Below are 229,416 nucleotides of genomic sequence, written 5' to 3' on the forward strand. Positions count from 1 at the left end.
CCCAAAGTGCTGGGATTACAGGCATGAGCCACCACGCCCGACCTAAAATGCTTTTATATAATACATTTTTACAGCTTTATTTTCTAACTTACTTTTGCTGGTATATAGAAATATAGGTATATAGATTTTTTAATATTGGTTTTATTAGCCACGTTGCCAAACTCATATATGCCAATTCTTTTGGATTTTCTGTGTCTACATTCATATCACTCGTGAGCAGTAACTTTTATTTCTTTCCATCCATTTATTTGTCTTACTGCACTAGCTAGGACTTCTAGTACCATGTTGAATAGATGTGCTGTGCCAGTTTGGATTTATTCAGCAAATATTCAGTCGTCTCCGTTTCCCAATAACGAGTGCATTTCCTTGCTCCTTGATGTTAGGCTTGACCACGTGACTTGCCAAGATCAATGGAATGTTAGTGGACATAAGCAAAGGCTTGAAATAGGTTTGAGCAATTGGGCTTATTCTTGCACCTCTGCCATCACCATGAAAAAGAGCATGCCTCAGTTTGTCCATGGGTACCAGATGAATCAGAGCCACATGGAGTTGATCAGAACTGGTCAAAAACCTATGGCCTGAATTTAAAGGCCAACTGAATTCAGCTAAGATTAGCAGAGCTGCCTAGCTAGCCTACTGTTGTGTGAATTCTAAATTTGTAATATTGGTCAAAAGATGCACACATAAAACATACTGGATGATTCCATTTATACGAAGTTTAAAAATAGACAAGCCATATAATTTAGGGATGTGTACTTAAATAGTGAATCCATATAAAAACACACGGAAAACCATTTACCATGAAAGCGAAGTTAAGATGGTCTCAAGTTGTGATCCCGTGGGTGGAGGTGGTTCTGCAGTGCTTGCAATTTTCTGTTTCTTGAGCTTCACTTTGGTTACCTGTTAGTTCACTTTGTAATAATACATTAAAATATTCATTTGCTTTATGCACTTTCATGTATATGTGTTATATTCCACAATGAAAATTTTCCAATTTAAACAAATGAAGACAAAAAGAAGCAAGAATGATTTGTAGACTTTATATCTTACCTTGTTTCAAGTAGTGGCTTGCCTTGTTAAACAAGGAACAGACTGTGATTATTGCCGCTTACTTTGCATGAAAAAGAAAAACTTTGTGGTGATTCTTAGGCTTGTAGGGGCTTTTCCCCCCACAGTTGTGTCCCTATCAGATGAGATCACTTAGGCTGTTATCAAAGCACTTGGTAAATCCCCAGGTACCATCTGATACCAGATCGATTCCCTTATATTTCCTTCTGTATGGGGGCAGAGCCTATGCTTGCTTTATGTACCACTGTGTAGTATATACACAGTGTCTAGAGCATAGCAGATCCTCAAATATCTTCTGATGACTGACATTTCTCTGTACCAGGAATTGGCCAACTTGCTTCCCTCCATTTGCAACTGCCCGTTGCCTGACCAGGGTCCCATGCAAAGAAATAAAGTTATATGTTTTCTTCCTTATTCTTGAAAGAAACATGCTATTTGAAGGTTGTGATTTGTCCTAGTTTGAATTCTCTGTGAATCAGACCGTGAGGAAAGGATTTGCAATTCATTTGGGAGGTGATCCCAGGAAACACTGGTAAAGGAGTAGGGAACTGAGACAGGGAATAGAAGTCAGCCCACAAACGTTGTAAACTAAAAATAAAATCCTAAAGCTTCCCACTGACTAAAGGACCCCCTCTTGGTCAAGGGGACCCCAGAGAAACCCTCAAAACTGAATTCCTGGCCATGATAGAATGGAAGGTCAGACACGCTTTGTTATACTCCCTCCGTTGGATGGGTTAGACACAACTGACCAGCATGAATGTTAAAATAGAGATCACAGACTGAGGGAACAGACATTTTGGGGCAATATTCTTTGTAGCATTGTAGTCTTCTCCATAGTGATATGACACATCTTTTGTTATATTTATTCCCAGGTACTATTTTAAAATGCTGTTACACATTTTTACAGCTTTATTTTCTAACTTCCTTTTGCTGGTATGTAGAAATCTAGGTATCTAGTCTTTTAAATATTGATTTTATTAGCCACTTTGCCAAACTCTTATTATGTATGCCAATTCTTTTGGATTTTCTGTGTACACATTCATATCACTTGTGAGCTATAAGATGCCAAATTATAAACAGGATATAAGGACATGCCAGGCAGGATTAAGCCACACACTCCTACACTTAAAGAATAAACTATGTTCTAACTGCCACAAGATTTTTCTTTTTCTCGAGCAGCTAAACAAACACTGGCCTTGAGTGTCTGAAGCAACTGCAGCTTCACCAAGTGTTGACTGACTCCAGCCCATTTTCCACCAGCCATAAGTACAGTTTTAACTGGACAAGAGGATTTTAGTAGCTTTCTCATGATAAGAGACCAACCACCGTGGACTGGCTCTGGCCTGTTTACAGAAATGGTGCATTGTGTGCCTTTGTGTCACTGCTTCACCTTTTCATGTAAAGGGCCTAACTGTAATACATTTAAATGTTAAGCCTCCACCCCAAGGTGTAACATGCATGCATCAGGACTGCCTTCATGAATATTCATGAAGCCACCTGTAGCCTGTTGAATACGTATACTTGGCCAACCCATTCAACTTAAATTTCTGTCTTACTCTTCCTTCCCTAGAAGTGCCTGCCTCTGGTCTTTGCTGGAGGTTATGCTTTCTAGCCTGCAGAATGACCACCTTGTAGGCTGTAACCCTTTGTAAGAAATAAAGTATCCTTTCCAAATGCATGAAGACCCTGTGATTTTTTAGTTAACCATAGTAAGCAAAACACTACTGTGTGTTACTACAGTTTGATCCCTCAGCGGTATTCCACCTGACAGTTGAGGGAACTGAGATATTTGTACACCAACCACTACCAGTTATTGGTGGTTAAGGGCTGCACTGGGGCTGTGTTATTTTCCCTGCTGCTCTTCTAGAATGCCATGCACAGGTGAGTAAAGCTGGCTCTGGTGGCCAGAGACCCTAAAAAGGGCAGATGCTGACATGACAATAGGAAGTCAGGCCAGCAAGCACTAAAGAGCAAAATGGTATGTATGGGACACAGAAGACATCTGCTACAAGACACTTTTGCGGGTAATGAATGGGGAAGACATGCATGAGGGCGAGGTGAGAATCCCTGATAGTAAATGTAACGTGGAGTTGATTAAAACAGAACTAGAATGATGTCTGGCAGCCTGTAACCTTCCTGCTTATCCAAGCTGCCAATCCTTGGATTTGGCTTAAAATCAGGCTGGGCTTTGTCTTAAAAACTTCTTTAATATCTGTTTTACTGTTTCCCTATCTCTTCTGCATGCAGTTTGTAGGCATTGAAAAGGTTACTACAGGTGCTAATGATGAATTTGAATTTGGCTTTGCTGAAAGATTCCATGAAGATTCGTTTTCATCTCAGTAGGAATCTCAAACTGTTCCTCTGTCTTCCCAGAAGTACCCTCCAGCTCTAAAATTATGTGATGCTAGCACAGATACCAGGACTCTAGTAACAATCCTGCCAAAATGAATATAGTGTCTTAGATTAGAAGTTGTTAAAGATGTCATCAAATCTGGACTCTAAACATTAAAAATCTATACTAATAACATTCAGAGTAGGTTCATGACTATGATTCTAAAGACCTGCATTTGCTATTGGGCAGTCTTGTATTCTAGGTGAACTTGACTCTTACACCCAGGTATAGATCTCAAAAGACAAACTTTAAAAGGTATTAGCAATACTTTATTGAATATATTAACTGACAACTGTGGTTAATAAATAAAAACTAATATTTTTAATAACTTCATTTTTAAGTATTTATAAATATAAGCTGCATTTCACTCAGTTTCTTTTCCACCAGTTGGAATTGTAATTAAAACATGTTAAAGTTCTTCACATTCATTCACACAATTGCACTCCAGAAATGATCAAATGCAGTAGCTTATCTGCATTACATTTGCCAGGGTATATGCTGAATGTTTTGCTTTCCCCTTCTTAAGACACTGAGAAAAAAAAAAGTTATATGAAATAGGCATTAGTTTTCCTCTTTTTAATATAAAAAAGTCCAAAATTCTCTGCCAAAATTCCTTTATCTTTTTAGGTTAAAATAAGTGAATAAGTTTTGTTTGTTTTTATGATCCAGTCAGCAAGATTCCCACTGGTATGTTACATCATTTTCTTGAAGCTGATTATGTGGCACAGTCCATAGTCTGCCTTGACTTTGACAGCTCTCGTTTCAGTTGTTCAAAGCACACAAACATAATGAAGTTCCAGAATCCAAGTCGCAAGAAGGAAGGTACCAACCTAGAAAAGTGCATGTCATCGTTTGATTAGTTTGTTTGATTTTTTTTATTTTTAATTTTTGAGATGAGGCTTCACCCTGCTGCCCAGGCTGGAATGCAGTAGTGTAATCATAGCTCACTGCAACCTCGAGCTCCTGGGCTTAAGTGTTCCTCCCACCTGAGCCTCCTGGAGTAACTGGGACTAGAGACTGCACACCACCACACTCAGCCTGAAATTCTTAAAGTGATTATAGCAGGTTATGCTTCTCATTTTGCCACTCCTCAAGTGAAGATGCTTAAAAGTACCTACTCTTCATCTTTCCCTCCTCTGCTGAAAATAAATTTTCCTCTAGATGTCCTATATTACTTCAAAACAACACAGCCCTGATGATCACATCTATACAAATCCACAAATATCCTTCACTCCCAAAACATGTCTTCTCTTCAGCGACATGAACTTTTTCAAAAACTCTTTCCTTTTTTGAGGGAAGGGGGAATTTTTGCTTGTTTTGCTTTGCTTTCTGAATGGGAGGTAGGAAACTATTAGAAGGGGGAAGGAAGAAGAGAAACCAAAGAAGTATTGAGTAGAGTCAAGAAATCAGTGCTGTCTCAATCTTGACGATTCTTGTCCTTAGAGAAATTGTTAATGTTTAAATGGCTTTTATTGTTTAACCTATAAAAAACACCCCTCTGCCCCAATTTTTTTCTTCAACTCTCTTAACATGTTTCTCTTCACTTCCCAATGTGGGGTATTTTGCTGCATAAAAAAAATCATAAAATTACATTTCAGTAGCATTAAGTACATACACATTGTGTGTAACTATCACCACTATTCATCTCTAGAACCTTTTTGTCACCCCAAAAAGAAACTCTCTACCCATTAAACAGCTCTCCATTTTTTCCTACCTCCAGCCCCAGGTAACTTCTATTCTTTCTGTCTCTATGAATTTGACTACTCTAGGTACCTCATTTAAGTGTAATCATACAGTATTTGTCCTTTTGTGTCTGGCTTATTTCACTTAGCATAACGTTTTCAAGGTTCATCCATGTTGTAGTATTTCTTCCCCAAAAGGTTTTTAAATTTGAAAAAAATAAAATTATTAAATGGTTAATGGTTTAATAACTGGTATATCCATTTTAAGTTAATTTTATAATGAACTTCATTTGTATTAATGTATCATAAGTACAGATTATGATGAGTTTTATAAAAAGTTGGAACTTTTGATAAAATATGTATGATGCATTCATGCTTAATTTATAAAGCTTGAGGAATGGCCTTATAGTTTAAAAAGGTAATAGAATTTTATTATTAAACCACTAGTGTAATCCTTGTGGAATATATTGACAGATTACTTAATACTGTATTTTCTCCTCCTTCTCCTTCTTCTTTTTTGAGACAGGGCCTTGCTCTGTCTCCCAGGCTGGAGTGCAGTGGCACAATCATAGCTCGCTGAAACTTTGAACTCCTGGGCTCAGGAGATTCTCTTGCCTCAGCTTCCCAAGTACAGGAGACCATCAGTGCGTGCCACCACACTCAGCTAATTTTTACATTTTTTGTTGAGACTGGGTCTCGCTTTGTTGCCCAGTCTGGGCTCAAGTGATCCTCCTGCCTCCATCTCCCAGAGTGCTGGGATTACAGGTGTGAGCCACCACGCCAAGCCCATACTATATTTTCTTAGGAAGGTAGTTTCCGATACAACATTGCATTATGGAAATATGTAATCTATTACACAACACTTGTTTCTAGGTGAGTGTAATAATTACCCAAATCAAATACTTTTCTGCATCACTTTTCTAGATTGGTGGTGGTGTCTTATCTCTAGTTTTACAATGTTAAAACTTGAGTCCATCAAATTAAATCAAATCAAATCTTGTTCTCTCATAGCTCTCTATTATGATTTCCCTCTACTTTATAACTTTCTTGCCCAGAGAAGGCAAAATACTGTCTGCATTTCCAACAGATTGGGACCAATGGAAAAGGCACTGGTCTTGAATGAGCCTTTGATCAAAGTTGAGAAAATTTGAATATCATGGCTTTTTACTTTCTGGCACAGTGGAATTGGTGGATTGGAGAAATCTGTGGCAAGGAAAAGTCAATACTAAGTATATGAATATACTAAGGCTTGTAAGCTAAATGTCAGTTGCTTGACATGAGAGTGTCCCAAAGCACACAGACAGCCAGAACACATTACAGATACACAAGATCATATCTTACCCCTTGAAGAAGGCCGTTGGTCCTTCGTTAGTGAACACTTTCATTGCACAGTTGGGCACACTTTTGTACTGTCCTGGTGGAGAATTAATGAATCTGGTTTTTACTACATCCACCGGGGAGGACATAGCTGTTGCGCAAAATCCAGCGATAAGAGCCGACACCAAGTGGCAGGGGACGTCATCTAAAATGGATCGATGAAACAGGTCAACATCAGACTTTTGGGGGCTTGCAATTTAGTTATCTGTCATATCTTTATAAACCTGTTGATAACAGTAGGTCAATGAAGATGTCTTATAAATAAATAAAATAAGAAAGGTATTGCACTAGAAAAAGAAGGTAAAGAGTAAATGGCTTAACAGATTGTTAACACTTTAGGAAAGTAACCTGTTAGTTTCCTCTGTGCCTTTAAGGCCTGTAATAATGCCTAATATATGAGCATCTAATACTTTTTTATTGAAATAAGGGAAATTTCAATGTCTCTAGAAGTTGTTAGAATATTATTTTTAAGAACCTATCTTATGGTATTACTTTTTGGATGAGACCACTGATAAGCTCCTTGTATAACTAGATCTTTTGGATATAGTATGCAGGATGGACTTACCTCCTGAATTCTGCTGTATAAAGAATAAGATTCTAACAAAAGTCCCATATATTAGTATTAGGTGAGAATAATGCTGACATAAGATGAAATTGCCTGTTATTTTTGTTGCAAAATATTTTTGTTGTGGCAAAACTTCTTAAACTTAATATTTTGGTCTTTTCCTGCTTCTCACAAAGTTATATATGGTTTAAAATTACTTAATTTTTAAAAAGAGAAAACTATTAGAGTTAAGAGATTGAGTATAAGGTGGCTGCAGAAGCTCCAAGATGAAATTCTAAAGGTGCAGAAGTGTTTGTTATATGAAATGGGAAGTTACCTGCTAATATGTTGTTTTTCACAAAGGCCTCCTTCATTAGATCATATGTTAGTAGCTCTGTACAATTGATGATGACACTTCTCATCAGATTGGGAGTAGTCCCTGGGGGAAAAAAAAAAAAGAAAATGTTTACTAACTCTACTTTACAATAAGTTGCTAGTTGTATGTATGTGCTTTGGTGGTTATAAAACCCACTTTGAAGTTAGTTACCTTTCCAAAGACCCGTCAAGCCTTCGGTTGTTGCTATTATTCTGTACGCGTTATAAGTCCCCGTGTAGCGAGGTTTGATTCCGTGGAGATGGCTCTGTGCTTGAAGTCTGACTTTCACGACCTCTGTGGGTTGCCCAATGAATACTGCCACTCCTCCAGTCGTTAGACCAGCTAAAATCTTGCTTCCTAAACTAGGTGCTGCTATCCAGAGAGAAAAAAAAAAATATTAAGAAAAAAAATTAAAGACCTAGAATGCATGCATGTCTTTTTAATTTTCAGTGGTTCATATTTTTGTATTTTTTTTTTTTTTGAGATGGAGTCTTGCTCTGTTATCTAGGCTAGAGTGCAGTGGTGCGATCTTGGCTCACTGCAATCTCCGCCTCCCGGGTTCAAGAGATTCTCCTGCCTCAGCCGCCCAAGTAGCTGGGATTATAGGCACGTGCCACCATAGCCTGCTAAGTTTTGTATTTTTAGTAGAGACAGGGTTTCACTATATTGGCCAGGCTAGTCTTGAACTCCTGACCTCAGGTGATCCGTCTGCCTTGGCCTCCCAAAGTGCCAGGATTACAGGTATGAGCCACCACACCTGGCCCATATTTTTGTATTCTTACAGCTTTTCTATTTCTCTAATGCTTGTTCATGTGTTGATCATGTACTAAATGTGCATCAACTCAGAGTAAGGCTAGAAAACTTCAGGTGTCTGAAATTTTTTAAAAATGAAGACTTTCAAGGAACAAGAAAACACAATGCTTATTTTCACAGTGGCCTGATTCTTTCCTGTGTTCAGCTTGGTTCTTTCCCACATTTAGCTCTCTTTTCAGTATTATCCGACTGTGAGGAGGCACCCATCACCAATGAGGCTTGATCTTTCTCCCACGAATGATCATGTTAATTATGGGACTTGGTGGCCTTAGAAGAAGCCCAGTGGACAAACTGCACCAAAATGGGCCATCAAGTAGTGTTAGGCTACAACATGTGAAGGGAACAAAAATAAGAAGACAGGAGAGAAGAAAGTGATTTTTGTCTTAAAATTTTGAAAAAATTAGCTTATGTTGCTCAAGACAGATATCATTAAATACAAATAGTCTTGAAGCCCAATATTCATTTCTATCATTAAGTAAACATAAAATTAAGGTTCAGTAACATTTACTCAGCAGAGACTTTCTCAGTCATTATAATTCTGTTTCCTAATTTGTCAAAAAGGGATAATAATATCTACCTCTTAGAGTTGTGTGAGTTAAATAATATTGATAAAGAGCTTACACTGTCTAGCATAAAGAAAATCCACAAAACTGGCAGCAATTTTTAAATCACTATCATGATTGTACTCTTCTCATCATGCTTTACCAGGGGCTGGGCATATGATTGACAGCTGTCTTTTAATTAGCAATATCATATGATTACAAATGCCTTCACTTTTAGCTCACATTTGTAATGCACTGCACTACAACGTAGTGTATCTTGATGTACTACTCATCCTATCCTCCAATCTCCAACTTTCAAATCCCTCTCTTCACTTCCCAATCAAGCTTCCTGGAAAAGAGGCTTTTTTTTTTTTTTTTTAAGAACTAAAAGAAATTTATTTACAAAACATATTGTTTGTCTTTACTTCTCAGAGCCCATTTCTTCCTCAGTCCCCTGCAATATAGCTTATACCACGCTACTCTGCTGAAGATGTTTTTGCTAGAAAATCAGTGAGCTTCTATTTGTTATGTACAATGATCACTTTTCAGTCCTTTCCACACTCTCTGCTGTTTGACGCTATTGGTAGTCCCTGCTGTGACTTCCTGGAATCTGGCCCAGAATTTTCTCCTAAAAGGAGCCCACTAAATAAACCGAATCATGTGCCTACTGGCCATTACCTGTTGACATGGCCTAAACCAAATTTCTTGTCTTCCCCCTAAGACAGCTTCTATACATCCTCTCTCAATAAAGGGTATCTTTAAACAGAAACTTGGAAGTCATCTCATATTTCTACCTGTCCCTTATGCCTTACTTCTATTTGTTCACCAAGTCAATTCAATTATATTTTCTCAATCTTTCTGATTGACATCTCTTTTTCCCTATTGCCAGTGCTTTAGGGCATACCCTGATCATTTCTTGCTTTCTAACTTACCTCTTTCTTACTCCTTTTACATATATACTCTATCTGCTGCCAAAGTGATCTTTTGAAAATGTAAATTGTTTATGCTACTCCCTTGCTTAATATTTTTACAATGACTTCCCACCACTGTAAGGATAAAATCTAAACTCCTTAGCACCGCCTGAAAGGCCTTCTGTCATCTGGTTCCCTCCTGTCTCTGTGGCTTCACCCCTCCTTCCTCACCAACATGTCCTCCCTGTGCTATGTTCACTCTACTCCTCACTGAGTCTTTGCACATGAACTTCACTCTACTTGGAAGGTCCTTTCTCACCCCTTTGCCTGGAGTACTCCTGCTGGCCCTTCCAGAATTGATCCAGACATTAACTCTTCAGGAAAATCTCACGGACCATGCCTCCATGGCTAGGTTAACTAGTTCTGCTTAATATAGCCACCATCTTGTAATTACAGTTAGTCATGTGCTGCATACGTGATGGTGGTCCCATAAGATTAGAACAGAGCTGAAAAATTCCTACCACCTAGTGACATCCCAGCCCCATAAGGTTGTAGTGTAATGCATTACCTTTTCTATTTTTAGGTACACAAACACTTAACTTTATGTAACAATTGCCTGTAGTATTCAATACCAACATGCTGCACGGGTTTGTAGCCTAGGAGCAATAGATTATACCATATAGCCTAGGTGCAGCTATGCCATCTAGGTTTGTGTAAGTGCTCTCTGTGATGTTCATTCAACAACCAATTTGCCTCCTAACTCATTTCTGAGAATGTATCCCCATCGTTAAGTGAAGTAGGACTGTATTGTAATACAGCATGTGTCATGGAATATAGTCATCTATTCACTTCTCCCCACACACCCCATACTCTCAACTGTAAGCTCTGTCTAGAGACACATCTGCCATCTAAACATCTAACATAGTTACTGGCACATGGCAGTTCAATAAAGCCTACTAAATAAACTGAATCTATATAACATAGAACACTGCCAACATATATCCTATTAATTTGGTGCCCAAAGTCCACAACAATTGGTAGAACAGTCAATCTGTGAAGAAAACCACCTGACCAGGCAGCTTTACCTCCTTTGTGTTTCCTCTCTTGCTACATCTATAAATATCAAAATGCAGTTTTGATCTAGTAACATTCAGACTTTATCTTCACTTTGAAAATACTTGTGTGGATAAATATAACTTACATATTTGTATAGACAATATTTACAAATTATCCCATAAAATTATAGTATTGAAGGTTACTCACAGCAGAAATGATAAAATCTACAAGGTGGATTTCACTTAATGTATTCATTTTGCCATCAGCACATCTTCTCTCTGGCTTGTCTGCTCCACATGAAAGTGCCTCTGATGTTGATTAGCTGTGTGATTTTGTGCATGTTACTTAACTGCCCTGATATTCGGCTAACACTTTTTACTCACAGCAGTGATGTGCGGTTTGAATGATGGGCAGAATCATATGAGAAGTGCAGAAGGCAGTAGAGAACAGGGTTAGGAGCCTGGAGTCCGAGGCCAGACTGCCTGGGTTTGAACCCTGGCTCTGCCGCCTCCCAGCTGTGTGACCTTGGGCAAGTGATGAATCTGCTCTGTGTTCAGTTTTCCCATCTGCCAAGGGATAATGGTACTAATACCCTTCCAGTTATAATGTATCTGAAGCACTTAGAACAATGTCTGGTTCATAGTTAAGCCCTCAAATAAATGCTACCTAAAGTGACAGGAATTCTTAGAGTGCACTGGCACTCAGGAAATATGTTTCCTTTTCTTTTTCCCCTAAACAAACTCCCTACAGCATTGGTCCACTTTTTCTGCTCTGGTCTTTCCTGGACCTGATGAGGAACCTCCTAAGAGGAAATATGTCTTTTCCTGTCCTTTCAACTCTCTTCATAAAGTCTGGCTTTCTTTGCTTCAAACAGAAGGCTTTGAACTTTGTTGCATACACAAATGATGAGGGAAGCTTGTGGAAAGACACTCTGGTCTCTAGCCTGAGGATTCAGACTCAGAGGACCATGGTAGTCCTCGTTTGGATTTCTGACAAGCTCCATAGATGTTTCTGATATACTTCCCTCTTTGGAGAACTTTAAGTTAAACATTTTTCTGTAGCCCACCCATATTCTCCAGATGGAGATCCACATTGGGCACAAAACTTCCATGACTGGGTGACTTTTACAAGTATAAATCTGCATCTTAAAAATCGATTTTGCATACTTTTTTCTTTCTATGAACAATGAGCTAATATTTGGGGAAGGGAGAGTTCAAATATGAATGTTTTCTCGCCAATTTGTTATGAAAACCACTCCTCTGTGTGTTACACTTTTTGGAACAGAGCGGAGCCCAAGGCTTTTCTGCCCCTCCCAGGAACGCTCACGGCTTACTTTCTTTCCCTGCGGTGAGGAACTCCTGGACCGTGTCGTAGAGGCCGATCCTGAGAGAGGCGGAGCTGATTTGCCTCTGAAGCCCCGCAGGCAGCCCGCTGTAGAGTTTCATCCGCCCTTCTGTTTTTACCACAGTGGTGATTGTTCCCAGGACACCTTTATACCTAATAGCACTGGACGTCGGGCATTCACCTTGGACCTGGAAATAAGAAAGGTGCAGAACAGAAGGGAGCGAAATTGAGTTCACTCTTAAGCCAAGATTTCGCCCTGTGTTCCTATTTTCCGTTTCTTTTCTCAGCAACATCCCTCTTCCATCCACCTCCCTCTACCGTGTGTGTGTGTCTGTGTGTGTGTGTGTCTGTGTGTGTGTGTGTGTGTGTGTGTGTGTGTGTGTGTGTGTGTGTTCGCGCACGCGCAGATGGGGGGAGGCTGGCTACAATGCACATTTTGAATATCCCCCTCCCCAGGAACTCTCCAGAACCCCTAGGGCAGTAGGATAGGACAGAACCCCCGAAGAATCAAAGAAAGGAAAAAGCACCTGACTAGTAAACTCAGGAGAGGCCAATATTCTCAGCTCTTAGAATACTAAGTGCACCCTAAATTTTGGGAGAATTTGGTAGTAGTCATGGTCAACCCATTCTCTGTGGCCCTGGTGGTTCTTCAGCTAATCCCAGAAAAAGTTCCAGTTTCCCATCCTAAAGCACCAGCCCTGGGACAAGGCCAGACTGCTTTGGAAGGTCACCTACCCTACCTAGAAACAGTGGTTACACCAAAGCAGAGAATAAATGGAATGCACGCAACAGCGTCCCCTCTGCCCTGAGACCCCTTGTCATACCCCTCTGCCTAGCTACCTGGAGCCGGACTTTGGCCGTGTCCAGCGGGAAGGTGATCACGTCCGCCAAGCACGCCGCTATTCCAGCTGAGAAGAGCTGGACCCCCAGGGTCGGGTGTACGTCCGAGGCTGTCAGGCCCCCCATCTTCACTCAGAGACTGGAGATGCAGAGGAAAAGGGCTCCAGCCCCGAAGGTGGAGGAAGTTCCTTTCCCTTGCTCTTCACGCCTGTCCGCCGGGCAGCAAACCCGATTTCTGTTTTTTGAACCGACCGCCGGACAGCGGCGGTGCAGAGGCGGCGGCTGCAGACGGAGCGCGGTGTTGGGGGCCGAGTCCCCGCGTCCCCTCCTCCCCACCCTCGCGCCAGCAGGACCCTCTGCGTTCCGGTCTTCCGCTGGGACTTATATAGCTGGGCCGCTCCCGGGCTGGGCCGCGCGAGGTCTCAGAAGACCCGGGCGTGGGACCTGCCGGGGGCGTGTCCGGGAGCACCGGGTCCCTCCCATTCCCATTCTCGCCCGGTGCCTCGGGAGCCCTGCTTCGCTCCCCGAAAGCCCTGGGCCGGCCGCTGGTTGTCTGCGCCCCGCACACCGCGCGTCGGAGGGAGGGCGCGCCACGGCGGTCAGCACCCGCGCCCCCGCACGTGCCTCACCTTCTGTCACCCTTTGGCTGCACACCCTCGGCTGGGGCTTTCGGAAACCAGCACGATATCAGAGCCTTGGTGAAAGGTCCTGCCTAGCTGGAGCTCTCCCAGAAGGAAGAGCGGGGCACTCTCCCACTCCTCCAACTCCCCAGACATCTTGCAGGCCCCTTGCGGCCTTCTCTGCTTCCCTTTCCTCTCCTTTAAACTTCTCATCCTCCTTCCTCCGGATTCCTTCTCTTCCCACTACCAAATTCAGACTTGGAAGAATCCCACACAGGAACAAAGAACACTCTGAACTTGTCAAAAAAAAGCGTTTCGTTTCATCACTTTTTGAGAGAAGATGTCAAACGAGACAATAAACACACTAGAAAGCAAACAGTACATTGCTAAAGCGCGGTACAAAATGAGATACCACTTGTTCCTTCTAATTAGGTTTCTTAGAGGATGCAGTGGAAATGACAGGGCAGGTTGCTTGGCTCCAGGTGCAGCTCTCCAGCTTATCAACTCTGTGAACCTGGGAAAGTCATCTGTACTCCAGCTTTTATTTTCAACAGTGTAAAATGTGGTTCCAGAGCTAGCCCAGGTCTGAAATCTCCCTGCTAACTTACCTATAATGATGTAATATGTGTTGGTTGTGTGGCCTTTCCTAGTTCGATCTTTGTGCAAATTTTATTTTCAATGTTTATTCTTGTGAAAACTTAAGAAAACAAAAAACTTTTTAAAAACAGTGGGAAATAATAGGAAACTGGAGAAAGAGGGAAATGGACAAGGTCAGGTCCCAGCTTCCAGAACCTCTCAGATAAGCCAAAGATCGATTTGATATTACCAGAATCCACATCCAGCTATTTAGGGCCTCTGGTACTCAACCCTGACTTAAGCCCCCCAAAAGAGTCAGTGGAAGTCAGAGTCATCTCCTCCAGGAGCAGGAGAAATAAGACATGAATAAAGAATAATCTCCAAACCCTCTATAAGTAAAGGTTGTGTACTGTGCAAGAAGCCAGTCCTAAGGCATTTCCAAGGGAGGTCAGGCTTGCAGAGCTTCCCTGAAAAAGGCAATGTTGACCTGACGGGTAGCCTCTGAAAAACAAATAGAAAGGAGAAGGAGCCAGTGAGGTTTCTCCTCTGCAAACACTTGTTGAAATAAAGATCAACTGAGGCAAATAAGTGGCATACATACAGGCAAAGATGTTGGGGAAAGCAAGTCGCGTATATAGAATGCATTCTGTTGGCCTGACTGACTGGGAAATTGGGTGATGGGGAAGAAAGAGAGAGGTAGGGCAAGAAGTTGGTGAGGGATGAGGCTGTAGAAGCCAAATGAGAAGCAGAGCCTGCAAATCCATTATGAGTGTAGATTCATGTTATCACCTGTGTAGTGCTTTACAGACTATGAAGTGCTCTTACATAAATGTCACATTTAATTTGATAGACAATACAGCTTTATGAATGATTAGATGTGGAGTCAAAGATTACTCTATGTTTAAGAACATGGGTTGCAAGCTCAGTGACAGTACTAACGATTGTCATGAGGCAGTTGGTAAGGGGGGTGATTTTAGGGGTAAGAAGATTAAACCAATTTTTAAAGTCTTAGAATTATTTGGAGAGAATACTGTTGATATCTAGATAGAGAGCTTAGGAAGCTGCATTTAACATGCTAAAAGAGGAAGAAATAGAGGAGGTATTTGGTAGTCATGATATGGATGCAATGAAAGGGGCATGCTTTTCACGGGAAAATGGGGCTAGTCAAATAGGACTAGGAAAAGAGTTCAAGGGCCAAACCACAGGGGGACCCAGACCCAGAGTTATAGTCTGGAAAGAATGGCTTTGTCAAAGGTAGAGTGAGAACAAGAAACAGTAACATATCCAGTGATAGAACTGGTATTTAAGAATATGATTAAAGAAAAATTGGGTCTGACCAGTGTCAAATTTAGAAAAAATGTCAGGAGGACAAAAACAAAGAAAAACCTACCAGATTTGACTCTAACATTGTTGGTGATCTTAGGGAGTACAACTATGATGGAGTTGTTATGTTGTGAGGCTGATGGCTAAGCAGTGGTTAAGAATGTTGGTATAGTATGACTAAAGTGTACAAGAGGAGACCTTATTCCTTGTTGACTCTAGTGAACCTCTGCTATCAACAGGTTAATTCCCAGTCCTCACCCCGAAGCTACCCATGAATCTTTCTCAGTGGTTCTGTCTGTAGTAGTTTTAAAGCATAATTGCAAATCCATCACATTCCTCCCATCAAAAGATGAGGGTACATATGCCTTCCCCTTGCATCTGGCAGGCTTATGAATGCTTTGACTAATAGAATAATACAGAACTGATGCCATGTGGCTTCTGATACCAGATTATAAAAGTTCTTGTGTCTTCTGCTTTACTCACAGCAACATTTGCTCTTGGAGCCCTGGGCCAGCATGTAAGAAAGCAAACTTCTCTGAGGCTGTTCATGCTGGAGAGGCCCCACATCGTCATCACTCTTTACCAAGGCACCAGGCACCAGAGTACAGCTATCTTGAACCCTCCAGATAAGCCTACCTGACAGTTGAATACCACCAAGTGATCTCCAATGATGTCAGTAAAGCAGAAGAATCGCCTAGCTGAGCCCAGTCTAAATTCCTGATCCATAAAATTGTGAGATATAATAAAATAATTATTGTATTAAGGTAGCAAAAGATAACTGTAACAGCACCTTTACTTGTTTGAGCAGTTGGGAGGGGCATGCATTCTCTCTTTGCCCCATCCTACTTTCACAATGAGGAAGGAGTTCAAGGCAGTGGGTGGGTAAAGAGTTTTGGATTTGGACTATAAGAAGAAGCCACAATACATTTGTAAAGAAGAAGCAAGGTAAATTAAAATTGTCTTTTTTTCCCCATAAGGCACATGTTTGCATGTTTTAAAGCCAGAGTATGACAAACTAGAGGAGAAAGTGAGAGGAAAACTATGAGAAGGGAAGGAAATGCGAGAAATAAATAAATCGATTAGAAATAAGAAAGGTTGTTATCCAAAACAGGTAAGGATAGGTAGGGAGAGAGGACCTGTGACAGGATAAAGGGGCTGCCTTATTTAAGCCTGGAAGGAAGAACGACAGTATAAGCTTCCGGGATATTAATATCAGGCTAACATGGACAGTTAAGAGCCTTTGCCAGGAGATAGTATGACTGTAGTTCAATGGTGACTGAGCACCTGGGATGTGCTAGACACAATAGTGACTTCTAAGGGTCACAGGAGAAGCTGACGTCCAAAACTTCACACAAGGGGACCCTGAGGGGTCACAGAAGTTCAAGATTCTGAAAGTAGTTCTGGATTCCAAGGAGCAGGCTGGCTTCACCACTTCTGACAGGCTCTGGGAAGTAGGAGAAAGTTTGCCTCAGGTTGGAGAGAGCAGTAGGGGAGAGGGTGGTATCCCCAAAGGGTCAGATTTCTACTCTTCTGGCACAAAGAAGAAGCAGAGAGGTAAAGAATAGGTCAGTATGAGCAAGGGCAACTGACCCTTTATGACGTAGCAAAGGAGTGGCAGCAAGTTCTGAATGTAACAAATTCTCCTTTCCTTTTTAAAAATGTAGAACACATTAACAAATGCAGTTGATCAAACTGTGGTCAATCAGAAATCGCTGCACAAAATGTCTTCCTATTAAATAAAAATCATACAGTGCTTTGCATTTGAATAGTGTTCTATACTTTCCCATAATTCTCTCATTAGCCACCACTGGGAAATACCCTGTTATAGTTATACAGATACATGTGCAAATGACAGAAGAATCAATTTCTAAAAGAAGAAATACAAACTTTTATAATGGGAGAGAGGATGTATTTATTATCACTAATAAAAAAGCATATACTTCACCTAATAAATTAATACTTTGTCACTACCAAAGTTATAATTACTATAACATTTATATATAATATGCATTTACATTAATATTATAAATATTAATAAATTATGAATGTTATAATTACAAATTATGAATTTTGAAATGTAATAACCATAATATCAATACTATATTAGTGATGGTGTTATACATTGACACAATTTTTTTGGAAAACAATTTGGCAGTATACACTGAGCCAAGAGAATGTCTATTTTTTTTCTTTTCTTTTTCTTTTTTTTTTTTTTTGAAACAGAGTCTAGCTGTGTCACCCAGGCTGGAGTACAGTGGCACAATCTCAGCTCACTGCAACCTCCACCTCCCGGGTTCAAGAGATTCTTGTGCCTTAGCCTCCTGAGTAGCTGGGAGTACAGGCATGTGCCACTATGCCTGGCTAGTTTTGGTATTTTTAGTAGAGATGGGGTTTCGCTGTGTTGGCCCAGGCTGATCTCAAACTCCTGGCCTCAAGTGATCCGCCTGCCTCTGCCTCCCAAAGTGCTGGGATTACAGGCGTGAACCATCACACCCAGCCAGAATGTCTATATCCACTTCTGGTAATTCCACTTTTGGATTTCTACCCTAAAATAATTAACTAAAATATGAAAGAGTCATATGTAGGCTAACGCTTATGATAGCTTAATATTTATAACAGCAAATTAGTGAGAATGCCAACCTCAGCTTGGCATCTAGATGTGGGATTGTCTGAGAGCTGTACAGAATAGTGGTGCTCAAGTGTCTACCATTAGGAACTGATATACAACAGAGAAAGGGGAGTGCTCTTAGGAACAGAGAAAAAGTAGAAAGAGGACAGGATTGGGTTTTCTTAGTCCAGCCCAATACAAAGAGACAAAGACTATCAAACTCTGCGTTAAGGAGAAAATACTCCATTTCTATGCTGATATAAGTGGTATAGCATGGTGATTAAGAGACCAGGAGGCCCATGTTCAAATTCTCACTAAGATACTAACTGACTGGGTAAGCATGGCCAAATTACTTAACTTCTCTGAGCTTCAGATTATTTACATATGTGATGAATATTCCTGCATCATGAGCCTATTCTTATTAATAAATCACTCTTTATGCTAAGCACCTGATGTACCTAATCCTCATAACTCAATGAAAGATTTATTCATGTCATGTATTTAACAAATATATAGCATTGAACAAGTGCCAGACACTATAATATTTTAGGCATTTTACAAAACTTAACACAGTTAGTCCTCATTGCGGCCTTTGGAGGCATATATTATTGTTATTCCCACTTCACTGATGAGGAAACTTAGAGGCTCAGAGAAGTTAAATAACTTCTCCTAGGTCACGGAACCAGTAAATGGTACACTGACGATCTGCCTGACCCCCTAACTCTCAACTACTACGTGATACCCCAACTGCCTTCCCAATACATTCGCGACATGATACTTTCCTATGATTTGAAGACACACAATGGCTATGTATCCTTATATATTTTTTCAATAAGTCATATCAAAAGTTAAAATATCACATGCAACATATATCTTTTACTTGATTTGTATACATTACTAAGGAACTTACAAAGACAAAATAAACATTGCAATACTTTCGGTTTAAAAAAGCACTTTTTTTCATCTTCAGTAGAACCTGGTAGAAGAGATAGGAAAAATGACCTATGAAATTTAGAAAAACGAGGTGTATGGGGATTGAAACCCCGTGGAAGGACCAGAGAGTGAAAAGGAGAAAATGACTTACCGAACAGGACATTACTGTTCTCAGAAACTTGAAGGCATAGCCAGTGGACGGGGTAGATTTGTTCTGTATGCAATTAAGCAAAATAATTAGTGCCGAAGAGTGGAAACTACAGGTGGGCAAATTCTAGATAAGTGTAAAAATGGTGATCCAGAGATAGTATGTGATGCTATTTGGGGTAATGAGTTCTCTATCAATGCAGGTATTACATTTCAGGCAGTTTGATGTAGTATTCATTCAGACATTAGATTTATTGTCAGAAAGATATAGATTTGAGTATGCCATTTGCTATGTGACCTCAGGCAACTTCTTTAATCTTTTAAAGCTCCTGTTTTCCTGTCTATAAAATGGGGACAGTAATTATTGTTATAGTGATATTGTGAAAATGCAATTAAAGAATACTGGTAAAGATCTTAGCATGGTAACTAGAGTGGCACCTGGAAAGGGCATAATAAGTGATAGTTATAATTATATTTTCTATTGATACAGTTTGGATGACCGCTTTGTAGGTTGTTGCAGGGAACCAAAAGATTGAACTAAGGGTTTCACTAAAAAACATAAAAAGGCCCCGTACATCCTGAGATCCTACGAGTCCATAATTCTGTGACCCACGCTGGGACACAGTTTCTATGCAGGGAGGTGTGGCAGGACTGGCTCCTAGATCCCTTTAGGAACGGTCTGAGGGTGAAATGGGGACATTCCAGCTAACAATAAGCCTCAAGGCTCCTGTTATGCTGTGACTATAGGGCCCCTGTACAGATGAGGACATGGCTGCCAGGTGAGAGGTCACAGCCCAATGACAGGGCCCTCTCCTTCCATGGTCCCTCCTCTTTCTAATCTCCCGGATAAATGGAAATTGCAGAGTGGTGCATCCTGCCTGGCAGAAAGGACTTGGTTAAAGGTGAAGAATTGCAGCCCTAGAGTGAATGTGAGGCAGACAGTGGGGGAAGGAGCAAAGATGAACTGAGGTTACATTGGAAGCATTCTTTGTGATGTCTGTGGTCATCTGCCTATTTCCAGCACTATGTGGAAGCCAGGGGACAAGCCAGGAGGCCTTCTCAGCCAGCGCCCTGCCTCTATGAACAAACCCCTGCAGGCCCTCCTGTGTCCGTCTATTGATCCTGAGTGTCTGGGAAAGATGAAACTCCCACACCAGGACAAAGAAGGATTTTATTTCATCTACAGCATGACGGAACAGGGCAAAATACAGAAAAGAAATCATTACCTTCAACAGTTTTCACTTTGTTGTTTGAGCTATTATACAGTAAGTGAAATGCATTATATGGTGAGCAGGTAATGGGGAACCTCCCGCAGGGAATTCACACATCTGAGCTGCCCAGCGTGCTTCGTCTGAAGGAAAAGCAGAGGGAGAAAACACCTAGGTGTACAAATATATTTGTGTGCCTAAAATTCCATAAAAGCTCACTCTTTTTTAATTCTTTCTTTTTTTTTTTTTTTTTTGATACAGGGTCTTACTATGTTGCCCAGGCGAGTGCAGTGACACAATCAGGGCTCATGTGTTCAAGTGATACTCCTGCCTCAATCCCCCAGTAGCTGGGCTGGGATTATACACGCACCACCACGCCCAGCTAATTTTTGTATTTTTAGTAGAGACAAGGTTTTGCCATGGTGCCAGGCTGGTCTTGAACTCCTGGCCTCAAGTGATCTGCCCACCTCTGCCTCCCAAAGTGCTGGAGTTACAGGCATGAGACATCTGCCTGGCCAAAAGCTCAGTCTTTTACATTTACTCATGTGGTTAAAATTATTACTTGGAAACACATATGTGACTTGTTTTAGAATGTCTGAATCTCAGAGACAAAAGAGTAAAGTTTCCTTTCTATTATTTTCCTACGATCTGTAGAATGACCTTATGATCACTCTCTTGGAGGGTTTCTTTGCCTTGCTGAATTTCATAATGACATATAGTACTTGGAGTTTAGTTCACCTTAGAAGCCATCCTTTGGCATGATCTCCACCTCATGTTTTTGGATCTTTGTCCTTTTGAGGTGCACCCTTTGTGTTTAGATCCTTTGCTAGAAACATTCTTATTCAAGATTTCTCGGTAGGTGATGAAGGGGACCAGCCTTTGGGGTATCTATTCATTGGGCAGAGCTGTTCCAACATTCTTGGAGCAATTGTTTATTCAATAAATGTCTAATTCCACACACATTTGTTGAGCACCCACTGCATACCCTGGGCTAAAGTCTGGAGATACTGACACATTGGTAGATGATTATGATATAACATGGCAAATACAATGTTAAAGATGTCTCCAGGTGAATCGGGATCAGACAAGAAGAGTTCCTGGCCCTGGCTGTGGGCATCTGGGGGGCTTCCCAAAGAAGGTGCGAAGGGATCCGAATCTTGAAGAGTGAGAAGGAGTTACCCAGACAAGAGATGAGGGCATGGGAAGTGGGAGTGAGGTCATGCCAGACAGATGAGACGGCACAACCAAGACAAGGAGTCAAGGAACACCATGGTAAGTTTGGATAAACAAAAGCTCATTGGTATTTCTGGACCATAAAACGTAAGGCAGGGGAAAGCAAAAGACTGGACTTGAGCCTGAGGAGGCAGAGCAAATCCAGGGCTTTGATCCTCCTATCTCATAAATAACGAGGAGATTTTAAATCAGGAAGTGACAAAGGTAATTTTATGTTTTAGATAGATCCGAGTGGCTTTGGGATTGAAATCTTGAGGGCTTTGAGAAGACTCTGTTGCGTGTCTCTCCCTAGGCTTCTGGTGGTTTGCTGTCAAGGTTTGAGTTCCTTGGCTTACAGAAGCATCACCCCAGTCTCTGTGTTCATCATCTTTCCATGGTGTTCTCCCTGGGTGTCTGTCTGTGTCTAAATTTCCCTTTTTTGTGAGGACACCAGCCATATTGGAATAGTGCCCACCCTGATGACCTCATCTTTATACCTGCAACAACCCTATTCCCAAATGAGGTCACATTCTAAGGTACTGGCAGTTATTACTTCAACATATGAATTTGGGGGGGGGGTGGTGGGGGAGATACAATTCAACCCATAGCAAGTGCCAATGACAAGCTGCATAGGCCTCTTTTGGCAAGACTTGAGTCTGTCACCCTTGGGTTAAGAATGAATAAGCCGGGTGTGGTGGTGCATGCCTATTGTCCCAGTTGCTTGGGAGGCTGAGGCAGGAGGATCACTTGAGCCCAGGAGTTCTGGACTATAGTGTGCTATGCTGATCGGGTGTCTGCAATAAGTTAGGCACCAAATGGTGAACTCCTGGGAGCATGGGACCACCAGGTTACCTAAGGAGGGGTGAATTGGCTCAGATCAGACATGGAGCAGGTAAAAATTGCCCTGCTAATCAGTAGAGGGATCTCACCTGTGCATAGTCACTGCATGCCAGCCTGGGCAGCATAGCAACACCCCACCTCTAAAACACGACAAAAAAAGAATGAATAAACAAAAAAAGAAGCATGGTAACAAATATAACTTCTTTTTTCAGGAGCCAGAGGAAAATTTCAGAAAAATTGTGTAGTATATTAAAAGTGATGTAAAGAAGACATGATTTTTGAAAAATGGAGCAGAAAGCCCAAAGAGAAATCATGCTTCAATGAAAATTAAGATAAGATGCAGACAAGTTGAGAAGAAAAGGGATCTGGAGAGACAAGAAAGAAATGCAGGTAAATCAAAATTTAAATAGCCAAATGGAAATCTGACTTGGGCTTTGGTGGAAGACATAAACAATTTGCAGAGTGCTGCTTAGCATTTTGAAATATTACTTTATTCAGAAGTAATACAGTGAGGTTTTTTTCCTCCCTATTTTCCCCCTTTCCCTTTGTCTCATTCACGCAGGTAGTTGGGTTTATACCTATTGTTTTAGGAGATATGAGATAGGATGGAAAGGTATATTGTCCTGAAAACTCTTTCTTTCTATGTTTTACTTCCCAAAACCTAAGTCCAGAAAGGGAGAGAATTCCCAGGTAGGGGTAAAATGGCTTCCAAGAACAGTTTAACCCAGAACAGACATGCCCTGTCCTCTTCCTCCTCCCTGCCCCCTAGGTCCTGAGGAAAGAAAGGCAGCTACAGAGTAGTTTCTCCGGCCCTACATGTGGCATGAAAGCAGCAGAGACAGGCTGCTTGAAGAGCCTCTTCCCACCCTTGGCACTGTGCAAGATGCATGGCACGACCCCAGGATGCAGAAAGCGTAGGAATAACTAAGAATAAATTTTATGCCAAACCTGCAGAAAGGCACTCTGAATCAGAAATGAAGTTGCATTCCTGAACTTGCCATTGTCTTAGAGGGGCTAATGCAATTTAAATCAGTGATTGGAGAACAGACCAGAAAACTTCCCAAATGTGGAGGATATTGGACAAGAAAACTGATTAGAGAAATGATAAATATAAAAAAGAGAATAGTGATCCAATTATAAGATATTGCAAAGCTCAGAACTTGGTAAAAATCACCTGAACATGCAGGCTTGTTCATGAAGAGATTATGGATCAGAAGCAAGAGCCCAAGAGGCTGGAGGAGGCGCACTGCTGCAGGCTTGGAGGGGCCGCTCCAGCTGGCTGGGGGCTCCCCGGACCTGAGCTGGCTGCCGCAGCGGAACTTCGGCTTGAAGGGATCCAGGGCAAGTGCGCGGGCTTCGTGGCATCGCGCCGAGTCCTTCATCGTCGGCGCCAGCTCCTGCCAAGCATCCTATGCCCGCGCGGTGCAAGACCAGGCGGGCGGCGCTCCCTTCCTGCCTCTATCACCTGCTGGGCAGGTGGGAGAGCAAACACTCCCTTGCGCCCTAGCTCCCGGAAATGTACAGAGACAAGAGAATAAGCGGTAGAAGAATAGAAATAACATCATAATTAACCTAGAAATGTCATCTGCGTTCGAAATACCTGCTGGAAAAGTCAGAACAAATAAAATAAAGCAATGCAAGGGTTATATCTCTATGTATTTCAGCAGGACTTCTGAAATTTAACCGGAGGGGTGTGACTACCGTTTCCTGAGAGAAGTGTTCTTTTCAGGACCAGAGCGGTCAACCTAACCAGCCTCTGGGTGAGAGCTGTCCGGTGTTCTCGAGATTGTATTTGGGAAAACATAATGGAAATCTTCGTGATAGGAGTGTAAAAAAAGCCTGTCAGAATATTATGGAATATTTTGCATTTCAATAGCATTCGTCAACCTTTAACTTTTGGTAAACGTTTCAAGATTTTGTATATTTCTTCAGTGAGTTATTAAATAGCTGTGTGTTCAAATTATGTCCTTTACTTGTGGCTTTTTACATTAGTAAATTGTTTGGCTTATTATCTAAATTTACTTAAAACCTATCAAGTTTCTATATATGCATGATAGATATTTCATTTTCCTACAGTAACTTTAATTTGTTTTATGATCTCCATATTTGTTCTGGGAGATGCAGCTACCTATCAAAGTCTGAATTCACAGAAGTTTCATTTTTGCCCATATCTTTTTAAAAATTATGTGATGACTTTCACATGTATGGCTTTTAAAAGAAAAAGGGTCAAGGGTTAAACCATAGAGGTACTCAGACTTATGGTCTTGTTGAGCAGAAGTTGTCACCCAGGTACAGCTGGTTAGGATAGTGTTGGGTGGCTGGGCGTGGTGGCTCATTTCTGTAATCCCAGCTCTTTGGGAGGCTGAGGCAGGTGGATCACCTGAGGTCAGGAGTTGGAGACAAGCCTGGCCAACATGATGAAACCCCGTCTCTACTAAAAATACAAAATAAGTGGGGCGTGGTGGCACACGCCTGTAGTCCCAGCTACTCAGGAGGCTGAGACAGGAGAATTGCTTGAACCTGGGTGGCAGAGGCTGCAGTTAGACAAGATCCCACCACTGAACTCCAGCCTGGGTGACAGTGAGACTTTGTCTAAAAAAAGAAAAAGAAAAAGAAAGATAAGAAAAGAAAAGAAAGAAAGGAAGGAAGGAAGGAGGAAAGAAAGAAGGCAAGCAAGAAAGCAAACAAGCAAGCAAGAAAAAAAAAAAGGATAGTGTTGGGAAAGCCATTGTGCATGCCGCCTCTCCATTCCTGCTTAGCCACATAAGAATGGGCCTTGGGCTGGGCACACTTGCTTACTAAGAGCCCACACAACCTGCACTGGGCTTATCACCTTGCATAGGAATATCTTTCCCTGTTTGAGACTCAGTATGTACTCCTTTGTTCTGCATAAGTGTATGCGTTAGTGGTCCTTAGGCATGCCACCAGCTTTCAGTATTTCAAACTCCCCTGGGAGGTTGGGGTCCTTTGTCGACCCCAGAAGAGGGGCACGTGTAGCCTACTGCCCTACTTCAGCTGCCAGAAGAGACCCACTGGGCATGGGAGATCATAACACACTACTGAAGCTGGTCTTGCTCTGTCTCTTCTCTTAAAGCTAACCCGTTGCTCCATCCAGCACTTGACTTTGTTATGTTTCCCTTGCCTACTCTGATGTCAATATGCAAAGGGCAGAAGTGTTTAGAGTCCTTCCCTGGAACTGGTAATCAGAGTATGATGCTTTGCTCCCCCGGGACTGATAACTGGTGCACAGTGCTCTGCTTAACAGATAGTTTGCAATGTGAATGAGCCTATTCATTTTGGATGTGATTCATTTTGGATGTGATCAGACCCTAGTTTATTATTTGTGTCTTTTTGAAATGGGACACTATATTTACTGTTTTAATAATAACGCTTTTTCTAGTAGTATAGATTGCAGCCTATAATGAGATAAACATCTCTATCAATAGTTTTCTTCTTTTTACAGTTTACTAGTTAAGGTGCCACAAGCTCATTTAATTTTTAAATTTTTTATTTTATTTTATTTTATTTATTTTATTTTATTTTTTGAGACAGAATCTCGCTCTATCACCCAGGCTTCAGTGCAGTGGTGCAATCTCAGCTCTCTGCAAGCTCCACCTCCCGGGTTCAGGCCTTTCTCCTGCCTCAGCCTCCTGAGTAGCTGGGACTACAGGTGCCCGCCACCACGCCCAGCTAATTTTTTTTGTATTTTTAGTAGAGACAGGGTTTCACCGTGTTAGCCAGGATGGTCTCGACCTCCTGACCTTGTGATCCACCCACCTCAGCCTCCCAAAGTGCTGGGATTACAGGCGTGAGCCACAGTGCCTGACATTAAATTTTATTTATTATTATTTTTGGGACAGAGTCTCACTCTGTCGCCCAGGTTGGAGTGTAGTGGTGGTATCTCAGCTCACTGCAACCTCTGCCTCCCAGGTTCAAGAGATTCTCCTGCCTCAGCCTTCCGAGTAGCTGGGGTTACAGGCATGCGCCACTGTGTCTGGCTAATTTTTGTATTTTTAGTAGGGGCGGGGTTTCACCATGTTGGCCAGGCTGGTCTTGAACTCCTGACCTCAAGTGATCCACCCACCTCGGCCTCCCAAAGTACTGTGATTACAGGCGTGAGCCACCGCGCCTGGCCTAAAAGCTCATTTTAACAGGCAAAGTATCACCTGTGAATCCACTTATCGGCTTTAAATGCAGCTTTATTTTATTTAAATTCCATGATCTTGAATAAATGGAAAAACTTAGATAAAAAAATCTGTTAATAAATTGCCATGTTAAAATGAAGTAAAAGTGTTTGTCATATCTAAATAGTTGGAGAATAACCTTAAACATTTTGCACTCAAAGATTTGGTAAAAATCTAGACTTTCCTGAGAATGATGTTTCAAAACATATAAAAATGCATAGAAAACCAAACACCACATGTTCTCACTCATAAGTGGGAGTTGAACAGTGAGAACACATGGACACGGGAGGGGAACATCACACACCCGGCCTGTCAGGGGGTTGGGGGCTCGGGGAGGGGTAGCATTAGGAGAAATACCTAATGTAGATGATGAGCTGATGGGTGCAGCAAACCACCATGGCACGTGTATACCTATGTAACAAACCTGCACGTTCTGCACATGTATCCCAGAACTTAAAGTATAGTTAAAAAAAATGCTTACTTAGATGAATTAGTCAATATTCATGGTACAGTGGTAACTGGAGTTTTTATACTTGAAATTTAAAAACTAAATTTGAGCTTAAGTTCCCTTTGCAACTTCCATCTATTCAAAAAATACCATTTGAGATTGTGATTTTGTTTGTGAAATAATACAAAGTGAAACAAAATAATTCCAAGGCAAGTTTTACACTTGTCCAGGAAAGTTATTCACCAAAATTTGTTCTTAAGACAAAACACATAATCAAGTTGAATATATTTGGCTATATTAAGGTTTACATTAATCAAAAATTTATTGAATGCCTGTTGTTTATGTTAACCTGAGATTTACTAATGACTTTGAAATTATAAAAACTTAAACATTTTAGACAATTAAAAAAATGAAGAAGTTGGAATATGAAAGGACTGGCAGTGAGCATTGAAGCCAGTTAAACAAATTTACATGTTGTTATCAACATGTTTATAAAACAGCACAAACATGATTTTTAAAAGAGAAAACATGAAATGCAAAAAATATAATATTTGAACAATAGCCTTAGTCCCTAAACCCCAGTTTTCAGAGACTGGAAATTGGGAGGGCCTCAGAAAGTCAATTAGTGAATGGATAAACAAGCTGTGGTATCTTTATAGAACAATGAAATACTACTCAGCAATGAAAAGGAATGATATACTGACACTTGAAACATGGAGGAACCATGGAGGAACCTCAAATGAATTATGCTAAGTGGAAGAAGCCAGACTCAAAAGGCTACACACTGTATGACTCTGTTCATATAACATTTTGGAAAAGGCAGTGCTATAGAGGAGAACAGACCAATGGTTCTCAGGAGCAGGGAAGGATTTGACTACAAAGGGGTTGAGTTTTTGGAGACTGATGAAACTCTACTGTATCATAGTCATGGCAATGGTGGTTACAGGACTTTATGAATTTGTCAAAACTCATAGAACTATACGCCAAAAAGACTGTGTTTTACTATATCTGGATACGAAATAAATTTAAAATAATAAAAAAATCCTCAAATCTATTGTCATCAGACTTTGAACAAAATTTAAGTTCTTTATTATATCCTCTAGGACATGTACAATTTGGCTGCTGTCTACTCTTCATTTTATATATGAAAAACAATGGCATTTCCAACATGGGGGGAAATCTCTTTTAAATCTCATTCACGAAAATACATGAATTAAAGTCCTAACTATTAAAGAAAAAACTATAATAAAATCACTACAAAATATACAAGATTTTTTGGCCGGGCGCGGTGGCTCACGCCTGTAATCCCAGCACTTTGGGAGGCCAAGGCGGGCGGATCACGAGGTCAGGAGATCGAGACCATCCTGGCTAACACGGTGAAACCCCGTCTCTACTAAAAATACAAAAAATTAGCCGGGCGTGGTAGTGGGCGCCTGTAGTTCCAGCTACTCGGGAGGCTGAGGCAGGAGAATGGCGTGAACCCGGGAGGTGGAGCTTGCAGTGAGCCGAGATCGCGCCACTGCACTCCAGCCTGGGCGACAAAGAGAGACTCCGTCTCAAAAAAAAAAAAAAAAAAAAAAAAAAAAAAAAATATATATATATATATATATATATATATATATACAAGATTTTTTTTATTAACTTGGAATAGGGAAAGCATACTTGAATCAGACAAAGTTGGTAAAAGAAATAAAGGAAACTATTGAGAAATTTTATTGGATCAAAATTTAAAACTTCTGAATGAAAAGTCATGATAGATATAGATAGATAGGTAGATGATAGATAGATAGATAGATAGATAGATAGATAGATAGATAGATAGGTAGGTAGATACATAGAGTTAAAATAAGAGACAGGGAGCAAAAGCAGAAACATTTTTTTACATCCTAGCAACACTAAACTGATTTTCATTCCTCCTAAATGTTCTCTCTTGCTTCTGCCTCACTTCTTATGCTCTTCTTTCTGCGCGGAATGCCCTTCTCTCCTCCGTGTTTGGCCAACTCCTATTCACCCCTGAGACTCAGAGGAGATGTTGCCTCCCCCATTCTTCCTCCCTAACTATTCCTCCCTACCCTGCCCCCAGGGTGGTTAGACACTTTTTCAGTGATTCCATATTTCCTGCACAAGTCCCTTCTATTGCACTTCCCCACTGTTTTGTAATTGTTAATTTTGCATTTATATCCTCTGATAGATTGGGAGATCTTTGAGGATCAGAATGCTACATCAATGTATTTCCTGTGTCTTCCACTTGTCTGACACACATAAGCACAATGTGTATTTTAAGTGAACTAATTTATGTGCATAACTAACTTGACTGGGGCCAGCTAGCAGGGCAACTAAGTGCCCTTTCTCCCTTAGATCATGTGTTCCAGGCATGTCCTTAACAACTGGCAACCACTGTTTCAGAGATTCTTGGCTCCAATCCTCTTCAGCACATTAGATTCATTTTGTTTCATAAGTTGCTTTGGAATCCATATTGTGACATGTATACTTTGTCATATATGGTCTTAATTTTAATCAGCTAAATAATTTAGGTCCTTAAATTTCAAACAGTCCTTTAAATACTGACCAAAACTTTTACCAGTATATAATTTTTCATGGTTTGGGGGAGCCAGCCTGGAAATGAGTACTTAGAGTTGCTACTATATAGACATTTATTACCTGCAGAAGTTTCTATGAATATAATGAAAAGGAACAGAAAACTCTAGGCTCAGGAAAGTAGGAGAAAACATTCCTTTTCTAGTACCTTTTTTAAACTCCAGATTATCAAGCTCCAAGTTTCTCCAAAGGAATCCTCTGCCCTGCAAGTTTTATGTTCTGAGTTTCACAAGAGTTATACATAGCTGTTCTCTTTGAGAATTTAAGCTTGCCTCTTCTAGTGAAAATTCAACTAAAAAAATCAAACAGTGAATTTTCAATATGAGGCATTGTCACTGTCCATGAGAACAGTGTTTCACAGAAGCTGAAAGAAGGGTAGGAGAAGATGATTGAAATGTTTCGTATCTCCGTTGGGCCTGAAAATACTCTCTTCCCTCCACCATGCTCCTAAGGTGAAAATTTAGACTAGCCCCTCACCTGGCTTGCTATCCTGCCCCCAGAGCCAGTTAAGGCACCACTAGAATTTGGTCATCCTCTGAGGCTGGATTCTAAAACTTTACATAAAATAAACATATGTAATGACTTGGAATCACTTACTATTTTCAATCCCCTGTATAGCTTTTAAAAGAGGGATCCCCTCCATCCCTCTGTTCAGTTATGATTAGGGTTAATCTAATTTATGATTGAGTATATAATCCTGTCCTCATTTATAACAGGATTTTTGTTAACTGTGTTTATTTCATGTTTATTTCATCCTTTAGCATAGTGCTTTATACATGTAGGAGCTCAATATGTTTCATTTATTTAACAAATATTATTCAATACTCTCTATGCTTCAAGCACTGTTCTAGGCCTTCAGGACGTGAAAGAATATTTGCTTTCATGGAATTACACTAGGGGTAGGGGAAAGGGTAAAAAAGATAATAAATAAATACACTGGTAATATTTCAGGCAATAAATAAGTGCTATGAGGAAAGATAAGGGAGACATACAGCAATTGGGGGCTGTTGTTTTTGATGCATTACTTGGGAAGGCCTCACTAATAAGGTGGCATTTGAACAGAGACCAGAATGAAGTGATGGAACAAGCCATGCTTATAGCTTAGAAAAGTGTAGTCCATGCATATGGAACTACAATCACCAAGGCTCTGTGGCAGGAATGTGCTTGAATGTCCAAGCAACAACGAAGAGACCAGAGGGACAAGGCGGATGTGTCAGAGCAGTAAGTGACCAGTTAGAGCAGCCACCAGAGCTAGAGCATCTGGGCCGTGGTGAAGACTTTGGATTTGATTATTAGTGTTATAGGAAGCTACTGGACATTTGGGCAGAGAAGTGTATGATCTGGCTTACATTTTTAAAAAGAATAACTGTAGGCTGGGCTCAGTGGCTTATGCCTGTAATCCTAGCACTATGGGAGGCCAAGGCAGGTAGATCACTTGAGGTCAGGAGTTCGACACCAGCCTGGCCAACATGGTGAAACCCCGCTCTATTAAAAATACAAAAATTAGCCGGGCATAGTGGTGGGTGCCTGTAATCCCAGCTACTCGGGAGGCTGAGGCAGGAGAATCTTTTAAACCTGGGAGACAGAAGTTACAGTGAGCCGAGACTGCACCACGGCACTCCAGCCTGGGCGACAGAGCAAGATTCTGTCTCAAAAAAAAGAAAAATATATATATATGTGTGTGTGTGTGTGTGTGTGTGTGTGTGTGTGTTTCTGTGTGTATACGTATATATATGTATACATATATAATTAAAAAATAAAAATAACTGTAGAGGGATATGATCCTAGCAGATAGACCAATTAGGAAGTATTTGTTAAATACAAGTAAGATGTGATGGTGGTTGGGACTAGGGGAATAGCAGTGGAGGTGGTTAGAATAGTTCAGGCCTGACAGAATTCTCTGACATATTTGAAATGGAGGTAGAAGAAAGAACAGCCAAGAATGATTCCAAGATAATTTGGCCTGAACAAAGGGAAGAATGGAGGTAGCATGGGAGGAGCAGGTTTAAGGGAGTGGGTGAAATAAAGAATTCAGCTTTGGACACATCAGATTTACTATGTCTATTAGATGTCCAAGTCATAATTTCAATCAAACAAGTGGGTGCGTGATTCTTCGATCAGGGGAAAGTCATCAACATACAGGTGGTATTTAATGCATGGGACTGAATGAGATCATCTAGTGAGCACAAATGGAGAAAAAAAAGAGGACCAAGACCTAGACCTGGGCACTTCAACACTGGAAATGAAGATGATAATGAGGAATCAGCAAAGGAGACTTGAGCAGGAGTGACCAGCAAGGTACTAGTTGGAGAAACAGAGAACGATGTCTCTGTTGCCAAGGGGTTTGTTTCAAATAGCTGTTCATAAAGTTTTGAGTAGGTGCCTGTAAATTCAGGAGGTGATCAGAAATGTAGACCTGATCCAAAGAAACTAGTTAAGAGAATAAACTAATAAAACAGGTATACTGCGTGTGTTGCTGCACACCCTGGGACCTTTGCCTTCCCAGTGTGTCAGCTCACCCACCTGCGAGTCCCTCCTCCTGTGAGTGAGGACTACCCCGCTGAGCTCAGAAGTATGCAGTGAAGGGTTCTGCAGCCAGTAAGTACCACCTTCACCCCAGGCCAGGCAAATCCCTAGGGTCTCAGCCCTGGCATATCAATGACATGGGAGGCGGTATGTTACAGTGGAAAGTCTTGGGCTTTGGAATCAAAAAGGCTTGAATTTGAACCTTGGCTTTACTCCCTGCTTGCTAGATGAGATTGGGCAAGTTCCTTACTTTTCCCCTTTTGTCAAATGGGAATAATAAATATTAGCCTAGGAGGATTGTTACAAGAATAAGAAATAATATATTGAACATAATGTTCTTGATGTACATTGTATACACACTAAATGGAAGCTATTATTATTACTATAGACAGAAAGTAAGGGCTATTATCAAATTCAAAGCTTTCTGCTAGAACTATGGAGGGAAATGAACAAAGAGGTAGACAAGATCAATATGAATGATCAGTGAAAGCTCTAGTAGTGGAACATCGGGACAAACTAAAGCCCAGGAAAACTCAAATACTAAGAAGATTTAGGGGATTATTGGCCCCTTACTCTTCTTATCTTCCTGGAAACCTACAGAAGACTTTCTTAGAGGCTTCCTAGCAGTGATCCTACTGCCTCTTGGGACACCTGACCTTATTGGATGAGGACACTTGCCAATGGAACTGCCTGACCTTCATGAGTGCTGGCTCTACAAATCTGTCTCCTTGAGGCCAAGGGCTGTCCAGCTGTTTCTGAATCTCAGAGAGGATGGGACATGAGAAGCCCTGATACTCAGGCTCCAAATGGTGTAGCAACTGTGGCAAAGTTTAAAAAAAATCCTTTTGGGATTTCTACTTGAACTTGCTAAATAAGCACCACCAATATTGACCTTGAGGGAATGAGGAAAAGTCTGTTTTCATATGGATTGACCATCACCATTTGTTGGGAAAACTGAACTTTCTCCAATGCTCTTCATTGCAACTTTTGTACTAAATCAAACGTTTTATGTATGTGTCTGTTTTGAGCTCTTCAATCTATTCTATTGGTCTGTTTCACCTGTGCCAATTCCACATTGTCTTAATTATTACAACTTTAATATAAGGTTTAGTATTCAGTAGTTCTCGAACTCTGCTCTTTAAGACTGCCTTGGCTATTCTAGGCTATTGCCCTATTAATTTTAGAACCAGGTTTATTTCCACTAAAACAAAACGAAACGGAAGTTTGACTGGAGTTTTGTCTATAGATTCATTAGGAGAAAATAGACATCTTTATAATATTGAGCCTTCCAATCCATGAATGTAATATGTTGTCAGGTTCATGACTACGCCAAATGTCATATTGAGGTCCGAAGGGAGTGGGTAGATGAGCAGAAAGAACACTCAGGAGGCTGTGGGCAGGTGAAAGATGAATTTACTCAGCAGCAGCTCTCATCAACAGCTTTCTCACACTGTCTGCCCTGTCTCAGCTGCTTAGTCTCGCAGCTCCCACATAGCTGCGTGCATGGCCAGCTCTCCCTTGCCTTCAGGGTCAGCAGCTTAACTCTTTCTCTCTTTGGGCATAAGTGAGCAGAGCTGTGTTCTGACTCCCCTGTGTGTATCTGCAAAGACTGACAGCTTTGACTCTCTCTTTCTCTTGGCATCAGCGCCTGTGCAGTGTCAGCAGGGCAATTATACCTTTTACAGACAATAGTGACATAGGGTCGAGAGATGGCCTTCCCATGTTATGGCTACATGGCTGTGATAACAAGTGGAGTTATACGCCTGCACTCTAAACTCCCTGAGTAACTCTGGCCCGGGTGTCCGCGTCGGCCTATTCCTTGATCAAAGCACAGCCGTGTTCCTTAAATACATTCTCCCATTTGTTTAAGTTTTCTTTACCTTCCTTCAAAACCATTTTGTAATTATCAGTGTAGAGGTTTTTTGTTTTTTGAGGTTTTTTTGAGACAAGGTCTCACTCTGTTGCCCGGGTTGGAGGGCGGTGGTGGCAATCACAGCTCACTGCAACCGCCACCTGCTAGGCTCAGGTGATCCTCTCAGTCTACAAAGTAGCTGGGACTACAGGTGTGCACCACCAACCCCGGCTAATTTTGCATTTTTTGTAGAGATGCCATGTTTCCCAGGCTATTCTTGAACTGCTGGGTTCAAGCGATCCTCCCAACTTGGCTGGGAGTGTCTTAACACATATTTTGTTAAATTTATTTTGAGATTTATGTTTCTGGATGCTACTGTAGGTGGTATGGCTTTCAAAGTTTCTTTGCTAGTTTGTTAGTTTCTGGTGTAAATAACTAAAATAAATTTTGTGTATTGATTATATTCAGCCACCATCTAAATCCCCTTATTAATTTCAATAGCTTTTGGATTATTTGGCTACACCATCATATCGTCTACAAAGAGTGACTGTTTTGTTTCTCCTTCTTCTTTTTTAATCCTTACAATGTTATTTGTTTCTCTTGAATTCTTGCCCCAGCCAGGACCTTTAGTAAGTTTGTGCAAACATAATCACAGTTTTTGCATTGTTGACATTTGCCGTTTGATATTGGAATAATTCTTAAATAAATGGGGTTATGTTATATATCATTTTAATGTGCATTTCTCACTTTATGTTGTTTTGCTAATGACTTATTACTTGCTGTTTATTTTATGTTTAGACTATGGAAATGATGTTATACAAAAAGCAAATTCAAGTGATTTTCTTATTTGAGCTCAAAATGGTCATAAAGCAGTGGAGACAACTCGCAACATCAGCAATGCATTTGGAACTGCTAACGAACGTACAGTGCAGTGGTGGCTCAAGAAGTTTTGCAAAGGAGATGAGACAGTTGAAGATGGGGAGCGTAGTGGCTAGCCATCGAATGTTGACAATAACCAATTGAGAGCAATCATCGAAGCTGATCCGCTTACAACTACACCAGAAGTTGCCAAAGAAAGCAACGTTGACCATTCTATGGTTGTTCAGCATTTGAAGCAAATTGGAAAGGTGAAAAAACTTGATAAGTGGGTGCCTCAGTGAGATGCACCGAAAACTGCAACACTTGCAGCCGGCATTGGTCAACAGAAAGGGCCCAATTCTTCCCCAGGACAATGCCCGACCACACATCACACAACCAACGCTTCAAAAGTTGAACGAATTGGGCTATGAAGTTTTGCCTGATCTGCCATATTCACCTGAACTCTCACCAACGGACTACCACTTCTTCAAGCATCTCAACGACTTTTTGCAGGGAAAATACTTCACAACCAGCAGGATGCAGAAAATGCTTTCCAAGAGTTTGTCAAATCCTGAAGCCAGATTTTTTATGCTAGAGGAATAAACAAATTTCTTGTTGGCAAAATGTGTTGTTTGTAATGGTTTCTATTCTGATTAATAAAGATGAGCCTAGTTATAAGGATTTAAAATTCACAGTCTACAGCCACAATTACTTTTGCACCAACCAATAATATTAAAGAGAAGTGGTGATAGAGGTCAACCTTGTCTATGTCTTAGGAGAAAGGTGTTTAATATTTCACCAGGTGTTGGAGATGAGATTCTACATAAGCCAATTAGGTCAAGCTTTTATTTTAATGAAAATATTTTTTGATTTCAACTTTCAGGTTCAGAGGGTACATATGCCTTGGTTATCTGTACACCTCCTTGGTTATCTGTATTCCTAGATATTTTGTGTGTGTGTTTGTGTGTGTGTGTGTGTTTACTGTAAATGGAATTGCATTTTGATTTGGCTCTCAACTTGAATACCATTGATGTATAGAAATACAACTGATTTTTGTACATTGATTTTGGATTCTAAAACTTTACTGAAGTCATTTATCAATTTTGGGACCCTTTTGGCAGTATCTTTAGGGTTTCACAGGTATACAATCATATCATTAGCAAAGGAAAATTGGCTTCTTCTTTTCCAATTTGGATGCCTTTTCTTCCTTTCTCTTGCCTGATTGCTCTGGCTAGGACTTCCAGTACCACGTTAAGTAGGAGTGGAGAGAGTGGGCATCCTTGTCTTGTTCTAGTTCTCAAGGAGAATGCTTCCAGTTTTTGCTTATTCAGTATAATGTTGGCTGTGTTTGTCATAGATGGCTCTTATTAGCTTGAGGTATGTTCTCTTGAAGCCTAGTTTGTTGAGGGTTTTTATCATGAATGGATGTCAGATTTTATCAAAAGCTTTTTATACATCTATTGAGATGATCATATGGTTTTTATTTTTAATTCTGTTTATGTGGTGAAACACATTTATTGATTTGCATATGTGTTGAACTAACCCTGTATCCTAGGAATAAAGCCCACTTGATTATGGCAAATTAATTTTTTGACGTGTTTCTGGATTTGGTTGAGGATTTTTGCATCTGTGTTCAGCAGGGATATTGGCCTGTATTTTTCTTTTTTAGTTGTGTCTTTGGCATATTTTAGTATCAGAGTCATGGTGGCTTTGTAGAATGAGTTGAGGAGGAGTTTCTTCTCCTCAATTATTTGGTATAGTACCAGTAGGATTAGTACCAGCTCTTCTTTGTATGTCTGGTAGAATTCAGCTGTGAATTCATCTGGTCCAAGGCTCTTTTTCGTTGCTGGGTTTTTTATTTGATTCAATTTCAGAACTCAGTGTTGGTCTGTTCAGGGTTTTGATTTCTTCCTGATTCAGCCTTGGGAGGTTGTGTGTTTCCAGGAATTTATCCACTTCCCCTAAATTTTCTAGTTTGTGTGCAGAAAGGTGGTCATAATAGTCTCTGAGTATCTTTTGTATTTCTGTGGGATCAGTCATAATGACACCTTTGTCGTTTCTGATTGTGCGTATTTGGATCTTCTCTCTTTATTATTTGATTATCTAGCTAGTGGTCTATTGATCTTGTTTATCCTTTCAAAAAACCAGCTTTTAGTTTTGTTGATCCTTTGTATAGATTTTGGGGTCTCAACTGTACTCAGTTCTGCTCTGATTTTAGTTATTTCTTTTCTTCTACTAGATTTGGGGTTAGTTCTTATTATTCCAGTTCCTCTAGGTTCAATGTTACACTGTTAATTTGAGATCTTTCTAACTCCTTGATGCAGGCCTTTATAGCTATAAATTTTCCTTCTAACACTGCTTTTGCTGCATCTCAGAGAGGTTGGTATGTTATGCTTCTGTTTCCATTTATTTCAAAGCATTTTTTGATTTCTGCCTTAATTTCATTGTTTACCCAAAAGTCATTCATGAGTAAGTCATTTAAATTCCATGTAACTGTGTGGTTTTGAGAGATCTTCTTGGTATTGATTAGTATTACTATTCCACTATGATTTGAAAGTATGGTTGGTATGATTTCAACTTTTTTGAATCCATTGAGACTTGCTTTATGGCTGATCATGTGGTTGATCTTAGAGTATGTTCTGTGTGCAGATGAGAAGAATGTATATTCTGTGGTTGATGGGTTGTGTGTTCTGTAGGTGTCTGTTAAGTCCTGTTGTTCAAGTGTCAAAATTAAGTCCAGAATTTCTGTTAGTTTTCTGCCTCAATGATCTGTCTAACACAATCAGTGGGATGTTGAAGTCCCCCACTATTATAGTGTGGCTGTCTAGACTACCTCATAAGGAGAAAGGCTAATACTTTCTGAGGGGCAGTCCAGATTTTTAACAGGGCAACAGGAAGGTATTTGGTTTATGGTAACTGAGTCTCTAGAACTGATTTGGTTCAGTGGTTCTTTAAAATCTGATTTGTCTTATCTACTTTCTTTAATGAAGATGGGTGCCAAGGAGTATGATATTTAATGTCTAGGGCTTGGGATAACTTTTTAATGATTTTAAACTTGGACACTATATTTTCAATTAATGCTATAACTGTATTATTGGCTATTGCATCTGCAAAGGGAATAGCTTTGACTTAGTGAGTGAGGTGATTTATTACCATTAGTAAGTATTTTAGATGACTTATTGGAGATGTCTCTGTAATCAATTTAGTTACTTTGGAGTGGTCTTAAGCTTGGACTCCTTCTCCTGAGGGGTAATTTCTTTTGTAGCTCGTTTATCAGTAAGCAACTATCTGTAACTTGTTTGGCCAGGGTATAAATTCTCATACATTTATAAATTGTAAGAACTGTGTTACACATGGCTTGGGGTCCCTAGTGGGTCTTCTGATGCAGATGGGACAGGATATCTTTTTGTTGTCCTGTTTGTTAACAAGATAGAGAAAGTTCATTCTGAGCTTTCTCTAGCATCTATTTTTCATTAGCTTTTCTTTCTCAGTGGCAGAGAAAACAGGGATCAGGATAGGAGGAGGAAGGTAAGGAGTTAAGTGGAAAACAGACATTTCAGAAGAAACAGTGGCCTGCTTGACTTATCTGATCTGCTACGTTATTTCCTTGATTCTTGAAAGACAAGCTTTTTCTGGTGTCCAGGGACATGGACAGACAATAGTTATTTCTTCTGGCACTGAAGGTTATTCAATACTTGGGTGATTAACTCCTTATGAACAAGCTTTTGGCCTTTACTATTAATAAGACTTTATTCAGTCTAAAACTTTTTTAAATGTATAAGGCTTGACTAAGTGCAAACAGCTCACAAGTTTGAACAGACTAATTATTAGGCAATTTTCCTGACTCTATTTCTTTAAGAGCTTCTCTATCAATTACTGAACACCTGTTGTGTCTTTTTCCTTCAATCGCTTGGGAGGAATCATCTATAAACAAGTACTGTCTCGTCCTGAAAGGAATTTCTCCTAGATTTGGATCTCTTGTTAAGAAACTTTCCTGGTCAAGTGAAGTATTAGTAGTTAATGTAAATCATCCTTTTTTTTTTAATAGAATAGTTTCATACTTACACACAAGTAATACTTTTCTAGTGGTACATTTCTACTTCTAACACTGGCTCAACTACAACAAATGCTAGTGGATATATCAGCTGGAAGATTATTTACTTGCTTAGGAAAATTAGCTATGGGGGTGCCTAGCTGCCTCGAGCTTCAGCCGAAGCCTTGCACTACTTGGCCCTGGCAGAAGTAAGGCAGACGTCCTATAATACAGGCTCCTCAGGGTATGGGCTGTGGCCTGATCTGCATGTCCTGTGGAGGCGCCATTGACATGGTGCCTGGACGCCGGACCAGCTGGGGGGCAGGAGTGTGGGCTCTGCCAATCATGGGGGTGCAACAGGGGCCAGACAATGCCGATGACACATTGTGGCAGATCTTTGACACTGACAACCTAACAAAAGCTGCCTGGTGACTTAGGTGCCTGGACAGGCGAAGATCTGAAGTGGGGTCAGGGACGGAAACGACTGCTTGAGGGGAAGGGTTGAGGGCACTGAGAGGGGAAGACGGTCTAGGGGATCCTATGTGCTAGAGTATTTAGGCATGGTAAATGGCTTTTCTAACTTTTCATTATCTTTCTAATATTTTCACATGAAACTTAGGGGACTATTGGAGGAGGTATTTTTAGTATCATCTTTATCTTTTTTATTCCTTGTCTTGCTTGGGGTATGTCTTATGTTGGGTTCTAGTTAGGCTCAGTCCCTCGTATTAGAAATTTCTTGCCTATCCTTTTCTGGAGGCTTATTGAGGCTCAATTTTTCATATTAGAAATTTCTTGCCTCTTATTCCTTGGGGGACTTGTTAAGGCTCAATCCTTCATATTAAGGATTTCATGCCTATCCTTTAACCTTACCTGCTGGAGGTTCTTTGTACTTTACTTTCACTTCATCCACTCTGGCTGCTTCCTTGGCAGGAGTGTTTCAGGTCCTTCTTAGCATTGATGGTGGGTCAGTATAAACCCCTGATGGGACCCCCAAAGGGCTGCCCTAAGCTGTATAAGGTGACCATAGAACTGCAGATTGGACTCACTCACTCTGCACAGCAGTAGTGCTTAGTACCACTCACACAAACAGCACCACAAATAGTAGTTCTTGTGATCATTCATACACACTTTCAACCTCCAGAATTCTGACCACCAGGGAAATACTTTGTTGCCCCTGCGACTTTTCTTACTTTAGTCTGTGCACAGAGTTACCTGGTTGCCACGGTATGTGAGCCTCATTTCTTCAAGCTGCCAGCTTTTTTATTCCTTGCATAGCTGAGAGTTTGGGTTTATTTGTCTCACTGTGTGGGTCTCATTCCTTTACCCCTGAGGCCCCACAACTAGGCAGCGGGGCACATCTCCTCACAGGAGAGGACTAGAGGCCCTTCCTCAGAGGAGAATGGGAAACCTGCACAAGCCCCCAGAGGAGAATGGGAATCCCGGATGAGCCCCCAGATTGTTGGAGATAAAAATGCTCTAGAAATAAATGCCTGGTAACACAAAGTGAAACCAGCACTCAGGCAAAAGTTTTCTCAGCAAAGCAATTTACTTCTGCAGAAGGGTGCTACTCGTGTCAATCAGGGTCGCAAGAGCACAGGGAACAAAGGAAACCAGGGGGTTTTTATTGTTAATGCAATTCCTACCTCTGTGTCACTTCCCCATGGGCTGGGGTTGGACCACACAATCTAAACTGACCTGATTAGCTACTTGTAAATATTTTTCTAAATATGGAAGGGAAGGGGGACATGAGGTACAGTGGTGAAGCAAGTGAGATGTACAGTTTTGGGGGAAAAATGGGTGCAGGTAACTAAGAGAAAAGATGTGAGTTATTGATTAGAGCTGACGGGAAGGGGGTAGGCTGTTTACAGTAACTAGGAGCAAGGTGGCATGTAGAACAAGAAAGTTAGATTTGAGAACAAAAGGCAAAGAAGTTAGCAGGCTAAACTTTTGAAGAGAAACTCAGAGAAATTCATCGTATCCTACAAGACTTTCCCTACTGCACCCAGCACTACAATTGGGTCTTTGCTGTGAGAAACTACCCACCAGCCAAAAAATATCTGCTTTTCAGATTCTTTTGTCTTACAGGGTGATCCCTTGATATGGTGCTCTCCCCCTTCCCCTATGGATGCGGCTTCCTGAGAGCTGGACTGCAGCAATTGTTACTGTTTTTCTGTGTCCAGCCACCCAGCAGAGCTAACAGGCACTGGGCTGGTGCTAGGGAATGCCTACAAAGAGTCCAGTGATGTGACCAGGCTTCAGGTCTCCCAGCCATGGATACCAGCATCTGCTCTGGTGGAGGTGGCAGGGGAGAAACATAGACTCTGTGAGGATCTTTGGTTGTAGATATGTTTAGTATGCTTTCTCAAATGCTGGTTATGCTAGCAGTGAAGTTGCCACTCAGATGGACTCAGGACCTCTGGTTAGCCCACATGTTGTAGGCAGTGGAATTAGCTGTTGATTTCTTCTTCTTGGGAACAGTGTTATTGTCATGAGTTTCTGTAATCGGCTGAGTTGGTTGGCCTCCAGCCAGGAGGTAGCACTTGGAAGAGAGCACCAGCTACAGTATTAGCAGTGGGATATAAGCTTGCCCTACATTGGCTAGGGGAAGTGTTCTGGTTTCTCACGCAATGGTGGAAGAGGGGCACAAAGCTCCCTAGGGTTTATGTCTTTTGTGTTTGGCTACCAGAGTGCGTAGAGAAATACCATCAGGTTGGGGGAGGGCTAGGCAGGCCTGAGCTCACTCTTTTTGGACAGGGCTTGCCATGGCCACTGTGGGGGAAAGAGGGGTGGTTCTGAAGCCAATGGAGTTATGTTCTAGGGGAAAGTATGGCTGCCTCTACTTAGCAGTATTGTTCACCAGGGAAGTAGGGGATAGCTGGTAGCAAAAGGCCTTACCCAGCTCCTATGCAGTTGGTGAGGCCAATCTCACTCCCACGGTGCCCCGCTAATGGCACTGAGTTTATATCCAGGCAGCCTGCACAGAGAACTCAGACTTGCCCCAGGCCATAAGATTCCCTGCTAAGAAAGCAAGCAGGGCTTTCAGGCCTTGAGCCTCCCCATCTGCTCACAATGGTGGCAGCTTCTGCACTTGTATCTGCAGCAGTTCCTGTTCATTCCCCCAGTAGTCTCCATCCTGGATTCTATTCAAGGAGGTCCATGCCCAATAGAGATTATCATAAAATTCAGTTGGAAGCTTCTTTCACCCTGTGACCCCTCCCTAATTCTGCTGGCTGCCTTCCCTAAGGACCCCTGTGAATCAGGGATGGTTTCCCCTAGCTTGAGCTGGAGACTGGGAGTGGCTGCAAGTCTCTTCCCACTGCTGTTTCTACTTTTATATTTTGTGTGGCTCTCTAAATCCATTCAAGCTGTAGGTAAGGTTAAGTCCTTCTCTGGTGATCTGGGTTTTCAGATTCCCCAGTGGGGATGTGTGTTCAGAGGCAGGTTTCCCCCGCTCACACTTTGGGAATTCACAGCTTTTCACCTGTGTATTAGTCTGTTCTCAAGCTGCTAATAAAGACATACCCGAGACTGGGTAATTTATAAAGGAAGAGGTTTAATTAACTCACGGTTCACCATGGCTGGGGAGGCCTCAAGAAACTTATAATCATGGTAGAGGGGAAGCAAATAGGTCTTTCTTCACATTGTGGGATCAAAAAGAAGTGTCCAGCAAAAAGGGGGACAAGCCCCTTATGAAACCATCAGATCGCCTGAGAACTCACTATCATGAGAACAACATGAGGGTAACTGCCCCCATGATTACATTACCTCCCACCAGTTCCAGTTCCCTCCCATTACACGTGGGGATTATGGGAACTACGTCTCAAGATGGGGTTTGGGTGGGGACACAGCCAACCATATTGACCTGTCTTTCTGAGTTTGCAGCAGTGTGCCATTTCTTTCAAAGATCTCTCAATTCTTTCAGTTTTCCTGGTACATTTGTGTGTGGTTCTTGGAACAAAAGTTCACAGTGTGAATCTCCACACACTGTTCTGTCCATCCAAGTGGGAGATGCACGTTAACCCTGCCTCCTATCTGCCATCTTCCGAAGCTATTCTCCTGACTCCTAGTTTAAATGCACATTGTAGTCTATCTCCAGACCACAGTGTGGTTGAGAGCCTTGGGAAATGTCTGTTTTGTGACTCTCCAAGGACATGGTTTCAGACATAACCCCATCACTCAAACTGATACAGATAGCTTTAAGGCTCGCCTGTTCTCTGATGTGGCAGTATTGCTGCTTCTTGCAAAGCGGGAACCCCCTCCCCCCTTTAGGCCCGTGTAAGTGGGCGTTCATTGTGGTGGTGTTGGGTGGGTGGGTTGGCCTCACCTCAGGCCCTGGAGGAAGTGGTCAGGTGCCAGCAGAGTTGGAATGGGATAGGTAGTTCCCCAGTTCCCAGGCCCCTAGTGGGTGAATATATGCAGACCTGGTGGATAGCATATATGAGTCCTGAAAGGGCTGGACATTTTTAGCTATGTCTAGTTTTCTACACAGCTCATCCATTGAGTTTTTAACTTCAGTTATTATTTTTATCTGTTATGAAATTTGCATTCAATTTTTATTCCATTCTTCTCATGAAATTCTCCATCTAATTTATATTCTTAAACAAATTAAATACAATCTTTTAAAAGCCTGTGTGTATCTGATAATGCCAATATCTGGATCATCTGTGGGTTTGATTTTATTTCTGTTTTTTTCTCTAGTCCTGTCCCATAGTATACTTGATACTTTTAAAATTAAATGTCATACATATATATGAAAAATTATATAGGATCTGGATAATATTATATTCATCCAGAGAGGATGTAGCTTCTTTTTGCCATGCAGTGAAAATAGGCACAGCTCTCTTTATCTTTGTGATTAAACTGGTTTCTGGGTTTCAGCTTTGATAAAGACTATTTTTTATTCACATGTGCTTTTTGTTGTTGTTGTTGCTGTTGAGACGGAGTCTCCCTCAGTCACCAGGCTGGAGTGCAGTGGTGCGATCTCGGCTCACTGCAACCTCCGCCTCCAGGGTTCAAGCGATTCTCCTGCCTCAGCCTCCCGAGTAGCTGGGACTACTAGGTGTGTGCCACCACGCCTGGCTAATTTTTGTATTTTTAGTAAAGACAGGGTCTCACCATGTCGGCCAGGATGGTCTCGAGCTCTTGACTTCGTGATCTGCCCGCCTTGGCCTCCCATAGTGCTGGGATTACAGGCATGAGCCACTGTGCCTGGCCCATATGTACTTTTAAGATATAGATTTTCAGGAGTCCCATCTAATAGTTTGGGGCATCTTCTAGGATCTCAACTCCTTGGCAGACTTTGAAATAATTTTTATCTCCCTGTTCAGAGAGAATACCTGAAGTTTGACTCAGCTTCCTAACCTGCTGCTTTGCATGTTAAGAGTCAGAAAACGCCTTGAAGGGAAAGGGGTACCCATTCAGAGTTAACTTCTCCCTATTTACTTTCTCTCCAGGATTTTGGCTTCTTACATCCTTGTTCTCTTTTCATTCTCAAACCACAACTTTTATTTCTCTAACGTCAAGAGACTACCAAAATCTCTGTTCAGCATCTTCGCCTCTTTGAGAGCCATTTTGCTTGGCTTCTGAGCTTCTTGCTCCTGCACTGATGAATAGTTGACAAATTACTTAAGAGGAAAAGTTGAGAAGAATATGGCAATCACCTTTATGCATATTCCTAAGGACCATCCGCTCGACTTAGATTTAGCAGAAAGAAGGTAACTCTGGTTTTCAGAAAATAAAAACCCAGATATTTTAGTTAGGATTCTAGTCTTTATTTTAGCCTCTTTAGGATGTTTCCAGTCTAAGATAGGATTGAGTCTAAAGAGTAATACCCACAGGAAATTTTCAAATACTTCTGTTTGACCAAGGGTGGCAAACACCTGGCACATGTGTGGCTATTTTTCTATCTGGCTCCAATTGTGGTTCTGGCTAAGTGATCATGGCACCCTTTTTTTGTGACTCCAGGAAATGTGTTAGAATCCTTACCAACAAAACACACAAGCCAGAACTTGGCTTACACAATGAAACTTGTCAGACATGCCTGTCTTCGGCATTAGGCTTGCGATTGGGCTGCTTGTCATGAGGTGAATAGTAATGTCATTCAGGGTGTCAGCCCAAGGCTAGAGTCATTGATTAGATGTCTGGTTGTGCACAGCATTGGTACAGGACCCAGGCATATAACTCAGTGTCTTCTCCACCTCTTCTTGATCCTGCTTATTGTAAATGAAAAATAAAATTCCAGGTCCCCCAACCATCTGAATGGATCCCTTATCTGAACCAAGGGCATTCCAAAGTTAACCTGAAAAACTAGTTCAGGCCTTGATGGGAAGGTGGTGTTGGACATGCCTCATTATACCTCCTCCCTTTCAGAATTACTGATGGAACAGATTCATTAAGTCTGATAAGAAACATTTACATTCTTTTCTCCCTGAAGCCTTGCTACCTAGAGGCTTCACCTGAATGATAAAAGCCTGGTCTCCACAATCCCTTACCTCAACCTGGACGTTCATTTTTATTGGTTCAAAGTCTTTAGATAATAACCAAATGCCAATCGGAAAATCTTTGAACCCACCTATGACCTGAAAGCACCCCCCTACCCACCACTTCCAGTTGTTCCACCTTTCCAGACTGAACCAATACACAACTTAACATGTATTGACTGATAGCTTATATCTTCCTAAATTACATAAAACCAACCTGTAGCCTGACCCCCTTGGGCGCATGTTCTCAGGACTCCTGAGGGCTGTGTCATGGGTATTGCTCACTCATATTTGGCTCAGAATAAACCTCTTCAAATATTTTACAGAGTTTGACTCTTTTTGCTGACATTATGTATAGTGGTAGAGTCCAATGGTGAGTTTGTAAACTGATTTCATACTAATGAGTTAGTATTGTAGTCCCTTTTAAAAGAAATATTGCTAACCCAAGCTGGCCTACCCAAAGCATGTTTGGGTCGGGGAAGAGTACACATGGAGGCCCTAGGCCCACCATTCTGTATCTCACTGTGGATGGTGTTGTGCATGTGGATGTGACACCCCAGCTTATATATAGAGGGTCTGTAAACAATCCTCCCAACAGGCAACTCCTAGGCACCCTTCTGCCCAGGGTGCCATGCCTAGGTACATGGCTCTGCTCTCACGAGCATGAGGAGAAGACTGGGCAGGTCCTAGGAGGGACTCAGAGCTGTTTGGACAGGGTAATGGGATTCTGGTTACCACAGTGTGGTCTAGACAAGGTGACTGGCACAGTCCCCCTGACAACAGTCTCCTTGGTCCTTCCAGAGCAGTGTGTGGTGGGGGCAGCATAGTCAGAGTGGCTGGACAAGGCAGAGCCCACTAAAGCCTGAGGCCCAAGGCAGGGCACCAACTGCCCACGTCTGAGGACAGTACTAAACCCAAATTGCTCTGCCTAGTGGCATTTCAGGCTGTATTATAAATAGATATTGAAAAATAAAGGCAGAGTGAATAACAGGTAACTCAGGGTAGTCTGCCCACAGGCTTAGCTTCACTAAGCCATTTTACTAATTTTCTTCCTTTCCTCTTCTTGGGAATCAGAGAGCTCACAGAAATCTCCAGGCTTGTTTTTTTGACTCACAAGACTTTCAAATTGGCAGCTGCAGTTAGTGAGGAGGGAGGTTCAAGAAGATAGAGATGGGAGTCCATTTAGGAAGGGCAGAGATGTGTGTGGGGAGGGAACATTTATTCCCAGGAGAGGGCTCCAGTGATCTGTGCTCCGCTTTGCCGACTCTTTTGCCACTCTTCCCTTTCTACCCCCTCCCCAGGCTCTCAAATTACAGACTTTAAACTGGGCATAGCATGTCTTCCCATTTCCAAACTGTCTGTCTGTAGATGGGGAAGGGAAACCATAGAAAATATCCATGGAAGTGTAGACAAGTGACTGTGTTACCTGCTGATGCCTGGTTCAGGTAGCTTGGCCCTGTTGCTCCTCTCAATACCTTGGGGTCAGTCAGAGCTAAAGGTGACAGTCAGAAATAGAATGTGTAGGCTGGGCGCGGTGGCTCATGCCTGTAATCTCAGCAATCTGGGAGGCCAAGGCAGGTGGATCACTTGAGGTCAGGAGTTCAAGACCAGCCTGGCTAACATGGTGAAACCCCATCTCTACTAAAAAGTGTGGTGGGGGACACCTGTAAACTCAGATACTCGGGAACTGAGGCAGAAGAATTGCCTGAACCCGGGAGGCAGAGGTTGCAGTGAGCCAAAATCATGACACTACACTCCAGCCTGGGCAACAAGAGTGGAACTCCGTCTAAAAAAAAAAAAAAAAAAAAGATATGGAATGTGTAGCTGGGTGCTGTGGCTCACACCTATAATCCAAGCTACCTGGGAGACTGAGAGTTCAAGACCATCCTGAACAACATAGCATGACCCCATCTCTTAAAAAAAAGGAAAAGAAAAGAAACAGAATGTGAAAATCTCTAAGGGGGCTGGCCTCCTTTACTCTGAATGTTCTTGAAATTCAGCCTAGCTCTTTTACTTAGTGAGCTCTTTATGTCTTTCTCCAACATGCGTACAGTTCTCTCTCTCTCTCTCTCTCTCTTCCTCTTTGTCTCACCAAATCCAGGAAAGAAAATTATCCTACTTGTGTGCTGGTGGTGTTGTCTGTGAGCTTCTTAGTGGAATACTGGAAGGCCCACCCTGCTTCCGTCTCTCTGATAAGGTCCAGGCTGTATTGTTTTAAAAGTAATGCCCTTGGCTGGGTCCGGTGGCTCATGCCTGTAATCCCAGCACTCTGGGAGGCTGAGGCGGGGGGATCACAAGGTCAGGAGACCAAGACCATCATGGCTAACACCGTGAAACCCAGTATCTACTAAAAATAATAACAATAAAAACAATTAGCCAGGCATGGTGGCACGCACCTATAGTCTCAGCTACTCTGGAGGCTGAGGCAAGAGAATTACTTGAACCTGGGAGGTGGAGATTGCAGTGAGCTGAGATCACGTCACTGCACTCCAGCCTGGCAGCAGAGCAAGGCTCTGTCTCAAAAAAAAAGAAAAGAAAAGAAGAAAAAAAGTAACATCCTTGAATCCTTAAACAATTGTCTCATTTAATTTGGATCATTTTGACCTTTAAGTTTCTTTATTCAGATCTTTAATGTTTTTAAGGGAGCTGTTAAAAGAGGAATTGAGTTTGCCTCCTTTGCAGAGAAAATTAAAAGTGTGCCATGACACTGAGTGCCCTTGGAGAGGGGGAGATCTTTGGAAGTTTGAAGGGTGATCTTACCTAGAAGGTGCTTTTGTATGTGATTGTAGAGGGGGCAGAGAAAAAAAAATGGCCTCCACCCATTGTGTTTCTCCATGAGCTATGACTGTGAGTGAGGCCACCGGGGAGTCTCCTGTTCCCACAGGCTGGCACTCTGATGGAAGAGTGCCAGTTAGGCAGGCCGCGGAGGAGGGTTCTGTGACCCGAGACACTGGCACTGCAGGAATATGACGTTGGCAGTGTTTTAGGAGGGGATTTTGCCAGCTTAAGGCCATGAACCCAAGAGGAAATTAGATTTTAAGCAGAAATAAAATCCTGTGGAAATATTTAATGTTAGGTGATGTTTGCATCATGAAGGACATCATCTCTCTTCCATTGAATCTTTTCCTCTTTTTGTCCGTGGCTTCCTGTGTCTGTAATAGAATAATCTGTTGTCTCTGCTGAGTGCTGTCTGGAGCAGAAGCTTTTGTCAAGCTCTTCTTGATAATATCATTTCAGTTACACTTAAATTCAAAGCTCTTCCCTCTTTTTTTTTTTTTTTCCTAAGTGTCTCTAGCATTAAGGGAGGAATGGATCCTTTTAGTTTTGACCACAGAAATAAAACTTCAATCAGAACATGTTGAATGCTGGCTTCAAATTTAGTCACCAGGAATGGTCTTTAGCCCAACATTACCCCCTAGTGGGATAAAATAGAATAGATATTAATGAGGTTATGTGGGATGCATTTGAATGGGTGTAACTAGATGCTCTGTCTTGGGCCTGCTCTGTGACAGATAACAAGTGGCTGTTAAGGCCCCATGGAAAAATGCATCTCTCCAGCTCTTTGGAAAGCGACTGGCCTTCAGTGAGCGTGGAGCAATTCATTCTGCTTAATAACCCCCTATTTCTTTTTCATTTTATTCTCTCGTTGTTGTCATAGTGAGTGGCATTTAAGAGCTGGAGAAGCAAAGCACAGAAGTCATATGTAAAAAGTGTAACAGATTTGATTTCATAAAACATGCACACTGTCATATAATGCAAGACACCAAAAGTTAGAAGGCAAATTCAAAAGAACCTAAAGGAGCAACAAACATTGTTTAAAGTAGCCCATAAACGTGTAAAATATTATGTATCGGTTTAAAAAATTCAACTGCTTCACAGTGAAAGGAATTTGAATTAAAATGAAATATCATCTTTTATCCATCAGATTAGCAAAAACAGAAAGAGTGTTAATTTCAAACGTTGCTGAAGGTATGTAAGAAGGGAGCACTAGCTGTTGACGGGAATGTAAACAAGTGAAGGACTTTTGAAGGCAATTTGACAGGATCTGTCATGACTTTAAATGGACATATGCTTTGATCCAGCAAGTTTACCTTTTCAATTCTATCCCCAAAAGATATTCTCATATATGTCACAGATCTCTTTACAGTAATATTCCTTGCCACAATGTTTATGATAAGAAAAGCCTACATATAAGTAAAAGTCCATCAACTGAGACAGAAGGTGGGGCAGCATAGGTGTAACTAAATAAATTACGGAACATTTCCTTTTCACGGAATACTGTGCTGACATTAACATAAATGAGACAGAACTCCATATATTTTTTCCTATGGAAAAAATCTCCATGACCCTCAGGTGAAAAATGAAATCACAGAATAAGTTTTAGTTTGATTCAATTTTTGTGTGTATGTTTTAAAATCGCGTATGTGGCCAGATGTGGTGGCTCATGCCTGTAATCCCAGCACTTTGGGAGGCCGAGGCGGGTGGATCACAAGGTCAGGAGATCGAGACCATCCTGGCTAACACGGTGAAACCCTGTCTCTACTAAAAAATATAAAAAATTAGCCAGGCGTGGTGGTGGGCGCCTGTAGTCTCAGCTACTTGGGAGGCTGAGGCAGGAGAATGGCATGAACCTGGGAGGCAAAGATTGCAGTGAGCCAAGATCGCACCACTGCACTCCAGCCTGGGCGACAGAGTGAGACTCTGTCTCAAAAAAAAAAAAAACCACACACACACACACACACACACACACACACACAACACAAAAAATGCGTATGTGTATGTAGACACGTATAGAAATTTCTAGAACAAATGAAATTCAATCTATTAATAATACTGACCTCCAAGGAGAGAAGTAGGAGTACAGAAGTTAATAAAGGAAGACTTTCTTTCTGCCTAACTTCTTATTGGTCAATCTGGGAATTCATTTTGCTGTGTCTGTGTGTTACTCGTATGGAAAAAAGTAAGCAAAAATAAACACTATTATGTGATATTCATACAGATGCATGATATTTCAAAGGAAACTTCTCTACTATAAGACAAAGAGAGTTTAAATTTAGCATAGCGGCAAGGCTAAGCCCAGTGACAAGTCCTTCATCAATTGTCTTTTTTTTTTGTTTTCAAGAAATCTCAACACAAGGGTAAACATTGTGCTGGAGAAATGAATGGTTCGCTAATTTCCCAGATAGTCAGAATCTTTTTCTGGCCTCGTGGCTTCATCATTGCCTGACTCAGCATGTGTACTCAGGGCCCCTAGAGTGAGCCATGGTGAACCAGGTGGTGAGAGTTGCAGGGAGTGATGGTGTAGGCTGAGGACTCCAACTACTGTGTCTCTTCACAGCAAACACCTGGACATGGGCAAGCCACCCAAGAGACAATTTTGCTCTAAAACGGTATTTTTTGCCCCTTCCCATTTGGAGCAAAGATCAAATTCCAAAGAAGATTCTGAAATATTCATGTTAACCCATGTATACTATTAAAGCTATTTCATCTTACTCATTTTCAAAAATGTTTATAATTTCATAGGTTGCTTATGTCTTTTAGAAAATCAATATACCCAGGTTAACTCCATAGCAGCAGGTATTTACAAATTCTTTTGTTTATGAGACAAGCTGTTGAAACAACCCAGTGCCCTATCTCAAAATATTTTGCGTTTTTATCTTTTCATAGACTCTTCCAAATATCTTCTCAGTTTACATGAACATTTAAGAAGGATCTGGCAAGTTCAAGTATTACTTCCTTATTTACTTCCTCATTATTAAGTACAGTTCTTTATTTCTCACAGTAAGAAGAGACATCGTGTTGCATTACACTGAAAATACTGGACAATTCAATACAAATTATAGAGGTATATTATCCAAATTCTGCTGCTAAGGTTTCATTTTTGTCCTTTGAAATTTCATACTGATCACTTCTTGGTTTATACCAAACTTTCTTTCACCTTTGAAACTTCAAAAGTAAATACTCTTCCCCATTTCCCACTCTTAGGTCTAAATTTGCAGCAGGAATTGAAGGAGGGATTGAAATATTGCACCTGGCTCATAGAATTTGACAGCATGACAAAGGATGCTGTAAAATATGAACCAAAAGGCAAAAATGAATATACTGTAATACCTTGGATATTTTTGGTCCTTTACCTGTTAGGATACCAACCAGTGTTGAGAAATAGTATATACATAGGTAGTGACTGATCATAAACTTTCGTATATGCTTGTCTATTATCCTGTAGGAAGGTGGGATGGTGAGAGGCTTAAAACAGAGGAAAACATGATTACATTAAAGTTTTCAAAAGATCACATAAGCGGTAGTTTAAAAGAATAACTGAGGAGTGTGAGAGGGAGGACTAGGGGCAAAAAATAAAATGGCAACAATCCAGCAACCTTTGTTGCAATCCAAAAAGTTTGTTTCAAACACTTGCTACAAACATTCATGTACACATAGGAAAGTGTGACATGATGAATTTAGAGATTTGCACATTTCTATCTTGCTTGCCAACAATTAGAAGAGTAATTATATCACACACAGATTGACAAATAGCCAAAGGGCCATTTTAAAATGCTGCCTTTCAGTCTATCATTGATGCAGTGTCAGGTTGATTCCATGTCTTTGCTATTGTGAATAGGCTGGATGAAGAAAATATGATACATATACATCATGGAATACTATGCAGCCATACAAAGAATGAGATCATGTCTTTGCAGAGACATGGATGGAGCTTGAGCCCATCACCCTTAGCAAACTCACACAGGACCAGAAAACCAAATACTGCATGTTCTCACTTATAAGTGGGAGCTAAATGATGAGAACACATGGACACATAGAAGGGAGCAACACACACTAGGGCCTATTGGAGGGTGGAGGTGGGGAGGAAGGAGAGGATCAGGAAAAATAACTAATGGATACCAGGCTTAATACCTGGGTGATGAAATAACCTGTACAACAAACCTCCATGACACATGTTTACCTATGTAACAAACCTGCACGTGTACCACTGAACTTAAAATAAAAGTTAAAAAAAAAAAAGAAAAAATGAATGACTGCCTTCCGGTTACTGAAAGCAGACCCAATTAAGGAAACTATTACAGTTGCCAAGGTCAGGGACTATAAATGCATATGTAAGCTTCCATCAGAGCACCAACCTCTGAGTTCTCCCTTTGGGTCACACTTTGAGGCAGTTGGATCATCACATATTGGGCAAAGGTGTCAAGAAGAAGCAAGATGCTGAGAGCCTGCTCAATCCACAACAAGCCAAGAAATGTTTTGTTTTGTTTTAAGTAAAAAGCAATCAATTTCCTTTTGTTATATGAAGGTAATAGGATTGATACTTTTGCTTAAGGATAACCTATACAAATACAGTCTGGACTGAAGAGATAGATCAAATATTAATATATAAACCTAATAAAACCCTTCTGAACCTATTGCCAGATACAAAGCTGGACTGTGAGTATAATTGAGAACAGACCGAGGAGCAGAGATTGAATGGTGTTTATAAAAAATAATGGGGCTGGGTGCAATGGCTCACGCCTGTAATCCCAGCACTTTGGGAGGCTGAGGCAGGTGGATCACAAGGTCAGAAGACCGAGACCATCCTGGCTAACATGGTGAAACCCCGTCTCTACTAAAAATACAAAAAACTAGCCGGGTGTGGTGGCGGGTGCCTGTAGTCCCAGCTACTAGGGAGGCTGAGGCAGGAGAATGGAGTGAACCCGGGAGGCAGAGTTCACAGTGAGCCGAGATCGTGCCACTGCACTCCAGCCTGGGTGACAGAGCAAGACTCCATCTAAAAAAAAAATAATAAAAAATAAAAAATAAAAAAAATGATGGATAGGGGCTGGGCACAGTGGCTCATGCCTGTAAGCCCAGCACTTTGGGAGGCTGAGGTGGGCAGATCACCTGAGGTCACAAGTTTGAGACTAGCCTGGTCAACATGGCAAAACCCCGTCCCTACTAAAAATACAAGACTTAGCCAGGTGTGGTGGCGTGCACCTGTAGTCCCAGCTACTCGGGAGGCTGAGGCAGGAGAATCACTTGAATCCTGGAGGTGGAGGCTGCAGTCAGCTGAGCTCATGCCACTGCACTCCAGCCTGGGTGACAGAGAGAGACTCCGTCTCAAAAAAAAAAAAAAAAAAAAGGGGGTCATAAACAACTGGGAGGAATCAAGAATGACATACATTTCTGGCTTCAGTTACTACATGGATATTGCTGTTATTAATTAAATAGGGAATAATAAAGGGAAACTTTATGGGGAGAGGAGTCCAATTTTTGAAGTGCATGTAAGTTCAGGAAGTGAGAGCATTGTTGTGCCTCTTTTGTTCATTGTCACTGCTGTTATTAGCACATGACACAGAGCCTGGAACACCCAAGGCACTCAATACATATGGACTAAATGAAACAGTTCCAGAGAGAAGCCTGAGCTGACTTAGTATTTGGGAGTCAGTAGTAGACAGATAGGGTTTGAAGTTATTGAAGTGGGTGCACTCTTTCAGGGCAAGCAATGAGAAAGGAGCACCTTGGGAAGATCTTTGTGGTGACCATCATGTAAGAGGTGGGCAAAGGAAAGCAGCCCAGGAAAGTTCACGGTGAATTTATTAGAGAAACAAAGGGGAATTGCAAAGATATTGGTGTCACGGACACCTTGAAAAGGAGGAGATAATTTTAATGAGGGAGTGTCAAAAGATCTAAATACCACAGAAAGAGAAAGTAAGTTAAGAATCAGGATCTATTGGAGCTAGCAATTAGGAAACCATTTTTGCCCTCAGCAAGAGCAGTTTCAGTGCAAAGGTAAATCCATGCCGAAGTGCACTGAAGTTAGACTGGAAGTGAAGAAACAGAGGTAGTAAGATAAGGCCACTCTTTCATGTTTGGTTGTGATGCAGTTAGATAAGTCAATAACTAGTATGTTACAAAGTTAAGGGATTGAGTAAATAGTCTTACAACCTGAGGCTATTGTGAAGAAGATGTTGAAGATAAAAGAGGTTAAAGAGTGCTGAATTTTCCTCCAACATGGAGGAGGGAGAAAAGTAGATTGCAGGTGCAGACACATTTGCACTTGAGGGGCTCAGAGTTGAGAGCTGCAACTGATAGCTCCAATTATTTCTCTTAACTGAGAATCAAATTTTCATCTAAGAGGAAGCAGGTGTGGGATTAGGGGGTTCGATGAGACTAGTAAAGAATTAAAATAGCTATTTGGGGGACTAGGAAGATTGGATCAGGGACATGGAACAATCATGGATTGCTAATTGGCATTCAGGACCTATCTGAAGATAAAAATCATAAAATTGGAGTAGGACAAATCTATATCATGTAAATTTTTTCACCTCTAGCAGTGTCTGCTACACAGCAGCCCAGATGCGAGTGAAGAAGGCAGATGCTTATAACGATTCCTGACTTGGGGTTTACAGAGTAACCACCGCAGAGGACAGATGGCAGATGCAGAGGATCCGGGCAGATTGAGTTGAGAGAGCTGAAAAGATAGTGGTGAAAGAGATGACCACAGGATCATATCTCAATAGGAAAATCAGTGTGAGACCTCATGGATTAATAGAGGAGTTGAAGGATTAAAAGTACTGTAGGCAAGTGTCCTGGGAATGACAGAGGTGAAAAGGTATGAGTTCATATTTCTAAGACACAGAAGGGGATGGAAAACCACAGGAATCCAGGAAATCAAGGTTAAACTGTTTTCTGGGTTCTTGGTTTAGATGTAGAAGTTCCCTGAATGGTAGCAAAAACTGGGGCAGAAAAGAAATTTATGAGCCAGATGCTAAAATACTTAGTGAATATCCAAGAAGGCCCAGGAAAACCCAGAAGGATGGTCGATGTGGCAGAATAGAGGACAGCAATTATTTGACATGTCTCTCATTGAGAAGCAGGATCCATCTCCCTTTCTGAGTCTGACCTGGCCTGTGCCTGCTTTGACCATTAGGATACGATGGATGTGCCTCTCTGCTCCTTCTAGGCCTCAGAAGTGAGGGTAGGTGAAAAAGTCATCACCAACTCCTACTTGGGTTCCTGCGGTAACCTCCTAAGTGGTCTGCCTGCTTCTATCCTTGTGCTTCTGCTTACTGTCATGATAGTGGCCAGAATTATTTTTAAAGCCTTGATCGGGTCATGTCTCTCCTCTGCTCAGAACCCTTCAGTGGTTGCCGTCTCCCTCAGAGTTAAGGGCCATCTTGTCATTGGTTCCTTATTACCTCTCTGCATTCGTTGCCTACCACCTCCCCTCACTCATTCTGCTCCATCCACAGCTTCCTTGATGTCCCTCAAACTTACCAGGCGCACTCCCACTATCGGGCCTTTGCACTTGCAGTTTCTTCTGTCTGCAAAGCTCTTCCTCCAGTCATCTCATCTGCATGGCTTGCTCCCTTGGCTTTTACTAAACAGTCATCTTCTGTGAAAGGTCTTCGCGAATCACCCCATCTAAAATTTCACCACCTTCCCAAGCCCAGCATTTCTAACCTTGGTTCCCCACTGTGTTTGTTTTAATGCATATGCCACTAACATAACAGATATGGTACTTACCTTGCTTATAGTCTGTCTCCCGTATTAAAATAGAATTTCCCTTAAGGACAGGGATTGTTTTTGGTCATTGTCATTTGCTGCTGTACTCTCAGTGGCTAAAACAATATCTCACATAGTAGGTGGTCAATAGTCATGAAATGAATGAATTCACCAGACCTATTCTAGGGCTCAAAAGATTATTTCCAGGCCAGTCCTAGGATGTGGCATGAATCTAGATGATACTGTTTCCTTCAGGTATTCTAAGAGCTACAGGATTTAGCTTTGTGGAGTTCTTCTGGCTTCTCTGTGAAGGGTGAGGGGAGGAAGTAGTTATGAATCCAGGAAGCCCTGATAATCTACAGCTTGGCCCTCTGCCGTCTGCCTCTAGCTGCTGTGTAGACCTGTCTGCCTGGCAGCCGATCGTATTAACAAAGCCCACAGAAAGAGAATCCTAGTCTTAGCCTACTCTACTCACTTGTGTCTAACGATAAATTCCTTTGTCTGACTCCTGTGCTTTCCTTTTAAAGAATTAGACTGTCAAGAGCATGTTAAACAAAAGGCACAGGGGCCTAAACATTATGTAAAGGAGTCATTTTAAAGCAGAAAATAGTATGAAATGCTTTCTACTCAACACATCAATTGTTATTCTTTTCAGGTTAGAAGTTGAATCTGCAACAAAAGAGCCTTTTTACAGGATGGGTAGTGACGAATACACAACCAGAGGAGCCCTTAACCGGAAGTAGAAATAAGGCAGCTGCCAACACCTCCGCTTCAGTTTCCCTGCTAGGTTCAAGAAGCAGAATCTCTTTAAGTTAAGGCTCCTAGACAAAGCTTCAGCTGGAGACCAGACCAAGGCTACTCTACTGAGATTGGGAGGTTCCTATAGAGTCTCTGGGGCCAGGAAAGTGAGGAGGAGAAACCTCACCACCCTTCCTAAAGAGGTTTGCCCTGAAGAGAGCAGGCTGCGGGAGTTGCCCTGTGCCCAGAAGCCAGGGTGCTCGGCCTGCGTCACCTTGGTGGGGGTGAGGAGGCTGTTGGGACATGAGCCTCCTTATTGGCCGTGGCTCTCTTTGTGGTTCTACCACATAGCTTATCCTGCTTCTCCCTAGAATCAGCTTCAAAGTGGTGCTTAAGCAGTGATATCCTGATATCCTTAGATCTGTGGTTTCTCTGGCATCATCCCTTCCCCGCATCCATACTCTGCATGGTTTGCTTTGTTCCTTTTCTGTAGCAGTAGCTTTCTCTTTTGCTTGTTCTTATGTGAAAGCTCCACTGAGGCCAGGACCCAGTGCTCTGGAGCAGGAACCTCACTGGGATATAGACACTGAGCCCTTCCTCTGCACTGGTGTCATCATTATTATATTAGCATAGGAAGGACTGACAGAGATGGGGGTAAAGTGGCCAGAGAAGATGATAATGGCCGGGCGTGGTGGCTCATGTCTGTAATCCCAGCACTTTGAGAGGCTGAGGCGGGTGGATCACTTGAGGTCCGGAGTTCGAGACCAGCCTGGCCAACGTGGTGAAACCGCATCTCTACTAAAAATACAAAATTAGCTGGGCATGGTGGCGGGCACTTGTAATCCCAGCTACTCAGAGGCTGAGGCAGGAGAATTGCTTGAACCCGGAGGCAGAAGTTGCAGTGAGCTGAGACTGTGCCATCACACTCCAGCCTGGGTGACAAAAGCAAAACTCTGTCTCAAAAGCAAAAACAAATAACAAAACAAAACAAAAAAAACCCGCAAAACAAACAAACAACCCCCACCCCCCCGCCCAGAAAACAGAGAAGATGGTAAATCACAAGTTGAAATCAAAGAGAATAATCCATGGAGACACGAAAAGTACATAACACAACCATGAACAACTAGAAATGTATCACCTGTCTTCTGGAAGCTGAGGGCGAAATAATTCCCCCAGGATGTTCTTCTGATGTAGCGAATGAGATGACGAGCCTATTTGTCTCATAGACTAAGCTGGAAATTTCAGCTCATGGGTTTTGGCTCCTCCCTGTGCATCCTTTAGAAGTAAACACAGACTAAAACCTGCCATTATGCAGTATATTGCTGCTGTGATGAAAAGCACTATGATGTGCTTGAACGAATAAGGACAAGATTGCAACAGAATTCTCAGCATATTAATAGAGACAGGCTTTCAGAGGGACTTGCTACTCATTTACTGTCACTTTCTTAATGACAATGGAAAATGCTGGCTCCTCTTCTATATCCAGGGCTACACATTTAAACAAAACACTCTTATTTCCCGCTCAATGCTATCTTTGATTTTGGCCAAGTACAGGTGGGTGAGAGTATTAGATTTTGCAGTTATTTCTTGAGGCATATTTAAGACATCAAAGATAAAAACACATGGAGTCACGTGTAATAATCTTAAGAGTCCAATAAATGACTAGCTACTTGATTAAACCAAATGGCATTATAGCATGCTAATAAGGACTAAACAGACACATTTTCACCATCATTACTTACATGGAATGAGTATTTTTTTTTTGGTTAACTTTTATTTTAGGTTCAGGGGTACATATGAAGGTTTGTTATATAGGTAAACTAGTGTCATGGGGGTTTGCTGTACAGATTATTTTGTCACCCAGGTATGAAGCCTATTAACCAATAGTTATTTCTTTCTGCTCCTCTCCCTCCACCCACCCTCCACCCTCAAGGAGGCCCCAGTGTGTGTTGTTCCCTTCTCTTGTCCATGTGCTCTCATCACTTAGCTCCCACTTACAGGTGAGAACATGCAGTATTTGGTTTTCTGCTCCTGCATTAGTTTGCTAAGGATAATGGCCTCCAGCTCCATCCATGTTCCCATAAAATACATGATCTTGTTTTTTATAGCTGCATAGTATTCCGTGGTGTATATGTACCACATTTTCTTTACTCAATTTGCCATTATGGGCATTTAGATTGATTCCATGTCTTTGCTATTGTGAACACTGCTGTAATGAACATTCACATGCATGTGTCTTTATAGCAGAATGATTTATATTCCTCTGGGTATATTCCCAGTAATGGCATTGCTGGGTTGAATAGTAGTTGTTTTTAGCTCTTTCAGAAATTGCCACATTGCTTTTTACAATGGTTGAACTACGGTACACTCCCACCAACGGTATATTTGTGTTGTTTACTTTACAACCTCGTCAACATCTGTTCTTTTTTGACTTTTTAATGACTGGTGTGAGATGGTATCTCATTGTGGTTTTGAAGACAGACATGCAACCAACAAGCATATTTTAAAAAGCTGAATATCACTGATCATTATGGATAAGCATTTTAAGTTAGATAACTGATAACAATTATATTCCTTATTTTAAATATAGTCATTGATATACTACAAATTGTATTTCTCTCTATATGTTTGCCTATAAAATTTATTTACTTAATCAGAATGGTTGCCTGATACAATTTCCCCTGCAAAAGTTGTCAAAAGAATAATGTTATTGCCTTAGGCAGGAACTCAAGCACAAAGATAAAAAGCTGTATCTGAGTATTTGATGTATTTTATTTGTTCACATTTAGCCTATTTGAGGTTAGCACTACTTCATTTGACAGTTTAAAAATCATCCTGTAAATAGAATAAAAAACAACAGCAGCAATAGCTAAAAAAAGGACACAATGTATAATAAAATAAAGGAATGTGTTGAAAGAAATATTCCAAAGAAGCAAAGGAAATGAGACCATGATTATGAATTCAACAATCAGAAGAAAAAATCGTCCAACATCTGTAAAAAGAAATATCATAACAGTAATAAAAAAGAAGCAAAAATTCAAAGTGCAGGTGCGCTAGTTTTCATTTCCACATCCATTCAGGAAATAGAGCATACTATTCTTTTATATAAAGTGACAAGTTCTGTTTTTAAAACATTCAGTTACATTATCTTGCAGATTTTTTTTCAGTTTACATTATCTCTACATTGATTTGATGGAAAGATGGTCATATGCGATATGTGGTATAAATTTCTTCAATCTATGGAGAATACGGAAATGGTAAAGTTGACTGTTTTACTTATGCTTTTTTTTTTGCAGTAAGAAGCTAAACATCCAGTATCAGAAGCGTCAGTACTTTTACTCTTTCAAAAACAAAAGCAAAGCAAAAGCAAAAACCTGTCATGAGCCCTCTGTCTTTGCTGCTACTTTCAGATTCTCTGTGACAAAAGACTGTTACTTTTCACTGAATTCTAATGAGTTGACGTAAATAATCAGAACAATTTCTTAAATGCAAAATTGGTCTGGTATCTGTCTAAATTGGTCAAATACAAGTGTTATTCTGGAATCATGTAAAAATCACTTACTTTCATAACTGTTTAGAACCCCAAATGTTTTCCCTTTGAAGGGGAACATCTGTGGAATATGATGTTGAATAGAGGACTTTTATGAAATATATTTCAAATCTTAAAAATATTTTTAATACTTCCTAAAGTGGTATAGGATTTACCCTCGCTCACAATGCCTTCCATTTAAGAACAGTCTTGCATTTGTGGCTTTTCATTTTCCTTACAGCTCTAATTTTATTTAAAAAGCCTGAATACACAAATGACTGCTGCGTTACTTAGCATTAAACAGTACTATTTTTTAAACCATGTATACAGCTCAACAGCAAGATTAATAAGTTATAATACACACATATCACTGACAGATTCATCTTTTTGTTTTTTAGAATTCACGAAATAAACTGTATTCTGGTAAATCCCCTCCCCGCAACAAGAGTGTAATGTACCTACATTGAGGTGTTTAAATATTTCTCCAACAGTTTTCATTGAATTACATTATGAAAACACTAGGCTTCAAGCCAGGTACTAATAAATATTTAATTTAAAAGAAAGAAAGAAAGAAAAAACTCAACACAGAAGAACATAAAAAAGTCCCTCCCCTCCCTCTCCTCCCACTCCCCCGGGAAGGCGCCCGTGTCAGCCGGACATGGCCGAGATTTCATAGTCACTGGCCGAGGTGAGGGGCTTGCCCATCATCCGGATGTTTTTTGCACTGGTAATCCTGGCCATCATGCACACGGGCTTGTCAAAGTACTTGACCAGGGCAGGCTCAGTTAAGAGGGAGGCCAGGAACTGCTCGAAGGTGATGGCCCAGTCCCGGTCCAGGCTGGTGCTCCGGGGCAGTGCCGCCGTGCCCTGGCCGCTCCGCACCAGGACCGTGTCCTCTCCGATGTCCTCGCAGTGCAGCTTGTCCTCCTCGTGGGAGCCGGCACTCAGCACCGAGTACGAGGACATGGAGCTGTCGTCCTTGGTGTCGTCGTCAGAGATCAGCATGGAGGAGCAGGCCCCGTTGTCCCGGGGCGAGGAGTCCTCCAGCTTGATGTCCTCCATTTGTCCTCCAAGGGAGTGTTCCTCGCTGTCGGGGGCCAGGCTGGCCGGCAGGGGCTCAACAGACTCCACCACGTAAGGCTGGCCTGGCCCTTTCTTGGGGAAGAGCACGCCTGGGATGCCCTGGTGGCAGGACGGCCCACTGCCTCCGCTCCCGCCCTCCTTTGCAGGCTGGGCCACGAACAACTTGCCGACCTCCCCAATCTCCAGCAGGAGGCTGGTCACTGCTGCCGTGGCATGGTACAGCTCCTGCTCATTGGGGTCTTCGCTGAACATGTTATACATTGTCTTACACAGTTCAATGAACTGCCCCTGAAAAGCGATTTGGAAAAACACAATGTGAAATCTTGGGGGAGCAGAAAGGCAGCACTGAAGTGGACTGTAAAGCCATTTAAATGGGAACGCCTAAAGATCCCTGGAAAGTCCTCCGCCTAGGCTGGATGGACATGTTTAAAGTCTCCTATTGATGTTTCTATTTTTAATTTTTATTTCTTTTTGAGACAGGGTCTCTCTTTGTCGCCCAGGCTGGAGTGCAGTGGTGCAGTCACGGTTCACTGCAGCCTCAACATCCTGGGCTCACATGAACCTCCCACCTCAGCCCCCCAGGCACACACCACTATGCTCTGCTAATCTTTGCGTTTTTTGTAGAGACGGGGTTTCGCCATTTTACCCAGGCTGGTCTTGTACTCCTGGGCTAAGTGATCCTCCTGCCTTGGCCTCCCAAAGTGCTGGAATTACAGGTGTGAGCCACCACACCCAGCTTATTTTCCCATTTTTTTAATTTGAAAATTTTCCAACATCTATGAAAGTTGGAATGAAAAAGTAAACAGCCATGTACAGCTCACCTCGAGTCAAGAAGGACTATGTCATACATTTGGCTCAGTAACTTTTTTCTTGTTCTCTTTTCCCTTTTTGAAACATCTTAAGGAAATCCGAGACTCATCTCTTTTCACGTCTACACACTTTAGCATGCACCTCAATTTTTCCAAGGTTAGCTCCGATCCCTCCTCCCACGACACATGCCCCATCTCCCTGGACAGAAGTAATGCTTTAGTGCTTTCAGTCTCCACCCAGATGACTTCTGTTCTTCGATTACAAAACTTAGCATTTTCAGCCTATAATTATTTATATTGTTTTTTTCTTCCTCGTTTCACCAGGTTTTTAAGAAAAATGTGCAGACACCTTTATAGCTAAGCACGGTGATCTGAAAACAGCAATGTGTTTGTCTTTCGAGTATCTGAGGGCATTTTTAATGATTGCAATAAGATGCGTTTACTCTCAAAATGGAATATGTTGTGGTTCACATTTCCTCTGAGGAAGTCGTTTTCTCACAATGGAGCACATTTTTGATGCATAAATACATGCACAAAATAGGTCCAAACGGATACTAATTAAAGGCCCCAAAGTTATTATTTTTGAGGGGTATTGAGTCTACATTTATCGATGACTTTTCAGTCATAGAAAAAAGAGTGTCCAGGTTTGAAGTGAATGATTTGAACTTTAAGCACTTACCTGATTTAGTTTGGGTAAATCCTTTGCATTCTTTGACTTAGATTTATTTTCTGGAGTCCACAGTCTCAAATAATTACGATTTTCTTGGGAATTTGCTCTCTTCCCTACAACCCAAATGTCAAGAAGTAAGTGCTTACAGGCCAAAAAACAAGTGTACAACCAGCAAGAAGGTAAACATATAGAAGAGAATATCCTTACCTTTGTCTGGCTTTAGGCTCACCGTAACGAAGCCATCATCTGCACCCTGTTTGCTTCTGCTATCCAATCCAACAACTACCAAGAAATGATTCAGAAGAAAAAAGTAGAATGTTATATAATATGACCATGGAATTAGCATTTGTAGTGGAAAATAGAAGACTCTCTAAGTAGGGTTGCCTGATTTAGCAAACAAACAAAAAAAAACTCCTCAAAACAAAACAAAACATTCAGTTAAATTTCAATTTCAGATAAACAACGATTTTTTGGGGGGATAAGTATAACCCTGACATTAGAGGGGACATACTTATACTAAGATAATTATTTTGTATCTGAGATTCAAATTTTACTACATGTCCCATAATTTTATCTGACAACACCATCTCCAGGTAAAGGACCTCCGCAGAATTCTTTCTCACAGCTGGGGTTCAGTGTACAATAAAAACTTAATGGAGGGTCAAGCACCGTGGCTCACGCCTGTAATCCCATCACTTTGGAAGGCCGAGGTGGGCAGATCACCTGAGGTCAGGGGTTCAAGACCATCCTGGTCAACATGGTGAAACCCTGTTTCTACTAAAAATAGAAAAAATAGCCGGATATGGTGGCACATGCCTGTAATCCCAGCTACTCGGGAGACTGAGGCAGGAGAATTGCTTAAACCCAGGAGGCAGAGGTTGCAGTGGGCTGAGATGGTGCCATTGCACTCCAGCCTGGGCAACCAGAGCAAAACTCCATTTCAAAAAAAAAAAAAATTAATGGGATAATGCCACATAGCCTTTAGTACTTAAAAAATGGTAGTGCTTGCCCCAATGAATGTTGATTTCTCTCCTGTCTTTTCTACATTATCATTTAACTTTGCATATATGAGACTGATTTTTTTTTGCCAGACCCTGCAAAAGATCCAGAACTCACTCTTTCAAGGAAATTAAAATCTATGTTGGTAGAAGACAGAAAATTTTTTTTTTGCTAAAATGTTACATGCTATAAAACTACTTCAGATTTATAATTTGGTACTTCAAAAATATGACTTTTAAGGAACCCACTTATAACTGTTTTGTCTTCTTAAAACGAGACATTACAGGGCACATAGGGACTTCAAAATAGAGAGGTGTACAATGCCCTCAGTTTCCCATGCAGTTTGTTGGCTGTTAGGGTGCATTCCAGCACTTCTTCAACCACCCAAAGCTGGCTGGTCAGACAGACATGTGGCCTTTACTGTATTATGTGTCAAATTAATCTCAGCAGCTTTTAAGACACAGTGAGGAAAGTGTACTATGTGTTGTTGGGAAATTCCTCCCCTCTTAATGTTGAAAATGATGTAGGCAACAAGTGGATTTTTAAAAAATATTTAGTGTATGGTAAGTCCATGCAGTGGATACTATATAGCCATTTAAAAACCACGTTTTCAAAGAAATTTTAATGACAAAGTAGTATTCTCACTGGATTTCAAGTAAAAAAAGCAGGATACAAAACTGTATAGGTAGTTTGATCCCAGTTTTATATACATATATCTGTGGTGTGTATGTGTACAATTTGAATAAAAAACTGAAATATTTCAAGGTTAATTGTTAGTTATCTTTATATGGTAAGATTCTAAGACAGTTTTGGCTTACTTATTTTACCCGTACCTGAAACATTTCCATGCAAAGCAATAGCATCTTTGGCATTGGAAAACCTTCTTCAAAAAGCATATTTCAATGATATTACACGCTATTGGCATGTGACCATTTCTGAAGCATTTCTAAAACAAGAGAATCCCTTTCTGAGATGTATGTCTACTAAGAAATGTGTGGAGAACATTTTGTAGCCAGAATGTGACTGCTAATGATATTAGGTTGGTGAAAAGTAATTGTGGTTTTTGCCATTACTTCCAATATATAATATTAAGAATATGTAGGATGCACTAAGACACTATGCAAAATGTCTTATTACATTCTCTTATTAGGTCCTAATTACACCCAATATGATAGCTATCATCTCCATTCTCCACACAAGGAAACTGAGGTTCACGTAGGAACCTGCCTGCACTCACCTAGACAACACTATACATAGCTAGTGCTCTGTCCAAAGCTCCTACCCTCAACTTGTATTGCCAGTCATAAGACTGAGCCTGGCTCACTCTCTCTACAGAAATCACTTTGGTGCTTACAATCTAAAAGCAGGTCTCTGTTGTGCTTATTTGGGGATGGCAAAACTTAAGAGGCAAAAGAACACAGGAGAAACCTACATGTACTTTTGGACTTAGGTGAGTTGATAAAGTTGACCTAATGATGAATTAGAAGGTAACTTACTGCAGTAGCAAGCCAAAAGACAATGCTAGATTAATGTAAGACAAAACAGTATATGAATTAATATATAAATTTGGAGACATATATGAGTTGAATCACATCTTTGTAGACCTATCATCCACAGAGAGCAGGGGTCAGCATATGTCTTTTGTAAAGGACCAGACAATGAATATTTTAACCTTTGTAGGTCATACTGTCTCTGTTTTAGCCACTCAATTCTGCAGCACGAAAACAGCCATAAGCAATACATATATAAATGAGCTTGGCTGTCTTCCAACAAAACTATTTATAGGCACTGAAGTTTCTATTTCATATACTTTTCATGTGGCAAAAATATTTTACTTTTGATTTTTAAAAACCATTTTAAAATGTAAAAAACCATTCTTAGTTCACAGGCTGTAAAAAATAGGTGGTGGGCTGGATTTGGCCCACGGGCTATAGTTTGCCAACTTCGGCTATAGAGCAAACACAGATATAAGAGAATGCTTTCTGACAGAAATGCTAGTTCCAGTTCTGGATGGTTGCCTAACAGGATATTATTAATGAGGCTGATCCTGGCAGAAAGAGGGCAGCAAAGTATACAGCTCTATAGGACACAAGTTTCCTAACCTACTGGGAAACAATGCACAAGTTTCCTTCAGTGGGCTGAGGTACCTACTGCCCAATAGTTGCCTAATCTCAAAAACTGGAAAGGAAAATAACCAATTAAGGCAACCATATTTACATACTTCTTTGATTGACTAGCTCTGGAGGCAAGTCTTTTTCCAATAATGGAGGGGTCGGTAGAAAACAAATACAGTATCTTTGGTGAGAAAAGTCACTTACCATGTGTACATTCTGGGGTGATATCTTCAAAGAAGTACTGAGTTGCTTCAAAAGCAGAATCTGGTTCATCTTGATCAGAGGATGGCTCTAGGGAGGGGAGGAAACATAATTCTCATATTGGTAGGGCCATGATCCAGTGAAAGTATGCTTAATTATTAAATAAAATGACATAAGTGGGGATGAAAAGCTAAAGTTACAAAGGTGGGATGGGGCCTTGAGTGCCTACTGTCTCTAAACCTTAGGGGAGGAGGTCACTAACTCCATCTAACTCCACCTTCCCTTTTAACAACCCCACACCAAAGTGTTCCTTCATATTTTCTGTGTTATGGAGAATTTTCCAAGTTGTATGGAATAATGCTATATTAACAAAATTTTAGGAAACTGTACGCTATAAAGAGAATTCCCAAATCTAGTTTTATCCTACCTCTATTGTTCGTGCCAATCTCATCTCATTTTTAAAAGTATTTGCTAGATAGATCCCAGCTGGTACCAACCTTGTTTAAAACTGAAAAAACCTCACCATTTTCCCCACTTGTTCCTGTCAATGTTCCTACGCTCCTTTTCTCTCTCACAATCCTTGTATCCCAGGTGTTACCAAGTGCTGTTTATTCTTTCTCTTGCAGATGCCTGCCTGCTCTTTTCTGTTACCACAACTCACTTTTCACACAGGTAAATGACCATACAATCAGGTGCATGCTGATTCAAGAACTTATGGAAATTGTCATTGTTCAGTTAGTTCTTAGTGACTCATGAATGATGGTGTATATCAAAAAGAGGACGATCAGGTTACACCTAAAAAAGAGACTTCAAGCCAGGTCATGGTTACAGACACATGTACTGCTCCATGTAGCTCACTCACCAGGCAAGACGTGCATTTTGTACAGGAGTTTGAGCTTCTCTGTGAGGTCCCCATGGCATGCAGCACCTAGAAGTCACATAAGTACCAATGTGAAATGCATCACATGTGCTAATAAACTCCAGGCCTAGTGTTCCTCTAAAAAGTCTACTTCATACACATTCCAACCAAGACATTGTGTGGTGAAAGGCCTGGCCAGGACCTGTTTGGGTTAAGAGCTCAGGAACCAGGATGGTTGGTTTCAAATCCTCTGCATGTACTACGTACTCTTGGGAGAGTTAAACTCTCTGTACCTCGGTTTCCCCTCTGTAAGGTGAGATGATAATAGAAGATTCTACCAGTGATCTTGATGTCAGGACTCCACGAAATGTCAGAACTAAAAGTGTTAAAACATATAAAGCACCTAGAATAGTGCCTGGCACCTAATAAACTAGCTTTATTAATGAGAAAGGTCATGTGATTGGGGCACAACGTCTTAAATAACTATTAGAGTTCAGAAATAATTTCAAGGTACGTTTTGATATCACTCCAAATTACTCATTCTAGAAATCCTTTTTAATTGTTTTTGAGCTCCTAAGTATTTCCTTAATTTATCTGAACCTATTGGTCATTATATCACCATAGCTTCAATCAGAAGAATCCTGTTGCTTTTCCCCTCAAAGTCCATATTTATTGCTAGAACCAGAAAATCCTTTGTAAATATATATTCTGAGAGCACCTAAAGATAAATGAGATTTGGAAAAAGAAGAAAAATAGGAATCATAGAATCTGGGTTGGAAGGGACCTTACGGGTTATCTTGTCTGACCTTCCACTTAATGTAGGATCTCCTCTCACACACCCCTGTGAGACAGGACTCCAGCATCTGCTGAAACATTCTCAAAGATGGGGAACTCAATACAACCAGAGGCATTTCATTCCAAGCTGTATTCTTTAAATACTGAAAGTTCTTCTGTAAGTTTTAGTCTAATGACCCTTAAAACCTGTAGTCTCAACTTTATGAAGTCCGTGAACCCCTCAAAATGCAAAATTTTATTTATGTGCATATGTTACTTTGGGGAAAGAAAATGTCCATAGTCTTTATCAGATCTCAAAGAGTTCATGACTCAAAAATGGTTTAGAACTACTCCTCTTTCTCTTATCCCACTCTTTAAAGCAAAAACAGAATGGGTGTCTCAACTCTTCCACACAACAATCCTTCAGATTTTAAGAACAGCTGTCCTGTCTTCCTCAAACTTATCTTTTTGGGCCAACTTTATCTTCTCAGATTAGATCTTTCCAATTTTTTCAATTTTCTCATATGATGTGATTTGTTTATCCTTCCCTATTATTATCCACATCTACCTTATGTGTTAATTTCTCAATCAATATCCCTCTGGAATGAGTTCAGAAGCCTCTTGACTACTCCAGGAAATAGGGGAACTGTTCCTGACTCTTCCATTAGTATAGCCTAAGTGTGAATTCAACTGTTGACACTCTCACAGTGGAGTTTCTTAATGATCACATGGTTAACTAAACTCCCGGATGTTTGCATGATTAATAAAACTAATCATGAAAATAATGACGGACATTAACCATCCACTCCGTGTTAAGCCCTGTGCCAATTACTTCATATGTATAATCCCACTTATATCTCATAACAATTCTATAAAATGGGCACAATTATTACTCCTATTTTACAGATAAGAAAAATTGGGCTTATTGAGGTTAAGTAATTTGTTCAAGGTCATAAGTGACAGGTCCAGGATTTGCACCTGGATTTGTCTGACTCTAGATTCCATGCTGGAAACCACTATTATACTACATGCAGACATCCTAGCTAGTTCTTTAACAATTATTTCTTTAAAAGTAGAACTTATATTTATCCTTATCAATTTTTTTTTCACCAATCATCTTGTAACAGTGAAACAGCAAAAGAACTAACATAACTAATTCAAGTTTTGTTTAAGGGACCTTTACCTGCATGTAGGCTAGGATAATTTTAGAGCACTAAGATAATATGCAAAAACAGCAATCATGTAGTTTTAAAAATTAACTCTGATATTGAAGGAGAAGTATGCAAAAAACCGTTTTGTTAAAGATTCATGGTAGCATTATAACCTGACTGAAGACAAAGAAGTTCCCAACCTTCTCGGACCCCTGCTGGTGCCCAGATATCTGCGTTGTCTGTCACCTCTTGATCCCAACTGCTTCTCATTCCCCTGCCCTTAACACAAAAAGAGCCTAAAATCTGCACTGACATAAGATGGTAGTTTAGGATGTTAGTCTGCCATTTTCGTGATTTGCTGGCTCTCAGAATAAACCTGCTTTTCTTCCCACCCAAGAAACTCTTGTCTCTTGAGCTTGTTTTTCGAGTGGTGAGCAGCCAAACCTGGGTTCAGTTATAATTTCTGCCTATCATAATTTTTAAAAACCTACTTTTGTCACCTAACATACCCTTGGCTATCTCTTCTACCTTCATGTGGCTCCACCCATTCCGTAAGCGTTCTCTGCCTTCATGGTTCAAGGTGTCCGCTGAGTCCAGTAGGGGAGAATGAGTAATAATCATAGTGACAATCATAACCGACACTTTTTTGAGCCAGACACACTTCTAGAACTTTACTTGAATTGTTTCATTTAGTTTTGATGGTTAACTCTATCGTGCAAATAAGGATGCAACTGCAAAGAGCCCAAATACTGGGTCCAAGGGTACTAGTGAATGCTCTCTCAGTTGAAATGAACTTATTGCCCATCACACTTTTGGGTGCAGTGTTCAGCCAGTTACACAATCACCAATTTCCATATACTTTCACCTTTTCCATTGGTAATGAATTATTTATCCAATGACCGGCTGCATCACGACTCATTATGCTGTGTTTATAGACTCTAAGTTTCAGCCGCACTGTTGGAAAAAGAGATACAGCTAATTTATGGCTTCTGACAGAAACCCCTCATCTCTTTGTTTGAGACAGAGTCTTGCTCTGTTGCCCAGGCTGGAGTGCAGTGGCACGATCTCGGCTCACTGCAACCTCTGCCTCCTGGGTTCAAGCGATTCTCCTGCCTCAGCCTCCCAAGTAGCTGGGACTACAGGAGCCCACCAGTACGCCCGGCTAATTTTTTGTCTTTTTAGTAGAGACGGGTTTCACCGTGTTAGCCAGGATGGTCTTGATCTCCTGACCCCGTGATCTGCCTGCCTCAGCCTGAAACCCCTAATTTCTAATTCCACAAAGACCATCTATCTGTTTAGTAATTTCTAGAGGGATCTCTCTGGGGATTGATATAAAATTACTGATACATGTTTTTCAGAATTCATTTTTTAGTTTTTCTTTTTTTTTTTTTTTTGAGATGGAGTCTTACTCTGTCGTCCAGGCTGGAGTGCTGTGGCACGATGTCTGCTCACTGCAATCTCTGCCTCCTGGGTTCAAGTGATTCTCATATCTCAGCCTCCTGAGTAGCTGGGATTATAGGGACCTGCCACCACGCCTGGCTAATTTTTGTATTTTTAGTAGAGACAGGGTTTTACCGTGTTGGCCAGGATGGTCTTGAACTCCCGACCTCAAGTGATCCACCCACCTCGGCCTCCCAAAGTGCTGGGATTACAGCCATGAGCCACGGGGCCTGGCCCTTCTTTAGTTTCTTTAAACACAGACAGAATTTCTCATTTCTGCTTGACTTTCCCATCTCCATAACTATAACTGACCAATGTAACTGACAACAGCTCTGCAACCACATCTGAGAGTTCTCCCACTAATCTGGGGTATAGTTTACTTTGCCCAGGAACTCAACTGCATTTTGAAGTCTAAATATTCTTTTCCAGTGTTTTCTCTCTGCTGGACTTCAAGACTCTTTTTCCTTCTTGAAGATTTTCAAAAGTATTCTCCTTACTGGAGTTGACTGAATTTAAGTAAATTAAATATTTTTGTTTATTTCTGTCACTTTCTACATGTAGAACCCGTCTCTTTTTTCTCCTCTTTATTTTTGCCCAAAGGTTTTTTTTTTTTAAATATCTCTTTTGATGGATACCTATATGACAAGCAGTAATTACCCTGGAAGTAAAGAAGATTAGCATAGCGTCAAAGGGGTCTTTAGCGTTATCTGATTTGTGCCACTTTTTAAAAAAGCAGACTGTACTTATATATCACTTGTGTAATTAAAAATTAATACTGCCTCCTTCTTCCTAAAAAGTGCCCTTTTGTTATCCTCAGTACAGAGTAGTGAGAAAAGGATAAGCTTTCAGGACAGATAGCCATTGTTCGAATCCTGGGTCTAGCATGTATTAGCTGTGCCTCTCATTTCAGTTCAATAACAGATATTTATTGGTTTGCTAAAAACTAATGTTCCAACAAGTTACTTTAACTTTTCTGAGCTTCTATTTCTTTAGCTAAATATGGAGATAATAGTAGCAAGCAGGTAGGTAACGAAGCATAAGAGTAACAGCACAAACTGTGCCTCTTGGGTACGTGGAATCAAACACAAACTTTATACTTGCATGCCCTTAGACAAATTAAATGCATGTGAATTGTGCACATAAAAAGCATTAGGGCAATGCCAGGCATACAGTAAATGCTGTATAAATGTCAGTTATCACTATCATTATTACACCAAAGAGCTGTTGTTTAGATTAATATAGTAAAAGTTCTAAAGTATCACAATAGTATCTGCACTCTAAATAAATGCGAGTTCTCCCATGTCTCCTCTTTTAAGCATATAGATGAGTGCTTTATACAATTTTTGTTTTAACCTCAATGGACCTTACCTACATACATCCCTTCCCTTTTTAAAAAACCATCAGCTTCCTCTGGCCTTTATGTCTTCTAGATATAACTCTTACAGATTAAAGACGTTCTTTAGAAATGCTGGCTCTATGCCTGACATTTTCTCTTTCCTTGGGTACTTCTTTTTAAAGCATATGGCCCAAGGTCATAGAGCAGCACAATTAGAATTTTAAAAAAATTGTTCTTACCTCATTCTGGCATAATGCCTGCTATACTCTCAACCTTACGTCAAGTGGGCCAGGCTCCACTACCATGAAGCTTTTGTGCCCAGTTATAAAAAGAACAAGAGTCCAAAAAGGCAGTCATATGCAGGGCAGTGAGCAAACCAGACAGGGAGCTGATAGGTAGCTGCCCTCATGCTGTGGTGAGGTGTGGGGTGAGGCTGGGCCTGCTCCTGCTGGAAGGTCCCTCCTCCCAGCAAAAGGGAGAGAAAAGACTTCCATTTAGGCCGCAGGGCTGCTGTGATGCTCCTTTATTAAAAAAATTTCATAATGTTTTATGAAAGTATGAAATTACATATAAAATTTATTATGAAATAGATGTTTTATGCAATTATATATAATATATTCAATAAAATATTCTATTTTTTTGTCAAATAGTAGTAATCCACCAACCCAAACATTTGTCTCTTGTAAAACTATCTCATCTGTGGTTTCAGTGTTTATGTTGGCATTTCATTGTCTTGTGAATTCTCTAATAATGTATTTTTAACTAGTGTCGAGGGCTATCTGATGTAGAGGCAACGATTTATCCATATACTATGTTCATGAAAAACACATTTTATAATCAGTTTGCAAACCTCCCCTTGTGCTTCTGTAGCCCCGAGGGCAGCATGGGCAACACTAGGCACAGCTCCATCATCCCATCCCAACTCATGCAATAGTACCACGTCCTTACTTAGCCCAGAGACAAACTCCCGGAAGTTAATCAAAGAGTCTCCATTTTCATCTAATAACTGGAACAAGCGGGAGGCCAGAACGTCAGAGTGAGTTCCACATGCCCAAGGAAAGAGAAGAGCAAACATTCCCTTGAACTGCTCGAAGTCAATGCGATACTGTTCCAGGTAGGGCAGGCTGGGATCATGCCGGTCCAGCGCGTTGCTGCTCCCGCCCCAGTAGCAGCTGGTGAGATGTTCTGCCTGAAAAAGAATGGATGATCACTGGGGACCCTCTTTTGCAGCAAATACCAGAAAGAAAACGCCCATCCTCCAGTTTGGAAAGGGCTTTAGGTGAATCTGTGTGCATCCCCTGGGGCAGGGCTGTGGCCTCAGGGCCCCCTTGGTCTCTTAGTTCTACATACACCTCCACTTGACCAGCCCTTCACTGCCTCCACGCCAACCATTTCTGCAGTTTACATCTGGAAGGTCTGCTTCAATTACTGGCTGTAGGTGAAGAAAGGGAACTCTCCCCCACCACATTCTCTTCCCCCTTACCTACACACTCGCATACATTTTAGAACTAACTCCCATAAAGAGAAAGAAATTTTTTAGCTTAAATAGAATGCTACTTGAAAAAGATACCAATTTAGGTAATGTGACTGCCTTGTTTTCTAGATGACAATGGTAAAGTCCAGACTTTATGTGGCTCATATGCGGTCAACCAACCAGTTAGTTAAAGCAGAATCATGATGAGATTTTGTGTTTCTTAACTCCCGCTTTAATGTCCCATGTATCATACATAACCCCCTGCTTCCCTGCTCACCAAAATCACATAAATAAGATCACAGTCACACAGTATTCAACCTACAAGTGTGTGGTCATCCAATTTCACACATCTGTAAATAGCTCTAGAAAAATTATCAGCGTAGGAACCACTCCGGCGAGCAGAATAGAGATCCAGACCCAGCAAAGGGCTTCCTGTTGCTGGCCTTGGAAAAAAGGCAGCCTCTTTATTCATGAGGTCATGGTGACTCTGGTAGAAATATCCACTCCTTTTAGGAAGACCACACAAAAAAGCATGCGCTAGAAAGTTCTGAAAGAACACCCTCAACCCCATACAGGCATTTATAGTTAACTCTGGGTGGCAGGTGGGGGAGAAAGGAGGAGCATAAAAAGGAGGACTTCGTTTTTACTTTTTCCATATTGTATTGTCTGAATATTTCACTATAAGCATGAATAAATATGGTAATAGAAAAAAAAAACACCTTTGGCCAGGTGCAGTGGCTCATTCTTTTGGCCAGGTGCAGTGGCTCATTCCTATATTCCCAGCACTTTGGGAGGCCAGGCGGGAGGATCGCCTGAGCCCAGGAATTTGAGAACAGCCTGGGCAACATACTGAGACCCTGTCTCTATGCAAAAAAGTTTAAAAAGTAGCTGGGCATGGTGGCACATGCCTGTAGTCCCAGCTACTTGGGAGGCTGAGGTGGGAGGATAGCTTGAGCCCAGGAGGTCAAGTCTGCAGTGACCCGGGATGGTGCCACTGCACTGTAGCCTGGGTGACAGAGTGAGACCCTGTCTTAAAAAAATAAAACTAAAAAAGAAGAAAGAAAAATTACTTTTGAAAATCCTTCTCTTTTCCCTAGGGTTTCTGAAAAAGAGGAGAGTCAATTGTGAGTATGTTATATTTCTATTTTGCTCTCCCTTAGAAAAGGAGCAAAGAAGATCAATGTCTTTTCACAATTGTTTATTGGGAATTGTAGTGAAAAAGCTAAAAAGAGGAGTGGGAGTAGGGAAGAGAGGAGGAAGGAGAGGTGGTGAGCAGAACCAGTCAGGTTTTTTGCAAGGCGACCTTGAGAGAATAAAGGAAACTGTGTCAAAGTTCCATGGACTTTGGGACTGCATTCCTGGGACTGCATTCCTGGCTGCAGGGTGGAGGCGGGTGTGTCAGTGGCAGGGAGGCAGAAGCTGAGGTCAGAGTGGCCTGCTGGGTTGAGCTGTACTCTGAACGAGCATGAGTGGAGCCCAGCAGCCCTGTTGGCAGCATGGTGTTGGTGATATATTCCGGGAGGGAACCCCTTAACCTGAGCTACATCGGTTGACAAAGGTTACCCAAAGCATTTCCTCCTAAGCACCCCAAGTTGCTCTGAACCTGGCCTGAACATGGGTGCAGGCACTTTCATGGTGCTCACAACCATTAGGATAAAACATGCCCTTCAGATCATCTCCCTTGTTCCTTGCTGAGAGCCCACAGACCATCATTTGGGGACTATGGGCCCAGAGATTGAAACAGAAGGGCTAATTTGGAAAGAGTTCAAGAGAAACCAGGGCAAAGGGCCCCTGAACCACATTTTCCATGAAATCTGCCTTAAGGTGCATTCTTTAACCTTTTCTCCTCAAGTTCTATCCAAAAGTCTGTGCAGTAAGCTCCTTGGGAGGAGGACTACATCATTCCTTTGTATCTCCAGAAAAATACCCAGAAATCGACTTTCTTAAAAAAAAATTTAAGAGACAGGGTCTCACTCTGTTGCCCAGGCTGGAGTGCAGTGGTGTGATCCTGGCTCACTGCAGTCTCGACCTCCTGGGCTCAAACGATCCTCCTACGTCAGCCTCTGGGCTACAAATATATGCTACCATGCCTGACTAATGTAAAAAATATATATTTTTTAGTGATGGGTCTTGCTATGTTGCTCAGGCTGGTCTAGAACTCCTGGGCTCCAGCACTCCACCCTCCCACCTCAGCTTCCCAAGTACCTGGGATTACAGATGTGAGCTACTGCACCTGGCTCTAGAAATTGGCTTTTTAAAGTACTAGGAAGTCTGGCAGGGTGACTAACACATAGTGATGACTCAATAAATGTTTGAGAAGATGAATGAGAGCCAATTGAAGTGTTGCAATGATTCCATGAAGTGTCCATAACTGAAGTTTTATATTGGATTCTTTAGTAGAAGAGACTCTGTCCCACCTGACACCAACCGAGTCTCAGGTTCTTCTGGGTCCTCAATACAGCTGAGGAACCTGTGTTTTCAACACACCCTTAGGGCAGGGTTTTGACTATAAGAAAAGTGCTTTCCTCAGCATATTCTCAGGGTTCAAATGACACGGCTGTTATCTGAAGGTACACAGACCAGAGAGTGCAGCAGTGCCCAGGTTAAGATGTGGCTTCAGCCGGGCGTAGTGGCTCATGCCTGTAATCCCAGCACTTTGGGAGGCCAAGGCAGGCAGATCACAAGGTCAGGAGTTCGAGACCAGCCTGGCCAATATGGTGAAACCCCACCTCTACTAAAAATACAAAAATTAGCGGGCATGGTGGCAGGCACCTGTACTCCCAGCTACTCGGGAGCCTGAGGCAGGAGAATCGCTTGAACCCGGGAGGCAGAGGCTACAGTGAGCCGAGATCGTGTCATTGCACTCCAGCCTGGGTGACAGAATGAGACTCCGTCTCAGAGAAGAAGAAGAAAAAAAAAAGATGTGATTTCAATGACTTCCAGATCCAGGACTTCTGTACAGCCAGCCCCGGTCCTCCTTCTTTTGCTTTCCCCGAGTCAGCCTCCTCTGTCCGCTGTCACAGTCCTTTCTCTTACCTGTCCATGCTCTTGCTGCCTCCAGCTGCTACTTGCACTTCATTTAGCTCCCCACAGAATCCTGGCCCTGCCCCCATGCCCTGAGAACATTTCTTCTGGTCCTCAGCATCCCTTAAAAACCTGATCTGAATTGCATCATTGTTTTCTCCTGCCTTACGGATCTCCAACTTACACTATGTGGAACAATTAGCTACAGGTGCTTAACATGTACGAATAAAATATTCATGAGCTGGCACACCACAGAGACTGCACCCTCAAGTGCCGGATGCAGGCTGGCAGGGGTGCCACTGTCCACTCTGTTGATAATGCTGATGCTGCACCAAGCGCACCACCAATCAGCCTGGACACCCGGAGTGCCTCCATCTTTCTGGGCTTCGGTTTCCTCATCAGAAGAATGCAGGGACTGTGTTATATTGAGAACTAATCACTAATTTATCTATTAATTCAACACACACGTTTGGAACACCTACAAAGGCAGAGACTCTAGTATTAGTACTAGTGCACTTTACCAGGCACTAGTGACACCAACATAAATAAAACAGTGGTGCCCTCCAGTGGCGAACAAGCAGTGGGCGACATCAGCAAGGGCAGTCCTAAGCAACCACATTTTCTGACCGTAAGACGTAGAATACCAGTGTTCAACTCTAGTTTTTATGTTCGTTTCTATTTCCTCCTGTACTATCTTTGCAATTCTCAAAACAGCCAAACTTAGTTCTGATGGTAATTAGAAATTGTGATGAAATTGGCACCTGCATAAAAGGCATATTTTAAACTTTTTTTCCTGTTATCACATTTTAACCTCTGATGCTGATGATACCTATGACAAAAGTATTTTTTTCCAAACGAAAAAATTGTACTTTGCTTTATTTATGACCATAATACTTTCTTATTAAGAATCAAGACTGGGGCCAGGTGTGGTGGCTCACACCTGTAATCCCAGCACTTTGGGAGGTTGAGGCGGAGGTAAGGAGTTCAAGACCAGCCTGGCCAACATGGTGAAACCCCATCTCTACTAAAGAAAAAAAAGAAAAAAGAAAAATATAAAAGTTAGCCGGGTGTGGTGGTGTGCGCCTGTAATCCCAGCTGTACCTGGGCAACAGAGTGAGAGCAAGACTCTGTCTCAAAAAAAAAAAAATAAAAATAAAAAAATAAAGATTGGTAGGGGCTGAATTAGGAAAGGAAAATCACAGAAATTTAACCAATTATGCTTTTCCTTGGGCACTTAAACAACTTTATTCTAACTACATAAGGGTGTTTTTATAGCTTAACATAGGTGATCACAATTTGCAATAATTCAAGCAGAACTTAAACTTGATCACCATTGTTTTTAATAAGTATTATGAAGCAATAACCTATTTTTTTAGGTTCAAGTAAACAACTAGAATATTATGTGGAGTGTAAGGTAACTAAAACATCAACTTAAATTGGTTATAAGAATGTTTATTTTCATATTAAGTACTCCAGTTTTGTACTCTCAGCTCTAGCTTCCTATTTATATTATCCCTTAATTTAACAGAAAAATCAAGAACTAACTGAATTATTAAGGTGAACTCCTTTACTCCTTTGAATGGGCATGAATTTACTTTGAAACTCACCTTGAAAAGAGCATAAAGTTCTTCCAGCTCATCAATGGTAAAGGAAGTTTCTGTCACAATGGTTCGTACCTATAAAAATATTAAGCAAAATGAATTTCACAAACTCAAAAAGTGTCATGCTGGGAAAATCCCTAATTTTTCCCTTTCAGATTGTTTTCAGTTCTGTCAGGCAGGAATCCACAGCCAGCAAGAGCGTGAAGAAAGAAGACGACAAAGGTTGCCTGCTACTTCTTAAAGGACTTACCACGTTGCGTTTCGTAGTATCCTCCAGTGTCTGGATCACTTTCAGTCTCTGTTTGAATCTCATCTGTTCAATCAAATCTGCCCGGATAGTTCCGAATTTCTGTAAAGGAGCAATATTGGTGTCTCTGAAAAAATCTCTTACAGCGCACAATGTCCTGTCTGCAGAATGCCTGCAACACACTCTTGACACATGAAAGAAATGACTTCTCATATGACGGGCATCCTACAGTACACCTTTAGTTACTGTTTTAAAGCCACCGAGCAATCAGAAATAAATATCTGGAAATTCTCAGGCAGCTCAGCAGTTGAATTAAATTTCAGAGTCAAATGTATTTTCCTTAAGTCATCAAGTTTGTCAAGAAGGGCTAAATAAGGCTACTCGTGTATGAACAAATGCTTCAAAGAAAGAATCTTCTCAACTAGCAGAAAGGTCTAAGGCTAACAATTAGACTAGAAGATTGGAAGAAACCTCCAACCCTGTGTGAGGCTCCCTGCTCCTGACCAGTGGGTTCAAGAGCATTTTTCCATCTGGCCCAGAAATGCATGCTATGTGTCTCCTGATGGCAGACACTGTGAGCTAGCCATCTCTTCAAGCTCCTTCGTTCCCCCTAAATGTTTGTTGTCAAAAGCCAAACCAGTCTTTCTATCTGAAGGCAGAGAAAGAATTTGTAAGATTTTATATATCTTAGGGATGCAAAAGAAAGACAAAGAAACCCTGGTTAAAGTATGAAGCTTAACCCATGGAAGCAGTGACTGCAATAGTTAAATATATTTGGAAACCAAAAAAGCATCTGAGACAGGTCTCAATCAGTTTAGAGGTTTATTTTGCCAAGGTTGAGGAAATGCCTGGGAAAGAGATGGAAGTCACAGTAGGCTATGTGGCTTGCACTTTTTCCAGGGAAGGTTTTTAGGACTTCAATATTTAAAGGGGAAAAGGGGCAAGAAGGGGAACAAAGGGGAAAGGGAAAAAAAGAGGGAGGGTATCACATGTGTGAAAAGGTGGGGAAGAGGGAACAGTCAACTCTGTATTTGTCTGGCGCTCAGTAAATCTGCACTTTACATAAGATAAAATAAACAGTAGAGGAAGATGACAAATATGACCTTATCTTAGAGTGGTGGGGTAGGGGGGAGTAGGTGGGGGTGATTTCTAGTCTTCTGTGGTCTTGTACCTGTGAAGAGCTGTTAATTTACATTGTCAGGGTGAGGGAGGCCCCCTTGGGAGACATGAGGCCTTCTATCTTGCAGCTATCTGTCTAGGAACAAAAGGAAAGGCAGCTTTTTGCAAGACTCAATTTCCAAGCGTAACTTTTCCCTTTGGCAAACTGAGTTTGGGGTCCTGAGATTTTGTTTTCCTTTCGCATATTTAAAGGATAAAGAAAAAGCTGACAAACAGCATCGAGTGTTGGTAAAGATATAGTGCAACCAAAACTCTTATATACTGCTGGTTGGAGTATCAGTTGCTACAACTGTTCTGGAAATCTGTCTGGCAGTATCTACTGACTGAACATTCTTATGATTCTCATATTCCACTACTAAGTATATAACCCCCCCAAGAAGCATATATATATATATGTGTGTGTGTATATACATATATGCTATATATATAGAGATTTATTTTACTTTATCAAAAGACATATGCTAGAATATTAATAGTGACACTATTAACCAAAAGTCAGTAACCACTCAAATGCTCATGCACAGAATGGATAAAGAAATGGCAACATCATCACATAATCAACTATTTTGCAGCAATAAAAAGAACAATATATTTAAATCTTACAATCATAATACTAAGCAAAAAAAAAAAAAAAAAAAACAGAAGCAAAAGAGCATATTCCGTGAGATTCCATTTGTATCAAGTTCAAAAGAAATCAAAGATAATCTACGCTTTTAGAAGTCTGGAGATTTATTAACCATGGTTGGATGGACAGTGATATGAAAGGGGCACAAGGGGCACTTCCAGGTTGCTAGTATGTTCTATCTTTTGATCTGAGTAAACAGTTACATGAGTGTATTAAAACAGAGGCTTTAAAAAGTGCCTTTGTGAGCCTTTGACCTCTTTATCAATACCTACTCCCCAGGAATTTGCAACCATTTTTATCACCTCCACTTTTTGTTTTATTGTTGTTGTTAAAAATGAACTCAGTATGTTTAATAAAGTTTGGTATTATCAAAATCGCAGTACAAACATCAAGTCACACGCCCACATGACAGAATTCCATTTATAAAATGTTTCTCTGGAAGCCCCCACTGGGCCCGTGCCCAAAGAGAGCCCGACCCCAGCCTGGGGTCTCTGGGTGGGCAGAAAAAGTGAGTATGGGGGTGGGGAGGCACTCGGGGTAGGGGGAGGAGGGCGGAGAGGAAGGAAAGTGGAGAAAAATGCAGACTCAGAAGCAGTCCATATAACAGCTCAAAAAGAGCTAGCCGGCAATATTATCACAACGATACAGTACAAATCAAAGCAAAAATAAAAATAATTTGGCCGATACAGCAGGCTACACTGCCAAGAACCCAGATGGCGGCCTTCCTGCGGCCATCCGCACGGGCCTCCTCACCCACCATCTCTCCCGTGCGCCCACTCGCTTCCTTCTCGCTCACTCGCAGGCACGCTCTCGCTAGGAAACACGGAAAGTATTTTGTGTTTGGAGATAGTAACCTTAGTCAAATGAATCCTCCGAAGAGTCGCTGAAGGAGGAATGCACCTTAGCCTCTCGAAGCAGCAAACAAAACCACTGCTTCCTGCTGGTGGCTAGCTTAGGTTTCAGAGTCCGGGAGGGGGCGGAGGAGGGGGTGTGTGCCAGGCCCTCTTGGTCAGCTAGGGGCCGCCAGCTGCCTTGCTGTCCTTTGCCACCATGCCACACAGGAGGGAAGGCATCAGTTTGGAGCTAGCCGGAGGGGCCTTGGGCGGGCCACTCTCCTTCAGGAATTCTTCGTCTTCCTCTGAGTCTGTATTGTAAGAGTAGCTGCTCACTTCGGAGGCAAACGCGGAATGGGCCGACTTGGGCTGGCCTCTGGCCTTGAACCCCACCCCTATCTTCCTGGCTTTGGCGGCCCTTTTGTGTTTACCTTCTCTGGAAGATTTCAGAGACAGGCCGGAGGCCCTTGGCCAGCACCTTCCTGTCCTTGCCCAGCAGGCTGTCATAAGGAGTTAAGTACTTGCTGCAGCCCCTGCCAGTTTTTGATTTCCCCCCAGCACTGTCCGAAAACTTGAAGGGTGACTTCAACTTGTCCTGCTTGGTGAGGGAGAGGGCTTTTGTCGAGCTTGCTTGCCAACTGCTCCTGGTCGCTGGCCATCTTCTTCTTCTTAATCTTCAGCTGACTTATGAAGTTAGACGAAGCCTCGTGTTCATCCCAAGTCTGGTTCCTCTCCCTGGCTTTCCCTGTTCCAATGAGGGCAGTGTGTTCCTCCTTGGGCCCTTTGTGTCTCTTCCTTATTCCTGCTCCCAGCTCATAGTCATCTGATGTCGGCAGAGATTTGCTGCTCAGCTTTCCGCTACTGTTGCAGCTCTTCCCCCTCTTGCGGGCGGGCAACAGGGCGCTCGGGGGCGTGGGTCTGTTTCCACGGCCTGCGTGCCAAGCTTCCATGGGACTCCTCGTGCCTGTCCTCGGAGTCCCGGCGCCGCTGCAGCTTCACCAGCTCATGCTGCTTCTCCTTGTACTGGTGCTGGACCTCGGCCCGCCGCATTCTGAAGTCCAGTTCCAGGACGTCCATGTCCTCCACGGAGGACTTCATGGGGTACATCCGCTCCTCCTTCTTGCGCATCCAGCGGTACTTATTGTGGGCTTCAGCTCCCGTGGGAGCTGCAGGTTCTTGAGCGGGTCCCACCACGGGCCCATCCAGCACCTCCCTCAGCATGTGGCTGCCGGCTGCCAGCAGGCTCTCCAGTGAGGGCCGCGCCACCAGGGCCCGCTCCGCACCTCCCACCTTCTTGCTCCTCCTCTCCAGCTCCAGCTCTGCGATCTCGCTCAGCAGGGTGATGCCGTGCAGAAAGCTCTGCTCCAAGACAAGGCTCTCGGCAGCTTCCAGCTTCTCCAAGGCCTGGACTCCAGTAGCACCTGGGGAGGGCAGAGGCCTGGCCTGGGGCAGCTCCATGGCCGCCTCCAGGGTGTTCATGCCAGCCAGTAGGTCTTCCAGGCCGGGCAGGAACTGCTCAGAGCTTGCCTCTTCCAGGTAGCAGGTGCTGCCGGGCACAGGCACGGCCTCCCGGGGCTCCAGTCTCGGGCACTCTTCCTCCCCGGCGGGCACGTCACAGTCAGACATTTCTAGGCTGGGCTGGGGCTCGCTCGGGGCCGCCTGGGCCAGGCCTTCCTCCGGCGCTGCCTCTGCCGCAGGAACCGCCACAGGCACCTCCACTGGCTCCTCCTTGGCCTCCACTAGCGTCTCGGGTGTCAGCTGCACCCCCAGGTCCAATGCGGCCGTGCAGGGTTCTGGCCGGCCCAGAGAATCCACGCGTGCTTCAGGCCCCTCCGCAAAGTCTGGGCACTCGGAGGGCTCGGTGCAGCCCTGCCCGGTGGCACTCAGCGCCTGGGCCTCCAACGGGCCACCTCTGCATCCGCCTGCAGGGCTCGGGGTAGCCATGGTTTCCATGGCGGGCAGTGGCAGCGGCAACTCCAGAGGCGTCAGCTCTGCGGAGGCGCTCGTCCACATCCTCCACCTCCACCCTCGCCTCCCGTTCGGCCAGCGGCTCTTCCTCCGGGTCCTCCCGCAGCGGCTCTGGGATCTTGGAGGGGGACAGGAGGATGAGCTTGTCTTCGGGCGAGAGTGTCAGGCGCTTGGTCCCATCAGCTGGGAGCAGCACATCCGGGGCCAGGCCATCCGCATCGGCGGCCACTGTGGGCTGCCCCAGGAAAGGGTAGGGCCTCCCGTAGTGCGGTGGCAGGGCTTGGAACGGATACCTGGGCGGCATATCTGAGAACAAGGCCTGGAAAGTGCTGGGGGCTTCCTTATCCAACTCCAAGTCCTTCTTCTCGACCACGTTGTCGGGGGTCTCTTCCTTGCGGGTGATACCCGGGGTGGACAGCAGGGAGGGGGGAGGCGGGCTGGTGGCGTGGGAGCTAGGGGTAGCAGGGTAGGTGTAGGCAGGCGCCTTGGACACGTCCTCCAGCGGCTGGATGACCTTGGCCTTCAGGGCGGCCACGGGGGACGCGCAGGGCGATGGCGGCAGGCTCACGGCCTTGCCATAGATGCTCGCAGGGCCGGCAGCCAGGCGGGGGGCTTTCGCAGCAGCATCCCAGGGTAAGCGGTGGCCAGGCCAGCCTTGCCCGTGGCCCCCAGGCCCCAGTTGCTCCACTTCTCCTCCATCTCTGCCTGGTACTCCTCAGCGCCTTCAGCCGCTCCAGCTGGGTGCTTCTTTGCAGTTCCAGGGCCTGGGCCGCCCGCTGCTGCAGGTACAGGAACTCCTGCGGCTGCAGGAAGTGCTGCAGCGAAAAGAGCTGCAACTGCTGGGCCTGGTGCAGGGGGCTGCGGCCTGGAGAGTACAGGGCGGGGCAAAGGGGCAGCACGGTGGCCCGCTCCATCAGCTCCGCAAAGTGAGGCAGGTGATCTCTGGGAATGACCAACAGCTGGCCCGACTGGGAGTCCGTGACAAACTGGTAGGGCGACAGCAGGGAGCCCCCAGGCTGGGTGGGAACGCAGGGGCCATGCCCTAGTGCAGAGATGGGGGTCCCAAGCCCTAGGGGTGTCCGGCAAGCCACATGGACATGCTGCCCGAGCGGGACAACCAGGGGTGCGTGGCCAGATGGGTTGCGGGGTCCACAGACCAGCAACCGGAGCCTGCCAGCACTGGGCCCCAGGTCACCAGGAGGTTGGGGTTCAGGCCTTTAGGAGCACAGCTGGTGGGGTGCACGTGGGCCAGGTCAGCCAGCTCCTTACTCTCTCTGAGCAGCTTCTCGTGATCTCAGTCCAGCCGGGCCCCCAGCAGCCATTACTCCTGGTGTCTGGCCCGGTGTCCACACCAGTCCTCATCTGCTTGGCTGTGCTCTTTCACATTACTCAGTGACAGAGGACGCTCCTGGTCTGCCAGCCCAGGCCCCAGCCAGCCACTGCCGCCACTATCCTTCTGCAATGCCCACAGGCGGGTGTCGCACTTCTGCCTCACCCTGGGCACCAGAGCCCGCACATCCAAATGCCTTGGCACTCTCCGGCCTCTCTGGGTCCCGCTTCAGCTGCTGGCCCCTGCCCACTGCTATCACCTCCACTTTTAACTACCCCTAAGCCACTATCCTCTCTTGCAAGAGCCTCTATATACATCTCCGCGCTTCCTCCAGGCATGCATCATTATCTTCCCCCAGTAGTAAGAATAGTTCTAAAACCAGAGTCAGACAACACTCTTCCTTTGTTTAAAATTCCAGTGATTTTTCATCCTCTCTTGGGATAAAATTCCAAGGCCTCTAAGCCCTTCATGCTCTTTCCACCTTTCACAATGCCCTCTCTGACCAGCCACCACCAACCTCTTCTTACTCATTAGTTCTAGTGGCCTCTTCATGTTCCCCAAGTGCATCATGCAGGCTCCCTGCCAGCCACGGCCTGAGCACTGGCTGCTGGCTGCCCCCTCTGTGCTTCTCTCAGACAGCACTGTATTCGGTCCTCCATGGCATCTGTGTCTCTGCTAATTGTCATCTCACCAGAACAATAAACACTCAGAGAAACAGTATGTCCCCACCCTTCACTGTGCCATGTTCCTTCTTACTTGAATTAACACCACTTTGCATTTGTTTTTGTTTGTTGGTTTGTTTTTGCTTAGTAAATCTATCACCACTTACTCTATGGCAGAGACTGTGTGACCAGGACATGAGCCGAGGACAGTGCTGATTCACATGTAAGTGCTCAACAAATATTTGCTAAACTTAGGGGGTCCTCATGATCATTCCAGGAAGTAAGTGCTCTTCCTATCCCCATTTCAGAGACAAAGAAATTGTAGTTTAGCCAAAATCATTAACTTGCCCAAGTCTACACAGCTGGTAAGCAGCAAAGCTAAGTTCAAACCCAGGTCGTCTGATTTGAGGACTCGTGCGCTTAGCTCCATCCCGGGGAAACTCCCTAGCACCTTACCTTTCTGACTTGCTGTGCAGCACAGTAGGCACCCAATAACTGGCTAGGGATGCCAGATTCAACGAATAAAAGCATAGGAAATACAGGATGCCCAGTTAAATTTGAATTTCGGGAAAACAATGAATACTTTTTTACTATAAGTATATCCCAATCAATATTAATTAATCTTGTATTTTTTTCTGACATGCCTATAAATAGCACCACTCTATAGATCAGTCTGTGTAGTGGACTCTAAACTATCCTATTTCCTAAGTTGGAGTTTACAGCAAAAAAGACTATGCCTTTCTAGTACCTTTTACTTTCTGTTTTGGAAGGACTAATCCAGGGAATTGAAAGGAATGACCCAGGCATTCCTTTCAGATAATCAGAGCAAAAGAGTACACTGACATCTCCGAATCTACCCAGTCCATGTTCCACCATCAATGTGGTGAGTGGGTCTCAACCTTACAAAAGCAGGATTTATGGAAGAAACTTCTTATCTCCAAGGAAGTGCCTTCCCAAGGTGGAATCAGATTCTTCTCAACAATGAAGATGCAATATTTATTTGCACTGAAAAGCTGTTAATTCAAGAGTTAGTAGGGGCTGCCATTAATGATGAAAAGCAATCATATTTAATTCACTATGGGGTTTTATCTTTGGCTAGGAAAGAAAAATTTTCAAGGAAGGTAAGTCTTTTGATCCAAACAGAAAAGCAGTGAGCCTCCATTGCAAATTACATGCCTACTGATGAAGAACTGGATTTATTACTTCAAACTGGGCCATAGGATGCCTGTGATCAATAAAAAACACTAGCTGTGAGACAGAAGGAAAGACAGTTTTATTGTACCTACAATTGTTAGGGACATTAACATGCCATCTCATTTGCACCTTACAATAACTTTAGTGAGTCTAGACTGCTACCTCTGTTTTACGAATGGGCAAACCAAGGCTTGGAGAGGTTAATTAAGTCCCTCAGAGTTCCACAGTGGCTGAGCTGCAAGTGGTCTGAGGCTCAGATAAATAGCTCTGTAACTCCACCAACTACCATTCTATCATAGGCAGTAAGTTCTTCCTTGTCTCTGGGTTGAAAAGAACATAAATTTTGGAGCTAGACAAAATTTGATTCAAATTATTGTTCTTTGACTAATTACCTATGTGAGTGGGCAACTCAGTTGAGTCTTCTGACCCTGTTTCTTCCTCTATAAAATGAGACCCCAAAGCTGTCCTTGTAAAACTGTGTTGGAGATAAAGTTCCAATAATAGTAACTAATATTAAACATTGGCTTTGTAATCTTTTGCAGGGTGCCAAGCAAAAGAGCTATTTCCTCACAAGCCTGACATTCAAAGAGCCCCGTGTGTCTTAGATCTAATTAATATCAACTAGAAATGGATTCTGCTATTTGTTAGGCAGGGCCCCTTCCTCAGCCAGGACTCTGCAACTTGCCAGAGACAGAACACAGTGGCCCTTCCCTCTGGAGCAAATGGTCCTAACCTAAACGTAAACCGTGGACTCCAAGTTCCTGCTTGGTTATTTCTGGAGGATTTGTAAAGGAATGTGAACAATTAGAATGACATGGGGGTCTCTCCCTCCCCCGACTTTGGGAGGGGCTCTGCCAGAATTAAATGCTAAAAATAGGACAAACAAAACTTGGCTCAGTAAATGCTGCAGCCAACACTTCCCATTACCCAAAACAAAGACACAGGTGTGGATATAATACCTTCTCTCAGGCACCACATATTCCAGTTCCTTGAGAAGCGCTAGTTCACTAATGTCACAATAATACTTGTTCCAGCAAACAGAATTTGTGCTGGAGGTGAGGGAGCCTACAATTATTTTAATTTTCTAAAATTTCCCTTCCTTAAGCAATAAACAAAATTATCCATCTTTGTTTATATCTCTTATCCAACTCAACTATTTTAAAAATTTTGTTTTGATGTAATCCAACTCAATTCTTCTCTGAATGTTTCTGTGGCCTGTTTCTAATTTTTCAGTTTAATTTCTAACATCTTTATGAGCAGAAAGGCAGTTTTTTTTTTTGAGACAGGGTCTTACTCTAGTGTCCAAGACGGAGTGCAGTGGCATGATCATGGCTCACTGCAGCCTCAACCTCCTAGGCTCAGATGATCCTCCCACCTCAGCCTGCCAAGTAGCTGGGACTACAGGCATGTGCCACTACGCCTGGCTAATTGTTGTATTTTTTGTAGAGATGGAGTCTCCCTATGTTGCCCAGACATGTCTCAAACTCCTGAGCTTAAGTGGTCTGCCCGCCTTGGCCTCCCAAAGTGCTGAGATTATAGATGTGAGTCATGGCACCTGGCCAGAAAGGCAATTTTCAAAGCAGACGGTACTTCTTTTTGTTGCTTTGCCCCTGTGGGTACTGATACCAACCAACAAATAGGTATGTGGCCCTTCATTTCATACCACCTTCCCCCATCCTGCCTGCAAGATGTTCCCTTTCTCTCCCCCAGACTTAGAACAAGGAGCAAGTAGCTCAGATAAAGCAATGAGGTGGAGACGAGTCTTTCTCAAGTTTATGTTCTCTGGCTCCTCCCACCCCACCATCATTCCTGAGCGGAACAAGAGTTCCCCTGCCCAAGCTGGGCAGTGTTTCTGTGATTTACTTTATCCTTCAAAGCTTACCCTGTGTTACCGGGAAGACAAGGATGGATGAAGAACAGATACAGATTTTTAAAAGACACTGACCACAAGGTCAAGCTCAATCAAGTTCAATCAGCCCTTCCTTTCTAAATCCTCCAAAGAGAACTTGAAATATTTAAATGCTACAGCTTAAAAAACACCCAGCAAAGCAACAACAAAGCTTAATGTAGGCCAGAGGGCCACGGAATGATGTGAATGAGTCTGCCCACCACAGGGGAATTTACTGAAATAAAAAGAAGGCATTGGTTCTAATATGCAAAGTCTATGGCTTATTTCTATTTTAAAATAAAACTAGGTCATCAAATTATGCTCAAAATGCCTCTTCGGTGTTTCTGAATTTGTGGGGTTATTTTCCCAGTATGCAGAATGGGGTTCACTACTGTTAGCAGAAGGCTGAGCACCAGTGACACCTGAGACATTCCTTGATCAGAAAAAACTCCAAATACTTAAGATAGTAAATGAAGCTTTGCCTTGGATGACTGGGTGAGAGAGAGGAGAAATTGATGGAATGTGAGGCTTTAGGTATAGAAAAGCCTAACATTACAGGAGGCAGAGCCCAAGAGACGAGAGAGGGATTCTCACACACAGGGAGCTTCGAAGGAGCAGCCCCACACGCTCCCCCTTGACTTCTATGGGGGTGGCGTCTGTCTGCACCTGTGTACTTATGTGTTAGGTGGGGAGTAGATGTTCAGGAGGGCAGAAGAAGAGGGTGAGGGGGGCAGAGGAGGCAGGAGATGATAAGAAGAAACAAGGATATGAATTCAGGGAAGAAAACTCTGGTGGAGTCCCATGTTCGTTGAATGGGTGGCCCTTTCTAGGGTACTCTGATCTCTAAAGAGTCTCAAGCCATGACTATATTCCCATCAGGGAACACCCTCATAACTCTGACAGAAGTGGGCCCGTATTTTATATTTGAATACAGTATTTATATTTTATGTAAAAATACATCATTTAATATTTTATGCTTCTTTAGGTGCCATGTCTTTTGAGATCTTTTGTCTACCAGAAAGGGCTAGAGAAACAGTTGTCACATAAATATAGAAATTACAAAAAACATTTAGTTTCAATATTCCATGTGAACTATTAGCTGTTGTGTGAACATGCTGCTGATTAAATTACAAAAAATAACTCTAAGCACAGTGCCCAGTATCACTATATTTTTACCTAGAATTTATTTTGAAAGTTGCTGTAAGGCAGAAATCATGAACAGGCAGCCAGTAGGCTAGAAAGTCCATGATGAATATTGTTTGGCCCAGGGCGTATTATAAAAAACAGTAACCTTCAAATAAAATAAAGAGTTCCAACTTCTCTTGAAAAATTAAAAGTTCTGGCAGCAATGGTTCCTTGCCTCAGATGGTAAAGAGACTGTCAACTCTAGCAGGCTCCAGCTGTCTAGTTCCATAAGCCCACCCTTTCCTACCACCTTCACTCCCTGCCCCATTGTTAAGTGCCTTGATGAGCGACGCCACAGTCATGTGAATTTGTAATTCTGCTCTAGATTATTTTCTTTTACTTTTTCTTTTTTTGAGATGGAGTTTCTCTCTTGTTGCCCAACCTGGAGTGCAATGGCGAGATCTTGGCTCACTGCAATCTCCGCCTCCCGGGTTCAATGGATTCTCTTGCCTCAGCCTCCCAAATAGCTGGGATTACAGGCATCCGTCACCACGCCTGGCTGATTTTTTGTATTTTTAGTAGAGACGGGGTTTTGCCACGTTGGCCAGGTTGGCTTCCAACTCCTGACCTCAGGTGATCCACCCGCCTTGGCCTCCCAAAGTGCTGGGATTACAGGAGTGAGCCAGCACGCCTGGCCTCTATTTTCTTTATATATACACCAATAATGTAAAGTTCAGCCTCTATAAAGGAGACATGCTTTTGACACCTGGACATTGTAGAAAGGGCACAGTTTCATAGCCACATGTAGCAAGTGGGACACATAGCAAGTCCCAGATTTCACACAAATTTTATAAAAACTGATGGCCCTCATCTTCTTCATCAGCAATATAGGGAAAATAATTCCTACCTCTTTGGAATGGTGTAAGAATTTTATGCACACATAGGTCAAACAATTAGTATGGTAGCTTTTATTATTCCTAGCATTGTTGATAAGACAAAGAGGAAGATGAAGAGGAGAGAAAAAACACGTTTTAAAATCAGCAAAACCTGGCCAGGCACAGTGGCTCACGCCTATAATCCCAGCACTTTGGGAGGCCAAGGTGGGCAGATCACTTGGGCTCATCAGATGAGCCTGGCCAACATGGTGAAACCCCGTCTCCACAAAAAAGACAAAAATTAGCCAGGTGTAGTGGTGCACACCTGCAGTACCAGCTACTCAGGAGGCTGAGCTGGAAGGATGGCTTGAGCCTGGGAGGTAGAGGTTGGAGTGAGCCAAGATGGCACCACTGCACTCCAGCCTAGGTGATAGGGCCAGACCTTGTCTCAATAACAACAAAAAAATCTCAAAACTTGCTAATGTTATAACTGAGGTTCCATTAACAACGGGTGAGAACTAGCTTATAGGTCCACATTTTCTTTTGAGGTATAAACAAACTTTTAAAAATTAAACTTAAAATTCAAAGCTATGGATTAGCAAAAAATGCCATGCCGAAACTCGCCTTATCTGTTAGAGACACATAATGAAGAATTTATCTGTTAGAGATACATTCTTTTACTGGTGAAATAATACACTGGAGTTTGCTTTAAGTTACTCCAGGAAAAAAAGAAAAAAAGGTGGGGAGGAGTAATAAAACAAAGATCAGAAAAATGTTGATAATTGTTGGGACTGGATGATGGGTTAAAGGAAATGTATTATGTTATCCTTTTGGCTTGTACTGGGCTTGAAAATATCTAGTGCTGATAATGTATCCCCAGGGCTGAGCATGATACCTGGCATAAGAAAAGTGCTTATACAATCTTAAATAAAGATTTCCTTGGTTGGGCACGGTGGCTTATGCCTGTAATCTTAGCACTTTGGGAGGCTGAGGTAGATGGATCACTTAAGGTCAGGAGTTCGAGATCAACCTAGCCAACTTGGTGAAACCCCATCTCTACTAAAAATACCAAAAAATTAGCCAGCCCGTGGTGGTGCACGCCTGTAGTTTCAGCTACTTGGGAGGCTGAGGCATGAGAATCACATGAACCCGGGAGGTGGAGGTTGCAGTGAGCCAAGATCAAGCCTGGGTGACTCCAGCCTGGGTGACAGAGGGAGACCCCGTCTCAAATAAAAAAAAAAAAAAAAAGATTTTGTTAATACATGAATAGACAAATGCTGTTTCTTGCATCTCTTGGGTCTTTCCCATATACAACCACACTATCTTTTTTGCTTGTCTATTCCTTCAGCTCTCTCTCTCCTCCAATTTGTTGCACAGGAAGCAGAGATAATGTACTTCAAGAAGAATGCTCTTCAGTCTCCAGTGGCTGTTAGATGCCTTCCAAGTCAATTAGTGATTTCAAGACTCCCTACTAACCAGCTCCACTGGACCAGTTGACCTCATGACCATCGGTACATCCATAATTCCATCTCTCTTCTAATCCAGATAAACTCCCTTGGTCCTGGCTTTAATGCAAGGGAGCTCTTCCTTGGATACTGGCTGCCGCTTTCTAGCTGTGCAGCTTGGAACAACTAGCTCAACCTCTCTTAACTTACATTTTCACCTTAAAATGCATTAACATTTACATGGCAGAGCTGTCTACAAGGCACCCAGCACCTTGCCCCACACATGGCAGGCTCTCGATGAGTAATAGCTATTATAGTAATCATTAATAAGCCAGAGACATATTACTCTAAGCTTTCATAAATGCCTATCCATCTTCACAGATTGTGCATTCTGTTTTATTAGCCACATCCTTTCCCTGCTTAACACTTTTCAGACTAAACACACTGGGCTGGGTCATCTCGAACATGAAGCAGCTCTGTGGTAGCTGTGTACCCACTTTAAGGCCTATTAACATCCTCTTGTGCCTTCCAGGAGGGGCATCTCAGTATATGAATCAAACTTTAAGACTGGGACTTTGTCTTCTACTTCTATATTACTCTGCTCAAAGTGCAGGGCTTCACACAAGGGTCTACACAGAAGAAAACTGGAGTCTCATACCACCTACACAATTCCTTTCAACAGAGGCTTAGGGGAACTTATAATGAGTGAGATTTTCCCCACGAGGTATTTATGAAGCGAAGTTATCAATATCAGACTAATTTATAGCAACCTAGGGAGCCCTTAACTATATTTCAAAAGATGAATGTGCTTTCAGGATTTCTTTCCTATGTTTCAATTGTCACGGCTAATTATCCTGAAGAACAGAAAGAAATGCATTGTGTACCTTAGAACACTCAGGTGTCATGCCTGAGCCCAAACCAGATTCTTACCCACATCAGTGATTAGCCCCATTCTGCATCCAGCGCAGTGAATCTCAACCCTCACCGGACATTTGGAATCGCCTGGGAAACTTTTTAAAATATATGTACTCTTGGGCTTCATGCCTACATTCAGATTTAATTGGTCTGGGATGGAGCCTAGGAGTTTATGTTTTTAAAAGCTTAGTTTAAAAAAAAATTAAGTGATGTAATGCACAGGCAGGATTGAAAACCACCAATTTAATGGTTAGGAGGGAAAAAAACGATCAGCAAGAGTTCGTGGTGTTCTCTTTAAGTTGATATACAAGGCATTAGAGAGCCACTGGAAACATAAGCAGAGTAGTGACATTTAAGCAGAGAAGAGAAAACAAAAACCTAGTTATCACGCACTGAAAGACCTGGTAATATAGGCACTGATATAAATTAAAAGGATTGTCTTTCCAGGCAGAGGAAGGGAACTGCGGCTTTGTCCTGTGATAGGATGTCTGGCAGCCTGAGGGTCACCATTAGGGATCAGCCCAAGAAGACGTAAATGGAAATCAGCTGTTGGCCTTGTCTCAATTTCTTTGCTTTCGCTTTAAAAATGGGCAAAATGCTGACTTCAGCATGAAGCTAGCTTATCTGCTGTTGAGAAAAAAGCTGAGTTGCCACATACTAAGCTTTAATACTGTTAGGAATAACGCTCAAAACCCTAAGGAAATTGAACACTTGAACAAAAGATTCTTAGCAAAGCAATTTTACTTCTGCACAGAGGGATGCCTCCTTGGCCAGTTGCCATGAGAGCACACCTGAACAAAGGGCATGAGAGCCTTTATTCCTGATGCCAAGTCCTGGCCCTGTACCCTTTCCCCATTGGCTGGGGTCGGGTTGTACAGTCTAATCCTGGTTGGCTAAACATTTGATTTTTTTAGATAGGGTGGGTACGTAAAAGAAAGTAGAGAGAAAGGGGAAGGGGGTGTCTGTAATGAGCTAGAAAGTTAGTCCTCTTTCCAAATAAGGAAAGGAATGTGAGCTGGTCCTGATAATGCTTGGTACTGAGGCATGCCTAGGCATCTAACAAAGGCAAAAAGGAAAAAGGAGAAAAAGAAGAAAGGGGTGGGGGGGGGTACTACGAATTAAAGAATAAAAGATTGATCAGATTATTTGAAGAGAAACCCCATTATATCCCACAAAACCTTGGTCCAGAATTCTTTTAACAATAAAGGTCTGGGGATTCCTTTAGAAAAGCAACCCACAGATAGAAAAGCTCTTGCTTACATCACACAGTACTATTCCAAAGTCCTGGGGCGATGATTTTTTTAAACGCATATGGAAATAGTTTTGGAGACAGTAAGGTGAAACATTCATTCTTTATCTCTAATAGTGGAAACATAAATTGAGACATCCTTCATGGAAATTAGACAGTGTGTGCCAATAGCTTGATCATTCTTTTTTTTAATCTAATTTTTTAATCCAAACTTTTAATGTAAATTCATTTCTAGGATTCTAAGACAATAATCAGAGATGTGATATTTGGGTACAAGTTTATCTTAGAATGCTATATAATACTGAAAATTTGGAAGAAATCGAAGTAAATGTCTAACAAAAGGGAACTAGGTAAATAAATTTTGTTACTCATTAAAGCAGAATACAATTTAGTAAAATCATGCCTTCATATAATATTTAATATATTAGGGAATGCTCATGGTATAGATAGAAAATGACAGAGCAGTATTTAGAAGGACATTTTTTTTAAAGTGTATGTTGTAAGTATAAAAACATACTTAAGGGAAATGTAAAACGCTTATAGGATACAGTTTATTTTTTTCTCCCTATTTCCCTACAATTTCTAAAATGAACATGTATTGCTTTTATGATTCTAAAACAAAGTATTTTGCTTTCAATATATATGGAGTTTCAATGAAGATTTTAAAAAATAATTACCAGTCTTTCTCTTATCATGAGTTAAGGACACACATTTCTGAAAAGATTTCTATATCCATAGCAATTTTTTTAATAGCACTAAATTTTTTACTTTAAGAGAGACTTTCTGATCTCACTCCATTCCTCACTATTTGTCTCTTATCCACTTTGTTGCTAGCTGGAATACTGACAATCACCAATCAAAATCACGAAACACCTGTAGAGAGCATAGTGTGCTCAGCAGAATAGTCACGCTTTCTCAGTGATCATTTCTATAAAAGTTTAGAGAATCAAGGATCAGGAAATGAAGAAACCATCAAGTGTTATGAGCACTTGGGGCCCCACAAACCACCAGGTGTTAAAGGGGAAAGTGGCACTGTGGTTCCTTCACCCCAAAAAGCATATTAGTTCAGTTGTGAGATAGAGCGGCAGATCAGGCTGATTCCAGGGTCATCATGGACAAGAAAGCATCCTGCCCCATCCAAGCCAAGCAATTTTAGAGGAATCCTAGGACTCTGGTCTACTCTGGGCTATACAGGCTATACTAAGTGTCTCAGACTATCTACTTCAAAGAAGCCCTAAGTACTTAGCATGGGAACAGAAAGCAAATTGATTTGTGAAGGTCAGCCTCCCCATCCCTACTCTCAACAGCCCCTACTTAATCTACAAAGAGTTGAATCTGAGCTGCTACTAGATCAGGCTTCAGGATGTGAATGGTAAAGCACTGGAGAGCCACAGCTTGTCTTGCCATGTGCTACTATGGTATTAGACCCATCAAGACATCCAGGCTCCATTCAATGTCCATCTCTGGAGGCCAAAGCTGTCAGCTAGCACAGAACTACTTACTTCTGGCCAGTAGTTCTCACTGTAGAAGGAATGTAGAAGTAGTTCTCAATGTAGAAGGAAGCAGGTAAGCCTATAGTCTCAATGTTTTTATTCCCTCTAAAACTCATGTTGAAAATTAATCCCCATCGCAACAGTGTTGGAAAGTGGGGTCTAATAGGAGGTATTTAGTGTGGAGTCCTAATTAGGGAAAAGGAGTCGGGCTGGCAAGACCCAGGGAAAGCAAAATAAATAAATATATAAATAAATAATCAAAACAGATAAGCTATAATTCTGCCCTTTTTCATGATCCAGAACACATAGGTCTCCTGTGCAAATAACTCATAATCTTCCTGCGCCCAGCTATCACCAGACCCTGGGCTGACAGAAAAATGTAAGTTAGCTCACTACAATCTCAGCGTTACCAGTACTGCACAAAGCCCTCTCCAGCACACAGCACAAGAACCATCCTATAAAATCCCCAGCAAGGCTTTGTCTCTTTGCAGTTAACTCCTCTCTTGCTAACTTGCCCATTGCATCCTTGCAATGTATTTTCATGCTTTCCTTAATAAATCTGCTTTTCTTTACTTACAACTGTCTTGGTAAATTCTTCCTACTACCCTCCTGATACCAGCCTCAGATAGTTGCCAATCACCTGCAACATTTAGGTCATGAAGACTCTGCCTTCACAAATGGATTAATGGCACTATAAAAAGGTCTTATCAGCGTGGGTTCTCTCTCTTCTGCCAGTGAAGACGTGGTATTTCTCCCCTCCGGAGGACACTGCATGCAAGGTGCCATCTTGGAAGCAGAAATGCCAGGACCTAACCTGCCAATGCCTTGATTTGGGGCGTCCCAAAGTCTAGAACTGAGAAATAAATATCTGTTCTTTGCCCAGTCTGTGGTATTCTGTTATAGCAGCACAAAGCAGGCAGCAGTGGAAGTGTGGAATGCATGGTTAAGCCCTGCTCAGCCAGGAAACAAGACCTACCTCATAGGAAGTTCTGATGAGTCTAAAGATGTCTACCTCAGGGTAAGGTTCCACATCATCACTGAGCAAGGAGTGGAGGTGAGGAATGGGAGGCAGTGTGCTGTCTTTATTAGTCACACTGTCTAAATACCTGGAAGAAGAATGCATCAGAAGTCACAGGAGAAGAAACTGGAATCCTCCCATTATAATTCTCCAATCATTTTCTGCAAGTTCTACATTTTAAAACAAAGGACTAGAGTTTCTTTAAAGATGGAAAGAGAGAAAGAAATTCTGTTAATTTCTAAAGAAAAAGCATATGAAAATAAATCCTCAGCCACAGGAAGAAGCGGGCATTATGATCACCATCAAATCAGTTAAGACTCATGAAATGAAGAGAAAGCATGAGGAAGAAAACCGGAGATGGTTTTCAAAGTTAGGCTTAGTACAATACCTTCCCAAAACGGTCATGGCCTCCCCATCATCCTTGCAGTTCAACAGTTTGTCCACATTTGCATCCAGCACAGCTAGGGCCAACTGGAATATCACTTTAATTCCTTCATAGAAGAAACAGTCAACAACCACAACTGCACTCTCAAAAGGCATCACACTGAGAAATAGTGTGAGGAACCAAGACAGGGAGATGGTGGAAATCACGCCCAGGTCTTGCATGCAGTCGTACAGCTGTGGGACGTAGTCTCGTGCTAGCTCCTCAAAGACACCTTGGTCCACCAGTGCACCTGTGGCAGCGATGTATACAAAAAGGCGCAGCTTAGCCAACTACACAGTGTAACTAAAGAATCCATTCAAACAACTTGACTGCTAGCACAGGACTCTGTTCCTTGCTGCTGACTGTTCTGCTGTGACTGTTACTAGACCAAGGTGTCAACACAGCTCAGTCACCAGATTAGTTCTGGCTGCATCTTCTCTTTCTGGGCTCTTCCTGTCCTGTTTTCCCTTCCAAAAAAGAACAATCACATGACAATTATAAGGGTTGTTGAGAAAGCCAGTTTATAAGGTTTTCGTGACATACAATTAGTTATTTTGTTGGCAACATAAGTTTGGTTTGGTATGAGATGTACATCCAAGTACAGTCATGCATCACTTAACAATGGAGACATGTTCTGAGAAATGGGTTGTCAGGTAAATCTGTCATGTGAACATCTTTGAGAGTACTCACACAAACCTAGACGGTAGAGCCTTACTACACACCTAGGCTATATGGTATAGCCCATTGCTCCTAGGCTCCAAACCTGTATAGCATGTTACTGTACTAAATACTGTAGGCAACTATAACATAATGGTAAACAGTTGTGTATCAAAACATAGAAATGATACAGTAAATATACAGTATTATAATCGAATGGGACATCTGTTGTATATGCAGTCCTTCCTCAGCCAGAACATCAACACATGACTACAGTTCCAAATGTACATCTAAGCAGCTTAGCTGGCAAACTCTTATTAATTAAAACAAATAATAATAATCCCAGCACTTTGGGAGGCTGAGGCAGGCAGATCACCTGAGGTCAGGAGTTCGAGACCAGCCTGGCTAACATGGTAAAACCCTATCTCTACTGAAAATACAAAAATTAGCCAGGCATGGTGGTGGGAGTCTGTATAGTCCCAGCTACTCAAAGACTGAGGCAGGAGAATCACTTGAACCTGGGAGGCGGAGGTTGTAGTGAGGCAAATTCACGCCACTGTACTCCAACCTGGGCGACAGAGTGAGATGGTCTCAAAAAAAAAAAAAAATCACACTTCTGGATGCATGGTGCCCACATATTAATCATTTTTTAAAACAATTACTTTTTAAAAAAAACTTAAAAGCATTCCTGTTGTACACATTCATGATCAACGTAAGGACATTTTTGATAATATTTTCAATATCAAATTCATGTGCAAATGTTTAGAAATATAGAAAGAACACAAGTGAGAAGCATAAACAATATACTGTACAACCCTAGCAATGAAAAGCTTGTCCTGCTAAAATGAATCACTGATATTTGAGAGAATTACAAGGAGTAACAGCAGTAATTTAAATCCTCAAAACAGGTGTTTGCTTTGCAATAAAACCAGTCCTGAAAAATACCTTAGAAACCTAGCTTTCAATAAACCTCTATATTCTATTTTTTCCACCCCAGATAGCCTTTTTTTGGCAGCACCTCTGTATTTCATAGGTTCCCATCCTCTTTATTAATTTTTTTTATCAAATCTCTTTGTGTTAATGGTGCACATACCTGGTGTAGCTCTCACATGTCAGAGTGACACACACACATGAAATATTTTCTAAAATAATTTCTGGAGCAGGCATATGTGTATAGTCCCTTAAACTCCACGGGGCTCCTTTGTATACAATCTATATTTATTCAACCTCTCTCATTTCCATTTTGAAAAACTGGAGTAGTCTGAAACTCTTTTGGCTTATGGTGACCAGAAATAGTGTTCTGGCTGGCACCTCTCTAAAAGCATCTTCTTGACGAGACATAGGTTGAAATGTTAAATGCATCTCCACTTACCCACAACTCTGGTGTTGTAGTAATCTGGGAGCATGCGCTCACACAAAGCCACAAGCAGCCAGAAAGCTTCCTCCTCTTTGGCATAAAGCAGCAGCACTGAAGTGACAATATTCATGGCCTAAAAAAGTGAAAGAGGATGTCATCAAATACAGTTGAAAATATAAGCAATTCTGTTAGCATATTAAAATTACTCAGTTATTCTCACAAGAGCTGGCAAACCTTTCCTGTGAAAGGCGAGATAAACATGTTTAGGCTTTGGAGGCTTTACACATAGTCTCTGTCATACATTCTTCTGAGTTTTGTTTTATGACCCTGTAAAAACATAAAAACCCGAGTCCTTGAACCAGTAAGTGTGCAGGGTCTTCCTTAACACCAATATTCACCAGACAGAGCCCCGAACTCATGCTGGCAAACCCCTATTCCAAAAATTTGCCCAAAGGCTATTTCACAAAGCTTTTAACCTGCTAAAATCTCTCAATGTTCTTAATCCTTAATTCAGTGAGGTAAACATTTCCTTTCTAACTTTCCATAATGGTTTCTATAATCAGGTACACATGGCTCCAGGCTCTCCTCAGAGAACAACGAAACCTTTCAGACTTGGAGTCCTCACCCAACATTTCCATACGGAGAGAGATGGTAGTGATAACTAAGAGTGATTTAAATTCTAAAGTAACTGTACTTTATTAAAAGATATTATCAGATACCTCATAACCACTCTAGACTCAACTAGTTTAATAGGCTTCTTAATTAAAAAGAGGAAGATCAAAAGGTAAATATGAACTTTATCATATTAGAGGCCAACTACCTCCTGTACTTCTTTTGATCTCCCAGAAACCGGTCTGTTCATCAGGCTTCTACAATACAATTTCAAAAAAGGTATTTTGGTTTAATAGGCTCTTTCTTGTAAGTCTTACTCATTATGTTCCCAAGTGACATCATCATGGAAATTCTACTTGAGAATTAACCTGCTGATCCTAGTACATGATGATGGTCCCTGCCAGTTCCTTAGTCATTCAGCGGAGATAGGTTTTTTTAGGGGTCTACCTTATAACAGGCTCTGGACTAGGTATTGGAGGATGGGGGACACAGTGGTGATATCTTGCAGGTCCTAAATGCTAGTGTTAGATAAAACAAAGATGAAAAGGTTAACTAGTCTATGTGGGGGGTTATTTAAATTGAAAGTTATAAAGAGGTAAAATAATGCAGTAGAGGGAGACTAACGTGTGCATGTACGTGCACTTGTGTGTTGAAGTAGGAGTTCAGCCTCTTTTAGCTTTTGCTGGATGGTCAGGGAAGGCCTCTACGATGATATAGCCTTTGATTCTTTTTTTTTTTTTTTAACTTGAGACGGAGTCTTGCTCTGTCGCCCAGGCTGGAGTGCAGTGGTATGATCTCGGCTCATTGCAAGCTCTACCTCCCAGGTTCAGGCCATTCTCCTGCCTCAGCCTCCCGAGTAGCTGGGACTACAGGCACCTGCCACCACGCCCGGCTAATTTTTTGTATTTTTAGTAGAGACGGTGTTTCACCGTGTTAGCCAGGATGGTCTCGATCTCCTGACCTCGTGATCCTCCGGCCTCGGCTTCCCAAAGTGTTGGGATTACGGGCGTGAGCCACCGCACCTGGCCGATATAGCCTTTGATTCTAAGGTCACGTTATTTTGGAGCTTCCCAAATTTTGGCATCTATACCAGTACAAGAGATGACTTTTGTTGGTATGTAGGCAATTTTTCTTAATACTAAGTTAAGCACTTATTTTAATGTGTATTAAGACATAACCCTAGCATATAAAAGCTCTATTCAAGGACATTATTACTTAAGAGGATGCAAAGTAGCAACACTGTGGCGAACCACAGTGACAGGCCCGGTGCTGAGGATGCTCTCTCTTACTCCAGGGTGGGATGAAGGTTGAGGCAGACAGTGATCAGAAGGATCTTCTCCAGGTCACCTAGCTAGACAATGGTGAATCCAGGAAGGTCTCCTCCACTCAGTGCAGTGGTTCTCAACCCAGGATGATTCTGCCTCTCAGACATCTGGCAATATCTAGAGACATTTTTGGTTGTTACAACTGGGGATTTTCTACCAGCATCTTGTGGTAGGGGCCAGGGATGTTATTAAACATTCTACAAAGCATAGAACAGCCCACACAACAAAGAGTTAACAGTCCAGAGTGTCAACAGTGCCAAGGTTGAGAGGCCCTGGTAAAGTGATAGTTCTGTTAACCATAAACCTTCCTTCCCACTATTTGCTGCCAAATGAATAGAAATTTTATTTTATTTTTTTAGCAAAAACCACCTGTGACATTTACCTGGCAATACCCTATGTTGGGATTTCGAAAAGCATAAGCTGTTAAGACTCTCCTTAGTGCAGCAATGCCCATTTCATTCTGAAAAGCTGGGTGTTCTGGAAGGGAGCGGTGTAAATCCCTCTCAATCTCCTCCGTGGCGAGATTATACTTCCCCATGGACTTCTCCACTAGGTCTTCATAGTACCCAGGATGTGTGGCCTTCTCATTGATGGCACCTGAGATATATCCAACAGATACAATATCAAAAACGTGAGAGCTCTGCCTTTTGGTTTGCAACTACAGCTTATGATTGAACCGCTTTATTTTCCTACCTCTCAAAGGAAACTTGAAAGAGAAGGTGAAATCACAGATGTGGTATGTTGCAATCGTGGCTAGACTGGTGAATTTGCCTGTGGCCTCCTTCCCTCTTTCGGCTCCATAGTAGGCTGGCTACTTAAAAACTTTCCTAAGGTAGAGGTTCCCAAGCTACAAAACCATGCTCTGAGGAACTCCCACAGACAGTCCTGAAGGGCTGCTTAGGAGCACAGGTGGGGAGGTCATCATAACAAGCCAGGCTGAGGCTTCACCTTCTCATCACTCTCTTCAACCCCGGCAGCTTTACTTTATTTTTTTTTTTTTTATTTTTTATTTTTTTTTTTGAGACGGAGTCTCGCTCTGTCGCCCAGGCTGGAGTGCAGTGGTGCAATCTCGGCTCACTGCAAGCTCCGCCTCCCGGGTTCACGCCATTCTCCTGCCTCAGCCTCCCGAGTAGCTGGGACTACAGGCGCCCGCCACTGCGCCCGGCTAATTTTTTGTATTTTTAGTAGAGATGGGGTTTCACCGTGGTCTCGATCTCCTGACCTCGTGATCCGCCCACCTCGGCCTCCCAAAGTGTTGGGATTACAGGCGTGAGCCACCGCGCCCGGCCCGCTTTACTTTATTTTATTGTGGTTTCATTAAGATTTCACTTGAAAAAGGAGGTTCTGTCTCTCAAAATAAGTCTGAAAACTGCCTGCTAACGTGTTAGCTCTGAAGGGTTTAATAGCCATATTGAGGAGAAGGTGGAGATACTTGGTGGAGTTTTTCAAATTGCAGAGTGGTAAGAGTATTCCTAGCAGTGGTGAGTCATCATTGTTGACGGAAGTTCCTCAGGTGTTGGGGATGGGGATGGAGGGTTATACTGAGAATCATCCATTTGAGATACTTACAGTTTAGGATTCTTCAAGACAGAAAAACCCTATATGCAAGTATCTACCTCTCAATCTAAATTTTAATTACATTCCTGTTGGGAAGACTGAATATTCACATGCAGAAGAATGAAAATGAACCCTTTTTTTATACCATGTACCAAAATTAATGCAAAATGGATTAAAGTTTTAACACAATTCCTGAAACCATAAAACTAGTAGAAGAAAATATAGAAAGAAAATGCTTCTTGACACTGATATGGCAATTATTTTCTGGAGGTGACACCAATAGCACGGGCAGCAAAAGCAAAAATCAGACAAGTGGGATGGCATCAAACTAAAAAGCTCTGCACAGCAAAGGAAGCAATCAAAAAGCAACTTAATGGAAGAAAATATCTGCAAACCATATGTCTGATAAGGGGTCAATATACAAAATATATAATGAACTCACAGAACTCAATAGCCTAAACCAAACAACCTGATTTTAAAATGGGCAAAGGAAATGAACAGACAGTTCTCAGAAGAAGGTATACAAATCACCAACAGGCGTATTTAAAGGTGCTCAACATCACTAATTATCAGGGAAATGCAAATCAAAACTACAATGAAATACCACCTCATACCTGTCAGAATGGCTATGATAAAAAAGACAAAAGATAACAAGTGTCAGCAAGGATGTGGAGAAAAGGGAACCCTTGTACACTGTTGGTGGGAATGTAAATTGCTACAGCCATTATAGAAAACAGTATAGAGATTCCTTAAACTAAAAATAGAGCTACCTTATGATCCAGTAATCCCACTCTAAGCATATATCCAAAAGAAGTGAAATCAGTATCCTGAAGAAATATCTGCACTCCTATGTTTATTGCAGCATTTTCACAATAGCCAAGATATAGAAACAATCTAAATACCCATTAAGAGATGAATGCATAAAGAAAATGGGGCATATATACAAAATGGGATACTATATTTGGCCTATAAGAGGGGAAGTCCTATCATTTTTGATAACATGGTTGAACCCAGAAGACATTATGCTAAGTGAAATAAGCCAGGCACAGAAAGACAAGTAATACATGTTCTCAGTTGTATGTGGAATCTAATATTGTCAAACTCATAGAAACAGAGAGTAGAATGGTGATTACCAGGAGCTAAGGAAGGGGAAAAATGGAGAGATGTTGGTCAAAGAGTATAGAGCTTCAGTTATAAGAAATGAAAATGTTCTGAAGATCTAATGTAATACTGTATTGTATACTTGAAATTTGCTAAGAGGGTAGATCTTAAGTGTTCTCTCACCAAACTCTCCCCACCAAAAAAAAAAAAAAAAAAAAAAACAAGAAAAAAAGACAAAAAGAAAAAATCATGGGAACAATGTGAGGTAATAGATATGGTAAACTAGCTCAATTATAGTAATCATTTCACAATGTATATGAAATCATCAAATTAATACACCTTAAATATATATAATTTTTATTTGTCAATTATACCTCAACAATGCATGAATGAGTTCATGAAGGCTGCAGGATACAAGATCAATACACAAAATCTATAGGCTAGCAATGAATAATCTGAAAATGAAAGTAAGAAAATAATTCCCTTTACCATAGCATCAAAAAGAATAAAATATTTCGGAATAAATATAACAAAACACATGTAAGAGTTGCACACTGCAAGCTACAAAATATTGCTAAAAGAAATTGACAAAGACTTAAATAAAAGACATCCTGTGTTTATGGGTTGGAAGACTTAATGTTGTTAAGATAGAAAAACTCCCAAATTGATCTACAGATTCAACACAATACCTATCAAAATCCCATCTGTCCCTTTTGCAAAAATTGGCTAGCTGGTCCTAAAATTCATATGCAACTTCAAGAGACTCAAAAAAGGACAAGAAAATTGGAGGACTCACACTTCCCAATTTTAAAACTTACTGCAAAGCTACAGTAAGCAAGACAGTGCAGTACTGGCATAAAGATAGACATACAGATCAATGGACTAGATTTAAGAGTCCAGAAATAAATCCTAACATTTAAGGTCTATTAATTTTTAACAAGGGTGCTAAGACAATTCAATGGGGGAAAGAATAGTATTTTCAACAAATGGTGCTGGGACAACTAGATATCCATATGGAAAAGAATGAATTAGACGGTCACCTTCATCTCACACCACATAAAAAATTAACTCAAGGCCGGCTGCAGTGGCTCACGCCTGTAATCTCAACACTTTGACAGGCCAAGGTGGGTGTACCACGACAAGGTCAGGAGTTTGAGACCAGCCTGATGAACATGGTGAAACCCCGTCTCCAATAAAAATACAAAAATTAGCCAGGTGTGGTGATGCACACCTGTAATCCCAGCTACTCAGGAAGCTGAGGCAGAAGAATCACTTGAACCCAGGAGGTGGAGGTTTCAGTGAGCCAAGATCATGCCATTGCACTCCAGCCTGGGCGACAGAGTGAGACTCAGTCTCCAGAAAAAAAAAAAAAATTAACTCAAAATGACCTATCTATAAAAGCTAAAACTACAAACTCTTAGAAGAAAGCATAGTAGTGTAAATCTTCATGTCATGAGAGCAGAGTGACAAACGAAAAAATAGACAAATTGTATTTCATTAAAATTAAATTTTTTTGTGCTTCGAAGGATACCATCAAGACAGTGAAAAGACAATGCACAGAATGGGAGCATTTTTAGGAAAAATCTGATAATGAACTTGTATCTCAAATATGTTTAAAAACTTTTACAACTCAATAATTAAAAGATAACCCAATCAAGAGCAGGCAAAGGATCTGAGTACATATTTCTACAAAGAAGATATAGAAGTGGTAAGTGCATGAAAAAATGCTCAACATCATTATCCTTCAGGAGAATGCAAATCAAAATAATGTTTAACCTTTAAAAGGTTAAACATAGAGTTACCACACGAACCAGAAATTCCACTTCATTCATACATTCAAGAGAAATAGAAGCAGGTGTCCATACAAAAACCTGTATTTAAAAAAATTTTAAACTTTTGAATTTTCTAAATTTTAAATCTGTATTTTATTTTTTGAGAGAGGGTCTTGCTGAGTCACCCAAGCTGAGGTGTAGAGGTCTGATCACAGCTCACTGCAGCCTCAACCTCCCAGACTCAAGCAATCCTCCCATCTCAGATTCTTGAGTAGCTGGGACTACATGTGCGTGCCACCACACCCAGCTAGTTAAAAAAAAAATTTTTTTTTTGTAGAGATGGGGTCTCACTATGTTGCCTGGGTTGGTGTCAAAGTCCTGGGCTCAAGCGATCCTCCCTCCTTGGCCTCCCAAAGTGCTGGGATTACAGGCATGAGCCACTGTGCCCAGCCCACACAAAAACATGTAGATGAACATTCATAGCAGTATTATTCATAGGAACCAAAAAGTAGAAACAACCTAAATGTTTATCAACTGAAAAATGAATGAACAGAGTATAGTATGTCCATACAATGATATAATATTTGGCCATAAAAAGGAATGAAATGCTGATACATGCTACCATATGGTGGAACCTTGAACACAGTATGCTATGTGAAAGAAGCCAGTCACAAAAACCTACATATTGTATGCTTCCATTTATACAAAATGTCTAGCAACAGAAAGCAGTCTGGTGGTTGCCTGGGGCTGGGAGGGGGCTTGAGGGGAACGGAACTACCAGTCTGTATTTCCAAACAGTTTATATTTATTTTCCTTTTTTTTGAGACAGAATCTCGCTCTTTCGCCCAGGCCGGAGTGCAGTGGCGCTATCTCGGCTCACTGCAAGCTCCGCCTCCCGGGTTCACGCCATTCTCCTGCCTCAGTCTCCCGAGTAGCTGGGACTACAGGCGCCCGCCACCGTGCCCGTCTAATTTTTTGTATTTTTTTAGTAGAGACAGGGTTTCACCTTGTTAGCCAGGATGGTCTCGATCTCCTGACCTCGTGATCCGCCCACCTCGGCCTCCCAAAGTGCTGGGATTACAGACGTGAGCCACCGCGCCCGGCCTATATCTATTTTCCAAATGGATAAAAGGTATGGGGTGTTTTGGGGGGATGAAAAATGTTCTATAATTGTGATCATTGCACAATTCTGTGAATATACTAAAAGAAAAAAAACCACTGAATTGTATACCTTAACTAGAAAGTTGTGAATTATATCTCAATAAAGATATCACAAAAAATATATAAATGATATATATATTGACAGGGTAAACACTCAACATTTCATAATTCAGAAAAGTGGAGCCCCAAGACCCCTGGACTGGCCAAGGCCTTGTCTCTGATGGTCACTGAGAGAGCTGGCCTCGTCACTCACGCTGGCCCTGGAAAAGCCAACCCAGCTGACAGGGACATAACGCTGGCTTTTGCTCTGTTGATGTGGGAGACGTACTGTGATTTCTTGTCATCTGACCTGCATTTCATTTCAGCGGGTACAGAGTTCAGGTCATGATGCCGTCACCGTAAGGGTCATAGGAAGCAGGTCAGACCCAAGTTGGGCTCTGGCCTGGAGCTGTGCTCTCTTCATGATAGGCTGGCCTTCAGGCGAACCCCATTCCTGGATGTGGAAATACGGGCTCAGTTATCACCCCAACAGAGGGCCGTGTGGAGACCACCCTGCGGTCTCACATGGTCCATCTGCCGTTAAAGGAAACACTGGGTCTAACTCTCAACATTGTCTCTGAGATAGGGCTGTGTACTATTGTTGTATACACTAGTTTCCTGGTACTGGTTTTGAGTTTCATTTTCACTTAAAATGCAGCTATAAATAACTTTTAATTTGAACAAGGAGGATGAAAATGGAACTCTGTTTACTCTGTCAGTGATCTGAATCTGGTTGTCAAGGTGACTAGTTCACTAAACACAGGGAAGACAAGAAAAGACTGGATGGTAATGATCTTCTTGGGTTTGAATTATAATTAGAGATGAGTTGACTCAAATTTAGGTTTCTAAATGAGGAGCTATGGCTGGTCCACTTAGGGAAAATGAGGCCAGGCACAGTGGCTCATGACTATCATCCCAGCACCTGGGAGGCTGAGGTAGGAGGATTGATTGAGCCTACAAGTTTGAGACCATCCTGGGCAACACAGCAAGACACCTATCTCTACAAAAAGAAAGAAGGAAAGAAAAATGAAAAATAAGACATGTATTAAATAAATATAGAACAAACTAGTTTTACATGAAATAGACAAAACCAATTATTTTTCAGGATTATACGTCCCTATTTCTGAGACATTTATACATCTCATTATGGGCATTTACATCTACTTTTACAAAGAGCTATAGGTTTTTTTAAAGGCTTTCCTGTGAGTCTGGTAATTATTAATTTTAGTATCACTTTTTAAGAATAAAAGCTTTTAATAGTAGCATTTGTGTCAGACCATCTTAGGTTCAAATAAAAATATTCACATAAGCCTATTTAGAATGATTATATTTCAGGCTTCAATCCAGATAGAGCAACTGATTTACATGTGAAAGTAAAGTTGGTGAAACTAAGGAGTGCTCTGATGTCTGAGATATTAAAGATCCCTGGGATACACTCAGTGCTTTCAGATGGGAGGAAGCAGTGTGAGCTTAGCCTGAAGGATCTCTGGTTTCTGTAGCAGGGCTCAAAGATCTGATGTCACAGAATGATGGACAGGCACAAGAGCCAGGTCTGTGGACCAGTAAAGATGGATGCCTCTTCACCACTGGTTCATAGAAGTGTCCCCTTCTGTCCTTCCTGGCATCTCTGGCTTGAAGTACAAGGTATGATCTGAGTAAGCTTTTATTTCCAGTGCAGACTCTGGCCTCATCTTTATAGTTCCAATGATGACCAAAGACTTCAGGAGGTGGCAAAAATCAAACACCTGGGCCTTTTTATTCCTCTTATTTCTTTCCTCCCAATTCCCCACCCGATGACTGCTCTGAGGAAGTGTCACACTTAAACATTCTCAATGAAGTTGACGTAGCTGGGCAAGGAAAAAAGAACTACTGAAGTCACAAAGTATTCTGTTCTTTTACTTCAGGTTCTCTTTTATTCCTAAATAGCCTGACTGAAGAAATGGAAGTATTTATAAAGACTCGAAGGATGGTGGATTCAACATTTGGTCTGCTTCCTATGGGTCCTATAGTTTTACAAAGGGAACAATAATTGAGGGACTTCAATACTCTGGTGAGGAAACATGATGTAGCTTTCAACTGGGGGATGCATATTTGAAAGAACCCCTGAGGCATGACTGAAGGCACAGGGAGGCCCTGGTGTGGAGTCCCACAGACGTTGGTGCCAGCATTCCCAGCCCAGCGGCGGTACCTGACAGCAGCAGCCAGAGCTCCCCACGCATGCTCTCCGGGATGCCCTTCAACACCAGCTCCCGCGTTTTCTCTGTGCGGTACATGCAGATCCCTTGCCCGTACTCAGCAAAGTGAATCTTCCAGGCTTGCTCTTTCAGAAACTCCTTGGCCTGAAAGGGATAATGAAACATTATGACATCCAAAGTACCCTGAGGATGGTAAGAGAAGAGTGATGGAAGGTCAGAACATGTTCCCTGCTGAACGGAGTGACAATTCCAGAAAGAAGTCATGAGAAAAAGGAACTCAGATTTTCTGGAGTTCTTCTCTAGTTTTATACATCTATCATGGCCTACAGCTCTGCCATGAAGCTTTTGGGTCCAGAGTCAGAATCCTACTTACCTGAGATTGTATTTATGGTTTTATGTCTACACCCCCAAGTGAAAGAAAGTTAATGATGTTTAAATATGGGCTGAGAAATCAGGTATTTATTTGTTGGTTTAACTTAAGCAAGAGTTAAAAACAAAACAAGACCAAAAGAAGTCACCTGTCACCTGTACCCTCTATAACTCATCTCCTTCCATGAAGCCACTGTGAAAGTTATAACATATTTAGACAAAAATCTGCTTAACTTATAGGAAAATCTCCATTTACATAGGCATGTGCGAATGTACTTATAGTAAAAAATATTGTTAATGGCATTGTTCAAATCTACAAAGTTTCAGGGAAAAGTGAGAGGCACTCACCAATTTCGGGTTGAACTCCTCGGGAGACCGCCGCCGATACATGGTCATCAGGGTCTGTGTGGCTGTCGGGACGCTGTTGCCATTTAGGTTAAACTGGCGCTCTCCATCAGCATCAGAGCTCGTGCTTCTCTGGGGGCTGGAGGAGACGAGGCTGCTGGGTCGAGAGTACACCTGTCAATACAGAGAGGAACAAGACATTGGGAGAACACGGGCAATAGAACCTACTTCTTCAGTGTCTTCTGTATGGTTATCAAAAGCTACATCATTTTTTTCACATGGTGTTTCTTGCTATGCGAAGAAACACGAGAAAAGCAGCAAGCCATCATTTTGGCAGGGATTAGACAGGTGGCTGGGTCCCAGGCCGCAGCACTTCAATGCTCACAACAGGTTTCTGAATCTTCATGTTTTAGATATATATTTGCAACAAAGTGCTTGGCCATTTGTTTCTCTGATTTGCATGTATGCAAAGCATGTCATGGTTGAATCAGCAGCTATGGCTGCCTCATCACCCCATTGAGTTTCTGGTGCCTCAAAAATGTCCACATAAGCTTGGAGCAGGTGAACGGAGACAGGGATGTTATGTGTGAGCTTACCACCTTCGAAACATGTTTTATCTGCCAGTAACTTCCTCTAACCATTCAGCTAGTCACCTATCTTTTCAGGCCTCCAGTGTTCCTGAATGTTGGTCCAGGGAAGAATTCCACAGGGACCCAATATGTATTCTATCATAATAAAAATCATCATAATGATTTGTTTTCAGGTTTGAGACTTTATTTAGTGACCTCTGTACCATTCTCAACAATGTCACTATATGGACCCGAGTCACTGGCTATGTAACTAGAACAGATTACTTAAGAATTTCTTCAACTATAAAATAAAAGTGTTATTCCAGGTGATCTATAAGGTTCCTTCTAAATCTATGACCCCAAATACAAAGTCCTTGAGATTTAAATGAGATATTGCTGAGATATTGCTTTGGGCGTCAGAAGCAAAGCTTGAAGATCAAACAAAATGGGCAAGGAACTGAACACACTTGGGCACAGGAACAGGATAAACCAAAAATACTTTCAGGTGTCTCCCACAGACCTCATCATCTGAACTGTTGTAACTTCCTGCAAACTCCTTGTCAGAATATATTTTGGAAGTAGTCTGTTGCAGGAAATCCGAGATCCTCTGCACTAGAAAGTCTCTATCTTTCAAGTTGGCAAATAGGAAGGTCATCCTGTTTCGGGTGCTGATGGATAAGGGACTGGGGAGCACACTGGAGCTGTCTGCCTTTTCCACAATTGTCACCTGAAAAGAAGTGGGAAACAAAGAGCATTATTTTCCAAGAATTACCCAATAGCCTATAAGCAGCACTAAAGGAGGAAGGCGGCACTTTCATTATTCTATAGGAACCACCTATATTTTATTGAGGCAAAACTGAGACTCTTTGACTCTGTTCCAGTAAAATAAAACAGCTCAAAACAATCAAACTGGAGCTTATACTAGAAACTGGAACCGTCTTGCTGGTTTTTCCAAATCAGTGGTTCAAAATGGGACTTTTTTCCTCTCAGGAGACATCTGGCAACATCTGGAGGCATTTTGGGTTGTCACAAGTGGAGGGATACTACTGGCATCTGCTAGCAGAGTCCAGGGATGCTGCTAAACTTCCTACGACACACAGGACAGCCCCTGCCATCCCACTCCACCACAACGAAAGCCTGTCCCAAAATGTCAATAGCTCCAAGGTTGAGAAACTTTGCTATAAAGGAATTATTTGATTTTCATTAAAATTTCATGGAGCTATAAGAGAGAGGGCTCCTCGCTGCTTCATCAGCCATAAGAGACAGAAAACAACCCATGATACTGGTTCCTTTTACCAAGCTTAATGTTGGAATGGTTTTCAAAACACCACCAATCCTTCAAATGTTTCATTTAGACTCCAGGGCTTTTCATCCTTCACCTTCTACCACTGCAAAGTTTTAAAGGTTCTATTCTGAACAGACATGTAAAGAATGTAAACAGCTTAATTGCAACATTATCTGAACTACCAGACCGTGTGTGTGTGCGCGCATGCGCATGTGTGTGTGTCGAAGCCTACCACATTGGGGAAATTTAGCTCTAAACTGAAGACATATACGGGTGATTTATAATAGGATTTTCATCAACTAGAAACTAGGATAAACGCATTAAAACTTTTCTCTTTAGCACATTACAAAACAAATCTCAAGGCAAGCACTAGAAAAATGGTTTATTTGCAGCAGCTCTGACAATATACTTAAAGCTAAGATCTTTTTTCCCTTCTTCATTTCTACCTGCAAGCAGTCTAGACAGGTTAAACTTTAAGTTGTTCATTAGCATTTTCATGTGAAATATATTTCCTTCAAAGCACAACTTAGAAATGTTTTCCCTACTGAAGACTAAGTAACCTATTGAAGTTGTCTAAAAACTCTGGCATATCTAAAAAAATAGGTCTGCCTGGGGTCCATCAAGGGAAAAAGTGTAGCATCTGACTGCTGTTTTCAGAATATATGTGTTAGAGTATATATGATTCTTTTAATATCTATGTTAAATATATGTGTTAATATATGACATATATACATTATATATTAAACATACATTATAGAATATTAAAAATATATATTTATATATATTAAAGGAATCTTCTGAGACACCTGAAGTTGTACATAAGGATTTTCTTTCTAATGCAATAAATGCTGGATAACAGAGGGAAATACCTCCTTTTCCTGAAAAGAATTTTCCCATAACACTTAAGGCATGTATTAAAGAATACTTATTTTTTAAAATCCACAAAAGCCCCTTTTCTCACATAAAATTTTTACTGGCTCTTTTGGTCATGAGGTGTCTGGGATAAGTGGAAAATGCCAAGGAGATGAAAGGTTACATTATGTGTCTAAAACGCAGTTAGCTATGTGGATCTTGATAAAGTCAAAGTGAAAAATTCCTTCGTCTAGCTGGAGCATGTATGCAGAAACAAGAAAGCTCCCACATAAAACATATAAATGCTCAGACGGCTTATAAAATGTTTCTCACTGATAAATGAGTTCTAGCAGAACTCTATCACATAAGCTCCCTGCCACCAGGAAAGGAGAACAATTACATTAGAGTCTGCTACAATATAACGAGACATATTTTCATGACCAATTTGAGTTATAAAAGAGACTGCAACTTAATCAAGTCTTGGTGTTTAATATGAAACACTGGAAAGTAATTTATGAATAAAAAAAAGGCTAGGCACGTGACTCACGCCTGTAATCCCAGCACTTTGGGAGGCCTAAGCGGTCAGATCACTTGAGCTCAGGAGTTCAAGACCAGCCTGGCCAACATGATGAAACCCCATCTCTACTAAAAATACAAAGATTAGCTGTGGGTGGTGGCACATGCCTGTAATTCTAGCTACTCAGGTGGCTGAGGCAGGACAATCACTTGATCCCAGGAGGTGGAAGAGGAGGCTGCAGTGAACCAAGACTGTGCCACTGCACTCCAGCTTGGATGACTGTGTGAGAGACGCCATATCAAAAAAAAAAAAAATTCCTTCTCTTGCTGGCTTAATAATTTCTTCAAAATCTATAGCAACATGATCCTGGATAAATGCTTAACATCTGTTGACTGGGTCTACCTTAAGTCAATATGTAGAATGTGTGTTAAAAACCTCCAGTCAATATTTCAGCTTATTTATTTAAAAAAATTAAGTGAAACAACAATTCTTGGTCTATACAATCTTAAAAGTGGGCATTCCGTGTAGGATGTAATGTTCCCAGGGATGTCAAGCAGCCTGACTCAGTTCTGAAAGGTACCCAGCTCACGTGGAGGGCACCCTCCACTCAGACCCCACATGGATGGTGGAGGCGCCCCCATTGCTCTTCTGACATTATCGTTACCTAAAGGTAATAAAAATTACATTAAGTCTTTTGCTTCTTCCATTAGTTGGGGTGGGGCTCTACCATTAATACATCACAGAGTCATCAGTTCAAAGAAAAGGCACTGCCATCTCACTGAGCGCTTCTTTAAAGCTGTGCCTTCCAACCACAACAAGCTTGATTTCTAAATGCTACCTCTGCAGACTGCCTCTCTTCTGATTTACCCTGAAATATAGTCATATTTATTATTATCTCTGCTCTACTAGAGAAAACTAGCAAGCAGAACAGAGGTTGAAAATATTAATCACCATTCTCTCAATTCCTCCAAGATCTCAACAGTGTACTCTAAATCGCACTAAAATGTAAACAGAGCTAGCTGGCTCTAACACCCGGGAGGGGGAAGCCAGAAGGACCAGCAGGACAGCAGATGTCTTGATAGCGGCTTCCAGACCCTCTCTGCTCCTCATTTCCCTCTGGATAAACTGAGAGTGATGACTCATTCAGGTCATAAATAGCACATTTATGGTATTCTGAATCGCAGAATTGGTTTCCCTAGCTGGTACAGGTAATGCTGCTTTACTACATTTGAGTAGCACTTGATGAAGAAAATTACATTCAGAATTGGGTGAAGAAAATTATGTTTAGTAACATCCTATAGCAAAAACTACTAAGAAGGTAAATTTGGTGAAAAAACTTACAAAATACATTTCACAGTCAAATGTAAAACTGTTACATTATTCCTGTCAGAATTTACCCACAACATATCTTGGCCTCAAAATGTGTTATAACTCCAATTAGTTGACCCTATGACAAGGAGAGCTAGATTTGTCAGTTGCCTAACATTTTTCATTCTTTTTGATTCACAGTTCGACTTCTGTTTGCTATTTATAACTTAAAGAAAATTATACATATATTTGAGAGAAAACTAGAAGCAACGGAAAGGTCCAACCATAGGTAACTGAATGAATAAATTATATATATACTTTACGGAATAAACTGCAGGATTTAAAATTTAATTGTGATATGGATGTGATGGTGTATGCCTGTAATCTCAGCTACTCATGGGACTAAGGCAGGAGGCTCATTTGAGCCTAGGAGCTCATGTCTAGTCTGTGCAATAGACCAAGGCCCCTATCTCTTAAAAAAAAATTACATTGTAGAAGAATATATATATATATATATATATTTTTAATCTTTTATTTTTTAGAGATAAGGTCTTGCTCTGTCACCCAAGCTGGAGTGCAGTGGTTTGATCATAGCTCACTGTGATCTCAAACTCCTGGGCTCAGGTGATCCTCCCACTTCAGCCTCCCAAGTAGCTAGGACTACAGGAGCACATCACCATCCCCAGCTAATTTTTTTAAATTTTTAATTTTTTATAGAGATGGGGCCTTGCTATGTTGCCTAGGCTGGTCTTTGAACTCCTGGCCTCAAGCAGTCCTCCTGCCCCGGCTTCCCAAATTTCTGGGATTACAGATGTGAGCCACCACATCTGGCCTATAGAAGAATATTTAATGATTTGAAGGACACTTTAAGATATACTCCATGTTAAAGGAAATAAGTAAAAATAAAAATTCCCTATAAAGTGTTTTATATCTAAATTATATAAATGACACATACACAGCAATGCAGAGAAAAAACTAGAAAGCTGTACAATAGAATGTTAACAGTGGTCCTCTCTGAACAGTGGAACTAGGGGGGACTTTTCTCTTTATTTGTCTGTACTTTTACAAATTCTGGGATAAAGATATATTACTCTTAAAACAAGAAAATAAGAAGAAACTATGCCTAATTAAAAAAAAAGAAAAAGAAAAAGAAGGCAGAGAGAAACCTGAATCCTTTGCTAAAGGGATGTTAGCAAGGGGACAATCCTCATCAAATACCCAAAGCCTCTGGCCACCTTAGCTTCCAGAAAGGACCAGGGTAGGTTGGAAGAGGTCAGATTAGAAACTGCAGAGCTGCTGGCCCCTGCATTGCCCTTTCTCTGACATCCTAACCTGGGGTCTTTGTCAACTCCAAGCCTCACGGCAAAGCTTCCAGACAAGTACCAGAGTAAGCTATCATCCTGGAGTTAGGATGGAACCCACCTCCACCCCAGAACGATAATAATGTTTCTTAGGCTTTACTGTGCATAAGAATTGGCCTGTAAATTTATTAAATCAGAGATCTAAAACTTGCAGAGATACAGATTCAGAAGATCTGGGATGGACTCAGGAATCTACCATTGTGAGCAGCAGCATGATGGTTCTAACACAGGAAATCAGCCGAGCAGAGCCGAACAAACACGTGGCTTTCTGACTCACAACCTAGACTGTCTCCTTTAGACCAGGGTGCCCTCAGACCGTGAGCCAGGCACAATAAACACGTTTCCTAGTTTCTGTATTTGATGCTTTGACATCTTGGGGGCCTTGCTGACCCTGGAGGGATTACCCTTCCCAGGGCTAGCCAATTTCTAGAAAATTGCTTTCAAAGCAAATCAACCAATCTGGAGCCCACACCTCAACCACTTCCTTTATTGAATGCTCACACTCAAGACTACTATTTCCTTGCCCTTTTTAACCCATGGACAACTAGGGACAACCCCTATGCCCCACAGCCCACCAAAATTGTTCCAATTATCCAAGCCTAAGCCTGTTTACTCGGCGTAGCCCATTTCTTCCCTTGAAATCACATAAAGGATCTTGCCCACATTTTCTTTCCCTCCTGCCTCCTCTGACCATGGTGCTTCTGCGTGTGGCCCAGCACATCGTGTGGCATGCCCTTGCCTCTCAGGATCTGTGCGTAAAACAAGCTATTTCAATAGCACTCATCCCCTGATTGCTGGCCTCGTTAAGCTTGAATTGTAATAAAACCTACATTTAGGCCGGGCACAGTGGCTCATGTCTGTAATCCCAGCACTTTGGGAGGCCAAGGTGGGTGGATCACCTGAGGCCAGGAGTTCGAGACCAGTCTGCCCAACATGGTGAAACTCCATCTCTACTAAAAATACAAAAATTAGCTGGGCATGGTGGCAGGCGCCTGTAATTCCAGCTACTCAGGAGGCTGAGGCAGGAGAATCGCTTGAACCTGGAGGGTGGAGGTTGCAGTAAGCTGAGATCATGCCACTGCACTCCAGCCTGGGTGACAGAGTGAGACTGTCTCTAATAAAATAAAATAAAAACAAAACCTACATTAAAAAACCCCCATGCAGCTTCTGGAAGAAGAGATCTCACAGGTCCCAGAGTCACACCTGTGACAACAAATGAAAGAGTGCAGGTGCCACCAAAGACGCATGAACATCCACCTGTGTTCAAAAGCCAATTGTTGGTAAAAAAATTATTCCTGGTTCACCCAGAAAAGTATTACAAATGAAACTTAAAATATCAATTTTTATCAGATACTTACCTCACGGAGCGGGATAATGAGGCTACATAAGTTCTCCTCCTTGCTGGTAAAACAGATGTAATTTGTGGACACAAACATCTGCCCCAAAATGTGCATTTTGTTAAATGGAGTCCAGAGAGTGCAGTCTGTGTGGCCATCTAATTTTTCATCTTTGGGCAGCCGGAAAAGTGCACGGTATCTCTCACTCTTTGCCCTGGCATCAAGATCACTGGAAAGCAATAATTATAATTCACATAAGAAAAATGTTTCCATACCTTCTAAATTATGCAGCAGCGGAAGTTCACCCAGCCCATTTTCCCCCTCCTCAATCTTGCTAGACTCATCCCCCGCTTCTCAGCTTTCTTTATATTGAAGTTAACCCCAACCTAATGACCCAAAAGCGTAATAAAATTATCTTACTATATTTCAGTCCCTTGCATAGTCACTTACAATCAATGTCTGTAAATGTTAAAGAATCATAGCAAAAATAAGCCTGAACAGGAAACTCCTCCTCTTTCTAAAGAAATGCAATACACTCTAAAGAGGTCACTACATTTACTCTTATCCAAGCCACTTTAGGGGGGGCCTTATCTTTTAAGACCTAATGAGAATGCAAACCAGCCATATAAATCCACTGGGCCTCAGTGTCCACCCCAAATCGACAACAAAACTGCAGGAAAAGACACAGGAACAACTCACCTTGGGCAACTGTGGCTTCTGACCTTCTGTTAACTACTATCTTTTCTCTAATGAGTTTTTTGTTCTTGCTCATCATGTCAGTTGTTTAAACCTCTCCCCTCAAGCTTCTACCTGACATCAGCCTCTTGATGGTCTAGTCTCTGACTTCATAGAGCAAAGGTCCATGATGCAGAAGCCCCCTCCAATTCCTTCCCTTCTGTCTCCAAAGTCACCTCCATCCTCACCTACTCTTACTTCCTCTCCATTCCAAAGGAAGAGGTATTATATCAGGACACACAAGCATCCTTTCCATGCTTTCTCTACAAAATATAAATTTTTAAATGATCAATTTTCTTATAACTATCTCTATGTCCCTTCCTGTCTCCACACCTACCCTCACCAAAATACTCTTCCCATCTGCCTCCTTCGTTTGATACTATGTTCAAATCTTTTTCATTCTAAAAATAAAAGCAATCCTCCCCTCCTTTACCACTGAATTTCTTGAAAATGAAGTCTGTATTTGCCTAGTTCCCTTTCCTTGTCTTTTATTTTTTATTTGATCCGCTGCAGTAGCAGCATCTATCTTACACTGCTCTTTTGAACATGTCTCAAATCACCGAGGACATCTTAATTACAAAGACCTCTGGTTAGATTTCAACTACCAAATGCACATCAATGATTTCCAATTTTGTATATCTTACTGGACTGATCACTACTTAGATGAGCTACAGGCACCTCAATTCAACATAATCAAAACTGAGCTATCGTATCCCTTGGACATGCTCTTCCTTCTCTCATTCCCTGTGTTGATGAAGGGTAATTCCAGGCACATGGGGCATCAACTTTCCATCACCCTCTCTCTAGCTCTGCTCTCACATTCAGACTTTGAGGCTTCTCTGCAGCCTCTCCTCATCCCATGCCCTGCCACCTACTAGCCATGTGACAAAGTTACTTCTCTCTGTGTTTTCCCTTGTGTTTCCCCCATCGTCATCTTCCCTCTGCTTGAAATATCCAGGCATGGATATGTACCTGCACAGGTAACTTCTATCACCTCTTCAGAGCCCAGCTCAAAGCAGCCTCCACTGAGAGGCCTTTCTTACCCACTCTTCCCCATCTGGGCTGAGGCTACCACTCCCCATGTGTGTACCCACAGCACTGTGTTCACAGGACCAGAAGAGTGCCTGCTGCCTTGTGTTGGAGCAGGTCATGTCTGTCTCACTTTCTGAACTGGTAGCACCTCAGCTAGTCTTTTTTAGTTTTGTATCTATACACAGAAGAGTGTTCAGAACCCTTGAAGATGGTCAGAAAAGGTTACACTGAATAAATGAATGAGTGAGTTTCTCATTTCTAAAGTCTGGAAGATACAAGGTCTCTATCACCCACCGTTTTAGAGCAGACACTTTTTTAGGAGATTTCCTTTTGAGTTTGGGCAGGGATCGATCTTGTTCAAATCCCTCATTGTCTAAGAGTTGCCTCATGGCTATGTTGGCAAGCTGCTCCATTAACTTGAAGGTCTCGTTGATGTTGAGGAATACAGAGAAGAAATGCTCACTGGACCGTGTGCTCACTTTGATCACATCAGGCAGAAGCAGGGTGGCATTCTTCTCGAGCTGAGTGATGTCTACCCACCGGATGACCAGTTTCGCTGAGCATAAGGAACAAGCCTGGGTCAACATCTGATTCCTGAAAACGCTTTCAAGATATTGCAGTCTCACAACCCCACTCCCCCATCCCACTGAACTCCTTTGAGTTTATAATACCATATTTGTTTTGCTTGTTCATTTTAAGAGGTAAATCTGGGCCATGTGAATTCTGAGGTCAGAATTATAGATTTAATCCATGTCTACTGAATTAATTACACCTTTAGTGAATCTTTATTACTTAGTGACCATTTTGAACTGAAAAATAATTAAATTCACTTCAGTAGTAAAAAAAAATTAGTATTGACTTAGTTATAACTATAGATTTATTTCTGATATTTTGATGTGGTTTATGAGTTCAGGGCAAACCTCAGTAGACTTTCCAAAGTTTCCTGCTGAAATTTTAGATGACTTACCTTCCCTTCCCATAAGAAAAGAATAAAAGCAAAGGTGGTTAATGCTGAGGTACATCCAACCCTGACGGGGGACCTTCCCCTTCCAATAGCTGCAAGAGTAATAGTTGACGAGTTTCTCTTCCTCTGGCATCCCAAACAGCCTATGAAATTTCACAATGGCTTCTTTAAACTTCTCCGTGTCATCATCTTCCTTTACATCATTGATTTTGTTGTATTCTGCAATGATGCCCTAATAAGGAATAAAACACAAAGCACACAACTGGTATTAATACGACTAGAGATGTACATATTCCAGAAGAAAAAATTTCTAAGGCTAGAATTAAAAAATAAATTGAGGAATGCCCTTCAATGGCAACCCCCAAATTCTAAGCCAATTAATGAGTAGTATTTGTGTACTAAAATATTTTCACATAATATAGATTTTATTATATTTTTATTGGTGCTAATTTTATTTTGTTAAGTTTACTAGGAATGAAGCCTATAGTTTTACTTTACAAATGAAGAGATACAAAGATTTTGCTAGTCCTAGCGTTTTTACTAAGCTTATTATGGTAGAATTGTCTCAAAAGTCAACTTCTGCCTTTCTCCAAGATTAATAAAAATCCATCATGAATGAGCCAGTGAGGAAAGAAAGACAAACACATGTCACTAACTGACACTCAGCTCCACACTCCCTGTCTCAGGGCCATGAATAACACTGCGGAGCCTACAGGGAAAAACGAGTAATCATCTGAGCAGAAAAGGGGTAGATATGAGAGCAAAAATTATATTAGATGCAGGATTTTTGGACAGTTAGACAGGAAATGAAACATCTGCATAGCAAGTGACCAGGTTAATCTACCATTCAATCATTATAATAACTTGAGAAGCCATTTCATTGTTACCCAGTTCCTCTGTAATTCCCTGAAAATTGGCTTCTACATATATCTCGATGGAAAATGCTCCCTTGAATTCCACCTTTGACTTTGTAATCCTCAAATCCCTCCCGCCTCATCTTCATTTTCTCTGATCTCAAGGTAGAACTGAAAATGCATGACCTTTAGAGCATGCAAGTCTTGGATTCGTGCTCCCACCGCATCACTGTATCTGTGTAGCCTTGGCCAACTTCTCAGATTCTCATTGACATGACTGAGCCCTCTGTAGCCCAAGGATAGAAAATTGCAACTGCCTCCTCATACCTAGAATTCCTGCTTTTTGGGCTCTTAAAGCTTCTAGTGCATCCTTGATGCTCCCTAAAAATTTGTCTTCCTAAAATGGATTTGACCACAAAATTCTTACCAAAATACTTAGTGGTTTCTAACCACCACCAGTATAAAGTCCAAAAATCTAGATCATGTACACTTTGTTTGTTTTAATGTTTTAATTTTTATTTTTATTGCAGACTGGCTGTTCCTTGTGAAGTAGGGTAACCCACAGGCAGTGTGCCCAGAGTAGCCTAGACCCATGTACATTTTTGGATCCAACCAATGCTGCAACTTTTTCTCACTGGACTACATCCTACCCAAATGTCCCGTTAGTAACTGTGCTCCAGCCAGCCTGAGGCACCCTTGGGGCCTAAACATGTCATTTCTGCACTTTCCCACCTTTTTGCCTATGGCCCTCCCATTCTACATGCCTGAAATCGGGAATCAGACTGTTCTGTTTCGTGAATCCTACCAAGTCCCAAAGTCTCTTGTGAGCCTTTTCTCAACTATCATTCTTTTACCCCAACATGAAGTAATGTTGATTCTCTCTGCATTATGTATTGAAATCATTTCCTGAGTCTTATTTCCACTGCAGACCTTTCACCCTGTTGCCGGTAGTTGTGATGCTGCTGAGTGGATGGCAGGAGAAAGGGCTTCAGTCTTCTATAATCTCTGTCACTGTCCAATTCTAGTTAAAAGTAAGCATGTAGACAATAATCATAACAGCAAATGGTGGGCTTATGATGCAAGCACAGCCCCAAGACAAGTCTTCATCCTGTTCTTCTAACAAAAGCATCCCAAAGTCCCTCTACACAGTCCAGGAATTACTATATAATAGCTTCTCAAATGGCATCCTGACAACACTCTCCACACTCCAATTTACTTCACATGGCCACTTTCTGAAACAGAGATCTGACTATAGTATTCCTGCCTTAAAATCTTCCACAGGCTCTCAGTGAAAGAGAAAAGAAATCTGCACTGAATCTTAACCCATAAAATCTGCTCTCAATCTTCCCAAGTCATCCTTTCCAGGTCCAGCATAAATACCACCTTCCCTGTGAAACCAGCCCAATTCCAAATGGGTTCTAAGCATTCTCACATCTACGTTGTCTTAATTTACATGCTGGCAGAAAATAGCATGTTTATATGTCCTTCTACCACTAAATATGAATTCCAAAGATAAAAAGAATGTCTCGAACATTTTAATCACCAATATCTAGCACCTAAAAGATGTTCAATATTACTAAATGAATCCATGTTGTTGTTTTTCCAAATTAAAAGATATCTTAAGGGGCCATATCTTAGTCTTTATTGTATAATCCAGAGTTGCAGATTTCTAAATCTACAATTGTTTTGGAGTTAGCAATGCCTGAGAAATTAGGTACCAAGTTGCTAACTTCTATTCCTCTGTCATACTGGAGGGCATTATGGATAGCAATAGAAGTAGCAATGTGCTTCCCTGGAAAAATATCTAACATAAGGATATTTTCCTCTATTTACCACTGATATCACTCCACCAAGAGAACAAAGACATTAAGCTCAATGAAGGCCAGGAGGGAGCTCAATTTTGGACCCAGGCTATTCTAGGGACAAGCAGGCATTGGTAGTGTTACTTTAAGAACTTCAGACAACTGAAGGCAGCATGAGGGCATAGGACCCGTGGGTGGGAAGAAGAAATCAATTCAGAAGGGAAAAGGGATGAAAAATGCCTTTCGCGGTTGGCAAATACACCTGTGGCCTATGTGACATTTCAAAGTTGTCAGTGCCTTTAGAGAAGGATCAAAAAATATCTATGAATGAAAGATTAAAGAAATGAATGAGTACATAAAAATAACTGAATGAGAACCTGCTAACAGAAAGCAGCAGCTGGGCCTCCAGGGAATCACCAAAGGCTAACAACTTAGAGAATCCTGGAGACCCTCAAGTGGGCTAACATGCTATTCTCCTGGGTCACTGTAGTAGTGCTCTTATCTAAAGTCAAAATGAGGAGAATGTGAGAATGAGTGACATATAACAAACCATGAGCAGAACTATGCTATCTAAAGATCTATTAAATACCACATTTCTAGAGTGCTCACTGTATTTATTTATTTATTTATTTTTGAGATGGAGTTTTGCTCTTGTTGCCCAGGCTGGAGTGCAATAGCTCGATCTCAGCTCACTGCAACCTCCGCCTCCTGGGTTCAAGTGATTCTCCTGCCTCAGCTTCCCGAGTAGCTGGGATTACAGGCATGCACCACCATGCCTGGCTAATTTTTTTGTATTTTTGATTTCTGCATGTTGGTCAGGCTGGTCTCGAACTCCTGACCTCAGGTGATCTGCCTGCCTCAGCCTCCCAAAGTGCTGAGATTACAGGCGTGAGCCACCGCACTTGGCCTGCTCATTGAAATTTTAAAGAGAAAATGCTTTTATATATGAGAGTAAATACAGTCAAGAACCGTCACTCAGAAACACTCTAGGGTCTAATATACTAGTATCAACAGACAAGGCTTTGCCAGCTCATTTCAATAGTAAGGCTGATAGTCTCCATAAGGCTAAAATACCAACTTTCTCAACACTAAAAAAGGAAATAATCCAGAATGTAGAACCTTTCTTAGTTGGCTATAATTTTTTAGCCAGGTAGACTAGATTATGGAATACAGGGATAGAATAGCTCCTTCCCAGGTTCTACAGGTTTTTCTACAGGTTTCATATAATATAAAATAGGTCATTCCAGTTCTAGGCAACAGCTTCTCATGACTTTGGAAAATCCTATTATATCAGATGTTCAATATAAATTTAATTATGCAAAAGAATATTGACAGGTAATTTACAAAAAGGAGAAATTTAACTTAGCAAACATGAAAAAATATTCAACCCCATAATAACCAAAGACAAAACTAAAACATTAAGGCTTTAACTTCTACCTATTATATTTGAAAAACAATTTAAACAACCAAAATGCTGAAAGCAAGCAATGCTGTAATCACACAGAGATTCTAACTGACAATATCTACTAAGGTCTATTAAAAATACTTAAACTACTTAACCCATTCATCCAAATTTTGTAATCTATCCCAAAGGGGGAAAAACACAGCCTGTGGGTAAAGTTACACTGTTTGAACAAAAGTATTAACTGGATTTTTATTTGTACCTGCCATCCACTAGTCTAGAAGCTAAGGTGACTTCTAGAAAGCCAGAAAGGGTAAAGTCAATTATGGAATAATAACTAAAAATTATATAACAATATTGTAGATACTGGTCAAGAAAAAAAGACGAGAACAAAATTATATGTACATGAGACTTCTATTATGACAATATGCATATTAGAAGTGGGGAGGCCGGGCATGGTGTCTTAGGCCTGTACTTCCAGCACTTTGGGAAGCTGAAGTGGGTGGATTGCTTGAGCCTAGGAGTTCAAGACCAGTCTGGGCAATGTAGTGAGTCTCTGTCTCTAATTAAAAAAAAAAAAAAAAAAAGTTAAGAAAAGGGAGGTCTGGTAAGAAATACACAAAATGCTACATAAGGTGTTTGGATTATGGTTGCATCTGTAGTTAACTATTACATTTATAATTTATAAAAGTTAATTAGGTCTCAAAACAAATAACTTTGTTGGTTCCCTTGATTATTGGACAATATGTGAACGCTTAAACCATTCATCTGCACATGAATGACATTCTTTCACACATAACTGCATTAATAGCAAATCCCTCCTCATAATTGGTTTCAGGGGAATTAAATCTGACATTTTTGGTGTAATACAAACAAAAAGGAAAATGGCTGTTTGACATAATTGGTCTTTGTTTGTTTTACTTATTTCTCCTGGCTATTGTCACTTCTAAGCTTTAGTTTCTTCCTACAGCCCTTTTTTCTTTTTTTGAGACAAAGTGTCACTCTGTCGCCCAGGCTGGAGTGCAGTGGTGCAATCATGGCTCATTGCAGTCTTGACCTCCTGAGGCAGGAGAATCGCTTGAACCCAGGAGGCAGAGTTTGCAGTGAGCAGAGATCACACCACTGCACTCTAGCCTGGGCAACAAGAGCGAAACTCTGTCTCAATAAATAAATAAATAAAGGAGACTATGACAAGGACAAAGGAGGCAATTTGTAGGGGCTCCCTCTAAATCTGGGATAGTGTGAGCACCAAAATAATTAAGTCCAGTAATGAACACAAAAACTGGAAAATACAGAATCCATGATTCCATGTTAATAATCGATAAATAATAAATAAATGGAGGGAAGACTCTTGCTTATAGTAGAATAATAGTTGCCAAATGGTAAATGTGGGAGAGGCCTGGAATTGGACAAGCATTATTTTATAAAATCACCATCTTGTAAACTGTCACAGTAAAGACTGGTTCAGATGAAAAATCATCAATGGATCAATCCTAAATCAAGACAGAAATTTTGACAAGGAGTGATACATTTGTGTGGCCTGAAAATGTTTTCTTACAGAAAACTGTTTATTATTTGCAAAGGCAAAATTAGTAACTCTACAATGGAGAAATTGGATATCACACCTTGGGCTCATAATGCCAATGAGGGGCAAATGAGTGTCACGTGCCTCAAGAAATAATACCTTGAGAAGGACACAGGATCACCTATGTAGTATTCCATCCAGGAATGCAACAACTGAATCGATTCATAATATCTGACGAAATGCAAAATGAAATCATTCTAGTAAAAAACCAGGATTGTATACTTTAAAAACCTCAATGTCATAGAAGACAAGGAAAGGTTACGGAAATGTTCCAGGCTGAAGGAGACTAAAGACATGAAAACTAAATGCAGTGTCTTCCTAGATAATTACCTGTACTGGAGTGGGGGTGGGGAAGGCTATAAAGGGCATTAAGTGGGCCAGTTAATGAAATTAATTAGAATATGTGTGAAATATTCTGGTATTAATGTTAAACTTACATATAATGTTAAATATTGCAGGTGATAAATATAGTGTTGTTATTTAATAGAATATCCCGCATGTTCTCATTCACATGTGGGAGCTTAAAAACTTGGTCACATGGAGACAGAGTAGAATGATAGATTCCAGAGGTTCGGAAAGTTGTGAAGGTAGGACAGGGAACAAAGAGAGGCTGGTGAATGGTACAAACTTACAGTTAGAAGAAGTAACTTCTAATGTTCCATAGCAACTAGGTGACTATAGTTAACAACAATATATTGTCTATTTCAAAGTAGCTAGAAGAGAGGACTTGAAATGTTACCAACACATAGAAATAATAAATACTCCATATGATGACTACCACACATACCTTGACTTGATCATTCCACATTCTGTGATGTAAAAAACACTCACATGTACCCCAGAAATATGTAAAATATCATGTTATCAATAAAAGAAAAAAAAGGAATAGCCCTATTCTTAGAAAATACACACTGAAGTATTCAGGAGAGGAGGCGAACACACACATGAGAAAGCAAATGCAGTAAAATGTTAACAGGTGAATTTGGGCAAAGGGTATACAGGTATGTTTTATTCAATTCTTATTTTTACAACATTTCTGTAAATTTGAAATTATTTCCAATTAAAATGTTTTTCTTTTATCCCACTACCTGTATTTTTCCTCTCACAAATGTGGTGATATCATTCTCATTTTCAAAGATGGAGAGCGTCTGCAAGAGATTTTGCTCAAGCCATTCCCAGTGTTCAGTGATTTCTTTCCTGGAACCACCTGTACAAATGAAAATAATAATTCATGTCAGATTTCATGCCAAAGATATTTTAAAAACCAGGCTCACTTTTTCATTATAGTCTATACCATCAAAGGAGACTATCGGACCAAGAGCTTTGCCTTTAAATGCCTTCTCTCCTCCAGAGGAGACACACACACAAGACATTTAAGGATGTGGAAACGCGAGAGTAATATTATAATCAAGTTGTGTTATAATCAAGTTTGATTAGGTGAGTGCAGAGGCTTTGAGGACACTATTTCAGATCAGAAGGCAGCAATACTTCTCAAATTCACTTTTCTGGACTAGAGTTTAGCACATCCCTCCCCTTTCCTCCCTTCTAGAATTTGCACTTTACAGGGTAACATAGATCTTATGATACTAGGTTACAGTTGTTAAGTTGCAACAATATGAGAGCTTTGGTATGCCACTGGAGAACTGATGTAACCACCTCCTATAATGGGCAAAAAATTACTCTCACTCACTTCAATTATGAATGAGATGTGAAAATGGACTATCACTAGGGAATAGCAGCCTGGCTCTCATTAGCACAGTGGCCTTGAAATGTAATGGGATGAGGTCATCCTTGCAGCCTCAATCAAGTCAACACATTTTGGCCAATAATAAGAAGCATTTAAGATAACTCTTCCAGCAACCTCCAAACTTAAACAATCAGTTTTATAGTATATGTAATCACTACTCTGTTTTTGCTCACAGCTGCAGGGTGTAATAGGTATGCCATCAGGGTGGGGGTATAAAGATACTGGACTAAATTCCCCTAATGATTGTTAATGATCTTATAGAAAAATGGCTTTTTATAATTTGTCCGTATATCATATATATGTGTGTCATATATATAATATATGTGTGTGTGTGTGTATGTGTGTCATATATATATATATATATAAACATATAGTATGCACTGCTCATTCCAGAACTAAAGAAGGAGTTTGTGATTCCATTGATTCACCCTTCAGGATTCTCCTTCGATTTCCAAGTTATATTTTAATTGATTTCTTTAAAGTGTCTTTTCTCTCTGTTCTTTGTCATCAGTAAGATCTCAGGATCTCTGATTCTTGACAAAGAATGAAAGACAGGAGACACAAATGTATCTGCAATTATACTCAGAACTGTGGCAGAACTAAAATCTCTGAGAGAATGAGAGAAAGAAATTCAGGAGAGAGAGAGAATGAGAAATTTCAGATACACTGAGGAAAGGCAAAACAAAACCCACATGTACTTTCTTTTACTTTGAGACTAAACATCAAAATTGCCTACAAGGGATGCTTATGTGAAGGATGAAAAGCAGGTATCAGCTGAGTGCAGTGGCTCATGACTGTAATCCTGGCACTTTGGGAGGCTAAGATGGGAGCATCACTAGAGCCCAGGAGTTCAAGACCAGGCTGGGTAACATGGGGAGACCCAGTTTCTACAAATAATAATAAGAAAAATTAGTCAGACATGGTGGCATGTGCCTGTAGTCCAGCTACTTGGGAGGCGGAGGTGAGAGATCCACATGAGCCTAGGAGGTCAAGGTTGCAGTGAGCCATGATCACACCACTGCACTCCAGCTTTGACAATGACACAGTGAGACCCTGTCTAAAAGAAAGAAAAAAAAAAAGCAGGTATCTTAGTGGAGAAGAGTCCAGTGAAAACACTGAAGAATACATTGCTCCTCTTCCTGGGTATTTTCCACACTTGCTCTTTCATGGCCATAAGCTACCACGTGTAAAAGCAGTGGGATAACTGTTCTACAATGTCATGGCAAGACCTTGAAATTGGGACAGCCGGGTACCTCCTCCTTCTCTGCCACCCGTCAGCTGGGTGACTTTAGACAAGTGCTTAATCTCTGTCTCAAATTCTGTAAAATTGAGATCTGTTAAAAACACAAAACTGGCTGGGGGCAGTAGCACACTCCTCTAATCCCAGTGCTTTCGGAGGCAGAGGTGAGGGGATCACTTGAGGCCAGGAGTTTGAGACCAGCCTGGGCAACATAGTGATACCCTCATCTCTACAAAAAATTAAAAAATTAGCTGGGAGTGGTAGCACACACCCATAGTTCCTAGCTATGTCAGAGGCTGATGTGGGAGGATAGCTCGAACCCAAGAGTTTGAGGCCGCAGTGAGCCATGATGGTGCCACTGCACTTCAGCCTGGGCAACAGAGTGAGACCCTGTGGAGAGAGACTCCAACACAACAACAACCTTTACCCATCTCAGAGAAATACTGTGAAAATCACAAGGGCTAATGTCTGTCGACACATTGTGGACAGCAAAAATACTGTTCAAATGCAAAGTACAATGCCTATTTGAAATATTTAGGGAATGAGTCATTTTGGAGTTTGAAAGCTTTAAAATATTTTAAACTTAAAAATTTTAAATACTAATTGGAAAATTTTTTCAGACATACAGAGCCCTTCCTTGTCTGTAACCAGGTCACCACCATCACCAGCTGTGACATGTGGCAGACACAAAGAGAGCCCTGTGCAGAATAAATGCCAGCCATGAATCCTCCACCCGACTGTTCCATCTGTGCTTGTTGGCACTGTCAGATGGACTGCACCTCAGGACAGAGGTACTCCTGGGAACCACAGGACTGAGTTCTGCAGACCCAGAGGCATAATTCATCTCTGTTTTGCCTCTCATCTGTCCCTGCCTACAATGATCACAGATATGCCTTGTAGAGTCTGAGCCTTGGCTCAGCCAGGATAATCTGGCTCTTGACTGGTATCTCACCATGCTCTGCCCTTTACCAAGTTATCACACCAGGTACTTTACTTTCAGAATCCCATGGAATCCAACACTATTCCTTGGTTGTCGTGGATAGAAAAGCCCATCAGTCATAAGACCTATCAGCTTTGCACAAGCTGCTTTCAAAGCTTCCCTTCCTCCTTCCTTCCCCGCTTCCCTTCCCTTCCCCCTTTTCCCTTCCCTTCCCTTCCCATTCCTTCCCTTCCCCCTTTCCCCTTCCCTTCCCTTCCCATTCCTTCCCTTCCCCCCTTCCCTTCCCCCTTTCCTTCCCTTCCCTTCCCCTTTTTCCCTTCCCTTCCCCCTTTCCTTCCCTTCCCCCTTTTCCCTTCCCTTCCCCCTTTTCCCTTCCCTTCTTTTTCCCTTCCCTTCCCCCTTTTCTTCCCTTCCTCCTACCTCCCCTCCTCTCCCCCTCCCCTTCCCTCTCCCCTTCCCCCCTCCCCTTTCCCCTTCCTCCCCTCCCTTCCCTTCCCCTCTCCTTCCTTCCCCCCACCCTTTTTTTTTTTTTTGAGACAGAGTCACGCTCTGTTGCCCACACTACAGTACAGTGGCATGATCTTGGCTCACTGCATCCTCAAACTCCTGGGGCTCAGGAGATCCTATCACCTCAGCCTCCCCAGTAGCTGGCATTACTGGTGTGTCTCACCACACCCTGTTAATTGTTTTTATGTTTTTAGTAGGTCTCAAACTCCTGGCCTCAAGCAATCCTCCAGCCTTGGCCTCCTGAAGTGCTGGGGTTACAGACTTGAGCCACAGTGCCCGGCCTGTGTGCTTTATGCATAAAGAAAGGATAAAGGTTTCTTTATGCACACATTTCTATATGTACATCCCCACCACACACACACTCCCATAGCAGAAATGGTATATGCCCATATGAATGCACTCCTTCAATAAACATCTAACTTGTACCTCCAACCTTCACTGACATTATATAGTCCACAGGCTAATTGTCTTTCCCACCCCATCCTCAAATAGTCATCTGAATAATCTTGCATTGAAGTTCAGGTTTACTATCATTTGTTTCCCCACCTGTTGCCTCCTCTGCTGCCTCAGGACCTGCTGTCCCACACTGCCCACTGTCCATCATTTCCATAATCCCCACCATCCACCTCCAACATTGTTCTCACCACTGGCTCTTTTCTCTACTGCTCGCTATGAGGTAGGTAATGCCTACATGTCTATCTTCCTTTACCAGCACTAGCCCCAAACCTATTGCTTCTGCTTGTGCTGTTTTTGTTCTGTCCTCTGTCTCCTGTCCTTCCTCCCTCAATTGTGTCACATGAAAAGGCTGGCCTTTTGGAGTCATCGCCAGCCACTCACTGCTCCCATGTATAGGAGAGGTGCTGGGACCATAAGTCTCAGGATCTTCAAGTCTTTTGGCATGCTCAGTGCTTCGGGGCTGCTTCGGTACTGCCAAAAGGGGTTTTGGAAGTTTCTTCTGGCTACATCCAAGCCTAAGATACAAAGAGTTTCAGAAGACTGGATTCTATGACCAGTATAGCAGGAACTCTAAAAGTAAAGGTCCTGGTGTGACGACTTGGTAAAGGGCAGAGCATGGTGAGAGCACTACTCAAGAGTCAGAAGAACTTTGTGTATTATTATATGAACCCATTATCATCATACGCTATTTTAGAAAAGAAAAAAGACAAATGCTATCAGTAAACAGCAGCTTTAGGAATTGAACTATGGATTCCTATCTAGACCCAACAGATACTTTCTGGGTAGAATAATGTAAAAGTATCTTAAAATTTATATTTACTGCACAAATGCACCATATTCTCTGAACACTTTCCTAAATGCACAAAGAAGCAGTGAGGACAGGTGTTCCAGCTCCAGGTTCTGGTCACTAAAAGTACGAGGATACTGAAAAGTACGAGCCAGGACTGAATTCACCATCACCGTCTGAAGATGCCAATCCAGTAAAAAATACTTCTGGAAGCAGGTGGCCACTTCTGTCCACTTCTCACCCCAGAAAAAAGGGTCCAAGTTACCTCTCAGAGATATCAGAACAAATGCCACTTTTTCTGGACCACTCCTTAAAAACCTGAGACTCCAAAGGAAACGTGTTTGAATCCCAAATGTTCCTTATAAACGGCTCTTCCATTTCTCAAGCAGGCTAAGTACACGCGCTGCAGTAATTCAAGTCTTAGAACTTGTTATTAAAGTGAGATCATATGAAGCTCCTTTGTCATGACCCTGACAAGGAACTGATCTATTTACCCAGCAGCTTGAACAAACTGTGTTAGGACACTCAGAAGAGAAGGGAAGGGCTTGGCTGTCGATTTTCTGGAAAGGCCCCATTTACAGAGATGCAGCAGGAAAAACAAGCTGACCCGATTGTGTAATCAGCTGGAATAACAAAGAACCCTGATGTTGGGTATGAGAATCCTTCAGGAAATGCAAGTTAAAGCACTCTGCTGTGGCTAAAAACTAGAACACTTGATAGGCTTAAGGTTTAGACATTGACTTCTAAAAAATAAGAACCATTATCATTTCAAGCAGTTTTTTAGGGTAATGGCCAGAGGCCCTAAATATATACCTGGGCAAACTTTTTAATGTTGTCTGCAATGATGAAAAATACGAAATCATCCTAGTCTAATTATTCATCTAGTTTGAAATCTATCTTAAAGTCATGAAGTCTACTTGAAATAAATAGAAGATGGACCTCCAAAATGATTCTATCACATCTGGACTCTGAGGATTAAGAACAAAGGTTTAAGGCTCTATTGATAGATATTTGGCAGATATTTCTTTTGTGATGCATGATTCATAATAAATTTTTTTCTTCCTACCTCCTAGGAATAATACATTTTGTTTCTGGGACTGCAGAACTTGAGAAAAACCTGTATTGCAGAATAACTAAAATGGTGAATTCTCATTGATCATAAGTCTATGTATGCACATGTGTAGGTACATTTGTATGTGCATACAAAAATAAAAACCACTGATCACATAGCAGAAAACAAAACAAAAACCCAATAAGCCTCCAAGGATTAAAAAGCAACTGACCTAGTATTTTCAGATTCAGAACAGGCTACGTGGATCACTGAGCTCACATGAATAGCACTTGAAGCTAATTAAATAAAGGGAACCAAATGAATAAATCATCTGTATTACGGCTTTATCCAATATAATCTTAGTCACAAAGATGATAATTTTGAAGTTTCCATACCAAATGAAGGCAAGAGTATTACTCCATACACTGGAGCAACCTTTAACCTGTCCCTGTATTTACCAAGCCACCCTTGTACTTTCTACATCCAGAAAAATTACAAACTTATATTCAGAGAGGGCAAAAGACAAAACCCAAAAATAACATGGTGATTTGAAACATTTTTAGAAACAAATGAAAATATACTTTTTCAAAATCCACATCTAACTAAAGTTATAATTATAATCAGGTTAAGTAAGATGATAATGATAATGCCTTCTATTATTTGTGCTTACCAAGAATAGGCATCACACTTAACTACTGAAATGTCAAACAGACCGGGCACGGTGGCTCACACCTGTAATCCCAGCACTTTGAGGGGCCAAGGCAGGTGGATCACTTGAGCCTAGGAGTTCGAGACCAGCCTGGGCAACATGGCAAAACCCTATCTCTACAAAAATTACAAAAATTAGCAGGGTGTGATGGTGTGTGCCTGTAGTCCCAGCTACTCGGGAGGCTAAGGTAGGGGGTCACCTAAGAATGGGGAGATCAAGGCTGCAGTGAGCTGTGATTGTGCTACTGCACTCCAGCCTGGCTTGCTCCACTCCAGAGTGAGACCCTGTTTCAAAAAAAAAACAACAAAAAACAACAAAAAAACTGTCAAACATATCCAGATTTTTCTGGCTCTGAAGTCTATATATATATATTTTTAATAATCTTTTTCATTTCTTTATTTATTTTAATAGAGACAGAGTCTCACTATGTTGCCCAGTCTGGTCTCAAACTCCTGGGCTCAAGTGATCTTCCCCACCTCAGCTTCCCAAAGTGCTGGGATTACAGGCACAAGCCACTGCACACATCCAAAGTCTGCACTGTAAATTGCTACACTTTGCTGCCTTCTTACATGTTTTACAAGTGCAGTGAGTATGAATAAAGGTTAAATTATCTGAAATAAGAAGAAGCCTGGTTATGAGTGAGGCGATATTACTTAATGCCTCAGACCATGTCGAGAAAGTACACCTGGTTTCAAACTTCTACAATGCCACATACTAACTCTGGGGCCGTGGGTAAATTACTTTAACCTCTTTGTCCTTCAGATTTCTTGTCTGTAATATGTAAGGAACAACACTTAACACACTGGTTTGTGCTAGAGATTAAGTCAGGTAATACACGTCAAGTCCTTAGAACACAGAAAACACCAAACAGTTACTTTTGGAATTATCATAAGCAGCAGAACACAAAGACCTCATCTTGAAATGTGATTCAGAAAATATTTCTAACTTCTGATGTCAAGAAAATAAACTAGCTGCTTAACTATTGCCCAACTAACATACATTTAGCACAAATCTCTCAGGCCCTGGAACACTTACGTTTGATTGCAAAGGGTGCATATTATATGCCTAGGCCCTCTTGTGTAACTATGATAAGATTCTGACATAACTCTGCTTATAATCTCTTATGGGTCATAATAATATGCTCACAGCTTTATAATCACTTTGAGAAGAGAGAGTCCTAGGTAACTCATTCAGCCTTGGCAGTAAGAATCAGTAGTTAACATCCTTGTTTTACTGGATAGTGGGAACATAAATGTCTGTCTTTCTGGAGGGCAATCAGGCTAGACATATTAATTACATGCATATCCTTTTTTAACTTTTTTATTTTTGCTGTTTTAATTATATGTATATTCTTTGATTCAAGATATCTACTTCCATAAATTTATCCTAAGGTGATAATTAAGAGAATGTGCAAAGATTTTGTTGGGAGAATATTCACTAAGATTGTTCAAAATACAGTAATAGTAGGGGAAAAAACCCTAGATTTCCAATAACATACTGAGTAGATAATTTATGTTACATTCACATAAAATATCTACTTATTAAAATTGATAGGCCAGGCGCAGTGGCTCATGCCTGTAATACTAGCACTTCGGGAGGCTGAGGTGGGTGAATCACTTGAGGTCAGGAGTTTGAGATCAGCCTGGGCAGCATGATGAAACCTCATCTCTACTAAAAATACAAAAATTAGCCAGGAGTGGTGGCGTACACCTGTAGTCCCAGCTATGCGGGACGGTGAGGCAGGAGAATCACCTGAAGCTGGGAGTTAGAGGTTGCAGTAGGCCGAGATCGTGCCACTGCACTCTATCCTGGGCAACAGAGTAAGACCCTGTCTCAAAAAAAAAAAAAAAAAAAAGAAAATTGATGGTATGGAAATACATTTTATTGACATAAAAATTATTTTCAATATATTATTTTCCATTTTTATTTGCATTTAAATACATATCTGTTATATATTTATATATACTGTAAATATATAGTATACACATAGTATATATTATATACCCATATATTTGTATATATAGGTATATAAAGTATATTGGAGATTTTTTAAAGTCTAGAAAGTGATGATTTGTGATGTGGTATTTTGTTTTCTTTTTTATTCATTTTATGTATCTATATTTTGTAATTTTCGCAATAAACATGTATTGCTTGAAGAAAAAAGGAGCAATTATTTTTGTTTGCTTTCTTAACTCACTGTGTTTCTAAGGATACGAGAATAGTCCTTGAGTTACACAGACCAAGAAAGAATTATAAAAATACCTATCAACTTTCACATTACGTCTGCCTCATGCAGAAGGCAACTAAATTACCCAACATTTTCTTTATCTACAGTAGAGAATAAGAGCAGAACCAATTAGTAATCTTTAATTAAACTCTGGGTCTTACCAGCCGCTAACTAAAAGAATATTTAATTATAAAAACCAGCATGGTGCCGCTTAAGAAGTCCTGGGATGGGAGTGGGGAGACCTGAGAAGTTGGTCTGAGCGCCACATAACTAGTTATAACCAGGAATGTGAACTTGGACAATTCACCTTGCCTCTGCATCCTACTACAATAAGAGGGGCAGGCAAGACGATAGCTGCTCTATCTTTCATTTCTGAAACACAATGACCATCTAGGCCCAGATGACATTCTGGAATGGTAAAGAAAAGGGAAACTCAATCAATACACAGCCAAATCAAGGCACCGTTCGGCACTGTTGTCAGTGAGCTGTCCGTCAAACACATCCTCTCCACGCTTTCCTTTATTAGCCCTTTTTGAAGGTCAGATGCATCCAGAGGGAACTGCCAGCAGCTCCTTCTGTATCTTTGTTTCTAATTCTCCTGAGCGGTCACAGAACTCCTTTCTTTAGATCGCAGCCTTGGAATTACCTGCATTCCTATGTGTCCATGTTCCCATGGAGATCATATAACCAACCCTTCTTACTGTTAGAACCTTCTAGTCCTTATAATGGGCAGAAAGCCAAATGGCTTTCTACCTGTGCCAACTGAAGGCCAAGGAAGACAATGGACTGGACTCTCTGCTGCCTCTGGAACACCATATCCAAAACAAGAGCTGCTGGTGGCATATCTGTACCTATTTTTACTCCAATGTGAGCCCCAGGTGCAAAATAGTCAATTCACTGGTAAACCATGAGAGACAGAATTGTCAGAGTACAGTAAATCAGCTCAAGAAAACTGGCTGGATAAAAGGTAGAATTTACTGTACAAACTATTAAGCATAATGCTTAATTGTAGGCTAGAATTGTTGACATAATGGCATATTAGCCAAAAAGAACAAAAACCGCATTTTGGGTACTAGTGAAATGAAATGGTCATTGTTTAGGAAAGTTTTTTGGCTCCCTTTCCCAATTAAAGTTCTCCATGTCAAGGAAATGTAAACGATCAACTTCTTCAGACCAACTTGGATAAACTAACAGAAGATAAAAAAGAGGCGGGCCAGGCGTGATGGCTCACGCCTGTAATCCCAGCACTTTGGGAGGCTGAGGTGTGCAGATCACCTGAGTCAGGAGTTCGAGACCAGCCTGGCCAACAAGGTGAAACCCCATCTCTACTAAAAACACAAAAATTACCCAGGCATGGTGGCAGGTGCCTGTAATCCCAGCTACTTGGGAGGTTGAGGCAGGAGAATCACTTCAACCCAGAAGGCAGAGGTTGTAGTGAGCCGAGATTGTGCCACTGCACTCCAGCCTGGAGACAGAGCAAGAGTCCGTCTCAAAAAAAAAAAAAAAAAGATAAAAAGAGGCATATGAAAATAATGTCTCATCAAATAACTCTTGGTACCTCCACCCCGCTTTCTGTATGATTCATATTACCGAGGGCCAGGTGCTTATTATAGTGGCAGTAAGATGGTCCGAAACAGTCTTCCTGCCTGATTTCATGTGGCTCAAGTCTAAGGCAAATCATACAGCTAGGACTTACCACTAACACTACTACTGCTCTATGTGGTCTATGTCAAGACATTGGTCGCAGATGCTCCCTTTAATTCAATTTATGCTTATTAAAGATTTACAAAACACATGACAAGATCAAGGTTTATAGAAAAAGGTTTTATAATCCCATGGATTCTACAAGGCAGTGATTTAGACTTACCCAATTATCTGCAGAAGTTTCTTTTATAGCAATATTTCATAAAATCCTAGCAAATTAGAAGTTTTTAATATATTTTCCTATGCCATACTAACTTTGTAGTTTATGAAAAATAACATTAAATTTACAAACAATAAGATACAGATATATTTAAAAAATCTTAAGGGAGAAGCTTCTGCTCTTAAAATCTTATCATGAAAAGGAGCCAGTAACTTGGATTTTAAATGGAAATCAGTAAGAAAGAACAATTAATAGGTGGCCTGGTGTGGTGGCTCACACTTGTAAACCTAGCACTTTGGGAAGCTGAGGCAGGCGGATGGCTTGAGCACAGGAGTTTGAGATTAGCCTGGGCAACATGGCAAAACCCTGTCTCTACAAAAAAAAATAAATAAATAAATTAGCAGGGCACGGTGGTGTGTGCCTGTAGTCCCAGCTACTTGGGAGGTGGAGGTGGGAGGATCACTCAAGCCTGGGAGGCAGAGGTTGCAGTGAGCCAAGATCATGCCACTGAACTCCAGCCTAGGCGACAGAGTAAGACATTGTCTCAAAAAAAGATACAAAATGCAACAAAACACAACAACAAAAAACCACTTTCACAACGCCTGTCACTTCCTTCTGTGCAGTCTTCCATAAGGAAATTCTGGAGCTATCTCTATGGGTAATCAATATATACAAAAACTAAAACCATTCTGGGTTTATTATAATGAAACAGGTGTCACTGGGAAAAGAAAACTACACGTCTCTTTGGACAATAAATGATGCCATCAGCATTCACAGCGTAGTGTTCCTTAGCTTTGGCTCAGCAAATAATTCAGGAATAACTCAGCTTTGTAACATCCAATTCTATCTCATAGGAGTATTCACAGGAAGATCTGTTTCATAGCAATACCATGGCAAAGCCCCAGAATCAGACTGAGGAGTAGTAACGTCAGGCAGTGACATTATAAATGTCAATGACAACAAAGGTAATGGCTCAGGGGCAGAGGAAAAGTCACAAGAGACACAAACCAGTTCCTTACATCACCAGAAATTGAGGTGGGAAGACCGAGCCTGGAGGGCTGTAAGGAGAGATCTGAGGGCTCTGAAGACCTGCTGCCTGCAAAGGATCTCACAGGCAGTTTGGCACTCATGGTGGGATTGCTGGAAAGTGAGCGAGAAGGCTGCAGCGTCCTTGTCCTTTCCACACCGTCATGAGGTGGAGGGGTTTGGTGGCTCTCCCTAACTTTTAACTTCTTTCTTTTTAGTTCTTCATCTGCTGACTATGAAACGATTCTAGATTGTTTGCCAACTAAATGTGATGCTTTCCCAATCAACTACGGCAGGCCAGATGGCACTTTCCCTTCTACGGGCTCCCTCTGTGGTGGGTAAACGTGCAGAGAAGACTGGAACACTGTCTTCCAGGAGCCTAGGTTACACTGGGAAGTCTGTCCAGGTCAGAGTCCCAGCTTCCTCTTCCTTAATCCTTTATCACCTTCCTCTCATTCAATCCCCATTCTTCACTTCTAGATGGGTTTTCCCACTGCTCTAAACCTTGAAGCCATGCCTTCGTTCATGGGCGGTGTAAACAATGGTTACAGTCAATTGTCATTCGCTGGGCTGTTTGCATCTCAGAATACATTTAAAAAGACATAATTATGGCCTGGTACGGTGTCTCATGCCTGTAATCCCAGCATTTTGGAGGCCGAGGTGGGCGGATCACCAGATCAGGAGTTCGAGACCAGCCTGACCAACACGGTAAAACCCCGTCTCTACTAAAAATACAAAAACTGGCAGGGCGTGCCTGTAATCCCAGCTACTCAGGAGGCTGAGGCAGGAGAATCGCTTGAGCCTAGGAGGCAGATGTTGCAGTGAGCTGAGATCGTGTCACTGCACTCGAGCCTGGGCGACAGAGCGAGACTCCATCTCGGGGGTTGGGGGGGGAGGGAAAGACATAATTACAATGTTAGAATTTCAGGTACTACTAAATCCTTGAGGGAGAATTACCCAGGCAATGAAGCTTGCCAGCAGCCTGAAATCACACCCAGATAACCTCCTCTAATTCTGCAGGAGGCTAGACTATATTCCTCTCTTTAGTTGGATGCCCAGAAATTAAATGGAACTGTAAGGCACTGGTTCACACTGGGCTGTAATTGACTATTTACTTGTATCCTCACTAGACTGTACGTTTCTCAAGAGCAGAGACCAAATATAATTGTCTTTATATTTTTAGATCCCAGCACAGCACCTCTTACCAAGTAAAGATCAATTTTAAAAATGAATGAAGTCAACTGAAAAAACTCCCAATGGCCAAAGCTGGAACAATTTGAGCAAAGAATAAAGTAATGTTGGATTATAACCCAGAAGACAAAATAAATAGGCATGAGTCTATAGTGACATAAATAATTAAATAAATAAATGAGGGAGAAAAGATAAATTTACTGTGCAAGAGAATTCTCCATAAATTATGTCAATAGTCTACCCTAAAGGAGAGAAAAATCCCTACTCCTTAAGTATGGACTGCACATAGTGATTTCCCTCCAAAGAGAATACTTTGAAAAGGGAAAGAACAGAGTAACTTTACAGTGGACAAACCTAAAAAAAACACTATTTCAGGGAGGTGATCAAGGAGGCCTGCGGTCATAAATCATGTTGATAAAATGTACACTTGGCATGGTGAAACAAAATGGCCCTTTATCTCTGTGATCTTCCTCACAAAAATCTACTGCCCCTGTCTAATCATGAGAAAAATATCAAAAAAATTCCAATTGAGGAGCATGCCAAAATATACTGGATCAGTATCTTTCAAAACTGTCAAGATCATCCAAGCCCAGGAAAATCTGAGAAACTTCCACAGCCCAGAGGAGCCTAATGGGATATGACCGACTAACTATAGTGTTATACCAGATGGGCTACTGAAACAGAAAAAGAAAATGAGGGAAATCTGAACAAACAATGGACTTTACTTACAAATAATGTATCAACACTGGTTCATTAATTATAACAAATGTACCATAGTAAGATGTTAATAATAGAGGAAACTCTGCCTGGGGGGTGGTATAGATGAAAGTTCTCTGAACAATCTGCTCAACTTACCTGTAAATCAAGTAGAGGCAAAAAAATAAAAGTTAAAAAAAGTGTTCATATAGAGCCCTTACTTTTCTTATGGTTATTTTAAAAGCCACACGCAAACAAAAACTTGGCCATTTTGGGCCAATTGCAGTGGCTCATGCTTGCAATCCCTTTACTTTGGGAGGCCAAAGCAGGAGGCTCACTTGAGCCCAGGAGTTCAAGACTAGGCTGGGCAACACAGAGAGACACCATCTCTACAAAAAAAGAAATTATATATATAAAAAAAAAAAGTCCGGGTGCAGTGGTTCATGCCTGTAATCCCAGCACTTTGGGAGGTTGAGGGGGGCGGATCACCTGAGGTCAAGAATTCAAGACCAGCCTGACCAACATGGTGAAACCTCGTCTCTACTAAAAATACAAAAATTAGCTGGGCGTGGTGGCATGAGCCTGTAATCCCAGCTACTTGGGAGGCTGAGGCAGGAGAATCGCTTGAACCTGGGAGGTAGAGGTTGCATTGAGCCAAGATTGCACCACTGCACTCTAGCCTGTGCAACAGAGCAAGACTCCGTCCCAAAAAAACAACAAAAAAAAAAACTTGGCCATTTTGGACTAGAAGTTCTTATGAGAGATCCAATAAAAGCAAGATTAAAAAAAATTTTTTTTGCTGGGTGCAGTGGCTCACACCTGTAATCCTAGCACTTTGGGAGGCAGAGGTGGGCAGATTGCTTTGAGGTCAGGAGTTCGAGACCAGCCTGGCCAACATGGTGAAACCCCATCTCTAGTAAAAACACAAAAATTAGCTGGCATGGTGGTAGGTGCCTGTAATCCCAGCTACTGGGGAGGCTGAGGCAGGAGAACTGTTTGAACCTGGGAGGTGGAGATTGTGGTGAGCCGGGATCATGCCACTGCACTCCAGCCTAGGTGACAGAATGAGACTCCGTCTGGGGAAAAAAAAAAAAAAAATTAAGACTAGTCAAGTGCAGTAGTGAGAAGTGGGGAAAGAGTAGAAAAGGAGTTCCATCTGCAACTGACTGTGCTCAATGGAGATAGCTCATGACCTTCGGACCAGCCAAAGCAAGATTGTTGACTACTATTTTAAGCACAGCACAGCATTACTGATTATCATCAGGAGAAATAAAGAATCCCTACTCAGTAGGAAGTACTGTGCTAGGATATATACTTAGTACATCCAAGTATTCCACACAACTCTCTTCATTTCCCAGCTTCCTCTGCAGTGAGGTTGGGCCCACGTGACTAGTCTTGGCCGACTAAGTGTGAGTGAAATGGAAGGTGGAGTGTGCCACTTCTGGGCCAAGGAAGTTAAACACAGATGTGCTCCACCCTCACACTCTTCCCTTGTATGCTGACCTTGGAGGCCTTGTGTTCCAGAGAGTGTCACTACACATGGAGGAGGCCACATGATCCCAACACGACTCTACCAGAGTGAGAAAGAAACTTTCATTGTGTTAAGCCACTGAGACTTTGGGTTCATGTGTTGAAATGGCTATGGTTAATTACCCTAAAATACTAGTGATTGCATTCAGCAAGTACACGCTCCCTTCCTTCTGATAAAAAGTTGTTAACCCTAACGCTTCTTTTAAAACTTGTGTATTTCTGGATGTGGTTGCTTACCACAGGCGATGGTCCAGTAGACCAGGGAGTCTGGAGTCTGGTACAAGATTCGGTAAGGAGCGACCCGGGCGCTGGAGTCCAACACAACATCAAGGGTACCCACCAGCAGGCCTGAGGGTGGAAAATGGGGAGAAACAGGTAAGAATTGCCTTAGTACTTTCCCAAATTCCCAGGGGCAGCATGAACATGCCCTTTCATGAGATCTTCCAACAACCCCATCTCCCACTAAACCACACCTTGAAAAATTTCATTTTAGGATGATGCTCGCTCTACACAAGTTGTACAACTTGACAAGGTCATGAGAAGCAGTCGTGTCCATCTGATTCAGTCTGCCAGGCTGCCCCACATGTTATTTTCATCTGCCCCACTTTCCATTTATGTTTAAAAAATTAGTACAATTCAGCTCAGCAAACACTAATTAAATTCCTACTATGTGCAAGACAAACCCTGTGGGCACAAAACTGAAGAAGACAGCATCCCCAGGGAATTTATCATCAAGTGGAGGAGAAGGTCAGGCAGTGCTTTGGTACTGTGTTTAGAAGTGAGCTAGGGCCGGGAAACAGAGGGATCTTCCCATTTCCACAGCAGAGTCCTCTGCCATTTGTGACATCAGTCACAATAACCAGGGCTAACCAGAGCCTGGTCTATGCTATGAAATGATGCAGGAATAAGGCTGAGGATCAGGGTCTGCATTTTTAGCACAAAGTTTAGTTCTTTGAGTCAAGAACCCCAGTGATCCACTAATCCAGGGTTTACCAGGCCCATGTGAAAACTTGTTCACATTGTCCAAGTCCAGACAAGCCTGAATGTTCAGCAAAAGAATTTAGCAATTTATTTGTAAGGAATACAAATGCCCAGTATACCAATGCTCACTTAAGAACAGGCTGTACCTTCTCTTTCTAGGAGGAAAATTGACAAGGAAAAGGAAATTAAGAGCAGAAGGCAGCTTAGTGAGCAAAGGTGGAAGGTGCCTCTAAGGTGAAGTCTGCCCAGATGACCCGGCTGAGGCACTCCAGCCATGCGGAGAACACACAACCCTGTTTCTCACTCAGCAATCTTTTTCCAATGTTCCCAGACAACTTGTCAGGTATGGTGGTGACAGTACAAGGATTCTGACAGCTTCAAACTGGGAGCCTGTCATCAGTGCAAATTTCTCTTTTAACCACCTTTTAACCACACTGAAGCGGGATTGACACCAAACATTTTCTACAGTATTTTAAAATAACACAGATTACACACATACGTTCTCCAAGGTATAATAAACTAGATCCCTTAATTGGAAAGATGAATCCAAAAGATTCCCATAATGTAAATGCCCATAGTTACTCTAAAGCTACATGGAACCCAGTATAGAGCAGGGCTTGGACTCAGAAGGACCAATCAGGAGCTCAGACCAGCTGACAGTATTAGCCCAAGACACTTTATTTCCAAAAATCTCCCTTTTCTCAATTGCCAAATGGAGACACTATTACTACCCCAGGATTGTTTTTGAAGACTGAAGGTAATAAGACTTAGGGGTAATAGGCTGTTTGGAATGAGGGATTAGGCCACCTGAAAAAAACCTGCTAAGATACTTTTATCTAATTTTACCTTTATTTAGATTGCATGTTTATAGAGGATGACTTTGGGATAGAACTAATGGTATTTGAAGCTGGGAGATGGAGGCTAAAGGCCCCAGCCTCCCTTGTTTGCAACTGTTGATACTGAAAGCAGCAAAGCTCAGTGCCATATTTTCCTGAAGTTTTGCTGAATCTGAGGCACAAATTCTGAAAATGTTGCCACCAGTACCTCATGTTATTTTGTAATAATGTCTTGAGGTTTGGTTCTGGCCATACCAAATAAGACCCTGATATGCACAATGCCACTGAAATTCACTTCCCACTGCTCTGGCATCCTGGTGTCACGGAAGGAGCTATAATCTAGTCAACTCATGTTCGGAAGAGCTCAATTCTGGCTCTGACTCTGTTATAACCATTTCTGTGGAGTGGGACAGGCCATTTAACTTCTCGTTGCTTTGATTTCCTCAGTTGTAAAGTGGTCATAACTGCCCTTGCCTTCCTGAACCAGAGTTATTAATCAAGAAGCCTAAGTGAGGTAGACCATGCAGAAGTCCTACAGTTGTCCTTGGTCTTTGTCCAAGGGCAAAAAATCCATTTAGATTCACTCCAAACCACAGTGACCATTAGCTGACCTCAACATACCAGGAAAAAAACAAACAAAAAAACTTTTGCTCAGTAGAAATTAACTTGTTAGCTCCGGCCTGTATGAAATACATTTAAAATGAAATTCTTACAGCCTGCAAAGTCTTCCAAGGGGGTGGAGTTCCACATTATATCACACACATATGCATGTTTGTTTGCTTTACTGTGACTTGGATTTACTACAGAGACCTCTAATTTCTTAAATGACTTTTCACTTATCTACAGATGGAAGAATAGGACACATAAATGCATCACTCATAATTGAGTGTTTGTAATACCTCTCACATCTTGAATCAAAATAAGAAATAAAATGCTGAAACTACTACAAGTGTCATATATGTTGGTTCTAAGGCATACAAACTTTAGTCTGGGTTTAGAGGGTTGCAATCAAGAATCAGCCTGTGGGCTAGGCGTGGTGGCTCATACCTGCAATCCCAGCACTTTGGGAGGCTGGGGCGGGTGGATCACTTGAGGCCAGGAGTTCAAGACCAGCCTGGCCAACATGGTGAAAACCCTTCTCTATTAAAAATCCAAAAAAAAATTAGCCAGGCACAATGGTGTGCACCTGTAATCCCAGCTTCTAGGGAGGCTGAGGCAGGAGAATTGCTTGAACCTGGGAGGCACAGGTTGCAGTGAGCTGAGATCATGCCACTACACCCCAGCCTGGGCAACAGAGCAAGAGTCTGTCTCAAACAAACAAACAAACAAACAAACAAACAAAACAAAAAATCAGAAAAAAAAAAAGAAAAGGAAAAAAAAGAATCAGCCTGTGTGGTTTAATAAGCCTCTGAGTATCATCAAAGACCAAGACTCTTCCAAGGGCAAGCATAATTGACTGGGCAGGGCAGAGCAGCAGACAGGGGCAGTCCTGGTTCTAGAATGCTTCAATTCTGACTCTGCCACTTCCTCCTGGAGCCTCAGTTTTATCATCCTTAATGGCTCACTGAACTTTTGTCCTCTGTAACACAAAAGAAGGAAGACCTCTGAAAAGATCTAACCCAATCCACGTATCTCCACCACCACAATGTTCCCAATTAAAATCCAACCTCAACATAAACTGTTCTAATGAACAAAGCCTCTGGTGTCAATTAGAGATAAAGAAAACCCAGTTGCTTAAAGCAGGGCCCCCTGGAGTGAGGGTTTCTCATTAGATGCAAGTTCACCAACCCTACCTCTGCATTCACAACTGGCGCCACCAACTTCCACTAAGACTTGGATGAAAACCAACAGATATACATGTACATAGCACAGGTACATGCTGAAATATTTTCAAGTAAATTACAGAAAGTATAATATCAGGATATTCACATTAGATACATTTAAATGAGATAATTTCTGTGAAAATTCCCCGAACATTTAAGGCACTGGATATCCAAACAGAAAGTAATATTGTGAATTGAGGTATGCAGTTGGCCAGTCAAATCAAGAAACAGACTCTTTCCATATTAACCCAGAAGTGCTGAGTCCTTTCATGCCTGGATAACACTGATCACTCAAAATGTTGTGCTTGTCTGTCTGTTCTTGTCTCCCCCGACCTCAAACAGCAGCAAACTCCTAATCTTTTAATGCCGTCTCATTCCTACTCTACTCTTCCTCCCAGTTCTGCCTCTATAATGCCTATTACATTTGTTTAAGATTACTTGCACATTTTGCCTTGTCCCATTTTTTCCTCTTCTCTCCAGACTGAGAGTTCCTTGAGGGCAGGGTCTAATTGATTATTTTGGACCCACAGGCCCTGCACTTTGGAGTCCAGTAAGCACTAAACACATGTTTGATGATAAATGGACAAGTTACGGGTGTGTGCATGTGTGTGTGTGTGTGTGTGTGTGTGTGTGTGTGTGTTTTAAACCTAAATAATAAATTATCACCATGCTATCTAAACTCTGTTGGTACATGAAGTCAAGACCCTGGGAAAAAGGAAATACTCCTCCTTTGTCCTCTATCGATGTAGAATACTAGGAGATGGGAAATCTGGTCTAGAGAATCCCCCCGCCCCAGTGCAAAAGCAGCAACAATTAGGATTTTCTTAGAAGTCTCATTACTCATACCTTGGAAATGGCTGTCAAAATACTGAACCTTTTCTTCATTTCCCACACAAAGCGCTGTTTTAGCAGCTGTTCTAGTCAGCTATTTCTGGTGTTAAACAATCTTGATTGCCTAAGATAACAAAATCAAATTACAGCCCTCAAAATAACTCTTCTCTGCATCTACCTATTACATTAGTACAGTGGCATCTTATAATGTAAAAGTGCTGTTTTCAAGGAGATTCAGAAAACACTTGGCAAAATTGTTCCATATTCGCTTCCCATTTGGTTGTGGGCGCTGGAAGATGTGTGATGCACAGTCACCACTGCACAACTGCAGCCCAGCTGGGAGCTGGTACAGGTGGCAGGTCCACAGTGCTGCAGAGAAACCCCCGTCAGCCCTCTGCAGGCCAGGCTATGTCAGGAGTGTGCTGCCATGCAGAAATGTGCTCATGGAAATGATTGATCCATCTACTGATGATCAGGACTAAAGTTAAACTGGACAGGATCCTAAAGATCACTTGGCCTCCCCTACTCCATTAGTCCTGACGCTGGTCCGAAATGAAGCAGAGATCCAGGAAGTCCATGGCAGAGTGGTCAGGGGAGTGGGCTCAGCCTTGGCTCACATACCAGCCAGTCCCTTAATCTCTCTGTGCCCCTGCTTCCTGATAAAGAAATAATAGTATCTACCCTAGAAAGTGCTTAGTATGCACTAAGCACTATTGTGTAATGAATTATTCAAAACAATAGAAAAGTACAGGAAATTACAAAATACATGTACCACTACTCTGACTTTTTTAACACTTTGCCTTACCTGCTTCAGATCTATATATTTTTTTAACAGAAAGAAAAGGTAACAGACACAGTGAGGTTCCCTTTGCACTCCCTTAATCCCATTTCCCTCTCTCCATTAACCATTCTTAAATTGTTTTGTATTCTTCCTATCCAGGTCCTTATACTTTTACTGAGCCATATGTTTTTCATATAAAAAATTTAAAACTGATGAGTATTTTACAAATTTGTCTGCAAGGTACACTGCAGCTTATTTTTTTCAATCAATATGTTTGTAAAATTTATCCAGAATATACTTGTAAATCTGATTCATTCATTTTAAAATATTGTGCAATATTCCACTATATAAGTATATTACAACTTATCTGTTTTCCTAGTAAAGGACATTGGATCTATCCACACTTTTTGCTCTATTATGCAACTGTAATCATATTCTGTTTGCATAAATCCTTAAGCACCTAAACACATTTCTTTAGAATGGAATTGTCAGGTCCTAGGGTAAGTTCATTTCTAAACCTTATTAGATATTACAAAATTGCTCTCTAAAGTGCCCAAGAAGGTGTGAGAATACCTGTTTCTCCATAATATCTCCAATACTTAGTATTACCAGGTTTTTTTTTATTTTCACCAATCTCTAGAGTGAGAAATGGTACCTGTTTGTTAGTTAAATTTGCATTCCTCTGATTATTAATTAATTTTCTTGTTTATTGGCCATTCCAATTTCCTTTTTTCTGAGTTATTTGCCTTTCCCATTGTGGTGACATTTGCTAAGAGGTCCCATTAGACATTCAGAGTTCACCATCTAGAAGCTTCCATTTATATACATACTGGATTTCCATTCATTTCAGCAAATATTCACTGATCTCCCTAAAGCCAGAGATGCAGTATCCTTGGATTTACTTCTTTATATATCTTCTATACACATGCAAGACTTTTGGCTCAGTACTTCCTCTCCAGCTCATCACTTCCATGCCTGGCTTACTATCTGCGAAGATGGTAGGTTTCTGTAGGCCACCTGCTGCCACCTGTTCTTCTGGCTGCTGCTCCTTAGATATAAGTGATACATTCTCTAGAAGTCTTAACACTTACATAATACTGGGCAGAAAGTAATTAAATGGAAACATTCAGAAGCAGCTGCTGACATACCTACAAACTCTCTAGCCATACCATAACTTTTACACTTCTTTAATGAGCCTTGTTTGTCTGCTTGTTACTTTTTAAAGCCTCCAAGGCTTTGCAGAAGTGTTTCTCATCCTGGCAAACTTCTATTTCCCTCAATATCCAGGTCAAGGTCACCTAATGCATGTGTCCCTGTTTTCTCTGGCATGCTCCCAACCAATGCTCTCAACACTCAAGCCCCCCAAATCTCCTGGCAATTAACTGTTAGCTTTTTTGGGTTCTGCCAACCATCTTGACTTATATTACACTAAGGTAATTACTACATTGTTTCCTACTTCAAAAATAAAAAAGTATGGTTTCCTCCCACCAGACCCTGGGCAATTTGAGGACAAGCACTGCCTTATTTATCTTGGGAGTCTCAAAGCCTACAATAATGTTCAGCACATTATGCTGAATATTTATAATGTGGACCACAAAATTCTCAATTTGATGAACATTGGGAGAAACCAAGAATTATTTTAAGAACTAATTCATCTTTGTACCATAGTTTCCAATATTATAAGTTCTAGCAAATCTGCCTTAAATAATTAAAATTGTCTAAGAATCTTACAAAGGAGACAAAGACTTGAGAAGGCAGCTAAAAATCCCATTTCAAAGACTGTGAGGTAATAATGCAAACCAAACTCATATCTGAAACTGCTTACCTTGGGAAATCAATTTCTCCAATTTCAGAAGTAATTTGTTACTTTTTAATCAGTATTGAAATTTATCTGGAATTAAGTTAGATCAAAAGCAGAAATATTCAGGGAAAAGACAAGTCTCTATTCTCCTACTTTGGCAACTGTCAATAAACAAGAAAATTCAAAGATTTAATTAACCAATTGAAACCCTTGTGCCCAATACACAGACTGGTAAATAAGGTTTGCACACCATACTGGCCAGGGGACCAAGGGAGGGATTAGGAAAATGGTTCTGTGTGCAGGTGTGAAGAATGCTGAAATGGCCAGGTGAGGGTCAGCTCCATAACTATAAATGCGCCAGAGTTCCTAGAGGCACCATAGCCAATGTGAAGGTACATGTGAGCTAATGTTGGCCAGCCACATTATGTATGAAAGGGGAATACAGGTGGTGGCTGTTCTATGGGTAAGGAGGTGGGGGATGTGGGAGGTTTGTCAGGGAAGGTGGCTGGGACAGGAGATGGGTACAACGTATTGTTCTGTTCCGTGACCTCAAAGAGTATTATATTATTCTCAGGCGCAGGTATTATTGGCAATAGGGGAAAGAGATTAGAGGGCATGGGTAGACATGTAACCAATCCCAATACTTGGATACTACCTTCAGTGTCGAATGGTGGGAGCAATTTTGTTTTCATAAGTATCATACATTCTTCCACTCTCCAGCATCTCTAGATAAAAATGGTTCTCAACAAGCCTACTATGGAATGTTATTGTTTTAAACGGCCATCCACAACTCTTTCCTCTCAATTTCAATAGCTGCTTCTCATAACCCCATTCTAGCTGCCCCTGTATCATGGCTGCCTTCAAGGATGACACCGTTACCTGCGGGGAAGGAACCAGCCTTATCTCTCTCTCTCTCTCTCTCTCTCTCACACACACACACACACACACACACACACACACACCCCAATTCATCATTGTTCGTCAAAAGATGAATTAAGAAGTCTAAGAAATACACTGTTGACTCTTAATTAGGAGAGTGCTTCTCAAACATTGTGGCTAAGAATCAGTTTTGCCAACTGGGGGATGGGGCTGAAAAAAATCAGTTTTTCTTTGTTTTTTAGTTTTCAATCTGTTACAGACTGACACTTTTGTAAAAATATGATGCATATGGAATACTAAAAAAAAAAGACATAAAAAATACAAGCTTCCAATTTTTTAATTAAATTTAACAGACAATTGTTCTAGGTTCCTAAATGCTTAATCTCAATATCTGTTCTTAGCTGGAGGCAGACTGGTTAACAGTTTAAAATTTGGTACTTTAAGTCAGCAGTCCCCAACCTTTTGGCACCAGGGACTGGTTTCATGGAAGACAATTTTTCCATGGACCAGAGGTGGGGGTGGGGTGGTCGGGGGATGGTTTGAGGATGAAACTGTTCCACCTCAGATCATCAGGCATTAGATTCTTAAGGAGCTTGCAACCTAGATCCCTTGCATGTGCAGTTCGCAATAGGGTTCTCGTGGCTGTAAGAACTTAATGCTGCAGTTGATTTGAAACGAGGTGGAGCTCAAATGCTCCCTCACCTGCCACTCACCTCCTGCTGTGCAGCCCAGTTCCTAACAGGCCACGGACTGACAGGTACTTGTCTGCAGCCTGACAGTTAGGAACCCCTGCTTTAAACAGTATTAAATTAGGGGAGGAGAGGCTCTAGGGCCGTCATGTTCTTGGGACTGTGTTTCTTAGAATCATTTATATAGCTTTACAGAGCACACACAATTCTATAACTTTCATTTGGGAAAAAATGACTGTTTTCACAATGCAAACCAATATAAAACTCAACAAACTAACATAAAACTCAACATATGTGAATGAAGGAGGCATGAGGGTTTTGTTGTATGTTTATCCCAAGGGGCACTGGTTAAAAAGTGCTGGGAATATGAACTAGTGTATTAGGTGATCCCCGAGAGACCCCTGCCTCATTTCTTACAAAGAGGGGAGTGAGCTAAAGGGGGAAGAATGACAAAGCTAAGAGAGGTGGAGCGCCCACTCTGTAGAATTTTAAGCAGTATTCTGGATCACAGGGTCTTTGATATACATGCTCACATAAGTACTCACAAAGTAAATGCTCAACAAGAGAGAGAGAAGCCGTGACTTTCATATTTTCCACCTCAAAAGATAAAACACAGGCTGGGTTATAACTAAACAAACAGAACAGAAAACTAAAATCTGAAGAGCATTTTATCTGTATCCAATTAGTATGTGCTGCTCAAATCTCCTAAGCACCCTTAAAAGGCCATGTCTTCCAGGAGCTGTTCCATTTCACCTGCAAGCCCATCTCTTAAAGTCACAAGCACCTGCTCCTGCATAAAGTGAGAACAGTTGGAATGGATTTTTCCTTCTCCTGGGTGGGGGGTGGTCTGAGGAAGGAATGATTCAAATACTTTATTACTGCAATACCTTGCTCTACACCCTAATCAGGACCAACTACATAATCTGTGGGGCCCAGTGCAAAAAGAATATTCAGGTCCCCTTGTTAAAAATTTCTTCAGAATTTCAAGGCAGCAGCAGTAGAATATTAAGCCAAGCCCAGCGCTTTTCTAAGTGTAGGTTCCTGTGTACAAGCATACCTAGGAAGCTGGCCTTGAAACCCCAGCAGTGTGTTGGCTCATTCTTTCCCCACAAACAAGCTTGCTGCTTTCAGACTTTGTGCAGGACTCAAATCTGCTCTGATACGGACCAGTGAGGACAATGGGACTGAAGTTATTAAAAAATTACGCCAAGCCTTGTGTGATCTAATTCCTCAAAGAAGCCCCTCAAAAGGCGGGGGCTTAATTTAATTTCCCCTCAAGTCCCGTAATAGGAAAGTGGATGCTATTTTCTTAGATTTACAGCTGCTTCTGTGTGCAACAGGAAGTTATATTGATTCTAATCTTGGCTGTAGAGGCGGATCTGAAAACCTAAAACTCAAAGGTCAAGGCCAGCCAAGGTCAACCTTGAGAGGTAGGAAGGAGGGGCCTTTTTGGTGTGGTAGGAAGAGTTCATCGCTATGAAGCCCACCTCTGTTTCTAAGAGATTAGCTATATCAATCCCCTCCTGGATACCTGGGGGCAATACCCCTCAGATCCCTTCTCTCAGGAAGGCCACATTTGCAGAAGCCACTCACTGTCCTGAGATGTCAACTCTTCTTCTAATTCACGTATCCTCTTACGTAGTTCAACTGCAAATAATTGAGAGCATCTATAAGCTGAAGAACAACTTGGCAATGAAATAATATGAAATAGAAATAATTCTGAATTCAAAATTACATTTAGGTAATGACCTACAATGTCTAAATAAATTATAGTACATTGATATAATATGTAGACATTTAAAATCATATCCTCAAATAATTATTTCATGCCATGGTGAAATGCACCTAGCATATGAAAAATAGCACAAAACTAATTACTATTCTGTATGATCCCAATTTGTCTAAAAAAGTATAATATAACCTATATTACAAATTATAATACATGTATTAATTTTAAAGAATACAAAACTAAATATGAATATTAACATTAGTAGGTGAGATGACAATTCTGCTATTTTATGGTCTTCTGTGTTTTCAAAAATATCTCAAATGTACATTCAATACATTTATGATGAGAAAACAAAAAATATATAATTACCTCCAACCTTTTATTTTGGGCTTTTTTTACTCAAAGAGAGCTCATGCCATCAAGCAAACAGACAGTTACCGTGGTTATACTAACGCTGCTACTTCACAACAGATAACCACAGGTTAGAAATCTTGTTGCTAGGTTGCAACATGCTAGCTAAGAGTCCATATCTAAATGAGAGGCTCCCTCAAAAACACACTTCCTTGGAGAGGGACCTGGTGTCTACATTTTAGAAATTTTTTTTTGAAGTTCATTTTTTCCCTCTGGTATACGGAGTTCATCAATGCTACAAACTGGTACATATTCATACACACTGAATCACATTCCTTACTCCAGTTGCAGGCACTTGATGTTTAATAACTAGTTTATCTCAAGTCAGGAAGTTTACAGTGTCAAAATGAATCAAATTGATTTTACCATTTTTATCAAGTATTCTCTGAATATGCTCTTTAAAAAAAAAAGAATATATATATATATGCACCAGGTGCGGTGGCTCAGGCCTGTAATCCCAGCACTTTGGGAGGCCCAGGCAGGCAAATCACGAGGTCAAGTGTTCGAGACCAGCCTAGCCAACATGGTGAAAGCCCATCTCTACTAAAAATACAAAAAATTAGCTAGGCGTAGTGGCGGGCGCCTGTTGTCCCAGCTACTCAGGAGGCTGAGGCAGGAGAATTGCTTGAACCCGGGAGGCGGAGGTTGCAGTGAAGCCGAGATCACGCCATTGTACTCCAGCCTGGGCAAGAGAGTGAGACTCCATCTCAAAAAAATAGATAGATAGATAGATAGATAGATAGATAGATAGATAGATAGATAGATAGATAGATGGGATCCTGCTCTGTTGCCCATGCTGGAATGCAGTGGCATGATTGTTTCCGGAACAAACTGAGGGTCGGGCTGCTATTTCTCATGGCCTAATAATGAGATGCAAATGAACTGGGGAGGAAGAGAGTTTTTATTTCTGCAACCGGTTACAGGGAGAAGGCCTGGAAATTATCACCAGACCAACTCAAAATTACAAAGTTTTCCAGAGCTTATATACCTTCTAAGCTATATGTCTACGTGTTAAGTGTGCATTCATCTAAAGACATAAGTGATTAACTTCTTTTAATCTATAACTAAGGTCTGAGTCCTGAGGTTAATTTTTAAATTTTTTTATAGAAATGGGGGTCTCATTATGTTGCCCAGGCTGGTCTACAACTCCTGGGCTCAAGGGATCCTCCCACTTTGGCTTCCCAAAGCACTGGGATTACAGGTGTGAGCCGCCTCATGGGCCTTCCACTGAGTATTCATTAAATCTCTAAGTATCCATGGTGTTGCCTTCAGCTACATATAAGCAAGACAAAGAAAAATGCTATCTGTGCTTATATTAACAAAGGAAATGCCAGGAAAGATGCATATTAAACTTAATAATGGTTACCTCTTGGGAATGAGATTGATATGGCAGAAATCAGAAACATTTTTTATTATTTGAAATATATTTTTAGGCCAGGTACAGTGGACTGTAATCCCAGGACTTTGGGAGGCCAAGGTGGGAAGACCACTTGAGCCCAGGAGTCTGAGACAGCCTGGGCAATAATTAAGACCTTGTCTCTACAAAAAAAAATATTAAAAATTAAGCAAGGTGTAGTGGTGCATGCCTGTAGTTCCAGCTACTTGGGAGACTGAGGCAGGAGGATCACTTGAGCCCAGGAGGTAGAGGGTGCAGTGAGTTAAGACCACACCCTGCACTTCAGCCTGGGAGACAGTGAGACCTTGTCTCTGAAAAAGAATTTTTTTTTAAAAAAAAGAACTATATTTTTTAAAGTAATTTCTATACTATTGGAACTATACACTATAAAACATTGTACTTTTATAATTTTTACAATGTACATGTATTATAATCAAATAATGAACCACTAGGTTGGTGCAAAAGTAATTGCAGTTTTTAATACTATAGGATCAATGAAACATTAAAGATCCTACCATAAGAGTTTGTAAATGATGAAGCCACGTAACCAATCAGCTCCTGCTGCTTTCTGTAAAGGTCACTGGCAAAAATCAGAATCGGTAACCCTTGGCATAATATTAGCCTGGGGGGCTGAAGAGGTGAATGCAAGATGATACAGAATAAGGCTGCCTTGTGCAGCCTTTCACCAGGGACTTTGATTAGTGCAAACACACAAGGCTAAAACGTGGCCTAGGATGAAAAGATGAGCCACTTCCCTTGTTGGCAAAAAAGAGTCAAGCTCTGTAAAATATTTAAAGAGGTTTATTCTGAGCCAAATATGAGTGTTCAAGGCCTGAGGCAGTCTCAAGAGGTCCTGAGAACATGTGCCCATGGTGGCTGGGTTACAGCTTGGTTTTATATGTTTTACGGGGACATAAGACATCAATCAACACATGTAAGGTATATATCAACTTGGTCTGGACAGGAGGAACCACTCAAAGTGGGGGCTTCTGGGTCTTTGGTGGATTCAAGGATTTTCTTAATGGCGATTGAAAGTTATGATCTAAAGACTTCTAATCGTTAGAAAGAAGTGGTTGGGTTAAGATAAGGGGTTATGGAGACCAAAATTCTTATTATTTAGATGATGTCTCATAGGTGGCCACTCTGAGAGGCAACAGATAGCAAATGTTTTCTCTTCAGACCTTTACAAGGTGCTAAGCTCTGAGCTAATCTCTTCAGGATCAGAAAAAGACCTGAAAAGGGAAGACTTTCTACAAAATGTACATTTCCTCCATAAGAGATAGCTTTCCAGGACCATTTTAAAACATGCTAAAGAAATACATTTTGGGGTAAAATAATTTTTTCAGAGTCTGCTCTCTGTCATGTGATGCTATACTAGAGTCAGGTTGGAATTTGGCACCTTACTGCTACAAAGAGTCTGTTTTGGAGCAGGCATAGTGGCTCATGCCTGTAATCCCAGCATTTTGGGAGGCTGAAGCAGGAAGATTGTTTGAGCCCAGGAGACCAGCTCGGGCAACACAGTGAGATCCTGTCTCTACAAAAAAATTTAAAAATTAGCCAGGTGTGGCATTGTGCACCTATAGCCCTAGCTACTAGGGAGGCTAAGGTGGGAGGATTTTTTGAGGCCAGGAGAGATCGAGGCTGCAGTAAGCAGTAGCCCCACCCCTGCACTCCAACCTGGGTGACAGAGTGAGACCCTGTCTCAAAACAAACAAACAAAACAAGTCTGTTTTGTCAGTCTTAAGATCTCTGTTTTAATATTAATACTGGTCAGTTGTGCCTGAATTCCAAAGGAAGGAGAGTATAATGAGGCATGTCCGACCCCCCTTTCTCATCGCGGCCTGAACTAGTTTTTCAGGTTTACTTTGGAATCCCCTTGGCTGGCAGAAGGGGTCCAATCAATCAGTTGGGGGAGCTTAGAATTTTCAGTTTATACCCTCCAATTATCTTGCTTCTGGTCTTTCAGACTGGCTGCAGTTTGCATGCATCCTGGTAACAAAGCCCAGCAAGTTGAATTCATAGTACCTTGAATGAGTCCTGTTCCTTATAACCCAAAGTGCCCAACGAAAACCCTAACTAACCCCTTTGGCTCCATCTGGATAGGCTCTTTGAGTAAATGTTCCCTTCCACACTATAGCAAGTTATATAAGAAGGTGCAAAGGCATTAACAGCAATAATGTTTTCCAGTCTTGCAACCAAATATTCTAACACAGACAAAAATAGTGGCTACAGACTGCAATTAAAACAATCATGCTATTTGCAAGGGAGAGATACAGTAGCAGCCTGGCTTGATTCCTGGGAGTTTCATGGAACCTCATCACTTTGAGGGCAAGCAACTCCACCTGCATTCCATTTCTATCTTAGCCTTTATCCACCTGGATAAGACTGAGGGACTTCACAGAGAAATTTCATTTTGTGATGGATAATGTGGGAGCAATCTTCAGCTAAAGTCTAGATAAAGCCTTAAAGAGAAAATTGAGCTTGGAGGACCTGAAAATAAAGAAAACACCGTGGCACTAACAACGGAGAGAAACAAAACAAAGAAGCTCACCAAAGATGATTTGACTGTGCAAAACCATGGGTACGGTAACCAGTAACACCCTTATTTTATCAAGATGTCTGCTGTAACAGGATGTGTTTTCAATAAATGTAAATGACCTGTAAATGTAGATAAGTCCCTTACGGAATATACTAGGCCCAACTGAAATTTTCTAAGTAGTTTAGTCATGGCCTGAAGATAGCTTGAAACCTGTTTTGAAAAACATTGATAATAGGTTGGACACAGTGGGTCATGCCCATAATCCCAATATTTTGGGAAGCTAAGGAAGGAGGATTGCTTGAGCCCAGGAGTTGGAAACCAGCAAGGGCAACACAGTGAGACTCCTATGTCTACAAAAAGTTTTTTAAAAATCAGCTGGGTGTAGTGGAGCTTGCCTATAGTCCCAGCTACTTGGGAGGCTGAGGTGAGAGAATCCCTCGAACCTGGAGATGGAAGTTGCAGAGAGCCATGATCGTGCCCCTGTACTCCAGCCTGGGTGACAAAGCAAGACCCTGTCTCAAAAAAGAAAAAAAAAAAACAATAATGGATGAGAAGAAATCATCATTGGCAATAACAAAAGTAGTGCACTAGAGTGGGGGGCCCTTCTTTGCAAAGTAATTACAAAGTCATTTCCAGGAAACCATTCTCTTTTCATGCTATAAACCTGTCACAACAGAGGGGTAGGATACCAACAGTATCACTGACTCCTTACATCCTCAGTTAGAAACTGATGAGCAAAAACACAGGGTGGGAGAAATTATTTTTATATTATTGATTAGTGAATGGGGAAATGTAAAGTAATGAAGAACTTATGTTTCTTTCACCCTTATATTGTCTACACCTAGTTCCTTAAAGCAAAAATCACACACACCCCCACACCCTCTACAATCCACTATGCTGATTTAAAACATGCTCATTTAAACTGAGTTTAGAGTAATGGGGGCTGTAAAAAACAAACAAACAAAAAACAACAACAACAAAAAAACAACTCCAGGTTTGGTCTCAACCTATCTCTGCATTTAATAAAACAATAATACAATGAAAGACTTGGGTTATATCAAAATAAATATTTTGAAACTTTTTTAGAAGACAGTCACCTGCAAGAATTTATTTTATGCCAGTGTTTCTCAAAGAATATCCTCTTTGAATAAACAAAGGTTTCACTTTCTTCCTCACATTCTGTTATATCACCCTAAATAAAAGTCATAATCCTGTAGAGAATCAACATGTGTTACCTGAACCAGGAGGTGCAGACAGGAGCTTTTGCCCAACTTTCCTGTCTTGTTTTGGAGCCGGAGTTGGGAGAGGGGTCAGGAAAGAGAGAGGGAGAGGGGAAAAGCCCAAGTTGTTGTTTTTTAAATTTTCCAGTTATAAAAACAACAACATTTAAGCTGCTTCTTCTAACCGTACAGGCCTTCCTGTTCAATAACCATGACATAAATGATTCAATAATGGCAATGATTCTTTGTTAATGGCTAATTCACCACGCATAATCCTTTTAGACATGACTCAGCTTTCCTGTTGGGACAATATTTCATTTATGACTATCAAATTAATTTATCTGCAGCATATACTGGGTACAATAAACCTTCACTTTCAGCTGAAAATGGGCAAGGGCAGCACTAGGCATCTCATCTCAGAACTTGCTGGCTTCAAAACTTTTCCTTTGCTAGTCAAAGGCCGGGGCCTCTATGAAATCTAGAACACAGATCAGGGAAACAGATTCTTTCTACAGCTCAGGTGCAGCGTGAAGATTATGTGATTGGGACAAGTATGTGTTTCATGTTCTCAGGGTTCCCACTGGGTAGAACACAGTGCAGTCATGAAAGACAGACTGGAAAGCCATGGTATCCCCAGGAGCCCCCCAACTTATTTCTTTAAGTCTACAGGTCACAACTTCCCAGTGGTACCCCAGGAAATGATGACAAGCTAGCAACATACCTGTTCTCTTGGCTCTTAGGATACCTTTTGTGCCCTGCAAACACTATCATTTTCTAAGTATGCTATGATATGAAAATAGGTAGAAAGCTCTGTATTAGAATAAATAAAGCATTAAAAGCATTTTAGATAATAGTGCTTTACTCTACAATATTTCTATACATTTAATTTCAATGCATACTGATGGGATTCAATTGAGTTAATAGTATATAGTTTCCCCATAGTTTGATTTTAAAAAGTTAAATGAAATATGCTTTATTTTATTTAAATGTGATATACCTAGTTTTTTTTTCTGTTCCTTTTTTTTCAGAAAAAAAAAAAGTACATTCAGCTATGCACATTGGGAGGTGACTCATAGGACATTTGCCTGATCTTTATGCTAGTTCTTTGAACACTTTTATTAAGACAGAACAATACCCTCTTTGCAAAAGTGTGAGGATCTCTGGTCTTCATTACTCTCTCCTCTGAATGAACCCTGAGGAAAACAGAGTCAGAGCTACCCTATATAATCCTCCATGTAATAATTACCTCACATAAACCCAGGGCCTCATACCTCCTTAGCTCTTCCCAGACACTCCAATGAATAAGCAACAACAATGACTGAACATTTTCACAATGAACAAGCCACATGATTAGGAAATTACCAACATGGCTATTTTCAAATAATTTCCAGAAAATCACCAGGGAAACCCCTAGAAAAACTAAGCTCACTTAACTTAAATCCGAAAGAGCACCCAGCAGTCTAAGGAAAAACATTTAGATGTTTGTTCTGGCCTATTTCTATGACAGCAATAAGAATGTCCCTAATATGGCCGGGCGCGGTGGCTCACGCCTGTAATCCCAGCACTTTGGGAGGCCGAGGCGGGCGGATCACGAGGTCAAGAGATCGTAGACCATCCTGGCTAACACGGTGAAACCCCGTCTCTACTAAAAATACAAAAAATTAGCCGGGCATGGTGGCGGGCGCCTATAGTCCCAGCTACTCGGGAGGCTGAGGCAGGAGAATGGCGTGAACCTGGGAGGCGGAGCTTGCAGTGAGCCGAGATTGCGCCACTGCACTCCAGCCTGGGTGACAAAGCGAGACTCCGTCTCAAAAAAAAAAAAAAAAAAAAAAAAAAGAATGTCCCTAATATTCCTACCTAGTGTTGTGTTGTGTAAAGTAATCAGAGAAAGTGGATTCAGTCTTGGCCTGGTGGCTCACACCCGTATTCCCAGCACTTTGGGAGGCCAAGGTGGATGGATCACTTAAGGTCAGGAGTTCAAGACCAGCCTGGCCAACATGGCGAGGCTGTTTTTATTTTTGTAAAAACACAAAAAAAATTTGTATTTTTAGTCTCTACTAAAAATGCAAAAATTAGCTGGCTGTGGTGGGTGCCTGTAATTCCAGCTGCTCGGAGGCTGAGGCAGGAGAATCATTTGAACCCAGGAGACAGAGGTGACAGTGAGCTGAGATCATGCCACAGCACTCCAGCCTGGGCGACAGAGCAGGACTCCATCTCAAAATAAATAAATAAATAAAAGAAAGTGGATTCAAGTCTTCATTTCCCCACTCACAAGCTGTGTGGCTTCAGACAAGTCTCTTAGCTTCTCTGAGTCATAGTTTCCTGTCACTACATCAGGGATATTTCATCTTCCCTGCTAGTCTCCCAGGGCTGTTGAGAAACAGATGACATACTGTGTATGGGAGTGCTTCAAAAACTGTAGAGTCTCTCACTCATGTAATCTAACTAGGATTTTTCTTTAAATAATGCTTAATTTTGGAGCAGGGAAGGAGCGTCAAGACATAAACTTGCATCTTCTTTTTTTACAGAGAAGGAAGCTGGGCACTGGAAGGAAGTGCTTGCTAAAGTTACGTTCTGAATCCCAGGAAGTAGTCACCGTGATTATTAGTGTCTAGAAGAGGTAAAGGAAAAATATGGCCTTAGTCCTGGAGGCATGTGATTTCATCCTTAGCATCATGAAATAGACACTGAGCACCTGTGGAGAGGATGCTTTGCTGGGCACTGGAAATATAATCTACCACTGATGTCTTTGAGAATAGGATCTGGCTGCAAAGAAAGAAGCAGCACATACAAATAGCAATCATTAAAATGGTCATTTGCTCAGTCAGTTCAAGGGTACATAGCTCAAGGGTAATACAAAAGATGTTACACGGTACTTACCCAAGGCTGGCGTACTCATGCAGGAGACTGTTTTGAACTGCCTCCTGGAGTTGGGTTTGGTGGAAGGTAGCTTTTCAAAACCACAGGCTTTGCATTAAGAACCTGGGTGGAATCCCTGTTCCACTGCTTCCTAGGGTCATGACCTTGGGGCAAGCTATATAACTGATAAAAACCACAATTTCTTCACCCACTTAATGAAGATAATAGTATCTTCCTGAGAGGTTGTAATGAGGATTACAGGAAATATTGCACATGAACCAATTTTGCACAGTGCCTGGCACTTGGTAGGTGTTCAATAAATAGTACCGATTGCAGTGGCTGAAGGCAGCCCCCAAGGTGGGAAGGCACATGGGATGTGTGGGGAGCAGTAAGTCCATCAGCTCAATAGCAAGGGAGTGCTTGAAAGGTTTGGGATAGACATCAGATTGTGGTGGGCAGCCTCAGGATAAACTGCTTAAACTTTATCAATAAAACAAAAAGTTTCTGGGCTCAGGAGTCACATGTGTTGTTGTATAAAAACCACTCTAACAACAGTGTGTGGTAGTTAGGAAAGAGACAACAGGAGCAGAAGACCAGTTAGGAAACTTCTTATGAGGAAGAGGAGATTTATTAAGCCCCTTCTTTTAGGCTAGGAGGTTTCCTAATACAGAATTATCTCCTTAATCTGCACAAAACCCCAGCTAATTATTATCTCCATTTCACAGATGAGGAAATGGAGGCTGAGACATTAAGTGAGCAAAGCTGGGATTTGCTCAACTGTCCAAGCCAGTCTACTCTGCTGCTTCCCACACACAGGAAATGCAGGCTGTGGCCCGTCAGGGGGAGTGAGGATACCAGCGTATTACCTGGGTGGTAATATTGGCCATCCCAGAGAAGGGGGCAAGTTCTCTGCTGTTACTATTTCTGTTAGGGGAAAGGCTCCTTAATGCACCCTCTTCCTGGAGGAGTAACCTTTGAAGAGCTGGTTTCTAAGGTGACCCGTAAGCTTCTAACCTCAGTGACAAGTTCCAGCCTCAGCAGGTTTAATATTTTCTGTTTGTTCTCTGGAAGGGAACAACATGACCCTTGTAGGTGAGACCACAGACCAGCTCTTTGTGTGTGCGCCCAGACAGAAGCCACTGTGGCCCAACAGGTAAGTGCAGCTCCTTTCTTTCTTGGCTCCTGGAAAGTGCTCTTTCACCGAGGTCAGAGCCCTCACTCAGCTCAGCCAGCCTTTGAAGAAGGTTCCCGGACTTGCACCGCACCTAACTGGCAGCAGATAAGTGGACCTAGAAGGGTGGGGAAGACTGGAGATCCTGGGGGCCCCTCTCTGAGGGTGCAGTGGGGTCTGGGGAACATGGTGTCCATTTGCACTATAAATCTTGTTTATATTCTGGTTGGCTTTGTTACAAAAAGGCAGAAGTGAAACTAAAATGTACTAGATACGCCACACATACACTATTTCAATTAACTCTTGAAACAACAATCAAATATCATCAGTAACAGCTAACAGTGGTGACCTTTATGCCAGGTAGGCTCCTAATCACTTTATGTGCATTTTCTAATTTAATCCTCACAATATCCTAAGACATACATGCAATTATTATCCCTATTTGATGAATGAGGACACTGGGGCATGCAGCTACAAGGTGGCAGCTACTAAGTGGCAGCTCCAGTCATTGGGCCAGGGCTGCTGGACTCCAGAGCCTGTGGCAGTGTCGATGCATCAGCTTCTAGGATAAGTTCAAGGGAGTTGAGGATGCTAAGAGGGAAGTCGCACAAATACAAAGAGGAATAATTGGACTTTCTCTAGCTTCCAGAAAATTCAACCTTATTTCAATCCCTACCTACTTCAGATTCCACAGCATCCTTCCCATTTTCATTATTTTTAGCTGATAATCTATAACAATTTCAGTATTCTCCGTAATCCCCATTTGTGTAACTTCTGGAATGTTGATAGATTCCAAACCCCCATCTTCCTGCTGGTTTTATTAATAACAGGATCATTTTGACCCAGTGTCTAGAATTGTTCTCCTGTGACTGAATGCCCGTCTTGATAACTTGCCCAACACCTCATATCTCCTGAGCATGTAGTCCTTCTACCTGCTCACATCTGCTCATCTCGGCCTAGACCTTAACCAACTGCCTTCTGCTGAGCCCTTACCAGACTCCATGCCTAGCCTCAGTGGATCTACATACCTAGCCCATTCTCCCAGGTCTGGCCTGTCCTATCACCAGGCCAGGATTTATTCCTCCCCTGTCCTGGGACACCTATAGGAGTCTGTTTTTTAATCAATGGAAGTAGTTAACTGAAGTGCAATTCATAGTAGCAGGGGAGCCTATGGGGGGTGAGAAAATGTTTACTCAGACCAAGCTTCAACCATAATAGCTTCAAATGGCATGGAAACAAGGAAAGGAACATGCCTGAGAAATTCCACTGATCACTTTTAAATTTCACTCATTCATTTTCCATTAATGAAAGAGGGGGAAAAAAGCTCAGAAATAAAGAGAAGCAGCAATGTAAACTGCAACCAAGTGTGGTTGTTGAAATCCTTCCCCTTAACCTTTCCATCTGGTACTGCAGATAGGCAGGTAACTCAATGTCTTAAAGCCAACACCATAAATATTTTTATTAAACTTGGGGCAGAGGTCTAAATATACTCCAAACAGCAAATTCATTTATCATTCAATCATTTGTTCACCTGGGAAACATTTGCTAAGTGACTTACCATGTGTCTGGCACTGGGCTGGGTCCTGGTAATGCCATGTTGATCTTAAGGAACCTTGGGATGAGTGGGGAGAAGCTAGGCTGGCAAATCACATAATGATAGAGAACACTAAAATTCTGACCTAATGATAATTCTTAAAAATGATGCCCTTGTAAACTATCTTTTTACTCTTCAATTATTATTAAAACAACTAAAACATTATTTTCTGCTCCAGGCTGGTGTTATTTCTTTTTTAAATTTTACTCGGAAAAGACTCTCATCACTACTTTGTCTCAAATGTCACTCTCACCCCCTCCTGGACATGCCTCTGATTCTCCCCTGTCCTTTCCTTCTTAGAACATGGATTTCACCAGGAGTTCTCCTCCCCATTGAGTTATAGCTTATTACTCTTCGGGGTTCTCTCTCACTCCTCAATCCCCCTTTTTCTTTTCTGTCCCTTCCCCACTCTTTATTTGATTCAACCTCTTTGTGAGGGGGTAAATGTTTAACCTTTTCTTAGGCTATCAAATGACATTGTATAATGGAAATCACAGTACCCACTCATTAGAGTTCTTCCAAACAAGAAAGGCCTTACTGTGTCTGAGTGATTATGGCATCTTGAATTACAAACTCTAATAATGCTTAGTAATTACTGTTACATGCTATGTACTCTCAGCTTCTCTTCTCAGGACCCTGGGTAACCTGCATGAATACAAAGGATGTCCATGTTCCACAACTTATGATCATTATGGCTTCAACCTGCGTTACCAAACTGCCAGTGTCCTTGAAGGGTTTAGTAAGAGAAGGTGTCAGCCACAGACCTGGCTTCAGGTCTTTACTTCCCAGATTTTTTTTGTTCTTGAGACACGGTCTCACTCTGTCACCCAGGCCAGTACAATGGCGTCATCTGGGCTCACTGAAACCTCCGCTTCCTGGGTTCAAGTGATGCTCCTGTCTCAGCCTCCCAAGTAGCTGTGACTACAGGTGTGCACCACCATGCATGGCTAATTTTTGTATTTTTAGTAGAGACAGGGTTTCGCCATAGTGGCCAGGCTGGTCTCAAACTCCTGACCTCAAGTGATCCACCTGCCTCAGCCTCTCAAAGTGCTGGAATCACAGGCGTGAGCCACCACGCCCGGCCTACTTCCCAGTCTTTAACATAGATTCCTTCAAATTGGGACAGGCTCTTAGAATTACTGAAATGAGAAAAATTTTAACATATAAGCCCCACAAACTGTCGTGTATTTATTTTTAATTCATATTTATTTATCTATTTTATTTTTATAAACAAGGTCTTGCTCTGTTGCCCAGACTGGAGTGTGTGGTGTGATCATAGCTCAAACTCCTGGGTTCAAACGTTCCACCTCAGCCTCCTGAGTAGCTTGGACTACAGGCGTGAACCACCATGCCTAGCTGATTTATTTTTATTTTATAGAGATAAAGTCTGGCTATTTTGCCTAGGCTGGTCTCAAGCTCCTTGCTTCAAGCGATCCTCCCACCTCAGACTCCCAGAGCGCTGGGATTATAGGTGTGAGCCAGCCAAAAATGTCAAGTTAAAAGATCAAAGCCACTTCTCAACTATTGAGGTGGCATTGCTTTCTGAACGCATTTGAGATACTAAAAGTCACAAAAATAACAAATGATGGCATATTTGTGAAAGGGACAAAACAGGCCTGATTAATGCAAAGCCATGGCACCGTGTCCCGGACCAGCTGGTCATTTCTACTCTACCTCTTCTTTCTCACCATCCACTCAAAAGTACCAAGAAAAAGAAATGGGATACAAGCTAAGGACGGAGCTGGTCTGTTAATAGTTCAATAGGCAACTGGATATAGCTTTGTCCAGCACCAGCTCCCTGAAGCTATGCTACAGACAAGAATGATGTAGAATGAGCCATAAATTTCCAGCCTCACATAGCTATGATCTGGCCCAGGTACACAGCGGCCATTTTCTCAATGGCAACCTAACCAGCACTGATGCATACAAAATTTTGAAAGTTTTCTTCAAGATTCTCTTTGAATTTTAGAGTGGTGAAGGCTTTCTAACTGTGACTCACAATCCCAAAGCCATGAAAAACCTGATATATTCTTCTACATAAAAATTCAAACTTCTACATGTCAAAAACACCATTAAATTAAGAGAAATTGGAAAAAAACAAACAAACTTGCAACTCAGATCACACACAAAAGGCTCATGTACCTAATATACAAAGTTCCTAAATTGGTCAATAAGAAAAGGAGCAACCACCAAAAACAAAGTGGGCAAAGAGCAAGTACAATTTATAGGAAAAAAATCTATAAATGGCTTGTAAACATGAAAAAATGTTCAACAACACTTAAAAGAAAATGCAAATCAGAAGTACACTGAAATATCATTTTCACTTGTCAGAATGGCAAAAATCCATAATATGATAACACATTCTGTTTTGCAAGACTGGGAAAGCAGACATTCCTCACACATGGTTTCTGAGCGTGCAACTTGGTAAAACCCCTAGGAAGGGGAATTTGGCAATACCTATCAAAACTGCAAATGCATATACCAATGGCCCTACGATTTCACTTGTTGAAATTTTTTCCACAAATATATTTCACAATTAGCCAAATATGTACACGGCTATTTATTGCAACAGTTTTATAGTATATGCCGAAAAATAGAATAAACGTCCACTAACAGAGGAGTAAATAAAATGATGGCATTGCCATATAATGGAATGTGCAATCATAAAAAATAAAAAGCAAAAGAAAGATGACATGCTATGTTTTGACACAGAAAGATATACCATTGTACGGTAGATGAACCTGACAGCAATAACTTAAGCATACCCTGAGAATGACCCTGTATGGCCTATGCACCTGATTGTGTGTTCAGAGTTCCAAGTTAAGGAATCCAAGAGGAGCCAACCTGGAGATTCATTCCTCATCTATGAGGAACATCTGAACCCCTGTCAGGTCCAGCGGAACAAGAGGTGTACAGGGGATGGGGGTCCTTTGTTTTAGTTTAAATGAAGGTTGCTGGGTGGAGGTTGTTATGGGGAGAGTGCTAAGTTAAAATGTGATATAAAGTGCATGCTTTTTACAACTGGTAGCAGTTCTCCTGTCCAGCCCACTGACACTGGACCACTCTGGAAATAAGTTCCCTCTAGTAAAACCCCATATCTCGTTTGCTGGATGCGGATCTCATCTTTGGCCTCTTGAGCCTGGTGCCTTCCCTCCCGGAGTTAATAGGGGTTGGCCATGCAATTGTTCACTGAAAAAAGCACGGTATGGAAAAACCCTTTTGTACAAAGGATTCAGGGAAGTGTGGGATAAAATTACATATTGTAATTTGCTTGTACATGCAAAAAGAATCTGGAGAACATGAGAAAATAAATACAATGGTGACCTAGAGTCAGTGATCATAGGGCTGAGAAATTTTCCACTGTATGCTGTTTAATATCTTTGGATCTTTGAACCATATAAATATATTGTTACTCAAAACTTTAAAAAATTGGCCAGGCACAGTGGCTCATGCCTATAATCCCAGCACTTCGGGAAACCAAGGCAGGTCTCCTGATCACCTCAAACTCCTGATCACTTCAGGTCAGGATTTCAAGACCAGCCTGGCCAATATGGCAAAACCCTGTCTCTACTAAAAATACAAAAATTACCTGGGCGTGGTGGTGTATGCCTGTAATCCCAGCTACTTGGGAAGCTGAGGCAGGAGAATCAATCAAACCTTGGAGGTGGAGGCTGCAGTGAGCCAATACTGCACCACTGAACTCCAGCCTGGGCGACGGAGTGAGACTCCGCCTCAGAAAAAAAAAAATTAAAAAATTTTAAAAAGTATATTTGTGCCTGTGTCAAATACATTCTTTGTTGAGAACACTAATAAATTATTAACCTCAAGAATTAGGGGATGCTTGAGGGACAGCTGCTCAGGGTCAACATGCGCAAACTTTTTTCCTCTTACATCTTTTCCTAAATGTGAATTATGGGGCCTGAAGGTAGAGACATTCTCACAACACCCCTACCCCCAATATTACCTTGTCTTGAAATGGTGTTACTTAAATACACACAAACATAAAACCAAGTATAAACTTCTTATGTTCAAAGCTCATTTATAATATAATTATAAAACCAAGCTATATTTAAAAAGTAAATATGGTAAAATTATAAAACCAATGAAAGTCTGAAATAACCACATTTACTTATTGTGCAAGATGAGATTCTTTTGTTAAAACTAAATCACGACTTGATCAGAAATGCTGTACAGAGTAACATGGCCCAAGTTCTCCTGAATTCAGCATACCACACTATCTTTTGTTACACAAAGCAGTTACTCTACCACAACTTTTCTCTATTCTTTGCTTAGTGTGCTGCAAAATCATTTGCCCTTCTTTTGCCCAAATGCATCTGTTACATAGTCAAGCTGCCTCTGTCATTTACTCAATATCTCATAACAACTGATATGTGGTCAACCCAGTCATAAATCCAAGTGCCAACTCAAACACTAAAGTTGGGTGTCAGTGGTGAGTCATAAGGTGGTAATTCTGATAACCCCAAATAAACTTGTATCAAGGTTATCTTGTTAGCATTCTTAACATCATAACAAAAATGAAAATATCAAATTTAAAAATTATAGAGAGAACTTAGACTCTGAGAGGTATACAGATCCCCAGCAGTTCACAGAGCCTAGTGTGCAAAACACAGCCATAATGAGTTACCATCTAATTATCTGTAATTTGTTTGAAATGCAGTGATTGCCCCTATTCACTGCCCCAGTGGAAGACTCTGCTGTAGATCTGATTCTCAAGCCCCTGAGGGGTCAGACTCCTGACTACCTGGCTCTCTCCTGGCTCCTGCATCTACTTTCACCTTTGATTCTCTCTTTGCATCACTGCCCACAGCAGCGGGGCAGGCCAGGCCCCATTCCGGTGGCCACGTTCAGGCTCTCAAAGCCCAGCCTGGGGCAGAGTCCCAAATCACCTATGGCCTAAGATGGAAGCGTGGACATTTTGTGATGCTATAATCCCCATTCAGCACAAATAACTATTTTCCATAAAGGGCACATATATTACAGTGTGCATTTGAAAGCCTCTCATTAAGTCTTATCAAAAACCAAGAAACTAATTTCCATATTAAAAATCTATTGTTCTGATTCAGAACATGCTATTCAGCAGATTCTTGCTGAATACAGTGTCTTAAGCAAAGAAATTTGTCATGTATTTCTGCATCCTTGGTGCCTACATGTGATAAGCACCTAATATCTGTTCCATGAGTGAACAAGTGAATAAATGAATGAATGAATGAGTGACGAATTAGCCAGGAAGTTAAAAAAAAGGGGGGGGGAATGGCATAACACCCATCAAAGTACTACTTGCTGGTAAACTCCACCTGAGCAGTCAGTCGGCCTCTCTTTGCTATCTCTAATTTCTCTAATTGCACGGAAGGAGTATTACCTTTTGCTAATTAAATTCTTTCTCCAGATAAAATTTTCTTTAAGAAATCATAGTCTACCAGAAAAATAGAGTAGAGTTTCCATGCACATTTCTTTTATTTTACTTTTTTACTTTTAACTCTAGCTCCTATAGGAGGAAGGACACGTTTATTTTTAAAGTATTTGCAGATGTAGTATAGGGAGTCATTCTGATATTTGGCCTGTTGCCATGGCTAAAGCTAAAACAAGCAGGTTCTACTGGCCCAAAGTTAATAAAGAAAGTAAGATGGTAAACACTGTTCCACCAAATGCAATGCACACAGTTGTTATAAAGGTCACTGGCTACATACTGCAGACATTCTTTTGATACCATATTCTGCACCAGTCAGGAATGTTGGCCATAATCCAATGAAAGGGGAAAATAAACAGAATTCTCTCAAAGTCAAGTGTTTATGGGTTATATTTAAAAAATTTTTAACTTTAAATGGTAAAAAAAAAAAAGTAACAGTTTTAACAAAACTTTCAATTATTTAAGTTAGCCATCTTAGAAAAGTAGAAATCTACTTGTTTTTTTGTTTGTTTGTTTGTTTTGTTTTTTTTTGAGACAGTCTTACTCTGTCACCCAGGCTGGAGTGCAGTGATGCAATCTCGGCCCAATGAAACCTTCACCTCCTGGGTTCAAGCGATTCTTGTGCCTCAGCCTCGCGAGTAGCTGGGAAGCTGGGATTACAGGTACATGCCACCACGCTCGGCTTTTTTTGTTTTTTTGAGAAGGAGACTGGCTCTGTCGCCCAGGCTGGGGTGCAGTGGCTCGATCTCAGCTCACAGCAACCTCTGCCTCTCGGGTTCAAGCGATCCCTCTGCCTCAGCCTCCCAAGTAGCTGGGACTACAGGTGTGCGCCACCCACACCTGGCTAATTTTTGTATTTTTAGTAGAGACGGTGTTTCACCATGTTGGCCAGGCTGGTCTCAAACTCCTGGCCTCAAGTGATCCACCTGACTCAACCTCCCAACGTGCTGGGATTACAGGCATGAGCCACTGCACCAGGTCGAAATCTACTTCTCTGGATGAAAACTGAGGCACATGGAAGGTAAATAAATTTTCAGTGTCATTCTGGGGCCCATGCTAGATCCTCTTGGCAATGCTTTAACATCTTTCTATTCTTCTTACTCTTTCCCGTTTTTGGATTTTCCCTCTGTCACGCAGTCCTCATTTGCCACCGCCATTAATTGGTTACCCTCTCTGAAGGTTGACATTTCAAGTTTCCCATAACGACAGGATGAAACCACCTCATTGGATCTCAGAATGTGAAGCTCTACGTAAAAGTAAAATTACACAGACGTAATGTGTCTACTAGATAATTTACTTTTCATAAGATATGAGAGATATGCATAGTTTGAACAAATCCTCAGTTTCAATGAGATTTAACTAATCCCAGTAGATTCTGATGATGTGAAAATGAGATTGCACTCAAACACATTCTCGAACTGCAATTTGTCCATCACAACAGCAAAGGGCCCCATGGAGGCACCAGGGAGATGATAATTTCAGTTCCATGTAACAGGTTGCACTTCCCTTCCTTTTGGTTTTCAAAATAGAATAAAAAATAATGACACAACAGGGTTTTTCTCCCTTGCCATATTCCTTTGTAAAAATCCCCTTTTGGGAGGCTAAGGCAGAAGGAGCATGAGATCAAGAGATTGAGACCATCCTGGCTAACATGGTGAAACTCCGTCTCTACTAAAAATACAAAAAAATTGGCCGGGCCTGGTGGCATGTGCCTGTACTCCCAGCTACTCGGAAGGCTGAGGCAGGAGAATTGCTTGAATCCCGGAGGCAGAGGTTGCAATGAGCTGAGATTGCACCACTACACTCCAGCCTGGTGACAGAGCAAGATTCCATCTCAAAACAAACAAACAAACAAACAAACAAAAAACCCTTGAGTGGTTATTTCATTGAATCTGAGCAAACAACTATTTTTTGTCTTTTTTTCCCCCAGGGGGTACCCAGCACTGAGAAAGCACTGTTTAGAATGTATTGTCACCACCCACTTTTCCAGGTATTTTGTTGTGGCTTCTGCAGGGCCAAAATTCTCCATTTTAGCAAGAGCCAGGGTTTATGTCTTCCCCCATATAGACTCCTGGAAATCAGGCAGAAAAAAGTCTTTATCCACTTTATGTGTCTCTTTGTGTAACTTCATAAAGCTTCAGCCCTTGAGTCCCACTCTGATTCCAGGCACTAAAAAGCTTTTTCTAAGAGTTCAATCCTTGATATGATAAGTAAGCCTGCATGGGACCATCATGAGTAGCTCTTCCTCATCAGGCCACTGTAACATTAATGTCTATCCTATAGCCTGGTGTTTGTCAACTGGCCACTCTGAGACCAAAGGGAACCTGGTCAGGAAAAAGCCCTCTGCCTTACATTGTTGGTACCAGGGGATATCAGATGTAGTCTAAGACTTTCAAAGATACTCTGACAAATAATGGATCTGATGGCACTGTCTAACTGAGACATCAAGAAACAGGACATGGGCCGGGCACGGTGACTCATGCCTGTAATAATCCTAGCACTTTGGGAGGCCGAGGCAGGCAGATCACCTGAGGTCAGGAGTTCGAGACCAGCCTGGCCAACATGGCAAAACCCCGTCTGTACTAAAAATACAAAAATTAGCCAGGTGTGGTGGTGGGTGGTACAATCCCAGCTACTCAAAAGGATGAGACAAGGAGAATTGCTTGAACCTGGGAAGCAGGGTTGCAATGAGCCTAGGTCTCACCACTGCACTCCAGCCTGGGCAACAGAGCAAGACTCCGTCTGAAAAAAACAAAAATAAAAACAAACAACAAAAAAGAAATAGAACATGAATTTGCTTGTACATGGAATCCCCTGATGCACAACAATGGTATGGAGCTGAGGCCCACAGGGAACAAGTATGAGGCACGAGCACTTGCACTCTAAAATGGAGAATCCTGCAGATATACCTTCTTACTACTGGAACTACTACTGTCCATTCTGAAGATGCTTTGAGGTGCTATTCCGAAGATTCAGAGAGTAATTGCTTGTCGTCAATGAACTCAAGTTAAATGATGCTCGTCCTTTACCCAAAGACAGTCAGCCACATTCTTACTCAGACCATGGGACCATTCGAACTTGCTTTTGAGGTTCTAGAAATGCAAGGGGGAAAGGCAGGTGGGCTGCAGAGGGTTTAAGCAGGTAGACTCAAGGAAGACCGCCTGTGTTTACATACCACCAACTCAAGCACTTATTGCTGAGTAGCTTCTCACTCAGTGCCATCCTCTGCAGCACAATGGTGATGGTAAGTGCTACTTATTGGCTGTTGTGTTGGTCAAGAAGAGAGCATGTGTAAGGCACTCAGCACAGTGCCAGGCTCTCAAGTAAACACTCAATTAATATTACGTATTATTAGGATCACTAATTATTATGTGGAGTCTCACTGCCCAAATCCAGAAATTGTCTCCTGACTACCCATTAAAGAAGGAAAAAGGGCTGGGTGAGGTGGCCTCACACGTGTAATCCCAGCTACTTGGTAAGCTGAAGTGGTAGGACTACTTGAGGCCAGGAGTTCAAGACCAGTGTGGCCAACATAGTGAAAACCTGTCTCTATAAAAATAAAATAAAGGTTTCTAGAACCACCAAAATGATTGATTCACAAAAGGGTAAATGGTTTCCAAGCTGTTGCCTGTCTTATACAATGAACACCTGGTCTAAAATCCTACACAATGGCACCATAGTTTTAAAACACATACACACACACACACGCACACACACACACACACCAAACATTTGCAGGGTACTTCAGTGCACTCACTACAAATCTGATCGTCACAAAAACTCCTGAGGAGCAGATACAATTTTTCTTACTTTATAGCGCTATGAAAAAAACATGCTGGTGGAATTTGGTCTCAAAGCCAAATTTTCTTATTCTAAAACCTCTCTTCTTTCCACCATACCATAAAAAAAAATGTGCCTTAACTGGTATATTGGTGTTCCATCTGAGTGATGTGCACATTGCATAAAGCTATCTGGATGAGAGGGATGGGTGGTGCTGAAATCTAGCCCCAGCCCTGCGTGGAAGCCTGTGCCTTTCTGGCGACATAGCTCAGAAAGGATATCTTTTTCTAAGTGCACAATGCCCACATAGGCCCTACTCAGGTAACGGCTCAAAAGTCAGGCTCTTAACCATAAGTCTATGCTCACTAGTCTGCTGTCCCTAGAAGTAGTACCAGTTGAAAATGCAAATTCAAAGAGTATTGATAAACATACGAATAACATATAATATGCAGTGGTTTTAATTTATTAAATGGGAATGAGACTTAGAGGTATGGGAGATATTATACCTTAATCTTCTCCAGTTGACCTCCAAGACATCAAGTCTCCATGGACAGTTGCTTGTCTTTGTCAGAGACCTGTCACAGGTCTTATTTAGAAAGAAAACCAAACACTAATGGATATCTTTGGGCAGTTGCAAAATATTTAAATCTGCAAATACATTCTGCCTTAATAGCCTGATACTATTGTAAGATGTCTCAAATATAATTACGAGAAGACTTTTGGGAAATTAGAACACCTTTCCCATTTAGGACATTGTTACTGTTTACTCACCCATGTTCTCCAAGTCCTAAATAAAACACTGCTCAGTTCTTTCTTCCTCTCATTAAGTACTTATTTAATTAACTGAAATGAAATCTGGTGTTGGTCGGGTAACATCAGCCACACCATTACAAGTTAAAACCAGTTTCAACATAGAACTCAAGTCTTCCACAGCTGTCTGTACCAAGGAACATAACACCCCATCAAGCCCTAAAATTCCTTCACTGTTAACAGGAAACCAGGGATTTTTGGTGGAAAGGGTGATTATTTGAATCAGTAACACTTTGGGGCAAATTTCAAGGATGCTTAATGAATATCAGGAAATGAAAATTCCTATTGATACAATCCAACAGATAGCATATATATGTAAATTATAACAATATACATCATGGTGACACTGTACAATACAATCGCCACTATAAAAATAGCTTCTGACTACTGATTTCAGTTACAGCATGAACTCTCCAATTTCCCCAGTCCTCATCACTGCAGACCGTCTCCTTGACGTTAGAGCTGAGTGTCAGTTTCCATATATCACCTTGTACTCTTAAAATTAAAACTACAAGCATTGTTCATAGAAATGTACCTCTATAACCATAAGCTGTATCTCCATCCATGGTGGAAAAATAAAAAATAAAGAGAACTACATATTTTAAAATATTTAGGAAAAGGTATCTATCTACACAATAAAGAATATTCCTAATTGTTTAAAGTTTTGAAAATTTGACTTTTACAATACAGACAAGATGCCTCTTTCCTTACTCCCCTTTGAAAATAACTATGTGATTTTTTTTTTTAAATGCCAAGAGTTATTAAATGTCCAGATACCAATCCCTCCTTTGTTCAGCTGATGTCAGGAGCAGACTTGCCCAGGAAAATAAAAAGTCTTTCAAGAGAAATCTGGGAGATGTTTTCTATACCCTTCAGGTTTTTCCGGGACAAAAATTTGATTCTCCGTAATGCCTAGACCTCCATTTTCCCTATTAATTTCAACAAACACCCCTACAACTTTAAACTAAACATTATATTCTTATTATGTGTGTTTACATACTCATTTCCATGAAGTCATAATCTTATTGACTATACCTGGGCAGTCTGGACAAATGGCCTCCAGATATCTGTTAAGTAGGTTTTCTGCCTGTTTCTACTTTGAGTGTCCTTGAATGAAGTCTTCACAGGGTATATGGAATCTAAAGGTTTATGAAAACTCAAGGTACATGGAACTGCCTATGCGTTCTGTTTAACTCTATATGTGATATAAAAATAATGCACTATACCATTTCCAAAGAAATAAGCAATAGTCATTCCGTTTCACCTAGATTCAAAAAAACAAACGGGCTGACAACTTACCATTCCAAATAGTTATCGTAAACAACATTTTTCTTTTATTTTCCTCTTCTTCCTTTCCTCCCTCCTTCTCTCCTCTGCTCTTCCTCCCTCTTCCTTTCTTCCTTCCTTCCTTCTTTCTAATGAACCTCTGCTCCATGTGGACAAGGCTCTTTTATGTATACTATCCTTACATGGTAAATGCTGTCACCGAGCTGATGGCCACTTTGTAGGTTTTTGATACTGCCATTGCCACTGATCCTGATTTTGTTGAGTAGATGGAGGATACTTTGCTTTTTGGATTTTTCTGATTTTTTTGAGACACAGTCTCACTCTGTCGCCTGGGCTGGAGTGCAGTAGCACTTCACTGCAACCTCTGCCTCCCAGGACTCAAGCAATCCTCCCATCTCAGTCTCCCGAGTAGCTGGAACCACTGGCACCTGTCACCACACTCAGCGAATTTTTCATATTTGTTGTAGAGATGGGGTTTCGCCATGTATTCCAGGCTGGTCTTGAACTCCTGGGCTCAAGCTATTCACCCACCTTGGCCTCCCAAAGTGCTGGGATTACAGGCACGAGCCACCACACCCAGCCAGATGGTGGATACTTTGATAAGAGAAAACTACATTGAGGAACACAGAATCCTAATACCATATTAGGCCATACATAACGCAGGCCAGGTGCGGTGGCTTACTCCTGTAATCCCAGTGCTTTGGAAGGCTCAGATTGGAAGATTGTTTGAGGCCAGCCATTCAAAACCAGTCTGGGCAACATAGTGAGACCCCCATCTCTACAAAAAAATTTTTTTTAGTTATCAGGATATGGTGGGGTGTACTGTAGTCCCAGCTATTCTGGAGGCTGAGGTGGGAAGAACGTTTGAGCCAAGGAATTGGAGGCTGCAATGAGCTATGATCAAGCCGAATGCACTCCAGCCTGGGTGACAGAGCAAGACCCTGTCTCTAAAATAAAAATAATAAACACAAATCTGAAAAACCTAATTAATGTTTTTTGCTTTCAGTATCTCATTTGACCCTCACAATAAACATGTGAGGTGGTAGGAGGAATCACTCCCATTTTCAGATAAAAAGCAGCCTCAAAGAAGTTAAGAACTACAGTCGCATATTTAGCAGACACCACTGCTGGGTTTCCTTACATTCCAGAAAGGCCTTTAAGATAGCAAACTCCAAAAATGTTTAAACTCTTTCATTGCATATATAATTTACAATGAAAGATTAAATATAGAATTTCCCTTTATCAAATTCTTTCAACCTGCCCAAATGATTTCAAACAGAAAGAGATATTCTCTTTGACATTTATATTCTGTTTGAAGGACATTCCTAAGGCCCTTTGAAAGATGATTAACCCTAAAGAAACTGCCTACATTTACTAAGCTTTTTGAAAATACTATTGCCCATTCTGCATAACCATTATGGGCTCTCTAAGACAAAGATCTGGCTGGTGAATAAGAGTGGAAAAAAAAGGTATTTATCTAAGGACTTTATAAAATCCTGTGTTCATCTAAACTTTAATGAAATGGGTTATAGGCACATCAGAAATAAAAATCTGCAAGTGACTTTTATAAGCACATATGTCAGCTGGGCATGGTAGCTCAGGACTGTAATTCCAATACTTTGGGACATCGAGGCAGGAGGATCATTTGAGCACAAGAGTTGGAGACTAGCCTGGGCAACATAGTGAGATCTATCTCTACTAAAAATCACAAAAAATTAGCTGGGCATCATGTATGTGTCTGTAGTCCCAGCTACCTGTGGACTGAGGCAGAAGAATCACTTGAGCCCAGGAGTTCAAGGCTGCAGTGAGCTATAATTGCACCACTGCACTCCAGCCCAAATGACAGAGCAAAACCCTGTCTTAAATAAGTAAATAAAAATAAAAGTGTACATGTCAAAGTTTAGTACAGTTATTGCACAGTGAATAGCAAGACCTACTGTGGTGTACAATAACATCCAATTGCGCACAGTCCCTGTGACAAACTGAAATGACAACAACAACAAGAGATAAGAGCTGTCTTTTGCTAGACAACCAGAGTGTTTACTGGCACTAAGAAAGCGGGGATGGATCACAGCTCATTATACATATTTCTATCAAGGACACAACCTAACCTATTTATGTTGTAAAAAAGTTACCAAGTGCTTTTCTGGGCAAACACACCCTGAAACTGGAATGATACTGATAAGATTAGCAGGCTTCTGAAAAATAATGACCCACAAATTTATGAATCATTTACAAAAAGAAAGCTACATGATACCTCCCTAGAATATACCATGAAGCTGAGGTTGTCAGGAAGGAAAATTGGGTTTTATTAGGGAGAAAGTGAGGGGGAAGGAGACAGCGGGCTCAGAGGAACAGGTGACAGCAGATAAACAGATTAAAGTCAAAGGGCATCTGGACACGATGGCTCACATCTGCAATCCCACCACTTTGGGAGGCCAAGGTGGGTGGATCACTTGAGGTCAGGAGTTTGAGACCAGCCTGGCCAACATGGTGAAACCCCATCTCTACTAAAAATACAAAAATTAGCCGGGCATGGTGGTATGTGCCTGTAATCCCAGCTACTTGGGAGTTTGAGACGGGAGAATTGCTTGAATCCGGGAGGCAGAGGTGCAGTGAGCCAAGATCATGCTGCTGTACTCCACCCTGGGTGACAGAGTGAGACTGTATCTCAAAAACTAAATAAATAAATAAATAAATAAAATAAAGTCAAAGGGCAAATGGCACCCTCTTCCTAAGGATCAGTGGTTACACTCAAGCAGAGCCATATTTGAGAAACTAGAAGTGACCCCACTGCAAAACAGAGAACAGGAAGAGGGGTTTGCAGTTCTTATGATGAAGATTAGCCTCCTGACAGTTAAGTAGAGCAGAGTATGATCTGTAGGGTTAGCCATGCTATTCAATCAGAACTGTACAATGATTAGGCTGAGAGCTGAATTGTAGAGTGCAAAAAGGAAATGCCAACACACTGTGCTGTATCTGGACCCCACTCTTCTCTCCATTCCCCTGTGGGGAAGCAGAATTAGCAAAAGGCAACCAGTGGAGTCACTTGTCAGAACTGCATGCTCTTTATCAGCGGTCTCCAATCTTTTTGGCACCAGGGAGCAGTTTTGTGGAAGGCAATTTTTCCATGGCCAAGGGTGTGGGGGCAGCAGGGGTGGGGATGGTTTCGGGATGAAACTGTTCCACCTCTGATCATCAGGCATTAGATTCTCATAAGGAGCCCACAATCTAGATCCCTTGCATGCACAGTGCACAGTAGGGTTGGCGCTATTAGAATCTAATGCTGCTGCTGATCTGACAGGAGGCAGAGCTCAGGAAGTAATGCTCGCCTTCCTGAGTACTGGACTGCGGCTTGGGGTTTGGGGACCCCTGCTCTACATTAGAGAGAATCCTAGTGAGGGGCCCCTGAGTGGAAGATCTGCAGGAAGAGGGACAGCCAGGACAACATCAGTTTCTAGATTAAGGAAAGACCCTCCATTTTCTTATTCCATGCCCTGTTCCCTCTCTCCCTCCGTTCTCTATCTCTCTGTCTATCTCTGCCTGAATAGCTCTCTCTCCCTACACCCTCCCTTTTCTCTCTCTCTCTCTCTCTCTCTCTCACACACACACACACACACACACACACTCAAATTCACATCCGTAGGGTCTTCCCCACAATAAGAAACTAAGAGCTGTGGTTGAAGGGATCCACATCTGTGTACCAGGATAAGAGTAAGAGACAAGCACTAACATGTTTATCATTTTGTAGTCACAGACAGTGATACATTCCTATTGTTTAAACAATACATAGTGAACTGAACATTTTCAACTGGTTGAAAGGCTAAGAGAATTTCCTGGAAATGATATAAGATGTCTTACAATTTATAGTAATCCTGCTGCAAGCACAATACTAAATCCCTGAAAATCGCTTTGGTGGAAAATTTGGAGTTGAGGAATGTCAGACATTAGGATATCGGCTCTTAATTCTTTGATTCACAATCTAATTTAAGAAGCTGATAAAAAGTAGAGCCTCAGTTCCAGAAAAATACACCTTCACAGTTAATTCCACCAATCTTGTATATAATCTCACATTATTCAAGGACCTCCCGAAATTGCTACCAGTTTCAAGTACTGCTAAAAGAAAAAATAGATTTGAGAGCCAAGGTTGTAATGATCCTATGAAAACTTTAATAATAGTTTTATGTCCACAAGGAAAAATAAACAGATATTAAACAAAGAAAATCTTTATGACATTTAACACAAATTACATTAATGAAAATCGATATGGTATGTCAAACTTGCATTTCTCCTCTCTTGTTCTCTAGAAACTGTGAAAGGAAAATCTTGGGACCTCAAACTCACTATGCTGAAAGGGAGAAGTTAGGCTTGGGAACTGAGTTATGCAAAAACTGCCTTCCTTTTGTTCCCAAGCAGATAGCTGTAATTTCACATGCTTACTTTATCTTATGTAAAAATGTGGATTTGCTGAGCATGAGATGAATGCATAATTGACCCCCCCTTTCTTTTCACATGTAAAATGTAGATTAATTGAGGACTAATCAGAGCCTCCTAAGAATGTAACCACTTGCCTCATTGCCTACCTCTCTCTCACTTTTTACTCCCTTTTTCCTCCCCTCCTTCTTGCTCTTTCCCCTTTAAATACTGAAATTCCCAAAACCATCTTTGGAAAAAGCACAGGACACAGATCCTACTGTGACTTGTGTTTCCTTTTCCCTGGTACATCCTCAACCTTGGCAAAATAAACCTCTAAATTGAGATTGTTTTAGACACTTTTTGGCTTACAAAACTTTGAGAGTGACCACCCTCACAATAAGCATGAATATTTGTCTTCTTTGTTGGACATTCATAAAAACAAGTCTTTCCTTGTCTAGTCTTCCAGTCAAATGCCCAATGCCCTCTTAATTTTATATTTTGGAATGGCTCTACATTGTGGTCCCAAAGACAGCTTAAATGGGGAAAAGATTAGAAGCCTTAAAATGGGGAAAGATTGGAAAACTTTTTTGAGAAAATCCACATAGTTTTCACACTTCCCCCTGGCATACAGTTATATAACTATAATCCATGACAACCAATAGCCAATGACATCAAAACACGGGAGAAGGGAGAAGGTACAGCCTCACTCTACTAGCTCCCTCATTTCCACACTCAAGACTGAATTTTGTTTTGTTTTGTTTTTTGAGATGGAGTTTAGCTCTTGCTGCCCAGGCTGGAGTGCAATGGCACAATCTCAGCTCACCACAACCTCCACCTTCTGGATTCAAGTGATTCTCGTGCCTCAGCCTCCCAAGTTGCTGGGATTACAGGCGTGTGCCACCATGCCAACTTTGTATTATTAGTAGAGACGGAGTATCTCCATGTTGGTCAGGCTGGTCTCAAACTCCTGACCTCAGGTGATCTGCCCACCTCCCAAAGTGCTGGGATTACAGGCTGAACCACTGCACCCAGCTCAAAACTGAACTTTTAAGACTGGAACTCACTTTGCCCAAGTTTCCTTTAGCTTTCTAAAGGATGCATTGTAAGATCATCTTCCTCCCTCCTTTTGTAAAAATAATCTCCCATTTTAATCCTTTTCTCTTTCTAAACTCAGTCAAAAATGAGTACAAATCCAAGCTCTGCCTATGCTACCAGGGTTTCCTCAGGTAAATACTTCTCTGAGAACTCAGTTGCCTCATATATAAAGGGGAATAATATCTAACCTACAAGGTTGTTATGACAATCAAATTAGAGAAAGAAAAAGTTCTCAGCAGGATGCCTGAATCACAGATTTTCGGCAAATTTTAGCTCTTCTGTCTATATATTGTCTATGTTAATTATAAAATGAATTTTTAAAAGTTCATTTGTACATACTACCAAAGGGTAGAATTTTCCTTATTAAGAGGCATTAAAGCTGAGCACAGCGGTACATGCCTACAGTCCCAGCTACTAGGGAAGCTGAGGTGGGAGGATCGCTTGGGGCCAGGAGTTCAAGACCAGCCTAGGCAATAACAAGACCCTAACACATTGAAAAAAAAAATTTTTTTTTTAAACAGAAGCATTAAAAGTAATCTAGAAGAAACAGAACTAGATAAACAAGAGTTCCCTTTTGTTTGTTCAGTGTAAACAGAGACCAAATCCTTAATGTTCTGCTTGATCTTCACTCTAGCAAGTATCTGCCCAGCATGCCTTAGAATAATGGAGCTGAAAAGGTAGGAGTGGAGGTACAGTTATGGGTGTGCATTTCTGACATCACCTCATGGATCTTCATCTAGCTTTGTGCTCCTTGCACCCAGATATAAAGTAAAAGAGTTGATTTTAGGCCCCTGATTAATAATCTCTAGACCCCTGAACTTCAGTCCAGAGGCTGAGTCATACAACAGGCCTCTTCCAAATGAATAGCTGTTCCTAACACTATGTATCAGCCAGCTTCCCACGGAAAGGTAAAAGGCCTCAGGCATCTGCTGAAGGACTGCTCTAAAAGATCTTTAATAAGTAAATTCTTTTCTGGATTTCCATAAACAGGGACAGACAATTTTAACTTGAGGTCAACAATCTAAGTCTAGCTCCTAAAACTAAAGTGTTTTCCACACCAGTAATACCCAATTACAATCTTATCTTCCTGGGTGCAGGAGAAAGACAAGGTTCATTTCCTCCACCTACCCAGAGAGGGTCTACGTAATGAACTCCCCCTTTACTCGCTCTTTCTCTTCAAACATTCACCTTATCTTATGTAAAATGCAGGTTCACTGGGCACTAATTAAAGTGTCCCAAGAATGTAACCATTGCCTTACATCATACCTTCCCCTCTTCCTACATGCCTTCCCCTGCTTTAAGGAAACATATAAATATTAAACCTCTGGAAAACCTCTTTGGAAAAACAGCCACAGATGTGTCTGTGCTAGTGTTTTTCCCAGACATGCCCTAAAGCTGGCTTAATAAATAGAGAGGAGTGAGACTTATACCTCAATCACTCATTTTGGCTGTCAGTTTCATCCAAATGAAAGTTCCTAACTTAGATCTCCAGTGGAGAGTTAGAAGGAAAATCTTAATGGATTTCCTGAGTGGATCTCACAACTAGAAAATCTAGCAATCTAATGTTCCCTGAAAGAATATGTAAATAACCTAAAAACCAAAAATAAAATTCTAAGCCCTCCAACCAACTGAATGGACCTCTCCTCTCAGCCAAGGGACTTCAAAAGTAAACTGAAAAACTAGTTCAGGCCATGGTGGGAAGAATAGAGGGGGGTGGGGTGGTGAGGGCTGTCAGTCATACCTCATTATAATCTCCTCCCTTTGGAATTCCAGAAAAACTGACCAGTATTAACATTAAAACAGAGATCTTAAGAGTTACAAAACAGATTCTTCGTAGCAAGAAGATACCAAACTCCAGCGTGACTCTAGTATAGCATTACATGAGAAATAGCAGGCCCTAAAGAAAGAAATTGAAGTATTTTACCCCAAAATATTTCTTTGACATATTTAAAGTGGCCCTGCAAAGCTATCTCTTGTGGGGGAAATCTACATTTTGTAGAGAATCCCTTTCCCTTTCCAAGTCTCCTCCAGATCCAGAAGAGATTTAATTAAGAATCTAGCACCTTTTAAGATCTGATCAGAGACATTTATCAGGCCAGGTGTGGTGCCTCACGCCTGTAATCCCAGCAATTTGGGAGGCTGAGACAGGCGGATTGCTTGAGCTCAGGAATTCAAGACCAGACTGGGCAACGTAGTGAAACCCTGTCTGTACAAAAAAATACAAAAATTAGCTAGGTGTAGTGGCAAGTGCCTGTAGTCTCAGCTACTTGAGAGGCTGAGGTGGGAGTATGGCTTGAATCCAGGAGGCAGAGGATGCAGTGAGCAGAGATCATGCCAATGCACTCTAGCCTAGGCAGCAGAGCCAGACCCTGTCCAGATAAAAACAAAAACAAAAACAAAACAGAGACATTTACCATCTTTCTCTCTAAAGCCTGCTATCTGGAGGCTTCATCTACATAATAAAAATCTTGATCTCCACAACCCCTTATCTTAACCCAGAAACTCCTTTCTATTGATTCCAAGTCTTTAGACAATAACTTAACTCTTCCAATCAATTGCCAATCAGAAAATCTTTGAATCCACATATGACCTGGAAGCCCCCTCCCTTTTGAGTTGTCCTACCTTTCCAGACCAAACCAATGTACACCTTACATGTGTTGGTTCACGTCTGCCTGTAACTTGTGCCCCTAAAATGTACAAAATCAAGCTATAACTCAATGACCCCGGGCACATGTTCTCAGGTCCTCCAGAGGCTGTGTCATGGGTCATAGTCCTTACATTTGGCTCAATAAATCTCCTTAAATATTTTACAGAGTTTGGATTTTTTCATCAACAAAGCTAACAGCAAAACTGTGACATGCCATTTGAAATCAACTAGAAGCCAGTGGCAATTGCAGAACACCTTAAAAAATGACTCGCCGGGCACAGTGGCTCACACCTGTAATCCCAGCACTTTGGGAGGCTGAGGCAGGTGGATTATGAGGTCAGGAGTTTGAGACCAGCCTGGCCAATATGGTTAAACCCCATCTCTACTAAAAATATAAAAATTAGCTGGGCATGATGGCGGGCACCTGTAGTCCCAGTTACTCAGGAGGCTGAGGCAGGCTAATTGCTTGAACCTGGGAGGTGGAGGTTGCAGTGAGCCGAGATTGCACCACTGCGCTCCAGCCTGGGCAACAGAGTGAGACTCTGTCTCGAAAAAAAAAAAAAAAAAAAAGACTGACTCATCCACTGGGCTTTTTATAATGCACATCTGACAAGAAAAGAAAACAAAGAAAAGCAGAAGGTGGGTTATTGACTTCTTCACAGTTCTCTAATTTCACTAGTAGAGGATGTTTTCAAATTACAAATTCCTAGTAACTATACATACACACACTCCCCACAAACCCCCAAAGAGAAAAGGTGACCCCTCCTCCTGTCTTTCCCACTCCAGTCCTCTCCCTGGTGATTCCAGTTTGCCATTCTCAGAGAGGACTATTTGTGCAAGAAGGAAACAAAAGAAAAGAGAGAAGAAAGAAGGTGCAGGGGCAGGGGAGAGAGGAGGAGCAGGAGGAGGAGGAGAAAGAGAAAGAAAGAAACTACCTTTTACTGGTAGAGCTTTCAAAATGTACATACAGTATCAGGAAGGGAGGAAAAGGAAGGGAAGGAAGGAGAGAGAAAGGAAGAGATGGAGGGAGGGAGGAAGGAAGAAAGGAAGGAGGAAAGGACAGATGGAAGGAGTTACGTAGAAACAATTTAAGGTTGCTGATCAAAAATTATCTTCTCCAAAAAGTATTTGGAGTATTTGACTTAATGTTGTCAAACTGCCTAAATATCAGACAGATATCCATTTGCTTTAACAGCATCCTTCAGAAAATGTAATGTCTCTGTAAACTGCAGAACTCTTCCATTACTCACACATTGCTGTGAATTAGAGCCAGTTGCCTCCTAATACCTACATGAGATCATCACCAAGGGAGGACAACGATGGGACAATCATCTATGAATGGTTCTTTATGTTTCCTGTATTTTACATAACTTATCTCAGATTCTTCATAATGGGTGCTAAAAGGTGATTAAGCCACATTTTAAATAAGGGAATTAAGCTCAGAGAGGAAGAGAAACTTTGCAAATCGCATGTCCAACAGGTGGAGCTGTGATTTGAATCCAGTTGTCTGCTTACTAAGTGAAGGACTAAGGAGTAGAAGTCAGTAAGGGAGGCAGAGAACACAAAGACGCTGTGCAAAGAGCCACCCTCAGGGCTTTTGTCTGTGGCATTCCCTGCACACTGCTGTGCCATGAAGCAGGCATGGGCTTCCACCTCCAAGACTCAGAACTCAAGGTGGTACCTACCACAGCTGTTGGCATTGTAAGCTGCCTAGGTCCAAATAATTACAAATCCTGTTCTGTACATAACTACAAAACAGGCTTTTGTGGTCAGCCCTGGGAACCATATCACAATTCACAATCTGACTCTTCATAAAGTGGGTCCTCTCTGTGCATGAGGATGGCAAAGCAGAAAGGATATGCAGTGTCCCTAGAGCAGCAGGTCTGCCTCAACCTTTCAGATTCCTCAAATTTCTAGAAGGACGCTTGGAGTAAATTTTTTCTTGCCTAGTTTTTGTGGCCAGTTTACAAACACCCAGAAGTTGTTAAATGTCATGTCAAATCCTGCACAAATTATAAGCATTCATTCCCACGGTTTCTTTGTAGAATAAGTCAGTCTCAAGAGAAATTGGTATGGACAATGGAATTCTGTGAACAAAATTATCTTAAAGTTGATAATAATAATGGGATGGCGGTGGGGGCGATTCATGGAACAAGCAAGCAAAATCTGCTTTTGTCTAGTCATGTTTCCTGTCAGCAGCATTTTCCTATTAATAATATGTATTATGAGCCAACTCCACACACAGCTATAGACTACTGCCCACCCCAACACATAGAAGTCACCAATATAAACCAAAAATAAAATTCTGTCCCCCCAACTGACTGAATGGACCCTTTCTCTCAGCCAAGGGAACTTCAAAGAAACCAAAAAACTAGTTCAGGCCATGATGCGAAGGTGGGTTTTCAGACGTGCTTCATTATACCCTCCTCCCTTTCAAATTCAGGCACAACTGACCAGCATTAACATTAAAACAGAGATCAGGTCCCTTTTCTGATCCTAAAGAGATTAGCTAGGTGTCTAGCACCTTTTAAAGGTCTGAGTAGAAAACACTTGCCATCTATTGCCACTAAGGGCATCCACCTGTGAGACCTCATCTACGTAAGAGCCTTGGGGCCCTGGCTGTGGCTCACACCTGTAATCCCAGCAATTTAGGAGACCAAGGCGGGTGGATCACCTGAGGTCAGGAGTTTGAGACCAGCTTGACTAACATAGTGAAACCCCGTCCCTACTAAAAATACAAAATTAGCTGGGTGTGGTGGCACACACCTGTAGTCCCAGCTACTTCAAAGGCTGAGACAGGAGAATCGCTTGAACCTGGGAGATAGAGATTGCAGTAAGCCGAAATCTCGCCACTGCACTCCAGCCTGGGTGACAGAGCAAGAGTGTTTAAAAAAAAAAAAAAAAAAAAAGAATCTCAGTCTTCACAACCCCTTACCTTTACCCAGTCACTCCTTTCTATTCACAACTCCTATCTTAACCCAGTCACTCTTTTCTATTGATTCCAGGTCTATAGATAATAACTCTTTAAACCAATTGCCCATCAGAAAAATCTTTGAATCCACCTGTTACCTGGAAGCCCCACCTCTTTGAGTAGTCCTGTCTGCCCAGACAAAACCAATGTACACCTTACATATACTGATGTCTTATGTCCATCCCCCTAAAAAGTATAAATCCAAGCTATAACCCAGCCACCTTGGACACCTTGGACATGTTCTCAGGACCTCTTGAGAATGTGCCTTGGACCATAGTCACTCATATTAGGCTCAGAATAAACTTCTTTCAATATTTTACAGAGTTTGATTCTTTTCATTGACACCAATTATAACATTAAGTTCCATTAGGAGCTAACATAAATTTTAACTGCTTTTGTATTACAGTTGACCTTTAAACAACGTGGGTTTGAACTGCCTGGATCTACTCACACAGGGATTTTCTTCAGCCTCTGCCACCTGAGACAGCAATACCAATCCCTCCAACTCCTCTTCCTCAGCCTACTCAACCTTGTGAAGACGATGAGGACAAAAACCTTTATGACGAACCACTTCCATTTAATGAACAGTAAATATACTTTCTTTTCCTTAGGATTTTCTTAATAACACTTGCTTTTCTAGCTTACTTTACAATAAGAATGCAGTATATAATACATATAACAAAAAATATGTGTAATCAACTGTTAATGTTATCAGTAAGACTTCTGGTCAACAGTAGGTTATTAGTAGTTAAGTTTTGGGGGAGTCAAAAATTATACAGATTTTTGACTGCATGGGGGATTGGCATCCCTAACCCCCTGTGTATTTATAAATAAATACACAAGCACTACTAGTTGCAACTTTACTAATACAGTACTTACAAGCTGGCAAGATGAAAGCATTTATCCTAAAAACATACACCTCCTAACCAGTCAGGGCTTCATGAATATCACTTTGTTATTTCTCATACATTTCTGGGAATTATTTGGTTGTTTGATTATACAATGGAAAGTCTCCCTAGTTGTGGACGTCTCCACTGAATGCACTATGTCAAATTCCTGGACAGTCCAATGCTCTAACTCAGATGGAACAATTTGATATGGACTTAATTAGTCTGCACTCTTACCATCTCCATGCGTATGTTCTTAAATCTCCCGAATTTGTTCACCCATGTTTCATCTCAAGGTTAATAATGTGACCCAACAAAAACTGGCTTTTTCTTTCTTTTACATCTTTGTAAAGTTCAGCGCCCTAAACATAGTTGATACACAAACACATTTCTGAGAGAACAGCTTACTGAAGAAATCACACATTTGATTTTGTATAATGAGAAACTGTCTCCATGTCTTGAGATATTTTAACTTGAAGCCCCTACGTTCTAATTCACCTGAGATCCATTAAACTCCTAAAATTGCATGCAATTTTTTGGAGTGCTTTCATTTTTCTCAAGGTAGAGTCCATAGCTTTTATTAGATTTTCAAATGGGGGGTGGTTATAAGAGGAAAATAAGATTAATATACACCATTATAATTAATCTATTAGTCCATTTTCATGCTACTGATAAAGACATATCTGACAGGGGGCAATTTACAAAAGACTGAGGTTTAATTGACTCACAGTTCCACATGGCTGGGGAGGCCTCATAATCATGGTGGAAGATGAAGGAAGAGCAAAGGGACGTCTCATATGGCGTCCAGCAAAGAGAGAAATAAGAGCCAAGCGGAAGGGTTTTCCCCATATAAAGCCATCAGATCTCGTGAGACTTATTCACTACCACGAAACAGTATGGGGAAAACCGCCCCCATGATTCAGTTATTTCCACTGGGTCCCTCCCACTCAAGTGAAAATCATGGGAGCTACAACTCAAGATGAGATTTGAGTGGGGACACAGCCAAAGCACATCAGTCTTGTAAAGAATACTAAATAGGCCGGGCGCAGTGGCTCATGCCTATAATCCTAGCACTTTGGGAGGCAGAGGCAGAAGGACTGCCTAAGCTCAGGATTTTGAGACCAGCCTGGGCAATATAGTGAGACCCCATCTCTATTAAATAAAAATAATAAATAAATAAATAAATAAATAAATAAATGCATATAAAGAAGAATACTAAATAGGCTGGATGTGGTGGCTCATGCCTGTAATCCCAGCACTTTGGGAGGCCTAAATGGGCAGATCATCTGAGGTCAGAAGTTTGAGACTGGCCTGGCCAACGTGGTGAAAGCCCTCCTCTACTAAAAAAATACAAAAAAATTAGCCGGGCATGGTGGCATGCACCTGTAGTCCTAGCTACTTGGGAGGCTGAGGTAGGAGAATCGCTTGAACTCAGGAGGTGGAGATTGCAGTGAGCCAAGAGTGTGCCACTGCACTCCAGCCTGGATGACAGAGAGAGACTCTGTCAAAAAAAAAAAAAAAGAATAATAAATACAAAATCAAATAGGCTCACACTTATTAGGTGTGGGACCTAGGGTAAATCACTCAATCTCTTTAAGGCCTTAGTTTCCTTTTCTACATACTGAGGATAATAATAGCATCTACCTTATAATGTCAGATAAGATAATCTATACCAATATCAACTAATCAGGACAACTATACAAACTGGACAAAATATATTTCAAAATATCAAAAAATAAAAAGCAACAAGTTACCACACCTGAAAAAAGACAGGCTCCAAGGGGGAGAGCTCTATATTTTAGAGTAACGATTATTTTGGGAGGCATGTGACCCTTCCATAAGGGGCTGCTGAGTAAGCTGAGAGTCTGGATGTGCTTTTAACAGAATCCTGGACTGGGGGGACCAGGATAGGAGTTAGTACCACCAAAGAGGTAGGGCAGCTAATGATGCCACCCTTTCCTCTTTGGGTTGGGACGATGGAGGGCTATGACCTAATATAACTGTAAATCCTAAGTAGGCAAATCCACTCAAGTTAGAGCTCAGCTAGAAAATATATCAGTACCAAAAATTACTGATTTTAGTTTGCAACTGGCAGAAAAAATTTTTCTCATAGAAAATAACATTATCTTCTCCTTCAGATTAGTTTCACAAACTAGAAGTACAAGGTCCAGTTCATAATCAAAAGCAGCCAGACATAAAAAATGACATCAGAGCATGAATGAAAATTAGGAGAAAAAACAGACAGCAGAACAGGCTTAAAAGAGCTCGAGATATTTAAGTTAATTGAGGCCTTACAAGAACCATACTTGCTCAAAAGAGACAAAAAATAAGATTGAGAATTGTAACAACTGAAAATTAGACAATGAACCAAATAGGAATTTTTGATTTAAAAAAATAATTAAAAGTGGTTGGGGGCTGAACAGATTAAATATAGTTAAGGAGATAGTTATTAACTTGGAACAGAGATCAGAAAAAAGTGCCAAAATGAAGTAAAACTTAAAAGGTAACAGACATAGAAGATACGATGAGATGTCTAACACACATGTAATTGGAGTGCCAGAAAGAGAGATGAGGGGATGAAGGAAAGGCCATATCTGGAGACAGTGGATGAGAAGTTTACAAAACCAAGGAAAGACATATTAAAGAACACCTACTACCCCTAAGCAGGATTTTTAAACATCACAAATTATCTAGATCATATTAAAACTGCAGAAGACCAAAGTCAAAGAGAAAACCCTAAAAGCAGTTAGAGAAAAAAGACATATTACTTACAAAAGAACAATTCAGAGTGACAGTTTACCTCAAAAGAAACGATGTCTCAACCATGCTTAAAACATATTAAGTGCCAACCATTCAAAACAAAAATATCCTTCAAGAAAGAAAGCATAATGAAGACATTTGGAGACAAACAAAAACTGAGAAAAGCTGTCACAAGCAGGTCCTCGCTAAAGGAAAGAGTAAATGATGTTTTTTCTGGCAGTGGAAAACAGATTCCAGAAAAATGGTCAGAGAGGGAAGAAGAAAGTAAAACAAAAATGGTAAACGTGTAGAGATCCAACTGAATACAGACTTTAAAAATAGTAATAACTGCATGTCCTTGGGTTGAAAATACGTTAATAATTAAAATATACTATTACAACACAAATGGTATGTAAATTGGGGGTGGGGAGTTAAAGTATTCCATGGTCTTTGCAATATATGAGAAAAGATTTAACATGTCAATTTAGAAAATAACAAATAATGGCCAGGTGCAGTGACTGACACCTCTAATCTCAGCAATTTGGGAGGCTGAGGTGGGAGAATCACTTGAAGCCAGGAGTTTGAGACCAGCCTGGGCAACACAGTGAGACCCTGGCTTTCCTTTAAAAAAAAAAAAAGGTAAAAAAAAAGTACTGGTTAATAATATAATTTGATGAGTCAAAACTGCATATGTATTGTCCAGAATAACCACTAAAAGAATAATAAAATGAATATAAAACTTCTAGCTAATAGAGTCTCAAAAAGTGTAACTTAAAAAGAATTATTCCCATATCCCACCAAAAAGCAAGGAAGGCAAAATACAAAGAACACAAGGTAGCTAGAAAAAGTATAAAGCACTTAATAAAAGAGCAGATTTAAATCCAAGTCACATGGACATTAACTAAATAATACAATTAAGAGTCCAAAATTTTCAAAATTGAGTAAGAAAAAAGTCAAATGCCCAGGTATGGGGGCTCACACTTGTAATTCCAGCACTTTGAGAGGCCAAGGTAGGGTAATTGGTTTAGGCCAGGAGTTTGAGACCAGCCTGGCCAATATAGCGAGACCCCATCTCTATTTATAAAAAACAATTAAATTATTAAACATTATAAAAAGGAAATAAATCAACTATCTGCTATTTATAAAAGACATATCTAAAACATAAGGATACAGAAGAGTTGAAAGTGAAAGTCTGAAAAAGAGATACCATAAAAATACTAACCAAATAAATCTATCCTAACTATAAGAATGAGACAAAAGCAATTCTGGAAATACATGTGAACATTTCATAATGATAAAATGCTCAATTCACCAGGAATATATTACAATTATAATGCTATATTATTAGGATTGCTTTATAAATGCAAGTTCAGGTAAACACTTGAAAATCAGTTACTATAAGTTACCACACTAACAGGATAAAAGAAAAATCACTAATACATTGATAAAAATGAAAAAGCATTTCTTAAAAATTCAGCATCCAAATATAATCAAAAACGCTTGGCAAACTAGAAATAAGAACTCCTTAAAATAAAATAAAATGAAAACAGGCAAGGAGAACAAAAATTAAAAAAAAAGAAAGAAAAAATTTTATAAAAATCACCATACTTAACAATGAACAAATGTTGAAAGTCTTTCTTTTAAGACCTGGGAAGGGATAAGAGTATGTACAATTGCCACATCAATTCATAATTGTATATGAGGTCCTAGCCTGTCAAGAAAGTCAAAGACAATTTTTAAAAGCATAAGAATTAAAAAAGAAATAAACTGTAAATATTAGCAGATGATATGGTTGTGTATGCAGGAAATAAAAAGAAGAATTTACAGATAAATTACTAGAATTCATTTCTTAAGTTAGCTACATTATGGATACAGGTGAATATATAAAACAGCAATATTTCTACATCCCAGTAAAAAAGAAACAGAAAATGAAATTTTAAAAAGACATAATATACAACAGAGTGAAAAAAATATGAAATACCTAGGAAAAAATATAATAAATGAAGCTTAAAACCTCTACACAGAAAACTATAAAACACCCAGAAAAAATTGTAAAGATCTAAATAAATAAAGGAATATACCATGTTCATGGACCAGAAGACTTGATACTATAAAGGTAAAAATTTTGCCCAAATTTATTTACAGACTCAATGTAATGTCAATCAAAATCTCAATAGTTTTAACATCTTTGTTGCTGCTGTTGTTTTGTTTTGGTGAAACTTTGCAAGCTGATTCTAAAATACAGATGGGTCCCAACTTACAATGGTTTGACTTACAAATTTTTTTTTTTACTTCATAATGATGTGGAAGCTATACAAATTCGGTTTGCTCCTTGACTTACAATAAGGTCACATCTGGATAAACTCACTGTAAATTGAGGATATTTTAAGTTAAAAAAATGCATCAATATTTTCAACTTACTGAAACATAACTCCACTGTAAGTAGAGGAGCATCTGTATTGTGCTCAAAGAATAGTCAAGAAACCTGTAGAAAACAAAGAACAAGATAATAGAACTTGATCTACTGCATATAAACTCTTATGATAAAAGTACAGTACACAATTACCTATGTAACAAACCTGTGCATGTAACCCATGAATCTAAAAGAAAATTAAAATAAAACTGCAGTGTGGTGTTGGTGCAAGAATATACTAATAAACAAAAGAAATAGACTAGAAAACCCAAAACAGACCCACACACATACGGGTACTTGATTTATGACAAACGTAGCTCTACAGAACAGTGAAGACAGAATATTCTTCCCAATAAATCATGCTGGGGCAAATGAATGTCCACAAAAAATTTAAAATACAATACCTAACCCCTACTTCACACAATATGCAAAAATTAATTCCCAGTGATCTGTACATGTTAAGGTGGGGGTTAAAACTGTTACATTTCTAGAATATAGAAGAATGTCTATATAACCACAGAGCAGGAAAAGACTTATTGAACAGAACACAATAAAATATTAACCATAAAGGAAATGGTATTTAAAAGGAAATGGTATCTAAAAAGGACTTAAGGAATTTTAAAAATTAAGAATCTCTGTTCATCCTTTACAGAGTAAATAGGTAAGGAACAAATGAAGATTTTGCCACACATGTAACAGTAGGCTTATACCCAGAACATATTTTTTAAATTTCTACAAGTTAGTAAGAAAAAAGACAATCCGGTTGAAAAACGGACAAGAGACTTGAACAATCATATATCAAAATATTCCAAATGGCTAATAAACATATGGAAAAATGCTCAACTTCATCAGTCAGGAAAAAGCAAATTAACCCTGCAATGTGATATTACTCCAAAACCACAACAATGGCTAAAATTACAAAGACTGACAGTGTTGACAAGGATACGTGATGGAACAAGGGAAACTTCCATATGCTGCTGGTGGGAGTATATTGGTACAACTACTTTAGAAAACTGGTATCATCTACTGAAATTGATAATACATTATGAGCTAGCAATTCCTCTCCTGTTTATAGAGCCAATAGAAACGTATGCCCACAGGCACCAAGAAACATGCCCCAAAATGACCATAGCCACATTATCCATAATGCCCCCATATGGACCATCCAATGGGCCACCAACAATACAGTTGATAAAGAGATGAATAAATTGTGGTATACTCATATCATAGTTTTCTACACAGAACAGAAAAATGAATGAATTACAACCAACAGCAACAAAATGAATATCACATACACAAGGCTGAGCAAAAGAATCCAGACACAAATGAATATATACTCTATAATTCCATTTCATTTCTTGCTTAAAAAAAAAAAGCAAAACCAAAATATAGTGTTTAGGGATATGTTCTTTGGAAAAACTACAAAGAAAATCAAGGAAGTGTTTACAAAAAAACATGAGGATAGTCTTTATCTTTGGGGGAGGTGACAATGATTGGCTGAGAATCACAAGGGGGCTTTTGGCACATTAGCAGTGTTCTATATTTTTTATCCTGGTGTTCTATTTTTTTTTTATCCTGGTGTTGGTTGCCAAGTGTTCACATTGTAGTAGATCACTGCACTTTGCATCTGATTTCTGTAATTTTATGTATATGTATGAAATCTCAGTCAAAGGGGGTTAAGTAAATCAATCAAATGCATCCACAATGGAAGACTTCATTGCACCAATGCCTATACATATTGCTTGGAATCAGGAACCTAGAATATCTTAATTTTTAAAAAATGTTAAGTGTCCTCAACTTTGACCTACTGTTTTTTATAGCTTTCTGTGCTAATCTTTCCAAGCTCCCTGATGACCACACTTTGAGAGCACTTCTGGCCAGTTCACACTGAGCAAGTTTCCCTACTCATCTGTCATCTATTTGCTGGGTGTACACACGTACACTGATCCAGATAATGCATATTATGTAAAGGTCCTGAGATCTTCCAGAAAATCTCCAACAGCTGATACCTAACACTTACTCTTCCCTCCTCTCCTCACAGGCAGATCTTTTTCTTTCTTCAGTTCTAAGCTCAAGCGTCACTTCCTCAAGGAATCTTTCCTTTGCCTCCACCTCCAAGACCCCATCACTTAACTGGGACTAACCAACATCATGTTCCTCTTCTTATGATATTTGTTCTGATCATTCTCAGTTTGCCCCCATCCATTCCTGGGAGGCTGATCCCAAGAAACTACATCACCACGACTCTTTCCAGCTAGATTCTTTTTTTTTTTTTCCTTTTCTAGCGATAAGGTCTCACCATGTTGCCCAGTCTGGATTCGAATGCCTGGGCTCAAACCATCCTCCAGCCTCAGCCTCCCCAGCAGCTGGGACTACAGGCATACACCACCATGCCCAGTTCCTTAGCTGGCTTCTATTGGGTTCCAGGGATGGGAGGCAGTGGCAGAAGCTGGGAGGGTGGGAGAAGAGAGAAGTCAGGGCATGTACTCCCCACTCCCTTTCTGCTATAGTCTATGTTTTTACAAGTAGCTGCTTCTCTCCAGGCTCAAGCTCCTCTTCCCTGGCTCCAGCTCTCACGGACTCCTGAGAGTCCTGCCTCTGGTTTGCCTTACACCAGTTCAAATAACCATGCCTCTATTTTTCGAAGTTGTCTTTTCACTCATCTCTCTTCATTTGGATTCTGTTTTCTGCTGGGACTCTGTAGAGTGGCAATTTTACTTTAATTTATGTTATTATTTCATCAATACCTGTCTTCTACTAGGCTTGAGCTTCACAACATTAGCACTTCTAGAAGTTGCCAACAAATATTTGTTAAATGATTTAGTGAGTTAGTGAATGAATGAACTTACATTAGAATCAGAATATACTACACATTGTATAACATTTCTAAAATGTTCCTGCTACATTTGACATGGCACCAAGGTATTAGACCAAACATTTTACCTCTCTTGCTTGAAAATAGCCTTTGTTGTCATAAATACTTTTACTCATGACAATTTCAATTATTCCATTAATAAGTGCAATCGCTGTGATTTCTCAATTTACAAGATGTAATTTTACCTAAGTGAAATAAGTCATTGATGACAAGATGAGATTTCAAGTGGACCGTAGTCAGTTATAGCTCTAAGAACCAGTAGGAACACAATACAAATGTTAAGCAGAAAAAGAAGGCTCTGAATCCCTGAATTTTTCACATCCTATTACAAATGACACAGGTAAATGAATACTTAATGCTTACAAGGTGTAGGAGGATTAACTGCAGAAGGAAATGTTCTCTTTTTACTACAATAAATTATCTACTCTGTGTTGTTGTCCTAGGCTTAAAGGACTATATGGGCCGGGCGAGGTGACTCACGCCTTTAATCCCAGCACTTCGGGAGGCCAAAGTGGGTGGATTATTTGAGATCAGGAGTTCAAGACCAGCCTGGCCAACATGGTGAAACCCCATCTATTAAAAATACAAAAAAAATTAGCCGGGCGGGTTGGTGCATGCCTGTAGTCCCAGCTACTCAGGAGGCTGAGGCAGGAGAATCACTTGAACCCAGGAGAAGGAGGTTGCAGTGAGCCGAGATCACGCCACTGCACTCCAGCCTGGGCGACAAAGCAGGACTCTGTCTCAAAAAAAAAAAAAAAAAAAAAAAGGACAATGTGGGCTGATTCCAATATTAGATATGTAAATTACATATTAACATTTAGAGTTAGATAACTTCTACAAAATGAACTGGAAAATCCTGGTATCAGATCACTAGTAAGTATTTCCAGAATGGGGTCTGGAGCTCTGCAGATTTATCTTTTCTGGTAGAATCAAGATCCTTCAAACATACCAGTATACATTGTACCACATGACACTTGAATTTTAATCTTAAGAAAATTACTTTATAAATATAATCAAAGTAAATACATATATCAAGAATCTTTATTTCATAGCACAGCATTTGAAAGCAACAATTTACCTATTGTGCAAACTCCAGGTGATATATGAGGTTGATATAAGCTCAACTCTGAGGAGGGTCAAAGTTCATCTCTTTTTTGCAGTCTCCTTTCTAGTGAAACCTCTACTATTTCTTCTGCTAACTTTTTCACTGTAAAAAGTATTCCACTTCTGTTCATTCTAAATAACACAGAGATGGAGAAGATCCAATTTCTCTAGTATGGTATGAGTTCGAGATTATTTCTAATATGGCACTACTTTGGATATGGGTCTGACTGATCTTATTATCCTGAATGATATGACATGGCTTCAGCAACAATTACAATAATACCTCGAAGGGAGGGGGTTTAGGGAAGAAGTGATTGAGCAAAAATAGTTAAAATGCAGTTATACAGCCAATTATTTTTACAACTTGAACCAGACAATTTGCTTTGCTTTATGTCTAATTAGGTGAAACAAAAAAATTCCTGTTTCCGTATTCATTCTCTTCGGTCATAACTCATATAGGAAATGACCACATCAGTTCCGTACTTATCGCTTCCCTGGAAACAAAAGAGCATTTTATACCTGATCCTGCTGTTGCCAGTAAAGAAAGTAGAGCAAAAATTAACCTTCTTCCATCCCTCTTTTCCATTTGGAAAACAATATTTTTAAGGGGGGGAGGGGAAGGGAATGATGCATTCAATATATAAGGGATAATACATTCCCTCCGCCCCAGACTCACTCTTTCCCATTCTCCTCAACATATCCACTTAAAGAGCGCTCAGTACGCTAAGGGCCCCAAGCCTGACAGAGTCAAAAAAAGAAGCATCTCTGCCCAACCTGAACATCACGACTCTCGATGCCTCGCATACAACGAGGCAGGGCGGGTCGCCCAGCCCCAGGGGACCGGGCGGCGTCTCCGGAGCCTGCAGCCCAGGGCCGCGGGCGGCGCCGCAGCGCTCCCGGCTCCCCTCCTGCAGGGATCGGCCACGGTCCTTACCCGCCAGTCCGCCGCCGCCGCCTCCATCGCCGGCGTGGCCCTTCCTCCGCTGTAGGATGAAGTATGGGTTGGCCCTCTCGGTGATCCACAGCGCGTTGGCCAGCAACACCTCCTCCGGGTTCACCCACATGGTCCTGGCCGCCGCGGGCGGGCGCACAATGGGCCCGTGGGTCGGGTCCTGCACCCACCACCGCGACAGGCGCGCACTCCTGGGCACACGCGCGCCCGCCCGCCCGTCCGCTAGGTGCGGCGGCGGCGGCAGGCGACTTCAGGGGGTGGCCCGCGGCGTCCGGGCCACAACAAAGCCCCAGCAGGCGGCCCGGGAGGACGGTGAGGACGCGGGCGCGGCAAGCAGCATCCTCCCCGCGGCGTCGCCGCCCCGCGAGAGCCCGCGGCCGCAGACGCCCGGCCTGGCGCTCTGCAGCCCGGCTCCCGGCCCACGGCGGCGGGAGGAACGGGAGGAGGAGGAAGAGGAGGAGGAAGGGAGCGGGAGGAGGAGGAAGTGGTATAGCTCAGTCCCGGGATCCGGCTCGGCGGCAGGCAGGGCTAAGGGCCACCCGAGCGGATTCGGCCCCGCGGTCAGGGCCAATCTGGGCTCCGGCGCTGCTGCTCCCGCGGCGCCGACTGGAGCTCCAGAGCCCCTCCCGTCTCTACCTGCTCGAGCTCCCGAAGTCGCCGCGCCTTAACGCGCCGTGTCGGGGCCGCAGGCGCCACTAGGGAAGCCCAGCTCCCCGCTGGAAGGACGCTCCGGACACTGCGAATGAATGACGACAACGCGGCTCACTTGGAGCGGGTCCGGGTTTGTGCGGACTCGGTACCACCGCGGGCTCCGCGCGCCGAGCTGAGCAGCTGCGGCTGGCTTCGGGGGAACCTTCGGGGGAAGCTCCTGGGGACCGTGTGCCAAGCACTGGGCCCGACGCCCATCCCAGCAGGGAGGACGCCGCCAGCCTGCGTGGGTGCGTGTGTGCTGTTTGTGTTTAAGGTTGACGCTCTATGGGATAGCGCCACCCCTTTTCCCAGGAAAAGTGTTTCAAGGTTCCAGACCTGGAGCTCGGTTAGAGACCCGGGGTCGGAAGCCAACGCAGCCAATGGTCGTCGATGTTTTTGTTTCCTGCATCCCCAGGGCAAGTCATGTGCTAAACTTGTCACCGCTTGTGACCCCTCCCCCTCTCCATTCCATTGTAATTAAAGTGGCCTAGCTAAGTGCATTACATCACTTCTTTCCTTGACCTGTAGGGCGTGAGCAATAGAGAAGTTGGAAGCGGCCCAAAAGCTTAGACCAACTAATTCACACCACAGCTGTTCCTATATCGCATTTGGGGCTTCGAAAACTGGGCATGGCAGAATTTTAAAATTTATCCACTCTTGGTAGATGGATTTTTTTTTTTAATCAGTGAAACCAGAAACACACAAACCAGGGCAGCTTTATCCCTAGACAGTTTCAGTTTCCCCAAATACTTCGAGCTTCCAGTGGTGATCACAGCCCATCTGCCTACATATCTGATGACCTTTTTTTTTCCCTCCCGCCCAGGAGATCTGGAGGATAGTTCAGCCAAAAAAAAAAAAAAAAAAAAAAAAAAGGCTCCTCTTCCCAAATGATGGGAATTTAGCAGACTCTGCTTTGTTGTGGATGCTGGGCAATCCTAGGGACTTTTCCCTTTCCAAACGAGCAAAGATTCAAATGAAACTTTCTTGTGTGGGCTTCAAAATTGTGACTTTTGTAGCTCCGACTTGAATTGTTGAATTCCTTCAATTAGTCGAATGAGCAAGTCACCAGCCATTCTAATGAGACTGCCATTTCATGTGTTCGCTTCCTACCACTTGGGCTCTCAAGGAATGGAAGTTTCCCTTGATGTTACCACACAGACTGATCTGCCTCTTCCAGGCATCAGTGGAAACCTCATATATTTAACACAGACTCAAAAAACTCATTTGGCACTTTTGGTCACAGTGCAGTGCCTTCAGTCACAAAATCTGCAAATAAAAAGCAAACAATAAGATTACAAGTCATACATATGCAAAAATTATATTAATATATCACGTAACTTTTATATTTTTGAAGTGTTTCCATAGGTATTCTTTTACTTGATATAATTGGTATTTTTAAAAACTCTGAGTGCCTTAATACCATGTTGGGGTTTGGAAAATGATACCACAAAGCATGGTGCTTTGGCATGCTGAGTACTTTGAACTAAAGGAGATTGAAAAGCCTCAGAAGCAGTTTCTCTCTGACCTCCTTCTGCCCTCCTGCCTCCCACCTCTCTTTCTCCCCCAAAGTGAGTCATGGAAACTAAAGGCAGGTCATAGAAACTAAAACCCCTCTTCCCAAAGGAAGCTACAAAACCTAGAAATATTACCATTCCTCACTCTTCTGTGTAAGAGCAGACATAAAGAATAGAGAAATAAAGAAATTATCTACCCTGCCTTGTTGGATAGTAGGTCCCCTTTCCAAAGGAGTCCTGCTCTAAACCCAGGAGGAGGGAAAGCTACACGGAGAGGCCAAGAAGAATCTGAACAGACAGGCTGGGTCTGTTCTCAGTCTATTACCATTGGATCTTACCCTTTTGTCCAACCACATCTACATGGCTGCCTGCTCTTCATTGGACCTAAGCACAAAAATGGACAGAGCGAGACTCTCTCAAAAAAATAAACAGGCTGGGCATGGTGGCTCATGCCTGCAACCCAGCATTTTGGTAGGCAGAGCCAGGAGGACCCCATCTCTATTAAACCAGAGAGACCCCATCTCTATTAAAAAAAAAATAGACAGGTTTCCCTGGGTTTTTCCGTCTTCATTTCTGAAGGTTCCCATGTCACCTAAAACTTTGATTAAACAAATGTGTTGTGCTTTTCTCTTGTTAACCTGTCTTTTGTTATCGGTGTGTTGGCTATGACCCTTATGGGAAGGAAAGATATCACACCTTTTCCCCTACAACAATCTTTTGTTTTTGTTTTGTTTGAGACAAAGTCTCGCTCTGTCACCTAGGCTGGAGTGCAGTGGCACGATCTCAGCTCACTGTAACCTTCACCTCCCAGTTCAAGTGATTCTCCCACCTCAGCCTCCTGAGTAGCTGGGACTACAGGTGTGAGCCACGATGCCCAGCTAATTGTTGTATTTTTAGGAGAGACGGGGTTTCACCACGTTGGCCAGGCTGGTCTTGAACTCCTGACCTCAAGTGATCCGCCCGCCTTGGGGCCTCCCAAAGTGCCAGAAGCCACCATGCCCAGCCTACAACAATCTTTTGTCATGCCCTTGGCATGCTGCTTAAGGTTGTGGTTTCACACCAAAACCTATACCCTAGCCCCAAAATGTAAGTTACTTTGGCCTTTTTTATATACTGGTACCAAATGCTATTTACTTATACAATTTATTCATTCATTCATTCATTCATTCATTCACTTATTCAACATATAATTATTGAATGCCTACTATACTCTAGGCCTTGGAATAAAAAGTGAACAAGGCCAGGTGTGGTGGCTCAAGCCTGTAATCCTAGCACTTTTGGAGACCAAGGCGGGTGGATTGCCTGAGCTCAGGAGTTCGAGACCAGCCTGGACAACACGGTGAAACCCCGTCTCTACTAAAATGCAAAAAATTAGCCAGACGTGGCACCTGCACCTGTAGTCTCAGCTACTCCGGAGGCTGAGGCAGGAGAATTGCTAGAACACGGGAGGCGGAGGTTGCGAGGAGCTGAGATCACGCCACTGCACTCCAGCCTGGATGACAGAGTGAAAAAAAGTGAACAAAACATACAAAGTCCCTGCTTTTGTGAATATTAAAATGTAACCAAAACAAGCTTATAAAAATTTGCTTTGAGAACAAGATTGGACATCAAGAGGAAAGAAGAAACATTTTAAAATCCTTAGCCATTTTCTAGTTTCTTGGAAGATTTAGAGCACATTCTCTCCAGGAAATCATGCCATTATTATCATGACTTGTGATAACCTGTAGTAAAAGGACATTGCAAAAAACTAGAGAAACTATAAGGAGTTTATGGTGGCTTTCCAGTCCCATAGTGCTACCTACTCAATTAAATGTGACTCTGAAAAAAAAAAAGACAATCAAATATACCTAGACAAGAAATGACACAAGGAGAACCTAATTAATCTAACTAGTTCCTCTGTGAAATAGATGACTATTTTTAGCTTTCAATTTATTCTCACTGGTTTTAAGCCCTAGGATAGTCTCAGACCACCTGAAGAGGAAAAGCATTCAACAGATGCCTAGATAAGGTAGAGGTAGATGATGTCTTTGTCTGCCTGCCTGCCTGCCTGCCTGCCTTCCTTCCTTCCTTCCTGCCCTCCGTCCCTCCCTCCCTCACTTCTCTCTTTCCTTCCTTCCTTCCTTCCTTCTTTCTTTCTTTCGACAGAGTCTTGCTCTGTCACCCAGTCTAGAGTACAGTGGCACAATCTTGGCTCACTGCAACCCCCACCTCCCAGGTTCAAGCAATTCTCCTACCTCAGCCTTCCCAGTAGCTGGGATTACAGGTGCTCGCCACTGCGCCCGACTAATTTTTGTATTTTTTTTAGTAGAGACGGGGTTTCACCATCTTGGCCAGGCTGGTCTTGAACTTCTGACCTCGTGATCCACACGCTTCGGTCTCCCAAAATTCTGGGATTACAGGCGTGAGCCACCGCGCCCAGCCTTGTCTTTCTGTCCCTCAGATCTCTCACTCTCCCCTCCAACCCTAATAGGGTTCCTATTTTTTTTTTTTTTTTTTGAGACAGAGTCTCTCTCTGTCACCTAGCCTGGAGTGCAGTGCCGCCATCTTGGCTCACTGCAACCTCTGCCTCCCGGGTTCAAGTGATTCTCCCGCCTCAGCCTCCCAAGTAGCTGGGATTACAGGCGTGAGCCACCATGCCCAGATAATTTTTGTACTTTTAGTAGAAACGGGCTTTTACCATGTTGGCCAGGCTGGTCTTGAACTCCTGACCTCAGGTGATCTGCCCGCCCTGGCCTCCCAAAGTGCTGGGATTATAGGTGTGAGCCACCGCGACCGGCTGACCCTGATAGGGTTCTGACTGCTTGACCTTCAAGCAGTTAATCCGTGTATTGCTTAGTGGGCAGATCTGACTGAGGCAAAATTCCAAGTGTAGTTAGTTAGTCTTTGGCAATGTCCACCCCCATTTCTGCAGTATGCCCTCCTTTTCTGCTTTTTCACCTTCACAGTGGTGTGTTTTCCTCCTTATCCTCACTCCTCTCCCACTCAGTCCTCTGCTTGGTCTTCTTGGGACTTGCCCCACTTTGGAAATAGCATGGAGTCTCGGAAGCACTGTGCCCACACATCCCGCCTCCCAACTGCGGTGTCTGCTCCTTCATGGCTCAGTTCTCCCAGAAGCAACGGGACAAAGGCTGCAGAACATGGGTGTTAACAACCATTCCAGGTCGGGCATGGTGGCTCACGCCTGTAATCCCAGCACTTTGGGAGGCCGAGGTGAGTGGATCACTTGAGGTCAGGAGTTCAAGACCAGCCTGGCCAACATGGTGAAACCCCATCTCTACTAAAAATACAAAAATTAGCTGGGCATGGTGGCACATGCCTGTAATCTCAGCTACTTGGGAGGCTGAGGCAGGAGAATCGCTTGAACTCAGGAGGCGAAGGTTACTGTGAGCCAAGATTGCACTACTGCACTCCAGCCTGGGCAACAGAGACTGTCTCAAAACAAACAAACAACAACAACAAAAAACATTGCACTGCCCGGCAGTCCCAGGAGTGGTCAACTAGTAGAAAATTCAGTTTCAGTTTCAGCAGAGAATTCACCCAGCAGAACAATAAAGTGCTAATGTTTCCTTGGAAGAACTCCACTAGGCCTCCTGTCTGAAGATAACATTTTAACAAGAGCTTTTTTTAAAAAAAAAATTAATTCCCCTATCTTTGATATCCAACCTGGAAGGGCAGTAGCTCTAGTAGGCTATTTGGAATTTCTTATACCCACTGAGGTAGAAGAAGGATGACCAGTTGGGATAGCAAAGAGTAATATTGCTTTGAAGATCCAGTGCTTTGCAGTTGCTTTGAAATCTGTGTTAGTCAAGATTCTTTAAAGAGACATAACCAATATGCTATATACTATGAGAGAGGATTTTTAGAAGAATCAGCCTGGAGTTCTGATGTCCAAGGATAGAGAAGAAGAATATGTGGTCAGCAAAATGTCCAAGAACAGGAAAAGAAGATCTGTATATGAGATCCACATTCACCTTTTCTCTGTTTTAGTTCTCTCTAGGTCCTCAGCCAATTGAATGGTGTTCTCCTCCACAATGAGAGCAAATCCTTCCTCCTAGTTCACTCAGACTCACACGCTAATCTCTTCTGGAAACACCCTCACACATGCACTTAAAATTAATGCTTTCCTGGCTCTCTTGGTATTCCTTAATTCAGTCAAGTTGCTACCTAAAATTAACTATCACAATACAGAGAACTTCACAGTGGATCTGAGTTGCTAAACCAGCTGGAGAAACTAGATCAACCAGTCACCGCATTGTCAACTCTGCAAGTAATAGAGATAATTGATACAGAAGCCACAGTTAGGTTATTTTAGCTTTAAATGAATGAACAGTTCTGCAGCCAGGACCATCCTTATAGTATGATTGAAGGGAAAAGATTCCTCAAAATAGTTCTTACTGTAACAGTGCTACCTTGCATCCCTTCATTAAATCATTACACTTTTTATTACATTCTGAGATGCTCTGGAAATAAAGAATAAATGAAACTCCCTCCCTCCCTCCCTGTCTTCTTTCTTCCCTGCCTCTCTCCCTCCCTCCCTGCCTCCCTCCCTCCCTCCCTCCTTCCTTCCTTCCTTCCTTCCTTCCTTCCACAGGATCTTGCTCTGTTGCCAAAGCTGGAGTGCAATGGTGCAAACATGGCTCACTGTAGCCTTAACCTCCTGGGTTCAAGCAGTTCTCCCACCTCAGCCACCAGAGTAGCTGGGACTACAAGTGTGTGCCACCACATCCAGCTAATTTTTTAAATTTTTTTGTAGAGATGGGGTCTCCCCATGTTGTCCAGGCTGGTCTTGAACTCTTGGGCTCAAGCAATCTTCCTGCCTCAGCCTCTCAAAGTGCTGAGATTACAGGCAAGAGCCATTGCACCCAGCCAAAACATTATTTCTTTCTATGTTGGGAACATTGTGGTCAATGACCTCTGTCAAATGTATCTGTGTTCCTGGAACAAAGGAAGGAAAGAAGACCCTAGCCTCTCTGAGGGAAGAATAAAGCTAAACATTAGCAGAGATTTATTTTCAGACTGACTATTTGTCATCAAACAGGGCAAGTTTTTGTGTTTTTTTTTTTGTTTTGTCCTTTCATGAAAGAGTCAAACCTAAGGGCAAGTTTTAATGATTGGGAAAGAATGATAAATAAGGTAGAGACTTTAGAACAAAGGGCAGGGTGGTGAAACACTTTTCCTACTTCAAAATTATCTACTGCAAGTTCCCTGAGGGCCAGGACCCTCTTTGTTGGTGTTCTTTTGGTGTGCACAGGACTACTGAATTTCTAAACTTATGTTTACAGATTTAGAAGAAAAAGGCCCTAGGAGACCCTGAACATAGTTATATTGAGCTCCTCATTTTATATAAAAGGAATGAAAGCCCAGAATAAGGAAGAGACTTCACTAGGGTCACCTGGATAATTAATAGCAAAGTTGGAAGTTGGTCTTATTTAGAAGACTATGAAGAACCTGAATACAAATGGCAACTTTTCCCTGTTTCTTTACACATTGTTTGTCACATTTTTTTTCCTCAATAATTAAGTTTATATTTACATAATGCTTTCATGCCATTACCTATCACTGTGGTCTGGATGTTGAGACCTATCCACTGATTGGCCAGATCTAAGCCACATGCCTGCCCTGGTGTAGGTGGTAGCAGAGGAGAGGGGACAGTGTGTGGGGAATAGTCCCCAAGGAAAAAATCAGAGAACTATGAGAATAAGGAGACAGGGTCATGGGCAAGCCTATGTGACAGAGGTCTATTATACAACCTACTATTGACAACTTGTTTTTTGGTGACTGTATCTTCTTGAAAGTAATTTGATATTGCATGAATATAACATGTTTTGTTTTCTGCTAACAAACCTAGTGGTTTGACTCTTGATAATTATGGTCAGAAGTCATTTGAGTTACTTAATTTCTTTTTTCATATTTAAAGAAAAGAAATTATTGCAAAGGTTCAGATAGACTAAACTAGTACCAGAGACCTTTAGCAAGCTCTCAGATCAGGACAGGTGCAGTGGCTTACACCTGTAATCTTAGCACTTTGAAAGGCAAAGGTGAGAGAATTGCTTGAGGCCAGGGGTTCGAGGCCAGGGGTTCAAGACCATTCTGGGCAACATAGCAAGACCCTGTCTCTACAAAAAATTTTAAAATTAGCCAGGCATGGTGGCACATGCCTGTAGTTTCAGCTACTTGGGAGGCTGAGATGGAGGATTGTTTGATCCCAGGAGTTTGAGGCTGCAGTGAGCTGTGATTGTGCCACTGCACTCCAGCCTGGATGACAGAGGGAGGCCCTGTCTGGAAAAAAAAAAAAAAGGGCTCTGGCCCAGTGCTTTTCTCTTTACCCAAACCCTTCTCTGAATCTCTGCTTCTCTCTGTACATTTGGTCTAGTGTCTTTCTCCACTGATCAGCCTCTTTGCTAACAATAGCATCTGACCCCTTGCAATTTAAGCATACACATGAACCATCATAGCCTCTCTGGTTCCATCTCTCTGTTACTTTCAAGCTATAGCTCCCACCATTCAGTTTTCTCAAGGAAAGAAGAAACATTTCTTGGCTATTTTCTGAATACTTTAGGTAGGTATTTCTTAGCTACAATTCATGAGGAACATCAGTTGGTTCAGCTTATCTTTTTGTCCAAGATCAAGGTTGTTGTATTGCTTATGACTGGCTGTCATCTTGAGGCAGAAGAATAGGGAAATAGGGTAACCAAGGGTTAAGATAGAAGCAAAAGAACAGCAGGTGCAACCAGTTCTAGGCAAGATAGGGCAGTATACAGGCCACATTCTCACGCCTGTGATAACAAGACAGGAATTTCCACTTTAGCCTCTGATTGACCACGGACCAAGTCTCCACTTCATCCTCTGATTGATTGCGGGCCAAGTCTCTACTTCAGCCTCTGATTGGTTGTGAGCCAATCCTTCATAGGGTGTAACCAATTGGAGGCCTCTAAAGAGCACCTGGGGGGTGTTACCAAATTCTTTTAGCTTAATAAAAACCCTAAAGAACATTGTAATCAGTCATCTTGGGCTGCTTGCTCGAGCCCACTCCCGCTCTGTGGAGTGTAATTTTGCTTCGCTAAATCTGTGCTTTAGTTGCTTCGTTTGTTGCTTTGTTTGTGAGTTTTGTTTATTTCTTTTTTCAACTTGCCAAGAACCTGGACAACTCACAGTCAAGACTTTCCATCTGGTAACAATTTGGTCAGATCAACAAGACATGGCATCTATGTAAGTATGCATATTTTGTGCAACTGGTACTTCACAAATTCTCACTAAAAGTGTCCCATCACTTTGCCTTCAAATGCTATACTAGTTGAAAAATGTCTGAAGTATTTCTTGTTTAACACAAGCCAGTCAACCATGTCAATAAAGACTAAAGCTCTTATACCACCCTGGGCAATATAGTGAGACCCTGTCTATGCAAAAAATGAAAAACTTAGTCTGGCATGGTGGCACATGCCTGTCGTTCCAGCTACCTGTGGGGCTGAGGTGGGAGGATCTTTGAGCCCAGAAGGTTGAGGCTGCAGCAAGCCATGATAGTGCCACTGCACTGTAGTCTGGAAAAAAAAAAAAAAAAGACAAAAGCTACTTAATGTGATGTATTTTTAGATATACTGTATGCAGTATAATATACAGAATATCACAGTGTAATAATTTTTTTTATACTGACAACATTCTCATTAGAGAAATACTACATTTTATCTTATAAATCTCAAATCTTTAAAACATTTTTTTCTTTTGAGACGGAGTCTCACTCTGTCGCCCAGGCTGGAGTGTGGTGGCGTGATCTTGGCTCACTGCAACTTCCATCTCCCAGGTTCAAGTGATTCTGCTGCCTCAGCCTCCCAAGCAGCTGGGATTACAGGCATGCACCACCACACCCAGCTAATTTTTGTATTTTTAGTAGAGACAGGGTTTCACCATGTTGGCCAGGCTGGCCTTGAACTGCTGACCTCAGGTTATCCACCCACTTCAGCTTCCCAAAGTACTGGAATTACAGGCATGAGCTACCACTCCTGGCTCTTTAAAACATTTTTATGGTGTGTTTTACTAAATGATTTAAAAGAAAGAAGAATATCTAGGCATCAATACCAATACAAAATAACACCTTACCACCCAAACCTTCTAATTTATCAACTGTATATAAAACCACTTATCTCATTATTTCCATCCCCTCAGAATTTCCAAACAAGATTATAAATCATAGAACACAATTTGATCTGAAGATCCCAAATATTTGAAAAACCTTAAATATAAAACATTAAGGGGAGAAAAAAGTATTCGCTGCACCAAAGGAGAAACTCCCAAGGTTAAACATGAGACTTGGCTGTCAGGCTATCTTTACCAGGATTAATAAAAAGTCAAAACAAAACAAAACCCCAAAAGGACTCAGGCCGGGCATGGTGGCTCACACCTGTAATTCCAGCATTTTGGGAGGCCAAGGTGGGCAGATCACTTGAGGTAAGGAGTTCAAGACCAGCCTGGCCAACATGGTGAAACCCTGTCTCTTTTAAAAATACAAAAATTAGCTGAGTGTGGTGGTGCATGCCTGTAATCTCAGCTACTCGGGAAGCTGAGGCAGGAGAATTGCTTGAACCTGGGAGGAGGAGGTTGCAGTGAGCCGAGATTACACCACTGCACTCTAGCCCTAGCCTGGGTGACAGAGCGAGATTCCATCTCAAAAAAAAAAAAAAAAAAAAAAAGGACTCAGTTTTTATTCTTGAGGCTCTCAACACCCTCTCTTTAGGCATTTACTGCTGAGTTTTCTTTTGCAGAGCATTTACTGCTGAGTTTTCTTTTGCAGAATCTTTGCCCTCAGTGATGTCGTTTACTTCTATAAAATACAGACCTAAATTGACATTTTTATCATAAAGTTGTACTGGTGAGAATTTTGCTCTTTTTATCACTTGCAATCCCCTTATAGGCTGTGAGATGTAATCTTCCATAAAAAGGAAGTGTGTTAAATCACACTGATTTCTATTCCAATGAAAATTACAGTTTGCTTTTAGTGGGCATGACTCAGTCAATCAAATTGGAAGCTTGACATTCTGTCCCTGAATGAAACTTTTTAAAACATAATTTCCTCCCTCTTCTCTTACACGGAGCAACCATCATTCACCTAAAGGACACTGAAGAGGAAGGCATATAATGAAAACAAAAATAAATGCCTACTGACTTTATCCTTCTCTACAAACTGTGGCCCTCAGATTTAAATATGAAGTGTCAAGTAAGAAGCCTTTTGAAAGAAATAAGAAAATCTTTTTAGATGTGCTAATAGAAGATCACAGAATTCTAGATAAAGATAGCTGACTGGTGGTTAAATAAAACAGTGCTGTAATAAATATTACATTTTAATCATACTTGAGTAAAAAGAGAAAAATAATCATACTTGAATAAAAACAGAAAGATAAAAATGAAAAGACTACATTTTATTTAATCAACCCTATGTAGCTATGTTTAAGTCTGCAGTGGAACCCCTTGAAGCTGGTGCCAGATGATATACAGTCTTTCTTAGAACCAGGAACAAGTAACCACCTGTATATAAAAGTGTGTGTGTGTGTGTGTTGTCTAAGGGAAGCACATGATCTATTTTACAAATTTAAACATCTCCAATTAATTCTCCTGATGTTTTATTTTTAATTATACAAGTAAATAATGTTCACTGTAGAAAAATTAGAAAATACAGAAAAGCAAAAAGGAAAGATGCCAAATCTATATGTATGTAGTGTTTTTATTCTCAAACAGAAAAGAGTTCATGCTATGCCTAAACTTTTGTAACGTAGCCTGGACAACATAGCAAGACACTGTCTCTACAAAAAATAAAAATAAATTAGTTGGGTGTGGTCTCATGTACCTTTAGTCCTAATTATGAGGGCTGAGGCGGGAGGATCACTTGAGCCCAGGAGTTCAAAGCTGCAGTGAGCTATGATTGCACCAGTGCACTTTAGTCCAGGTCACAGAATAAGATCCTATCTCAAAATAAAACAAACCTACAAAACTTTTGTAATTGCTTTTATTACATACAATATTGTGAACATATTTTCAGATTTTTAAAAAATGTACATTCATATCATTACTTACATTGGCTGTGAATTTTTTAATTATATGATGTACCTTCATTTATCTGCCACAATTATTTGCATCTTTAAGATGTTACAAGCAAATCTATGATAAACATATTTAACTGTATGTCTTTGTATATTTATCTAATTATTTTCTTTTCTTCTTTCTTTCTTTTTTTTTTTTTTTTTTTGAGACAGGATCTCTCTCTGTTGCCCCAGGCTGGAGTGCAGTGATATGAACACAGCACACTGCAGTCTCAAACTCCTGGGCTCAAGTGATTCTCCCACCTCAGCCCTCTGAGTAACTGGGACTACAGGCACCTACCACCATGCCGAGCTAATTTTTTTGTATTTTTTTATATTGTCAGGGTCTTGCTCTGTTGCCCAGGCTGGTCTTGAAGTCCTGATCTCAAGCAGTCCTCCTTCCTTGGCCTCCAAAAGGGCTGGGATTACAGAGGTGAGCCACTGCATCTGGCCTATCTAATTATTTTCTTAGTATAGACTCCTAAAAGTGGAATTTCCGGGCCATCTAGAATATGCCTTTTAATGTTATTAATATACATTGCTCCAGAAAGAATGTAACCAATTATTTCCCCCAACAAATAAGACAGCACCTGGTTCTCTACAGACTCATCTAATATGTTTCATGAAAATATCTGTCACTGTTTTTTTTGGGTGGAACATGATAATATGACTCTGCATTTTTATTGCATTTTAGTAATTTCAATGTATGACATATACAATTTTCCAAGATTAAAATAGTTTGTTTTCTGATTATAAAAATTATGTTTATTAGTAAAATGAGCAAAATAGAAAAGCATAAGAGAAAGCAAAATTCCTCAAAATATCACCACTTAGAACTAACAACTGACCTTCCACATATCAATCTGTGCATATTAACATATACGGACAAGGAGACATCCTTTATTCCTGGGCTAAGTGCTGTTCTGAGATAACATGACTTTCCATCTGTATTCCAAGGACATCTTTGATGCTCTTTATGTAGACTGAGTTAAACTAAAGATCAGGACTGCAATTATGCAGGCTTTCTCCTAGAGCTCCTGAACAGGTCCAGGGGGTCAGGCGGAGGGAGGTCTGTTTATGCACCACTTGCTTATGTATTTGTAGACCAGGCCCTGAGATGAATCATAACCGTGTGTGGAAAGGTCAGTGATTACCCCAGCATCTTGCTCAAACTTGAAGTAGAGGACAATGCAAATGATTCTAAATTTCCCCCTTCAAAAGAGGTGCACACTTCCTTTCTAAAATCTGTGGTAAACTCTACTCAGCAACTGCCAACACAAACAACGTTTCGTAAACAGCAGAAGTGTCACCTACTAGAGTAACTGCTTCATAATGTTTTCATGAATCCAACATATTTGAAAAACTGAGGTCCTCTAGAACTCCTTTGTACGGTTAAAAATAGGTATGTAATGCCATTTTATTAATTTGTTTATATATATGTATTTTGAGACAGAGTTTCACTCTTATTGCCCAGGCTGGAGTGCAATGGCATGATCTCGGCTCACCACAACCTCCACCTGCCAGGTTCAAGCGATTCTCCTGCCTCAGCCTCCCGAGTAGCTGGGATTACAGTCATGCGCTACCACTCCCAGCTAATTTTTTTGTATTTTAGTAGAGACAGGGTTTCTCCATGTTGGTCAGGCTGGTTTCAAACTTCCGACCTCAGGTGATCTGCACGCCTCGGCCTCCCAAAGTGCCAGGATTACAGGCATGAGCCACTGCGCCCGGCCTGCAATGCCATTTTAAATGTTTTCCTCCTAATTTACTTGCTGTGATAGCTTTATCTTGTCAAATATGGCTTTGTCAACCATGGTACTGCTAGAGGAATTGATTTTCCTTCATTGCCAAGGGGGTACCGTACATGATTTTCAGAGTGCACATTTGTTTTTTTTGGCTGCTCATCATCTGAATATCCTTCCACTTTTTAGGATTGTCCCTCAAATGGCAGCCAGACTTTCTCCACCAGGATTGTCTCAGCTCCCACTTGGCTCTTGGTGCTGCTGATCCACTAAGATGCAGGTAGCTCCCCACCCAGCCCTAGAGTTCTCTCTCCACACATTTCTGATGAGACTTCCCCTGCTCCCAATCAAGAGAACCTCTTCACAGCTGGGCATGGTGGTTCATGCCTATAATCTCAGCTACTCAGGAGGCTGAGGTAGGAGGCTCGCTTGAGGCCAGGAGTTGGAGAATAACCTGGGCAACATAGTGAGATCTCATCTCTAAAAAATGAAAAAACAAAAGCAAAACAAAAGAACCCTTCCAGCCTGCCAGTAATTTTTATTCTTTATTGGTGATGGGTGTGCTGTAGAAGGGAAGATATAAATTTCTGGACCTTTCTCTGCTTCTCCCAGTTAGGAGGTTAGCTCTCACGACAGGTACGACATACCTCCAGTTGTGGGTTATGGCTGCTTCAACATGATGGCGTGTGTGTGTGTACACTTGTGTGTAGGTACAATCATCCCTTGATATCAGTAAGGCACTGGTCCCAGGAGCCCCTGTGAATACAAAAATTTGTGGATGCTCAAGTCCCTTATATAAAATGGTGTAGTCCCCAGTGGGCTAGTGGTTAGGAATAAAATAATATATGAAAATAAAAATGGTGTAGTATTTGCCTATAACTCATACACATCCTCCTGTATAATCTCTAGATTACTTACATACCTAACACAATGTAAATGCTATATAAATAGTTGTTATACTGAATTGCTTTTTAATTTATATTATTTTTTGCTATTGCATTGTTATATTTTATTGTTTTTCCTGAATATTTTTACCCCATGGTTGACTGATTCTGCAGATGCAGAACCTGCAGATACAAATAACCAATTGTGTGTATGTATGTATGTATATATACATATATTCACCCATTCTGTTTATTATATGATTGATATTTATTGAGCATTAATTATGTGCCAAGGCCATAAAAATTATTTCACTTAACCTTTACAGCAACCCCATGAGGTAAAGATTGACTGTACAATTATTGAATTCCATGTTTAGATGAGGAATCCAAGTAAAAAAAGGTGAAGTAACTTCACTAAAGTCACAGCTAGGAAGTAGCCGAGTCAAAATTCTAAACCAGGCAGTCTAAATCTAGCCTATACTCTCAGTCATCATGCTACTTGCCTCCTACAAATATTGTTTATTGTAATTATGATTTCATCCCATAGTTGGCTCAATATTGTTGCTTACTAAACTTCATTAAATGATGGAATCATTTTCAGACCGCCTTTGGTGCTTTAACTGTTTTGTATGCAGATAGGCAAGACTTGAATGAAATTCTACAAAAACAGTGAAATGATGGCAAGAAAGGAAATGTGGTAGGGTTATTCTCAAAAAGGCACTTTTAGCTGGTAACTGCTGAACACAGCTAGGAAATCTTGCGTGGACAATAGTCACCAGTTCTTTCCTTCATTTTTATTCAGATTTCCACTAAGAAATTTAAACTCCACTTGTTCATTGGTTTGCCTTTTCCATTATTTGACAGTGGTAAGATTTGTGTAAGTCAGTGGTTCTCAAACGTTAGCATGCACCAAAACAACCTGGAGAAATTGCTAAAAGAGAATGGTGGGTCTTACCATCAGAATTTCTGACTCAGTAGATCTGCTTGAGGCCTGATAATATGCATTTCCAACAAGCTCCCAGGTGATGTTGATGTTATTGATCCAAGGACCACACTTCTGGGAACCACTGGTGCAGGTGGTCTCAAATTCCTGAGCTCAGGCAATCCGCCCAAGGGTGCCTCAGTTGGGTGTTCTTTTTTAGATAATCCATGGATTTATTTAAATATATGCATGGGATCTGGGTATTAAGCCTTTAGTCCTGGATTGGTTTATCCCTTGACACGACTCTGCTTTAATGAAATGATCTAAACTCACCTGTCAGCTTTACGGTGGGTCCCAAATTATCTTTGTGATTCTGTATTCACTTGATGGACTCTACTTAAAGGCAACACATTGATTCACTAATTGTTACTGAACACCTGTTAGATGCCTGGCACTGTGGGAATGTGTTGTTGAAAAAAGGCAAACATGATCTGTAGTCCCATGAAGCTTATAGCAGGTAGGCATCAAATATTAATCAACAATTAAAATAAATGTAAATGTCTACTGTGATAAGTGCTAAAAAGAGGGACATGGTGGTGTTCTTTCATCTTAAAGTCAGAGATTTGACTTAGTCATGGTCATAATCGAAATTCTTCCCCAAGGTGATGCTTAAGCTGAGAGCCAAAGGACAAAAATCCCCGCTAAAAGATATTTCAAGTGACAATTGAACATTAAATAAAAAATAATTTTAGAGAAGAAATGTTCAGCTACAACACCAAAAGCTCAGGCAGCCCCTGTGGATTGTTGAATGACCTAGAACATATGGTATTTTCATAAATAACTAATCTCCTGACACTTTCATTTTATTTTTATTATTATTATTTTTTTAGACAGAGTCTCACTTTGTCTCCCAGGCTGGAGTGCAGTGTCGTGATCTCGGCTTACTGCAACCCTTGCCTCCTGGGTTCAAGTGATTCTCCTGCCTCAGCCTCCCAAGTAGCTGGAATTGCAGGCACTCATCACCACACCAGGCTGACTTTCATATTCTTAGTAGAGATGGGGTTTCACCATGTTAACCAGGCTGGTCTTGAACACTTGACCTCAAGTGATCCACCCACCTCGGCCTCCCACAGTGTTGGGATCACAGGCATGAGCCACCACGCCTCCTCCTGATACTTTAATGCTTTGGGTCCCCATACCAAATTTCTAAGAGTTTAAAACATCATATGACACTAGTGAGAATTGATTAGGGTTTATTTCTCACTTATCTAGCAGATCTACTTCTGTTAGGAAAAATATCCAGCTAACGTTGGGAAAATCCTCACACTTTAATGTGTTTTGGTAGAGTTTACAAGTGCAAAAGTTTCATGTGCTATCCCTCCTCTAAGAGAATAAAGAAAGAGCTAAAATACCTTCGACTCACTTGAGCAAACCTGATGTTACCCTCTGATGCAGTCTGGCCATGTTCGAAGTGTCCATGAAGACACTGAACATTTCCTCAAGAAAATAATCTCCTCTCTCCAAAGCTTATTAAACAAATGTAAACATATTCTCTAGTGTGGGGTAATAAAATACAGTCCTCTATTTCTGTTTTCTTCCTTTTCTATTCCTAGTAGAAACCAAGAAGAATCTGAAAAGTTGAGCCAAAACAATATCCGTGGCAGCAGAGTGAAGAAGAAAAGGACCCAGGGCCATGGGTAGTAACAGAGGGATAGGCTGTTTGTTCAGCATATCAGATGACTTTGCTGGTGACCCACCATTCTAGGATTATTCCCTAGGTCAAGTGAGAAGGACATTCAGGAAGAGTATCGTTATATAGCATTAGATGTATGGAGTTGTTTAGGAAAGACCTTTGATAATGATATAATGGAAAGGTGTAGCCATGTAGCCAGACAAATGCCTCCTAATCTTTATAAAAATTGGAAGGGTGTCTGAATTTGGTAACATCTACAAAATAAAACATTTTAAAATGAAAATATTTTTTGAACTAGAATCTCATTTTTAAGAACTTATCTTACACATATACTTGTATATGTGCCAAAGATGACTGCACATATGTTTATTATGGAATCATTTGTATTGAAGCACAAAGATTGCAAAAACCTAAATGTCCTCAGCTGGGCACAGTGGTTCACACCTGTAATCTCAGCACTTTGGAGGCTGAGGCAGGCAGATCACTTGAGGTCAGGAGTTCGAGACCAGGCTAACCAACACGGCAAAACCCTCTCTCTACTAAAAATACACAAATTAGCCAGGTGTGGTGGCACATGCCTGTAGTTCCAGTTACTTGGGAGGCTGAGGCAGGGGAATCTCTTGAACTTGGGAGGAAGCGGTTGCAGCGAGCCAAGATTGTGCCACTGCACTCCAGCCTGTGTGACAGAGTGAGACTCTGACTCAAAAAAAAAAATCGATACATTAATTAAAAATAAAAAGAAAAATCTAAATGTCCTTTCAACAGAACACAAGTTATATAAACTGTGCTACATCCTTATCAATTGTATTAGATGCAACTTTTAAAATATGAGGCCCCTCTACATGTATATCTACTATGAAATGAGTTTATATGTAATAATGATAAGTTAAAAACAATCAAAGTTCAGGACAATATATGTCAAATGTCCTTACTCACATAAAAAGGTGGTTATATCTATCTGTCTGTATTCTAGTATATTAATAGCAATATTTTCTAGTGGTTGCCACTGGGAAAGGAAAACTGTAGAAGCAACGATCTGGAGTGAGAAGAAGAATTGATTGATTGATTGAGACAGGGTCTCGTTCTGTCACCCAGGCTGGAGTGCAGTGGCACAATCAAGACTCACTGTAGCCTCTACTTCCCAGGCTCCAGCAATCCTCCCACCTCAGCCTCCCGAGTAGCTGCGACCACAGGCATGCACCACCATGCCTGGCTAATTAAGAATTTAAAACTTCCTCAAATATCATGTATCTTAGCCTACTGGGGCTGTCATAAAAAAATACAACAAACCAGGTGGCTTGAACAGCAGAAATTTATTTTCTCACAGTTTTGAAGGCTAGAAGTCCAACATCAAGGTGCCAGCAGTGTTGGTTTCTGATGAGGCCTCTCTTCCTAGCTTGCAGATCATGCCTTCTCACTGTGTCCTAACATGATCTTTCCTCTGTGCGTGTGCAAAGAGAGAGAGGAGAGAAACAGAGGCACGGAGAGATCTGGTGTCTCTTCTTCTTCTTATAAGGGCACCAGTCCTGTTGGATTAAGGCCCCACTCTTACAACCTCTTTTAACCTTAATTACCTCCTTAAAGGCCCTATCTTCAAATACAGTCACATTGGGTGTTAAGGCTTCAGCATATGAATTTAGGGGGAAACACAGTTGAGCTTATAACCCCTCATAAGTGAACTTCAAAGCACAAGTCTACTATGAATCAGCCTGGCCTTTTCATCCACCAAAAGCCCTCAGGTTGTGCTCCTTGGAGCACTCATAGAAGGAAGTAAGGAGGTAAGAACTAGAACAAGAGACTGTTGAGGTGAAGAAGTTTGCTATCAACTCTAGAACTAATATTACTTGTGGCCTCCTTTTTTTTAATCATCACCACTCCTTGCCCCTTCCCATCCTAGGACCCAAAACAATCACCTGAGGACACTTAATCAAAAATCACCATTTATTTCACGGCTTCCAGAAAGTACAAGATTATCTAAAAGATAATTCGTGAAATAAAGCAGTGTCCTGAAAGAGTTGTCTTGGTTTTCAAGTGAACTTCCTTTTCTTTCCTCCACTTTGGATCTTGGTGGAATTAAGTCAATTGTTAGGCATAAATTTTGAATGTAATTGTGGATGCTTTCAGCATCCTCCCTCTGAATGTCCTTGGTTTTACTGAAGCATTCTAGACTGTGCCATAATGTGCTGGAAGTGGTCTTGCCCCATATAATCATTTCCAAAGTGTCTGCGAGAGATGACTAGATTGTCTAAGCTGATGATCATTTTGCTTATGGTACCTTCCAAAGCATGGTAGAAGACACCCAGCATGCATAAGAAACACACAGAGGTAAAAGATGAGGGAAAGAGAGGCAAAGGAGGAGTCATTGGTCTCATGGCAATTGAGATGGGTGCAACGGGCTCTACTTGTAATCCATTAGTGTTTCACCACAGCTTTCCCAGTAAAGTCTTAGCATGGTCTATGAGGGTCTCACAAGCTGGCTCCCATCTTCCTCTAAGCCTCATTCCCACATTCCCTCCTCATCCTCTATTATCTCACGGTAGGGAGCTGCTCTTCCTGCCAAAACCCCCGTTCTTCATGCCGACTCTCCATTCCTTGCCTCTACTCAATGATCAGTGATCAATAATCAATTTCATTTCCACATTTCTTTGTCCTGATAAATCTATCTTATCTTGAAATACTCAGCGCAAGCCTCTTCACCCCTGGGAGGCCTCTTTGAGATCCACAGCAAAGTACTAGCTCTTTGCTGTTTATCCATTTCCTCTCTGTTTCTCTGTCTGTGTCTCTCTCTCTCTCTTCCTCCCTCTCTTTCTCTCTCATGTATAATTTACTTTTGTATCCTAAGCAGCTGGCACACTGCCTGGAACACAGCAGGTATTAACAAAATGCATGTTGAATTGAACAGTGCAACTTTAACAGTGCATCTCCTAACGAGTCTGGTGTCGGTTCTCGGCACTCAGGATTTTCTCCTAGTTAAACTTATGATTGGAAAAGACTATTTTGGAGACTCGCGGTGGATTTTCTACATACGGTATTATTCCTCACTAGGAGGTCGCAAAGGTGACTGCCAGCGTGCCTGTCTGCTTGCTTTCTGGAAGTAACACTAGAGAAACACAGCACAGTGTGAGCAGTAAGAAAGCAGTTGAAAGAGCCAAGAGTGCTAACTCTAGCATCTAGGTTATCATTCATTCATTCGTTCATTCAATTGCAGCCTCACTTTGAGGCAGGCCTTGTGCTGGGTGCAGGAAACAAGACACACACCCTGGTTTCCCGGAACTCACAATCTTGTTTGGCTGATAGATGTGTAAACAAACACAGCTGAGCCTTCTCTTCAAGCATTTAAAATTTACTGTTTTGACCAGAAGGCACATGGTTGGCAGTGATTTGTTTTTGTGCTGAGGCCCATGTGTGAGAATGAACTCTGAGCTAGTGAGTGAGGTTAACCAACACCTCAACATCTAAGCCTATCTTGGCTTTAATTTCCTTTATTATTATTTTCTCAAAATCGAGATTGTACTCAATATATTCCTGAGTGTAGTAAATTAAAATTTTCACTGTACTGTATTTTATAAGGAAAATATGTTCCATAGTAATTTGTGAGAACACATGCAAAGGAAATTTGCAATATCGCTGTAATTTTTGTGCACTGTGATAAGTATATTTCTAATATCTTAAAACTGTTCCTGGGTATGATCGTACTTCTGCACTGCAGCCTGGGCAACAGAGCAAGACCTCATCTCTAATAAATACATTAAATAAATATTAACAAATAAAAATCAAAATGAAAGAAATTATCAAGCTGTTTCTGGGCAAGAGATAGACATGTAGGAGAGGTTTTATGAGGAAAATAGCAATAAAGCAAAGATTTCATTTTCAGCGTAAAAGCATTTTCTGTTCTGTCCAAAAAGATCAGACTCCTAACCAGATTTAGAGATGCAAATATTTGTTCCTAAAGAGGAGACTTTTTCTCCTAAAGTATAGCTTAGGGCTAGCCATCCAACCCTAAAATGTAGGCCACACCTTCTTCAAGAAACATATTCTTGATTCTAGAGAATAAAAAATTTAACCCCACCTGTCTGTTCTGGCAGGCTCTGGTCTCTGGAAAGCTCCATGATGCAGCTAGGGGAATATAAGCCGGTTGGCATCCCTGCCTGGGGGTGGTGAGATTAGGGGAAAGATACTTGCACCAAGCCTCCAGGTCTTTCCTCTGCTTACTGTGGTTCTTCATCACAAGGGGAGACAAGTCCTACCTCATTGGCATGCCTCATTTTAAGCAAAGCATAAATGAGAATATAAGCATTTAAATGAAGTGCAGATAAGAACATTCCTTTTTACCCTATAAAAAAATGCCATCTGACCTACTATGCCATAGGAGCATAGTAAAAATACTTTGTTTTGAATAGTTTCAACTAGGCAATTTGTGAGCATATAGCAAAATGACTATTGAGTTTCAGTTGTGCAAATTTGGAAAATCTTACATACATTATGGAAATTAGATTTCTTTCCTTTGACAAATGTACTTTGTGTACTTTCAAAACGTGTGACATTTTAAGTGTTTGAGAAATGGCACACTTGCACACCTTGTTAAAGACTAAAACAGCAACATCTTTGGTCAATTCTGCCCTATACTTAGACAGCTGTTTTCCTTCTAGAATAGTCTGTGAACTTGAATAGTAAGTACTAAGTTCACTCAGACATGCTCCCCTGGCTTCAAAAAATTTCTCCGTCAATAGTCATTGCATTCAATAGAATCTAAAGGTCAGAGTGAGCTAATGAAATGTAGTCTGGGTAATCAGATTTCATAAATAATTCAAATGGTAAATCTGGTTTTCTTTTTAAAAATTAATACTTTATAAAATAAAATGTTATTCCTAAAACTAAGTGGAGTCAACTTCATGTCTTTTAATAATGCTTAAAGTGTACATGTTAGCAAGTCCCATATTTACCTTGAAACCATGTCAACAACTTTTGAAAGGGTATTTGCTGTGAATGAGATTATCTTTTTCAAACCATTTTTGAGTTTACATGTGGATCAGATGTTTTAACTGATAAACTCATTCTTATCAATCTAACAACAAATTAATTTAAATAAATGTCTTTTCATTTAACTGAATTATTGTTTAAAACATTTTGCCAAATTGACTTCTTTCTTTGGTATTTAGTAGTTGCAACTAAGGAAGTTCATTAATTAATGAAGCCGACAATTTTTAAAGGGTCTATTAAATATCAGTACCTTTCTAGGCACGATGAAGTCACTTCTAACCAACCAGGAAATTGGTCAATTTGACTAAAAATTTCACATTTTGGAGGTTTATTCATCTAGTATACTGTGGCTAATTTTTCTACTTTCTTCTACTAGTTAAGAGAGAACAACTAACTCCTGAGATTATCTCTTTCATATCTGGCACTATTATTCTGTTTCTAAAGAGATGCTAGTCCATTTTAAAGGGCAAAAGGGTGTATTCAGTATTCAAACAGATACACCATAAAATAGCACACAAAATCCTGGAGTGCTAAATATAGCTAAGAATTCAAGAAATATTTATTTTTTTTAAAGATTCATTTTTTATTTTTTAGACTAGCCAAATGCAGTAGCAAGAATGGGGGGAAAGAGTGGAACAAGAAGCTTGATCTTGGACAATTAATGGTAACAATTCACTACCTTCAGACCAGCCAAGAAATATTTATTGAGTATTCATAGTGTAAAAGATAAGAGTCTGTAACCTGCTGGGCATGTTGGCTCAAGCCTGTAATCTCAGCACTTTGGGAGGCTGAGATGGGAGGATCACTTGAGCCCAGGAATTCGAACCCAGCCTGGACAACATAGTGGAACCTCATCTCAACAAAAAATAAAAATAAAAAAAAAAAACTAGCCAGGTGTGGTGGTACCCCCCTGTGGTCTCAGCTACTTGGGAGGCTGAGGCAGGAGGATCACTGGAGCCCAGGAAGTTGAGGCTGCAGTGAGCCACTGCACTCTATCCTGGATGACCAAGTGAGACCCTGTTTCAAATAAAAAAACAAAGATAGTCTGTAATCCCCGTAGTTTCAGTTTAGCAGGGATGGTTAAGACAAGCATACCAATGAATGGAGAATGGAGACCACAAGGTCCATAGTATAGAAGAAAAAACATTTGAATTAAGGGTATGACTTTGGACATGTTAACTTAAATTCTGATTTTGTTCCCTTATTTCTAAAACTGGCTAATAATGCCAAATTTACATTGTACAATGTTTCACAAAAAAAAAAAAGCCTACACGAGGTAACTTTGTATGCAGTAGAGACTTATAAAAACTTGCTATCATATACTACATGCACATGTATTGCTATCATACAAATATCTATATACATTACATGTACACATATACACACCATAGACGTATTGTGTACACGTATACACGCCATAGACGTATTGTGTACACGTATACACGCCATAGACGTATTGTGTACACGTATACACGCCATAGACGTATTGTGTACACGTATACACGCCATAGACGTATTGTGTACACGTATACACGCCATAGACGTATTGTGTACACGTATACACGCCATAGACGTATTGTGTACACGTATACACGCCATAGACGTATTGTGTACACGTATACACGCCATAGACGTATTGTGTACACGTATACACGCCATAGATGTATTGTGTACATGTATACAATATTGTGTACACGTATACAAAATATGTATTGTGTACATGTATACAATATATGTATTGTGTACACGTATACAATACATATATACTATATATGTACTATACATGTATACGTGTATACAATACATATATATACTATATGTACTATATATTGTATACACATATATACTATATACAATACATATATACTATGTATGTATTGTATACATATATACTATATACAATACATATATATTGTGTATATGTATTGTATACATATATACTATATACAATACATATATACTATATATGTATTGTATACATATATATACAATACATATATATACACAATATATATGTATTGTATACATATATGTATACAAAAGTAATTGGGTGACAGAGCAAAACCTTGTCTCAAAAAAAAAAAGAAAAGAAAATATTTGAACAAGCATAAAAGTCATCATACTTAGCCTGCACAGTCTTTAGAACCTACATGACCTAACACAGTGTACTGTTATCTATTAATTCTAAACCATGGAGACCTAACGCTGCCTGTCCTCATCTACCACCAGGGCCAAAGAAATTGCTTCTGGATTCTCAGGATATCCCCCACTCCTTATTCAATTCTAGTCAAAGACATATCCGACAATGATGCCATGGGAATTAACCCAGTTTAATAAATACTGAGAGTGGAGTGTGCAGTCGGAGATAATGGAGATGATGGCCAGTTTCTTGATGAAAGGAATTTTCCTTTGGCCGTTAATATTTATATAGAATACAGCATATCAGAACCAATGTAACCTTCCTGCATTCAGAAAAGTCCTCTTCAGGGAGAGTTTGGTTTTTTTTCTCGAGACAGGGTGTGAATCTGTCACCCCAGCTGGAGTGCTGTGGCAAGATCTTGGCTCCCTGCAATGGGGAAGATTTAAGAAATGTCTTCTTCCTCCAAGGACGTGTAAAAGAGATATGCATTGGTAAAAGTTTTAGAAAATTCGTGTGTTTGAAGCTACTGAACACAGTCACAGGCAAACACATGCCAAGGTCTTCTTCACTGGCTGTACAGACAAACCACTCACCTCCTGCTTGCCCTCCTATTGGATTGATGGCCTTTTATTACTGCAGCTGCGATGGGATAAAATTATGAATGTAAGAGTGTTGACATATTTCCTCTCTTCTCCAAAGCCCTAGAAAAAATATTATCATTTTCAACCCAGTTTCAGTATTGTACCCTTAAAAAAAAGAAGAATTTCTTCTGGCTAGGCCAGAAGAAAAAAATCTATCTAACTAATAAAGTATTGAGAAAGATGGGAAAAGGAAAAATGTTTGGTACTTTGAGGGTAGGGAAAGTATTTTTCTTCTGGAGGGAGGGTTTAAGGAAGGCTGAGCTGGAGCAGTTGTGAGTATGAAAAAAGGAAATAAGATCTGGGGACTGTAGCATGTGCTTGTAGTCCCAGCTACTCAGGAGGCTGAGAGGCAAGAAGACTGCTTGAGCCTAAGAGTTTGAGGCTGTAGTGCATTATGATGGTCATCTGTGAATAGCCACTGCACTCTAGCCTGGGCATGTAGCAAGACCCTGTCTCTAAAAAATAATAACAATAACATTAAAAAAAAAAAAGTAAAAGAAGAAAGGGGGTTTTAGCAAGAGCTGCTATGGACCATGTATTTGTATTTTTTTAAATGTCCTACAAGGTATTTGAGTAAAGAATAATTAAAAATATTTGTAATTATTTCTGCCAGTTGAAGTGTATTTCTTTTTTTTAAATTGTTATACTTTAAGTTTTAGGGTACATGTGCACAACGTGCAGGTTTGTTACATATGTATACATGTGCCATGTTGGTGTGCTGCACCCATTAACTCGTCATTTACATTAGGTATATCTCCTAATGCTATCCTTCCCCTGTACCCCCACCCCACAACAGGCCTTGGTGTGTGATGTTCCCCATCCTGTGTCCAAGTGTTCTCATTATTCAATTCCCACCTATGAGTGAGAACATGCGGTGTTTGTTCTTTTGTCCTTGTGATAGTTTGCTGAGAATGATGGTTTCCAGCTTCATCAATGTCCCTACAAAGGACATGAACTCATCCTTTTTTATGGCTGCGTAGTATTCCACAGTGTATATGTGCCACATTTTTTTAATCCAGTCTATCATTGTTGGACATTTGGCTTGGTTCCAAGTCTTTGCTATTGTGAATAGTGCTGCAATAAACATACCTGTGCATGTGTCTTTATAGCAGCATGATTTATAATCCTTTGGGTATATACCCAGTAATGGGATGGCTGGGTCAAATGGTAATTGTAGTTTTAGATCCCTGAGGAATTGCTACCCTGTCTTCCAAAATGGTTGAACTAGTTTACAGTCCCACCAACAGTGTAAAAGTGTTCCTACTTCTCCACATCCTCTCTAGCACCTGTTGTTTCCTGACTTTTTAATGATCGCCATTCTAACTGGTGTGAGATGGTATCTCATTGTGGTTTTGATTTGCATTTCTCTGATGGCCAGTGATGATGAGCATTTTTTCATGTGTCTTTTGGCTGCATAAATGTCTTCTTTTGATAAATGTCTGTTCATATTCTTCACCCACTTTTTGATGGGGTTGTTTTTTTCTTGTAAATTTGTTTGAGTTCTTTGTAGATTCTGGATATTAGCCTTTTGTCAGATAAGCAGATTGCAAAACTTTTCTCCCATTCTGTAGGTTGCCTGTTCACTCTGATGGTAGTTTCTTTTGCTATGCAGAAGCTCTTGAGTTTAATTAGCTCCCATTTGTCAATTTTGGCTTTTGTTGCCATTGCTTTTGGTGTTTTAGACATGAAGTCCTTGCCCATGCCTATGTCCTGAATGGTATTGCATAGGTTTTCTTCTAGGGTTTTTATGGTTTTAGGTCTAACATTTAAGTCTTTAATCCATTTTGAATTAATTTTTGTATAAGGGGTAAGGAAGGGATCCAGTTTCAGCTTTCTACATATGGCTAGCCAGTTTTCCCAGCACCATTTATTAAATAGGGAATCCTTTCCCCATTGCTTGTTTTTGCCAGGTTTGTCAAAGATCAGATAGTTGTAGATGTGTGGCATTATTTCCAAGGGCTCTGTTCTGTTCCATTGATCTATATCTCTGTTTTGGTACCAGTACCATGCTGTTTTGGTTACTGTAGCCTTGTAGTATAGTTTGAAGTCAGGTAGCATGATGCCTCCAGCTTTGTTTTTTGGCTTAGATTTGACTTGGCAATGCGGGCTCTTTTTTGGTTCCATATGAACTTTAAAGTAGTTTCTTCCAATTCTGTGAAGAAAGTCATTGGTAGCTTGATGGGGATGGCATTGAATCTATAAATTACCCTGGGCAGTATGGCCATTTTCATGATATTGATTCTTCCTACCCCTGAGCATGGAATGTTCTTCCATTTGTTTGTATCCTCTTTTATTTCATTGAGCAGTGATTTGTGGTTCTCCTGGAAGAGGTCCTTCACGTTCCCTGTAAGTTGGATTCCTAGGTATTTTATTCTCTTTGAAGCAATTGTGAATGGGAGTTCACTCATGATTTGGCTCTCTGTCTGTTATTGGTGTATAAGAATGCTTGTGATTTTTGCACATTGATTTTGTATCCTGAGACTTTGCTGAATTTGCTTATCAGCTTAAGGAGATTTTGGGCTGAGACAATGGGGTTTTCTAGATATACAATCATGTCATCTGCAAACAGGGAAAATTTGACTTCCTCTTTTCCTAATTGAATACCCTTTATTTCCTTCTCCTGCCTGATTGCCCTGGCCAGAACTTCCAACACTATGTTGAATAGGAGTGGTGAGAGAGGGCATGCCTGTCTTGTGCCAGTTTTCAAAGGGAATGCTTCCAGTTTTTGCCCATTCAGTATGATATTGGCTGTGGGTTTGTCATAAATAGCTCATATTATTTTGAGATATGTCCCATCAATGCTTATTGAGAGTTTTTAGCATGAAGGGCTGTTGAATTTTATAAAAGGCCTTTTCTGCATCTATTGAGATAATCATGTGGTTTTCGTCATTGGTTCTGTTTATATGCCGGATTACATTTATTGATTTGTGTGTGTTGAACCAGCCTTGCATCCCAGGGATAAAGCCCACTTGATCATGGTGGATAAACTTTTTGATGTGTTGCTGGATTCAGTTTGCCAGTATTTTATTGAGGATTTTTGCACTGATGTTCGTCAGGGATATTGGTCTAAAATTCTCTTTTTTGGTTGTGTCTCTGCCTGGCTTTGGTATCAGGATGATGCTGACCTCATAAAATGAGTTCGGAGGATTCCCTTTTTTCTATTGACTGGAATAGTTTCAGAAGGAATGGTACCAGCTCCTCCTTGTACCTCTGGTAGAATTCGACTGTGAATCCGTCTGGTCCTGGACTTTTTTTGGTTGGTAAGCTATTATTGCCTGAATTTCAGAGCCTGTTATTGGTCTATTCAGAGATTCAACTTCTTCCTGGTTTAGTCTTGGGAGGGTGTATGGGTCCAGGAATTTATCCATTTCTTCTAGATTTTCTAGTTTATTTGCATAGAGGTGTTTATAGTATTCTCTGATGGGAGTTTGTATTTCTGTGGGATCAGTGGTGATATCCCCTTTATCATTTTTTATTGCATCTATTTGATTCTTCTCTCTTTTCTTCTTTATTAGTCTTGCTAGCGGTCTATCAATTTTGTTGATCTTTTCAAAAAACCAGCTCCTGGATTCATTAATTTTTTGAAGGGTTTTTTGTGTCTCTATCTCCTTCAGTTCTGCTCTGATCTTAGTTATTTCTTGCCTTCTGCTAGCTTTTGAATGTGTTTCCTCTTGCTTCTCTAGTTCTTTTAATTGTGATGTTAGGGTGTCAATTTTAGATCTTTCCTGCTTTCTCTTGTGGGCATTTAGTGCTATAAATTTCCCTCTACACACTGCTTTAAATGTGTCCTAGAGATTCTGGTATGTTGTGTTTTTGTTCTCATTGGTTTCAAAGAACATCTTTATTTCTGCCTTCATTTCGGTATGTACCCAGTAGTCATTCAGGAGCAGGTTGTTCAGTTTCCATGTGGTTGAGTGGTTTTGAGTGAGTTTTTTAATCCTGAGTTCTAGTTTGGTTGCACTATGGTCTGAGAGACAGTTTGTTATAATTTCTGTTCTTTTACATTTGCTGAGGAGGGCTTTACTTCCAACTATGTGGTCAATTTTTGAATAAGTGTGGTGTGGTGCTGAGAAAAATGTATATTCTGTTGATTTGGGGTGGAGAGTTCTGTAGATGTCTATTAGGTCTGCTTGGTGCAGAGCTGAGTTCAATTCCTGGATATCCTTGTTAACTTGCTGTCTCCTTGATCTGTCTAATGTTGACAGTGGGGTGTTAAAGTCTCCCATTATGATTGTGTGGGAGTCTAAGTCTCTTTGTAGGTTTCTAAGGACTTGTTTTATGAATCTGGGTGCTCCTGTATTGGGTGCATATATGTTTAGGATAGTTAGCTCTTCTTGTTGAATTGATCCCTTTACCATTATGTAATGGCCTTCTTTGTCTCTTTTGATCTTTGTTGGTTTAAAGTCTGTTTTATCAGAGACTAGGATTGCAACCCCTGCCTTTTTTCGTTTTCCATTTGCTTGGTAGATCTTCCTCCATCCCTTTATTTTGAGCCTATGTGTGTCTCTGCATGTGAGATGGGTCTCCCAAATACAGCTCACTGATGGGTCTTGACTCTTTATCCAATTTGCCAGTCTGTTTCTTTTAATTGGAGCATTTAGCCCATTTACATTTAAGGTTAATATTGTTATGTGTGAATTTGATCCTGTCATCATGATGTTAGCTGGTTATTTTGTTCGTTAGTTGATGCAGTTTCTTCCTAGCCTTGGTGGTCTTCATAATTTGGCATGTTTTTGCAGTGGCTGGTACCGGTTGTTCCTTTCCATGTTTATTGCTTCCTTCAGGAGCTGTTTTAGGGCAGGCCTGGTGGTGACAAAATCTCTCAGCATTTGCTTGTCTGCAAAGGATTTTATTTCTCCTTCACTCATGAAGCTTAGTTTGGCTGGATATGAAATTCTGGGTTGAAAATTCTTTTCTTTAAGAATGTTGAATATTGGCCCCCACTCTCTTCTGGCTTGTAGAGTTTCTGCCAAGAGATCAGCTGTTAGTCTGATGGGCTTCCCTTTGTGGGTAACCCCACCTTTCTCTCTGGCTGCCCTTAACATTTTTTCCTTCATTTCAACTTTGGTGAATCTGATAATTATGTGTCTTGGAGTTGCTCTTCTTGAGGAGTATCTTTGTGGCATTCTCTGTGTATCTTTGTGGCATTCTCTGTATTTCCTGAATTTGAATATTTGCCTGCCTTGCTAGATTGGGGAAGTTCTCCTGGATAATATCCTGCAGAGTGTTTTCCAACTTGGTTCCATTCTCCCCGTCACTTTCAGGTACACCAATCAGACGTAGATTTGGTCTTTTTACATAGTCCCATATTTCTTGGAGGCTTTGTTCGTTTCCTTTTATTCTTTTTACTCTAAACTTCTCTTCTCGCTTCATTTCATTCATTTCATCTTCCATCACTGATACCCTTTCTTCCAGTTGATCGAATCGGCTACTGAAGCTTGTGCATTCGTCACGTAGTTCTCGTGCCATGGTTTTCAGCTCCATCAGGTCCTTTAAGGACTTCTCTACCTTGGTTATTCTAGTTAGCCATTCATCTAATCTTTTTTCAAGGTTTTTAGCTTCTTTGCCGTGGGTTCAAACTTCCTCCTTTAGCTCAGAGAAGTTTGATCGTCTGAAGCCTTCTTCTCTCAACTTGTCAGTCATTTTCCATCCAGCTTTGTTCCGTTGCTGGTGAGGAGCTGTGTTCCTTTGGAGGAGGAGAGGCGCTCTGATTTTTAGAATTTTCAGTTTTTCTGCTCTGTTTTTTCCCCATCTTTGTGGTTTTATCTACCTTTGGTGTTTGATGATGCTGACGTACAGATGGGGTTTTGGTGTGGATGTCCTTTCTGTTTGTTAGTTTTCCTTCAAACAGAAAGGACCCTCAGCTGCAGGTCTGTTGGAGTTTGCCAGAGGTCCACTCCAGACCCTGTTTGCCTGGGCATCAGCAGTGGAGGCTGCAGAACAGCGAATATTGTTGAAGAGCAAATGTTGCTGCCTGATTGTTCCTCTGGAAGTTTTGTCTCAGAGGTTTACCCGGCCGTGTGAGGTGTCAGTCTGCCCCTACTGGGGGGTGCCTCCCAGTTAGGCTACTCGGGGGTGAGGACCCACTTGAGGAGGCAGTCTGTCTGTTCTCACATCTCGAGCTGTGTGCTGGGAGAACCACTACTGTCTTCCAAGCTGTCAGACAGGGACATTTAAGTCTGCGGAGGTTTCTGCTGCCTTTTATTTGGCTATGCCCTGCCCCCAGAGGTGGAGTCTACAGAGACAAGCAGGCCTCCTTGAGCTGTGGTGGGCTCCACCCAGTTCGAGCTTCCTGGCCGCTTGTTTACTTGCTCAAGCCTCAGCAATGGCGGGAGCCACTCCCCCAGCCTCGCTGCCGCCTTGCAATTTGATCTCAGACTGCTGTGCTAGCAATGAGCAAGGCTCCTTGGGCATAGGACCCTCTGAGCCATGCACGGGGTATAATCTCCTGGTGTGCTGTTTGCTAAGACTGTTGGAAAAGTGCAGTATTAGGGTGGGAGTGACCAGATTTTCCAGGTGCCGTTTGTCACCCCTTTCCTTGGCTAGGAAAGGGAATTCCCTGACCCCTTGCACTTCCTGGGTGAGGTGATGCCTCACCCAGCTTTGGCTCATGCACGGTGCACTGCACCCACTGTCCTGCACCCACTCTCCAACAATCCCCAGTGAGATGAACCCAGTACCTCAGTTGGAAATGCAGAAATCATCCGTCTTCTGCGTCGCTCACGCTGGGAGCTGTAGACTGGAGCTGTTCCTATTCGGCCATCTTGGACAGGGGTTTTCTGAAGTGTATTTCTTAAACATGATACCACCAGTACTGAGCCACATGGGTTCTGGACATATAATTCATTATTCAACAGCATTTCATATCTCTTTACCACATGCTAGGTCAGTGTAGGATCTGTATATGCAAAGACAGTCATGTTGGCCTCCACTCTCAAGAGGTCAAATGGCCTCTGGTAGAGATAGATATACACGTAAAGAGTGAAATGAAGTGTTTCAAGTACTGAGATATACCAGATAAAAGCTTTTACACCAGATGCATGTTTTTAAAACATGAAAACAAGGATATTCAGAGTTGCTGGGAATGGGGTACACCAGGAAGATCCTCACAACTCCAGAGATGTTCCTGACTGACCCTGGAGGTGGCAACCAGATAAAAGCTTTTACACCAGATGCATGTTTTTAAAACATGAAAACAAGGATATTCAGAGTTGCTGGGAATGGGGGACACCAGGAAGATCCTCACAACTCCAGAGATGTTCCTGACTGACCCTGGAGGTGGCAACCAGATAAAAGCTTTTACACCAGATGCATGTTTTTAAAACATGAAAACAAGGATATTCAGAGTTGCTGGGAATTGGGGACACCAGGAAGATACTCACAGCTCCAGAGATGTTCCTGACTGACCCCGGAGGTGGCAAAGGAAGAGAGACCAGAGGGTGGTGAGGAATGGAACCATGTGCTGTTCTCCCCCTGGAAATACTCTGAGCTCCTACATTTTTCTTTGGAAATATTGAAAGTTTGATTTGTAATCAAGAAAAGCCAAGAGGGGCAGTGTGATCTCCTCATGATTTGAAAGGTAACTCTGGGGGGCCAGACACAGTGTCTCATGCCTGTAACCCCAACACTTTGGGAGGTGAAGGCAGGCGGATTACTTGAGTTCAAGCATCAGGAGTTCAAGATCAGCCTGGAAAACATGGCAAAATCACATCTCTACTAAAAATACAAAAAATTAGCTGGGTGTAATGGCATGCACCTGTAGTCCCAGCTATGCAGGAGGCTGAGGTGGGAGGATCACCTGAGCCTGGGAAGTTGAGGCTACAGTGAGCCATGATTGTACCTCTGCACTACAGCATGGGCAACAGGAGTGAGACCCTGTCACAAAAAAAAAAAAAAGGAAGAAAAAGAAAAGAAAGATAACTTTATAGCATTCATAGCAGGAGAAAAACAGAGGACAAAGCCAGATTACTGTGTTCCACAATTTGTACAGTACAAGATTTCTAAGGAGAAAAAGCAAAAAGTGAAAAGTGCACTATTCTATTGCAAGACATAGCAAGTAATTGCCAACTTCCTTCAAAACTGAAACATGAATGTTCATACTTATAGCAAATGTCATTGCACAATTAAAGGCACAGTGTGCCTAACGTATGGCATTGTCAGCGTGTGAGTAATCTATGCGTTATGTTTGACACGAGGCATATGAGATGTCATGACTAACTAAGGATACATTCTGTCCTGGCAGTTTCAATAGCATGAAGCATGACAATAATGGGGAAGGAAAACGAAGCCAAATACGTGGAGAGAGAGATATGTGTTTTTTTTGACACAGAGTCTCGCTCTGTTGCCCAAATATATGAATACATTTTTAGAAATCGTGTCTTCTATTTCATGGACTTTACTTTTCATCTTGCATGAAAAGTGAGAAAGGAAGTATAAAGTGCAATTGAATCAAGCTTCTCTTTTCGAAGTTGGTCATTACCTTATATAAGAATGTGTTTCTGTGCCTCTGTCTTTCAGTGAGGAGAAGGAGGGAGATGTGGGAGAGGAACAAGCTTGACATCTCCCTAGTGCTCAGTTATTGCCAGTAACTGTGCTAGTGTGTTATCTGTGCTGCCACTGACACAGAGCAGCAGGAGGGGTTGGCGTTAGAGTGAACTCTGGGAACAGGCTCTAGGGTGGGGGTCCTAGTTCAGCCACTTAGCACTGTGATGAGCAAATTCTCAACTAGCCATAGCAACTAACAGGGCATTGAGAGTTTGCCCTGTGTGAGGCACCGTATCAAGTATTCTCCTATTATTTTTCGAATCCTCACAACATCCTTCTACACAAGATAGAAGAAATTGAGGTAAAGTTAAGGCAGAAGGAATGGCATAAAGAGGAAAAACATCTGGGTTCTAGAGTAATACTGCTGGTGTTCATGTCACCGCTAGACCACTTATTACCTGTGTCACTGTCGGCAAATTATTACATTCTCTTGAGACA

The 229,416-nt window shown here is 41.3% G+C and overlaps 2 protein-coding genes and 1 pseudogene across 3 annotated transcripts; all 3 read right to left on the minus strand.

Moving 5' to 3' along the window:
- Positions 1–3,707: 3,707 nt before the first annotated feature.
- UCP1 (uncoupling protein 1) lies at positions 3,708–13,319 on the minus strand. Of its 2 annotated transcripts, none has more exons than XM_004040417.5 (6): positions 12,946–13,319; positions 12,095–12,293; positions 7,611–7,811; positions 7,401–7,502; positions 6,484–6,664; positions 3,708–4,290 (listed from the first exon to the last, which is right to left on the minus strand). In XM_004040417.5, the coding sequence occupies exons 1-6, from the start codon at positions 13,069–13,071 to the stop codon at positions 4,176–4,178; spliced, it is 924 nt and encodes a 307-aa protein (XP_004040465.5). In that variant the 5' UTR covers positions 13,072–13,319; the 3' UTR covers positions 3,708–4,175. The 2 variants fall into 2 exon arrangements, with proteins under 2 accessions (XP_004040465.5, XP_018880701.4); XM_019025156.4 differs by having other exon boundaries at positions 3,711–4,290; positions 7,611–7,808.
- Positions 13,320–59,376: 46,057 nt separating this feature from the next.
- Positions 59,377–195,602, minus strand: TBC1D9 (TBC1 domain family member 9). Its single transcript, XM_031010380.3, has 21 exons — positions 195,147–195,602; positions 140,458–140,568; positions 125,338–125,456; positions 118,610–118,838; positions 117,937–118,198; positions 115,897–116,104; positions 109,736–109,942; positions 108,650–108,820; positions 107,926–108,076; positions 100,490–100,704; positions 98,186–98,303; positions 96,121–96,406; positions 95,691–95,820; positions 77,937–78,035; positions 77,693–77,761; positions 72,536–72,776; positions 66,890–66,955; positions 66,031–66,117; positions 62,921–62,995; positions 62,723–62,826; positions 59,377–61,522 (listed from the first exon to the last, which is right to left on the minus strand). The coding sequence occupies exons 1-21, from the start codon at positions 195,274–195,276 to the stop codon at positions 60,800–60,802; spliced, it is 3,801 nt and encodes a 1,266-aa protein (XP_030866240.1). The 5' UTR covers positions 195,277–195,602; the 3' UTR covers positions 59,377–60,799.
- Positions 79,739–89,298, minus strand: LOC129533067 (trinucleotide repeat-containing gene 18 protein-like; annotated as a pseudogene).
- Positions 195,603–229,416: the final 33,814 nt, after the last annotated feature.

The sequence above is a fragment of the Gorilla gorilla genome, chromosome 3 (genome assembly GCF_029281585.2).
Source record: "Gorilla gorilla gorilla isolate KB3781 chromosome 3, NHGRI_mGorGor1-v2.1_pri, whole genome shotgun sequence".
NCBI classification, from domain to species: Eukaryota; Metazoa; Chordata; class Mammalia; order Primates; family Hominidae; genus Gorilla; species Gorilla gorilla.

Coding starts and splice junctions, on each gene's coding strand:
- UCP1 (XM_004040417.5), bottom strand. CDS start 13,071: ATGGGGGGCCTGACAGCCTCGGACGTACACCCGACCCTGGGGGTCCAG. Junction 12,294..12,945: donor CGGCCAAAGTCCGGCTCCAG/GTAGCTAGGCAG, acceptor TCTTATTTCCAG/GTCCAAGGTGAATGCCCGAC. Junction 7,503..7,610: donor CTTGACGGGTCTTTGGAAAG/GTAACTAACTTC, acceptor TTTTTCCCCCAG/GGACTACTCCCAATCTGATG.
- TBC1D9 (XM_031010380.3), bottom strand. CDS start 195,276: ATGTGGGTGAACCCGGAGGAGGTGTTGCTGGCCAACGCGCTGTGGATC. Junction 125,457..140,457: donor CTACTGGACCATCGCCTGTG/GTAAGCAACCAC, acceptor TCATTTGTACAG/GTGGTTCCAGGAAAGAAATC. Junction 95,821..96,120: donor GCCATGACCGTTTTGGGAAG/GTATTGTACTAA, acceptor TTCTTCTTCCAG/GTATTTAGACAGTGTGACTA.